The 279,956-nt window shown below is 41.8% G+C and overlaps 1 protein-coding gene and 1 non-coding gene across 10 annotated transcripts; both read left to right on the forward strand.

Moving 5' to 3' along the window:
* The first annotated feature begins 12,015 nt into the window (after positions 1-12,015).
* On the forward strand, positions 12,016-181,813 carry FOXN3 (forkhead box N3). 9 transcript variants are annotated; one of them, XM_039712434.1, is made up of 10 exons: positions 12,026-12,138; positions 46,722-46,957; positions 47,523-47,599; positions 48,926-49,482; positions 77,615-77,751; positions 107,519-107,583; positions 154,851-154,916; positions 164,327-164,435; positions 171,735-171,758; positions 174,376-181,813. In XM_039712434.1, exons 4-10 carry the CDS (start codon positions 48,940-48,942, stop codon positions 174,923-174,925), a joined length of 1,494 nt encoding a protein of 497 aa, XP_039568368.1. In that variant the 5' UTR covers positions 12,026-12,138; positions 46,722-46,957; positions 47,523-47,599; positions 48,926-48,939; the 3' UTR covers positions 174,926-181,813. The 9 variants fall into 9 exon arrangements, with proteins under 9 accessions (XP_039568367.1, XP_039568368.1, XP_039568366.1 ...); XM_039712432.1 differs by lacking the exon at positions 47,523-47,599 and having other exon boundaries at positions 12,027-12,138; XM_039712436.1 differs by lacking the exon at positions 47,523-47,599 and having other exon boundaries at positions 12,027-12,138; positions 154,851-154,913.
* Positions 181,814-215,326: 33,513 nt separating this feature from the next.
* TRNAT-UGU lies at positions 215,327-215,399 on the forward strand. The gene has a single exon. It is a non-coding gene; the product is annotated as a tRNA-Thr (tRNA).
* The last annotated feature ends 64,557 nt before the right edge of the window (positions 215,400-279,956 follow it).

The following is a 279,956-nucleotide window of genomic DNA, read 5'->3' on the forward strand; positions in this document are numbered from 1 at the left end:
TCCCAGCTGTCTGGAGCACCACATCCTTATGTCAGATGAATTATCCTTTAGCAGAGGAGGCTTTTCAGCAAAATGCATTGATCTGTAAGGTCCCTTTTCAAGATGCAATACTAGGATCTATTGTGATAGGTGAGTTTTGTGTATTATTGTATGTGTTATTAGATAAGATTCCCTTAATTCCTGGAGGTTAGCTCCAGACTCAGTTCAGCTCTCAGGGAAGTGCTGTTTCCTGCACTGCTTTCCAAACTCAATAGAAAGCTTTCCTGTGTTGGAAGATTCAAACTGCTGATCACAGTCCTCAGCTGGACACTGCTGGAGATACTGTTGACAGCTTGGACCTGTTGTGTGTGGACTTCGTGAGTGGAAGACACAGTTCTGGATTTGTTACAGTTGGGTGGTACAAAGCTTATAGGACAGCTGTGTCTTACTTTGCTGAAGACGTGCACCAGGGCATTTTGTGAGTCTCCATAGCACTGAAGGCTTCTTGCCTGGTAGATTGCATGGCTATTGCTAAAAGAGAGGTGATAAAACAAGAAGTTTCAGTAAGGTCACAATCTGTTAGAGTAGGGTGGAGATTCCTACCCAGAGTTGGTGGCAATATTTTCTTTCTCAGAAAAAGTTCAGAAGGATTTCTGTGGGATAATTTAGTGTTGGTGTAAAATGTAAGCCTGGCTGCCAGCTGGGTTGATGGACAGGGAAGGGTTAGGAGCAAGGCAGAGCATGCCTTAAAATTCCTTAAAATCCTCTGTGTGAGCAGACTCCTTGGAGCACGGTCCATGTTCCACCAAACTCAGCTCAGGCCTTGACTGGTCAGTCTCTGTCCATGGTCTGACCCTGGTGAAGTGCAGGAGAGCTACGTGTTGTGTCACAGCGCCCGCAGTTCAGTCTGTGCAACACAATCAAGTGAGGTAGTGCTTAAACATTTTCTGGTGACTGTAGATCACTTATGGTCAAAAATTCTAAAAAAAGTTGATACAGAAGATCTCTGGTCTGTTTCTGTTAACTTCTTAAGCTTCTTGGAAATTCACAATGAGCAAACGAGTGCAAGAGGAAGATCCCGGGTAACTGCCAGCAGCTTAGCCTGACATCAATCCCAGGCAAAAGAATAGAACTGAGAGAGGATTTAGAGAATTAAAGGTAGGGAATATAATTAATGCCATTCAACATTCTTTTTTGGAGAATATGTCTTGTCAAACAAACCTGATTTATCTGATAAGATTGCAAGTTTGGGGGATAAGATAACCGTGTAGATATAATATACTTTAACTTCTGTGAGGCGTTTGATTTTATTCCACATGACATTATTATTAAAATATTAGTACTATATACTTTTAGTGAAGCATATCTTAAATGTATTAAGAACAAGGTAACTGACAGAGCTCAAAAAGTAGTTGTCAACAGGGAATCTTTACTGAATGTGAACATTTTTTAATGTAGCTCTGCAGGGATCAGTCAGAACCCTCATGCTATTCATCATTTTTGGCAGTGATACGGAAGTAAATATAAAATTATTTCTGATAAAATTTTTGGGCGACACAAAGATTGATGAAGTGGGAATGAGGGCAGTAGGATACAGTGCTCTTGGTTAATTGTCCCTACTGAAACAAAATTCCAAAATTCCTTTCAGTCTAAGTAAATAAGAAAGTTTTTGTGCATCCAGAGAGGAATATAGCACAGAGCTGTTTCCCAGCCTGGAGAGCAGAAGGTTTATGACAAACATTTCCATGTGCTGGCCTCTGGAGAAATGGGGTTTTCCTAGGGAAGAGGCAGTTTGCCTGCAGGATCCCATGTCCTCCTTCTGATGGTGGTGATGGTCCATGGCTTGGCAGAGGTGCTGTTAGAGGAACCTGTCTGAGGAGGCTGCTGACAGGAGATGACTCTTCAACCTCGGTGCTGTGGAAGGCCTAAGGGAAATGTGGATTGGACACTGGTTGCTTTTCTGATTTTGGTTGTGTATCTGTGAGATCTCCAGTATGTTTTCTCATTAACCTTTGTCCATTGGGAGTTTTTGAAGGTGCCCTGCATTTGTATCACAGGAACCAGACTTGTCAGTAGAGTTTAGCCTGAATATAGAGCAGGATCCATACTAGTGAGACTGGCTTGCAATTCTGTTAGCACCTCCAGACATAAAGTAGGCTGCAGCAGCAAAGGGCATACAGCACTGAAGTGAGAACATAGAGGTGTTGCATACCCATATTATGGCTATATTACTTTACAATATAGCCATATTGTAAAGTAATATAGCCATAATATGGGTATGCCTGTACAAGCTCCTTGCGCTCACATTACTTGCTCACCATAGGTGCACATTGGTGTAATCTGTGTCATGCCAAGGCTTTTCCTGCTGGCGAGATGAAAAGAGAAGTTGTGTACCCAGGTGTCATGCAGCAACCCCATTGGCAACAGGGACATAAGGTACCCTGTTAGGAGGGCCTTACCAGTGGCAAGAGCCTTCAGCAGTGGCCAAGTGTAATTTCGCAGGAAGAGAGTCTGTAAACATCTTCATGTTTGTTGTATTTTGAAGAGAGAGACTTTGAAAAGGCAGAGGAGGTAACTACTCTTTGGCTACTGGTTTTAGCTTTGACTCAGCCAGATCTGCTTGTGCATGCAGTGTCGAAACCTTCCTTGTTTCCAAAACCCAACCACAGCATTCAGAGAATAATAATTTACACTGGAAAGGACTGCTGGTGGTTGTCTGGTCCAACGGCCTGCTAAAGGCCAACAAAAGCCAGCTGCTCCCAGATGGAGATTTCACAGCCTCTCTGGCTCATCTGCTCAAACACTTCGTTACTCTCATTGTAGTTTTTGTGGATTTTTTTCGTTCATCATCCAACTAGAACTTTCTATGCTCAGCCTGTGTCTGTTGTCTCTTGCCCTGTTCCTGCAGTTCTCCAAAGGAAATCCTCTCAGCTTCTTACACCCTCCCATTCCCCTGTGGTTGTAAACAGCTCTCCCTGGAGCCTTATCTTACTTTGACTGAAGAAGCTCAGCTCCCTCAACCTCTCCATACCTGTTCTGTCCTGCAGCTCCCTGACCACAGCAGCCCACCACAGGTCTTGCTCCAGTGCTTCACTGTCTCTGCACCCAGTGCTCTGAGGTTGTCCCACCAGCACTGAACAGAGGCGAATGGCCATTTCTGTCAGCCTGCTGTCATGCTTTTAAAGGGGAGAAATGCAGGGAAAAAAATTGGTTTTATTGCTGTAAAGCTTAGCTTTTCTCAGCACAGTCCTAGCATGTGACTCTTTTACCATCCATGCAGGGAAAGTGAGGGGGCAGTCAAACCAGGAGAAGGAATTCCCTTGAGGCAAACAAACCAGCAGTGAAGTGTCTGCTGGAAACATCCACCTCAGAGCTAGCTATGGCTCAGCCAGCCCTCTGGAATCCTCAGCTGCGTGACTGCCTTGTACCAGAGGTGCAGGGAAGATGGAAAACCCTGTGATGAGACTGACAGGAACTTCAGGTCCAAATAGCAAAGTGCACCAGGCCGTGGTGTGTCCTTCCCTGTGCTGCACTGCTGCTTGATGTCCAGTGCATGCAAACAGCTTCTCCATCGTGTGAAGGACCGGGGCTGGTCACAAACAGACTGACTTTCAGCTTTCCAGCCACAAGTTTGCCTAAGCTAAAAGAAAACAGTGTATCTTACTAAATAAATGATTAGACCTCAATGATTTTCTGCCTTCTAGAGCGGAGTTATTTGGAAGCATGAAAGGAAATAGCTGCAGCAGTATAAAACTGCTGCCCTTTGCACTTGCATCTTTCCCACAGAGTAATCCTTCATTCATTGTTTACTTAATGAGAAAAGAAAGAGGTTAATTTATAAAACCAAATAAAAAACAGACAGAGGACTTTATTTGTGGAACAGAAAACTGAATTAAATGAACAGTCTGTCCATTAATGCTGCTAATTGTGCCATGCTCCACTGTGGAAAATACACAGGTCTCTAGGATTCTGCTCTTGCTAGTGGAGCCCACAGTCTGCCTCCAGTGAGGGTTCAAGCCATCACTCTGTGGCAAGAGTTTCCTAAAAACTTTTCTTACTTGGTGAATGAATTTTCTCTCCCAGTCTGTGACAGGCTCAGCCTCTCAGGGGTTTCTTAAATCTAATGGATAAGTACAGGAATAATAGATAAGTATAGGAATAATTGGCAGAGCAGATCATGTTGGTGAATGCTGCCATCTGAATACTTTTGAGATTCTCAAGAACATCTGTAGAGAGCTGCGGTAAGGAAGAGAAAGAGAGACTGCTTAATTCATTTCCCCTGCTCCAGAAAAGTCTGTAGTACCCATGCTAGAATTTAGCATGGGTAAATTTCTGTTGGCTGTTGCAGAGGTTGAAATTAAGCCCAGGTGGGGGGAAGAAGTCTGTAGTACCCATGCTAGAATTTAACAGTTTCTAGGTTATTTCTGTTGGCTGTTGCAGAGGTTGAAATTAAGCCCAGGTGGGGGGAAGTTTTGCATTTCATCTGTGGGTTTCCTGGTAGCCATCCCTTTTTGCTAGTCAGTGCATGTCTGAAATCTCCACCATCCCTGCTGGGGGTGGATGGAAGGCAGCTGTGCCCTGATGTGATGGGAGCGTGTTAGAGCTGCATGGATGAGGGTTACTCGATGCTGAGACTGGCTGGAGGCTGAAGCTGCCCTATCTCCCTCTCTTTCCTCACTCAGCCTACAGAGGAGGGAGGGAGCAGGGAGAGCTGGGACAGAGTGGGTCTGTGATGGAAAGAGGGATCAGGATGTGAAGGCATCTACAGGTAGTTCTTGAAGACTCCTAAGGGTAATGTTTAATTCTCTTTGGGAAGATGAGGATTACTGTGAAGTATGGATGAGGAAAAGCATGTCTGGAAGAAAAAATTGTTTTGCTGGAATTCCCTCTGGTAATTTAGAAGATTTTGTGATGGAAAAGATACTTTATTCTGGGCTGTAACTGAAATGAAAGGAAATACATAAAGAAGGTTAATCTATCAACTCAGCTATACCAGCTGCCCTGTGAATGTTGAGGCTTTATGGGGCTTTGCAGTCTCCACCACTACCCTGCTGAAAGAAGCTTGGGACAGTTCTTCACTAACTTCTCATCACCTTTGTCAGGCAGCTTGATCTTCAGATTGTGATAGCAAGAGTGAAATGCTATTTGTGGAAACAGTTAGTGAAAATTTAAACCAAACTAATACCACAGACCATGTGCAGATTTTAATGCAAAAGAAAGGCCTGGAGCAGAAGTTTTTCCTATTCTTACATCAGGCCGATTAATGACTTTTAAATTTAATCTGCAGTTTCTTTCTGACATTATAGAATTCTACTTCTTAATTTTAAATAAGACTTGTTTATATATATGTGTATTTTATATGTATTAAAAATACATGCATAAAGTATATGTATTTATGAATATAAATTAATACATACTTATTGCAAGTGTATGTATATGAAAAAATATGTAGTTGTTGCTCCAACATATCTTACTGGCACACAGAATTATATGAAGTCTTTGGAAAGAGGGTTATTTGAAATGCCGCCATCTCTTTGTTGAGTATTCAAAGAACATTGTAATTATTGCTGTCAATATATTTTAAATGCTTAGTGGAAAAAGTTGCAAACATTTTTGTTAGGACGTGTATTTGTTTGCAACCTGTTCAATACATCACCTATTTGTATGCCAGCTGGCTTCTTTTCAAAAATGTACTATTGAGAAGATATATATGGGGTTTTTATCATATTTTTTTGCTGTTGTCACACATTAATAGAGATCCAACCCCTCCATAATATCTTCTGGAAATGTTTGGGAGACATAAGACTATCCCTGTTCTGGATGTATTGGCAAAATTGCTCTTGGCTTCAGTTTGGGAATGCAAGTGATTTTTTTTCAGTTCTAAGTAAACGTAGTTGTGCTTGCCAATGGTTACATCAACATGGCAGTGTTCATTTTGTCTGGAAGGTGCTAAGCTGTGATGTCTTCATGTCTGAAACTGTGGCTCTGGAACAGATCTGGGTCCTGAGGAAGGACAGCCAGGCAGACAGAGTCCGTGGCTGGCGGCAGCTCACGCAGGGAGCTTTGGGTTGAGGAGGTGCCTCCAGGTGCTGTGTGCTTGCTGGCTTCTTGTTGTCTTCCAGTGGGGCAACCTGTGGTCATGGTTCTTCATCTGATGATGTTGAGAGCTGCTTGTGCCTTGCTTGAGGTTTTGAGCATTTTAGAGTGTTATTCACACTGTTTGTATTTCAACACAGGGCTGCAAGTTGAAAGGGAGGGAAGAGTAATTTTACAGTATAACCAATGTCTGTGTGTGAACATCACCTGAAAGGAAGTCAAGGGTTGTGCTGCTGATGCTGAGCCTTCCCCCGGTTGGTGTCAGCTGCAGCTCCTTTAGGCTGCCTTCTGGCTGTGCATAGCCTCTTCCTGCTGGAGCATGAGCCACTGCATGGGGTGGCTGGGCAAGTCCTTCTTCTGGTGAAGCCCAAATTGAACTTAGGATCTGTAAGAAATCTCGTCTTGCTCCCCAGCCTGTGGGTGCAAGCAATCAGTAAGTTTGTCCACTCAGTTTTGTGGTTTTTTTCTGCTTCCTTTCTGAGACCAAAGGTGGTACATCTTTTTAGTGGAGTGGGTGTAATCCAGCACCAGAGGTCATTTGGCTGGTAGATTTTCTGTGCTCACTTAAAAAGTGAAGCTGGCACCCCTTGGAAGGCATCTTTCCTATGTTGAAAATACCTATCTATGCTTTTGTGCTTTTGTCCTTCACAGTTCTTCAGAGCCATGTCTGAACAGGGATGAGAAACCCATCTCTCTGGTGGGCTCTTTCTCTCCTAAACTCTCCATGAACTCTGTTGTCGTCTCAAGGGAGAGGCTATGGTGTTTTATGGATCCATTAAAAAAGGCTAATTTTTTGCTGTTCTGCTGTTTGGCTGTTCTGCTTAAATCTGGGAGAAAACTGTTGTAGGTTGAGATAGCTATAACTGGCAGTCTGTAGCTAGCATGGCAAGGGCTGTGGGCTGGATATCTCTGGCCCCTGCCGGCCGGGCTGCGTCATCCTGCCACAGCAAGCAGCCAGAGGGAGAAGAGAAACCTGAGATGCACAACATGTAAATACTCCAGAAATACTAGGAATTTGGCAAGAAAGCCAGCAGTGGCTTCCTCTCTCCCTGAAGATACCGCCATATGCCGAGAGATGAATCCAGTTATTTCAGCAGTGTTGGCCAAACTAGTTTTCAACTCCCCACTGCTCCCAGGCTGGCACGAGCACTGTCCTGTCTTCTTGGGGCCAGGGGGCTGCAGGGTGAGGAGCAGACCTGGGAGACCGGGAAAAGCAATGCCATGGGAGTAGCAGGACCTGCAGTATGGCAGCCAGGGTATGAGGCAGCTGCCTTGGGCAGAGGGCCTCACCTGGGCAGTGCATCTTCATGCACGCCATCCCCCTCACCTGGTTCTGGGGTGCAGGATTGAGGCTGGCGCGGGGCTGAGCGCTGGAGGCAGGACACACAGCTCCTGCTTGTGCCCTGTGCCGTCTCCTTTGCGTTTGGAGATCTGATGGGATTGTGCCACAGTATGGAATAGCTGCAGGCAGATCACTTTTATGATATATTACTGCAATAAAATTATGAATTTATGGCAGTCAGAGATCTAGGCATGTGCCCATAATTTTTCCTTGCTGCTGTGTATTGTCTGGTTAGTTGGCACATGAACTCAGCTGATCTGTGGGAGAAAGAGATGATGCTGGGTGAGCTGCCCCTCCCTGCTTAGTGCCTTGGGCCCTGGCATTCCTCCCTGGAGCCTGGCACTGCCAGGGGTGCGGGGCTGGCAGAACACAGCGGGGCCTTTTGGGTGGGTTTGGACAGCAGCAAACAATGTACCACTGCAGCACCTCTTCTGAGAGATCTCCTTATCAGCTTGTGGCAAACCTTGGGCTCCTGCTCATCAGTGGTACCATTTTCTGGCCTTGCTGCTGCAAATGGAAGGTGCATGGTGGGTTTTGGGTTTGGAGCTTTTTTCTGGGTTTCTTTATTTTTTTGGGTTTTTTGTTTTGGGGTTTTTTTGGTGGGTTGTGGGGTTTCTGGGGTTTTTTGTTGGTTTGTTTGTTTTCTTGGGGTTTTTGTGTTGGTTTTCAAAAATTTTTTTATTCTAAAAAATTTTAAAATATTTTCTTCATTTTTGATGGGAGAGGGAGATACTTCACTATATAGGAATGCCAGGGTCAAGAATTCACATCCAGCTTCTGGTTCCACTCTTCTGTACATAGCCTTTCTCCTTCCATGCCATCTGTCTGTTGAAATTAATGCTTTAATACCCTCTGCAGGGTAGCATTGCTATTTATTTATTCCAATGTTTAAGTTTCTTTTTGACCTTTGGGATTAAGCTGGAGTGCCCAGACATCATTGTGGACTGTGAAAATCCCAAGATAGCATGTCACAGGCTCTTGAAAAGGGGGAAATATGTGAAATGCTGGTTTTCGCTGTGTTTTCTTTGGCTTGCTTTCCTAGCTGTGGCTCCTGGGGCAGGGGAGGGGACCAAGGCCCTAGTTGCTATGGTGTGACCCAAAGCAGAGAACATTTGGTGTGCAATGCCCTAGAGTCCTGATGGATGCCACCTTGCTGCTCCTCCGCTCCTGGGAGCCTTCCCTGCTGGCTGGACCTGGAATTCAAGCACAGTCTCCTCAGTATAGCCTTGGAACTGCTAGACTTCTGACTTGCATGGCTATTTTTCCCTTCAGATGTAGCCAGAGCCTGAGACTATCCCTCAACACCATTTCTTTAACAGAAGAAAGATTAGAAATATCATAACCTAATTAGCAATCCTGCATTTCTCATCTTTATCTGCCACCAGGAGCATCTCCCAGGGTGGGCTTAGGGTTGTTTGGATCCCACCTGAGCCTGCAGCACATCCTGAGAACCCTGTTCCTTCCTTTGTTATATTCTATTTTCTGTCTGTGCTTGGGGGTGTTGTTTGGGTTCTATGTGACTCCAGTTTAGTGTGTGACTCAGCACTCCTGTATGTTTTGTTCTGCTGCTGGTTATGGCATTCCCCAAAACCTCCTGGTGCTTTCAGCTGATAACACCAAAGTGTCTTACCCCACATTTGTGGCTGTGATCTACCAGCCACCACCCTCCTTTGCCTGCTGAGGTCTTCCCTTGGCCATGCCATCCTGTGTGGAGCCCATGTTTACCTGGAGCTAGCATGCACATTAGCCAGTAATTGTCACACTAATTGCTTCATGATAACTGCATGGTATCAAGCAGGGCCCGCAGGCAGATCCCCCTGCTTACCCCTCTGGCCTGGCTGCCCTGGCCCTCTGTAGGTGCCCACTGGGCTGCTGGGGAGCTCCCCTCCTGCCATCAGTACCTGGAGATGGTGCTTTCTTTCCCCTGTGTCTGGATAGGATGTGTCCTTTTTATTTTGCATCCTGGAGCCTTTAATTACTCCCAACAAGTCCCTTTCACACTTCAAAAATTCTGTAGCAATTTCAGTTTGAATTGCTTTCTCTGAGGCTTTGGTTTAGATGAGTGCACCTGCTCTGGGGTTCCAGTGGTAATTGGGCTGTAATAGTTATGGTCCTTTAAATGCACTTAAGGTACCGTGAGCTTTAAGAACTGATAACGGTGCAATCTGGCATCTCAGCACCAGTTTTGTTTTGTCTCTGAGCATTTTGGTTTAAATTGTATTGTTTTGCCATTTGTGAAGATTACAAATATTCACAGGTTTTGGAACTTGGATGTATTTAATCAGATGCTGCCCTGTGCTCATGTACCCATCCCACAGATCTGGGTCCTGGGCTGCTCCTCATTTCCCACTCTGCCAAACCCCTGCTGAGCTCAGTGGGAGTTTTGCCAGAACAAGGCCCTAAAAAAGAAGTATGACTCATTTGAGCAGTTGTGCTCATTTATGCACCAGTCCGGGCTCACGTTAAAAGGATATTAAACAAAATATACTAAAGAACCTACTTGTCTTGTCCTTGCCTAGAGCAAACATTTATCCTGGGACTGGTCTAGCAGGTTAAAGATGACTTTTCCTCTGGTTCCTGTGTTACTTAGGATTTTTTGGTGTGGATACCATCAGAGCTTTTACAGTTCTCTGCTGCCTTAATTCCCCACTAAGGTGGCAGAACAGGGAGAGGGATGAAGAAAACAGAAATACATCTCTTTCAGGCATGTACAGTAGCAAGAGGTGTGCAGCCTGTAGCCTGCTGCTGAACTCAGAATAGAAAATTTCCAAAATTACCAGTTGTGAGTGTGATAATGAACTGAAAGTAAATATGGTTCAGTGGATCATTCTTGGGGGGTTTAATTGGACTTGGATGAGCTGGCATTGTTGCAGTGCAAGAACAGAGTTGTTTCAGAATTAGACAGACCTACCTGCTTAGCAGTGCAGAGCTGCAGCATCCCAGTAGTACTGGGAAACTTTATCCTCAAAGAGGCTTCCTAGGATGGCTTGAGGAAGTTATCTGGGTGGGGAAGGAGCCAACTGCTCCCACAAGGCCCCAGGACCTGGGAATTCACCTGCTCGTATCAAACACCCTCAGATGAACACTTTAAGGTAGTCACTGTGAGATGGAAGATTTTCCTTCACCAAAAAAGATCTCTAAGCTCTGCTGGCAGGGAAAAGGGGCCATGAAATTATGATAATGGTAACAGCTATTATGAGATGTTATTGTAAACAAAAATAAGCATTTTTGTGCTTTTCCTTCCAGCAGGAATTAAAATTCCCAAAGCAGAACAACCTGCTCAGAATGGCTCAGACAATGTTCTACACCCAGGCAAGGGAAATACTTTACTTTCCTTAGGAAAGTGATTGCAGGTTAGCTCCATGAGAGGTACAGGTGTGGGGCGATGCCCTGACTTGGTGTTTGACTGGAGTACCTTGACTAACCTGTGAAGTACAGAGAACTTGAAAATGGGAACTGCCCTGTCCTGTAGTGGGGAGACACAGGAATTGCATATTGCCCTCTTTAAAGCCATGATCATGGGATGAGGCAAAGAGATTTATATAAACCATTCTCATTAATGCCAGTGGGAATTACCCAGAGCTATACAAGTACATCACAGTAAGAAATGTGCCTTGGCAGTTCACTATTAATATTTGAAGATAGTGCAAGCAAAGTCTCCTTCTCTTAGTCAAGTGGGCAAAAATTAGAAATTTGGCAGGGGGGGTGGGGAAGGAAGGGTAAATTCTGTTATTTTAGTCCTTGGAGAGGTTGTAGAAAGGTGAACCATTCACACATACAGATCCTGAAATACAAGGAGGTGCACACGTATGTGGCATGTTAACTGTTCCCATGATTGTAACTGCATGTATTCAGCTCCTGTCTGCTGGTTACTGATGGGCAAGAGCCCATCTCTGTTTTTAGGAGCTGCTGACCATCTTTGCTGTCCCACTCAGTGCTGGTGCTCACCATGGGGCAAGAAAGGATGCTGCCATTCTGCTTGCAGTTACATGCTGTACTTAAACAAGATGGGGAGACTCTAGGCAGCAGAAGCAACGCATAAGCAAAACAAGAATTTGTGATTTTAGCCTAGTGAAATATCTCAAAGAGCTTGATTCGTTTGAAGTGCCCATTGGAGCAGGTAGAAAGGATTGTGTATTTATGTGAGGCACAGTAGAAGGCAGACATTGACCTCTACTTGTTGTTTCTGAGTTAGTCATTATTCCTGTTTGGTTTGTATCAGTAACAAGCTTTCAAGTTGGTTTCTTCATATTTTGCCTTTTGTTTTTTCTTTTTGCTTGAGTTGGTATGTAGTTTCAGTCATAGAACGTGAGTTCCAGTAGGAAGTTACTGTATTTATGGATCCTGTCCTGCAGTTTACCCAGTACAGCCATGCAGCCTTCTCCAATTCACCCTCCTTCCATGGAGGGCAGAGCTGGGGCTGCAGCAGGTAGCAATGTAGAACTGTGGTGCTTGTCCAGTCCTTGTAAGAACTGTGACTAATTGCTGCCATGATGTTTAAACTAATTTTCTTGATTATTCTTAGCATTATTTACATAATTTTTATGGAAACCCATTCCACTCAAACAAGATAAAATAAAATTTACTATTCCTGACAGATGTTGACAGCTTTGGAACAATGCAGGACACGCTGATTGCATCCGTGCAGTGCCACTGGCTTGGAAGAAGGTTCACCAAAGCAGACGAGTCCTGCCTCAGCCTGCGGATGATAAATGCCAGAGGTAACCTTTGCAGCAGCACATTTCAGGTGACAGTCCAGCCCAGAGCCCAGGGTTCCCTACTGACAGGTCCTTGCTCATGGCTGCACGAGCTGAAATTCATTAGTTTTCACACTTCCAGCAAATGAACCGGGGATGTAGAAGTTTGTGCTATGGATGCTGGGTGCAAACCACCTTCAGGACTTTTAGTAAAAAGTCCAGGCTCTTGGAGATCATCAGCTGCTACACCTAACACTGAGGATGGCTGTGCATACCCTCAAGCTGAAAGCAGAGGATTTAACTAGAGGACAGCCACAGAGAAAGAATGTTTCTCTCCTTCAGCTGAGCAGTGGCCAAATTGTGACCCAATGTCTATACCTCTTATCACCCTTGTGTGGCAGGAGCTCTGATAGGGCTTAGCAGCACAATGGTATGTGCTGTTTTGATACTTCAACAGAGATAACAGAATGCCTACATAAATCCTGTTTGATGCTTAAGTAAGTATTTCATTCTGCTATGTCTGTAGGCAGATACCAAGCAGAGTTTATAATTCACTGTTCAATAATTTGATTCTTTCTTTCTTTTTTTTTTTCATTCCAATTTGGAGTACTTTAACTAGGTAGTAATTATAGAAAGGAAATAAAGAACAAAGTCACATAATACTCATATGGAATAAAGTTAGCAGATAATTAGATGTTGGAAACTGTGGACCTAGGAAGGTCCTGTTACTTCCTTAATACTGGTATTTAATTGGACATTAAAAAGTAGAAATTCTTGAATGTTCACTGCTTTACTGTTACTAGAAACCAGTCAGACACCTGAGGATGCGTGTCTCTCGTGCCTTGCTATGTGGCAGCAGTTACAGGGTAAAACTACTGGAACACCTTGCCACTGTTACCGTATCTGGTGTTTAACAACTGTGATCTGGGCTCAGCCAGGCACACCCCACTTTAAGGCCAGAGCAGCTTTTAGACTACAGCTAAAATTTCTGCTACTTTCACTATGCCTCCTCCTCATAGTTTGAGTGGCTGAAGCTGAGCCTAGCTGCAGGATGGTAAGGCTGCAGGAGGCTGGCTGAAGTGTGGTTCCCTCCTGAGTGCAGGCATGGGCCGGTGGTGGGAGCTGGGGACAGCTGTGAGCACCAGGGAGAGAACCCAGGTGAGGGCAGCTCGGTGATTATTGGAAAGGGAAAAAGATATTTTTATTCCAGCGGCTAAAACCCTTTTGTATTTTGGTTTCTTTTAGCAGCTATTTATCCAAAACATTTGGGAGAAAAGCTGTCTCTTTATTAAATATTTAACACCCTTGCCTTCAGCTGTGGGCTGAGAAAGCTCCCAATCCACATGTGAGTCACCAAGAACTCCTCCGACAGAAGCAGAGGAATTCCAGACTGGAGATTGCTAGAGAAAAAAAAAAGCTTGCTGATTTGGAAAAAGTCCAAAATGGTTCACATCTCTCATATATCATAAAACAAGCACTGCAGTCAGTCTGCTGGGTGTGTGGACAAGGAGTCACAGAGTCCCAGATATGAAGTGGAGAAGCTCTCAAAATGCTAGGGAGCATCACACCCTATATAATACAGATGAGAAGTACACCCAGTAACTGGTCTTTTATTTAACGCTGTCTGCATTTGGATCCTGATGTGTCAGAGGTGACAAGGTGTAGGTCACAGCTTCCTGTAGTAGTTCCATTGCTGAATTAGTGCTAGTTTTAATCCATTCAGCTTTCACCTGCAGCCATGCGTTAGCAGGCATCTCTCGGCAAGTCCAGGAGATCCATAATTTGGAGGTGCTCTGCTCACTCAGGATGACAGTCTGGGATTCATATTCAGAGAGTATGAGTTCAAGCTCCTGCAAAAAGAGCATATGGTAACAAATGGTGCAATAAGAATGAGTTGTGATAGCAAAAAAAGTCACGGCTATCCCTAGCAGTGCTGGTGGTGAGCACTGTGCTTACATGTGCTGTGCAGGCATGGAGCGTGTGATCAACTCTTTTTATTTCTATTAAAGTGACAGGAACAGAATGAATAAAATAAGATGAAAGTTTTTGGCCATGTTTCTCCCTTTGGCCAAATTATTTTATCAACATCCCAAAGAATTTTTCAGCTGCAGATGTTATGTTAGTCTCTGTCCCATAGCCAATGAGAGGCATCTCCAGCAGTGGTTTTACACCTCTTTCCACTGTGGACCACTTAAAATTTTTACTGGTGATGAGAGTTCCTCGTATAGCAAACTTACACTTCCTGACAAGAGGTTTACTCCTCCCATTACTATTTGTAGATACTTTAATGGGGTTCACAGTATAAAACAATATTTTCACTGGTTGAAAACCACTGGTCTGTGAAACAGGTAATTTCTGTGCACTCTGAGATCACTCCTACAGGGAAAACATGGCCATTAAGCATTTTTGAGGACATGTGCTCTGAGTACTTTAAAGGAACTTCTTGTAGCTAATGTGCCTGATTCTGATTTCAGAGCAATGTTTCTATAGTGCCTTGTTTTGAGCTTTTTCCTGATTTAAGATTATGAAAGAAAGGTCCTTTTTCTTCTGGCTCTTGATCTTAGAAGTGCAAACCTTACAACCTCACCACCTAGCCCTACTTGGTGCCTATTGGAAGGTGAGGGGTGACACCAGTAGCAAGTGTTCATAACACGTCCTCAGTTGGGCAGCACTGACTAGCCAACATATTCTGGTACAAGTCACCTGTCTCCCTTGGCCAGGACCTCTGCCCTGTGCAGGTGGGACCTGCGCAGCTACCTTTTGTGTGTGCCTGCCTTTTGGGTGGAAAGGGTTAACAAATATGATTCTTTCTGGCCTGTGTTGTGTTGCCCTGTCTGGGAGGAGTGAATGAGTTTGTCAAAAGTCAGTTTGAACATTGAAGACTGAAAGCAGTCAGATTTGATGGGCATTCTGCAAAAAACTGGATACAAGATGACCAAGAAATGGTTTGTCCCAGCACTACGGAAAATGTTAAGACCCTTTTTAAAACTCAGATGTGCTGCAATGTGTACCTGGGTGAACTTGTGTGTAAGGACTCCTTACCAGGAGGAGCTGGTGTGGCCATCCACCTGTGCCTGAGCTAGCTGACACAGCTGGCAGCCCTGTTCCCTACCCATTGCTCAGATTGCCCAATACTGCAGTCACCAGCTCTTTGAAAGACGGGTTCACGTATCAGATTGTTGAGCATTAGGGATAGGGGATTGCATTTGCAGTGTAATCTTTCTGTAACATGCCTCTTGATCCAGAGACTGTGCCTTATAACAGAGCTCTTTTCTCTCTGACATTGGGAGGCCTGCTCAGGGACGACTATCTTCTACCTTCATTTGGAGATAGTAAGGCTGCTACTGACCTGATGTTTGTGAAGGTCACAGCTGCACCAGGCAAAATTAGTTCTGTGCAGGACAGTTAAGTAGATTGGATTTTCTCAGTTGTAGCTGATTTGCTTTCATCTGGCTTCCTCTTGCAAAACCATTTAAAGTCCATTCCCCTCTGCCCCCCACTGCCTATTTATGGGAAAAGACTGGAAGGGGGATATTCCTGCCTGGGGTCCAATTCTGCTTCAAGCCGTATTCTTATATCTTTCCAGGAAAGTGTCTGCAGAGGCTGGGGCAGGCTGTGTAATCACTCTGGAGCCTTGGGTTGTATTTCATCCCATCATGAATGTTGTAGGGCCAGTCGGACTGGTCCTCCCCTGTGCCTGTTGACTGCAGCTTTGCACTGTCTGCTTTGGATCCAAAACCCTTCTGGGACCCTTCTGCAGATTCCTGGTAGTGTCACTGCAATTTTAACTGAGCCCATTTGCAGTCCGGCTTTGTTTCTGGAGCCTGATGAAGCCAGTTAATCTGGGTCAAAATGCATCAAAGCCCATGTCTTCTAATCAAGGAAAAAACTTCTGATTTGAGTAGCAGATTTGGCTGGCTATGTTCTGGCCACTAGGAAATCTATCAGCTACCTGGCTGTGCTGGCAAAATATGACATATGGTTGTGCGTGGGAAGCCTGTTCCTTGTGAGCATGGTGAGCTACAAGAGGGAGAGTGATTTTCACCCGGCTGCATTTTACTTCAGTGACTTTGCCAAGGGGATATAATTATGGTGGATCTTTGCCTGCTTCCTCAGGTTGCAAAGCAACCACCAATGGAAAAGACCTCTTGTTTCTAGGCATCCTCCCATTTTCATTCCCTTTTATTTTAAGGTGTAGTGAAACCTGCTGTCTGCAGAAATTGTTGCTGGGTGCATTTGGGAAGAGACGACTGGAATTTGTGGCAGACAGCTGACAGAGTGCAGGCTCTGTGACACTGATGATAGACTGTATGATCCCAGTTCATCTCCATGGTGTGAATGGGGAAAACTCATAGGTAGATTTGCTTGAGGGCCTGGCAGGGGCAATGTGGTCTGTGAAGGGGATGCTTCCTTCTTTGCAAAGTCACCTTCAGCCTATCAAAAATCTTTGCTACCTGGGACTGTATGGAAAAAGGGAGTATGGTGATAATTGAAGCAAAAGGGAGCTATTCTATGGTATGTTCCCACCTCCCCAAAACTGTAGCTGATCAGAGTTTAAAGGAGATGAGCTTTAATTGCTCCTGGAGCTTCATGTCTCTCCTCTCTGGATACCAGAGCAGTGCTGGCAGCACTTCTAGGTCCTGAGCAGTAGGGTCCAGCTGGTCTGTGGGAACCAAGAGGGCCACAGAGAGCAGGTTTGTCCCCCTGTCCATGTGTGCCAAGTGGGTCCCTTTGACCTGGTTGCTCTGATCAGCTGTATTAACACACAGCCTGTGTAATTTTGGGACTGTGGCATTCTCAGACTTGGCCTGGAACTGATGCTGGAATGTCCTAGTGTAGAAACTGCTGGAGAAGAGAAGCACTAAAACAAGATTTTTGTATTTTGTTTTCTTTTCTGAAAGCTTTGCTAACTACCTTTGTCCTGCACTACACTCATGCAATAATTCTGCAATAATAAGTCTTTGGCATTTTCTCTTGCTTTTTATTGGTATCTCCTCTGATGTTGTGACAGTATGTCCTGTGCTGGATTACAGGTATAAATACTGCTTTGGGGTTGGGCTTTTTAGTCAACATGCATTTGGGAAAGGTGTTAGCAGCTGTCAGGGGGACAATGTGCAGCCTGTGAATGTGCAGTAGTTGGAAACATCAGCATCCTTTGTGTCTATGTTTCAGAATAAGTCTGAGGCATGAGGATTTTAGGTTTTCTATTCAGACAGTATTACATTAGAAATATGAAGTATTTGACAGTTCTCTTATATTTACTCTTTTAATGTCAAGATGTGTCACATCTGGTATTAATTGGTGGAAAATTATGGCTCTAATTTACCAATTTGATTGTCTGGGAAAACTGAAGAGAGTGTAACATAATAAATGAATGCCTATTAATCTTCAAAATTTGTCTGTTTACTGTCTGCTAAAACAGCCTGTTATGTGGTGTTGTAAGTGGCTTTGTGGAAAAGCTGTTGTTGGTGGAGAGGAGTTATTGCCTGGGAGGGCCATGGCCAAAGTTTCAGAGTCACTGAGGGGAGGCTGTGGCCTGCAGGAGCCCTGGGCCCGTGATGGCTCAGACACCTAAGTGAGGAAGGGTTTCCTCCAGGGAGGAAGGAGGCTGCCATTTGTTTATAGTCCTGTGGGGGTGTAGGCACAATGTCCCCATTTCTGTGTGCCTGCCAGCCTGTCCCACACTGTCCTGGCTGTGGGGCAGGAGGAGCAGCACGTGGACATGGCCTTTGCTCTTCTCTTTCCCTTCACCTGCTGCTGTTACCTCCCTGTGGGTTTCTTAGTCCAGGGCACAGGCTGCTGCTTCATTGATGCCCAACGCAAATAAACATATTTCTCCACAGTAATTGTTTTAATCATTTTTAATGAACATTCATTTCCAGCCAGAGCTGTCCAAAAGCCCAGATTTTTTTCACACTTGCTGACACAGGAGCGTAGGTAAAAGAACTCGGATTGTTCTTCCTGGGGCTGCAAATGGGAGAGTTTGTCTTGCCTGCAGTGTGTGGATCAAGCCCAGGGCATGGATACACTTTGGCAAGGCACTGTCACTCTGTCCTGACAGGCCTCCACTGCCTCTGCAACCAACAGGCAGGCAAAGCAGAGGAAGCTGATGGCAGCACACTGTTACTTGGGTACTTGTGTGGATGGTGACAGGCTCAATAGCTTTTCTATCAAAAGACACCCATGTGTTTGTGAAAATACATTTTTGGAGGATCAAATACCAGGTGCTTATTTTAGTAGCAGAAAGCCCTGAAACATGCCAACTCTGGAATAAGCTGATTCTGAAAGCTGACATATTCTGTATGATTATTCCAGTATACGCCATCTGTCACTAGCATATCCAAATATTTATGTATTTTGATTATTATAACTGTTACGAGGGTACTGAAGCTCATAAATAATTTCATTTTCAGCAATCATTTTATTACTCTTCCATGGTTTGATAATGACATTTTACACGTGCCTGCTCAGACTCTGACACAAGGAAGAGTCACAGCATGGCTGTGCAAGTGACAGCCTTCTCACAAAAAGCCTGTGGCCGGGCATGCCTGAGTCTGTGTCCTGCCTGGGTGCGTGCCAGTTCGCACTCCCTTCATCTCCTTGGGCTTCAGAGTGCGCTGCGCGTTCATTCAGCTCCATCCTGCCTTGTCAAGTGACTGCGCTTAGACTGGCAAATGATATAATATGACTAATTATGTTTAATGCAGATAATGTCTTATAATCAAAATAAAGAGTGGATTGCAAACAGATCCTTAAAGGGCACCAGGCGTAGAATTGACGCTGTATTTATTACCAATAACATCGCTGAAGTGCTAACAGCTGCTCGGCTCCAGCAAGTGCGGCCCCTTTGTGGAGTTTTCCAGAAGAAGAGCTAAGTGTATCAGAAGCACATTACTGCTGATAATAGTAATTAGTTCAGTAGAGCTCAAAATGTTTTGTAAAATATTATTATCTTGATTTTGCTACTCTGCAAACCGTGGCAGAGAAACAGCCTCCTTGGCTCAGAGGAGTCACTGCTGTCTGTGGGGATGGCCCTGGCTCTAGTGCAGGGCTGCTGCCCTCTCCTTGGACAATATTGCTGTCTCCAGCTGAGTCTAGCAATCTAAGGGATGTGCTTTCTCTATCTCGGCCTTCATTTTCACCAGCGTTAGCAAAGAGACTTCTGTAGATGGAGGAGTGCACTGATGTGGAAGTAGATTTGGGTGTTAGATTTTTGAAAAGCCATTGTTAAGCTGAAAAAGGAAACCACAAGCTATAAAGGTTGACAAAGCTCCTCTGTAAGGGACTTTTATTTTGCTGTGTACATTCGTTTTCTCTTGCTTACTAAAGGGATAAAGTGCAATCTAGGTTTCAGAGAGAGATGGCTGATTAATCTGTGTGCCAGGTACATATGGAAATAAATTAGCAAATGGCACATCTGGGATTAGACTACAGCAGAGATGATAAATTATTGCCATCTTCCATGGCTGTATTACTGAAGCTTCACTGGCTTCCTGGTACTCAGTTACTTGCTATTCACACGGTATTACCGTGGCTGTGGGATGGAAAGCCTCTGTATTTGATGCAATTTTCTGTGATATGCTAGTTAGAGAACTGATCTGGCCAGACCCATAAGGATATGCTGTATTCTTAGATTAGGTAAAAGCAAAGAGATTTGATTTAGTTCTTATGCTCTGCATGAAATTCTGCTGGTTTCTGAGTACAGGAATGCTCAGGAAGGAGAAAGGCAAGGACCTGAAAGATGTTTTTCCACTATCTGCAGTCACCCTCACCCTTTATCCCAAATAGCAGAGTTATTTACCTATGCTAACACAAAGTTATGCTCTCTGAAAGAGAGCATTCTCTGGCCTAAACCTCTCCCACACTCCTGGCCTGACCCAGATATAGTTCTACAACAACTTGCACAACTCCATCTTATCTCTGAGATCAAGAGTGAAACACCACGAGGGCAGGTGGTATTTGCATTGAATGCTGATAAAGACTTCTCAGCTGTGTCTCTGCTTCTGCTGCATTTTTCTGCTGCATTTTTCTGTTCTGCATGTCTGTTTAAATGGATGTGTATACATACCAGCAATGCCTACAACAGGACATGCAAGTGGAGTAAATGTGACGGGAGACATGTGGTGTGCTGCCTTTCTGGAGGAAGAAAGGGTCATGCAGAAGTTCTCATCAAGTCTGTGGCACAAAACAGCTGCGGTGCAGAGGTGTCAGATCCTCTGATGTGTAGCTGATGGGCTGGCAGCTGAGACATACCAGCAATGCCTACACCAGGACATGCAAGTGGAGTAAATGTGACAGGAGACATGTGGTGTGCTGCCTTTCTGGAGGAAGAAAGGGTCATGCAGAAGTTCTCATCAAGTCTGTGGCACAAAACAGCTGCGGTGCAGAGGTGTCAGATCCTGTGGCACACCAAGGAGCTGTGGGAGTGGTGGCAGTGTTGCTGGAAAAGCTGCAGCTGGGCTTTTAACAGGAGTTTGCAGTCTGGTGTGGAGACCTGGTGTCTCCAGGTTGATCTGCATGGGCCTTCCAGTCTCTCAAAACCAGTGCTTGTGCAGGCAGCTGTGCTGGGGACTGCTCCTGCAGGCTGACTCTGGGGCACAGGGTGCAGCTGAGCAGGACAGCATTCCTGTAGAGCTGCTGGGTGCTGGTTGCTGTTCAGCTCCCACCTGTGGGAGTGGATGTGAGCCTGGGGCACAGGGCACAGACTGCCTGTGCTGCACCAGTCTGCTGCACCTGCAGGCTGGGCAGGGTGAAGTGCTGGGCTTGAGGGGCACTTACTGGGTGACTGGCCACTGGTTTTCTTCTGCAGCCACTCCTTGTGGTCCGTGAGTCAAGCACAATTGGGATGTGTGTTGTAATCGAGTAAGGCTAACGAGAGCAGTGCCTTTCGTTACAAGATGCATGGGTGGGTGCCGTGCTGTAAATCTGAGCTAGCGAGGACTCTGAGAGCTCTGTTCAATTAATCCAAACACAGACATGTTTACTAGAAATAGATTTATTTTCCAGTGACTTCATTTGCAAATTTAGGTTAACAACAACAGTTTACTCCTAATACGATCATGTCAAGCAGCAAGTGGGACTTACTGTTGTTCCTGGCCTTTCCCACAAAGTGTTGTGAGCAGAATGTGGAGTGAGTCAAAGGAAGCACTGGCTGATGGATGAACAGATTGCAGCACAGCCATCTATTCTATTGCGCACTTCCAGGGAAACCCCAGCAAATTAGATGTGCAGTTTTTAACTATATAGAGTAAACTAAAGAAAATTACATTATGAATGAAAAATTAGGTGGAAATGTCTACTGTCTCATAAACAATTCAGGAATAACTCGCTCCCTAAAATATTCTGGTTTATGCATGCATTTAATTCATGCTCTGAGAGCAAAATAAACTTCCTAAGATAAAACAGTCTAATAATGATTTATGTAAATTTATTTGAACAAAGCAATGATGTAGTTGCCTATAGTAAATAGTTTGGAATGTGAAATGGTATTTACAAACTGCTTCTTTCTATATGAATACAATAGATGGTAGTGGAAGCTACATGAAGAAAACATAATTTTACATTTAAAAGGGACTCTAATACATCTAGTGAGCAGGAGAGCCAGTTGAACAGATTGCTGAGTGTCTGATAAAATAATCTCTAGCTTGATTCTTCCTAGGCTATTTATAGCATGTGTTTAATTTAAAATTTAGGTATGTGCTGCAGATGACCCTAACAATCATACAGGGCCATGTATGATAATACAAATTGTTTGCCTCATATTGCACATATGCCAAAATCTCAAGTTGCTTTGCATGGAGAAAATCAGGCTCCGTATCCTCAAAATATGGCTGAAAATAGGAAAACAATTGTAGTCCCCAGCTGCTACAGGCATATGGGGCCAAATTTATTCCATCTGTTGAAGGTTATGGAGTTCTGCCAGGGATGACTTTGATCCTGTATGTCTAGCAAAGTGGAACCAATATGTCAATATAAGACGTCTTGCTACTTCTGATGTTCTCCCAATAAAACATCATCATTCAAAGTGGCGTGAATTTCCCAAGTGCCCAAGTCACAAACACTGTCATGGGGGATGTTTCAGAAGTGCTCTGATTCTTGCTGTGTTCATGTTAAAGCAGTGAACGGCAAATTGGCTTTTTCCTCAATGAGGGCTTGAGCCTAGGGGCTGCTGGTGGGAGTGAGTGTGTGTCAGCCCCAGGCACAGAAACCAGGGCCCGTTTGAAACATTTTTAGCAAAACACTGCAGAACAGAAAGCTGTTTCTGCATTCAGGTATTGCAAAGCACATTTCACTTGAAAAGCTTTTTTTGAATCAGGAATGATAATGCCATGTAGAAAAAGTAGGGTTATTTACTGTATTTGCTTTGGCATACCAGGACATCTCTGGATGCCTGGTGATGGGCAGACGCACAAAGTCTGCATTCGGCTTCAGCCATTTACAAGTTTAAGAGGCATTTGAATCCCTTGATTTGAACAGGGCTAGTTTCCTAGTCCCCAGCAGGACTTACTCTCTTGGGGGCTGGAAAGATTCAAGTAAATTGATGCTTGTCATCTGACTGGGGTTCTGGTGACGTTTTTTGCAGTTAAATTCCTCCTGGTTTATTCTGGACAAGTTCTAATAGTCATGTGTAGGAAAGCTGTGTCTTCTGCTCAGGACTTCACTGGTGGCAACAGAATGGTCTTTCCATCATGAGACTTGTGTATTAAAGGCAGTAATGAACAGAAAGTGACCCTCTTTGGTCTCATGCTTACAGTAAGGCTCTTCTTTTGGGCCTTCCATGCATATCTGAGCAAGACTGGGAAAATCATATTAGTGCTGGCATAAGAGGCCTGCAAATTAGGAATCTCAGACTGTGCTGGTGTTTATTTTCAGCAATGCTACATTGGACTCTGTGAAAGGTGGATCTTGATAAACACTGTTCCTTAGCATAACTGACAAAATTTTACATGTAGTTGTCCTGGAAGATGATTGTAGAGTTTGAAATGTGACTGCAGACATTTATAATTAAATTTGCCCCCATTCAGGATATAGTACCTTATAAAGACTTGAATGGCTGTGGACAGAACCACTTCAGTCTCTGTACAGAAAGCACACAGGCACTGTTATCCTGGAGTGAAGAGCTATGAAAGTACAGTCGACTTGCCCCACAAGCAGCAAATGGAAGATCATCTATTTTGCTCTATTTATTCCTTTGTGATCACTCTCTTCTCCCTGGGGCTTTCTCATCTGCACACTCTGCATTACTTATGGACTGCTAAGCCAAATATCCAAAGACATCTGAGAAAACCTGACAGGTTCAGTTTCAAATCTCAATCAATGTTGCATTTCCCTCCAAACCAGAATTAGCCCCTGGAAATTGGGGTGAAGGCACATGTGCCTTTTGTTTGGCTCTTTGGGAAGCCATTCCTTTGCTGCAGCAGGTGAAAATCAGGGAGATAACCAGATCATTTGCTGAGATGGCACATCTTCCTCCAGAAATATGTGGTTAATTTTAATAGCTCAACTATTTAGTGTGCCAGGTTATAGTTAACACTGTCTATTGCTTGTAATGAGCTAAACTGGGACATCTCTGTCACTTGAGGGTGCTACAGCTGAAAGGAGGGTTTCATAAGAAGCTCTTGATCTGTCAGTGGCAACCACAGCTCTCACATCTTCAGCTGAGATAAAAGCACTGTTTGCTTAACAGGATTGAATTTTCCTCAAAGAAATAATTGAAACAATAGAAGAATCACCCAAACCTGCACTGAGCATTAGCAGATGAGCTGGTTTAGAATCGATCCATTTGGAAAGGAAGTAATGTGCAGATTGGTCAAGGTAATGATGGTATCAGATGATAAAATGGACGCAAGGGTGGAGAAAGCTTGTGAGGGATATAGTGTCACCTAAAAGCTTTGCAGAAGTGCTTTTATTACCCTGAATCAGCTTGGTTTAGCACTGACACTTAGCTGTTTGCAAAGAATTATACCTGCTTCTGAGATAAATACATCTGACAGTGAACTCTTAACCCCTCTTTTTCAGGCCTCTTCTGGGCAGTGGCTGTGGAGAACGAGATGCCTTCAATTTTTCCAAATACAGAGTTAGAGAAAATGGGGTGCAAAACTATGGTACATAATTTGCTAGTGAGCAGAACACTTCAGGAAAATTAAGAGTCATTATTGAATGTAATGAAACCTGACAAATTAGAGTTTCATAGGCCCTCCCTGAGATTAGCATGATCCATTAAACATGCTCTCTGACTGCTAAATGGCGTTGTCCCATTTCCCCATAAGAAGTTGAGAAATTCTGAGGTAACTCTGGCTAACAGCTGATTGAAAGCACCCAATCAAGAGCTCCTTAAAGTAAGAGGAGAAATTATCCTGATTAACATTATTTCCAAGAAGGTAGTCTCTAAGTAGGCTGTAAATTGTGTTAGAAGCATTTGGGTATTGCAGGGAAGGCTGAATTTGACACTGAAGTGGCCACAAAGTAATGTACAAAGTGGAGTGATCAAGGGAAGAACATTTTGTTGATTGTGGTGGGAAAATTGAATTACTCTCAGTTGCATAGCTATTCAGAATATGTACATTAAAGTGAGTGATACACAGTTTAAAAGAAGAGCAAGCAAATACAAAGAGCAGAAAAAGCCCCTTTCACAAATCCTTCTTGCCTCATTATTTATATCTTAAGATTGTTTTCACAGGGCTGGTCATGAATGCCTTATCCATTATGCAAAGACATCCCAGTGATGCAAACTAAATCAATACAATAGTATTCCTTAAAATAATTGTTTTTTCCTTGACTGATTCTGCATTAAAAGCAACCTTTAAATGACAGCCATTAGCACATGAGACCTGGTCACTGGTACTGACTGAGCTTCATGAGATAAATGGTGAAGGGTCCGTGTGATAGAGTTGGTACTGAATTTCACAACAAAGCCTTGAAACTGGGAATTAGTGAGAGAGTGCATAAGTTGCCAGTTTGGGATAAAGGGTCTTTGTCTTGTGGAAGAGGTAGCACATGGATGTTGTTTAGTACCTGGTGCTTCAGGGACCACCTTAAGCTTCCTTAAGCAGAGGAGATGCTGTGGTTGATGTAGTTGAGCACAGTAGCATTGCAGCCCAGATTAGCCTCTCCGTTGGTAAAATGTCTCAAACCCCAAGTCTCCCATCTGAAAATGTTGTATAGCATATGTGTGCTGGAGTGATGAATCTGCAGTTCAGTTTTGCTTGTTCCATGTCTCAGTCAAACCCATCACCCATCCCCCGACCCAGTTTGGGAGGTTCTGCATACTGCCAGGCACAGTTCATAGTGTCTTTCAGAAGCTTCCAGTGCAATGATGCATGACACTGAAATGCAACAAAAATTAAAACCTGCAATAATGGCAGGCATTAATAGATATTTCTGATATTTCTGCACCAAATATTTAAATGAAATGCTAAATGGCAAGTTAAAAGAGCCACGTGACTAAAATTTAATTCTGAAAGCTGTATAGTATGATAATATCATCTCATTTCATAACATCCTCAAAGCTGACCAAAACTGATCCAGAAGACTGATTTGTGAGGTTTATTCCCAGGATCACTTATTAAAAATGGCTCTGCTAGTGGTGCCTTGGGTGGTGTTTCAGCCGGAGCAATGGGTACTGGTACAATGTTAAAATTGCCATCATGGCATGTAAAGAAGAATTGAAGGAAGAGGCTTTGAAAGGTTGGAAAGGAAAACAATCACTTGAAGTACAAATAAGGTTCCTGTAATCTTACCTCTGCCTAGAAGGAGTCTGTCAGCATGGCTCGTGTGGTGCAGAGGAAAACATGATGAATGTGGACATAGTTCTTGAGAAGTTAAGTTTATTCCCCCCTAATCTAACTGCTTATAAACATTTATAGTGCCCATCCCTGTAATATCTCCTTGAGAAGTTAAGGACTAATCTAACTGCTCTAATCTAACTGCTTATAAACATTTATAGTGCCCATCCCTGTAATACCTGAGCTCTGTTTGACATTGTTGTTCAGGACTGGCAGCTCATGCCTGCTGTCAAGAGGAGATCTTTAGGGAAGATCTCTTTTGGTTATGATGTAGCTTATACATAAAACTATTTATGGTAGCTGCTTACATGTATCCTCCTCTAAAAGATAAAGCACTTGAGTGTAGGCTGAATGCCTGCTTCCTTCTCATCTCCCTGATGTTCATTATAAACCAAGAAGACAAGTTTTTTAAAGGCTATTCAGATGTTTTGTGCCGTAACTTTCTCTAGTAGATATATTCCTATTGATTGCAATGAAACACACAGGGTAGAAGAGAACAGATCAATTGAAAAGTAAAGTTAAGACAGCAAGCACACTTCTTTTCCACTTACAGTAATGGAGGCAGTTAGGGCTGGATCTATCCCAGGTGTAATGCTGCTGAAGTCAATGAAGTAGTACCAGCGATGCATTTGGCTCCCAGTGTTCTGTTATGACCTTTTCAGAAGGTTGCTCTGCAGGAGTGAAACTATTAAATACAGCCAGTGATACTTTAAGTTGAAATATAGAAAAGGCAAAGCTAGTGTGCATAGCACCTTTTTCATTAAGGGAGAGGCCTGACTTTTATAGAGTAAGGGGAAAAGAATTGATTCCAGATAAGTGCTGAAGTTAGTCTCAGGTTTCCCTGGTGAATAACAATTCCAAGTTGGCCAGACACTTGAATATCTCTGCATTTGTGCATGGCTGTCTGGAAGGGGCTGCATTGTCTTTCTGTACACCTGGGCATCAGAATGGGTTTGAGTTGGATATCAGAGCCTGCAGAGACACTATTCATCTACTCACCAATGGTCCATGTAAACCAGCTGAACATACTTCTTCATTCAAGTTCAAGGGTCCTGAAATTGCCTGGCAGTGCTCAGTGTGACAATCTTTATTAGCTGGTACACTTGGATTTCAGTAGACACCACAGCTTCTTCACACACTGCAGTTGTCTCAGGAAGGTAGGGACTAGCACTGTGAGTGTGGAGTACTTGCAGTTTCAAAACATTTTTTTACATCTTTGGCTGCACTAATCTTGGCTAAGAGAGAGCAGCATGTTCTGTGGCAGCTGACAGGCAGCAGTGCCACTGAGAATGGGCCCTCCTACTGCATTGCTCTCCACTGAAATTTCCAGTGGTCTCTGAGGGCAACAACAGTGAGCACTGTCCACAGGGGCAGAGGCTTTGCTAACAAGGATGGAGGAGGAAAAGCTCAGGCTTCTCCTCAGGTAGTTGAATTAGCAAGGATGGCAGAAGTCCACAAAGGGGTGTCAGAGGTGTGCTGCAGGAGATCTCTTTGCCTGCAGTTGGAGCAAACACTGGTGCTGCTGCTGTCCAAGGGAGAGCCCAGAGATGTGTCACACTGTCACACTGCCTTGGCCCAGAGGTGATGGTCATGCTCAACAAGTACTCCTGGAGTGGCTGGCTGTGTGCTCCTATCCCTATTCTTATAGTTCCTTCTCGTTCTCTCTTCTCATGTGCAGACCTCCCCTGCTGTTTCTTTTTATGGCTCCTTTCCTCCTCCTGTCATTCCCAACAAAGCTCCTCCCCAGCTGAGCTTAAGATTGATGGCCCTAAACTGCCATGTGCAGCATGTCAGTCTGCTGACATCTGCAGCCCTAACATGGGCCGTGGGCTTTTTAGGGGCAGGGTCTGATCCCACATGGCCTGGCTCAAATGGACCAAGGCATCCCCTTCCCCTTAGCTACTTGTACAGTAAATGCACTGATTTGCAACAAGTTCTGATTTTGCTGGTGGGACAGGAAGGAGGAGTAAGTAGGTCTAAAAATTCCTTGAGCCACTTGGACCTACCCATCCCGCAGGTCCATGTGAGGTGAGAGGATTTCAACACAGACAACTCTGAATAAGACAATTCATCTTGATGGAAAGTTTTTAGTCAAATGCAATCTCAGTATTCTCATTTGCCCTACTTATTGCACCTTGTCATTCCTCTACTAGGTGAGGTTTGAGTCCCTGTCCCAGCAGAGGTTCCCAAGCAGCACTACTTCCCATGGAGCTGTCTCCTGCAGCAAGGGCTTTCTTACTTTTATAGAGTCTGCAGCACTGTGTTTACTAGTTTCTTCTAAAGTGTTATCATAAATAATTAAAGCTAAACTGTGCTTGTTAAATAAATGAGGAATGCACATGTTCAGATGCATTATCTATGTTTTAATTGCACTCATTTGTTGATGCTGTCCTTGGGTAAGGAGGCAGAAGACTTCTGCCTGTATAACGGGCTTGGGAGCTGCAGGGTCTGGGCTGAAGGAGTGGACCCTCATTTATTTGCCCAGGAATTTTTAAAATCAGCATGGTGGTGGACTTGATCCAATGCATGAGATGATATTTTTGGAGACAGGCGCCATCCATCTCTTATGGGCTTTAAAAATGTGGAGAATTTCCTGGGGTGAAGTCTTTAGAGATGTGGTTTCTTACATCCAGGCTGCTGGTCAGGATGTGCAGCACATCCTGGTGAATCCCAGGGTCCCTCATGTTTGCAACCAGGTGTGGTCATGCTGAGGACTCTGCAGTGGGCACTGCCCACGCCTGCCCCCATGCCTGCCTAGGGCTGGGCTGCCCCCAGGGCTGCCCGAGGTGTTCCCTGTGCTGCTTCCTGCACCAGGGGCTCTGTTTTATTTCCTCCTGTGGTCTTCTCACATGCTCTTAGTCCTGTGTGTGAGCCAGCAGCCCCAGTCTGCACACACTGAGCCCTGCAGGGTTCACTCATCCTGGGCTTGCAGCATCCCTCCCTTTCAGAAAGCCATCCAGCTTCATCTTAGAACTGCTTTAAAACTAATTGCTGCACAGAGTCTCACAGCTGTCCTGATTAGTGATTTGAAACTTCTGGACTTAGTAACTCCATCTTCATTAAGAAGATCTGTTTTTATAATAATTGTCTCTAAAGAGGGCCTGGGGGATTATTAAGAGATGGCATTCATTATCAGGAAAAATACCATGAAGAAATTTCATAGACAAATGTTGATGTTCTGGATGATGTAGATTTTCTTCCGCAAGGAAACAATTTTATCTAAAAAGCATAATTATCTTAATAATTATCTTGAAAACTAAATGGGATTTTGAGGCTTGGTCAGGGTTGTCTAGGTGGTTGACACCTGCAGTGCTGAGCAGCTGGGAAAGGTAAGGCTGGTTATTTGGGGAAAAAGCCTGAACACCAACCAACAGAAAAAAGAGTGTGGAGGAAGAGTAAGGAAGGGCTTTGGTAGAATCTGACATTTAGAAAGCAGGCTAAGTTGGGGAGGAATGAACTCAGGCTGCAGACACCGACTTTGGAACTTGAGGGCTAAATGGTAATAGAATATGGCAGGTGGAGAGCAAAGGATTTTTGATTTATTTATTTATTTTTCAAATTTATTTAACTAGGAGGTTACAGAAGGGCTGGTAGCTACACAATGTGCTGGACAGTGTGATGGATCAGTAACCAGCAAGAGGGCTTGCTGGGGGAGGTGAAGGGGCAGCAAGGCTGCCCTGGATTAGGAAGAAGGGATGGTTAGAGCAAGGTGATGAGCAAAAGGAGTGGGTTGCTTGCTGAATTTCTGAGGTTTTAACTACAGAAAGTAAAGTGAATATCAAAAGCATTTGGTGCATATCAGAAGCAAGAACAATACACTGATAAAAGGCAGCTGTAGGATCAGTCAGATGTCTGTATCTATGGTCACTAAGGAATGTAGTTGTCCTTAAGATACTTCCCCACAGCATCCTTACAGTGTTTTATTAAAAGACTTTTGTCTTTAGAGAGTGATAACAGAGCAAGAGGGAAAAAATTGATTTGCTCTTTTTTTCTGTACCTCAGCTTTGCCTTCTTGATGTTTATTTTGGTTATTGTGGCTTCTGAGGCATTTTTAATTAGTATTTCTTTCTTAAACAGAGTGGCTGTGAATGGCTCAGAATCTCATGTCCGAGGCTGCAGAAAATATTATCTTCCTGAAAAGGAATAGGAAAGTGAATTTTCTCTGAGGAGATATGCTTTTGAATGATTGTTTGTATCTGCATCTAGAAGAAAGGAAATTATTATTTCGTACAGTAGCTGAGAGATGGTCATGAGGAAAAGGAAGCCATTATTAATTAATCATCAATTATTATTTTAATATTTATGTAGCACTGTGTGACTGGTGCCCCACAGGGATGGCGGATCATCTCTCTGCCTGAGGAGCCTACATTCTAAATTTAGCCATGGTGATGGCTGCTCATGGCAGATGATGTGTTTTCATCATTCCCTGCTCTGCCTCAGCTTTTCAGTTGAATCCCATTTTAATTCACCATCCCCAATAGAGGGGAGCCTGCACTAAGCAGGAATGGCAAGATCAGAGTCTAAAAGAGTACAATCAATGCAGTAAACAGAGAGGCAGGATTAGAGGTCTGATCTCAGAGTTACATCTTGCAATCCTTACCCAGAATTGCAGTAATGTAAACAAAATTTTCCAAGAATAAAGAGTGCAGGATTTGGTGCCAGTTTGGAAAGACCTGCCCATTCTGGGCCATCAGAGTGATGTCCAAGTAAAGTTTTGGGGTTTTTTTCAAAGTCCTTAAATTGACACACTTAATGGTGAGACCTGGCCTCCGTGGAATTGGTGGCAGCCGTATTGGGATGTTTCTCTTACTGGTGTTTTCCCTGACCTTACCTCTTGCTGAAGTCCCATTCCTATTTCTGTGTTTGAAGCAGGTGTTTCTGGATGCTGTGCCTGATGCTGCACTCCGCTGGCAGCAGTCAGTAGGGTAATAAACTCTGATAGATGTATTCTGAAATGCATCTAGATAAAACCCATATGTAGATAAACCCCATATATTTAGACCCTAAGAATTAGATATATCACAAAGGTTGTATCATGTAAGGTGGCAGTTCTGCAAAGTGTCAAATTGGGCTCTGTGGCTCAAAGAATACATTTATGTGGCAGCCACTTGAAGTGGAGTGGATTTGAAAAAGCAGCTGGAAATATGTAGTACTGAGAGAAACCAGCGTTTATGTAAAGTACCTATTGTCAAAGTGCAGTGTAGTGCCTAGAACAGAAAATGGGAGTCAAACAGTCTAGAGTTTATTTTTGGCTCAAGCATATCTGTACTGAAGTCAAATTAATTGGAGCTAAATTCAGAAGTCTCTCCTTATATAGGATTTTTGATCCACTTTCAGAACTCTGTTAGAGATATGTGCTATTTTGTTTTTCTAGGGATGATCTAAAAGCATTGAAGGAAGTTGCTACATTTTGTATTAATGTATGCAAGATTTTTTCCATAAGCATGTGAGTTAGCATGAGATGTATGACTTCTCTGCTGGGAGGGATAAATGTGTGGAAATCTATAGCTATTGCCAGGTGTCAGTCTTAATCAGAAATCTGTTGGCTTCACTGAAATTTTGCATAGATATTTTCCCCTGTCAGGTGACCTACTTAAATAGAAGAATACTGTATAACAGTCTTACAGATGTTTCCTGGCAGAGAGTCCCTGTTGTGCAGAGTAGAAGTCCAGGACAAAAAAACCCAAGTTTTCATTTTCTGGTACATTTTCATTCATTTAAATTAAAAAAAAAAGAATAAAGGAAATTTAAATATTTAGAATGTGAATTTTGCTTGTTAAAAAAGACTCTTTAAAGAACCAAACCAAAACAATCTGATGTCTCCAGGGGAATGCCTGCATAGTGCTCTGCCAAAGGTAGTGAACTCCAGGGGTTCTCTTGAAGAAGTTCAGCCTCCTGGACAGTGAGTTTATCTTTGGGATGTTGTTTACAGGATGTGTCATGGTTTGGCTGTCCCTACACTGTACTGAGCAGGGGGTAGCAGGTATATCCTTCGAGATTACCACACGAGAGGATGTTGTGGTTCCCTTTTGTTTCAACTTGTTTCAAGTCAAGACAGTTGCTCAAATGTACTCCCAAGAGTGAGGCAAGAGACAGTCTAAGCCTGTGGGCAGTGGATTCTGCAGAGACCTGATTTGACAGTGCTTTCATCCCTCTGGGCTGGCTCAGGCCTCGGTTGCACTGAGTGTGCTCTCTGCCTACGCAGAGCTTGGGCATGTTCCCTTTGGGGACCAGCACCTCATAGAAGGAGGACCTAATCACCTAACCCAGTGCTTGCAATGCACAGTCCTGAAGTAACTCACAGAAAGAAGTCTGTAACAGGGTATGTTATTATCTTGTTCATCTGATTGGAAATAAAAAGCAGAGCTATCAGAGGAAAGGGAGACACCAGTTTGGTTGCCTGTGTTGCCATCTCCTGCTGGCAGCAGAGCAGGATGGGCACAGCACTCAGAGCAGCCACAGCTGGTTTGGCCATTCTGGTTAGTGTAATGGCTGAGGGCCAGATACACCCAGGACCATGTTCATTTCTGTGCAGGACGGTGCCCCTCGGCAAGACAGGCATCTTGTAAGATGAACGTTCTGCTGTAACTGCCCTCCCTTCTCACAAGCATTGAGTCAGTGGGGGGAGAAGCAAACCTTCAGGCAGGGCTATAAGATGGCACTTGGAAAGTACCTGAAGGCTGAAGCAATAGTAACTCCACTGAAAGTCATTTAAAAGTCAGTGAGACTTGGACTTTTAAATCGTTCTAGTGCTTTTTGTACAAGTTACCATCAGTATTTGAAAATCTAATCTATTAGCTGTGCCTCCATTGCACCATCCATCTGAGGATCTCTAATCTAAGCTGTAAATATCTATAAATCTGTAATACCTTATGAATTCTCTATATTGACTTGAATTTTTGGATGTTCACAGTATGAGTGTATTGATTAAGGTAAATAGGAAAAATAACGCAGTCGGTAATAAAAGCTGATGGTAGATCAGCCCAGTTAGGTGGGTGACAGGCCAGGATGGAGATCCAGCAGGCAAAGGCCAGCAAGTCAGCATGAGCAGCTTGTGTGGCCAGTCCATCTTTTCCTCCCTGGGACAAGGGAGAGTCCAAGGGAAACCTGCTGAGGGGAGAGCATGTCTCCTGATCCTTGAATCAGCTGTAATCATGTTACCATCAGGTGACACAAGGTATATCTGTCTGCCTTTAACTCGCTGTTAAGCAACGCTTCGGGATTTAATGGCACTGACAGAAGTCCAGCAGACCTCACAGTTTGTTAGGTAAATAGGGCTCATTCTCAGGGTCCTGCTTCTCAACTCAGGGCTGTCTTTCCCAGTAGGAGCGGCTGCAGGATTGTGCCCTGGGAAAGAGAGTGATGCCTCACACCCCAGGGAGGTACAGCCAGAGCAGCAGAGGTGTCACTCACCACCGCACACTTCTGGGGGAGAACAGCCACAGGTTATCCAGTTCAACAGCTGATATGGACCTGTACCATTTATTAGTGATCTGCAGGGACAACCAGACTCCCTGACATGGATGTAGCATTAGGCTTAGCTGCAAGACCAGAATCAGTAGAATTTTTATCCTGAGTATCTTCTTTTCTGGTTCAAGCTCCTTGGGATATTAACTCGGCTTGTTCTAACTCAGTCTTTTATCCTTGTGTTTTATAAAGCAAAAGAGCTTTATTTCTCTGTTAATTTCCAGTGTATTGCTGTCTTGTTTTAAATAAAGCTCCTGCTCTATTTTTGAATAACATAATGAGTGAAAAATTACTTTATTCATCCTGGTGGCAGGACAGCAATTTGTTACACTGCCAGCTAGAGGACCTGGATCAGAAACAAATTTGGGTTCCCAGGCTCTATGCCAGAAGAGCTGAGACATATTTTTGAGGTGATGTACGTGGACTCTAGGGGGAGATTGTTGACTGAACTGAGCTGCTTTCACAAACATCCTGCCAGCTGAGCCTTGACACGCTGCTGGTCTTTGCCTCAAATGGGCAGGTCCCCTGGCCCGCACTGCACGCCGTGGCTGGGAGCTGCTCGCAGGAGCTGGAAGCACAGGTGAAGGATTGAGGATGCTTGCAGCGGAAATTAAGTTCTTGCGTTCACACTTACTTATCACTTACTATTCCATTGATCCAAGCACAAGGATCATGTGTAATGATGACTGTGGGTTGTTGGAGGGGGGGTTGTTGCCCTTTTCACGTGGGGCCAGAGCTGAAATTTGAGCAGAAGATGACGCAAGGCCATTGCTTCCCATGTGACCACCCCAGACTTGACCTAGTTCCACATCACCCTTTGAAAACACTCTCTGTTGCTTCCCTGTAGCTCTTTCCACCATGCTCCGTGGCGCTTCCTTATCTCCCAGACCATTTCCACCTTGGCCATGTTCCTGCTATCTTAGCAGATGCAAGGTGGAAGCTGAAGGCTTGGACTTCTAGTGGAGCAGCCCTGAGAAGTTTGGTAGCTCTGAAGCTGCAGCTTTTTTAAAGGACTGAACTTACATAAGGCCTGGTCTGTTACAGTTGTTGTTCATGTAAGGCAACATCTTCCAGCTGCTGTTCTCTTCATGGATAAAGATATTGTCAGCTGGAATGATCTGCTTCCATATTTTGTATAGACATATTAAGTGCTTGGAAAAACTCCAGGTACTTCAAGTGAGTCTGTAAAGGGAAAAGCTACAGGCTGAGACTACAATGGAGAACATGTTGTTAGGACCATTTTATCGAAAAATAACTCCCTTTTCTTTTATCTGGCTAGACGCAATACTGATAATTATGACTCTATGATTAGATGGTCATGGATAGGTATGTTAATGTATTATTTTCTGATGTTTATGTATACCTGTAGTTAGAGGGTGAAATGCAGGTTATTAGTAGCACTGTTGGAGTAGTAGGAAGGTACTTCAAAATCAAGAGAAGTCTGCATAGACCTGAGTCATGTGTCCTAGATATACGACAATTACCATAATAGACAAGAAACGGTTTTCAAGCAAAGCTATGAGGTGACACGTTTAAAGCAAAGGAAGTTTTTCACACAGTCAATAGTTAAAGTGTGGAACTTCTTGCTACAGGCTGTTGTTGACGCTGAAGCTTACACGAACCTTTCTGAAAGTTGATAGGAAAAAAATATCTTTGGTTTTACAGACAGCAACATCTGATTGCTTCTTTAGCTTCAGCTTTTAAGCAGCAATTCTCTGGAAGGACAGGAGAACGCTGCAGAGTATCACTGTGCATTTGCCCCTTCTTTAGGGGGCCTTCTTTAGATTTGTTCTTCTTTGGAGCTTGGCTGGAATATGGACGTGGGCAAGAGAAGCTTTGCTCTGACTGGCTTCTTCAACTCTTACAGTAAACGTTAAATGGAGTTATGTGACAGGGAGGTAAGGAAGAAATAAAGGTAGAGGGTTGGATGCTGATTAGCACTGGCATAAATCCAAGGATGCAATCAACTAGCTCACAGAACCACAGAGCACTGGGGTACCTGAGGACAGCTTCAGCCCAGCTCCCTAAGGACTCTGCAGGCGCCAGCATCACACTTCCCGCTCAGTAAGGCAAGCACAGGCATAAATTTCCACCTGGCCAATTTCAAGATCTTATTCCATCTGCTCAACCTATGAGAGAATAAATGGCTGAAGGGGAACCCATTAACTTCAGTAAGGACCACCTTTGTGTACTTGATGACTAAAATTCTACTCTTGAGCAGAGTGGAAGACACACTTGCCATGGTGTGTATTTGCACACACAAATAAGTGTTATCACCAAGGGCCCAGCTGCAGACCCACACTTCACGTGTGAGTGCAGCCTGACTCTGGCTCCCTAAACCTGATGTGTGTGTATGGGAATTCTGAGTCAACCCTGGCTGTGTACAAGAAATGTGCAAGATCAGAGCTGTAGCAGAAGAACAGGTAGTAACTTACTCATGGCAGTGCTTGTTTCAACCCATTTGTTTTGCCTTCTCCATTTTTGTAGAGGTTGTGACAATGGACAGAAATACATAAAAGTAAGGGAGATGTGTGTACTCTCTGGCCTCATCTGGTCAGCACTTACAGATTTCTCACTTGGCAAAGTGACTACCCTGTAATCACTGCAGCATCTAAATCTTGGCTTTTTTTTTTTACTGGGACCTGTGCGTGATAATGGATGAGCAGAGAGGCAATTTCTTTCATAAGGAGATATTATGCAATTTAAAGGGGCCACAGTTTTTCCTGTTTGTTGAATCTATGAGTTTTTTGCTTTGTGAACATCTGAATTTTCTTTATGCAGGTAAGAAATACCTACAGTTTGTTGTAATGATATGACCAAAGCACAGAGTAGCTCAGCATTCCCCACTGATTGAAATCCACTGGGATCTTGACAGCTATGAGATTATGTTGTTTGGAGGGCCAAGAGGAAGGAGGGGTAGCAGGACCGGTTTTCCAGTAGAGGTAACAGCCACAGTGTGGCTTGGGATTGAGCTGCATTTGCCCTGGTGCCCAGCATCCTCCAGCTGGCCCCAAAGTGGTGTCGGCGTTACCCGGTGCTGGCTGTGTGCCCCGGCCATGGCGTGGCAGTCTTGCAGGAGTTTGCAGAGGCCAGTATCTCATGAACCCTCCCAGGTGACCTCTTAGGTCAAAGCCATCCAGGGCACTCTCAGCAATTGACTGGCATCGACCAGTCCAGAGATTTACTGACATTTGTAGCCAAGTTTAGACTTTGTTGCACGCAGTTAAAAGCTGTCCCGCCAGTTTGTTTGCTGATACTCCCCCAGATCTGGCATTCTTCTGATTATGTAGCCAACTGTAGTTTGTTATTATTCAGACCAAATCGTGCCTTGGGCAAAACTGACATCACTGCTGGGCCTCATTAGGGAGATGAGGAGCAGGGTGTGGGGAGCCGGCTGCAGGAAGTGCCCCTGTTTCCCACCACTGAACCGGGCGGTGAACGCCCCTCGCCAGGCAGGTTGGTGGGGTCTGTGGTTTCAGTGTAGCCCTTTGCCAATGCCCTTCAGTTACAGGAGGGGTAGGAATCTCTCTAGATGGAGAGCTTTTGTCCTGGTTTCAGCTGGGATGGAGTTAATTTCTTCCTAGCAGCTGGTAGAGGTCTATGTTTTGGATTTAATATGAATAATATTGATAACACACTGGTTTAGGTGTTGCAGTGCAGTGCTTATGATAAGTCAAGGACTTTTCAGTTTATTGTGCTCTGACAGTGAGCAGGTCCAGAAATAAACTGGAAGGGAGCAGAGCCAGGACAGGTGACCCAAACTGGCCAAAGGGATATTCCATGCCATCGAACGTCATGCTCAGTGTGGGGGGAGATGGCTGCCAGGGGCTGATCACTGCAGGGGTGTGGGCTGGGCGTCAGTCAGCAGGTGGTGAGCACTTGTATTGTGCATCACTTGTTCATCTATTATTATTACTGTTGTTGATTAATATTATGATTACTATTTTTATTATTACCTTTATTTCAGTCATTAACTTGTTCTTAACTCTTGAGCTTTACCTTTTTCCGTTTTTCCTTTCCATTCCACCTGGGGCTGGTGGACAAGTGGCTGTGTGGGACTTAGCTGCTGGCTGGGGTTAAAACACAAGAGCTTTTGAAAAGTTGGCATGCACGCTGTGTGATGCAGGCTGCTCCATTGCTGTCTTGTGTTTGCTTTTTTCTAGTCACCGTTTTAAAGAGCAGTACTAACAGGGCAGCATGGTTTCTGTGCATCTCTAGTAACTTCAGAATCATGGATTTAAATAAATGAAGACTAATCACATTGTTGTTGGTAGGTGTTAAAGTCTTTGTCTTCAAGTAGTGCAGAATTTCTTAGTCTGCTTAGTAACATTGACAGTTTGGAAGAAAGACAGTGATTAGTGAAATCTGGAATAATTATTTCATTTTCAAACTTCTTTTGCTAACCATTTTTCTTTTCTTGTGTTTAAATATCACCTTGATGTTGCTTTATGTCTCCCTTACTTTACCTTACTTTATACCCTACTGGACTTTAGCTATGTAATTCCTGTCTTTCCCTTTTATCTAGTTGTTCCCGACCTTTGGAGCTGATTGTGTAACCAGAGGTGCAAGTAATGTTTTCCCACTGAAGATCAGACATGTCATGTAAGACATTGTCTTTAATGTCACTCTGTAGTTCACTCTGTCTTGCTAGTTCACCCTGCAACAAGTTACTAAAATTAACTTATAAATGGTGTGAGTAATTTATCTTATGAAGAAAAGTACTGTTTGAAGAGAATAAATGCCTGTTCCAACCACCACCACAGCAGCAAACTCCACCACTGGTGCTGCTAACATGCAACCATTATCTGCCTCTTATTTCACACTAAACAGAAGAACAAAAGCATTCTTACAAATGACTGTTTCTAAACATATCAGAAGATTTTTTTGACTAGCACCTAAGAAATGAAACTGTGTTTTTGTAAGACTTCAGTTTTTATTTTGGCACCAATTATAGATGTTCACAGAACTATCAGTAAGTGCAGGCTCTGGAGATGGGCTGCTTCTCATTAAACATGCATGTGCTATTGTCTTCTTACTTCTTTAGACCTGGCTTTCATTTTGAGGTCAGACTTTAATTTCTGAAGAATGTAATTTAAAGTTATGTGTAGTGCTTTGTGATTACCTGGAACTACTAAAGAAAAAGACTTGGCAGTGGCAAAATAAATATGTAGGAGTTGTAGCTGCCTTAACTCTGCTAGAAGTAGTAAAAAAGAAGGTCTAAACATTTGAGTGATTTTAACAAGGGGGCAGAAGCCAGTGAAGTGTCTGTTGCATTGCAAAAAGTTTTACAGGCAGAAGCTGACAACACAGGAGGCTCCTGCTCTCTGTATTTAAAGTTTACTTTGCCATTTGTCTTCAGCGGGTTCAGTGTTGTAGTGAATAATTTATAGGCAGCATGAATGAGCTCATTAGTCACCTTTTCAGAGCTTAAGTGAGTTTTGTGGTTGTCATTTACATGGGTCTTCTGTTCGAAGGCACGACAAAAGGACGGCTCAGTGGCTGCCTGGTTTGTGCTGGCACAGCCCCACTGGCCTGTCTGCTGCTGAAACCCCAGCTCTGCTGCCCAGCAGTGCTCCAATAACCTGCAGGGCTTTTTCCAGGGATAGCTTATTTCTTTCTTTTTACATGTGGTATTTGGTCTGTTATTGTGTTGTTTTCATGTTGGGGATGTTTTTCATTGTGAAAAAGAATATTGAAGATTATGTGACAGGTGATGTGGAATAAGTAAAACCCTCTACTTGCATACAAGCAATAAAAGGGACTTTTCTCTCCCAATATTCTCTTACAAGTTTTGTTACAGCGTGTCTTGATTTTGGCTGTGATGGAGTTAATTTTCTGCCTAGTAGCTGATACAATGCTGTGGTTTGGATTTATTATGAGAATGGCATTGGTAACACGCTGCTGGTTTACTTGTTGCTGTGCAGTGCTCAGCCTAAGTCAAGGGCTTTTCAGTTTCCCATGCTCTGCCAGCCAGCAGGTGCACAAGAAGCTGGGAGAGAGCACAGCCAGGACAGCTGACTGCAACTGGCTGAAGGAATATTCCATATCAAAGAGTATCATGGCCAGTAGATAAACTGGGGGAGTTGGCTGGGGAGTGCAGGGGTACGGGCTGGGCATCGCTCAGCAGGTGGTGAGCAATTGTGTTGTGTATCATGTTTGTGTCCATCTTGGGATTATTTCTCTCTCTCTCCCTTTCTCATATCTTTTTTTCACTACTACTATTAATGTAATATTGTACTTTATTTTATTTATTAAGCTGCTCTTAACTCACAGGTTTTTCACCTTTTTGTGATTCTCCTTCCCATCCCACCAGGGGTGGGAGAAGTGAGTAAGCTACATGCATAGTACTTAGTTGCTGGCTGAGATCTAGCCACAACATAGCCATAACATTTTCTTGTCCTTGAAATGCTTATGGAAGTGCTAAACTGTGCTGGAACTAGCTGAACCTAAGAAAAGGGATTAACTATCAATGTTTACAAGACTGCAGATTTAAAGAGAAAAACATTCCCAAGATTATTTCATAGCGCTTCAGCAGCTGAGACCCACCCCATCCTTGTGACATCCCTGTGAGAAACCTGTGGAATGTGAAATTTGCCTGCAAAAAGTCTGTCAGGTGCCAGATGCACCATACCTCCCAGATCACTGCAGCTGCTCACTGAAGTTACCTGTTGCCAGAAAGACTGGGGCAGTGCCAGAAGACCTGGCAGAAATTAATGTCCCAGTGAATAAGTCAGTCATTAGAACAATACACTCTTGTCACCATAGAAAAGCCAAAAGCTTCTCGCAGGGAAACCCACCTCACAGGACATGAATGTAGCAGCCAGGGGGGTGGTTCTCTGGCCACAGAAATTGTTACTGGGATGTGGGTACTTGAGCTGTGCTTTTTTTGCTATGCCAGGTTTTCTCCTTCCTCCCAAATCTTGCTTACCTGCTGTGCCTGATTGCTGCTCTCTGGTTCAGCCTTGGAGGCCACCCCACTTGTGGCTGTGGAGGGGAGCACAGAACAAGCAGAACATTTCTGCAGATGGTACTGACTCTTTTTAGTCCTTCCACTGCAGTTTTTCATTGCTTTCCATTCCTTGCTCCTTGGCGCTTTCGGTGAGCTGGTCTGTAGCACTAAAAACACACCAAGGATAGCAGTCTGCTCGCTCATTTTATGGCACTTGGTGTGTTTCTGCACCCTCTCAGCTCTGTTTGCAGACACAACTGTAGGTCAGCCATGCTTGTGCTTCATTCCTGCACCACCTCATGCAGGCTATCATAGTTGTCTCTGTGTTGTTGCAATATGGGAATCTGCGTTTCACAGGATTTCCTCCAGGACCAGTGTTCAAGAATCATACAGGAAAAGTAGAGCCAAGTAGTGAGCAGAGGAAAGAACCCTGGAGTATCCTGTGCTACAAAAAGCTGGACATCAAGCTGGGACTCACACAAGTCTAGTTGTGGCTAGGAAATGCACCTGGCACAAGGAAATGTTCAGAGGAGAATAATTGCCTTGTGGCTTACAGCAGTAGTGATGGTAAACTGTGTTTAGTGTCACTTGCCGAGAACTTCAGTTGATGAGATGTGAGCACAAACTTTACTACCTGTGAGGTCTTGTTGCAGACTTAATTTTGCATGCATAGATACACAAATAAAGGCCAAATTAACAAAATAACTGATGAAGTGAACAGTTTGTATTCAGGAAAAGTGAGGCAGAATTTGAGAAGTTGACTTGAAATAATTTTGTCTTAGTTTTAGGAATTCCACTTGGCAATGCAGTTTGAGAATATTATTAAAAGAACATGGCTTTCCATTGTAGTTTTCCCCAAAACTTCTGATCTTTACTTGTCTGCAGTGTTGGCTGCTGCTTTTCCTCCACAATGCTTTTGAGAACAAAAATACAGTTGATTTCTGGTTCTGCTGATTACTTGTAAGTTTGACTTGAGCTGCCAAGTGGTGAATACTGATGTTGAGATAACACCCGGCCACATCTCATGGCATTGCACCTTTACAACACACAGCAGAGTTTGAGCACCAAACTCCAGAACATAGTTCCTTCAATTTTCAGCCTCTTTAAACACTGCACCTGTACTAGAAATACTGGCTTTTATTACAGTTAATCTACCAACTGAGTTACTTAGGTGAGTTCAGACCTTTATAGCAGAAGACTCCAGTAAAGATATGTCCCTGCAACATTTTGCTTTCCACTGACTAGGCTACTAAAATAAGCTGCACTTGCAGAAGCTTCCCTCTCCCAGTAGAAGCTAGGTTTGTGCTTGGGGTCCTTGTATGCTGGGTAATTACACTGTGAAAGTGTCTCTTATATGGACCCATTTTAACAAATGTTTGTAGGACAAATGAGCACGCATGATGCTGTCCTCCCACCACACTCATGCACAGAAACACAATTGCTGGTAGCTTCTCAGCTGCATATAATTTTAGCACTAAGTATACTCATTTTCCTAGAAACTGCAAGCAAGTGCTACTACAATAACATCATAAATGTGCATACATTAATTTATAAAGGAGCTATTTAATAAAAAATGTGGATTTTATTGGGATAAATTAATTTTATTTTAGCCTGTGAAACTGAAATACCATAGCTAGTTTGGTTTGCTCAGACTTCTGACAAAGCTTTGTATTGGTGCTCCTTTTCTTACAGATTCAGTTTTGTTTCTGTTGGGTTTTGCCTGCTGGGGAGAATGAGAACTTGAAGCCTTATTAATTGCAAGGTTGGGAAAATGCATTTTAAACCTGATTCCATTTCTTGAGTGAATGAGCAAAATATAGATCTTACCAGTTGGTAAGCTGGAGTAAGCTGGGCCTTCCCTGCATGTGCAGCTTGTAGCTTAGTGCTTGTTGTGGGTGAAGAAATGGGAAGGCATGCTTGCAAAAGCCATGGGATGGGCAGGCAGGGTACAACTGCACTCAGAGCAGCTGTGAAGCCAGAGTTGCTCTCTTTCAGGGCAGCAGGGCACTGTTTGTCAGCCCGTTAGGTGTGTTACCTCTGTACAGGGCAGAGACTCTGGCTGTTCTGGTACTGTGCCAGGAATTCAGACACGGCTGTTTCTCTCCCCCAAAAGCAGGCATAGTGCAAAAAACAAAACCAAGCTGGTCTGCTGTGGTTAAAAATAAAGAAGTGTTGATACTGCAGGAGAAGAATGCTGAGAACAGGAGTTGTGAAAGCGGAAATGAATAAACACTGTATTCACTATTTAGTTTTTATAAGTTCCTGAAGGTGTCTAATGTGCTTGTGCTCTGTACAAGATTAAATCCATTGCCTCAGAGAAAACAGAAGATTAGAAATATCAAGACTGATGGGGACTCAGCAGTCATTCTGCATGGGGGAAGAACTTCACACAAAATGAGATGGTCAGTGTACAGGTGCCAGGCCTGAGCTGTGTCCCACACTGAGGGTCTGATAGCAAGAGGCAGCAGCCCTATTCGCATCACTCTTTGAAAAGTACATCAGGACCCTTAAGAATTAGGAGGGTTATTTTGTACAGCTGTGTAATTCTAAATCCTAATGAGCAAGCTTTGCTGGCAAACTTGCAGCAGACTTCAGGGAATAAATCTGAGTCTGATGTAGAGAGAATAAACGTTGACAAGGACACCAGTCAATAAAGACATGGTAATTGGAGACCAAGTGAGGAAGAGGGGCTTAAAGGTGAGGATAAATAGTGCAGGACTGTTGAAGTGTGGCAGGTGAGGCCAGAAGGCAGAAAGTAGAAGTATTTAATAAAGTTATGTGATGTGGTGTCCTGCTTTTGGCTGAGACAGTGATGCTGTATTTTTGGATTCAGTATGAGAAATAAGTTGATGTCACACTGATGTTTCACTTGTTGCTGTGCAGTGCTTGCCCTAAGCCGAGGACTTTTCAGTTTCCTGTGCTCTGACAGTGAGCAGTGCACAAGAAGCCAGGAGGGAGCATGGCCAGGACAGGGACCTGAACTGGCCAAAGGAATTTTCCATACCATAGATCATCATGGCCAGTATATAAACTGTGGGGAAATTGACCTGTTACTACTTCTTAGTAACAGGGCATCTGTCAGCAGGTGGTGAGCAAATGTATTGTGCATTACTTGTTCCTCTTGGGTGTTATTCCTCTTTCTGTCTCTTACTATTATTATCATAATCTTTTTTAATTATGAAACTATTCCTATCTTAACCCATGAGTTATGGGTTTTTTTTGTTTTTTTAAATTCTAATTCCTCTCCTCACTGTGTGTGTTTGGCAGGGGGAGCGAGCGACTGTGTGGTATTTAGTTGCTATCTGGGGTTAAACCATGACACATGGTCATAATACTAGCAAAGAAAGATGTTCCCAGCAGACGGAGATTGAGGGGGGAAGATGAGCCCATGACCCTTGCTGTGCTTGTGTGCTCAATGGCTTGTGGGAAATTTTCAGGGATTCCAGTCTAGAGGAGGATAAGAGATAAAGGAGTATAGAGAGATGGCTGGAAATCCTCATTAAATAAGATACTGCAACATCTGCAGTTGGTATTCTGAAATCTGAGTGGAAAGATTAGACTGTTGTATATTAGCCCACAAGGGTAAAGTGCAGCTCTGCACTATTGGAACTTCTAATCAGCCTTCAGTACGGCAAGTACTTTGGTCTTGATGTACAAACAGTTTCATCTGTCAGTGTTGCAAATCTTATGCTAAATGAATTAGTATTATTGCTGTCTCAGAAATGGGGAAATCAACACCCTAATAAATTTGGGGGCTTGCCTGAGATTACAGGGAGTATTTAGTTACTTGATGGCCATACATTAGTTGTTCTGCTGCTGCTGTAGTCTCTAACCCAGTGGTTAATGTTCTTTCACTGGAGCTGCATTAGAGTGTGTGCTCCTTTCTTAAATTAGTTGTATTAGGTATTCCAGCAAAGAGTCAGAATTTGGGGAACAGTCTTCTCAAGAGGCAAGATAGTAGTGTTTACATCATTGCTGGTGTGTTAGTGCTCTGCAAGTCACCAGCTCTGCTTGCTGTTGAGCTCAGGGGTAAGTGGGAGCCAGCAAGAGGCTGCCCCGCTCTGCTGCCTCTCACGGGACACCTCAGCGGGGAGCGGCTGGCAGCCGCGGGCAGGCTGTGCCCCAGCCTGTGCCCCAGCCTGTGCCCAGCCCGTGCCCCAGCCCGTGCCCCAGCATGGGACACCTCAGTGTGGAGCTGCTGGCAGCCGCGGGCAGGCTGTGCCCCCCCTGTGCCCCAGCCCGTGCCCCAGCCTGTGCCCCAGCCTGTGCCCCAGCCCGTGCCCCAGCCCGTGCCCCAGCCCGTGCCCCTGCTCTCCTAACCTTCCCTGCCACCTGCTGCTGGCCCCTGTGCTTGATCATGCCGGCTTTTCTGTCTACACAGCAAATGTCTCACAGTGGCCCTTCAATGCAATCTCTGGTGTGCACTCTGGGGAAATTCCTACCTACCATGGAAAAACCAGAAAACTCTGATCATATTCCACCCATATTCATGGGGAATTTGGCCACCAATTCTGAACAGAACTGAGCTGAATAGGATGCATACATAATGTATTCAGGGTATAATTTTCTTTGCATACTACCCTGCATCTCATGAGGCTTCCCCCTTCTCACTTCAGAAATACTTCTCATTAGCTGAATTCTTCTTGGTAGTCTTTCAAGACACTTGACTTTTACAAGTGATAATAAATGCAATAAATCTCCTTGCTTGCCAATAGAGAGGCATGTTGATTCACTCAGAAAAATGTCTGAAGCATTTGGAGTAAATTCAGGTGGGTGGAGTTATGACTTGATAATTTAGTTTGGGTTTGAAACCAAACGGCCGTGAGAGAAGAACTGCATAAACGAATGGTCTTGCTGCCTGTTGGATGTTAGGGCTGGTGGAGTCACAGGGCAGGATTGCCAGTGGGTAATGATGATACTCTGCTGCCTGATAGGTATTCTTCCCATTCTGCAATTCAGCTGCTGGTGTGTCTTCTTGAAAATATGCAAGAATGTGAAATAGCAGTTCACTGGGTAGGAGAGGGAAAGCTATGGGCAAAAGAAGTCTTAGCTAGTTATGACAGGAATTTCTAGTTCCAGAGAATCAATGAAATGCATCTTATCCCTGCACTTTGAGAATGAGGTGCTTGCTACTCTTATCTAAAACTGGGAATTTCATGAGTGTTAAAGAGATTAAAGGAGGTTACCCATCCATTGGGAAATAATGCAGAATTCCCTAAAGGTCTTGAGGCAGCTGTTCTAACTTTTCTAAATAAAACAGCTAAAGTGTTTTCCTTCCTAGCTTAGTGACAATTTCTATGTCCGGGGAGGACTTCACCGAGGAGGATGCCTGTATTTCTGACTTAAGTGATAATGTTTATACATTTCTGCAGCAGGCATTTTCTGTAGTGAAAGGAGAATTTATTTTATAGTATGCTAGATCTGCAAGCGTTGTTTACCCAGAGTGGAAGATGTTTGATTTTTGTGGACCGGCTATGAAACAGTTCCATGTACTTGTTTTGTGGGTAGACAGCCATACTTTAATTTTGTGCTGCAAATCACTGAAGCTACTTGAGATCTGGCATGTAATGTATAGGAGACTATATGTTCAGCTAGTGCTGTCTAGACTGGGCAACTTCTTTATTTTTAAATCAAGTTAGTTCCCTTCAATTAATTCAACTGATGGCAAGGGGTTTTTACTCACGTTAATGCTACTTATGTCAGGGTATGATAGCAGAGGAGAAAATGCACCATATTTCCTAATTGAGCCAAGCCTTGTTTTAGAGCAGATTTCCTTCAGGAAATATCCCCCCCTTTCCGTCGGCAGTTCCTGCAGATTTCTGCAGCACGGTTCTTGGCTGTGCACCGCGCACCGCGGCAGTGGCCGTAGTTTCCCGACGCCCGGAGGCAGCAGCGGAGCCGCCGGGCGGGACCGCGCGCCCGTGGCTGCCCGCTCGCGCCGCGGGGCAGGTGCCTGCCTGCACTGCAGGACCGTGTGCGCCGCCGGGCCCGCAGGCTCGCCCGTTTTCGGCAGGAATCACCTGCCCACCGGCAGGGTGCTGAAAGATGCCTCCCCCGCTCTCTTGCGGGAGAGGTAGAAGCAGGGCTCCGCTATGCGAAGCCATGGGCTGCCGGGGCTCGTCGGTGCCCTCGGTGTACGCCGCGGTTCAGCCGGGGTCGGTCTGGCCGGGCGGGGGGAAAGGGGACTCGCACAAGTGGGAGCGCCGCGGCTGCCGGTTCCCTGCGCACCGGGACTTCCCGAGCGCGGGGGCACGGCCGGGTCCCCGCCGCCGGCCGGCAGGAACCGCCGCCCTCCCCCACCGCCGGCGGCCCTCCCTTCCGCGGCTTCTCCCGTCGCGGCTGGCCCAGCCCACGTTTTCCCTCTCTCCCCTCCCTCCGTGGTCATGTGTCGCCTTTTTTGTTTGCAGTGGAAACAATTTCTCGCTCTCGGGCTCGCACCGAGGCGGACCGCTGCCCGTCGGGAGCACGGGGCGGGCGCGGGGCAGCCGGGCCCCATGCAGGCGGCGGAGCCCCGTGCGCCGGGACCCCCGCGGCACCCCCGGGGCTCGGGCTGAGGCGGGGGCGCGCCATGCCCGGCTCCGTCAGATGAAACTTTGTGCCACTGCCATGAAGGGACCGCGGTGAAACCGCCGCCCCCCGCCAGGTAAGTTGCTGTTGTTGTTGCTGCTGTTGGCGGGGGTTGCGCGGGGCGGAGCGGGCCGGCCGCGGGCAGCGGCGCGGTGCAGTCCCGCCCGGCTCGGCCCGGCCCCGCGCCCCGGGCGCCGCCGGACTTCCCTGCCGGCTCTCCGTGCCGGCCCGAGGGGGCTCCGCGGGGCCGCGGCCGCCCGGTCACCCCCGCTGCCTGGAGCGGGGAGAGAGAGACAGGGGAAAATATCATGAAGTGATACGGCCCTTTGGGAGGATACTGGCAAATAAGGAAATTAAACAGAAAGAGAGCAGCGTGTTGTCATAGCAACAGTGCAATTAAATTACTTTACTGTCAGCCATCATATAATTTTCCTGTTTAGAAGCTCGTGGGACGGAACTTCCATTTGGAGTCAAAGTTAAGTGTGCGGCTTAGGTAGGCGATGCCGGTGCCCCTGGACGCCGGCGATTCCCTTGTTTACCTCTGGTTGCGCTGGATGCAGTTTTGAAAACTAGGAAGTGGGGCCGACGCAAATTTGGCCTCCTGGTGTTTACATCTGCCTCGGTATTTTTTCCTTTTCCAGATACTTACTCATGTAAAACTGCGCATTTTCACTGAAGATATTGAGTCTATTGATGTGCTTCCGTGCAGAAAAGTTCGGTGTGTTTCATTTTTAGTAAATAATCTCCTTTCTTGTAACTTCTTTATAGAAAGACACAAAGAACTTAAAAGTTTTTGGTTTTGCCCATTTATGACAGCAAAATTAAAGTCCATTATTTCTCTTTCCCATAATGGCTGTGTTGCTCTATTTGTCCCTGCAGACAGATTGTTCATTCTGTTGTGACCTGTAGCTTTTTTTGCCTTTCATTTACAGTATTGACTCTGTGACTGCATGACTTCAGGTACTGCTGGGGTTATGTTTTAGGTACAGGGAATCATTTTGTTCTTGTTCAGTGTTTGTGCAGAACGTTTCGTCCATTTAAATGCTGTTATTAACTCCGTCCAGTTTTTGTTCCACTTCTGTTCACATCTCCAGAGCTAATTCCTGGCAGTTTGACTGTTTGTAGAAGCTAAGGGAGCCTGTCTCCTGCTTCTGAGGCAGAATTGTTGGGCTCGTCTACTTCTCTTGAATTGGGCAGGGGCCCAGTTTCACTTTGCTTCGGAAGTGCTCAGGACATTCCAAGTATTCGTGCTCACAGGTGTCCCCCTGGGCCTGCTGGTGCCATACTCAGCAGCTCACCCCACCTCACACAGCCATTGCTGAGCATCACAGCGGTCTTTCTGACTCTTGTTTTCTGCTGTGTTTGAAATAAGTTCAGCTTATGTTAAAATCTTCTCTGTTTACATACATTTTTAAAGTGCTCTGTTGCTCTGGCACTTGCTTCCCCATTTTTTGGCCCTGGGCCCAAAACTACCGGGTGTTGCTTTCCCTCCTACTTTCTCCTGACCTTGCTGGTTCTGAAGTTCTGCTCTCGTTTCTGTTTTGGTACATCCAAGTCAGTATGGATGTTTGTCTGCCTATGCCTTTAGCCAGCGTGATTTTAATCATGGTGCTGTCGTATTGTCCTCCAATATGAAACAGCTGAAATTAATCTGAAGCAACTGGCCATAAGTCACTCTTATTATTTTTTTAATTCACATCCTTATTAAAGTGATACAATTGGGGTATTCAGTGGTTTGAAAACACCGCTTCTTCTTTAAAAAGACATGGTTTGGAATTTCCTCTGTGGGGCTTCATGTGCATGCAGAGCTGAGGTGTATCTGGATTATCATTTTATTCCATCAATTTAAATTTCTTCCCTTGTACTGACTTTAGATAATTTTATCAACGGTTGTGGATGAGTATTACATGAAACTGTTATGTTTAATACTGATGGCAAATGGCCAAGTGACCGGTTAGGGAAAAGCTGTCAAATTGTTACACAGGAACTTTTTATGAGCTAACTTTTCTCTCTTTCTCCCTTTTCTTTGGATTCACTCTCCCAGGAGCTGCTGTCTAAATGGGTCCAGTCATGCCTCCCAGTAAGAAGCCAGAGGGCTCAGGAATTAGCGTTCCCAGTGGATTGAGCCAGCGTTATCAAGATAGCGATTTATCAAAGGCACTTCATGATGACGAGGACCTAGATTTCTCTTTGCCTGCCATCAGATTAGATAAAGGGGCCATGGAAGATGAAGAATTAACTAATTTGAACTGGCTACATGAGAGCAAGAACTTGCTGAAAAGCTTTGGGGACTCGGTGTTAAGGAGCGTTAGCCCTGTTCAGGACATCGGTGATGACACGCCGCCGTCCCCTGCCCACTCTGACATGCCCTATGATGCCAAGCAGAACCCCAACTGCAAACCTCCTTATTCCTTTAGCTGCCTCATATTTATGGCCATTGAGGATTCGCCAACCAAAAGACTGCCTGTAAAGGATATATACAACTGGATTTTGGAACACTTTCCGTATTTTGCAAATGCACCCACTGGATGGAAAAATTCTGTGAGACATAATCTGTCCTTGAATAAGTGTTTTAAGAAAGTGGACAAAGACCGAAGTCAGGTGAGTTTGGAACTATGGGAACCTCTCTGGCTCTGAAAATATTCACCTGCTAATCCCAGAATATGTCCTTAACAGTGAAGTATAGAATGTGCAACCCTGTGCCTGGTAATGTAGTTGATTAAGTTCAGAGAGCTAGCATTTCTTTTGCATTGCTCATTCTGATTTTATTAAATTCATTGTCTAGACATCTGTAAGAAAGTGTTTGGGGTGTGTGTGTGTGTGTGTCTTTTCCCCCCAGCTGGTGTCTTCATGCATAGTGGTTAAATATTGTTTTTAGCTATCATGCTGTGGTAATGGTTTCCAGCTATACTAGATGAATGTAATCATGTTATAAATAGGCTGCTTGCTGTTCTTGGCTTATACAAATGTATAGTGAAAGGGTATGCCTTATGTAAGAGTCCATTGCTATTGCCCTGGTCTGTGTTGTAATCCAAAAAAACTTTTCTTTCTTTTATACAAGGAGTGTAATGGTGATGAAGCTTTCTTTCACGTGAGTTTTAGAGAAACTCTTCAAAGAGCAGAATCAGGTCTGGCATCAAAGGTGAAGGTTACCATTCGCCAAAATTTCTGGCATTCCTTGGGCTCGTGTAACTTGTGCAGCTGGTGCAGAGCAGAAGCCCTGGGAGCACATCTTTGCTTTCAGATCTCAGTTGTTGTCTCCTGGATTCACTGCTGATTCCCCAGCAGTGTCTGCAGGAAGAAGCTGTGTGCAAGGGAGTGGGAAAGGGAGCAGAGTGGTGGGGGCAGTCCCCTGCATAGCTTCTACTCTGTCAGTCTGCCTGGGAGCAGGAATCAGTTTCCAAAGGGGACCTTCTCAACAAGCAGTGGACTGGATGAATCTTTGGCAAAGTACGAGTATACTGTTAAAAATACCAGCTTGCAGATTAATTTCAGAGGCCTTCTCACAGGTTAGGGAACTAAATAGCAGGTAAAATCACGTCACTCACGGTCTGTCTCTAAAATTGGCTGAAGATCAGAAAGTGAACACTTTCCCCTGGCAGAAACAATAGATGCACTCAGCTTTTGTATTTCAGTGAGTTAAATGCTGTGATTGTCTTGTAACTTGTTACCCTGAAACTAGACTTCTCTTGGTGGTGCTGTTCTCCCTATTTTGTGTGCAATTTAACTTCAAAGCTCTGGAATAGAAGCTCAAGTAACTCTAGAGAAAAAGTCATACACTGTCCTAAACTAGCAACTTTTCATTTTAGATGAGTTAACTTTCTTTTCTACAGAGCTTTCATTTTGAAAAGGTTGACATGTCTGTCTTTCTTTCCTTTCTTTTTAAAAAGTATTTTTACCTAGAATCCACTGTCCCCGTATTGCTTATCACAGACTGTATATTTGTATTTTTATCAATTAATTGCTGTGAAATCTCATGTGTGAGATAAAAAAAATCTATTTTGAGACTGGATCTTGTTTTGTGTAAGCCAGAGTCTTAAATTCTGGTTTGGAAGACTGTAATAACAATGCCACAACAGACTTTTGTGACCCTGTTCCAGACTGTAAGAAATCTTCATAAGATGCATTAAAAAAACCCACCAAAATATGGTAACTGGCAAGGCATGTGTTTAACTCAGCCATTTCTGTTTTGTTCTGACCCTCTTCCTCTGTTTACAAGTTGACTATTTAGATTTCAGCTTCCTTCCTATGAGGAACTTGTCTTCATGTCTATCTGTCAAATATCCGGCCATGCACTGAGCTCCTCTGACCAATGCCACGCTGCACTGCTGCTCCGTGGGGACGTGGCACAGCACAATGCATGACTGGTCACCCAAGTCTCAAATTTGTGATTACAGCCATGGTTACAGAGCTAGACAACAAGGTGTGGTGGGAGGCCTTGCTTGTATGAATCACGAGGTGGAGTTTTATTAATTTCAGGAAAATCACAGATTTTGAGAAAGAATTTTTTCTACTTCCTGAAGATGCTAATAACTGCAGGTAGCCAGCTTTAAGGTGAATGAAAAGGGAATCTCAAAGGTAAAATGCACCACAGCAGGTCATTCCCCTGATGGGATTTTTGTTGTGTCCTGGCCAAGGGATGTGGCAGACAGAGTCCTGAGTGCAGAATTGGCCCTGGGTCAGAGTTGCTGAATCAGGTGCTTGACAGCTAATTGCGGACTTGGAAAGCAGTAAATGTCAACTGATGGCTTTGAAAATACCTTCGTGTATGTGTGCATACACACTTGGGCTTGATTCAGTGTCTTGCAGCAAACATCTCTGCTGTTCAGAAGGAAGGTGTCCATCTAAAGGGTTCTCTGGTTTTGGTGTGGGGCTTGGGGCAAGGGAAGTGGGAGCTTTCATCTGTAAGGAATAATTTTATCCTTTGCAGACAGTTTTTGCAAATTGCAGGCTTGGGGTCTGCCTGTTTTACTGGTTTTACATGGAAAAAAAGCAGCATTTAGCAAATGGCATGTTATGGAATGCTAACAAGATGGGCTCTGAAACATGTACAGTATGGGGGGAAGGAGTTACTGCTGGGAATTGCAGGCATTTGCTGGTTGATGTGCGTTGACACATTGTGAAGAGCTAGAAGCTTTTCCTCTCATAGTTATGCTTTCCAGTGTTTGTTTACATAGCCTTTCAGTAATCATTTTTCTAAAAAAAGTTCTGCTGAACACTTAATTCTTTTCTGAACTCCGTCTGCATAGTAGTTTTCTCAATCTTGAGTTCCACTAGTTTATATTCATGGGGCTAAATATGAATCTAGTAGTCTGCAGCTTTTTCTGCCTGCATATGAATGCTTGAATTTCCTGATGTGAGATCATTGTAATGGAGAGAGGGAAAAAAAAGAACAGGATTCATCACTTTTTTTTTTTGACTTGCCCTGTCCTGGTGCTTTTAGGTCTGGTGCGGAATTTGGAAGAGAGGATTTGTTTTCACATTGCTGCTATTCCACATCAGCTGCAGTGCCATCAGGCTTACCTGGCAAACCGAAAGCCTGGCTGTTCATGGAACTGTGATGAGGCTGATCTGGATCGAGACAGAGAGCTGGGCTAAAGAAGGGAAAATGCTGAGCCCTTGATTGTACAAACCTCTTTGCATTGAGCTCAGCAGTTTAATAATAGTTGGCCAGAGTATAAAGTTATCACATGATGGGGAGTAGATATGGAGTTCCCTGGCTTTGTTTATACTGCCAGACCTGTGAATTCACTTGTTCAGATTAATCCTATTGTGAACGTACAGATCTAAATGTCCTGTAGTCTGTGTCCCACTTAGTACAGCCCGTTAGTCCATGACTTCCCTACCATCTGGTCCTTGGCTATAGAGAGGAATTTTTCTTGTATATGTGTCTCCATAGCAACGAGTTTGCAGTTGATATGGAAAGTAAGCAGTTGCCCTAGCAACGGAGTTACTGATGTGGCAGCTTCTCTGCTTGCAGGGAAAGGGCTAAGCTAGTTCAGACCCATTATGTAGGTTTGCTGTGATTATAGCTATGCCCACTAGTGCTGTTTGAGCTAAGGGGAGGCTGAAAAATTTTGTTACAAGCCCTATTTCTGCCTCCCTTGAAAATCTGATTTATTCTTATAGAGATTCCTGCTTTGAACAAAGGCTGGTAGGATTGTCTTTCCAGGGTGTGTGATGTGCGTGTGCCTTTTATGAATTCAAACTTCCTCAGTCATCGTTATCAGATGAGGGGAAATGATGTTTGACCTCGCTGGTTTCGCTGCAGTATTTTTGTCTCAGTGAACAGCCCAGGGTTATAAAGGTTGGAGCTTTTGTCCCCATGCGTCTCTCTGCTATGCTGTGTTTTTTCCCCTGGTCTCTGCTTCTTTGGGCATCTATCCTATCCTCTTTGTGTCTGCTCTGCATTGTCTGAGATAGGGAAACATGCACATGCTGTGTGCATGCTGAAGAAATTAAAGTATCTGAAAGGTTTATTTGGCACTTATGCTGAGGGATGTGTTAATAAAAATGTAATGAGGGTAAAGGATATGTTTATGGGGATGGGAGGAGAAAATTCTCCTCGCTTGATGTGGAAGTTATTCTTAGAAGTACGTGGTCCATAACTGGGTCACGGAGATCCAGCCAGGCTCCTCCTCTGTCTGGAGCAGGCTCTGAGATCTGAGGACTCCTGAGTGGTCCTTGAGCTTTGCAAGAGCTGATGTCCAACTTGTCCTGTCTAAGGCACTGTCTCCCATAAGCGCTCTGCCAGGGCATCTCGACAGCAGCCATGGGAACCCTTTGGGCACGGGAGACTTTTCAGGAGTGCCTCCTGCAAATGTCTCTCCTCTGAGGTGATAATATCTGCACTTTTGACAGCTAAAATCCTGTCGAAAGATCAGTGCTAGCTGGAGTGAGAGGAAAAGGACCCTGCTTGTTCTTTGTTAGAATCTTTTGATCCAATCTGCATATGCATGGGGGTGAGGGAGACAGACCCTGTCCTCCCTCTTTTAGTGTCGCTGAGGTTTCCTGTGAAAGTTCAGTTTCACACTGGGGATAGAAAATAATCTCTGTTTTTAATGCTGTCACCTAGACTGATCCAAATAACAGAACTGTCAGAATTTCACTGCATTTATAACATCTGGGGAAGCTAAAGTGAAAAAATACCAAAAATCAAATCCAACAAAACAACCCCTCAGATTCATGTTAAAGGCTTCATGTGATATGGACTCCATAAAAAAGTTAATTTCCTAAATAGGCTGGTGCAACTGTTAATTTAATTATTAAAAGGATATTTTGTGGTTTTAAACTGGAATTTGTCTAGTTTAACTTGAAATGCATTTTTTTCTATTTTTTTCTGTCATAAAAAAAAGCTATTTAATATCAGAAATTTTCTCCTCAAATTTCTGTGCGGAGAAACAAGGGTGTCTCTTACTAGAAAAATCATAAAAGTCTCTAGAACCATACTGTAAATGGAGTTCCAAGATATTAGACAATTTATTGAGAACTTTTCTTGAACCCTTTTGGTTTTATTTTTGAATTGCAAACCTGAGAATTATACAGAATATTTAAATAATAGATTTCCTAAAGCTGTGCATGGAAATAACACTCTTCATTTCACTGGCTTCCAGCTGCTTGACTTAACATCAGAGCTAACTCTTTGCACAGGAATCTGCCTGAATTAACTGTTTTAGAGCTGTACGAAGCACAAGCAGTTCTTTTCAAGTAATGACAGGAGAGCTGTCAATATCCAGGGACTCCTGAGCCTTATATCTTAGGTATTTGTGTTATCTTGCTCTCAGTTAAGGTAGCCTGCAGGCAGGTGCCCTGCTGCGTAACTGAGGTGTTGGTTGCACAGTGACAGGCCATTGACCTGCCAGAGGAGATTGGCCACTTAGGTTAAATAAACTGGAGTAAGGGGCCCTGTCTGTGTTCCTCACACACAGCAAAGATGATCCAAAGTCTGTTAAGCAGCACTGAAAGAGTGTAGAAAATCAGGAGCGAGCTGCTCTTTACCCGTTGGGCTTGGGCTGTGGTGAGTCCATTTCCCAGCTGTGTTTGCACTCCCTTGCTTCTGACTGTTTGCTCTGTCACTTCCTGGCACGTGAACTTTTGTGTTTCTGTGACACACAACTGATCTGGCTGGATTTGTCTTTCACTCTTCTTTTAATTCCTGTGTTGCTTTTCAGCTTAAGTCCCCAGTTCAGGTTACAGTCCAGGTGACAGTTGTGCCAACATGACATGGGGAATAGAGGTGATGAGGAGGCTGGGCATTGCCAGTTGGGATTGCTGAGACAAGCCATTCCTTACAGAAGAAGGGCTGGCAGCTGCATGATGCTTGGTGGGGTAATGGGTGTAGTCCCTGCCCCAAGGTAAAGATAAATGTGAACAGAAGTTTAACTGCAAAGGGCCGCTTTCTTCTGCTGGAGGTGTTTGTTTTAGTTTCCCCTTAGGAGCAGGACTGTGCTGTTTGCTGTTCAAGTGACTCTTCTTGGTGTTTTACAGCAGATTTGAAGTGATCAGAGTCTGGGTTGTGCCATTCTCATGCACAAACCCTGCTGAACCTGACTGCCTGTTCCCTTTCCTGGGAGGTGGAATTGATCTAGAGCTGTATTGTAAGCTCCTCTTCAGCTCAGACTTGGCACATCTATCACTATGCAATGAGCAGGCTGAAAACTCTTTGTATGATTTTCATTTGGGTTATTTTTCATCGGGCTAATTTAGCTGGATTCATTTTCAGCTCCCTGTTTAGTTCATGGTTACTGTGGTCAGAGGAACACCAGTGTCAGCACAGGCTGTAGGCTCAGCTCTGTTTAATCTGGCATGAAGCTGTCCCTGCGGCTTCCAGCCAGCTCAGCGCTGACCTGGTGACAGCAGGAGAAGATGGGGAAGGGAAGGGGTGAAGGAGGCTCTCACCTTTGAGAGCAGAGGCTGCACTTGAGCCAGTGGGGCTGCTTGTATGTTCGGTCAGATACATGCTTGGTGCTGGATTGGGCCCATAAGACATGGGTGAAATGGTTGAACAAAAACTGCACCAGGATGTGTCCGCATGTGTGTTTTTTCAAGATTTGTTTCTGTTGCCCAAGGTTCTTAATTTTGGCAGTAGAAGTGGCTCTATGTGGACCTGTGCTGTGCATCCTCTGAAAAGCTGTTATGGAAGAGGAAAGGATGTCTATAAAATCAATTGTCAGACTTTTCCCATGCTGCTGTCATTACATCCTCATCACCTCCTGTGTTTCTTCCCAGTTGTCAGAGCGATAATGAAGTGCCCTTGTCACTGCCAGCAAAGGAAGCTCAGATCTTGGAGCTTCACTCTGGTTGAGCACAGGAGACCTCTCTGATGATGGGCTGAGGGATGTGGGCACACAGGAGCACTTTGACATGTCCATTAGTGAATGTGGTAAGGCATGCCCCTGAGCACCACGCCCACGATGCTGGCTGTACTAACTCCAGCTGTAGCTGAACATCAGAGATGAGCTGGGCTTGCTGGTGTGGCTGAGTGTATGCACTTCTTCTTGCACTTTAGCTCTTCAGCAAAACATCAAAGGATCCATTTTAATATGTGTCCCTTAGACTTCCTCCTTCCTTCTCTAAAAGGGAAGTGTTTTGCATTGTCTGAAAGTGCCCAGCAAATTGTGCTGTGTGGCTGTTTTCCTTGGTGAAAACCTTAAGAAAAAAAAAATTGAAAATCTTGGTCATAACAGTTGAAGCAGTTGAAAATAATTGAGGAGTTGAGGATACTGTTCAGGCAGCCTGAAGCAGCCTTTGAGCTGCTGAAGGAGCTACCTTTCTTTGCTCTGGATTCAGGCAGTTACTGTGTCCCCACTGAACCTTAATTCAGTCCTGCAGCATGATAATATTTCTGGTAGAGTCATTCACACGACTGGCCTGGCAGGGTCTGGGCAGCGGTCTGAAAGTTGCTTATACCTGCTCATTCTGTGTTATTTTCAGCTAATTGCTGTATCTTCATGAATCTAGTTAACACAAATGAATGGTATAGAATAACATAAGCCAAAATCCTTATGAAGAAGGGACTGTGTGTGACTGTTTTTAATTTAGCTGGTTGTCATGTGTATGTTGAGCAGTGGTGGGTTAGCATATAAAAGTTAGTTGACTTCTGTCATTGCAGGACTGGGCAGACTTGCTAGATGAGGTCATGGTGCAAGCAGTGCATGTAGCTATAACAAAGCAGTATGTCATGAAGCTCAAAAAGTCCAAGTGCAAGGTGCTCCATCTGGGTCGGGGCAATCCCAGTTACGAGCACAGACTGGGAGATGAGGTCATTGAGAGCAGCCCTGCAGAGAAGGATGTGGGGTTCTCATGAAGAGCTGGACATGCACCAGCAATGAGTGCTTGCAGGCCAGAATGTCAACTCTCTGCTGGGCTGTATCCAAAGCAGCGAGGACAGCAGGGCACAGGAGGGAATTGTGCCCCTCTCCTCTGCTTTTGTGGGACCCCACCTGCAGTGCTGCATCCAGCTCTGGGGTCCCCAGGAAAGGAAGGACATGGACCTGCTGAAAAGGGTCTGGAGGAGGGCCAAAGATGATCAGAGGGCCGAAGAATGTCTCACGAGGACAGGCTGAGAGAGCTGGGATTGTTCAGCCTGGAGAAGAGAGGCTACAGGAAGACCTCACTGCTGCCTTCCATTACTTAAAGGGTACTTAGAAAGAAAGAAAGGGACTTTTTATACAGGCAGAGAGTGACAGGCAAGGGGGAACAGTTTTAAGTGAAGAAATTTAGATGACATGTCTGAAAGAAATTCTTTGCTGTGAGGGTGGTGAGGCACTGGCAAAGGTTGCCAGTGCCAGAGGAGCTGTGGGTACCACATCTCTGGAAGTGTTCAAGGCCAGGCTGGATGCAGCTTGAAGCAACTTGGTCTGGTGGATGGCATTGCTGCAGTGGTGGCTGAATTGGAACTAGATGATCTCTGAGGTCTCTTCCAAACCTAACTCTTCTATGATTCTCTTTAGTTACTTTGGTGAACACAGATTTGTTTAATAAAAAGCCCCACGTGGCTGCCTCTGGTTAAGTTTTGCTTAGCAAGCACCTAGGGAAAGACGTGGCCCATGCTTATATGTATTTTTAAGCTAATAAAGCTTTTTATCTCTAAGTAATTTGCTTTTATCTTTTGATACGTAGTCTGGTATTTTTAATCAGTACAAGTCTGGTAAAGGTCTTCTAGGTAAAGGAAGATACTGAGGAAAGTTCATTTTTTTGGTGATACTTTTAGTTTGTCAGTATATAAGTAGTTTAGAAACAGTGAGATTTTGCTTTCTTTAGTAGTGACAACTGGCTTGTTATGACTCAGTAGTTAAATTTTGGTCTCAAGGAAAAAGCTGTTTAGTTTCCAAACATCTGTCATTCAGTCTAACTCCCACTTAAAGTCCCTTCCCCAACCACTCCTCACCTTCAGTACCTCAGAGCTGGCTTAAAGCAGGATACCCTCTCAGCTCCAGAGATGAGAAATTATTATGCGTGGGCTGGGGAAGAGAGGAATTGCCAAAATTGATTGTCTGGCAGTGCTTCACTGACAAACAGCAGAGAAACATGGGTGGTTGGTTCAGGTGCAATTATGAGTCCCTGTCCTTGACACTTGAGCTCTGACATCCTTAAAGGTGAAGTGGATCCCGAATATGTGCTACAATGGTTTTTTCAGTCTTGTAGCTTAGATTTTTTGACTTAATTCCTGTTTGTCTTTTCTCTGGCTTGGAAGAATTCAGGCACAGAAGTAATACCATATGCTTTCTTTAATGGTGTGGGCAAAAGCAGATATTTGGAGGACCAGGCATGTTGCTGTTGGAGAGTGGTCCTGTGGACAGTTTCAGCAGTCTGGCTGCCCTGGGACTAACTGGCCTCATGGATGGGGGCAAGAAACACCTTCCTCAGGTGTGGTGCTTTTAGCAAGAGCTTCCTGAGATGTTTTCACTTGGGGCAAAATCAGTGTCCAGGACTGAAGCCCACAGCAATTTGTACCTTTAATTACACAAGAGAGCATAGAATACTTTGGCTCTGCCATGCCATCATATCCATGATTCCTCTTAGCCTGCAGCCTTTGGATTTCAGTGATCAGGTGGCTGGAGCTGCTGAGTTCTTTGGTAGCTGGGGTAGTGCACTCACACATGCTCATCATCACTGCCATGTCTGGCCATTTATTGCAATGGCAATAAAACAGTGGTTATCCTTTCTGGAGAGTAAGCACATTTATAAGAGTCTTGATGCTGGCAAAGTTTATCTACATGCTGGCAACAAAACTGGCTTTTAAAGACTCCTGAATTTCTTGTCGCTGTAAGTGGTGTCAAAATCATCAGTGATAGAGGTCACGTAAGATAAGCAACAGGGGAGGGAAAGAAAGGGAGTGAGTGACCTTCCTGCTTTGGCATACAGCTTTTTTTCCTCCTCAATTTTTTTTGGGTCACTGTTGGCCCTTTTTAGCCTGAAACATTACTTGGTTGTTTTTGTTTTTTTTCCTGTTTTCCCACCAATTTGGACTCCTGAATTCAGAAAAGCTAGTTTTGATTTACTCTTTTGAGTATCAACTACAGAATTGTGACTGAGAGCTGTGGAAAGTAGCTGTTGTGGCCATAAACGATGCCTCTGGATCCTGCTTAGTTATCCATAATAATAATAATTGTTGAGACAGTATGTTTTAATTAATTTTATTAATTAAATTAATTTTATTAGTTAAATTACTTTATTTCTGTTGAGTTGTTCGCATTCCAGTCAGGCTCTTATGGAAAAATTGGGAACTAGTGTAGGAATTTGTGGTTTAAGAATCTTAAATGTGAGTGGGTTTTTCCTTGTTGCAGTAGAAAAGAAGCCAAATTGCTGCCCTTAGCCAGTGACTTAAGATACCACAACACTATCTATGGCATGCTGAATTGCTATATTTCATTGCAGCAGTGAAGAGTAGCAATTTACCACTAGCTGAGAGCTCTCAGGATTTTGAAGCACCAGTGTAACTTGCTGAAAGATGACTGTTGGTAAGCAGAGGAATGAACAGGCTTCTGTACAGGGAAGTCTCAATGGCATGGAGAATTGTCTGTGGCAGTACGTGGAGCAGAAACTTATTGATGGAATTTTGCATAAGAGAATCCAGTTGAATGGAGAATTCAGTCATTCAAGCTTTAAGCAGAAAATTAGCCTGTGTTCCAGAGCTATGTTTATAAGATCCCACAGCTGCCTACTTAGGGGAAGGTACTCACTAAGATGAAGCAACTATTATGAATATATTTCTGAGTTTACAGTTGAAAAAAGGTGTCTACAGTGCATCTTGCAGGGACTGTGGGGGTTAATGCAAGACTCTAGGGTTAATTGCTGGGATACCTTATCTCAAGCTTTCATTTAAATATTTTTATCTCTTTTCCTCACCTTTTAGCGTGGAGAGTGGGAACACACATCTTGCAGGTTCTGCATATTTCAGTAAAAATAAGGAAATCATTCATGAAATGTTTTGGTTTTACATTAGCAGGAGGGATGTTAAACATCACTGTTAAGGTTTAGTGATTCAGAATGTAATAAATGTAGCACTTTTGCAATTAGTTCTCTTGAAATAGTTAAGAAGAACTAAATAGACCTTGCAAGGACAAGATCTTCATCTTTAGAACTAAAGTCCTTGCCATGCAGGAAAAGCTGTATTAGAAAGATTCTCCTGTGTACCATTGCTTTGCAGTGCCTGGTTGCAGCCTTCTCAAGCCCCAGAAAAACCCAGAATCACTGCATTTCCAGAGAGCATCACCGCTCCTGGGAGCACTTTGAAGGCTTTTGGAGAGAATGTTTGACAGGTTTTAAGAACTGCCTGCTGCTGGTGTATATGGAGCTACAGTTATACTTGGGCTTTGAGAGAATACTGTGGGTCAAAAGATACTCAGTTCTGCAGGAATTCCCTTCAGACATAATACTTATAAATAAATTCAACTGGAAATAATGATATGATTCTTACATAATTCCACTCTTCCTGAAGTACTTGAAGACTAAGGGGCTGCACATTAATAGAATCATAGAATCATGGAACATCCTGAGTTAGGGGATCATTGAGTCCAGCTCCTGGCCCTGCATGGGACACCCCAAGAATCACACTGTGTGCCAGAGAGTATTGTCCAGACACTTCTTCAACTCTTCAGGCTGGTGCTGTGACCACTTCCCTGGGGAGCCTGCTCCAGTGCTCAGCCATCCTCTGGGTTAAAAACCTTTTTCTCATACAATGGTGTAAGTAGTTTGCTGGCTTTTCTGCATAGCTGAAGTAAGAAGGAATGCATGGTGTGCATGGAAAGTGCAGATTTTCAGTTGGGAGAGATGGGAAGTTGGAGAGTCAGGATGTGGCTGAGATAGCTGAGAATTAGACAAATGCTGGTATTTGTACTTTCTCATGGTTTGCTTTGAAGGAGTAGGATGGACTTGTCCAGAATGTTTTTTCCTGTTTTGGCAATTAATGTAATGCATTTGTTTTTATGTAATTGCTCATTACACTAATTGATTTGTGTTTTCTCTCTCTTACCCTTCTTCTATACAGATGAAGGTTTCCCCCTTCAATGCTCAGGGTTAAATATACAGACCTTGCTTTTATAAAAGAGTGTAGGTTTGGTTTACAATTTTATATTGATATGTAATACTTTCTAGACTTGTGGCTGCATGGCAGAGAAAGAGGAAAGACGCTGTCACAGAGACAAATTGCACAGAAGATTTACTCCTGTGCTAGCTCCCAGCTCTTGAGGCAAATGCAATTTTATTGTTTATGATGTACCTTCCTTTTCTGCTTAAATTATTTTTTTCATCTATCTGTATATGCATGTATAAATACTTTTTATACATAAGAAGCATTACAGAATCACACTCTTTTTTAAATCATCCAAACACTTTTAAGGTAAAATGGGAGCAAAAATTGGATTGTCAGATAGAGCTTTCTGTCTGCTTGTGTCTCTGTGCCAGGAAAACAAGATGCTGTCATAGTGGTACATCTTAAACCACAGAATATTCTGTGTTGGAAGGGATGCACAAATACTTTCAAGTCCAGTTCTTAAGTGGATGGCCCAGAAAGGGATCAAACTTGCAACCCTGGCATTATTAGTAGTACTGTGTTCTAACTACCTGAGCTAATCTCCACAACATTTCCTTGGGAAAGGTGTGTTGCCACTCCTGCTTACCAGTTACTCTAATCGGATGACTCTAAATTAAGAGTCTTAACTAACCTGAACCATCTCTTAAAATTCAGTAAAACACCTCCACTTTGTCTGATTTTTTGTTGTTTCATGTTTTGCTAAAACACCTGTAATATTTCACTGCCTCTTGGGCAGTGCTGCATTTGTTCAGAGGAATAAAGTTCCTTGTTCTTGGCTTAGCAAGTGTGCTTTGATGTGTCATTTACTGTTAGGTTTTAGAGCTGACTAATTTTGAATTTGGGAAAGCAGAAATGTAATTATGACCCTTTCCATTAAGAGACAAGTTTTTCAGTCATTCTTGTTAAAAAAAAAAGTAAAGTTTTCATTTAGAAAGCTTTGATTTCAATTTGTAGCAGTGAAATTTTGGAAAGGTTTTGCTTTTTCATGCTTTTCTTATGTGACTAGGAAAATATCTTCCTCCTGCCAGCTAAAATACTTACATTATTTTAGTTTCAAAGTAAATATTCTTATGATCTAACCACTTTTTCTAATTACCTTCTGCTCTTTTACCAGCACTCAAGTTGCACTCACCCTCCAGCAGTATCTAGTGTGCCAAAAATGCATTTGGCTGGGTTGGGTTGATAGGACAAGAGTCCGTGCCTTAATTATGGTAGAGTTATCCACTTGTGTGCCACATCATCTTATATTTATTCCCCTTGCTATTTATAAAACAAGGTTTGCAAATTTGTTGGATTGGCACTTTGAATCTTTAATTTAGACACACATTTAAAAGGGGAAGATTTTGCTTCTTCAGTGAACTTGCCTTTTTTGTGTGTTTCGACGACATGTTGATTCCTCTTGAATCTGGTGAAAAATTGAAACAGTTTTAGAGTGGTTTTAACAGCTTTTCAGTCCATGCCATGTGTAGCTTTGGACTTCTTGCAGTGCATACCAAGACATGTTTTTGTTTAGAAAGGAACAGAATTTTGCAATTGCTCAAATAAATTTTCTGGTTTTGTTGCATGGCTTTGAAGTTAGACCAAGTAATGTTACCATCTAAGGGTGTTTTTGTGTAATAATACGAATGGATATGATAAGAGTGGTGTGGGAGGCTATTTATACAGAGGTTTGTATCTTAAAAATTATGAAATTGGCTTTAAAATCACGTTGTCATTTACAACAGTGAGGGGAGGAGCTGTGTGCTTTATTTTAGAGCCTTTAAGAACTTTTATAAGGTCTTTTATAGAAGCAAAGGCAACTGGAAAGGTTTTTTCATTTGCCCCCATCCCCACCTCCATGATTTTGCACCGTCTTGTGACTTTCTAATAGAAACATCTAGAATACCAACATGCTATAAAAATGCTATGAATCAGGAACATTAAACCCAGATTCTGGAGGTTGCAATAAAGCTATCATCTGTCAAGTTTCCTTCAAACTCTTCTGTTAGTGGTATGTTTAGTATTGCTGGAGAAAGTATTTTGCAAGAAAAACACAGTAATTACAGAAGTCCTTCACAATACAGTGCAGATTCAGCATCCGTGGTCATTGGATGCAACTGTGAAGAGCAGCCAGCCCTTTTTATAGGCTGATGCTTGGAGTTGGTGTAACTGGCTTCCTCTTGCAGGGGCAAGCAATGCTGAGTTTTTACAGCACCAGCATCCTCAAAAGTTAATTACTGGTTTTCATCAGGGTTTGGTACATGATGCAGCTCTGAAAGGTAAAATGACTGCTGTTTAAGTGTCTCCATATTGGTAGGATGAATGGAGTCAGTATAAGGCATTCATCCCTTCCTTTTTGTTCAACCTTTAGGTAGGGCCTTCAGCAGTTTGGACTTCATTTTCTAGCTATGCATTTTTCTCTATAGGGGTATTTGTATGTTATTTTTGCTTGCTTTTCACTTTCAGCTGTTCAATTCCAATAGCAGTTTTTTTGCTTTCCCCCCCACACACACCTTAGTTCTCTTTTTATTCCTACCTGCATCATCTCTGAATGTAACTGGTCATAAGCGTCTGTCTGAGGAATGCAGGGACAGGTGCTTTCAGTCGTCCTTGCACTGTACTGAAAGCACATTTGTATTTTGAAAAAGAAAAAAAGTAGCAGCCCTTTTTTGAAGCAGGGTTTTCATTCGTACACCGGATGCTATTTTTGGTGTGTCAGATATGAAGGCTTCCTGTGTGAAACTGATCAAGTAAAAGATCACAGGAGACCTGGAGCAGTGACTCAGGTCACAGCAGGCCTGGTTGCATGACACCTGTGTCATCAAAATAGCTTTGCTTTGGCATCCCTAAATGAGATTTTCTTTTCCCTTAGATGGTAGATCTGTTCAAAGGCGTATTTGATCATGAATAATTTGGAGGAAAACAGCTTTTTAACCTTCTGAGAATATCATATGCCTTCTCTTCCGTGTTACTTCTGAGCTCCTCATCGTCTGATGTTGGACAAGTTGTCGATTTTCATCACTGGAGTCTGCTCAGAAATTGTTTCTCCCTGTTTCTTTCCACTCCAGGCATGTTAAGTCAGATAAATTCATACACTGATGTTTAATCACTGATCACTTACCACTCTTGTGCAATATTGATCAGCAGCCTTTTTGTATGCAATGATCGGAATGAGTAATAGCTTCCTAGTAAACACTGAGGAGTTGGAGGTTGAAGATGGTGACTTAGCCCCATCTAGAAGTTACACAGCTTTTTTCTAGAAGCTTCTAGACTCCATCCAATTTCTTTTCCCCTCCCCTACTCCAAACTCTATTTCTTTCCACATTCTGTTCAAGCCAAGCATCAATCCTTCTTTCTGTAGATGGTGTGTCTTCAGCAAGTGCGCCAGTCCTCTTCTCAGGGCTCCTGGTGCTGCTGAGGTTGTCCAGTGTCTCCTTTTTCTGAGGAGCCTGTCATTTCTTCTTTCAATACGCTACAAACACACACGGGTTTCCTGTTTCATGGGGGCGTCCTGTGAACATCGTACCTGAAAATGAAAAATGACGGCTCGTGAGATAATTCAGTTAAAAAGAAGCCAGGGAAAACCCAAATAGGCAGGGCTGTGGTGTGTGGGTTGAAAGCTGTTTTTTACCCCCTGCTTCCTCCCACTCTTTCCTTACTGGGTAAAAGACCCAGTCTGTGCCTGAACTTGCTATTCTGAATAACCTCTTATCTGCACACAGTGACTGATGCTCACATCCTGTTTGCCACCAGCTTAGAATGCCCTGAAGAGGGACATTTCTATTTCTGCTGGGTCTGTTTCAGTGAGTTTGCAGGCTGGCTCTCTGCTGCTGCCTCTGTCATAGGCCTTTTGATTGTCTCCCGTGAATTTGAGGAAACTCACTTTTTCTTTACCGTTTCTATGAAATAGCAAAATCTTTGTGGGATTTGGAATGGCATCTGGAAAAATGAGGTAGACTTTTAAACAGAAGAATAATTTATATTGAGTCGGAATTTGGTTAAGTATTTAGACTTTGATTAATGCTCTGCTAATGTAGAACTAGTCTGCCCAGGAAATAACATGAATAAACCTGTGAATTCTATTCTTGCCAAGATGTAGGTTTTGATTAGGGACTTGCTAGCTTCCTTGGAAAAACTGTAGATTGCAATATTCCTTTTTTGCACACCAGTGAGTTCAGATATAATTTCTCTAATATAGTCACTTTGCTGTGTTTAATAATAAACTATCTGCACAATTTCAAATCTGTTTTAGTGATGGAGGTGCTCAGGGAAGCTGATTATCCAGTCTAAAATACACTTGATTCAGTGGCTCATGCTGCAGAATTTTCCATGACAAGCTTTGTTGTGTCTGCCACTTACAGTATTTTAGCAGTTGCAACCTCTGTGTAGCCATGCTTGCAAAAATGCAGCCACCTAAAAACCCAAGACAAAGAAATCCTATAGTTGTGAAGTCTATATTTGAGATGGCTGTGTGGAGATAAATATTAAAGGGAGTGTTCTTACAGTTTTAATGGAGCTTACTGTGAATTAAACTTTGAAGACTAAGCAAATTCATCTTCTTGCTTAGCTTCTTTTTACAAGCTTTGCTTCTGCAGCAGACTTAAAGTGGGAGAAGATACATCTGAAGTAGTGGCTCCCACAACAAAAAGTTCCTACATGGTTCTTTTTAGCTTATTTCACCTTGAGGATGATTTGGATGAGATCTGACAGTGTAGCTTTCTTTCTCACCTGTTTCTCCCTCCCTGACTTGTGGTAGGCTGCTCATCTCTGGGGCTGGGTGCAGGTTCCCTAGCTGTGGCACAGTGGGGGCTGGTGCCCTGTTCTTCCAGGGAGGGTGAGGGGGCTGTGCTTGCTGCCAGGGTGGGAGTGCTGTGTTTAACCCACACGCCACAGTGGTCTCCTCTTTGTGCTTGTGGTGATGCCGTGGCCCTGGCTATCTCCAGCCATCCGTGGGCTGGGGCTGGTGTGGGAAGAAGCTTTGTGCACTCACTCACTGCTGCCAGAGGAGGCCACAGGTACAGCTAGGACTGGGAGAGGGTGCTTGTAGTGACCTGTGACATGGCAGTCAGTGGATACAAGTAGGTGCCTTAGCAGCAAGCTCCCTGTCTCTGCTTGCATATGTAATTTCCTTGCCATCTTGAAATAGGAGCCTCCCTATGTTGGAAGGCTCTGGTGCACTTGAGGTGTGTTTTTGACTCTCCCCAGAAGACTTTTATGGCCAGCACTCCAGAAGATGCAGGAAGAGGTTATTGCCATAGGTGATAGTGCTCTGACTCTGCAGATGGTGAGGGATTGCTGCTCTCTGGCTGTGTGTAGGTTTCAATGGTGTGCCTCTCAGGTGAGATTTCTTGCTCAGTTTGCGTTACATTAAAAATAAGATGTCAAATCCCACTAGGTGAGGAAAGCCCTTTCCCACAGGCACGGCAGTTGTGGTCCCACCAGGGTGCCCAGTGTCTAAGAGGGAGTGTGTGTACTGTAGCTGCTGGATTTTGACCTCCCCACAGGAGGCTAGTTTGCTCCTAGAGCTAAGCTGGTCTTTCCCTGGTTTGTTGTCATTGCAGAGCCATTGATCTTACTGTTTAATTTAGGAGGTATTTCTCCAGAGGCTTGTGGTGGTACCTGGTGTTTAAGTGGAAGGAGGATTTGTGTGTGCTGCTTGCAAAAATGCCACGTCGTGGTGAAGTACCAGATTTTTTTTGGATCCATGAGGTTTTGGGTTATAACATTTGGGCTGTTGAGGCTCCTGAACCCAGGCCCTGCCCTGACTAGTTTATGCTGATTTGGGCTGTGTGAACGAGATGAAAACTTCACTGCAGTCATTAGTTGCTTCATTTTGGAGGATGTTTGCAGCATGGCGAGGTGTTTTGTTTTGCTTTCTGGGGTTTCATTCAGCCATGAGAAAGAGGAGGAGGAAAGAGGAAGATATAAAAAATAGTTATCTCTAAACCTAGCATAGAAATGGGCAGAGTAGAATGTGTATGTAAGTAGCCAGAGGAATGTGTGTGTTGATGGATGTGGGTAGCACTGAGGTCTGTGTTGCAGGAGGATGGTTATTCTTCAGCGTGTGCCTGCTGGAGGTGACAGGGATCTGTTGAGGCAGCTGAGTGGGGCTTGGGATGGAGCACAGCTTTGTTTCTGTAAATAACCCAGGAACACTTGGAAACCCCACATCCAGGGAACCTCTCAAATGATTTATCGAAGTGCCTGTTTTTTCTCCTCCATGCATCGTGCAAACTAATATTAAACACTAAGCAAGGAAAAATCGTACATTAAATAAACAGTTATGAGGGAAATGGTGGAAATCCATTAGCTTTTGTCAGGTCTTCCTTATTTCTATTTTTATTTGTCATGGATAATGGATTTAGTACAACCTACTCCCTCTCACATATTTCTGCTAGCTGTTAACCCCTTCCCCTGGAAATTCACTCTCTGGCTTATTTCGTCATTAATACAACAGTAGGCAAAAAGTGGCCTGTAAACCTTTAATACAGATACAAGTGTTGAATAATTTTTTTAATATCTGTTTAGTGAAGGGTTGTGTTTTAAAATTGTCCCTATGTTCTTATATATGATGTAACTATACATTTGTAAGAAAAGGCAGTTTCCAATTGTAGATAATATGAAGGGCATGGATAACCCGTGGGTATTTAAGTGAGTGCACCTCTAATATTAAATTAGTGCACCCTGCTAAATGGACTACTGGTCTGTAGTCTGGAGAGTTTTTTCCCTTTCTGCCATGATTTTTATAGGTGACCTTGAGGACTTCTTTTTTTATTCCTTTTTTTCTGTATCTTCTCAATTTTCTTTTCAGTAGTGTAGGGATAATTACCCTTTCCATGTATACACAGAAATTCTGTAGGCTGAAGCAGCGTTATTAACACTACTTGCTGCCCAGTCTCCCTCAGTATGCCTGTGATGGCCAGTCACAATGACAGGCTTGTCTTCTGGGCTCTCCTGCTTTCCCAGCCCAGTCTCCCTGCACCTGTTTTATCTTACACTTCGTTCCTCCCTTGCGGTGTCTCAGCCCGTCTTCTTCAGCACCTGGTCTTTGCCTAGCCTGGGGAGACTTTGGGCAATGTCTGGGGTTGCTAGGTACTGGCATGAAACAACATCAACTCTGTATAGGAGGCAGGCATTGTTTAAGGGCGCTTAATGACGCTGCTTTCTTCAGCTGTTTGCAGGGTTACTGTGTGGCAGCCTAATAGCTTTATAGGGTGGTTCTCGTATAAACTCAACAAGGAGATATCTAACAAGCTAAATACAACTCTTGGAGTTGAGTAACGTAGTGCAACACTTCCTGAGCCTGTTGGAGGAATTGTTTTATGATAAGAGCAGTGGGAAGCTAATGTGGTGTAGGAGATCCACTGCTGGCTGTTAGCAGTCATTTTGTGCAAGCTCACCTGTACTAATGGACACATGGTGGTGTGCTGTAGGAGCAGTGGACCAGCTGTGCCCATGGGCAGTGGGTTGCCATGACTGAAATAATGGTAGAGAATCATTCCAGACCTGGTGTTAAAGTGCTCCTTGCAGGATCAGGAACCTGGACTCTGGAGACATGCTTTGGGTTGGCAGTATTGGCTGCAGCTCAGACTTGCTGGGTGTCTAGGTCGTGCACTAGAAGACATCCCTAACTTCTCTGTTCACAGGAGGGGAAGTGCTGACGAAAAAAATAGCTTAAAAGCCTGTGAATGCCTTCATTCGTGCAAACCCCAAAAGCAGTCAGTCCCACGCCCGCTGTTTCTTTGCTCTCCCTGTGGCAGAGAGACAAGGCCACAGGCTCTGTGCCTGATGCTACTAATGGGGCTCTCGGCAGGTTTGGGGGGTGGCAGCTCAGAAGGCACTGCTGCAGAGGGCAGGGCCTTTCACTCTGATAACACATACAAGCCCAGTGGTACAGAGAGAACTTCCGATATGTCTTGTGCTGGGGAGACTTGAACTCCTTTAATGTTGGAAGACCACTGGACAGTGTGCATTTTGGTAGCACTTTCTTGTGTTGAAGGGTGTTGTGCTGCATCTTGCCTCTGAAATAGGTGGAATATTTTTGACTATGGAATACCAGAGCCTTCCCTTTTGTCAGCTGTTACTTTTCCGTGCTGATCTAGCCTCTTTATTCCTTTGTCATTGTTTATTTGTATGCTTGGCTTCCTTTTTGTTTTATTTCATTTTGAGACAAAGTAGTCCTTTTCCTCTCTAACCATACTTCTCTTCTTAGGGAAGTAATATACCCACCCAGCCTCGCCAGTCAGAAAGACAGTGCTCATTTTTTGACTGGAAGAACAGCAGAGGCATGGAGGTGGCTGCATCACCTGGGGAAGAACCAGGCTGCTTTCATAAAGTCAAATCAGGGGAATAAAGGGTTGATGGCTGGGTTGGTGTCTGGGGTAGCTCACTGAGCAAGTGAGCTAAAATACCAAGAGATGAGTGTGAAAACAAGGACTTCAAACTTGAATGATCTGAAGTAATGGATGTTTTTACTTGGAGCAAAACAAGATTTAAAAAGCCCCAACCTTTTGTTTTCTTGAGGAATGCTGACGATTTTTTGATCCAACTGGCTTACTGGGGTTGAACACTGTACACCAGCAAGCTTTCAAATCAAAACTTTAATTTCATGCATTAGATGAGCATATGTTTATGGTCATGTAATTGTGTTTTAGCTAGTCTCTTCTTGTCACGCTTCTTCACCTTTGTGCTTGAGCTGAGCTGTGACTGCTGCTTTACTGAGGAAAGGTTGAAAACGTGCAGAAGTGTTTGTGAGGGTTTTGTTATGATGCATGCAGATACTACTTCAGATTTACTTCAGCTTAGTGTCAAGCTCTTGCCTAACATTGCCAGAATTTCCTTAGAAGAGCAGGGGAAATTTCTACTTCTCTTAAGTTCGTAGGTCAGGGGATTTTTACAAAAATTAAAAGCTTAGTAAGCAGTTGTCACTGTCACTAAAATGCAGTCATGGTCTATAGTGCTATTCTTTAAAGCTGGACGTAGAGAATTTCACTGGTCTGTGCTAGAAATGTTAAAAGAGAATGAAGAAAATCTGCCCTTAAACTGTATGAATAGTTATTTGTAATTTTTATGTAAGATCGCAGTGAATCTGAGGAATGCGTTTTGTAATAATAGGAATCGCTGGCAGTGGCTTTGTTTTTCTTTCTTTCAGAATTCCTTAACTGTTGTACTTCTTAATAAAAAAAAAAAGAAAACACAAAAAAACCCACCCCAACAAAACCCAAACAAACAAAAAAACCCAAACAAAACCTAAACCAAACAATAACAAAAAAAATCCCAGAAAAAACTTAGCTGACCTCAGATGATTCAATGCTTTGTTTGTTTCTGCAAATAATTTCAATTGTTTATAAAAAGGAGTAACTAGAGAACCCCCCAGACTCATATGCAACTTATAGGCAAGCTATTATAGATGATAAAGTTTTAGTATTGTCTGTGGCACCACCCATAAAAAAACCTACTTAAAATGGGAGAATCTGTGTAGGAGATGAGAGCAAGCAACCTTATTACTTTTTTGATAACTTGAAATACCAATGAGTAAAGATAAGCAGTAGAGTGTTAAACACACCAGCAGACCAACTTTGGCATCTGATCTTAAATCTTCCTGAGTGCTTGCCAGGCAAATAGTTTAAAATTTGTCATGTAATATATTTCCCAAGTTTTGATACTAGTATGTTAATTCTGCCTCATGTAAATGAAGGGACTAGTTCTGAGTTGGTTCTGTTTTAGGAGCGATACCCTTCATTTGGAGGAGCACGATACTAACATGAGGGATGAGTAGTTGAACTGAAAAACAAAAAAATAAGGAGTGTTCTTTTCACCAGTGTCTGCAAGTGAATGGTATAGAGCTGGCCTTTGAGCATTGTTCCTGGTTGCCAGGTTCTCTCCCCTTGGATATTGTAAAACATCTCTGCCCTTGCTGTCATAGTGCTGATTCAACACAGCATCAGTGGTCATAACAGGCTTGCATTTTCTAGTCTTGGTGGATTTTGCAGTCATGAACCACTTCTTTGCTGTAGTGCCAGCACAACGTTTGCAAACCTTCAAGGGCAGAGGTATATTTAGTGAAGTATGTGTAATCTGTGTTTTATTGTGGGATGGCTTTGAAGTCACTTGGCAGGTTTCTTTGCTTAGTACAAGAAAGTTATTTAAGCAAGTCATTCTCTCCTGAGGTGGATTTTGGAGTGATTATTGTGTTCCTCTTGATGCACTTCAGAGGTGAAGACAGGGTGTCATAAGGTGCAACTCGGAAAGTATTTTACTTGCCTTCTTTCTTCTCAATTGCTTCTCAATTTCCTCATGAAAATACCTCACTTTTCTTGTTAAATATATTTTTTCATAGGACGAGAAAAAGGGAATTTGTGTTTAGGAGGAATTCCTGATGATAGTTTGCTGTTCCTGGGAACCAACCAGAAACTTGTTTTTGTCACAGTTTCCAGAATTGCTCTGTCTTCTGCGTGACTGCAGTGTCAGGTGGCGAGTGAAGTACCCTGCTCTTTTATGGATAATAAGACTCTTCCATCATGACTTGTTCTCTTGGGTGCTTTTGCAGGTCCTCGCTGCCTGACAGCCTTGGCTGTGCTCTCACCACCTCCAGAGGCTTCCTGCACAGGTGTGAGCAGTCAACAGTGACAACAGTGTCAGCAAGGTGGCTGATGGCTTTGTGCTGCTACATTAGATGTGGTGCAGTCATAGAAGTTGAGAAGTGTGTTTCTGGTCTAAAACAATTATGTTTTTCAGATTCTGGTCTTGGATGTAGTTACTCAAACAGTTGTTTTAAATTCGGTGGTGAGATGCATAGTTCTGCCCTACAATTCTTTTTGCTCCTGTAGAAACCCTTCTGTGATCATATTGAACAGTTGGACCTGTAGAGGCTGTTGGGCATTCCCATGGATAAGCACAGTGACAAATCTGTGTGAAAGGTTGCTTCAAGCCTGCTGTTGCAGCACACCTGGACACAATGAGCTCAGGATAAATATTTCTTTAAATTAAGAACCTTTAATACCCAGTAATCTCTCCACTATTACTTGCAAAGAGATCACCTGTTGTAACAACAGTAGGTTTCATCCAGGAGAGAAAATCTTTTGATGGTGAATTACTGACAACAAAAGGTTCCCAATCACTGAAGAAGGTGGTGTTAATGATATTCATAGGTTCTGTGTTAACAACTGCAGCAACCTACACTGGGTTAGGCAGAGACAGATGCCAGAGTGACGTGATTTCAGTATTTGATAGCTTAGGGCTGCAGATGTTAGTTGGTAATGCCCTTTTCTGAGTAATAGGAAATTTCTGCTTTTTCTCTTTGCTTTTATGGTTAGTGAAACCAGTGTGACATACTTTTCAGATGGTGTACATCTGCACCTCTTCAGTCTGTGTAGCTGCCTGATTCATACTGCTGATCATTTTGGTTCAAGAAAGCCTAGTCATGGCCACCCATGCCCTCCTCATCTGATAGTGGAGAAGTAAAGTACAGATCTACTCAGTGGGCAGCTGTTGATTGGGAGTAGCAAGGTCCTTAACTCAGAGCTGTGTTAAAATTCTCAGCCTGCTGGCATAGCTTAGGTGCGTGAGCGGAGCTGTGCAGGAGCTGTGCAGTCACTCGTGGGTGTCTTGTTTTGGTTTCTCTCCTCCCAGCCTCCAGGCACCTGTGTTGGGGCCCAGCCTCTCCATGTCTCTGGTTTCCCATGCACAGCCTGGCCTTTCCCTCAGGGCTGTCTGCCAGCCTTGCTGCCCAGCTCACCCCAGCCCCTGTACCCCTGCTCTGTGTCATACTGGTTTTGCTTTGTGTCTAGCCAGAGTCCTGGTTTTCCTTTTTCAGTGTGCTGTTTTACAAGGTGCATCAGGATGTCACCAGGGCTCCTGCTACAAAGGGAACAGCTCCCATTCCCCTCCCAGTGTCCCTGCATCCCTCCGCTGCTTTGCCACAGCTCTCTGGATGCTTGTCACACCTTTCATGTGAGCCAGCTTAATGAATGTAAATTACATCAAATTGTGTGAGAAAAACAGTTTTCTTTGAGGAAAATGACTGAAATGGGCTTATGGAAGAAGGCCCAGGCACATGCAAGGCATCACAGAGGGAAAAAAATCCCCCTTTTGGCAGATTTCCTTAGGGTTCTGTTCCCTTGGGGACCATCTTGGTGGTGATGCTGCTGCAAGAGATGCGGGTACCTGGAGCTGCTCCTGCAGGTAGATTCAAAGTGAACATGTTACCAGAGCTTCAGAAGGGAAAATTTGGAAATGCCAACATCTCCCTGAGCCCATGTTTTGTGGTTTCTGTATCTGCTCTCTTCCCAAAGCTTTGTTTTGACCATACTTGTTTTTATGGCAGTGAAAAGAAAAACTCTGTGAAAAAGGTTGTGTTCCTAACACCTTTCAAGCCTGTGCTGAAATAACCAGGGAACAAAATTCTTCAAATAAACGCTATCTGCAATTTTTATATAGATGGATGTAGTCCCTGCAGTACCAAAATCTGACCATGCAAACCCATTACAATGGGTTGTGTACTTTTTCCCAGCCACTGGTCTCAGAAAGAGCTCAACACACAATTCTTTTAGTTGAGCTTTGGGCAGACAGTAGCTGATGTGTGAGGCTAGGTAGTTGTGAGGTTATATGCAGGCAAAATCTTTACAATCAGGAGTTTTACTAGTGGATGCTATTAATTCCCAACTGTAGCAACTGAAAGAGTGGACAGGCAGCACTTAAATTATTTTAAAATTTCAGTCTTTTTTCAATTCTACTAAAAAAGACCAAATATATACTAATAGGTTGTGTAAAGTAGTATTAAAAAACTTCTATGTGCAGTGCACTGGAAGAAAAAACAAGTGAACATTGAGTGTATCATTTACCTTTTCATGGCAATGCACTGACTTTAGTTGCTGGGAGGGAATCAGAATTGGATATTAGAGATATGAGAGAGCAAATTTGTTAATGAATTGGGAGTTGGTACACAGTATTGTGCACAATCTACATATATATGTTAAGTGACTTAAAAAGGAGTAGCAATTTCTCCATATAAAAGATAATCGGGATTTTTTTTTTAAATAAAGTATTCAGTCAGACTTTCATGGGGTAACTCTGTATGTTTCTCTCTCTCCCCATTAGCGCCTCTGAAGTAGTTTACCCTCAAGTACAGTTTACTCTTGGACCACATGAAGAGGACTTGTAATAACATCACCCAATTTTTAATCACCTTAACCAGGAATCAGTGCAGAAGCTGTAACCTGTGTTTGGAAGGAACGAGGTGGCTGTGCCTAGCCCTGGGAGGAGGTGGCATGTGGGGAGGTCTGAAAGCACTCCAAGTGCTGAGGAGATCAGGGGGCTGTTATCCACTGCTCAGGCACTTGTTGCCTGGGAGACAAATGTAATCCAGAGATTTTTTTTTTACCCTTCCTTGCTGGTTTTTGATTGGAGTCACTATTGACTTTTGGCTTGGAGGAGGTAGTGAAGCAGCACGCTAAGTGTCATAAGATGGAAATTAATCACTAAGGGACGGGGTCTGAGCTCCAGTGATTTCCTTTCCCGTGATTGCTCTGTATATGGGGAGACTAATGACACATCTGAACAGACGGTTAACGAAGCTCTTCACACCTCCCAACAGTCAAGAAGGTTTCTTAACCAGATGTCACTTCAGTTTTCCTTTTTATTCATGCTCTGTTATGTGATTGTGGAAAAACAAAAATAACTGTCTTGAAAGAGAACATTGCAAAGTTGGCGAGCTTTGCCTCAAATTACATTTGTTTTTGCTGGTAAATTATAAGTCAGTTCAGTTGCAGTGAAAATATAGCAAATCTGCCTTCCCAGTGTTTTTTTTAACAAGGAGTGTACTTCTCAGTATTTTTTGTGAGAGTTCCTGTTTTTCAGTGAGATTATTTTTGGCTTTTGCAAGAATATGGGCAAGCCACACAAATTTATCTTAACAGTAATAAAAGGTTTTGAAGTCACTCTTCAGTAGTGACTTCATATTGTAAGGCCCTCAGCTTAAACTAACTGATGGGTTTTGGGGAGTAATCTCTTCCAGGTAGATGAAAAGGCTGTCTTGGAAGTAAATGAAAAAACAGAAGTTTGAAAACAATATGTTGTGTTCCAGCAAGTACAAATAAGGTAGATGGTATTTAAGTGTAGCTTTTTTTATAAGTTTATCCCATGCTGTAAGAAGTAAGGAATCCAGCAAAGGTTTTCTCCTGAAAAATTTTCCTAGTTTTGCTCATTGCTTGCTTAAAAGGAAATTTTATGTTCTTAGTCTGGGTCTTGGATAGAGCATGGAAGTGGAATTTAGGATGTTTGGATTCTATTTTTGACTCTGTCCTTTGCCTAAAAATCTCTTACTGGGCTTGTCATGTGTCTGGCTCATTGTCCCATATTTTAAGAGGGCTAAGCGTAACAACCTCCTTCTTGCAGACTGGTGTGAGAAGTGTGGGGCCCAGCTTCCACAGCTGACAGCAGCCCTGGATCTCTCAGCTGTTGACTGTAGTGCTCTGCTGAGATGAGAGCCAAAGAGGCTTGCTGGCTCTCTCTCTAGCCCCTTTAGTCTTGGGCTTTTTTGGCCATATCAGGACCTTGCTTCGTTTGAAGTGCTGGAAGATGTCTCCCCTTAGACTCTTCTGTGGCCTCCTAGTAGGGCACCTTTGAGCAGTAAAAGGATGGATGGGCTTGAACCCTGGAAGCCATCCTGAGGAGTCTTGACCCCCTGCTCCTGTTCCACCAGAACAGCATGTAGCCCTGCTTCTTTCTGACAAAGACTGTCACAGCTCCAGTGGGTTGTGCTGGCTGCTCTCCTTTTCTTTCAAGCCAGGACTCACATGGTGCTGGAAACTTTCTAGGTGCACACACAGCCATCCAGGGACATTGGGGAAGACTTTTCTTTTTCATTTATTTTTTATGTATTTTTGGGGAGGAGAATTTAGTGCAGATTTGCTCTCTGTAAGCACTTTGCGTGTTGCACTGTGTATCCTGAAGCTGTCCATGGGGCAGAGGAGCACTTAGGAAGTGGTAGGGCAAAGATACAAGTTTTCAAAAGGAAACAGGTGTCTGGTTTTGGTTTTCTATATAGTTTAAGAAAATTATGTACTTCTTCTGTGTGTGTGTGTCTGTGTGTGCTTGTTCTTTAACGCATTAACTGAGACCTTTGTTTCACTGGTAGAAGTTGCAGCAGAGGAAAGGGATGGTCCTGGGCTGGAAAGCAGCTAGAGGCAGTTACAGCCTCCCCCACCTGTTCCAGAAAGCATCAACATTTACCAAAAAAATCTTAGCATAATGCCTTGAAAGCCTGTCAGTTGAGTTCAGTGAACAGCTAGGACTGGTGTTTATGTATGATCAAGCAGAGCAAGACTGCTCCTGAACTATCATTCTGTATGCTTTCATAGTGAAGCTGAGGCAAAGTTTTCATATTTGTTTGAGAACTCACACAAAACAATCCAAAATATCCTTAGCCTGACCTCTGATGGGATTGAGACAAGAAATGAAATTGCACTGCTTGTAAGTGCAGAATAAACACTGAATTTGAGTGTAATCTTTGCTTTACAGATTAACTGCTGGTGTTGTTCCTTGTGTCCAGAAAGGGTAATTACAGTAACTGTTGTTTTAGCTGATCACAATTTCACAACACACTTAAATGGTTATACTCTGATTATACTCTGGGCTTTTTTTTTTTTAGTTTTGGTTCGTTGGTTTGTTTTGGGGTTTTTTGGTAGTTTTTTTTCCCCTCTGGGGAGAAAAGATGATTAATTTCCTCTTGTAGTATAATGGCATTGATGTCATGTGGGTTAGAGGATTAAGTCCTTATATTTTTAAAACAGTTGCTAGGGTGTTTAACCCTCTCCTTTTTAGCCTTGTTTCTGTTTGTATAACAGCAAAAGGAAAAGAAAACTACTTCGAAAAGCGAGATGCTTCTTCTCAAAGTTTCTGTTTACAGTTAACTGTAGCTTCTTATTTTTCCAATATGAGATGATTGGAAAATTGCCAGATATTAAATCCTATTAACTAGTAAAGAGAGGGGGGAAAGAGCAACCAAACATTAACTTTTTCTCTCAGAATTGTGATTTAAATAATACAGTAATAATACATTATTAAAGGAGTAATAATTTGTGGCAAGCAAGTTATATTCTCTTCTGTTAGACAAAAAACCCAAACCCACTGCTTTTCCTGAAAAAAAATGCTAAATAAATATGGCTGTGCCATTGGATCAAATATTTGATTTTTTTAAAAATTCTTTTCTCTTTGCAGAGTATTGGAAAGGGATCCTTGTGGTGTATAGACCCAGAATACAGACAAAATCTTATTCAGGCTTTGAAAAAGACACCCTATCACCCATATTCGCATGTGTTCAATACACCTCCCACATCTCCTCAGGCATATCAAAGGTAAGAACTAGATGCATTTTACAGCTCTAAATGTTTTCCTGCGGTGTTGCGTATGATTCTTGGGTAGGGCACTAAATGTAATCAGGCGCTGCAGTTTGGATGTGCTGGTGTGGGAAGCCCGGGAGCGCCGGCGGCGGCCTGGCCTTTTCGGCGTGTCCAGGACACCTTTTCCCTGCTCGTGCCCCGAGCAGAGCCTGCAGGCTTCCTGCAGCAGCCCTTTGGCAGAGGGGCGCCTGAAATAAAAATGCAGATAAGCAAATGGAGAGCTCTGAAGTGCCCACTTATCCCTTTGGTGAAGGCACGATTCCCTCGCTCACTCAGAGGCGATGGCTCGTTCTTTTCCTGGCAGAGCTGCGGGCCGATGTTGCCTGTGCAGCCACAGGATGTCCACCAGGTTGAGCTGGTGCCCAGGTGGCTTGACCAGCCCTTGGTGGTGGATGGGCACCTGTGGTGGCCCTTAGGATTAGCCTGGATTTTCTCCTTTGCTTCAGTGAAACAGACTTGGGGTGGAGTTTTTCTGTTCGTTTTGCGTTTTTTGATCTGATTCATTTATGACGAGTGTTAGCAAAGAGACATTATCTATGGCTGCCATCCACAAAGCAGGAAAGCAGGTGCTGAGGTCTGGCAGAACGGCTTTCTCCTCGATGCTAATAAGGGCCGGAATGCGGTTCCTGGCCCGTGCTGGCCCACTCCCCTCAGGATGGGGAGGGTGTGATGCGCCAGCCGGGCCAGGGTCACTACCGGCCCGCAGCAGCCCCGGGACTGGGCGGTGACCCTGGCGGCTCGCCTGGCGGCTGAGGGGGTTCTTATTATTTTCCGCGTTAGCGTTGAGGCTGGCGGCCGGGGAGGGCAGCGTGATGGTCGCCGTGGCGACGGGGCGTCTCCCCGGCAACGCGCGGGCCGGGCCGGCGCTGCCGCGTCACGGGGCCCCGGGGCTCGGCGCTGTTGCCGCGGAAACGGCGATCCCGGCGCGGCGCTGGGCATGGGGAGCCTGCGCCCGCTTTGTGTCGGGGGATCGCCCCGGTGGCCGGGGATGCCCCTGGCTCCCTGGGTTTTATTCTGGTGACTAGGGCACGACCAGGGGTGCGGTGTCCCAGGCGGTGCAGCTCGGCTGTCCCGGTGTTCCTTTGGGTGCTGGGGAAACACGGTCCCTAGTACCACCTGTGGAAGTACCCCTCACTGCTGTGCTCTGCAGAAGGACAGATAAATAATTTCGATAATGGATTAAGCCTGTAATTTGTGCATTTGAACAAAGACAAAGCATGTTTCCTGGCCCTCGCTTTATTTTTACTGCTACCTTTTTAAGAGTATTTTAATTATGCTCATATAGATTTATTGATAAATTCTCATGTTGAGTAGAAGTGTAAGGCACATCTGACATAGAAATTGAGGGATTTTGATCCCTTCTAATCCCCACAAATAAAAAAAATCTAGCATACACATGCAGTTGAAAGCCAGAGGACTCCCACTTTTTTATGGGTGAAGTGACTGTTGACTCAATGGCCTGGCTTTGCCAGAACCGCTGTGTAATTTGGTGGCAAATGTTGGCAGCAGGAGCAACGACATGGGCAGCTCTTCTAGGCTAGACTACAGGAAGCAATGCAGCAGCACTGCTGTGGGCAGTTCTTGCAGGGATGAATCCTTAGAAACACCCTGTGTGGGTATCAGGGGGCACAGAGCAGCGTAGCTACCCTGTGTCCTGCACAGCTGTGTGCCTGCTGCTCCCCTGTCCTCATCCTGCACAGCTGTGAGCCCACTGCTCCTCTGTCCTCATCCTGCGCAGTGTGCCCACTGCTCCCCTGTCCTCATCCTGCAGTGCTGTGTGCCCGCTGCTCCCCTGTCCTCATCCTGTACAGAGTGTGCCCACTGCTCCTCTGTCCTCATCCTGCACAGTGTGCCCACTGCTCCCCTGTCCTCATCCTGCAGAGACTTGTGCCTGCTGCTGCTCCGTGCTTGCTGTGTGTGGCAAAGGATGCCTGCAGAGTTGCAGACCTTGGGCAGAGGTTGTGCTGCCTCTTCTAATGGGGTTTGTGTCCAGAACCTCATAGCCTGTTTTCATGAGTGGGAGAAGAGAGGAGTACTGGCAGGTGCCAGCCAGTATGGGATTTAAGAAGCGAGTTTCAATCACTACCTGCTTTCACCACTGCCCAGTGTAGCTGAGCAAGGGAGGAGGGGTCTAGTGAAACACTGACAAGTGAGTCCCAAAACTGAAAGGGAAGGTTTTTCTCCTTGGAGCCCATGGGATGTATGAGCTGCTGCTACACTGCTTGTGCTGCCAAATGCTTTGGAGTCTTCCCTGTAAGGACTGCATCATAAAACAAAGAGCTTGTGTGGTTGAAGGAGCAAATGCCTTGCAAATACAGCAAAGGTCAGGTTTTATATGAAGAAATTGTGGTCTCACTGTTACTCTTACTTGGCTATCTTTCAGCATTTCCACTGTTAAATAAACCTTAATATCCCCATAGTATGCTAAAATATTTATTCATTCCGCTGTTAATGACTGGTGAAACGTCAACGTGAAGCTGGTCTAGGCTATCAGTGACTTTTGAATTAATTCTGGATTGGCAGTTACATGGTAATTTTCTGAATATATTTCCAATATATTCTCAACGAGTTGAACATTCCCTGTGCATTTGGAAAAAAACAGTAATCCCATGTGTAAGTGATTGCTTTCTCATGTGTACAAAGACTTCACTAGGGGTAGAAAATGTAAATCCACTCCACCATAGTCTGATCTCCAGAGCAATACATCGTCATAGTAACAAATTCCAAGGGGAATTTTTCTTATGGTGAAGAAAGTACATCTAGAAAAAAATCCTTGGGTGGCAGAGGTTTTGCTGTCTGTCCATCTTGTGTAATGGAAGTCCTCAACTAAGAGAAGCTATGTCACTTCATATTAATTAAATACATCTGGAACCAGATATATGCCAGTATTATTCCTGCCTCTAGGAATAAGGCTTGTAAGGGTGAAATTGCAGTTGGTGAAATTGCACAGGGGCAAATTGACCTATTCCTTGTCTTTATCAGATGTTTTAAAAGAATAAAGATGCACAAGTGAATCATGTGTTCTGTTTAGTATCTGCATAAGCAGCTTAGGGTCGAATTGAGCACAGAGTGGAGGAATGCACTGTAAAAATACGCCAAGCAGGATGATTACTAAATACACGAATTTCCATTTTCCTTAACAGAGTTAATGTAATAAGATAATTCAGTTTCATTACTTCAGTAGAGCATCCTGCATAAATGTGACAGGGGTGGACCTTTTGGACCTTTTATGAAGGAGTTTCATGATGCGAACCCATACAATTGGATGGCTGAGTGAGTGTTGTACCAGTATCATTTGAGATAAAAGCGACTGTAGCCATGACATTTGGACTACATTGGGTTCCATGTATAGAAGACATTTTGGGGGAAAAGGCAACCTTGCTGTGTTTGTACATAAGAAATAATTCAGACTGCAGTTGTCTGAATTGCTGCTTCAATTCAGGCCAAGGTTACCTGTAAGCTGTAAGAAGAGAAGCAGTAGAATATCACAAGGTGAATTATTTAATTTTAATTGGCTTGGCTGTGTGTTGTTAAAAAAAATACTTGCAACAAACAAAACCCTTTGGGTTTTCATCTGGTTCTTCTAATTGAAGCATGTGTCATAAAGCATGTCATTTATGGTGAATTTCAAAAGTGAACCAACACAGATACACATCATTACAAAGGAAAAGCTCTCCTTGGTGTCGAAAAATAGGTGTGTTAGACTAATGTGTTTCTTCTTAAATTTTACAGTTATTTTGGCAATAGCAACTTTGAATTATATTTATAGACACACACTTGGTTAAGTAACTGTACAAGTCAGTGCCCTGATACTTCATGTATGTGTTTTATTTCCAGATTTCTGTAACTGACTGTAACTGAAGTGTAAGCGGGATTTTCGCTTCTAGTAGTGCTTGGAGGAGGTCTTGAAATGTTTTTTTCCCCCTGTGTGTATTACATAGGGCTATTTCTCAATTGTATTTCTCTTTGTACTGCTGAAAACTATCAGGAAATGTAATCTAAAATAACAGAAATTACTATTTTCACAGAGTAATAAAAATACTTGAAAATTTGGGTGACTATCTAGGAATATTGGCTTTATAGTCTTGTGGATAATTATTTCATGGCTTTTCATTTTTTCAGTGTGTTTTCCTAATTGTAGTTTGTTAGAGGAATGTCAAATGTTGACAGATCTGTCCAGTAGCTGATGAAATTGCTAACATGTCCAAGAAAGAAACTAAAGAGGTGTTTTTTTCTTTAGCTGCTTCAAACTGCCTGTTCATAAAGGCTTTGTTTGGTTCCTTGTTTGTTTGTTCCTTCCCATTGGGAAGCTCCTTGGGTGAGCTTGGTTCTGCTTCAGGAAGGATTGAGATCCTGGACTGATCTGAACCAGATTTGTGCTTGGCTTTGGACATGGAGTCCAGCTGTGCACATCATAGCATTTGTATCAGAAAAACACATCTGGCATCCATCTACATTTCAGCCAGGCTGCCCTCTGTAGAGAGGATTTGAGCCATGCAGGGCTGGAGCCAACAGGAAACCAGGTAACTAAAACTAACCTGCAGCACAGTTTTGCTGGTTGTAGGGTGTTCAGTGTAGGTGGCATCTGCTGGTGGTTGTGGGGCAGATGCTGCAGAGCCACCCCTCCGTGCCCCGGGCTCCCAGACAGTGCTGCAGCCTTGGTGATGGAGGAGAAACAGGCTAAACCTGCATCGAAGTTGTAGGTTATCACATTAGACAAATTATAAGCACCCTTCCTATCTGTACACTTTATAAGTTGAGATCAGATGTGATCTGTGACCATTTGGGAAAGCTGGTGAAACAACCTTTTCCTATTCACTAAAAGACTTTGCAGGGTGTCTCTTGTAGAAAAGACATTATTTGGTTGTCCTTTGCAATCTGGAAACATGAATTTAATTATGTGTTATTGTTTTTGCTTTTGATAGGAAATAAAGCTGATCATAGGGAAGTCTAATACTAATTTCTGTGCATGTTACAACCACTTTATCAAGAACGATCTAACTATTTTACTTCCTATGCTGAGTCAGAATGAGTTTTCTTCACTTGGTGTGGTTGTAAGGTGGAGTCTTTGGGAAATTTTTGTTTTGCTGTTTTCATAGTTTTGTAGTTTGTGAGATCACAGAGAATACAAGTTCTTCTAAAGTGTACCCTCTGCCACCATCACATGCATTAATTTGAAGATCATCTATACTTTGGGATTATGTTGCTTTATTTCTGTTTTCTGGTAAGTTAGATAATATTGGTTTAGTTTGGTGTCATCTGTGAACCGCAAAAAGTACTTTTGCTTGAGTAAATGCATGGATAAGTGCATAAATATTTGAGGATTTCTCAATCCAGGACTTGGTTTCTAACATATTCTTAACAGTTCTTGAACCATTTGACTTGTGTGATCCCACTAAACACAGTTTCAGGAAACAAAACAGATCAACTCTCTTACCTTTTAAAAGGCTTTTTTTAAAACTTCTTTTTCATTTTTTTTCCTTTTCTTTTTTATACCTTTCAGCATGAAGGATGTGTTGGAGGAAAGATAAATTCAGAAAGGTGATCGCAGATCCTGGACAGAAAGAGAGGAGCACTAAGTCTGAATCTGATCTCTCTAACATAATAGCTTCATGTAGGAATGGCTGGTAGAAATACAAATCACCCTCTAATCACATCTTCATTCCTCTCAAAATTAGTCACATGCTTCTGAGAAGCCTTCTCAACTGAAATGTTTTCAGTTCTTTCTCATTCATACCCCCAGAAAGAAGAAGTGTAATTATTTCCATTTGCCAAATACATGAAGATTTGGTTAAGTCTTTGTTTTGTTTGCATGTATTTAGACTTCCGGTAAAGTACTGCAAAGCAGAGACCTTAGTCTGTCATCTTTCTCTAGATGTCAGGCAAACACCAGCTCATTGCTTTATGTTGTTATTTTTCATGATTCCATTTGTTGAACAGTCTTTCCAGTTACTTGGCTTCTTAGGCTCTTTTTCCCCTCCTCTGTGCCTTCTGTAGATAAATATAGCCTTATTCCAAAGATAACTTGGAATGGTACCGTAGATATTTCCACTAAGTTCATGGGAAAAAGAAAGTGTAGGGATGTGTTTTGAAATTTTTGTTACTTTGTTTGTAAAACCCTCTGTAGGTCAGGGTGTTTCTCTATGAAAGTTTTTAGAGTGGCCTCATTGACAGGCCTGTGAGTTGCTGGCTGCAGGAACTTGAAGCACGTGGGTGCTGTGCTTCTGAGACTGTTTCTCTGCAGCTCCTCATTCTTCTTCCTTGCTGCCCCCAGAGTGAGTGCTGCTGCAGGTGGGGCAGGGTTGCACCGTGCATGAGCTGTGTAGCAAAAAGCAGAGGGTGTGAGAAACCTCTCACCTTTGGTCCCTGGGCAGTGTGTGGATGTGTCACCCTTCATCCCATTAACAGGCACTGTGTCGCTGTGACAGTGCAGCCGTTGTGTGGATGGGGAAGCCTGTGCAGTGTTCAGGAACTGTTCACTGAAGTTTTAGTAGTTGAAAATTCAGACTCAGGAAGGAGTGTTAGTGCAGTGAACACTGGTCAACATGAGCATCACGTTTGTTAGTCATATAATATCACAGCCATGTAAATCACCTGACTTCTGAATTTGAAAACAGACTCGTGAAGCTTGAGAAGCCACAAATAGTATCATAGTGTGTCACATCTTGCTGCTCTTAGATCATGAAAAGGTTTTTCTTGTATTTCCATAACTCAAATTTTTAAATTTAGTTTTAATCATGCTCTTGTATTTTCTTTTAGATTTTATTCACTTCTCTATTAGTTATTGGATTTTCCTTTGTTGCTTGTATAAAGAAAAATTGACAGGGAAAGTTGTATTATTTGTAGTTCTGTTGTAAGACTTATGTTCATGGAACAATTCTTCATGTTACGCTAATAGTGATGAACTACTAGTAAAAAATATTAAGAGAACGTGAATCTTTCAAACAAAGGGTAAGGGATGACTTTAGGTATAATGGTTATAATTGTAAGGCATTCTGCAATTTAACTCTTTATTGTTTGTTTAATAATTGTTTAAACTCAAAGTTAAGGGGCATTGATTATTTCCAAGAATTGCAGCTCTGTCTTGAACAAAAGCCTGTGTGCACCTTTCATCATTTCACCTAGCATTTTAATATATTTTAGGGAATAGAGAACATGTCTAAAATGTGAGGCAGCTGTTGTAGTTTATGCAGAATTCTGAATATTTGTGTAACCAATTTGTTCCATATGTAATCTTCTTTGATAATATCAGTTTTGCACACAGGTTCAAAGGCCTTGGCAGACTTGGAATAGTCCACTTGAGTGCAAGAGCTGTAGGAACTGATTGCAGGTGACCCATTTTCTCCCCAGGTCATAACAGAAGGTGACAGATGTACTGAAAATCCTGGTTGTCCATAGAGAAATGTCCCAGGAGGTGAGCATGGCCAGTGAGAACCATTTCTTCTCTGCATGGTGTTAGTGTGAAGCAGAGCATAAGAGGGACACATTTCACGGCTGCTCCCAGTATGACTGTGGAGAATGCTAACAAGGTGGCATCCAGGTGATCGAGGTGGCCCATCAGGCCTTGTGTTAGCCAGCAGAGGTACAAAACTGAGCTGCATGGTGCACCATCAGCTTGGGCTCTGGGCCAGCTGGGAAGACCTTTAACTTCAGGGGAAGGTAGACTTACATTTGGACCTTGCAGACTAGCTGGTCCTGTACAAAATCCTCTGATTCTCTCATCTCCCATTTATAAGGGTCACCCATGTGCTAAGCCAGGCTTGCTCCAAGAGTGTTTCCAGTTATCTTACACATACAGTTAAAAGAAAGTGCAGTTTCATTTTATACCTGTGTGTATTAGACCCAGTATTTCTCAAAGTATCAATCAGTCTTTCTGTGAATTGTTTCTTTTAAAGCACAGATGTACTATTTCTTCTGTATCTATATGTTTTTATAGATAAAAAACTCAAAAGACATTTTAGTGGGTTAGTCCTTTTGAATCTTTATTGACCAATTCACATTTTCTGGGATGTGTGTTGTATGCATATGTGTATATACAGGGTGCTTATATGGTGGTGTAGTATCTCTGTATCATTTGATATCTTTTCTGGAGAAGGCAGGTTTATTAATTTGTTTAAAGAAAGTACATTTTTGCATAATTTCTTTTGTTAGTATTTGAATGCTTGAATCGTAATTTTTGACATCATCAGATATAACTTAACTTCTGATGTCAGCCTCAGCTCAAGACTGGACTTGTCTCATGCAGGTTGTGATTACTGACCATGTTTTTTCTGGCTTTTATAACTCTATCACCTGGGTTCCTGTTGTATCCAGTTTTCCGTATGTGTGAGTCTGTCCCCTGTATGATCCTGAGTAAAAGTGACATTCCTCTTATTTTGATGGAACTGGCTTTTGTAGAAATGAAACTTGCAGGTTTTGCTAGTTTTGTTTCTCGGGAGCCTTCAGGCTTCAGATGAGTGAAACCAGAAGGGGCTTAAATGGTATTAAAACATCTTTTTCTGAACTTCTGGAGCAAAGAGCATAGAGTCTTTCTTAATACAAAAACTTCTTTACACTTGGGTTTTGAATTTTGACTTGGAAAAATCAAGCTGCTTATTTTCTCAGAATAAAGTACTTTATATAAAAACTGGTTTTTGGAGGTGTTGGAGGGTCCTTAGCAGAGAAATTTCTATTCTCCTCAAAGTTCTCTGTGCCTGGGAACACAGATTGTTTTCCTTACCACCTCGTTGTCCTGGAGTAAAAGAATGGAGGGTGAGAGATATGTCTCTTTGCCTGTCCAGTGCCGCTACAGTGGCTTCATAAAATGGTTCCTCTTTCTCCTTACTAAACAGATGTACTCAGCACTTGCACTTCTTGTTCTTTTTCAGTAAAGCTCTGATGAAACTGTGGAGGTTATATTTGATTTTCTGTAGTGTATTTTTTCACAGATGTTTTGACTTTGTTATGGAAACATCATAGTTCTGTCAGGCAGTTTTGTTACAGCAAAAAACAAGTGAGGATTCAGGGGCTATCTAAAACTATCTAGTTTTAGATAGATTTCAAGAAATTGAATTCAACAATATTTTTTGTTGGCTTTCTTTCCATTCCAGGTGTCCCTGAGACCAGTCTGTGTGCATGTGATACTCATTGGTGGCATTTGTGCTGTTTCTGAATTGTGAACCTGTTTGTAAAATGCAGCATTTTCTTCTTTGGTTCTTGGGGGTTTTTGTTTGTTTTTGTTTTGTTTGTTTGTTTTGCTACTGGTTTAAATAGTAGGGAGGGGAGGCTTAGGGGCAGGCTCTAAATTACTTAGTGGAACCTTAGTGGCTACCACAGGAGAATGTTGAGGCTAGTGATTAAGTAATAATCCCACAAAAGGTGGAATTTTGTTTGATTACTAGGTCCACAGCTAATACAAGTGCATCTAGAAGAAGATTCTAGTCCTTGTGGGATTTTTACATTTAAATCAATTTCTCCAGTGCTTTAAGTCCACATGAGCTGTAGAAGCAAGCACAAATTTACTGTGCCATGTTATGTTGCTTTTCCTCTTTCTGTGAAAAATTCATCTTTGGCATTAGTTCATATAAAACCTGGACTAAACAGGCTGTGGGTTTCATCCAGTTTGGTGGGTTTTGTGTTGTTTTGATTTTGATAAGATTCCCCATGTTGTGTCTGAGGCTTTTTTTCCTGTGAGTGCATATGGTTTTACTAATAAATGTGCAGATCTCTGGGGGTTTCAGTGCACAAGTATGTGTATATATTGCAGTGTACTTTTTATGTCAAGACAGCCTGGCTGCCAGGGAAGCACTCTTGCAGTTAGAAACAAGAATGTACTGTTTTAGGGCAGGTGACCTATTTTCATTACAAAAGAGCAAATACTCAGAGAACAGTGATAGGAGAATTGTTTGAGACAACTAGTCTGAAGTGGGTTTGTGCCAGTGGTTTGACTGGCAAACACATTAGGAAGTTCATGTTGTTGATGAATAACTTGGGGATACCAGAAGAGGAGCGTGGGTAGGGCTGCAGCCCAGTGTGGGATGCAGTTGTTTGGGTTGTCACATACACCTGTGTATCTGTTTTACAGGGGAGCGTGGTTTCCACCTCCATGCATTAAGATCCTTTATTCCTTTGTGAAAGGCAAATGACTGAAGAGGTTGGCCAGCTCAGATACGAGTGTTGATCAGAGCTTTATAAAAGATCTTTCCTTTCTTTTGTCCTGACTCATTCCTGCTTTGTTGACAGTCCCCTCCTGTTAATTGCCAGTACTCACTCTGTCAGCTCATATGAACGGTGCAGTTATGTATGGTAATTTTTTATTGCTCTGCTCTTAAAGCATCCAAGATAGCACAGCCAGTAGGTCTTGCTAATACAGTTGTAAATGTGTTTCTTTCTTGGCTTGCTGCAGCATGCATGCACTTGTTCAAGTTTTCTTTCATTAGCTTGTATGACATATTTTTGGTATTAGAATCAGGACTACACAGACTTTGTTTGTAAAAGTAGAATAACTGTAATTTATTATTCTTCCCACTTTTAAAGGTAGTAGTCAGTGTCCAATTTTATGCAGCTACTGGGGTTTTGCATTTGTTTCTTATGGCCCCTTATACCTGACTGCTGTTGTCAGTTTTTCTCTGTGCTGCTGTTTTTAACCTCACTGATGGGTTCTCTGTGTTGTCTGCCTGGGTGATATAAATATTGCAGAGCTCTATGCCTCTCACTGCTTTTTTTTTTGTAACTATTTTTATCACAATTCCATTATATATCCTTGCAAAAGAAATTCTGTTGAAACAGTGGTTACAGGCTTGGTGGAGACTTTCTAAGGTTAGTTTGAAAAGGCTAAGAGGCTCAGAACAGACTTGATATTTCCACTACAGTGTTTAGAAGTGCATAGAATTCTGTGGTTTAGTCTGTTGTGATGGTGGTGAGGGTGGTGTTTTTTAAGACAGAATATATGGAATTTGGAAAAATGAATTTCATAGTAATGCAGATACTGAAGGTTGGGTTATTAAAAATGTAACAGAGCTTTCAAATGTCCATGGAGCATTGGGAATTCATAACTGATGGAAGTGCAGGATGCAGGTCCAGTAAAAGTATATGAAAGAAATGTAAATTTAGCAAATTAGACATCATTTGGGTTTCATTAATTTTTATGTTTAATCTTAATTTATTTAAGAAAAAAATACAAACAAAAAGGAACTGGGTTACTTCTAATTATGTAACTTTCCTGAAAAGGCGCTTATTTTCCAGGCAGCTATCTGATCAATGGCAAAATTCATAACAGCTCCCCATGTATTTAAGATCTCTATTAATTGGAGTTCCTTCTCTATATTAAAAATTGTTCTCTCTTTAGCTGTTTTGCATATGAAAGATGAAGAAGACCATTTTTCTCAAGAGATTAAAAAAATAAATAAAACAATTAATTAGAATGAAATAATTTTCTAAACTTAAGGGAATTAATAACAAACAAAGCTTCTGGAGTAGCCAGCTTTTATTTTGCAACTTGCAAGTGTAATATAATGTAAAAGGAAGGCTTTATACAAATACATTTATTCCATGATAGTTTAAGAGCCACAGTCAGCTATATTGCTAAATCAATGTAGATATTTTGATTATTAAGTACATTTTGCTGCTTTTGTCTTCATATGTAGAAGTAGACTTGGTCAGATTTGGGGGGAAAAAGAAACTGGGAATTTCTCCTGGAAGTGTCAAAACTGGTCTTCTTCTGTCACCCTGGTGGTATCACTATCAAAACACTGCTTTGAAAAATAGGGCAATTTGTGTTGATGAGCCCTATATTTTGTGATTACATGGAACAAGAGCTTTAGGACTTTGGTTTGTGTTGAGCTTTGAAGACTCTTGGAGCAGTATCACTTGGTTGTTCAGTACAGGGTTGCTTCTGGGCTTTGATTTGGAGGTTTGTTGGGGGATTTTTGGTGTGTTTTCTTGTTTTTTCTTTGTAAAGTCATTTTAAGATGCTTTTGTTGTAGAATAGCAAACTGTCCTCTTAGTTGTGCTGGTGAAGACACTTGTGTAGTTGTGCTGTAAGTGTGATCCTGATGATTTTTTTGTGGGGGCTTTTTAAGGTATTGGGGCTTGTCAAGGACAAGGGCTTTCTTAAAGAATCCTACCAGTGAGAACCCGTCATTGAGCCATAATCTTACTGAGATGGCACAGTGCCGTGCTAGTAAATTTATGGTATGCTTGGCTCCCAGAGGAGATTATCTCCAGAAAAGCATGGAGACATCATTGTGCTTAGTATTGACTCTGTTATAGTGTGCTACAAACCTGCCTTAAAGGTTTCTTGAATTGCAAACCTGATTTTTCAAGTCACTTCAATGCTATAGAAAAGTCTTCCAGTGCCAGGTAAAGCAGGGGAAAAAATCCTTTACCTCAGCTTCATGATTCCTCTGTGTTCACAAGCTTGGTGAAAAAGGGTCACATTTGCAAGGCACAGCTTGGCATTCTGCTGCATCTTTCAGCCTGGTGTTCAAATGCAGTAGCAGAACAGCAGCCTGGGCTGGCACAGGCATTTGGAGTGCTTGGAAATGGGCAAACACTACCCAGGGACTCTGACCTGAGGAGAGGGGACTGGCAAGAGGAACTGGTCTTCACTTGCTGTCTTCTGATTACCAGGTTTCAAACTGCAGTGTAGAAAAGGGAGGTTGCTTTGATGCCATAAACAAGTTAATAATAGCTCTCTGTGGACGCGAGTGCTTGATTTTCATGGGATGTCTCTCTGCTGCTATTGCATTGCTGCTGTGAACAGATTTTGATGCTAGGATGGAAAACTTCCCATTTTAATAGCTTACGAGAAGGAGCCAAGTACACAGCCCCTGGATTATCTTTCCTTGGTCATTGACTAGGTGTAAATAATGAATTTACTAGACTGAATTAGTTCCTTAAAGGAGATTGTCTGAAATCCATCTGGTAGAGTGCTGAAAAGCAGACTCAATAAAATTCTAGAAAATTGACTGTAGGAGAGAGTTTTCTGCTGGCAGGAAGCTGAATTGGATGACCTGAGGAGAGCCCTTAGTCTGATATTTGTGACATGAAGGCAAACAGAAATAAGTGATGAATCTCGAGCACATTTTCAAACTGCGTTTTCAAGACGTGGAAAATTTAAATGCCTTTGTTCCAGCTGATCTATACTATGAATTCCTCAGCAAAGTGTTGCATTGTGAATGGCTTTAGTGTGGTTGAAGAATCTAGCATTCCAAGGACAGTAATATGTGCAGAATTTACTTAATACCCTTAACTTATTACCCATCTTAACTGAGCCACTGAGACACCACCTGACCTCAAGCTATGGTGCAAACAAATAAAATCATCAATAAGTTTAGGTCTGTGTTCATACTTGCTATCATTTTCTATGACAGGAGATAAATGCTGTGTTCTTACTGTTTAAAAGTTATATACCCACACCATTTCAGAAGGTTCTTGCAGTGACAAACTGCTTTCTTCTCCAGTGACAGTGAGATACTGGCTGAGCATTCCTTTCTACACATGTATATTTGTTGTTGGCTCTTTGCAGTAATGGTAGATTCCCTAAATCTAGAAAGACTTGAGTGTCTGTTGTGTTGACTTCTGCAGGAGTCTCAACGTCTGACAGCTTGTCTCTCACTGATGCTCCACAAGAAGTGTTTATCTTTCAGGAGAGTGAAGCAGGTTGTATTATTTTCCTTTTTTTGTTGCTAATCTGTTCTTCGTGACATACCTCCTTGTAGATGTCTAACGACAGTAGTGAACAGGAGTGTGGATATAGTCCCAGTTGTGGTTAAACTGCAGAGCACTGCTGGGGTGCACAGTGGTATCTCAGATGGAGTTTCTTGTGTTGACCTTCTGCTTCAGGATGGTAGAAGGCACTATACAATATCCAAATGTCAAAACTTAACGTGTACACTTGATGATGTAAAAACCAAAGAAAGCTTCTGAAGCTTTGAAAACTTCAGAAGCTTTTGGCTTATTTTGCCTGAATCAAAACTCAAGGTTAGCCTTAGGTTTGCTGGAAATGAACATCTATTGGAAACAGCTTTTTCATGGTTTTGTTTTAATGCACTTCCTAGATTGAAGTTTCCAAATACAGAAAACCTAATTTTGCTTCCAAGTCTGCTGCAAGTCTGAGAAAATTTCAGAAAATGGAAAACGGTCAACACTGCTATTCCCTTGGTAAGAGAAGTAATTGTTCCTTTTTGGCTCTACCTGCAAATACAGTCATGAGCTGAAAAGTAGCAGGCTTTCTCAAATCTCCTCTTTACTTGTTATTCTTCAGGGAATTGTATTCTGGAATATTTCTTAAATGCAGACTGTCCTTTCACCACACCAGCTCAGTCCCATCACGTTGATGTTTTCCTTGGCAGCTGCTGTAGGTGATGTGTGCAGGGTTCTCCTCATTTCCCTCCTTCCTGCCAGGGGTAGCTCTGGAGGGGCTGGCACTGCCTGTGCCACCCTGTGTGCCCAGCTGGGAGGCTTGGCCCCCTGCACGCTGCCCTCCAGCCTGCACATCACCCACAAACTTGGGGAGCTTCGTGAGCAACAGTGAGGCAATTCTCTGGCTCGGTGAAATTGTGCTGCTCATGCTGTGCAATTTAAAGACAAAATGCTTCCTGCTAATTATTAACAGTTAGTCTGTAGGAACAGACTCATTACAGGGGTACTGAACCCTGGCCTGCTGTCCTTTTCGGCACCTGAACAATGCGGTAGGGAGGGGACAAAATGGCAAGAGAAACTGGAGTGCTGGCACCAATTAGTCCCGAGATTAGTCCTGAAAGAGGATTGCAATTTCAAGGCCAAAAAGAGAAGGGAGTGGGTAAAAGGATTTGAAATGAGATTATAGAACCTAAAAGCGCCTTTCTTTTGTTAGGGAAATAATTCAGCAGTTTTGCTCGAGCCAGTGAGACAATCCAGTTTAGTGGCTGAAGCAAGAGATGTGTGTCCTGTTGATTTTTAAGGTTCTTTAAGGAAGTTGATCCCCAGTTGTGTTTGTTACTGCTTCCTGTGAAATCCAAGTGTTTTCAACAAACAAACAAAAACATGGAGGAAAGCTATTACCTCATCAAAAGGCCTGTTGTTTTTCAGGAAGCTTATTTGTATTCTTTAAAAGGGAAGCCAAGAAAAGGAGGCAGATTGAACTCCCTTTTTTCCTTTGGGGAAACTTTTTTTCCCTGGTGGTTACTATGAAACTGGCACTGAAGTCACCCTTTCACGACCCATCCTACAGATGAATTTCAGTGCCAGTTTTTGTTTGTTGGCTACTCAAAGATGCAGATCAGGCAGTTCCTACTTCAATTAAAAGCATCGTCTCCGGTCAGTGCCATAGTGGTGAACATCGTTCTCTTCCTTGGAGAAGGAAGCAGGCACTAAGCCTTGCTGCCCTGTTGACGAGACCACAATACACACTCATGCATAACACCATAATGGTCTGGGACTGAAGACTGGAGCTTGCTTGGAGACAGCAGAAAGAGAGGTCTTCCCTCTTCTTCTCACTCAGAAGGAGAATTACAAAAGGGGGAATTACCAAAAAGAATTACAGATGTTGTGAACTCAATAGGAAATGTTTTGATGCAGTCTGTTCATGCAAGACTGTGTGAAATAGTGACACTTCTGCCATTCCCAAGAGGCTGTTTCTCTTGAGGTGGCTTAGAGTCAGCAGTTGTGTAGGGATCACACAGCTGTTATGTATCTTTTACCAGCTTTTTTCTTTCTTTACTTTTTCTGTGGAACTTAGTGCAAAATACGTATGCAGGCAGGCTTGAAACCTTTGCTTTCAGTTCACTGTGCCTGTGAGTACAGGGAAATTTCTCATCATGAAGGTGTAATGAGTTCTGCCATGTTCTTGATTTCCCTTCTGCATTTCACATAAGCCTTTGCTAAAACTACTTTCATAGGCCAGTAATAGAATCATTAAGGTTTGAAAAGACCTCTAAGTTCAATGCTTAAAGCTGTTTTCCAGTGTGGCACTGAGAGGTTAGCAAGCATCATCTTCCCACTCAGGCTGGTGTAGACCTGAATAATGGCCAAGATTGGGTTGTGTGGGGAACAAACAGAGAATAACCTTTCCTTCAAAAGAAGGGACCCTTTATTTCTAGACAGAGCCATTAAAATAGTCCATTCTGCATATCTTTCTTTGAGCTGAGTTGTCATCTTTGAACTTGTTTATAACCAAGTATCTTAGTTCCCATCCAGAGCCCTTGTTAAATGCTAAAGTTTTGTCCATTTTGTTTTTATTCCATTATACTTCTCTCGCATAACCTAGTGAATCTCACTTGCTGCTTTCTAGCCTTCACAAGCTAGTCAAGCTAGAGTCCCTCCAAGAAAATAGGGGGAAACTTGAGACAAACCTGTCAGCTGAGTTTCCACGCAAGTTAAGAAGAAACACAGGCCCTTGTCCTGTCCATGGGAATTGTGTGAACAGATTTAATGAGACTTAGTTGTGAAGTTATTCCATGCTGAGATGCTGAGGGCTGTACAAATGAGCTGTAAAATTTCTGAAATAGAATGAAGACAATAATAAAACCCAAAAACAGATTCAGCAGAGGAGCTAATGTGGAGGAGGAGATGGTTTATGAACAGCGATTGATAATGACAACAGAGTCGCAGGTCCTCTTAGGAATAGGACAGAAGAATGGTTTCAAAAGGGTTAAGAATGGAATGAGATGACAGCAATTTCTGCTGAAGGTATCCAAGGCTGCTTTGCTTAGAGTTCATGTTTGTCTGTGTTCTGAAGTTTAGGTGCAGGGGTTTCTAAAAAGGAGTTGTTGCTTGAGCATGTTCCAGTTGAACTGAGAATTGCAGGTGTATTGGCCACATCTAGCACAAGCAGCTATCTGGGTGGTTCAGCCCTGCAAATGGCTGAGCTTGCTGCTTCCCAGTTCATGCGTATTTACCATTAGCCCTTTGTGTGTTGGCTGGAAAATTCAGTGCTGTTCTGTACATAACATTATAAAAAAGACTTAACTATCAATGAAACCACCAACATGAAAATTAACTGGAGTGGTTTGGCAAAGTAATTTCTTCAATTTTTTCCTTCCCTGATTTGTCAGAATTTATAACTGACACATGAAGAAAATATTTCTGCTTAATTGGTTGTAGTAAACAGATACTTTATAAATTATTGCCTCTTGAATGTTTAAAAGATTGTGTCCCATTCATTTTATGACTGATTAGTATCATTTCACTAGAATGAACAAGCTTGCATCATCGGATGTTTGAAAAACATAGTTTGATACTTTCTGTGGTCTGCTGCTTTAGAGGGCTCAAATGCTGTCTGGGTATGTCAGGGTGTCACTGCCTCTTTCTAAACACCAGTGTACCATAAATAATTGTTTCCTGTAATCTAGCTCACTGATTTTCTGTACTTGAAATAATCCAAGGAACAGCTTTACTCCAGGGATTAATTACACAGAGAGAGAGTGCACATACATTCTTGAACATATTTTTTCTAGTTAATATTAATAAGGGTATTTTGCAACTGCATGGCAGATACCAATTCAACTGAAAGGAGAACTGCACGGTATCCAATAGGTTACCATGCCCATCCTAGCAACTCCTTTTGGTGCCTCCAAAGATTGTACTCTTCATTAGTTCTGGTTTTGGGGGTGTCCACCAGCTGATGGACCTCCCAGAACCTTTTGGTTTGTTGAGGACTTGTGGTCTCCTCCACTGGCTGCTAAACCAGAGCTGTTCAGGGAAGGGCACTGAGGACTGCAGAATTGCCACATATGGATTTATTCTGTTACTTTCCTGGGCTTTGTCAAGAAAGAGTAGATGGCTTAGACTCTCCCTCTAGGATTTTGTGTTTTGGTACAAAGTTGCTAACTAACTGCTGTAAAGATACACTATGCAGAAAAAAGAAACTGATATTTGAGACTTTCTTTGACTTTTTTCACGTTTGTAATGATTTTTTTTTCAACCTTCTCCACATGGAGTTGCAGCAGATAAAACAGAAATGTAGAAACAAGTATCTCATTGCAAAAGCAATTGTAAAACTTCACCTTCTTCATATATCCTTTATTCCTACCCGTCTGCTTTCTACTGCGAATCCCCATGTGAAGAGCCATGTTAAAGCCTTGTCTTACTGAGTCCATTCAACTTCTGTACAAACAGCTGAGGAGAAGCAGCAGAGGGAAACAGACCACATCATGGATTCCACTGAGGAAGCTGAGATTTGTTGAAATGACATTGTTTTAAGACAATTTTGGGAAAAATAGTCTCCTTTTTAGCAATACAGCTTCATCAGTCATATGAGAAATCACTGGCCTAAAGGTAGAAGAAGAGAGACATCTCACTATAAATTCGGTGAAGGTCAGCTTTTCTTTTCCTCACTGAGCTCCTTCATTCATGTCGATAATATTGTAACTTGAGAAAATTACTAGAATATTATTAAGTACAATGCTAGTATTCTCAACAGCTGAATAGCTGTTGATAGAGGTAAGGATTAGGGATAAAGATGCACACTGAATTTTATTTCCCATTACCAGTGGGAGGTTTATTTTTCTATTAAATGAAAGTGGCTAAAATGAGTCAAAATTAAGTCCTCTGAGTATTTGTCTACAGTTAGGTGTGCAGAATGTATGAAATTCTTTATTTAATAACTCTGCTTTAAAAATTTTAAGTAGAATATACTGGAAGTTGGGTACTGTGGTTATTGCTCCTGTAAAATTAGCTAGGAGTGCTCTTGTTTCAGAGACCAGAGAAGTCGAAATTGCACACACTTCCCAACCACAGTTCAGTGGGGTTCTTCATTTTGGCAGAGGCTGTAGAGAGGGAAGGGACTTCTGTAGTGTAGATATCCGCGAGGTCTCATCTGCTCTGCCCCTTGAATTTGAGGCCTTGTTGAGTTGAAGAGTTCTCAAGAATAAGTGGAAAAATTTCGTCTTCTCCTGACGGGACTGAGCTGATAGGATAGAATTTGGTCAAGCGTGTGCCATTGGCTTTAAATTTATTGTAAAGTGGAGGGCATATTAGAATTTGGCTTTTCATTTCCTCTGCAGCCAACCTGAAACATTTGGGATAACTTCAGGAGAAAAGCTGAGCTGTTGTTAAGTGCAGCTGATGTCAGTCAGTGATGAGGAGCCCTGGCAGCAGCAGTGTGGGTTGTGGGTCAGGGGTTGTCAGGAGGGGCCCAGACCTGTGGGGAGTGTCTGGGGGCTGGTCCTGCTCTGCCACTTTATTGGGTGTTTTCGGAGGTACCTGTTTACCTCTGTGTATATGTTTTCCTTTCTCTGAATTGAAGTTATTTCTCTATAGCTCTGTGGGTGGGAGAATTTATGTAGATGGTGTGTCACTACAATGCTTCTGAGTACAAAAAATGCTATATTTTGTTGAGTCTGTAGACCCAGACCCCGAAGTGAGACAGCCCATTGTTGGATGCTGTAGGATATATTGGGATGTCTCTCCCCATCCTTAAAATACAGCTCTCCGTTCTTCAAAAGGAATGATCTTGGGAATATGAATGAGTGAAAACTGACACATTTTGATACTGAATTTTTTATGCCTTAGCAGTTTATTTCTAAAAATGTATCTCTAAGGATAACACATTATTTATGCATTAACCTTTTGTGTTGGTGATAGCATCCACAAACTATCTGTCATTTATCTTTTGAGCGCCTTGCATGCTGTGCAGTGTGGTCCTCAGCTCAGGTCTTCTGGGGGATAAGGGTATTACAATGAATGCTGGACTCATGTAGTAGGTATGCATGAAGAGGTAGAATTGAGATTATGAAATACGTAATTGGGGCTTTTCAAATATGGGAGTACTTCTGTTTTGATACTCTTGTCATCATCATCATCATCATCATTGTATTTCCTGCTTTTACATAACTCTTGACATGTGCATCAGACACTTTTGTGTATGGTCACTTTTGTGAGTACAAATCTCTGCAACCTCGTCTGCAGCAGTGTTGCAGATCCTATAAGCACATTAAGCTTCCCAGGGAAAAGTACCCTTAGCATCTGGGAGAGGTTAAATGTTCCAGGGGAGAGGTTAAACATTCGTTTGTTCTCTCCTGCTCTAATTCCAGAAGCTAGATTAGTTCTGAATCATCTGAACCACATTCATTCAAGATTAATGAGAAAGACCAAGTATGGAAAATTTCAGCTGGTAAGCGCCTTGGCTTTGAGCAAGTGGTGGAGGGGGAGTTCATACTGGCAGCAGCCTGTGGGTCATGCTTAGTTTTAAGTTCCCCTTAGTTCTTAAATTGGTGAAATGGGGAATCACATTCCAGATAAACAAGAATTCCAGATAAACAAGAATTTCAGCAGGCAACATGAAGCAGTCGGCAGAGCACACACACACGCACACACCCCAATACCACTTTAAGCCCTCATCTCCTTTTTCCCGTCTATTTCTGTTTCATTTGACATCAGACTTGCCCTTTTGCATATGCACGTTTATAACTTTGTGCATGTTCAAGGTACGTTGGTGTCTTTAAAAGGGACAAGTGGGGTGTTCTCGGGAATGGGTGATGAGCCATTCAGCAGAGGTGTGCCTGTTGTCACTGTCGAGTCCAGCTCACTGACAGGCCAGGGTTAAGCCATGGTTAGGGATGTGACTGGGAGCCTCATGTAGGCAGGTCTATCCGGGCAGGTCTATCAGCAAAGCTGTTTGAGATTCTGCAAGATAATAAATGGAAAATTCAGGACTGGAGTAGCAGAAGTCAATTGTGTGACCCTGGGCTTTAAAAAAAATAAAATCAGTTTTGATTTGGGAGAGTCCTTCTTTTAGGAGAACATTACAGTGTTGTGCCTGGTTAATAGCTCTGCATTTTCACTGCAGTTCAGTTGTTCAGGTGCTCAGTGTAGAATCTAGAGCCTTGTCTGTACTTCAGCATTAACTATCTGAGCAGACTCTTATACGTTAAGTTTAAAGTGAAGGTGGGCCTTAGGTATAGACAGTGTCTAGGACTCATTTGTTTTCCAGAACCTGAGATTCAGGAATTTTTTCCAGTGCAATTTTAAGCAAGTGAAACCAAACCAGAAGTGAACTTCTTCTTTCCCACTTGTTTTGCAGCAAATGGAAGCAGAAAACTGAAGTGTTCCATTTCTGATTTTGTAGAATAGAGGAGAATGAAACTTCTCTCTCTTGGCCAGGTCAGCGTTTGATGCTGCTGTAGCTGAGAAGAGGCCACAGTCCTCTGTAGTCTCAGAGGCCAGTGGCTGTTGTAAAAGGAATATTCTGTACATCTGGGCTTCAGGGCACTGATTTGTGGTTCCTGCTTGAGCTGCCACAGGCACGCTCTGTAGCTCAGGAGCAAGTTTAGGTGACTCTAAAGTTTCCCCTGCATGACAAGTTTCCCCTGCATGACAACTGCCAGTTATTCATCCAGTGGTAGTCTAGGAACCATTTAATAGCAGTTGTGAGAAAAACAGCACTTCAGCAAGTGAAGTAACCTTGTATTTTTCCTTACTACGAAATAAGGGAAATAAGTGGGAACAAATAACAACTGTGCTCTAGAAGTGAGCTGTGTTGGTCCCTCCTTAACTACATGCACTTCAAAAGACTATTCCCTCACCTCTTGTGTTATTAACAATTCTTTATTCCTTCCAGAGATATATAGTCTTGTGTCAGTAAGCCTGTTTTTAGTACAAAAGAAGAAAAATAAAACTCAGACAGAAAGGATGAAATTACTTGCCTGGAGTCACTGTGTGATTTCAGTGGTAGAGGCAGAATTAGAACTGGAGGCTGATAGGCAGCCTCTCCCAATTCCCAATGGAGACAAACCTTTTTTAATTAAAAGTAGCATGGGACAATTGCCTCACCATGAATTTTCAAATATATCTGGACTTTCTCCTGTTTCACTATTCAGCCTAGAATTATCTTGTGTTCACAAAATACACCTTAAAATATTTAAACACAGATTAATGAAAGATTTTCATTTTGAACTATGAGGCTGGTTCAAATAGCCATCTCTCTGTAAAAAAGTACTCTGTAGAAATTATGATACTTTCATTTATTTAAACAAATCCTGTGTTGTTGTCCATAAATGTATATAATATTCAGCTCTTAGCAAAGACCAACATTCTGGCCAAAGGCTAGAGTCTCACATGGGGGAGAAGAAGGCTTCATATATCACACCAGCAGTGAGAGGGGCCACCACAGCACAGTTGTTGATGGGCTCCAAAGGACACATGACCATGGTTGTTTTTGAATTTTGAATTGCCATTTTTATCTCTGATTCTGGAAATTTGAGAAGTTTTCTTTTAACTTTCTTTTTAATCTGCTCTGCTCCCCTCCTTTCTCTGCTGTGTTCTTGCTTAATTACTTAAGTGAAGACCGTGGTAGGAGAATGGCTTTGGCTATTTGGAGAACATAAAGAATTTGACCAACTTTTCACTTCTTCCTTCAAAAAGCATTAAATTTTATTTTCAGGCATTTTGCTTGTAAGTGGCTTTCATGAGCAACTTTTCTTTAGTCTTTAATGAAATTTAGATGTAATCCCTCTGGCAGTTGTGTCATATAGAAAACTCGTTTAGAGTTCGCAAGGGATCAGAATGTTATTGTTCACTTGAAAATGTGTTAGAAACCCTAGAGAAACCAGGAAGGACTCCAGCTAGGAGCTTAAAGTCTCGATCTCACATGTTGCAGTAAGTGAGAGATACCGAGAGACAGTAAAAGAGGGAATTGAAAAGAAAAGAGAAGCATTGCCAGAATATTAGATTAGCAGTCATAAATTAAAAATCTGTATTGTGAATTCATAAATCTCTTTAACAGTAATGTTTTGTCAGTTATGGAAAATTTGAGAAGATGAAGTAATGGGTTTGTATATTTAAAATCTCTAAAGTATTAATCAGTTTTCAGTGAAGTCAGAAAATACCTTATCACAGCCTTTGAGATTTTTTTAATGTATTGGCCCACGTTAGTAGAGGGTTTTTTGCTTTGCTTGCAGAGGAAGCTTCCTTGTTTTGTTGCTGGGTGATGGCTAGTTGTGGTATTAACTGCCAGCAAGCTGCTGGCAAGGATTAGACTTTTTCCTTTCCTTATTAGCAAAACACAAGTATTACAGGTCCAGCAACAGGTAAAATGGCAGTGATCAGTTCATTAAAACAACTATGGTTATATACCCAGATGGAGAGAATTAGACTCTCTCTGCAGTGCAGTAATGTTGTTCGCCCCATGCAGTAATGGCATTAAAACTGAATGTAGAAAAGGAAGCTGATAGAACAGTGGAAGGATGTGAGGTCGCCAGTGCAAACAGTAAAGAGCTGACAAGTGTTAGGAGAGTCATCAATCAGAAGGAGCTGCTGTCTTTCTTGTGTTCACTCCACAAGCTCCTGGCAGTGTCGTTTGGACCAAGTGACCTCCTCTTGTGCCATTCAACACCACTCTGCAGACCACATTTGTTCAGCACAGGAGCCAAGAAGGCTGCTCACCACTGTAGTTGGGAATATTTCCCATGCCTTACACAGGGTGATTGCCATGAGGAAGTACTGTTCATCTTCCAGCATCAAGGAATGCTGTATTACCACAAAAACATACTTAACCTTTTTTCCTCAGTTACAGCAGCATCCTAAATTTATTTCTCAAGTAATGGTAAAAACAGAAGTCTTGCAGCTTAGTTGGACAACCATTTATATACCCTACAGTAGCAGTCTGCACCCTGCTGACATTGGGAGCTGAATGTGCTTGTCAGGAGCATCATTCCCTGCTGCCTCCTCATACAGAGTTTAATGGGCTCCATCCAGATAAGGAATCTATAGCTATTGTTATCAGCAACTTGAACGTAAGACTAACTGTGATTTAGTTGCTTCTCAGAAACTTTTCTAAGCGTGCAAGATGCTTAATTGGTTGCTCTTTGACAAAATGATTTATTGCTTCTAGGTTTGGTGTTCTTGACATTTCCTTCATCTCACTCTTTGTCTTGGGTGTCGGTGAGGCTTGGAAGAGAAGCATTTTGCACTGTGGATGGTTGGTAATGGAATACTTACACCATGGTACAGCAGTGCCTTCTTTCCCTTCACCTGGTAGTAGCAGCTTCTGTTCCCAGAAATTTTCAATATTATAGCTGTCCTCAGAGCTAGTATTGTCCCTGTTGCAGTGTATTGGGTTGACTGTAGAGGCACTTCAGTCAATCATCTTTTCTTGTTCCCATCATTTTTGCTGCTGGTAAGGGCTGGAGAGGACATCCTCTCTTTCCTTGCTGCCTGTTTGTGGTCTAGCAGCTGTTTGCTTACCACAGACTGTGTTGGGTATTTTGTGTGCCACAGCTTGTTAGCTTACAGCTGACACTGTTTATATTTCTGTCCTTCACTGAGCTGTCCTGCCCTGTAGTCCAGGCTTTCCTGAAAGCCTGGATGTACTTAGGCACCATCCAGCAGCTAATTCCCCCTCCTCTTTGCCATGGTGGGCTAAGGTGTGTGTGTGGAGCAGTTTCCCTTCCCCTCCAATGAGCTGTCCTTCATTGGGCTAATAAGTATCAGCTTCAAAGGCCTTTGAAATGTGTGTTCAGGGGCTGGTGTTGGCCTATATGTTTGCTTTCCCCTCTTTCTGTGTCTTTCTTCTTGCTTTACCATCACTCTGTGAACATATTTGGTAATATAGTCATTGGCCTGTATTTATTGCCTGGCTTCTGTGTTTTTGTAATCCCTTAATTGTGGCGTGTAGTACCACACAATTGAATTTGGTTTGAATTTTCAGTTGTTTGGGTTTTTTAAATCTATTAATCAAACCTCTCAGACAAAGAGGCTTGTGAGAGCTTTTGGCATAGTTGTGAAATGCTGCAACTGTGCAAGAGAATTCTTACTCTTGCTTTTTTTAGTGCTTGGCTTTAAGACTGTAGTCTCCTTGCTCTAATGTGAATTCCAGAAGACAAAGGATTTATGCTTCCTTTTTTTGAGTTTCTTGAAGCCTATGCATCTTTTGAAGATTTTTATGAAAGTCTGCCATACGTTTTGATAGAAATTACTAATTGGGGGCTCACACACATTATTGTATGCCCTGGGAGCTCCTGATTGGGGTGGCCAGCTGCCATGAGCCATCGCTGCCTGGACAGTCTTCGTATTGGCCTGGTTTCCAGCAGAAACACTATTCAAATCAACACATTCCTGTAGAATGTTTTAGATTTCAGCAAAGCAACATTTTCCTATGGAAAGCCTTTCCTCTGAAAAATCCCTGAAGTCAAGAAGCTTCCCATGCCTGGGTCCCAGTGGCGCAACAGAGTTTCCTGCTGATTGTGTCTTCAGAGAAAGAACAGTCCATCACTTGCCTTGAGTGGAAATCAAGTCCCATTGGCCATTAAAAATTGCTAGCACATCTGTGTGAATATGGTGGTCTTTGATCCGAGGTGGCTCCTAATTCTTCAGGGGTTAAACACCATCCTCCATCAGTGCTCTCAGATACAGGTTCAGCAGGCTGTGAGTACTTCATTTGCTCCCTGTGGTGGTGCACTGATGCCACAGTGCCAATGACTGTGCTTTGGAGAGAGGTGGATTGTACATTGGATGCCTCTGAACTTGTACCCCTGGATCCTGTTTTATGCATTTACTTCAAATACTGCAGCCTGGATATCCTGTTGGCGGAGTGTATGCTTCAAACAATAGTATTTTCTGAAAATCAAACCTTGGCAGGTGACTGTGGTCCTTGGCAGGTGTGTTATCTGGATTTTTCTTTCCTTCAAGATGTTTGCTTGAAATCTCAGTTTACTATGGTTGATCAAGGTCCATCTTCCACCCACTCCTGGAAGTGCCCTGTGCTCATCTGCTTCCCAGAGTTAGGCCAGTTCAAACAAGTCCAAAGCAAAAATGTACTAGGCCCCAAGTTTCTTCATAGTTAGATAGGAGTTCAAACTACTTACTCCTTTTCTTCCACGGGATATTACTGTAGTCAGTGTGTTTACTTGGTAAATTTGGGGGAAAAACTCTTCCATAAATATTAATTTTATATCAGGTATTGATTACAAAAGAAAATCATAGACCCAGATTTTGCATTTTTATTTTGTCTAAATGAAGAATATGCTGTTACTTCTCTAGGAGAACCAGCCATTCTTCTCTTGTAGCTTACAGGGTACACTGAAGAAACAACTTGTTTGAAAAAAATGCCTGAGATTGACCAAATTATTTGGGTTTTTACTGATGGTCTTTAGAAGAATGAACTTCTTCAAATGGTTGCTTATCTGGAACAGAGAGGAAGCAGCTTTCAAACACTTTAAAGTGATAGTTCAACTCTGTCATTTGTCAACCTGAAATATGTTTTAATAATTAATGCCCTCTGAGACTTCACATACAAAAGTTTGGAAACATAAAAAAAAATTCCCAGTGCAGATCAGACGTAGGTAAACTTCTGCAAAGCCGTACAAACACAAAAGTTTGTTGTTTCTAAAGGCTTGACGGTCGCTGCAGTACATTATTTGCATGCTTTAATGCTTTAGCTTCCTTCCCTGGGAAGACACAGTTAATTTTCCCAGCTCATGTGGGTTTGTGCTGAATCAGATGGAGATTTTTATGAGAGCCCTGGGCCTTTTTTCAAATTGGAAAAAAGATAAATCACTATGGCTTTGTTTCTCTAGTGGAGACATTTTGTCTATTCAAATATATACGCTTTTCCCACTCCTTTCTTTAACCCTCTTCCACCCACTTATGACAGCCTGGGAGTGAATTTCTTTTGCAGTGTCATTTCAGAATTTCGGTCTTTTTTCTCTCGGGCTTTTGAAAGGCATATAGTTGCCATACTGTGATTTCTGATTGGCAGATCTCTACAGTATCAAGTCAATGCTATGGCTTTCTGTTTGTAGCCTGGTGGGCCCTGTTCCAGAGATTATGCAGGACTGATGCACCGTAATATATATGATAGGAGTGAATCTTACAGGAGTGTGAATGCCCTCAATAGCTCTTGACCTTCCTGTGAGTTGAGGAGCTACACTGAAGAGCTGGCGCTTACTATAAGGAATGCAAACAATTGGTTGCTTAAGCACTATGAAGTGAGACTGTGTTCAGACAAGTGTGTGCCCCATGCTCTCCAGCCCTTAGAATGTAGACCTACTTAACTTCTTTTTGGTCATTTTGTTTTCTCTCTCTCTCTCAACTCCTCTTTTTGTTAAGGAGTATTGAAGGTTTTTATTACTCACCTAATTGGTTTGGATTTATATACAGTCCTTATTTTAACACTGAATTTTTTTACATATTAGCACAAGACTATCTGCAGAATAATTGTGGAAGAAGTGGTTTTCTTCTATGTGACATTTTAACAGAACTTTGCTAATGCTGTCAATGACAGCCTGTTTTCATTTCATTGCGTTTTGTGTAGCAGTTGTTGACTCAAGAGGAGACAGAAGTGACTTTGAGTAGAAATGGATTGTAGGGCTTGGTTCGCACTTTGTATCTGTGGAGGAAGGATTACCTCCTTAAAAATGTAGAGTGCCTTACAGCAATCTTACTGAAGGATATTTAGTCTCTTACTTATAAATGGTGCCTGAATTTGGGCATAGGGCTGTTATTTATATATTGGTAGCACAGTTTCATAGTGCTAATTTCATTAAAAGCATAGCATATTAGAATACCTATGATTGTCTTCAAGCTGTAGAGGATTTTGAAACCTGTTTCCTGACTACAGGAAAGATTCTGTGGCAGGCTGTCTCTACCACCTGTCTTGACAGTGCTGCAACAAATAGTTACTTCCCCCAGGTACCATGGTTTTAAAATACTCGCTGTGCCTGAGCCCCTGGATCCCATCAGCTAAATCCTACAGGCAGTGTCTCCTGCCGAGAACTGCCCAGAGAGCAGGAGTGGGAGTAGTGGTGACATTTCTACTCTGGGCAGCACAACCTGCAGACAGCCATGGAAAGGATGAGCTGTGCCATTCTTTGGGCAGGGAGGAGTGCACTGGACTGCAGTCAGCGGTGCTGTTAGGAAAAGAGTGTGGTGGTTTGTAACAGCAGCAACAAATTTGACTCCAAAGAAACCACTCCCCCTTCCTTCACACCTTCTGGTAGGGGAGGGACAAGAGCGGAGACTATGGGTTGAGATAACAATTTACTGAAAGCAAAAAACAATAGAATGAGAAATGCACAATAACAACAACAATATTAATACCAGAAGTATTCAAAGAGAGAATTTATTTTATCCACAATAAAGATATTCACTACCAGAAACAAAAACGAGATGGTGGATGTACCCTGTAGGTTGTATCCATGCGTGTTCCTGTGGTAGTTGAGAACAGAAGCAAGATGGTGAAGGGAGCTCCTGTAGGAAGTGTGTTCTGCCACCATGCCCAAAGCAACTAAAGACAGTGACAAGCAAACCTCCCAAAAGCTAGGTCATCCGAGTTGGGTTGTGCTGCTGCTCCACTGGGTTCGGTTCCTCGCAGGTGCTTGTGCTGCCATTTCTATGTCTCTGATGTCCTGGAGGTCAGCCCCAGGGTTGCTGCTGCCTTCAGCCATTCCACTGTGCTTCTTTGCTTGGTTTGGCAAACCAAGCTTTTCAGCTTCTCTCAATGGGCTCAGCTGGGTTGGGGTCACTCCCCCACCACTCTTCTCCACCAGCGACCTCCATGTTAGTGCCGTCTGTTCAGCACCACTGTGGATTCACATTTTTGCTTCTTTTTTTTCATCACTATGTCTTGTAACTGTGTTCCAGTGAAAACAGGAGGGAGACCAATGGTGCTGGTAGGGACCAAGTCCTCAGAGGCTAATTCCAACAAGTTCCCACTGTGGAGGCAAAATGGTGCACTTCCAGTGGGATGCCTGGCTTTTCCTCCCAGACCATGCCTGCAGTGGTGGTGTGGGGGGTGTCGAAAAACAGCTTGGCCCCACCACCTCCTGCAGCCAGGCACAAGCAGGATCGCCTCGCCGGGAGAGGTGGTGGTGGGCGGCTGCTGCAGGGGAGCTTCCTCACAGCCTCCCCTCTCCTCCAGCTCGCCAGCACTGCAGGTTGTTGGAGCAGATTTTGCCTCACACTCTATTTGCCTCAGCTCTGTGGGGCTGCTCCAAGGCATCAAAGGAAACAAGGTTTAGATGATCCTAGCAGTGTTCTCTCCTCTTCCCCCTCCTGTGTTTGAAATGTTGTTGCCTTCAGCTGCACTTGTCCTGGGAGCGGCCTTTTGGAGGCCATCACCTTCAGGCAGCCTCTGAGTGAGCAGGAGGCGAGGCAGAAGAGAGGCCTGGCCCTGTCTGAGTTCAGGGCAGGGCCTTGGTTCAGGCAGGCAGTGACAGCTGCCAGGCACCCGACGGCCCCTGTGGCCACTGCCCTGACAGGGTCTCACAGGAGCCGCCCTGGTCACCAGGCAGATGGCAGAGGCTGAGATTTGTCAGTGTGGTGCTGGCGGCCGATGTGCAGAGCTGTTTTCTGTGCAGGGGCTCGGTGGGTGAATTTGTCTGCCCGGTGTCCGGCAGGGCCGTCCTGGGCAGAGAAATAGCTGGGGCAGCACATTGTCACAGCTGAGTGAATGCCATAAAACATTTGAGTTGTTAGCAGGTATCTTTGGAAAGGGGCATTTATTTTTCTGTACTGAGAATTCAGTAAATAATTTTGACATTGATTTGAGGTTTTTTATTATTTATTCGAAATTGCTTTTTTCTGTCTTCCTCCAAGAGGGTGTGGGTGTGTGCTCTACTGAGGAGGTTTTTCCTCATGAAGAAAATGTCGATCTTGAATCAAATTAACCTATTTTTAACATGAAATATTAGACCCTCGAAGGCGAAAGTATCATGATGTTACATTAGCTTGAAGAACAAAACAGAATTCATGCAAATAGTAACTTATAATTGCAACTTCTAATGCAAATGTGATTTTCTTTACACTTGTTTCTTATTCCCTTTAGCACATCAGGTCCACCCATTTGGCCAGGAAGCACCTTTTTCAAGAGAAATGGAGCCCTTCTACAAGGTAGGTGATAGATACTTCATCTTGGAGTAACTGTTCTACTTGAGAAATAACTTCTGCAAATTGCACAGCTTTTTTGATACTCACTTGGCAAGAAATAACCAAATGTTTTTTTGTTTCCTTTACCCTTTCTCCTTTATTGCGCATCTGGTGCCTTGAAAATGACGGTTTACCACGTACAGTGAGTGTAGTCTGTGAAAGTTGCTGCTTTTTTTCTTTCCTCGGATCATTAAATTGCTTGCTGTAATATATGGTGAAGGGTGGCTTTTTGGTTTTTTTTCCCTTTGTGTGGATAAAGAGTGCCCAGAAGAAAATGTTCCAGGAACATCACTTTTAGCTCTATGGATGAAACAAGGTTGTTCTTTGAGAGAGATCCTTTTTTTTTTTTATTTACTCCTTAATTGTGCTCATAGCAAAAGGTACCAGAAGGTAGGTCGCTATGATGTAGTGGGGAAAACAGTGTCAGAGAGTTTGTCTCAAGAAAGCTACCATGGTGAATGGTGCTTATATTCACAGAACAGTGTTAAATACAATTTCCATTGTACAGAAGCTATATGACTGCAGTTTTCATAGCTGAAAATTTTCAGTCCACTTTACCAGACTTCTTAAAGTCGTTTTTCACTGCTGTGTCTGCTTATATTTCTGCCATTGAGTACATCACTCTTACAGGAGGTGTCTTAGGAAGACAGAAGTCTGTGTCCCTAGACTGTGAGTGTTTCTCTATGGTGCAAAGTAACATACACCATGGAGGATCATTTTATGGTCTTTGCAAGAATTTATCCATGAGTTGTCTCAGTTTCCTTTTCATTCTCCTGGTGCCAAGACTTTTCTGGTCTTTCTTCTGACAGAAAATGCTATATAATGTTCTCAGGAGCATTTATCCAAATCACCTACAATGGAGCTTTACTTGCGACAAGACATGCAAGCAAATAATTCATTGTCAGGCAATATTACCTTCTACACACCAAAGGAATCTGAGGTTTACCTGAGAATATTTTTCAAGTTAATTCCTTGCACATATCTAAGAATTTGCATAACTCTATTTAATATCTATGCTGAAATTTGTTCAAGTGAATTTTATGTACATGAAAACGTTCAGATTATTTCTTAGCACTAGGAGATGGTATAAATTGTAGAGTTTAGCTGCTTTTGGCTTTAGTCTGATCAGATAGATCTGCTACCTTTACAGTCCTTCCTAATGAGAAGAACTAGATTTTAATATTTTTTTTTTTGTGAGGAAAAAGAACTATTGAGAAATAGCTTGATTTGTTTCACTTTTTCAACAATTCTGATTATAAATGGGTATCTGCACATACGTAGTCTTTGTAATTTGAGTTGATAAAATGTAAACTTGCTCTCTTAAGTCTGTATGGCAGAAATTACCTTTTCTTAAGATGCAAGATACCAGGAATTAATAACAGCTGGTTTTGTAGTCCTCCCTATCTCAGTTGTTGCTTAAAGCCTTCTCACAACAAAGAAGAATACACTGTTCTCTACACTTTTGTCCTCTGCCCTCTTCTGCCTTCCATTTTGGGGTGGAAAATCTAAAACCCCAAAACTTCCAACATATTAGAGAAAAGAGATGACTGCCTTTTCAAGCAACTAGCAAAGCCTAACAGACCTGTAACTGCGTTGGCATTCTGTGTTGCCATTTCAAGTGGAACATGCAGCCAAGTTGGACTGTAATACGTGTGATACAACTGAGGTTAGAAGGATGAGAGAGTATGAAGAAAAACCTCATTAAAGTAATCTTTTAACACTTCCTGATTATAATTTTAAAGCAAGAAGATAAAGCAATGAAGCCTTCCTTTCTGTCTTTTTCCTTTAATTTCTGTCTTTGGATTTTTCCCTGCAATAGGCTCTTTAATATGTAGGCTTTAGCAGATTGTATGGAAACAGTGCATCCACCTCTTTGCTGCTTCTCTGAGTGTATTTTTCCAGAAGACCATGTAAGAAATGGTGGCAGGAAAGTGTGAAATGAGGTGTAGGTATTTGTCATGATGCCTTGAGAGGCTACCTAGAACAGAGGCTAGACAGTGTTTAAGGACTAAAGTAGGTATTTATTAAAAGGCCTTCAAAGGATACACCCTGGGCAGTACAAGAGCCCAGCCATGGCTCTACCCAGGATGGACCCAAGTTGGACCCCGAGTCACAGGTTTTCACACTTTTATAAGTTTTGGTCCATTTACATATTGGCATTAATTGTCTAACTACAGCTTCAGGCTATGAAGGCCCATCTTCCCAGATTGCTCTCCTCAACTCACTATTTTTTATACTTTTTGGGCCTGAAGCTGCAATGGTATCCTTGGTTCTTGGGCTTGAAAAGGATTGTTTGTCTAACTGAACTGTGAGAACTTGCTAACCCTTTATATGAAGTTTAGAGTTATATACGAATGCAATACAGAATCTGGAAAATACGAAAGCTGAAACTTAAGACATCAGTCAGTACCTGTTACATGACCATCCGAAGTATTTTTCCAGTGCTTATAGTCAGCTTAATGCTGTCAGGGGAATGAAAAATTGACTCAGTTATTGGTTTCAAGTTATAGTCCTGCCTTTGGATTGGCAAGTTGAGGTAACAAAGGGATTTTAAACTGTTTTTACTTGATAATTGTTCTACTGTGTTTGAAAAGAATGTTCACTGTGTTATAGACAATAATACAGAATACTTCTGTAATTATAGTAAATGTGATATTCATGTGCACTTGTCACACCTCATTTCTTCTGAGTTCTTAAGAAAAGTTCTTTTTCTGGTCTGAGGAATGAAGAGAAAAAATTCCACAATGTAAGTAGTGCTTTCTTTAGCCAAGAAGACTTGTAGATGCTCATGGTTTCCATTCATTTTATATCAGAACTATTTGGCAAAATAATCTTAACCATTGTAAAGAGTTTAACATATTTCTTCTGAGAAAGTGGCTGAGAAAACAGTTATCTGTGTACCTCAAAATAGCAAAGGAAGAGAAAGGGAGGCTAAAATTCATTTTGCTATTCTCTGTCCTTAATATTTTTGACATGGGCGGGATTAATTCTCTGTTACTTTCTGGTTTTGTATTTTTTGAAGGATTTTGAAATATATTTACGCCGTTCTCTTTTTGCCTATGATTTTATTAGATACGAGATGGCTGCCTTAGGGGCTTTTTTGGTGAGGACCATGGTTCTTTTGTTCTTAGTATTAACTCTGTAACCAGTTACTCTGTATTGTGTCAGTCACCTGCCTCGGTACTTTTTGTAGCCTTGAACTCCTTCTGCTACGTGTCGGTTGCTCCCTATATCCTTGTGCTGCTTGGTCTCCTTGAGAAAAGTCCCATGCAGAGCTTGATTTAGGTAGGACTGTCAGTCTTACCAGACTCAAATGTCTCCTCTCAAGACTTACCTGTGTGTCCAAGGAAATTGGTGTGTTCTAGCCTTTGGGATTTCCATATAAAACAGGCTTTTGCTCTTGCTGCCTTTCTTTTTCTGTTGTTTTGTTTGTAGCCTGTTACTGTACATATTGTGTATTTGTTTCAAATCATGGCTTTTTTTTTTAAATCTGCTGTATGGAGAGCCTTTGTTTCTACTGTTTTTTCTGTTCTGATCTGTCATAACACATTCATTTTTATATAACAAATTATATGTGACGAAAGAGTCCTTTTGGTGGAAAATACCTAGACATATTCTAAACTCTTAAGGAACTTATACTGTGGAAGATATGTGGGGCCATAGTCACATTAACTTCAAGATCTTAAAACTAATATATGGTGTTTTGAAAAGGGCAGTTTTGTTGCCTCCTCTCTGATCTTGGGTGTTAAGCTCGTGTTACGGGCTTGAGCATGCAGTTGCTCACAGATCAGTGGTAATAATAAAACTATTTTGCTGTTAATATGTCTGATATTTTTCTTGAATAAACTAAAAATACATCTTCAAATTACCTTTTAGCAGCAGTCATATGAATTCCAGTGGCTCTGTGCCACCTGTAAGATGTAACTGGACTGTGGAGGGGTTTGGTTTATCTTCTTAAAGATGTAACTTATCTTTCAAAGGAAAAAAACCCAAAACAACAAAGTTGCTACTCCTTTTTAACAATATTTGCATTCACACTTTAATAAATGCAGCATATTACAATGCCTTTTTGTATCAAATTTATTCTGTCTGGATTTGTCTTCATTGTCTGGGGAAGGAAAGTGAACATGGGTCATCCAGTCCCTATTGCTGTTGAAAAAAAAATGGAGATGGGCCTCCTCACTGAGACTTGATGGTCCACCTTTCAGTTGTGCCTGACCTACTGTAAGCAGAGCGGTGATCCTTGCCAAGTTGTCTGTGTTCTGGTGTGAGCAAGGTCCTCTACTTCCTCTTCTGACAGTCAGCACAGTTTAAATCTGCTGCCCGTGGATGTTACATCAAAGATACGAATTTTGTCCTCAGAGATCCTGCCGACCTGGATTCACACCTGCAAACTGGATTGCAGCAGTCAGTGGACTGCATTCAGACAGCATGGCTTTCCTTGGAAGCCATGATTCTCTCTTAATGAGGATGGAAAAGAAAGATTGGAAAAATCCATCCCCTTGAGAATGCAGAAGGGGAGCAGTGAAGAGTTGCATGTGGCCTCTAGTCCCTCTTGGCTGAGGGAGCCTGAGAAAGGAGAGATTACCCTCCCCAGATCTCATAGTCTGCTTAGTTCTTTCTCTACCAGCAGCTGCAGAGAATAGGCATCCTCATGCTCCCGAGCAGAGCAAGGGATAGGATGTTTGCCTGGGGATGACTTGCCTTCTTCTCCTCTGGGAAAGCACTGTATGAGAGACACACTTCATTCTTTGATTCTTGAAGCAGCCCATGTGCGATCTGCCTTGGTCCTGCTGCCATGGCTGTAGCTGGCACCACCGGTGAGAAGGTTTGACAGTAAAGAATTGGAAGACACTGTCTTCACAAGGTCAGGTGTCACCAAAACCAGCGTGAGATGGAGACTCCACAGTTTGTTGCAGAGTAGAAATGGAAACTCTGGGCACTGCTACTCCATTGACTCTTATTGCCCTCAGTCCAGGTTGGTGGCTTTCATGCTTTATTGTGCTGACATCTGAGACCTGACCATAATGTGAGACTTTAAGGAAAGTACCAAAGCACATGGATCACTTTATTCTTAGTTGAGAATGGTGAGTTATTTATGCTAGAAAATAGCATTCCTAGTAAGAAAGTTTATTTTGTATGAATAGACCAGAAATTAGATGTCCTAAGTAAAAAGAGGAGGAACCAGTTTATTTTTAATGTGTGCATACAATTGTACAGAGGTCTTTTTCTTCTCTAATAAGCTTGAGAATCCTTGAAATGTCCAAACAAACCATTTGATCTCTTTCCCATTGAGTATTTGTAAGAAAGAAGAGAGGAGATTTGGGACTTCACCTTTCCAAGCATTAGCTATTAGTAGAAGCAGTTGCTGAGGTAGAAATAAACCAGCAGGGAGGAGGCAAAAAGGAGGCATTTAATGCTTGTTTCCCTTGAAAACACTAAATTAGAAACTTTCACTCTTAAAAATGAAGACATCCAGCCTATATTTTTATGTTAGTAGTGACATTAGGATAAGAATGTAACAATACCAGCGCCTGGTTTCTTTGGACAAGTATTGCCCACACCAACTACTCTGGAGATGCTGGGAGGAGTTGGTTTTTACTTTCAAGAGTAAAGCCTTTCAAAAGGGAGCTTGACAACAAAATCACTCAGAGAGGATGCCTGTGTGTATGCAGCCACATGTATTTTCTGTCTAATAATGGGAAAATTTGGAATGTTTTTGTCAACACTGCCAACAAATACCCAGGAGCCCCTGCCAGCAGAGTGGGCTTCTTTCTGCTGGTGGAAATTCAGTTCATCTGCTCTTTCCAGTGGCAAGCAGAACAGGTGCAAGTCCTGGGCATGTAGGGGAGAGGTACAGCCCGTCCTGGAACACAAGGTGCCTGAACCTTCTGGTGCTAACAGGGCTGAGGAGAAGGAGGAACAGGGGAGAGCTGAAAGACAGGAAACTTCAGCAAGTCTCATGTGTGTTTAACCTTCAGAATTGTGTGTCACACCTCAAAAGAAAGCTAACCTTGGCAAGAAATGCTCTCATTTCTTCTGCTGCCTAGAGGTGCAAACAAAAAGAGTGTGGCAAGATACCGTATGTATTACAGATAATTTAATATTATATGATACTTAAATGTCGTGTGACCATAAGAAAAAGGCCAAAAGCAATACAAAATAATCCAGCCTTAGGATTGGTAGATTTAGGTGCTGTGATCTATAACAGAGTCTTGGGGAAAACTCTAAGGCCCAAATCCAACTAGACCTTTATTTCCTAATGCATATTTGGGCATCTCCTGTTCCCAATAATCTAAATACATTTTCTTGCTTTGGGGTTATAACTTCTTGATTTTGTGCTCTGTGAGATGAGGACGATAATGGTGCTTTTCACTGCCCAGAGCTGTCAGTCTACAAGATATTTGCTCTGCATCATATTCTGATGCTTCACTAATGGAAAAACTTTAAACAGGGGGAACATAACTGTAAAGAGCTGTCCATTAGCTTTTGCAGGGAAGTGAATTTTGGTTTGTTTTTCTTTCCCCTCCAGTTGAACTCTTTACTCTGAAAGATATACTTGGAAAATGACTGTTTTCTGTAGAGACCTGGGGGGGTTGAGTCTAGTTCCAGTGTAGTTACTTTCATCAGTGGAGCATTAAACCTTTTGACTTCATCATGTTTTTGTCTTCAACTTTTGCTTCTCTGAGCTGCCATTCCACTGTCTTTGGAAAAATTGGTGACAGTCATGCTTTGTTTGCAGGTGAGTTGGTTTGGGTCAACATACTCAATTAACAGCAAAGCTGCTATCTGTCCTTGTTAAAATATATCACTTTTCATTTAGCATAATTATTCACATAGCATATAAATTATATATATATAATTTTCACATAGCATAATTATTTAAAGCAGCTTTTTTTCCCCTGTTTTTTCCTCTTTTTTTTTATTTCTTTCTGTTTTTTTCTTTTCCCCCCACACACATGGAGGATACCTGACAATCTCTTCAGGAGTTTCTTTTCAGGAAGATGATTCACATGGTGCTTCCGTAGAGACTGAATATTTGAATAATTTATTTATTATTAGCATTCAGTGTGTTTGCAGTGGTATTATTGAAGAAGTAAAATTAAGTCAGAGGGGTTGTGCAGTGTGTCCCTAAGGGAGTAATTTGAACAGCAGAGCTCTCCTTTGTTTGGGAAAGTGGGTAAACTCCTAGAGGGGCTTCTAGGGTCCTGAGGGTGCTGGTAAGGGCTCCTGTTTGTGAGAGGATTTTGTAATGGCCTTAGCACTGTACAGTCAATTAAAAAATCCCAATGAATGACTGAATTTGCAGTGATTCCTACAGAAATGGTGACTTTGGGGTGGTGTTTTTGGCTCTGCATTCTGTGTAGAGTGTGCATGTAGCTGTGCAGTTTGTATGTAGTCTTTTTATTCCTATTTTTCTAGTTGAGTGTGTAAAATATGGCACAAGCTGTTATTTTTTAAGTACCTGAAGTGTGGTCCTGCTAACACTGGTGTCAGAGCCATTAGTATGGAAATGGGACCTCTGGCTGTTTCTAGTCCCTGTGACCAAAAGCTCTGAGCTACCTTTGGTCTCTGAAGTTGAGAAGGAAGAAAACTGAACTTCCTCAGACAGGTCTCGGTAATGGAAGATCACATTGCAGAGTACACAAAGATAAATTGAATTCCTGATGTCTTTAAACTCAGTAACTTATGTTTCATATCTGCATGGGTGTCTTTACAGATAACTCTGCTTATTTTGTAACAGTCCTGTGTAGTGACTTTTGAAATTACTACATCTGAGTGACTCAAGATGAAGTTTACTGACTTTGTTTACTTCCCTTGACAACAGGAGTGTGGATGAGTGCTGCAAGTCAGGTTCTACCACAGTATTAAGCTTGGGCAGAGGTTCTGGTCACAAGTTTACTCACCTGTTCTGCCTTCAGTCAGCTGCTTTGTGAGTGGTGGCAGTAAAACAGCACTTTGCAGAACACACCAGAGAGAGAAGTAACTGCTTCCTTTAAATTGGCAGTAGGAAAGTATTTTCTGTGACTGACCCTTCCATAAGCATCAGCACAGGTGCTTTTGTCTGGAGGCATGTTCCAGTGTTCCTCCCACAAACAAACATACAGGACTGACTTAAAAATGGAAAACTGACTGTGTTGCTCTTGGGTTTCAGTTGGGTAAAGGAAAATGGAGACCAGATAGTGCAAAAGAAACAACAAGTTCCTGTTCAGTGACTTTTTCCTTTACTAGAACTGCCAAACATCCTCCAATGTTTCCCTTTCCATGCCAGGAGTTGTAGTCTGCTCAAAGAGTGAGGGCTCTTTGCCTGTTGTGATTGCTTGCATCCAGGATTACTGGGTACCTAGTGGCACATGAGAGCATCTCCTAAGGGGCTGTTGTGTAGCTGGGAAGTGTACTGGCTGTGATCACTGCAGATATGGAGACAAGTCTGGCAGCAGCTAGTGTCAAACATTTCCTCTATGTGAAGTTTGGGGCTAGGCTACTTCTACCTAGGCTGGGGCTTAAGAGCAGTAAATTTCAGTGCCCTGTGACAGAAATACAGCACACTACCAGTTAGATCCCATATTACAGCAGGCGTTCTCTGAAAAAGTCACAGTTAAAAATTAGTGGTGAAATTTGTGTAGTATCTTGGAAATGGTAGAGTATGGAAAGATTTATTTTCTGTAACTGTGAAATTATTGTGACTATTGCCATCAAAATCTCTGGGCTGATGAGCTGGAGCATATGCTCCGTGCTGAGAGCTTGTGAATGTTTGGCATTCCTAAAATGTGAAGGTGGCTGATATTAGAAGCAGTCTTGGCTTTCATAATTCTAGAGTCTGAGAGCACAGCTAGAAGAGAGGCATATGCCTGTGCTTTACATGGAGATTACTAAAATAAGAATATTATTGCAGTTGTGTTGCTATGAGCAGTTTTGGTGATGTGCAGATTGCTATGAGCAAGAGAATGCTGTTGTCAAGTAGGGCTGTTCCTTGACTCTGTCAGATTTCTTGAGGCAGACCTGTATTAAGAGAATTATAACAGAAGGTCTAGGAATTTTTAAGATTCTCTCTTGCTATGACTTGCATGTGTGATGGGCAGTCACTTTTTTTTTTGATCTCTGGGGAAGTCAAAGCTTTCTAATTAGTAAAAAGAGAAAAATTATGGGACAGACAGTGGTGGTAATCAAGTCTGAGCAAAGTTTGTGTCTTGTGAGTTTCCTTGTATGCTGTCTGTGTTAATGATGGTTCTGGTTAACATTGGCAATAATTTTTCCCCTCTAACATGCTAGAAATTTCTTCCTGTTGGTCAGAACAGATCTCTGTTCTGCTGGTAAGTTCTTGATTGTATAGAAGGCATTTCTTAAACATCCAAAAAATGGCAAATTAACAGAAATGGAATATTACTAGGAGAGCTTAATTTTGTTTGAAATGTTATGAAAAGTAGAAGCTATCTTAAATTGATTGGGTAGTCAGTGGCTTGCACATTTCACTGCTATGCCTTATTTAAGCTAAATGTGAAAAAATCCATTGGTTTCAGATATTGGAATAAATCTTGCTGCTAGAAATTCTTGAGCTGCACACTTGAGATTATGCGGAGTTCTGGGATGGCACAGTTTGTTCTTACAACTATGAATTCATAATTTGATTTTCCTGGAATTGATAACAGACTAGTGAATTAATTGGGACTGCAAGAGGAAAGGAGGCAGGATTTTTTTTTCTTTTTCAGGAGAAGTACAGTATGTTCAGAAACCAGAAAACCAAAGCCAGGGCATCTTTTGGGGTAAGTTGTACTTCACACGACAGCTTTCAAACTGCTAGAAGTACACCTGCCAAGATAGTAGACTGTGAACATGAACCTACTGTACACAGCACTTCTTCCTCACATCCTTTGTAAAAAAGCAAAGTTGCGCCTGGATCTTGAGAGACAAACTTTTACAAAACAGTCCAATCACCAGAGTGGGATGAACTCATTTTCTTACAAGTGTAAGAGTCTGTAAGACTTTTAGACTATAAAAGGTTTCCATCCTCTGTTGAATGCGTTTAATACTGATCACAAGTTAGCATAGAAAATGTAACTTTTCTTTAAATTGTTTTAGGACAATCTTCATCAAATTGGAAATAAGATTATAGGATCTTTGGCTTCATCTACAGGTTATTTCTCTTAGTTTCCTTTTTTTTTCAGGTCAGAATGTCATAGTGCTTGGGATTAGATTCAATAAAAATAATAAATTCTGTTTGTCTCTGACAATATTTATTTCTGTGTCTAGCCTGTCATTTTGCTCTCTGGTGCACAAGAAGGATAAGGTGAAATTTAAATGAAAATTACACATACAGTGATGGGTAATTCCAGTCCTGATTTTTACATACACTCATATTCTGAATCAAGCAACATTTCCTGCATATCTTTCATTTTTATATTTCAACGTCCATGCTTTGCATCTTTTAAACACAGTTTATTTATTTTGTCTTAATACGTGCATTGGTTTTCATTATAATAAAATAGGAAATCTGCTTTGGGTACCAGAAATTGAGTTTCAACACTCAGTTTCTCATATTAATACATTAAATAACTTTTTTCTTCTTGTTTCTTGAAACAAGAACAATATGTGATTTTTCTTGGAGATGAAAAAGTAGCTACGGCCAGACCCACTTGATCAGCTGTGTGTGTACAAATACTTCTGTGCCTGTGTGTATACTTAAATGCATTTAAATATCAGTATAGGTAGTTATCTAATGTATTGAACATGTACAATGAAGTACACAGTTATGTAGAAAAGTTTCCCTTTTTGTGCTAAAGATGCCCCATTCTGATTGTCGTAAATGAGTGGTTCGGCTGCTTAAAAAGACATCATCAAAGGTATTGGCAAAAGTAGGGTTTAACATGAATTTGTGAAAATACAACTTTACAGAGCTAAATGGCAATGTTCACTCCATTACCTACTACACAGGTTAAAGCAAACAAAGGAGGATCAAATTAGAAGCAACTTAGAATGATTTACAGGGTGCAAAGGATATGGATGCAAAGATACAGGTGCAAAGGGGTTTGGCAATATTTAATCATTGATTGAATACTTGAACATGAACAAAGTGATTCAGTAGGGTTCACTACAATTACAACAATGACTTAACTGTATGTTTTGGTTAGTAACATTCATACCATAATTCACTCACACAGAGGTAAAATTATTGGTACACCTATTTCTATGTGTGTAAAGGTGCTTATCAAAGATTCCTCTCAAATACATCTAATCCCTTTGAGTTTCCTAGCAGGAAAGGGAAGCACTGACATGTCTGTGGGAGGTGACTTTTCAGCCTAGGCCTCATCATCCATAATTGTGCTTCAAGTATCTCAAGCTTACAGTTTGCGAGCTCTATAAACATTTTATTCTCCCCATTATTTTGTGTTTCTGTCAATTCTTCCTTTCAGTTCTGTGGAGCAAAAATGAAGTTGTTCCCCTCATGATTTTTCTTCCCCATTCCCTTTCAAACAGTTCAACTTTTGATTACTGCAGTTGACATTGCTAATGCTTGAGACAGTTTGGAGTTAAGAAGCAAGGTATATTATAAAACTGTTTTTTTTTTTTTTTAAATAAAATTGTTTACATTGCTAATGCTTGAGACAGTTTGGAGTTAAGAAACAAGGTATATTATAAAACTGGGATTTTTTTAAAATAAAATTGTTTAAACTTATATGACCATGAATTTGTGTTTACATTCTGCCTGTAAAAACTTGCTCTATTGCCAAAGATAGATTTCTATCTGTGTCTTAGGTAGCAGACACCTTACTTACTGCATTCAGTCTCTATAGGGAGGTCAAGATATACTTCTGGATTTGTCTCTTGCAAATATTGCTGATGAGAGTTATTTTGCTTTGAGGTTTTTTTAATGATAATGTCACAACTTGCCTTAGTCACTGAAAAACCAACAAGCTAGATCTGCATTTTCAAACTTCCTGTAGAAATGAGTTAGTGGCTTAAAACCAGAAATTAGCAAATGCTGGCCAAGATGCATGATTAATTAAGAAATGGAAGAATTTAATATTTATTGATTTTATTGGGTTGTAGTCAGTCTGTGAGGTCTTCTGGCTATTTGGGTTTGTTTTTTGGCTTTCCAAGATAGTTTCTTTTACTGTGTCTGTAACTTAGGGGCTGCTTTAAGTGGTTTACAGTGTCTTGCACAAATACAGCTCTTTCTACTCTTCCTGAGCAAATGAAGCTGCTGTATTGTTTGTAAAAAGATGATGCTTTAAACATGTGAGTTGTTGTCTGAGTGAAGGCTGTGATATGACTGGTGCAGAATACAGCACCAACACTTGTTCTTGGTACTTTAATCAGTGGACAAGTATTAATCACTGACAAGGCAACCTGTGTACAACACAGGTGCCCAGCAGACAGTTTCATACAGAAAGGCACTTCTACTCAAATTGATTCTCAAAATACCCAGCAAACCCTTCAATTTCCCCATGCCATCTGTTGAACAGCTTAATGCTTGGAGGCAGAAATGAGACAGGGCAGAGCTGGATGGGGACAGAGCTGAGTGAACACACAGCACTGCAAGGTCACGACTCCCTGGCTTTTCGGGTCAGTCACGACGGGGCTAGCAGGGCTCCAGTTACTTCTGGAGGACAGGATCCAAATTTACTGGAAGATTTCTGAAATTAATCCTTCTGAAATTTTGTTCCTAGGATCAGCAGTTACTCTTTTGCCAGACTTGCAAGTGCATATACGTCCGTCGCATCATGATTTATTTTGTAAACATTCCATGATTTGGCTGCTATCTTTAGAGATGCCCCTCTGTCTACATGGAGATGTTTTTCTTGAAGAGGGACATATATTAAACTCCTCCAGGTAGTTCTTAGTTTTCACTGTTAGAGGGTGACCAGCAAAGATTATAAAACAAACATTCCTGATTTTTTTGTTGATATTGTACTTTCTCTGTGATTAACTGGAGCAAGAAGTCTTTTTATTTAGCAGAGGAGGAAAATGAAATACAGAGGTCCAGAATGAGACTTGCTAGTACACAGGACCACTGAACAGCTGTTCAGCAATCTACAGATTGAGTAAAATATCTTAAGATGATGCTAGTGATCTCAGGGTTTTGCTTTTTGGGGGTTTTGGAGGGTTGTTTTTTTGGTGATTTTCTCTGTAGTTTATCTGGACAAAAAAAGATGTAGGCAGTATTTTGAGTGGAATAATAATCTTTATCACTGGAAGTTAGGTAAAAATAATAACAAGGAAAAAGTATAACTTAGAAACAGATCTTCACAGTTACATAAAAACAGTTTACAGTTCCTCTAGATGTTTTATTCAGCTGGTAACCCTGTTTTATAAACTGAAATTCTTTTTTACATTATATCCTATGGAAGTGTACTCTGTAAGCCTGACAGGAGAGGGACAGCTTTATAGACACAAGAGAATACACAGAGAATCTTAAAACTGCTTTTTTGAACAGCCCATAACTTGCAGTTCAGGGAACACCCAAGCATTGTAGCGCCTGGTCAAGGGTCCTGAGAGGAGAGTGGAGCTTTGGCAGTGTTGCCTGTCTGCCACCTTAGAAAACTTGTGTTTGAAACAACTAGCTCTGGTTTCTTTTTGTACTCTGAGCTCGTGTGAGCACCCATGTCTGTAAATGTGTAAACCCTCTGCCATGCTTTTCACATGTTTTTATTGTTAATGAAGGATGTGAAGGACTTGAATCACTCACTGTGGCTGCTATAGCTGGCATTGTGAGCCTCCACTTCTATGTGTGTGCTGGTTAAAACAGCCATCTACACTGCTTTTAGGGACTACCTGATGTGCTCAAGTGCAGCACCCTACAGACCTGAGGCATTGTTGTATTACAGGTATCTCTTTCAACCTCAGCTCACCTGGATTCTTCATTTAGGTTGTTTTTCCAATATTTATTAACAAAAAATCAGGAAGGGAAATGCTGTTGACTTTACATAGGAAGTCTGCAAGCTGAAGCCTGTAGTTCTTCCCTGCAGGCATGACATTTGGTCATTCAGAAGCAAAAAAAAGTCTGTATCGTAAGTACCTTCAGGTATGCAGGCCGCATGCAAAATAATAAACAAGAGTTTCCTGCTGACCTTGCTTGCTGGAAGGCAGCAGTTGCCTTTGGCCAGGAGACTGTCTGCTTAGGGAAGTCAGTCCTTGGGGAAGGTGGTGATCCTCAGCTGGCCAGCGCCAGGAGGCCCCTTTGAGGGGCAGAGTGAGGTGGCCTCTCTAAAAGGAAACTGTCTGTCAGTATGATCCCACGGTTCCTGTGAGCAGCTACTGTTTTGAAAAGAGGCAATATAAAAAGCAGCGTTGGAGACCTGTGAAAGGAGAAACTAGCTAATTGCTAGTTGGAGTAAACCATGGATGTCTTTACAAATGCATCTGAGACACCTTTCTAAGAATTTGGATATGCTTCTGTGCTTGGATTCCCTGAACTGACTGGCAGGAGCAGTTTTACATCAAGTGCTAAGTTTCTTAAATGACTCAAGATTTAGTTAATTCTCATCAATCCAGAGCAAATGCTGAAGTTTGTAAAGATTTTGACATGCTGTTCTTGTTATACCAACACAAAGATTCATCCCAGCTTTCACTGCAACTGCTTTGTGATGGTGGTTTCACAAGTCATAATTCTTCTACGCTTGCTGAGCCCTGCCAGGCTGCTGTTCTGCCATAATGCATTCTACTGACAAAGCTGACTGTCAGTTACGTTAATTGGCTATTGGTAGTGATTTGTCTCCTACGAGTCAAATATAGGCTGGGAAAAAATAAGCTTAAATCTTTCTATACAATTTTAATTCAGCTCTCCTGTTATGTGTACTTTTGGATACAGATCCTCTTATTATATAATTGCTTAACCTGTGGGGGTTTTTTTCCATTAGTCTCTTGCTTTTTTCAGTGCATTAACTGTGGAAATGATGATTTGGAGGACTACTTCAGTCTACTGAAATGCAGCATTTTCTAGCTTTTAAGTGCATCACCTTTTGGTAGGTGGAATTGGTTTGGGGTTTTTTTGTTCTGCCACCTTCATGCCTTCCATTTAGGTTTGTTACTTATATATGGAAGGAATTCTAGACCCAATTCTATTGCACTTCTGCATCCTGCTTGTCAGTTCTGTATGAGATATTGGATTATCTGAGGAGCTCAAAAATAATAAAAATTGAACTCCTGAGCACTCATTCTGAAAGTTTAAAGCTACTCAAATTGTACTGAGGTATTCATGTAACAAAAAAGAATTCTTTGTTGTTTCGTTGGGTGTTCCCTTTGCCTTTGCCCATGCAAGTGTTACTACTCAGAATTTCATTCACTAAAATTGAAGTTCTGGGTCAGTTATCAAGGAAAACAGTTTCCATTTTTTAGGACTTCATAAGCTTGTTACTGTAATAGAAATATATGATATCTAAGTTTATTCAGGCAGGGCTTTTCTGTAATTGGTATGGCACATGACAAAATCAGAATGAATGACCCTGTGATACCTAGTGTCTGAATCTAACATGTAACCCCTTTGATTGTTTGGTTGTTTTGGTTTTGTTTTTTTTTTTTTAATTTTCAAAAACGATGAAATGTTTTCAAGAATTATAAATTACTTGGATTGTGGTAATAAGTCAAAGCCACATACAGCACTTCTCAGTCTCAAAATACTTTCAAGCATTGTCTAATGTCTAATTGAATCACAAAGCATTCCTTCTGGTGGGTTTGGGTGAGCACCAGTACCCCTGGCTTAAATGGAGAGTTGGAGCAACTTCTTCAGAGTGAGCCTATGCCTGTCAGGTGTGGCAGGAGCCACAGGATTGCAGAGCCCTCCTTAGTTCCTGCATATTTTTTTTAAAATTCACCTTGAGAAAGATTCCCATCACAGTCTAGAAATGGCCCCAAAATTGTTAATTGTTAGTTATCTGCTTATACATTTTAGATATAGAGTCTCCAATGAATGAAGAATTGCGTGGTCTCTCAGTTGGGTAGGAAACTAGCCATAGGTTTTCTTTGCTGGTAATGGACCCTTCCTGCTTTACAGAAGGCCAGAAATAGGCAGGTGTAAGAGGGGGTCCAAATGAGAAGATGCATATCATGGCCAAGGAGCAGAGAATGGTCTCTCAGTTGGGTGGGAAACTAGCCATAGGTTTTCTTTGCTGGCAATGGACTCTTCCTGCAGGATTGCTTTACAGAAGGCCAGAAATAGGCAGGTGTAAGAGGGGGTCCAAATGAGAAGATGCATATCATGGCCAAGGAGCAGAGAAAGGAACTGGGGGATAACAGGTTATCTGTGGGAAGTGGTTGTATATCTCACTAGCACTTCCATGGCTAGAGAGTGTATCTTTTCATCTCAGATAATCTGTATGAGTCTTTACTGCAGGCATGACTGCTGTGTAAGAGCTGGGCTAGCTTTTATGTTTCAAACCCCAGTGACACCTTCTGCCATGAGATCCCAAACTTTGGCATGTGAACTCTGAAATTTCTGCCAGGACACTACGAATATCTCAGGTGTCATCCCTTGGGTGTCTGTACTGGCAGCTGGGGCTGCACGTACGTGTGCAGATCCCTCTGTCTGTACAGCTGTTGGAGCAGTCACGTAAGCAAATATGAGGTCTGTAATTTCCTGCAGTATTTTCTCTATTTAAAGTACTTGAATCACAGAGCACTCAAATTAAGTAGTTCATGCACTTTGGAATTGAAGAGACTGCCTTGGAGAAACTCTCCAATTGCAGCTGAATTAATGCTAACCAGGCCTGAAGACTGCTAGAAATAAATAATGAGTAGATGAGGGGCTGAGAAACCTGGCAGAATTTCAGAATGCAAAGGTGGGGTGGCTGGGGAGCATTATCTTATCTAAATGGTAATTTCTATTCTGTACGTTAATTAAAACACATAGTGTACAAACTGGCAGTTAGGAAGTCTTTTGGAGGATCTTTTCCTAAGGGGATGTTTTGCAAGTAAATTGTGAGTTGTACATGCCTGCTCAGTGCAGCCTGTAAGAACTGCACTGAAGCAAAAAGTCCAAATTATAAGCCCTCTTTAAGCAATGGCATCTTATGTATGTTGATAGTTTGGGAGAATGGTTTTTATTTGTTCATAATAATACATTTTGATAATCATTATGTCAGAGAAAGAACAAAGCCATGTTCATGTATCAGTAGAGATTAACAGTGTGGCATTGAGGAATCTGGTTCAAGAATACAGAAAGGAGTAATCAAAATTCTTTGCAAAAGAAAATTTTCTGTAGGAATTAAAGCATTTTACATATTTCTTTACTTATATCTTAATGATTTTTTCTCATCAAGACTGTTTAAACAAACTGATTCATGCATCAGTTTGGATGAATTAAACCTTAAATATTACTGTCTATTTATTGTAGGTGTAGAAACAAGGTTCCCATCTAGTAATCAGAAATTGTTTACATGACAGGCCTGGTTTTTGTTATCTTGTCAGTTGTGTTTTCTTTGCTGTATTACTGGACATTCATGACTGGTTAATATTGATTATTGCTTCTGTGTATTATCCCTTCTTCTGCATCTTCAGTGGAATGATCTCCTGCCCTGGAAGAGATAGCTACTACTGATATTTTATTGGTTGCTATGCCTTTTTATGGAACATACCACCTTAAAAAAACCCTCAAAAAACCAACTAAACAAATGCAACAGATCTCCCTACAAAATGTTTCTCACTTGAAAAACAGTAGAATTTCTCAGCTTTGTAGTAATTGCGATGACCTCAGGTGCAGCAAGTGAATAACAGTGAGAGCCAAAGAACAGTCTTCCACTAGGTTTAGAGGCAAGGATTTGGGGTTTTAAACTTTTACAAAAGGACATATATTTCCTGTCATGGGAAGAAGAAGTTACAAATGCCTGTGTGGAATTAAAAGGGATTTGGAAATGAAATGCAACCCTGTGCCCCAAATATGAAATTGCGTGTGGCTTGCCTGGGCATTTCAGGAAAATCCACTGATCCACTGTCCTAATCTAATCCAAATAATTAGATTTTGGATTAAGGTAGGTATAGTCATCAAAACCAGAACAGGTAGAGATAATTTTTGTCCAGTCTGAGCCCTCTCTTATTATGCGTAGAGTTTTTTTCCTATTTATAAACCTCTATATCTTTCACTTCAATGATTAATCTACAGGCAGAGAGCAAAAGTTATTAAGGCTAGAAACAGACAAAAAGATAAATGCTGACCTTTCTAATTGGCTCTTGAAACCTGAAATATTTACCACTGAAAGGATTTATAATGTTTGTGGAATGATCTGTCATCCAAACTAAGTATTTCTTGCTTCTTCATGAAGCCATGCTGACCTCAGATGAATAAATATCTGTTGGTGCCTCCACATAATGGATTTTTTTGCCATGATAGTAGAAAGAAATCTAACTTCCAACCGATTCACAATAAACTTCAGTAGCCAAGTATACTTTACTGTTGGTTCCCTCACTTGCTTTGCTAAGTGCAGTGATGGCTGGAAATGAATGGTTTGCTTCTTTATCTGAAGTCTTTGGCACCAGCAGTCAAGACTTAATCATTCTCTGCATTGATGGGTAGCAGAGCATAATGAGTCTCTCAAAGCTGACAGGGTGGTATTTTTGTTGTTTGCACGTGTTCTCTGAAGTTACTGGAGAGGGCTATAAAACCTGTGATTCTGTGCTCCACTGTGGGTTTGGGATTTTCAGGTCTGCCTCTGGGGTGGATGGAGGTTGTTCCCTGCTGGTACTGAAGCTGAGATGTCTGATAGTACACTAGAGAGCAAGACTGTCACTACAGAGAACGTGTTTGTTTTAGATGTGTTCTGCAGAGGAGCTAGGATCAAATATATGCATTGCACTGTACTACAATTTACAACATTTTATTAACAGAGAATAGTAACTTCAGCATTTCACTGACAAATGTGTAGTCTCTCCTCACAATAAGGACTCAGTAAATGTGATGGAATGGATTACCTTTGTTGGAGTGTTGGTCTGTGAAAAGAATGCCAGAAAGTACTGTACTTTTACTAAGAGGAGGAAAATAGACAGGGCATAAAAAATAAAAAAAACCCTTTTCTGTGACTTTGTTGCTGTGATAAATGCAGTGCATTCCAGGGACTTAGGAAAGTGAGTCTTTAAAACTGGTCTAACACACAAAAGTGCAAATGCACATAGCTAATCTTGAAAATTAAGTAAAATCACTTTGACTTTAAAAGAGGGTGGTAAGCTATTCTCCTGGTCCCCTGGTGGAGAAATCAGCATTGATGTTTCAGGATCAAAGTATCCCATGTAAACTCATTCTTAAGTATTATGTAACAGCCAAGGATTTTAGGAGAATTATGACGTAAAAGCCTGATGCCTATTTAATAAACTGATCATTAACTACACTTAAACAATTTATTGCTGGGGTGAAATGAAGAGTAGCTTTGCAACTCTTTTTATTTAAATTGCAGCATCTGTTGCAAGCCTGGGTTTCTCTTCCCTGCTGGATTGCTGCTGTATGTATATTTCTGGCAGTGCTTTGGCATGGCTTTGATTGTATTTTGGAGGGGTGATATATGTCCACACCATGTGGCACTGACTGGTTTGTTCAGGAGAAAGACCAGGGAGAAAGTCTCGAGCCTCTCCAGCTGTTTTGGTCATGGTTTCCTTGCTGTGCTTTCCCTTTTTTCCCCTATCTCTTCTACCATTTCCAATTAAATAATGTAGAGGAAGGCACCAGTCATTGTACCAGCCTTATAAAAATATGTGTTTCTAAGTAAATGATGATTAAATTTGCTCAGAACCTCTGCTGTGGCTTATGAAGGAATACATCAGTACCTAGCAATTTCTGCAAAATCTTCAAATAAGGTGCCAACTACTTAAAGTTCGGGAGTAGCTATCAGCCATGTATTTGAATCCGCCATCTTCTGTGACAGCAGATGCCACTTTGAACTTGTTGCTCTGAAGCAAGAAGTAGGCTCACACTCAAAATATTTGAACTTCAGCATTACCTCAATTTCCATAGCAACTGCTGTCTGAATCAGAAGAAGTATGGACATTTTGTAGTTATGATTTCCAAGGCATGAATGTCCTGATCTAGAAGGACAATAGGTGCAAGTGTTGGTAGAGAAGGAAGAGTTAGTACCTTACCTGCTATCAGGTCAGCAGTGACCCAAAGCACTACATGGATGTTCAATTAAAAAGGAAAGAAAGTCAATATTATCTTGTTGAACTAAAACCAGAACATCTTACAACTTCATTTCTTCCCAAAAAATCTGTTTTTTCCAAGAAAAATTAACCCCAAACTTTGCAGTGAAGACCTGAGGTTTTTTGTTATTCAGAGGTAAGTATAAAATCTTCATTTCCGGAGACAGTAAACAATTTCAAGATAATGATACTCCAGGTTTGCTCGTAATTCCTGCAGTTTTTTCTCCTGTGGCCATTAGTGGAACAAAACCAAATATGTTGCTCTTACTTGAACCTGTAGTATGAGGCAGCGTGGTCAGCAAACATTGCTGGATGTTGGTAAAAGCAGTTTGGGGGAAATTTTGACCAGGTTTTTTAGGTGGAAAACTTTATATTTCCTCCCCCACCTTTGAATATCCTTTGAATAGTGTTGGTTTGCTCAGTTTTTTGAGAAGTCCTGATTTCACATAAAGATATTAATTAAGGAAAACCACATGCACAAGTTTTGCGCTCTGTTTGATACAGAGAACAGTGTTCAGGTGTTGCCTTGTCTAAATACAAGTTTTAATTGTTTTCTTTCTAATATAATGGGCCTTCAGGATATGATACATCAGCTGATAGAGCAGAATGAAAGCTTTGTGTGCACAGTGTGTGAATCCTGGTACTGAAGCCACTTCTTTGTTACCCATGGGCTGAGTCCTCATACCAACGAGCGTGCAGTGATCACCTGCGGGCTAATCCATGGAAACACCAGCAGTGATGTTGCTCTGTGTCACATGAGCCCCTGGAAGTCTGTGGAGTTACAGGAGCTTTCACCAAAGGATTTAAGACTGTGTGTGTTCTTAGTGAAAGAAATTTTAAGAAAACTTTTCCATAAGGACCGAGAGTTTGCTGTGGTAGTGGTGACACGTGCCCTTCATGTAGCTGTAGTTTGAACAGGAGAAAATGAGCTTGTTTCATAATACTGGCATTACCTGGGGGCTTTAAGTTTAATCAGGGCATGAATGTTGTCATATGAATTGCAGGAGGGGAAAAGTTTCCAATATTTAATCATATTTGTACAACTTTTTATACAATAATTATGTGTTTTACTCTGAACATCAAGTTATATTGGGAAGTAAATGGTATAAGGCTGAATCTGAATTTTAAGTGTGAGCCATGTTTAAAAAGCAATTAACACAGAGAGGTGTACTGAGTGCTAAATGGGGGAGGAGGCAAGCAACTGAAAATGAAATTATCTTGCTGTAACAGTTTCATGTTCAAGAGATGCAGTAGGCAAGCGACTCATGCATTGCCTGAATTTCTGCTGGGCTTTTGCACAAGACAAATCTTGGGGCAGAACAGTGTATGCAGGGCTTCAGCTGGCAGCTTTGATTTTTCCAAATGTCTTTCCTTTGCCCACAGTAAGGATGAGTGTTTAATTACATAAACATCATTCACTGAATCTAACATAATCAAATATAAAATTTTTAGGTGTTACTGTGGGTTTGGAAGACATTAAAGAAGTGAGATTCTTATGGGTCTAACTTTTTCCCCCCAGAGACTCATGGACCTGTATGCACACTCTGACAGTTGTTCAATTTACAGCTGAAAATAAATAGGGTGAAACTCGGAAGAGGTTGCAGCAGTACTGTCAGGTTATCTAAGGGGCCTTTTGATTACTAATCAACTTAAATATTTTCTTTGTATGCGATTCTATCGCCGGTGCAGGTGTGTCTGACTGCCAGTCAAGTTACAGGGGGCAACACGTGTACAGGAGCAGAACAGCCCCCTGTGGTTTTTATTTAGTTGGATCTTTAAATCAAGCATTTCCCTTCCCTCCAGAACTGACAGGGCTTGACGTAATAGAACTTGTGAAATAAATTTAGAGAGATGCAATGGGTGATGAGTCACTACTTCAGTTAATTCAGTAAATCCTTTCTGTATTTTAAAATGTTTATTTTGTCTGTAACCTAAAAACTCTTCCAAAATGTGGGGCTGATTTTAATCCTTCATGGTGTTCAGGAAAGAGAATGATTTTCTGAAGATAGGGAGAGTAAATTATGATTCAGTTTGCCAAAAGAAAGAAAACTAAGTTTCTGTACTGTATTGAAAACTAAGTTCTTTAAGACCTTCCAGATTTTAAGGCTTCTAATTCTTGCAAGTGCAATTGAAATTATTTAATACGTGAAGCACCAATGTTTTGAAATATGAGTCACTTTTAAAAGCATTGCTGCAATTACTATATTTAAAAGTACTTATTTGGAAATAATTCAGAGATTTTCTATTTTGCTTTATGGGCTGTGCTGTATTTTATTCTACGAGAAATGCAGAACTGTAGCTGTACCTCTGAGCATTAGGCGTGGGCAAATTTTGCCTTGGTCTTTATTAATGTGGTTTTACAGGCAAATTCTCCTTGCAGATACACTGTGTACCACCAAAAAGCATTTTGCTGGCACAGCTGCATTTACTAAGTGGAGTAACTAACTTCACAAGTGAGTTACAGGTGGTTACTCTCTCTGTGTTGCACTGTCCCTCACCAAGCCTTGGTAGTTGCTGAGAACTGGCTGTGATGTGGTTTCTTGGGAGTGTGATTCTGTGCCTGCCAGGATCATGCCGAGCCCTGGCTGCATTCTGCTCGCCCCAGGCTTCATCCAAAGGTGACACGGATGTGCCCCTGTGACATGGGTATGTCCCTGCCTGATGGTGAGGCAGGATCATGGTGCACTTGGGAGCCCATCAGCAATATGTCAGCTGTAACTGGGGATGTTGGAATTGGCAAGTATATTAATGTATTATTTATCCTTATTAAAACTGGAAAATATTTTCATGTTTACTGCTGAACAGCTTCTTGGCTGTGCAGGTAAGACTGCCTTTTGGTGAAAAACTGCCACTATTTAAAGCATTTGAGAGGTTTAAAGCATTTGAGAGCAAAACTCCAAAACTAGCTGTAGATTAGAGCTGTGATGGAAAGTTATTACTGGGAAGGACTATGTCTTCTGACACAGTGCTGCACACCTTGGCTTTGTTTGTGTGGTTTGTTGGCTCTTTGCTGTCTTGCTCCAGACCACTGTTGCTGTTGCTGAAAATGGAGCACGAGGTTGAATCCAAAAGCCTTTCTGAACTTGAAGTTCCAGCAGTCACCAAGGAGGGCAGAAAATCAATTCTGCTTGTGGCAATGTAACAGGAAACAGGGAATAAATTGGACTTAAAGTGTCAGAAAAGGAGGTTATAAGGGTTGCCTATGCCTTTAGTTGTGGTGGAGTTTATTTAGGAATAAAGATGCCATATACATTTTTAATCCATTGCTTATATTGTTGTGAAGTATATTGTAAGTTGGCATTTCTTTGCCATAATTAGTTTAGAATGCAGGTGTAAAGGAATAGGATGTTTTTTTTCAAGGCTTCGTTATTAATATGTTTTTAAATGTTTTGTTTTATATTGCCAGTCTGAAGTGCAGATCAAGTTAACATTGCAGCAGCTACTCTGTGTGGGTATATGATGATTTCCCATTTTGTAAATACTAGTCAGGGATCTTCGAATGTTTTATGGAATATAACATAAAAAACACATTCTTTGTCAAAACTTCTTTATGCTGGGCTTCTCTCTAATGTAATTTCCATCAGTAAAAGAATAAAGAGAGCATGGTTTTGGGCCCATTTTGCTTGGCAATGCACAAAGGAAAAGAAGGTTGGGACGGGAGGGTTGAGAGTATTATTTCTCAGCTACTTCACACAAAGAAATACTGTAGTGCTTTCAGAAATCTCTTGGTACAAATGCCTGCTGTCACAGGCAATCAGTGTTATGCCATTTTGATGCAGCTGTATGGAATACTGTGGTATGTTACAAGATTGTTGTCCTGGAATTAGTACAGGAGGTCTGGAACTGGGCAAGAGACGTGAGTCTGATTTTTCATACTCACATGGTTGCTAATTGTGGAGTGAGAATGATTTCAGTGAGCAGCTCTTTGGAAACAGTGTTGTCTAACACGATACACTCAACTCACCTAGTGGAGAGCTGCTTGGAGATAGGCTGGCTTGGAAGGGCTGCGGGTAGGTGTCTGTCTGTCTTTCTGTGCAGTCATGGTGTACTGTCATACAGGAGGGGCTAAGAGACAACCTCTACCACTTGCAGAGCACTCAGCTTGGCTTGGCCTTCTGCTTTTGTCAGTGTGTCTTATCATAGTCCTCATAGCTTAAAATTGGGTTGGTTGGTCTTTCCCTCGTTTGAATTTAAACACAGCAGCTTGGTTGAATGCTCCATCTTAAAAGGGATGCAAACAGTGTAGGAGAGTTGGACATTTTGGGAGCTTGATATTTCAAGGCTTTATGTCTCTAACAGCAGATGTCTGTCCTACCAGTGTGTCATCCCAATGTGATAAGTTTGACTGTAGAACATGGAGTGCATGGCTCTGTGTGGTGCTGGCAGAAGTGTTTTCTGCCAATTCTCTCAGCAATAGTCAAGGTTTTACTGTGTAGAAGAGTTGAACCCTCTCTTTGGAGGGGTGGAGAGGGAAGAAGCCAGAGAGCCACAAGCTCTGCCCAGAGCAGGCAGTGCTGCTGCCAAAGAGAGAACAGCCGTGACCACGAGCAATTATCCTGGTTCAACAGCTGCCTAAAGAGGTCGGGAGGAGAGACTGTGCTGTGTGCTTGGCATGCACTAAAGTTGTTCTGCTGTCGTAGCCCCACACGGGGAAAAAGCAGAAGGTAAAGAGCTGAAGTTCCCCATGGCTGTTAGCATAAACATATGCACACGGACATGCTTCATGCTTGGTAACTTATATCCCTGTTGCCGTCTTTCAAATGATCTGTGTAATACGGAAAATGACATAACAGTAAATAAAATGCTCAGCCTGTTTTGCAACTGTCAATAAACAAATGTCTCCATTTTATGTTATCTGCACACGTTTGGTTATCAGATGTTTCCTGCAGTCCTGCTGCTTGATGCTTTGTACACCTCTCCTTTTGGCATGAGCACATATGAATTTTCTCTCCTAATTACAAATTGCATTGCTTAAGCTAGTTTAGTCATTGTAAGAGTGGCCATTACTTCATTAATGTGTGAAAAGAAAGATTCAACTCACTGTGCTTCTTCTGGTCACAAGTATGTTGAGAGCAGGTGACTTTATTCCCACACATAAAATTTGAATATACTGTCTTATTTATTCTCAAAATGTTACATTTCTTGCTTAGTTGACTTACTGTGAGCGCAACCTCTAGATCTGTCTCTGACATAAAAGAGAAAGTGAAAATTTTATCCAACTTATTTGTGTTATATTGAATTCCATCAGATTTTATTGGCGTTCTTTCATTTTTCAGTTTTCAGGAAAGTGGTTCATTTAAAATTTAATTTTAAGATATGTTTTCTTGATGTTGGTTCAGTATTGCAGCCTGTTCTATTTGAAGTATGCCTCTGGTACATGGCCCAATACATCATGCTGTCGGGCTGAGAGGGGAGAGGATGTTTGGAAATTCAGGAGAGGACGTACGGGCCCATCTGTACATTTTCATATTTATTTGGGCTTCTGTTCTTATCAGCCATTCAATTTCCAATGCCAGTTTTGTTTTTTCGTTCTTGAAGTTGAGCAAACACATCAATATGTGTGATTCTAACGTATTTTGAAACAGAATTGGCATATTTGTTTGCTAGTATATTCTAGGAAAATTGCATGGGCATTGCATGATGAAAACAACTGATTTTGCCTCTGGCCATCCCATTTTATTTACAGCAAGAAGGGGAATTGTGATGTGTGAATGAAGGGCACTCTATTTGTGTGAACTGTTTCCGTTTTTAGTCTTTCAGTCTGGTGTTTCCCTGCTATTTTCTTTCTCTCAGGCATTTATATATGGTCATTTTAACAGTTTCCTTCAACAGTGTCTGAGGTTTCGCACGTTCTTTTTTGTGCTTGCTCTTGTATCTCCCATTAAAAGAAGCTTCTCTCGCTTTATAGATAGTTTTGCAGCTTTGCTGGAACTGCAAGGTCACAAATCCTGTACATTGAGGCAAACTGTAACTTTGTGTTTAACCTGGGTCCGGCTTTACTTTGTTTGCTTTTAAACATGGTTCGTGCTTTACTTTCATAGTAAAGTCTTGCTGGCTGTTTCTCTGCAAGTACACCATGTTCCTTTATATTTGCTGTTGGTGTGAATGTAGACTACAACTAACACAGTAAGAAGAAAGTTTTTTATCAATATTTATGTAAGGTGTGTGGTTTATTTTTCCACACTGGATGTATTGTTAAATAATAACTGCTATAGCTCAATGCTGTGTCTAGGTAGGTTCATAAGAGAACACACATCACTTGAAGGACCAGGTGGGGTTTTTTTTCCTAAACTGTTGCATGGAGAGTATTTTTCAGTATATAATGTATTAGACTACAGTGTGTTCTCTAAATGGAAGGAGTGTTACTCTGGTGACATGTATATAATTAGCTTTGGGGATGCAAGAGTGAATTATGGTTTGTGGTAATCTGTGTATTAAAAGATGTTTGTGATATTTTCTTAAACAGATGTAGAATGCTTTAACCAAATTGAAGTAGTTCTGGAAGTGCATTTTTCCTCCCCTTGAATAGAACAGCCTGCATGTGAGGGCAGAAGGGAGCAGGTAAAAGTTACCTTAGGATGGCACAAGAAACATTGATTGCTCCTGCATATTATTTATAGCTTAGGTTTTGTTTTGCTTCATACTTGCCTTGATGTGAGGGGCTTTGGGACTGCCTTCCTGCTTTGGTGACTAGCTCCTCCATAGAGGATGGGTCTGCTTTCCATCAGCTGGAAATTCTGTGAGGAGGAGGGATGTGCAATTTCAAGTTGGTTCACAACTGCTTAAAAGGAGAGGTAAATGCTGAAAAAAACAGGGCTGCCTTCTGTCTGTTTGAGCAAAATGAGGCCAGATGGGTATTTCAGTCAAATAGAACACGTCCCTCAGAGTGATTTAAAGCACAGTCTGAAGCTGAATGCGTGGGGTGGAGAAGAGGTTTGTGATGAGCAGATTATTTCATCCAGCCTCTGCGAGAGTCAGAGTGTCTCACTCTCCTCTGCGTTATTTTGCTTTGTCTTGAAGGAAGGTGACTTTAAAGTATGGCACTGTGCTTCCTGTCCTGCCGGGTGCCGGCTGCGGTCCTCTGTGGCGGTGGACTGCTGCCGGTTGCCATGGTAATGGCAGACCTCCCCAGCCAGGCAACGCTCCATTGCTCCATGGCTGTGCCTTCCCTGGGAATCGGCTGCAGCGGCAGAGATGTCTTTCCCTGCTGGGGAGCTGAGCTGCCTTTGCCTTGCTCTCATGGGTGATTGAAATGTCCTGGCCCTACCTGACGTGATTGGGGATTATAGATGAGCGTGTTTATTTTTAGCCTGAAAGGGTATCATGGCATATTGAAATACATCTCTGCTCTCATGTGGAAAAACATACATTCCTAGAGTAATGTGTTTCTTCTGCTTAGCAGAGATGCTTTCCCCTCACCTGTTCCCATGTCAGAGCAAGTACCACACTGGACTTTCTTAGCTGGATCAATCAAATCCTGTATTTATCATTGTTCTCTTGCTTTGTAAGTTACATTTCAGTACTCCATGAGCAAGTATAAAGACAGTTCCTACAAAAGCCACTTTAATAGATCTTACTGACTTCAATATTCCTTTCTGAACTCATTTGCTGCCCTTCAACTTCAGTGGCTTCAGCAGCATTTCTGATGCAGAGGATGGTGAGGGAGGTTCACATCTGAATACCCAAGTACTGCAGTGAGGGGTGGCAGCCAGGAGCACTCCCTTGCATGTTGCTGTTTTTGTGATGTGGCCTTTCTATCGGGGATAATCTTGGTTGGCAGATAATTCACATACCCATTGGTTAGAAGGGAAACTGATAGCTCCTTCTGTCTACAGACAAAACGTATCCTGAGTTTCAAAGCTGTTACTTTCTCTCACTCTCTGTGCACATAGGAATATTGTACCATGAAATTTGGAGACCATGGGCCATATTTTTATAACTTTTTTACCTCATTTCATCTGCTCTGGGGATTGCCACAATATATAAAGCAAACAATGAAGGGAATCTTTAGTACGGTTCATCTGAAAAGCCTTTATAATAGTCTATTTAAAATCTTTGCCTCTGTGTGGATAAAATGTAATTAAAACAAGAGATGCATAGTAAATGACGCTAATTCAGAAAATACATTAGATATATATCAGAAAAGGTTTTATTTCTGAAAGTTCTAATTCTGTAAAAATATGGGAAAGGGATGGAACTAGAAGCCTGGTTGGATTGTAAGTAGTGCAGAAGTATTTTAGTAACTCTAGTACTAATGAGCAGAATATTTTTTTTTTCTTTTTGTTTTTTTTTCAAATGGCATTAGTATTCCAAACAGCAAAATCCCTGGCTGGAGAATTGTAGAAATGATGATTGCTCATTAGCAAATAGAATACAGATGTTCTGTTCAGTTTGCCTGAGTGCTTCACATAAACACCTTGGGGAGTGACTGGCACAGAGTACAAAACTTGATAGCTTAACAGTGTGCTAAACACTTTGGGGCTGGCAATAGAAGCAGAAGCATACCATGTAATTTTGTAAAATTTCATGTAATTTTTAATTATTTGTAGTGTTTGTGTAACGCGACAACCTTCATGTGGGGAGTGCGGGGGGAGAGGTGGTTCTACATGCCTGTAGTGAACACCAGGAAATAGAGTAGGGTCAACTCTTTGGAGGTCTGTTCATGGGTTTTTGGTTGGCTTTCTACCTTCAGCTTACAGAGGAGCAAATTTCTGTCCTCCCTTGACATCTGTGAATCTCATTTTCATCCAGCCTTGTACATTTTTGTATTTGCCTGACCAGTTGCCCAGAATTTCTTAGGCCTCTGAGACAGCATCTTTTTGTTTTTTTCTCATACATCTCCATGTCTCCACTCTGTTTCTTTTGTTCCTCCATCCTCACCCCACAACAATAATCCCAACAATGATTTTTCATTGTAATTAATTTTTAATTGTGTACGTGCAGCAACTGTTTTTGAGGCTGTATTAAATAAAGACTGGATTAATTAGGCACCATTAGGAGCTCACTGATTGTGTGTTAGTGGCTGTGAGGTTTTGCATCCCATCGTGATGTTACTCAATTCAGTTTCCTGCCAATGCCAATGGTGCTTAGGGAACAGCTGAAAGGGGAGATGTCCCATCTCTGCTGAGGGAGCCAAGTGAGTTAAGCTTCTCTGTGTCCCTTGCTCTAGGATTCTGCTCTGTGCAGGATTTTTTAAGAGACAGTTCCCCTTGAGTGAAGATGCAGGAATTGTTTGGGGTTTAAAACCCATTTTAGGAATTGCAAATCTTATTCATGCAATTGGGTGGATTTCTAAAGAAGAGGAATTCCTAGCTGTGATGTTACTTTGGCCTCTTGCCGTTATGTGCATTTGTGTTGCACTTACTTAGTTGCCAGAGCCAGCCTGGGAGGAAGCTGAATGAATTTTGAAAGTTTCAAAATGCATTTATTTTATTAAAGAACATGTTGATTCCAGTGGGTTCTTTTGGGTTCTTTTGGTTGGTTGGTTGGTTGATTGGTTTGGGGTTGTTTTTCTGGTTTTGTTAGGAATTTTTTGTGTTAGTTTTATTTGGTTTTCTTGTATTGGATAAGAAGTCTTCAAATTGCTGCCATGAAGGCATGGAGCAGCAAAATTAGCTTGAAAGCACTACCTATTTCACACTGCAGCTGAACTACCATAAGCCAGATTGCCTGCTGCAGCTGTGCTGCAAAAATATTGTGCATTAGTACATCCTTGGCAAGCAGTTATTAAAACAATATTTTGTGGGGGCTTATTAGACCACTTAAAGTAGTGTTTCCGCCTTAGTGGAAAAGTCCTCAAAGTATTGAACAATGTCAGCACTGGAAACTGATCACATGATACGAATGAGAAGATGGCATTGGGTAGCTAAAGAGCTGGTTACAGCTTCGGGGTTTGTTCTTGTGAGCTTCCATCTCTCCTTTTAAGAAAATACTCTAAAGTAAATGGAACTTCTGTTAGATTGTCCTGCTGAGTTGAAAACAATCTGTCTGAATGTAAAAAACCATGGTAGGTATCAAAGTTATACCAGTTCTAGAGGCAGAATCAAATTAAAGTGAATTGAGACAAGTTGCATCAGCATGAAGTGGTGTTTCCACCTTAGTGGAAAAGTCCTCAAAGTATTGAACAATGTCAGCACTGGAAACTGATCACATGATACGAATGAGAAGATGGCATTGGGTAGCTAAAGAGCTGGTTACAGCTTCGGGGTTTGTTCTTGTGAGCTTCCATCTCTCCTTTTAAGAAAATACTCTAAAGTAAATGGAACTTCTGTTAGATTGTCCTGCTGAGTTGAAAACAATCTGTCTGAATGTAAAAAACCATGGTAGGTATCAAAGTTATACCAGTTCTAGAGGCAGAATCAAATTAAAGTGAATTGAGACAAGTTGCATCAGCATGAAGTGATGCTGTCTGTAAAGAGTACTTTGCATTCCTATATCTTTTTACGGCCATAATTGAGAGAAGAATATTGGGCAACTTCACTTACAAAGCTCTTGTTTACTTCCTTCTCTTGCCCTAAAGCAAACAAAATAGTCAGGCTCATAGTTTGGAGTTTATTGAATGAACCCAGATCACTTATGAGCTGTTTAGTTGTAGTGGCAACAAGGCAAATAGATGTAGAAATATTAGCCACACAAAAAGACAAAAACCTTGGCCCACTGGTAAGCATTTGGAAACTCAATTAAAATGTTCATCAGTAATTTGGGCTGCAGGATAAAGGCATGTAGGAAGAAGCAAGCTGAAAGTAAAATGCCTTAGCTGTGAGATGTGTAAGAATACTTGTGATAAAAATTTCAGTTCTAATGTTATCTCTTCCTTTCTATTTCTGTTTCAGTGCACCTTCAATAAGTATTGAAAATCACATTAACAAATAGCAAGGGTGTGAAGGAAAGCATGTTAAAGAAGCAAATTAATGATTGTGTTAGCTTGAGGACTGAGGCCCTGTCCTGTGTTGCAATGAAGGTGTATCCCCGGCAGATAATGTTAGTGGGGACGTAAGGTTTCATATTCAATCACATCTAAAAAATCTGATAAATTGTAGACTATAAGCCAAATATAGCAGTTATTGTCAGCTAAGACACATGTAGTAAGAGGCAGTCTTTACCTCGAAAAGCTTGCAGAGTGAACACCAGCCAGGCAGCCTGTTCAAATGAGAAGAATTAAGTTTTGTCCGTTTGGAAGAGAGGATGAAACACATTACCTGAAACCACAGTGTCTGCTTGGAAATAGGATGTGAATTTGAGGCTGTACTATTCCCAAATTTTTTCTGGCACAGGTTTATATCTAGTCCTCTTGGTCTTTGATAGACCTAGATACTGGTGAAGAATAATTGTTCCCATGTATCTTACAAAGGGTTCATCCTCTAATAGGGATACAGGGTTTAGCAGAGTGCCCAGATGGATTGAGTCTTCCCATCACTGCTTGGAGGTCTGATGTACCTTACTTTGAAATTGATAAATGGAGTGGTAGAGAATTGTTGCTGTGATATGAATTATTCCCACTGTTATTAAATAATAAACATGACCACAGCGACCTACTCACTCTCTAAACTGGATTCTTTCTGTGCTTTAATCTTGGTAATGGCTTCATATTTGAACTACAAAATGTCATGGGTGAGCTGTGGGCTTCTGAAGACAGGGACAGCAGAAGGAAGTTGGTAGATTGATACCATATCATGTGTATCATAAAGTAAGGTAGTAAAAAGCCTCAGGAAATTATATTTCTTAAGTAATGCAATCAGAATTGCTCTTAGAGAGAGAAGATTGTTTTGTATTTACTAGCTGTGTTTACTGCATTTTCTAATGTGCCTAAGGAAACTTCAGGAAGTGGAAAATGGAGTTCTAGACCCGAATCCATACAGTTACTTTTGGGAATAACAGCAAAAATGAGTGAGCTTGATTTGCTACACAGCAGATGCCAGGATTATATGATGTGGAAGGAATTTTTTACTTTTAAACCCTTTCAGTGTGATGACATGCAGGGGAGAGGAAGGAGGGGCTGACATAAGTGCCCTTGTGTTTTTTTAACCTCTTCAGTGCTCTGAATCCAGAGATAGCAGTTGATTCATGTAAGCACAGCCTGTCTGCATAGGTGGACTCTACCAAAACAATAATTAAGTACAGTGTATGTTTCTGGATTAGAACTAAATGGGGACAGAAAATAATACTAATTATTCTGTGGTTTAAAGCCACACTACTATAAACAGAAAATGCAACAAGCAGAGAGAACTGAGTTTGCATGAAAATAGATGAAAAGTACAGTGTCTCTTTTTTGGTATTTATGTATTATTTAGAACAAGTTTAGCAGACTATAAAGCTTTTGATTATAGTCAGCTTGTAAGTGTGTTCTGCTACATTGTGCAGCATCTCAAAATAAAATGGACCAGCAGTTGTTTACAAAAGCTAAAGACTTTCCTAGACAAAGCTCATGGGAGGAGCAGATGGCATTTGGGCATTGTGTTGTGGTCTTGCAATCCACTCAGTGCCATGTTGGGCTGATTCATAGAGTTCCATTTGCAGAGACATCCTAGTGAGCAGCTTCACTAAGAGAGGAAACATTTGAATGAACTTTTTTTTTTGTCTTTTTCGTGGTCTTCAGTAAATGCCATTGACTGCTGTTATATTTACAGAAGGTGACAAGAGTGTATCATAGCCTTTATTGAAATGAACTGGCGTCCTTTGCAAGCAATGATCCTTCTGTTCAGGAGAGCTTTTCCTTGTTAGCTGTGATAAGGTGAGGAAGCCATGCAGGTAAGGTTCAGCCCCAGGTGTTTGGGGTGGGATCACTCGCAGAGGATTATCAGTGGCCTGTGGAGTGCAGACAGCCCCGGTGTGCTCCTGGAGGGCAGTGTCCTGCCTTGGCACCACATCGCTCCAGGATCTGCTTCATTGTGCAGCTAGAACTCCTGCAAAGGGAGAAGGGTTCCCACTGCCCTGCAGGCAGGGTGCTGCTTCCCCACCTCCCCTTCCTACACTGGGCATTGGGGGGCCTGACAGTTTCAGCTGGACAGGAGGGGAATGTGTTCTTCACTAATTTAAAGGGGTGAAAATACATTCTTGCCAAGGGGAGAGAAAGAGGAGGAGGGTGGTGGGATGCAGAAAAGGGGGGCAATATGAAACCTCAGGTGACAAGATCTTTGTGGTGTTTGCCTTTTAGGCCCTAATAAATCTCTAAGGATGACTTAATATGCAAAACCTGTTGAACCTGTTGGCAAGAACAGAGCCCCAGATCCTTACTGCAGAGGGTTTGTTTGTTGCTACCAACTGCATTTCAATTGCCTAGTGATAGTGTTTGCTTTCTTGGAATTTGCTTTCTGGTGCAATGTTCCAGCAGTCCTGACAGCAGCCCTGCAGAGGTGGGGCTGCTGTGGGCCAGGGTACCCCAGGAGCCCAGCCCTGCTGCCAGGAGGGTAACAGCAGAGGAGTGTCATGGCTTCAAGGGGCTGAGGGTGATTCACGGGGGGAAGCTGCAGTCTCTTCCTACTTTCACTGGCAGGCACGGTTGGTGTTAAACCCATTGCTTTTATAGGAACAGGCTGACCTACTTATTAAGGCATTGTATTTCAGTGTTCAGCTATGGCTGTCTGCCCCAGAAGGGTTGTGTTTCCAAACCAGCTGAAACTCATCCCCCAGCCATGGGAAGTCTTGGACAAGGCATGTTGATGTGTCTGTCCGGTGTGAGGAGCTCTGGTACCATAGCAAGGGGCACTGTATCTTATTCCTGTGGAAAAAGGGGAAAAGCCTGCTGGAAGAACTGATATATGCCCAAGAGGAACAGGAAAATAGAAAGAAAATTGGAGAGGATAATATTTAAATGTTATTAAAGGTTTTGACCAGAAACATGTTTTCTGTGCGGTAGAATAATGGCTTTGCCAGCTTGTGAAATTCAGAGGTGATTGTAATCAGCTGCCCTTCCATAGCCACATTCAGAAAGCACAGGGAAGGGTTGGTTGGAGAAGCCACTTGTGGCAATAGCTGTGGGCATGCTTGGGGTATCTTAAAGGAACACTGCTTTGCCAGCTTGTGAAATTGAGAGGTGATTGTAATCAGCTGCCCTTCCATAGCCACATTCAGAAAGCACAGGGAAGGGTTGGTTGGAGAAGATCAGATGCAAATGAGCAAGGTGGGAGACAACCAAACATCTCTGTGGAGTCAGGGAGGAGCTCCCTCTGCTCCAGTTTGGTCAGCTGGTGGCTCTGTGCTGATGTCAGATTTGTGCATCTCATGTCAAGGAGATGATGGTATCAGCCATCATGGGAAGCAGTCCTGCAGCTCTTTCCAGCCAGGAGCTTTGGACTATTACAGCAAATCCAGATTTCTGTGAGCTGGTGTCAAAATGTGGTGGTGGATAAGTTGAGACAGAACTAAGAAATGTCCTTTCTGTGTCAGGCCATTCCTCCTGCCTCTGCTCTGGGGGCTTTTCATTTTTTCAGAGCTTCTGGGTGTCATGTTGCTACAACAGCAAGAAGTATCTGCTCCATCCATCTGTAACAGTGAACTTAGACTGTCTCTGCTGCTCTGACTGGAATATATACACTTACATGGCTTTAAAATGAAAAACAGATTTGTCGATCTGACAGGATGTCCTCAGCTGATTTAAAATAAAATTTTCTGCTGTTTTTATAGAGGCTCTTATGAATATATCTGTTAAGTTGCCATCCTGGAAAATTGAAATAGTTGTCCAAATAGTCAAAGTATTCCGAGAGATTTCCTCCAGTTTTGCCCCTGAAAAGCTGTGGTGTCCTTCAGTGTTTGCCATGTAGGCCTGGCTTTAAGAACCACGGAAGGAGAAGTTCATGTAGACGTGCTCAGCCAGAGTGTTATCACAGAATTTGCAAAATTCACTTTTCTGCCTTTTGTGCTTTTTCTCCAGTACCCTGTACTTACATGCATTCTGTTTTTCTTTGAGGTACACATATACCCTTGTCAAACTACTTAATATAAAAGTTTGGGGGAAAAAAGAGGGAATTTCTATGTTTAAATTCTTTAGAGCAGTCTGCTATCATAATGATAGAGCTGTAGGATTATTACCCAGAGATACAAAATGACAGACATCATAGTTAATACTTATCAGCATCCTCTCTAGAAATCTCAAACAGTCCCATCAATAAAAAGCCTAAGCAAGCTGTGCTGCATTATCCTGATTGAGGGCCAGATCATATTTGATGTTGCTGGGTGACATGAGTAGAAAATAAAGTTTTCCCATTCTAAAACTAACTTTATAAATAAGCTCTTTGTTACATTGCAAATCCATCCTCACACTTCTGTTAAAATACCCAGCAGTGACATGAAAACCAACCTCAAACATGTTCCCAGATACTTTGCCTTGAAACTAAAAGGAAGGGAGCATCTCTGGTAAAGGAAGATGTAGCTCAGTGCATACACAGCACTAAGAGTTCGTGGGCTTATGAATTCCAGGTCTTTTACAACCAGTATCAGGTCTAGCAACACTGATACTTAATCAGGCATAATTACCACTCTTAGTCTTCTTTGAAACAAGTGACTAATGACTTCTCCTCAGTCATTTTAAGGCTTTACACTATTTTCCATAACTTTATTATAGTTGAACAATGCACCACTTGTTTTTTTACTCTAAGGAGTCCTGTAACTATCAGATCTGTAACTCTGCTAATATTTCACGGACAATTTTGCATAAAATAGAAACATCTTCATTGATGTATTCCCAAAGGAATAATATTTGTGGCTTTTGTAACAAAAGCATTACGATTCTATAGAATATGCCATTAGCATGTTTGTTATACTGGATGAAATACTGTACCAGATTTATGAATAATTGCCTTGAAATCAGGGCATCAGGTATTTTTAAGGGGAAGAGGAGTGCTATGATGTTTTCAATTCTGTTCCTGATTATGTGCAGGGCATCTTTTTGCTGTAAATTATTTTGCTGTAAATTATGTCACTAAAATGAAAAATAAATCAAAGGTTTTTTTCTTTTTGTATTTGCTTTTCTGGAGGTTTGCAACCCTTATCCTTTGAGATTTCCCTACACCCAGCTGGAGACAGGAAAGAGAAGCAAGGAGATGGGGAAGAGGAAGGGAAATCTCCAACAGGCACATGGGGAAGCTTAACAACTGCTCACCTTGTGGCCGTGCCAGGGAGGAGATGTGTGCATTGGGAGGGCCTCTGCACCGAGGATGCTGGGGTAGTGGGTCCATGTGGCACGCCCAGGAGAGGGCAGGCACTCATTTAAGATGAGTGCACAGAGATGGGAAAAGGTCAAGGCAAACATGTTCTCTCTGGTTTGGTTTGTTGTAGTCGATCCGATTACCCAACATTATTAAAATTCGTTTGCCCATGTTTTGCTCTCAACAGTCAGATCTGATGCACAGATCATGGTAGTAAATTGATTTTGCACTGGCAGAGGTAGTACAAACTGTGTGCTATACATATATGAAGTAGAACCTCTGAAAAGCCTTTGTGTTGCACTGACAAGGATTGCAGAAACTGCTGCTTAAAATCAGTAAAACAGCTCTCTCTAGAGTGTTGAAATTTTGGAGTACAAAACTAAATGTGGGGCTTTTTCTCTGTTTGGTTGTAAGCACAAAGTTGACAAGATAACTAAATACTTAATAAGAGCAAGCTCCATGTTTCTTCATGGCAGCCTTTGCATTGCCACCCACTTGACGAGAGCAAGGACTGTTCCTTCCCACCAGAGCCACGGCTGCCTGGTATCAGGAGCTGCCTTTGGTGGGCTGCAAAGAGATGAGATCTAGCACCATTTAAAAGAGATTTTCTTCTCCAGCCTCATTGTATGCCCATGAGAATTGTGCAGAACACATTTATGATTGTTGTTAATGAAAGCACTAGTCCTTTACGAAACTGTGCTGAGCTATAGCGAAGCTGCCCAGCTGTTCTAGCCCAGGGCTGAGCCCTGCAGGATGCCGGTACCCTGATCCTCTTCCATGGATGCTACTCCTTGGCTGACATATATATACATATAAGTGTTTTCCTGGATTACAGATTGCTAGATAAAGCTTTGTTTCATTTTTTAAAAAATTTTTTGGTGTCCCACTGCCATAGTTGAGATAGAGACAATACAAAGCAACACACTGCATTTTCAGAAGGCTTCAAAACCATTCTTATTATAAAAATTTTTTGGTGTCCCACTGCGATAGTCGAGATAGAGACAATACAAAGCAACACACTCCATTTTCAGAAGGCTTCAAAACCATTCTTATTATAGCACACACATTTTTTATACATTGTTACAAAACTCATAAGTTTGCACTTTGCTCATTGGTCATGAGAGACAGAGTGCTTATTGGAATAGGCAGTTGCAGGTTTCTCTTATTTATCCTTCTTTCTTTCCTGGCTTCTATGTCAGTGACCTTGGTATAGAATTCTTTCAGGGGTAAACATGGATCTTCTTATCAAACATCTCTCTGGCTCACAGAAGTCGCTGTAAAACCTCTTCCACATCCCACAACTTATTTTAGGCATGACTTGTATGCATGATCAACGCTTCTTCAGCATAAAGAGAAGGGGGTGAGAGCTTCTTAGCTTATTCACTCTGTTTTGTGGAGTAAATACACTTTGCATCTTTCAGCTCATGAGCTAAAAGAGTCTACAAAAGAGTTCTGATTGTGTTCTGCCCATTTCTTACTCCTTTGGGCAACTTCGCCTGTCAGCTAGTGGCCATTCAGAATTCAAGGAGTTTGAACAGGATCATTCATAGGAAATCAGAGGTTGGGAGAAGTGAAATCCTGTGTGTCTCCTTCATTTTAATTAAATACATTTTAATTAAATTAATCAAAATGTAATAGATAATAATAAAAAGTGGTTTCAACCATTTTAGCTAGAAAGGAGCTTCATGGTAGGAGTTGGGCGAGTTGGAAGCATTGAAGGGGGCTGTAAATGTGACTTAGCAGCAAAGTCTTGTCTTAATGCTTGCTCTTTAGACTCTCAAATGAATTACTCTCTCACCACATGTCAGTTCATAACATTTCATATTTCCTCTGCTTTTGAAATGTGTAAATAAAAATGCCAGTGATGACAGTATTGAATTTTCATGTTTACTAGTATATAGCATAGATGGTGCCAAATCTGACATGCACGTGCAACCGAATTCAAGGAAAATGTAAATGAAAACAAGTTTGAGGAGTTTTTTCAGGTTTGCAGCATATCTTCCACAATATCTCTTCTGTGAAGTATGGAAATAAGAAACAAAAAAACTTTGATAATTAGGAAGCAGGGTTTAGTCTAAACTAATGGTGTTGCAGTTCTTTTTAAATAATTCTTGTTCTTATGTGTGCTGTTTAACCTAAGTTAAAGCCCCAGCCTAAGGCTGACTAATTTCACTGTAAAGTCTCTTCAGTGTTCAGCCTGTGTTCACCATGTTGCTTTAACCAGAAGTTTTCAGCAGAACAGGCCAGTGTAGTTTCACAATATTGACTGTTGTAATTTGGAAGTACTTCTGCTACTCCAGTAATTTTGTTATCTTGTAGACACCTGCAGTGAGACTTCCAGGATCTTCAAAGCCTATTTTTGTTTTCATACTTAATTATAATAATCCTTCCAAATGGCATTGATATTTTTTGCCCTGCACTACCATTGGCCTGAGTCTCATTCCTCAGCCTGCTTGAGAAGCTCTCTGGCAAAAAAGTCAAAAGGCCCTAAATACTAGATTCCTGCTCTTCTATAATTTCCTTTATTTGAAAATTAAAGAGGTTTAAAAGGAGTATTGCAGGAAGAGTGGAACGAGTTTTTCAGATGATGGCAGTGTTACTGTCTTCCTCCATTGACTTCCTTCAGAGAAGCAGAAGACCACCTTGTTCCAGTGATGAACATCACTCCCTGAGGAGAGTGCTCAGTCATCATCCACAGAGCTGGAGAAGTCCTTAGCATCTCCATGTACTTGTCAGACATCATCCTGGTGCTTCTGCAGGTTTATGTAGCTAAGCCTTTGTGCAGATAGGCTTTTGCTGGCATAGTTTCTTCATGACTGTGTTTTGTGCTCTTTCCCTCTCTGTCATAGTTTTGTAGAGAGCTTACCTGCCCCAGAGATGAAGTTTGGAAGGGTCCCTTCCCCTGGGTCACACTGTGAGCAGCAGCACACTATAAATGCTTCTGAAACTTCACATGCAGACTTATTGCTTTGTTTCAGCTCCTGTTAGAAGAGTTTACTAGAAGTGTTCTGATTGCCAGTCTTGTCTTCAGCCAGTGTTGCTTTACTGAAATTATCTTTAAACTTAGTAGTTCTTCTGCCTTGCTGTTTATCCCTGCATCCCATGATTACCTCATATTGGTAGTCTTACTTCCTCTCTGCCTTTGTTTTGCTTAAGTGAGCAAGCCAAGTCCTCTGCTTTCTGTCGTAAAGTCAGTTTCCATGTTGGTTTGGTTGTCTAGCTGGGTTTTTTAAGGTTTTGTGGTTTTATTTTCAAAGAGTGCATCTTCCCTGCTTTACTCTGGTTACAGGGTTGATCTAGGTCTTGGTGCAGTGACTTGCAGAAACTGCAGCTTTTCCCAGGCTGAGGTATAGAGTTCCTCAGTCCAGTCTGTTTTCCAGAGTTCCACTGGAAGCATTTAGTTCATCAGAACTTGCTCTTTCAAAATAATAGATCTTAAACAAAATTAGGCTTGCCGTTATCCTTCCCACTTAATCTAAACTGAATCACTTCATGGTCCCTTGTTCCAAAGTCATCCTCATTATTTAACATAAAGAGCAGAATAGAATCTATTCTTGTTCATTCAGCAACATGGATAAAGAAACTTGTCAGCTGTCACATCCAGGAATAACTGGTCTTACCATGGTTAATAGCATTTGTTCTCCAGTCTGCACTGTGAAGTTAGTCTCCCTTGTTGACGTAATTCCCATTTCTTTAATGATACATATCTATATCTGGTGTAAGAAGTCAAGAACAGACCCAGGTCTCTTTCTTAGAAATCTTCTTTGACCATCTGTCTGCAGCATTGCCAAACATTTTCTTTTTTATTCTATTTCCAAAGTCTGCTCTTTCTTTATTGCATAACAGTATCCTACAATATAAAATCTGTATTTTCTTTGAAAATCACAGACCTTTTGACACCTGTTTCACTAATAATTCTGTTCCACCCTGTTTGTGAATTTTCCTGTAATAGCACTAGTGCTTTGAGTTCCTCTTCTGTTATGGCAGTCTGCCTGTGTTATTAGCACACAGCTATTTTAGCTACTGGATTTTTTGTTCATCCTTTCTGCTCTTATGTTGGTTTTAGACTGCATTTGGCCCTTACTCTACATACACTGCTTTCATTCGCAGTGTCACATGCCTGACCTTTTCCTCATCATTAGCAGCAACTCTTTTTTTCTTCAAATGCCTGAAATACCCTTCTCACTGTTGTTTTCGTGTTTATCTGATATTTGCTCCTTTGCTTTCTGGATCCTGAAACCAGTGGGGAATTTATGTTCACCTCCCCAGGCCTTCCCTTGCTTTGTTCTTGGCGTGGATTGTGCCGTGGTCATTGCAACAGCTGGGACATTCAGGTGAAGCCCTCCTGAGGACTCACCTTGTGGTGAAAGTACCCAGAAGCCACCTTTTCCTGCAGACAGACCTGCAGGGAACTGTAGTGGTTGAGGGAGGCAGGGGGGCTGAAGACATTTCCTCAGGGGTACTCAGGCTAAGGGAAATGCATTGGGTTTTTTCCAGCTGGCACGTCCTGTGCTTGCTGGACTGAAAGAGGTACTTGGTTCTCAAGGCCTGGTGCACACAAATATATTTTGAAATAGCAGTGAGAAGGAAATGAGTGCTTAGAAAAACACTGGTATGGGAGAATATAGGGTATGGTTTATTTGGTCTTAAATGGTCAGAGTTTTATAGAGGACTGCTTCCTGGTCACATTTTTACAGAGGACTTCCTCTGCTGGCCATTGTCCCACTTTGCTGGAAGAGAAGCCTATTGTTAGCAGCAGGGACATTACAAAAGCTTGAGCAATGATGACCTCGATGTCCCAGAGATAACACACATCTGCATAACTGGGTACAAAGAGAATGTGTGTTTATATGTATTCTTCAGTCAAAAAAAAATGTTTGCAACCTGTAAGGCTGCAAGGACTTACAGCCCTCATAATCACGTCTTCCACTGTAGAAGCTGAGGCTGCAGCAATCAGTCAAGAAGATGGTTGAAATTCCTGATCAAAATTAGGTAAGTAATGATGGAACAGTAAATTGTTTCTCTCTTCTGTGCTAGCTCAGTGGCCAGTGTTTTCTCTAGCTGATGTTCTCTGTTCAGTACTCCAAGCCACACAGGCTGCATGGAGTCAAAAAACCTTACTGTTGCTGTTGTGATTGGTAATTTTTTTTCCACGTCCTTCTGCACTGAAAGTTAGGCTTGCCAGTAATGTGCATAAAAATGAAAAAAAAAATTAAAGGAACAAAACCAAAGCAAAAATCTCCAACCTGCTTTTAAGCTGTATATGCTCTAATGCATCATCTTTATGTGTAAGATGTATTTCTCATCTCTTAAGTCATGTGTCTCTTAAAATATTTTTATTTTGCACTGGTAAAATGACTATCAGTATTGTGAGTTTGTCTTTTAACAGTTAAATAATCTCAGTCTTTACTCCTGAGATGAAAAGTTAGGATGCTTTGGTTTCCCACAGCTTTCTGAATGATAGATGAACCTCTTTGAGTTAGTGCATGTATAAGACCTACTATAATGCTTTCTACTATCATTCTTTTTATTAAAGCTAGTATTTTTAACAAGAATACATTGTAACTGTATTTTTGGTTTACAGTTTTTCATCTGATAAAATGGTATTGTTAGAGAATGGAAATAGTATGTGTTGCTTCAAGACAACACAAATGTAACAAAATAGAGGTGCAGGAAGAAGGTTTCTGGGAGAAGTGTTCTGTATTTTTTAAAATTAGACCTCTTATGATACTTGTGTCATAGCTTACTTGGCAGTGCCAGAAATGAACTTAAATAGGAAAAATTATTAGTTCATTTAGACCTGTGCCTTTCTTCTTCTGTGTCTCCTACTAGATCTGTTTAAAGGAGTGTGAGATGCTCCACTGTGACTTGGTATTACTAATGAAATTGCTTCCTCCTGGCCACTATTGTATAACTTCCAGAAGTCTCATGCTTGGTCCTTCGTGCACTGTTGTTGAGATATGAATATAATTTCTTGTTTCTTCTCAAGATCTTGGTTCTGAATCCTACTGGTTTGCTGTATGTTTCCACAAGTATTCAGTTTATTTTAAGAGAACTTCTCAACCTTATTTAAATATTTCAGAAGTGGACTCAGTGGCATCCCACACGAAGGAGTTTGACAGAGTTACAGTACTTACAATTCTCTTCAGGTATTTCTTTCTGCTTTACACATTGAACATTTTAATTTATTAGGCAAAATAAATTAAAAATAAAAATTAAAAAAAAAGCAAATGGGGGAAAAAAGCCTCCACACTGCTCATTAATCTCTGTGGTTTTGACCTGACTTATACCAAGGTTAACCATCATGATGTGGGAGGGGAAGAGGCATGTCTGTTAATGTAGAAGTTAAATAGGGGCAAGCTGCTCTTTGCCCCATTGCAGTTTAACAAGCCTGAAGGTAAAGATGGAAGACAGTGTTGCTTTTGCACCATTTTACTAGTGATGAAAATTGAAAATATCAAAGAATCAAATAACAAAGTATAGGAATGGGCTGTGCTAGAAAGTGAGGCAGGAAGGGGGTTAAAAGACTGATTTGTAGACAAGGAATAATCTGAACTTCTGCCTTTTGAGTACAGTGGCACTAGGTTTTAGACATTCCATCTACACTAGGAACATATAAATGGGAAAAAGCAGTGAAGGGTGCTGAAGCAGAAGTAGAATGGGACAAAAACTAGCATACTGAATGGTAAAGTGAAGTACTTCACAAAAATAGTTCTATTTTAGATGTAGTAACTTTAAATTAAAAGAAGATCTTATAAATTCCTTCCTGATGAGATAACAGAGCAATGGTTGTAGTGTACAGATGGTGCAGTTTATTTACTAACTACATTTTCTACGTCATTTGGCTGTAACATTTTCTTAATACCTAAATATGCATCTTAAGTGCCTCTCTCTAGGCATCTGTGCTGGAAAATTCAGGCCATGGTTGCTTTGAACTGCTTTAGCTGCTATTTTCTTTAAAACCTTATGGTATGGCTGTAAAGATAATTTCCTTTTGCACAACCAAGAAGGCACTATGTTACCCTAATTTTTATTTAATTGGAAGGGGATGGATTTGAAGGGTTTGATGAAATGAGATCAAAGTTTAAAATAGTATCAAAATACTACAAATTACTATAAATCACTTTGTCTGTATATAAAATGTACTCTGGTCAGAGATCACAACATAAAAGAGAACAGCTGCCACATATGGCTTTCTCAGGTACATGACTTATTTTAATTCTTTTTTGTGAATTCTAGAATAGTCTGCTACCTGAGGGCTATCCTCTGTATTGCTTGTATGTAATCTCATGCTAAATATTTCATGCCTACCATTTCGTCACTTCACATGTCTGTGCATGACAGATTCTGATCTATACAGGTAACATGCAAAGCAAAGTTGGGCTCAAAGTACTTCTTGACAATGTGTAGAAGATATAAATCCAGAGTGATATTGTAGGTTATTTTTTCACTGAAAGAACTAGGTGCTGTTTACAGATTTGGTGTTCACTGTTGAAGACTCTGTTGGCAAGGGCCATGAATCTAAAATGCAGCAAACAGAACTGCCATGAGGTTCGTGCCACCATTGGTGTCATCTTCATGAAAAGACGTTTTGTGTTTTAAGAGCAATGCTGGCCAAACCGCTGCAAGGGGAGGTACTGCAGCTGCAGTAGAAATCCAGCTCCTTGATGCCTTTCATTCCTTACAAGATTTTGTAAGTGCTTAAGGCTTCTTCCAGGTCCTTTCTGGTACCTTGTGATGGACCCTTGGTGTGTGGGGACCAAGCACTGAAACTTCAGACTGTAGTGTGAAGTACCAAATGCATAGCTAGACTGCAGTTGTTTGTTAGGAAGAACTGTGGCTGCTGGCAGTTTTTGTCATTATCTTCTTACCAGTCTCCAGTGTTGCCTGTCTGAGACTTTGACATACTCTTACTTCTTTGTACAACACCCCCAATCCTTCCTTTTCTTCATTGTTCCTTACTTCCCCCTTTCACAGGGAAGGCTGGACATCTGCTTTCTACTGACAAAAAATTAACAGTTCATGTATGCAGGCAGTTCACCATTTACTTGAATTAGCAAAAAAAGAAGCCAGAATGCATTCATTTAAATACTTAATTTTTTATATTCCAAAACATTGTATGTAGTTATTTTTAACCTGGTTTCCTAGGGAAAGATGTTCCTGCAATCATGTTTCACTAACCACCCACTGTTAATAGCTTCAGGAGCCTTTGTGTTGATCTCAGACTTCAGGTAGGGCAGAGATCTCAGTTCTGAGATCCACAGCGTCACAAACACAGGCCAGGTAGAAGGGACAGGATCCAGTTACCAGCTGGTGGGGATGCAGCAGTAAGCAAGGTCAGGCCTTACAGCTACGTGGAAGAGACTGCAGAAGGATGGCATTGGGGAAAGGGCCATCAGTATGAGGGCATGGTGGAGACTGGCAGCCAAAGCCAGAAGTGCCAGTCCCAGCAAAGGTGCCTTTCAGTCCCATGTCTTTGGTGCTGCTCCTCATGGCTACTTCTTGACACACTGCTCATGAGAACACCTCCAGATTGTGGATGAAAATGCTGCAAAGGAATGTGCCAGCCTTTCAATCTGCCTCTTTGTGTGGGCTCAGACAGCTGGCCCTCAGCCCTTGTCTCACTTGTGCACCAGTCCCTCCTTTTTCTTTCCACCTTGCAGTAGGAAAACCAAAAGCACATTCTCCTGGATGCTACTGACACCCCCATTCATGCATGCCTCTGAGCTCTCTTACCTCTGCCAAGGCATTATGGAATAGTTGTCTAGTTTCCTCAATAACTTACCAGCAGAAACAGAAACATGGCAGGTGTGGATGGGCTTGACACATGGCTATGCTTTGGGAGACAGCTGCTGCAGATGCAGCCCTGTGTTGTGAGCAGCTCGTGTCCATGTCTTACATCATTGCAGAAACTGTGGTATCGTTAGTGGTCCAAGGTCTAAGAATGCACCTTTTAACAGAAACTGGTTGCATCAATTTTATCTCAGATCACAGAGTTTATTACACAAACAAAACCCAAAGTCATCAGGAAATATGCTTTTCCTGGTAGTGTCCTTTTATTCTTTCAGCAGCAAAATTCGCTTTATACTACAGTGTCATCCACTGAAGTAAAGCAAAACAAAATTTAGGAACAGCCAATAAATAAATATTGAAGTTGGCTGTATGAATTATGATATGCTAAATTCAACTTTTAACAATCTCTTCATTTCATGGTATGAAAAAGACAGAAGAATTCTGGTGAATTTGGTTTGTCTTTCTCAGGCTTCTTTGCTCTTTTGTCCTGCTCTTTAACAGTAGATGGATTATTCCTCTTCAGTTTGAAAGCACGCACTTGCTGTGTGGTGTTGTGGTGTGTGGATCCAGTCTTGCATACATGGCATATATTTGGGAATGATGCTGTTGGGAAATGGCATTTTCAGCATACATAATTGCAGTAGGAATTCTGCTTTTGAGGTATCTTCTGACTTGAAGATGAACTTAAGTTGGTAATGCTGCTTTTTCTTTGGAAAATGTTGGCCTGTCCAGAAGACCCAGGCACCTTTTATACTAAGTCTGCTGCTGCTGCTTCAGCTTCAGTTTGACACCAAATACACTGTTTCTCTGTTTACTGTTTTAGCACTTAAATAATAGAGTAGTAGCCTATAGAAGAGTGCTTGCAGCTATTCACAGAAAAGTAGTACATACTTAGACTAATAAAAAGTCCCTTTTTAAAATTCTGCAGTCAAGTGAATTTCTGTTTGGCTTAAGCAGATTTTGAAATCCTGTCTACATCATTTGTATTGTTAATATATTACAGGGCTTTATACCACATCACATTACTGGGAATAGATTTGAAATATATAAAGATCAAAAATACAGATATTTTTAACGTTGGTAATTTTCTGTCATAACAGCCAAAATAAAGTGCCATGAAGCTATTAGTAGTAAATTAATTTTTTTTGTATGTAATTTAGTATAAATACCGACCCCAACCCCAAACAACAAATGCATACTCATTAGTCATTCAGTTTAGCAGCACAGAGGCAGCAGTCAGCTAGGGTGTGCGTTTTTATGTCTGCTTCAATTGCACACTTCATTTATTTGGACATGGCATAGGCGGCTTTCTCTGTCACACGGCATCACTGCACGATTAGCAAGTTGCGCCCCAGGGCAGCTGGGACGCTTTGCTGGGGCAGATGTTCTTTTCAGCTTATTCAGTGGCCGTTGTGGGGTTGTTTACTGTTGTCATAGATACCTGCATTTCCATAGCAGCCGAGCCTGTTGTGTGTGAAGCAAGTGAATATAGTTATAAAAGGATCATATTTTGTTCTGTCTCTATAACTTACCATCTGTCAGCTGACTTTTCATGATGGATTCAGAAACCAATTTAAGAATAACAGCAGCCAGCTGATCATTTTTGCTTGTATTAAAGTGACAGTGGACAGGAATGCAAATAAGTTGGTGCTTCAATGAAATGCTGGTTTCTTTTTTTTTTTTTCTTCTTAATTGCAGCAGTTTGTCTTCCAACACTTTCTCAAACTTTGCTGAAATCTTTCTTGACAAATAGAAATGACCAAGTGTCATCTTCTGTACTTGCTCAGGTATTCCTTGTGCTTTCCCACTCCTCCGCTGTCAGCTCATCCCTCTCTGTTGCTTCCAAATTGTGATGTTGCACCTGCTTTCGCAGATCCTTTGTAATGAAATCTGAATACTGTCCACAGAATTAAACAGGGAATTGGTGAGGCTAACAGCAAAAGTATCATGCACACACAAGCATAAGTATGGCTCAGTGACATAGATCACCACTCTGTTTAACAGTAACAATGGGACCACATGCAAGTTTGGGGATGAATTTAATGTGTAGTCAGCAAGCCCTCTGAGTGGTGAACTCTCACACCTTTTCACTCGGAGACATGGTCAAACCTGTAGTTTAGCAATGGGGGTGAGAAGATTAGCCCAGTTGTAAATAATGTATTTATTGGTTGATTTTTCCAGATCCTGACATTGATGCTGCCACTGCCATGATGCTTTTGAATACTCCCCCTGAGATACAAGCAGGTTGTGAGTAGATATTTCTATAGCATATAGCAACATAGACGTATAAAATTAATATTCTCTTTTATAAGTATACAGCATACCAGATAAAAAGGATGTAATAAAGAAGTATAACTTCCCTTGTAGATCCTTGCACTTCCTTGACCCTTACATGAGTATAATTTTGTGGTTCATATTTCATTTGTTACATGAATAATATTAATCCGTGATCTCTTATGTAAAAGAGAGGCTATTGTTATTCATGACATACACTTAAATGAGTAACATACTATTATCCATACTGATAGAAAGACCTGGGGCAACAGCCAGGAGAAAGGCAGGGAGAGAGAGAAAGAGAGCAAGAGAGTGAAGGATACATGGCATATGGTTCTGTTTTCATTTTGTTTTGATTTGACTCCTATCGTCTAAGTTACCACAGCCATCTGGATGCTTTCCATTCACTTGGGCACTGTTTCAGCTCCTTCCTTGCACACATCCTGCCTGGTTTGTTTTTTTTTTTTTTTCTCTGACTGATGCAAGGTGGTAGGCAAGTGACAAGGAGCAAAGAGAGGTCTCTTTTCCTGCCAATACTCTCCTCCCTGTTCTGTGACCAGACCTAAGGTTTTAATGCTGTGTATTACCAGAGCACTGAAGAGGCCTGGACCCCCACTGTACTGGGCTGTGCAAATACTGCAGGAACCATCCTGTCCCTCAGAGCTTGCAGTGAAGGTATTACAGGAATCCACAGTGAAATACAGCTGCACAAAAACAGAGAATACAAACATATCACTAGTCAGCAAGCATGGTAGTAATGCCAAGTGACAAACAGCTCTAAAAAATAAAGGCAGAAGTTAAAATAGAAACCATTACCAAGACTGTCTAGCATCACTGCTATTGTTCTAGCCTGGGCAACCAACTCCAAGTTCCAGGGGAAGCCTTGATTTGCACTTTGATACTCTGCCTGGGGAAGAGAGTCAATTACCATCAAAGCATTTCCCATGCAGCTGAGGAAAGCTATTGTCAGCCTGCTTTGTGACCCTGCCAGAGGAATGCTTCTTGAGAAGCTTCTCTCAGGAGAGCATGATGTACCAAGAAACTGTTCTGGAAAGAGAAGAGTGGTCCTTGTCCTCCTCTCCTAAGCAGCTTTCAGGAACTGTGCATGCTAAAAGGGCAGGCAGTTCCTGCTATGTGTAGGTAGGAAAAAGGAAAGATTTTATTAGGAAGAGGAGATTATGCTTTGTAACTGATTAATTAGCTTTAGGGTTTTAAATGACCATTTAAAATTCCACACCCATGTGTGAAACACTGCTAACACAAATGAATGAAACACTGCTAATCACAAATGAATTCTAAAATCAGCTTTTGCTTTTTTATGAAACCTTGAAAAGATATCTGACAAACATTGGTTAACATTTACCCCAATTCCATCATCCTTTAGTTTTCATTCAGAAAAACAAAAAGGCGTAATAAAAGAGTAAAATACTGTTATTAGGATTATTTTGTGTTTGTGTAGGTTTTACTGTATAGATTCATAAAACTGATTGTTCACATTGTTGCTAAAGGTTAGGAATATGCAATTATATTTAGAATGTTAATGTCAGAAATCAGTTTCTTAATTATTAACATATTGCAGTATATTCACAGACCAAATACTTATCAATTGTAACTAAAGGCAGAAGTTCAAAGTAGCCAGCTGTGTACAAGTTTCTACTGAAACCTGCAATCCAGCTGGCATCAGGAGTTAAAGCATGAAAGATACTGTGATATGCTAAGAGAGGGCATGTAGGAACATAGATTTAATACTTTTTGCTTCAGTTTATTGAAGTAGTGTTTCATCAGGTTTTGTAGGTTTGTGTTTGAAAAGAAACAGCAACTGAAACACCTGCTTCCTTTAGAAGCAGCTATCACAAGTTACACATAGTTGGGATTTTCATTAGCAGTCAGTTCATGAATATTAATTCCAAAATACTTGACTTGCACTGAAAACTGTATCTTGACTTGCAAGGCAGTGAGTACTGTCTGGGCCATCTTGGGCAAGTTGCATCAAATTTATGAGCCTGTTTCCCTCTGGTGAATCTAATTTGGAGAGAGGAGAGAAGAAAACAGCATGGTGAACAAATGGTAGAGCTCAGTTTAAAACTCATGGGTACTAAATCAGTGAAGTCCATGAGTTAGTTTTGCACAGTTGCTTTTTTGTACAAAAGATTTTCAGCACTTCAGTTCTTACCAATGTCTTGAAAGTGAATATTGCTAGCTGTCATTCCAGCACAGTATTCCCTGCTCCTAAGAGTGTGACGTCCTGGGCACGTCATTGAGTCTTGCCAAAACATGGTGTTTTGCCATGATTAAAACAGGAGATAGGTTTTGGTACTTTTGCAGTGTGTTTGAATTCCTGAGATTCAGGTCACTGGAAGCATGTAAGTAGCAAGACCTTCTTAGTTGGTGAGGTCATTTTGAACTTCTAACCACTTGCTTTTCTGGAGGGATGAGTACAGAAGGGACAGTGTTAGTGTATGGCAGCAAATGCTAGTGAACAGTGATGTGGTCAGAGGGATTGTCGTGGAAATACTGATTTAATTCAAGAAGCTTCTCACTTGTGCTCAGTGTGATACACCTAACTTCAAGTTGATGCATAGTCCTTTACCCGTTGCTATATAATTTGTGAATTGCACACAAATGCAAGTGCATTGCTCAACCTAAAGTTTAATACTGCAAACAGCTATTAAACTGTGCTCAGAGAAAGGGTTTGGGTAGAAATCAGGAAAATGAGAGTCTTTCCAGCTCTGATATCCATCTTCTGGTTTCAGTACTCTCATCACTACTCAGTTGGTTGGGTTGGCTAGAAAGTGGTGGCCTTCAGAAAACTTAGCAACACTGGTTTTGTTAGTGGTTCCTTGCAGGAGACTGAAGTGCTGTGGTAGAGTTATCTAGGGAGAGAAGAGCATGGAGTTTTGCTGAGTGCTTCTTAAAAAATAGGTTTTCCAGGGTTGAAACCAGTGTCTCTCTGATTTGGAAGTCTTTATTAATCTTTGTCTCAAAACATATAAAACCCAGACTAGATACATATATTGTAAGTTTGGTAGGAGGAGAAGTAATTCTCTAAAGAGATCTGCTTTACCTCTATACTTCTAACACTGTACCCCAATGAAATTTGCTTTTTAAACTAATGCAAGTGGATTGTATATGAGCAAGATACATATACAGGAATGAAGACCAAAACAAAAATTGCCGTAATGACAGTCAGAAATTCTCCAAATAGGATAAAATAGAACATGCTATTTTCTTGGGACATTTTTATTGTACATGAAACTCTATAGATGTAATGTTCTATTTGTACTGCTTATGGACAAGTCACTTAGTATAACTGAGACAGCTTCCAGCCTAACTTTGAGTATCAGAAAATGATAAATCATTGAGAGTAAAATGTTTCATAAAACTATTTTTACTGACAATTTTGTATTAAAGCAAAAAGTAGGAAATGACATTTTCATAATGCTCAAACTTTCTGTTGCTGGATTTTGGTTGGGATTTTGTTTGGTTTGTTTTACTTTGGTGTTTAATATTAAGCCATTATAAAGGGATGAAATAAATTTGGAAAGAAAGCTTACTTTTATGAAGTAGTTTCTACTTCTTCCTCCATACTCCTCATAATATTTTTCGAAAAAGTACAAGTGTGATAGGATTATCAGGATACGTTTGTCTTCCCCACCTCAATTTTTGTTTAGAACAAATGGCTTGTTGGATACATCCTAGATTCACAGTTTGTAAGGACTACAGAGTATGGAATTTGAAGGTATAAAATTATCCTTGAGCTGTAAAATACAAGTTGGGCATATGTCATCAAATTTGTGCCTGGGATATGACAGCTGAATAAAGTTACACATTTGGCAGAAAACATTCACTTTTGGCAACTTCTGATGTCCCATCCACTATAGATCATCCACAATTTCCTACTTCTAGTTCTTGTAGCCTGATCTAAAGAATTTTGCTAAACACTGTACTGAAAGAAAGCTTGGCAGAAAAGAGCTGGAGCTGACAGATATTAACCAAAACTCAGTACCTCTTGTCTATAATGATTTCTTCTGTGCTACAGAAAAGTTGGGTCAGGGGAGTGAGCCTGGAGATCAGTGCATGTGCTGTATGATGATAGAAGAGGCAAAGAACCAGTCTATTCCTGCAGGATACACTCACACATTCCACTTCTTTAAAATTCATTTCTCAGTAAATACTATTCATTCTTCCTTGCTAAGTATTGGCTACCTTGAGCTAGACAGTTTAATGAAGTGTATGTTTGTTTCCTAGAGCACACAAAGAACATATTTTTTACCAGTTCATTTTCTTGATTGACAACAAGTCTCAGTCCTTGCTTATGCTTCATTTAACTTGCACATGCCAACATTTAACCAAGTTAGTTTCCTTTTCTAGTGAGCTTTTGGGGTGTCAGTGTGTCTGGTAACTATCCATTACTTCCTCCTTCTTTTGCATTTCGGTTTTACCAAATTGCTACATTGTTTGTTTGACAATCAAATCTTCAGGGAAGGACCCAGTCTGACACAGTTTTTCTGACACCGTTGTGAGGATCTTGGATGAGGTGGTTATCTCAGCCAGAACAGGGCTTGCTTCACCTGCACACCCCTGCAAGTAAGAGATCAGGGATCCAGTCTGTTGAGAGATGTGATGAAAGAAGTCCATAGTTGGATTAATCTATTCAGCTAATGTGCACCCAAGAACATTCTCTGGATTAAAATAGTCCTGCACTGCCTGTGGAGTGATCATGTAGCCCTCTACTTACTTTCCATCTACAAACCCTGAGTACAGGCTACAAAACAACACTGGATTTTTGAAGGGCTTCTGTTGGATCCTTTTAACACTATGTGAACATAGTGCCTTGATGGATTCAGATTATGGTGTGTTCTCCTACATGTCATTCACCTTATTGTCTGTTAAACTATAGCATGAAAGTTCACTACAAAAGGAAGATATTTTTTCCCCCTTGGAGAATTTCAGAGGCGTAGTATTGATTTTTGACATTGGATGCATTGCTTCACTCCAGAGTTAGCCAGTGGAGACTCAGCTGGTTGAGTCTACTCAGGTTGTGAAATTCCAACAGAGCAGCATAAGATCCAGAAATAACTTCTCCATTCATGAAGCAGATTAGGGGCAAATACTCAGTACACACTTTGACTCCACTCCAGTGAAAGTGTTTCCTGGGTTTTAGTTTCCTGAGAGCAGAGTAGACCCTTGAAAACATAGCAGTGGTGGAGGTTGAAAGGTGAATAATGATTTTGTCATTTCAGACTCTTTGTGTTTCACTGGGAACATTTTGTGAAAAGTCAAACCTTCATCAAAGAGATGCACAGGTCTTCTTGCATTGTTTTTTTGAGCTGAGTTTCTCAGACATAAACGGCTTTCGGCACTTGCACAGAAAATGTGTAAATTGCATTTCACACTTCTGCCTAGGAATTGGGAACCTGTAACCTGCCTGTACTCTTGGTTAAAAAAGCATTACAAGAGGGGGGTCAGGACTGTAAGGTGTTCATCCAGATTGGCACTGATTGATGATAAGGCTTGGAGTAAATTATCTTACCTCCACACCTTGAATCTTCTATCTAAAATATAAATATCTCACCTCAAAGTATGGGTTTGAAACGTAATTAAAGCTTGTAAGGCGTAAATGTATCTTTGGAATAAAAGCACCACATTATTTCAGTAAATAATCCACAACCCTTCAAAAGCACCAAGATGTAGAAATAATTCCTTGAATATAAGTAGCTGTCATACAGCCTACACAAAGGCTGGAAGACTCTGTGGGTACCAAGGACAGTGTAACAGCAGTTTATCCATAATCTTTTATAAATTAAGTAATTAATATTATTTTTTGTAAGGATCAGTTTTGATGCTTTAAATGCTGTAAGTAAAGATGAATGAGCAAGAAAGATCAATTTTATGGTGGCACATTGGTAATGTGGATAACTAGAAATTAATACCTTTTACTACTGAAATATTTTAATCCTGCTATTCATTTTAGGTTTAGAGTGCTACAGAAGCTGATTTACCAGAAAGTTGGGATGTTGCGGGTGTTTTTCTTTATGGTTCCATATATTTCCTGAAAGGATACACCACATAGTCCAGTGTCCTTTTTCAGTGATCCCTTGCATACAACCTTTTTGTTTGTCTGAGTGATGTAGTGGTTGTGCTGAATCATAATTCAGAGTCTGAGGAAACAAAACCAAAAATCAGTAGCAATAACACTGCTGTTGCAAGCTGAAACAGTTATTGAATTCTGAGTGATGATTTCATTATCCAGAGCTGTGCTATACTTCAGAGAAAAGTTAGAATCACAGAGTCATGGCTAAGACCTCTTCTGGCCTGAATAGTCTTATTGAATCCTTTCAGTGAGTGGTGGCATGAGGCACAGACTGGCCATGACTGAAGAGAATTTCATAGGCAGGACAAGAGACCAAGTTATCTCTTAGGGGATGTTTTCATAAGACAGCAAACTTCTGTGTTTTCTTTTTTTACAAACATCTGTTACTTCTGTAAGGGACTATGTGGAGAGAGAGGGCATCTCTGTGTTTGTGTGTATGTATGTGTGTGTGTGCGTGCACACGCAGTTGTTAATGTGGGAATGTTTTAAATGTGAAGCTTTTGAAGAGAATGTTTCCTGGATGGCACTCCGTGGCTTACAAACCTGCAAAGGGACAAGGAAAACAAAGGATGGGTTCCAGTGAGGGTGTCAATGTATAGAAATCCTAAGTTGTGAGACTTGGCAGTGTATTTGATATAGGTACAGGTATAGATAAATACATTGGAGTGCAGGGAGAAAAGCAAACTCAGAAGAGATATAGAAGGACAAACAGGAAGCTAATTTTTCAGAATTGGTGAGGAAACAAACAGGATGTTCTAAAGAAGCAATGGGAGTTGTCAATAAGGGATAGAGGAGAAGAAAAATAATAAAATAAGCATCAGGTTAACTGCCAGCAGACCAGGATGATTAGGTAATCTGGGGAAAGAAGAGTTTGGGCATCAAGGAGCCTGTTGCTCTCTTTTTGCAGTAGCACTTTCACTATGTTTGCTTTGAAGTTTTACAGTGTATATTTAGACAGTATCTATAGCTAACTTACATTCTGCACATGTGCATAAATGTTTCATTTCAATATAAAACTGTGGTTTGTATCATAGTGAAGAGAAAATTCCCAGATCTTTCTCAGTCAAAACTTCTGGTTCCTTTCTTTTGATAGGACTTTGTAAACATAGAGAAACCATACTATGTAGTGCAGTATAAAATCTGTCCTTCTTAAAAGTTTGTTGAAATAACCATGCCCATTTGAAATTGTGTTTTATTGATCTTTCGGTATTCAGCACACATTTATCTGTGGCTTTGAATTTGCCTGTTACCTTCGTGTTTTAGGTTAGCCATATCTTTGAGCAGACTGCTTTTCTTTCATGACACTGCTGTTTTGACCATCTCAAGGTTATGCTGTTGAAACAAATATAATAAGAAATTCAGCCTTTTCAGTTTTAACATGATAATATTCCTCTGCAGTATCTAGAAACCAGAACATCAGAGCAGAGAAAGCCTTACATTGTCCCCCAAATGAAAGAGGTTTGACCGATTCCTCATAAACTACCAATGAAGGGAAAAGTGTACAGACTAGGGAGGTATAAATAGCAAAATGCTATTTAAAATTATTCTGGTCATTGAAAGCTGACCCAAGTTGTTATAAACTAGGTTCTGTAATTTTAGCCATTTGAGGCTGTACTTAAGCACCTAAATATAACTGACCTGTTCTTCAAAGGTGCTCAAAAGCAAGAGTGGGTGTAACACAGTGACAAGATTTGATCGGGAGAGTGATGTGCTCTCACAAGCAGGAGAAAGAAGATTATTTTCCCAGAACTAATCTGTGTGGTCTGGAGTGAAACAAGGTGAGCACCAGGACAGCAGGAGGGGAGGTGTCGATCTGGCCTGATGTTTATAGGAAGTTGAAGTGTACCTCAGCAGCTTAGAACTAGCATACTTCTGAGCCTATACTCCCCTGCCTCAGAATACACTAGTATTTTGGGGTGTAAATATTTGAATATATTCACAATATATTTGAAGTTGGACATGTAAAGTGTATGTGTTGATTCTGAATAATTTTTCTAGTCTATGTGTAATTTGTTTAAAAATAAATTCTGTGGGTGTATATAAAGCGATACGGTTTACATTTATCTTACAAGTGTTTATATAATATCTGTATATTTAAAAATAATATAAAAAGAGTAGTGATCATCATTCTCTTTTTGGACATTCCCCGTGGGGGGAAGTTATGGTGTGAATGATGACTTATAGTAAATAGAATGTGTATCAGCTGGCTGGCTGTTAAAGAAGCGAGCTCGGGTGGAGGCTGTAGTGAAGTTTCTGTCCCAGCCTGAAGGGATGTGATAGCAGTGCAAACAAATGCCATTACATGCAGGTAGGTTCCTGGTAAGGGCCTAGAGTAAGAACTGTGTTTGGTAGTCTTGCATCTCACAGTGGAGGAGGGAAATCCTGAAGCTTGCTAAGGACCCTGTTGCTGTGGGTGGTGCCTGAGTAGTGCTTCTCTTCTACTTGTTCAGCTGTCTGGGCTGAGCAGTGTACAGAAACATGCCTGGGCAGAAAACAAGTACTTGGTGTAACCTAAAATCTTGTTGGCCAGAGCTGCAGTTTTTGTTCTAGAGCCAAGTTGAACAGCCCAGTGAAATGTCTTGTCTGTAGTGGTTAGTACCTATGAGTTTGGTGTCAGTGGCATCAGCACGTGTTGGGTGAGGGAGGCTGGGCTGTGACCCAGCCATGTGCAGGAGGCACAGGACTGCTGCCAGGCTGCATGGGCAGAGACAGGGCCTAATTAGTGATATGGAGATAATGTCTTTTTAGCCTCTTCTCTTTCTCTTCCTGGTAAATACATATTTGTAGTTAAGATTTTGTTTTGCAGAGATAGGGGTCCAAGATATTGCTGCTCAGAAAGTAAACTGGGATGATAAAAAGCTGTCAGCTGTGATCTTGCAGTGAAATACTTGTGTTCTGTTTATCTGTAAGGGGTCATTGTTTGTTTTTGTAGACAAAATAGTTACATCTGTGCTCATAGCTGGTTTTGACTGTAAGCACATGCATTCGCAGCAGAACAGAAATTTCAAAACAAAAGTGATTCATTTGTACAAGGAATGATCTACAGCAACTAGGTCAGGCAGTGGCTTTGGCAAGCCATGTTGTCATTGTTTGCCATGAAAATAGCATTGGAAATAGAATGGCACTCAGAAGACTCAAGGCTGAGATGTCCAAGGTAAGCCGTGTACTGCACGAGCCTCTCTGATGGTTTTCCAGTACATTCAAAAGCTTGAGTTCCACATTTTGCTCCTGTATTTTTCTAACTTTTCCTTTTGAAGAAAAAACATTCTATGTTTTGTTTTGTTTTTAGTTCCTTCGGGAGTGATACAAAATGGAGCTCGAGTACTGAGTAGAGGAATATTTCCTGGAGCCAGGCCATTGCCAATCAACCCTATAGGGAGCATGGCTGTCGCAGTAAGGTAAGAGTGAATCATTGTGGGATCTGTATGAAATCAATCAGTATTTTGCAAAAAATGTAAAAGCATATGTGAGCTCTGGGTATTTTGCTGCTTGCCAATGCTTCTGAGGTTCTACATGAAATAAAACTCTGCCACCTAAAATTCTTGGGGTATCATCATCATCTTGGGGTATCATCTTGGGGTATCAATAAATTAGCAAGATAGTCATGGCATATCTGTCTGTTGTGTGGTGGTTTGTGAAAAGCACTTTTATTTTCACTAGCAAATTGCAGGCAGTTTGTGGTGAGAACCTCCTATAGTGGCCTGTTTTTCCAAGTGCAAATGCTTTTTCCTGCTTCTCCCCTCTCTCCCTTTTCTTAAAGACTTTTTCCTGGATTAAATACCAGAGAGAATAGTATCAATAATATTAAAGCAAATCCTGAAAGCTATTTGAGCATATAGCTGTCGTTTTCTTATATAACTTAGATCTTTGTGAGGCAGTTTCTTTCACTACAGTTTTATTTCAAGGTTATACTGAAACATTGAAGGATGAAATGTTTAAGATACTCAACTATCAAGAAGCAGGGCAGTAAGAGACATCTAGTGATGGCAGTAGGAACTGTGGTTCAGTGGTTTGTTTTGCTTTAAGCAGTGCTGGTTTATTGGTGGAAGAACAATTTGCCCCTCGTGTAGCTCCATTTTCAGTCAGTCACAACAGAGATTAATTTGGTCAAGTGTACTGCCAGTGTCCTCCTCTTTCAGAACCCTCAGTATCTGCAAAAGCTATTTCAGCTCAGGCAGTTGGGTATTCTGGGTGGGGTTTCATAATTAGTGCTGACCTCACTTCACGGTGCTGTTCCAATTACACTCTTTTCTCAGGAAAGGGCTGCAAGGCAGTGCAATAAAGTATCTTGGTAGGTCTTATTCTATTACTATTTACACGGGGGTTTTTTATTTTTTTATCCCTTTTCAGAATCAGTGTCTAGCCCTTTGGGTGCAGTATTTCCATCCAGTAAATGGAGAGAAAAAGAGAGCCTATGACACTCATGTAGTCTTGATGCTTAAAATGCATAGAGGGGAAGACACTAATTGGAATAAAATCCATATTTTTTGATGAGCGAGTTCCTCAGCTGTTTTTCCCCTTTGCTACACTGAAGGGATGCAACCCCAAGGGTCATCCTCCAGAATTCTGCAGATTTCCTCTCCATCTCTCTTTACCACAGCTTGGCCTTGCTAGCAGCAGGGGTCAGCTCTCTTCATCAGCTTTGCCACTGGCTTTACCTAGGACTCGTACTCTGCTCCAGTGGGGATTGCAGAGCCATAGACTACTGCATCATTAATTATATATAATTTTTATGAGGTTATCAAGCTAAATGGAGGACATAGTGGTCTCAATATTCTCTCTAGAGTTTATCTGTATTTCCTGCTTAGACTCTGTTTCATAATCAGAATTGACTCATGGAGGAGATAGAACTGTTTTACTTCCAGGCCACTTGTAAACTTACTTCTGTGTAGGCATCCTCAAATTGCTGTGCTGTAAAGCTGTATCTAGTTAAATTTTATACATTTTCAAAGGACTGTTTCTCATGGTTTTTTTTCCCAGCAGGTAGAGAATGGTATCTTTACTAGCTACCTGTTAATGTAGAGATGGGAAATTAGGAATTTTACCCCTCCCTTGCTTACGTTCTTTTTGCTCTGTCTCACAGAAAAGCATTTATCATTAGTTATTGCAGACATTTCTAATTCTTTTTGTTCTCTTCTCCAGCCTTAGGCAGTATTAGAAATAGCTTGCTATGAATATATTCCTGGTGTGCATAATGTCTGCTCATATTTAAAATCTCCTGCAATATCCCCTCTTTTAATTCTTGAAAGGCAGAGGGAGACACAGACAAGAGGCTTTGAAAGCTTTTGAGAAGTTAGGGGACTCTCTTCAACAGAGCAAGTTCAGCAGGCAGTTTTGTCTTGTTTCCCTCAGGGATAATACTGTTAAGAATTTCTTTGGGAAGAAGATCAATCTAGATTCACAATGCCTCTTAGAACATCATCTGGTCCTCACAAACCTGGGTACCTCTGTTATCAGTTCTGTGAAAATTATACTGTTTCTTGGTGCCAACCCTTCTCCTCAGATACACAAGACTAAATAGGACCCGTCATATTGAGCTTTCATGGTGTCTCATGAGAATAACTTCTGCTTATAATGTGCAGCAGAGGAAATGTACCACAGCATCCATTCAGCCTTCTTGTGCAATTTAAGTGTAGGTGGACTGCTCAGATTGAGCTGTCATTCCTGCACAGAGGACAACGGTCCAGTCAGGCTGGCAGGGGATGTTTTTAGACCTGTTTCTTTTACCAGGAGGGAGGTCTGGGCAGCCATGGTGGGTGGTACAGTCTCCTGTTAAGTTTTCTGCTGAAATTGTGTGCCTCTGCCTATATATCGAGAAGTCAGACAGCTTCTTTCTAAGATTTCTTAAATCAAATGTCTTTTCTTGAGAAGTGTGCCTATGGTGCTGTAAATGAAAGGCCTGAAGCCACCTGAAGAAGGTAGTTTTTATCATTCTCATAGGGGACGATTAGCATTTCCTTGGTAGCAGAAAGTTGCATAATAAATTAACTGTTTTTCTTTAGTTACTGTATGCAGGAATCACAGGTTTCTCTGTAAGACGCTGGTCTTCTGTTGGCAAATCCTTGCTGTCTGAGCTGTTTATTTTATTTTGTGTTTTATTTCCTCAATATCTTAATGGTCTTTGGTTTAGTTGTCCCCAAAGCTGGTGCAAATAACTTGCTGTATATTGTCCTGTTGTGCAGAGCCATTAGTGCCAAAACACAGTGAGAAAAAGTTTGGTCTTGGGTTAAATTTGCAGTTATGTGGGGTGTTTTGACTAATCTATTGTTCAGAAAGGAGGCCAAAACTATAGCATTGGACTAAGAACCTGAAGTCTGCGATTTCTGATGTGTTAACTCCTGTCAATACAAAAGTTTACTGTGCTGTTCATCTTCGACAGTGTGACTGAATGCATTGGCATATTTTGTTCCTGCACAAGGTATCAATGTGTTGCTCTTCCCTTGTAATTACATGTAATTACTTTATATTTTGTATGTAAAATAAGATACAATTGAATTAAGTCCTTTGGGTTAAAAATTCCTCCTGGAAATTACTTAACAAAGATGACTTTCCATGAATAAAGAATTACAGTTGAGATCATCATTATTTTGTGGTGCATTTGGCTTAAATTGCACAAATAAGCCTTTCATTCCAAACTAATCTACAAATGGAAAGGCATCCCACACTATTTTTACTTTGAAAATCATCCTCTGGTGTTAAATCTCTGCAGCAGAGCATAATTGGATGTGTTTTGACAGTAGCTTTTTATTTACTTTATTCACACTACTTTTAGCTTGTTTACTATCCATATTTTCCATGTTGTGGCTGACAAGTCTAAGACCCACCCAAAAACAGCAGGGAAATATAACGCTTCAAAGCTGCACAGCGTGTAGCATGTCTGTAGCATGAGATCCATCATATTTTGGGGATATTTTTGGCAGACCATATCCCTATATAGTTCCCTGAGAGAATCTAAAAGCAAATGCAGTGACAGTCTGGATATGTAGAAAAGAAGATACTGAGTGACAGAGGTATTCAATGAAAGCAGGCAAAGCCAGTAGCTCCTTACATACAGCAAGCAGTTGGTTGTGAAAATGAGCTCTTGCTCTTCCTATCATCATCCACTGGAAAATACCTTGTAAATGTTTTCCTAGGAGGACTTCTGTGTTGCTTTGGTAGGGATGGTATCTGTTGAAGTGGCCAGTGCATATGACATTCACGTGTCTTGGCAAGGTGCACAAGGCTCTTCCCGGATATTATCACCTTCCACAGGAGTCAGGTATTACCTGCTACATCAACCCTTGGGAAGAGCACAAGCTTGGAAGTTGATCTAACATTTGAGATTAAGTAATGTCAATTTCACCATGATATTTGTAATTTTCTGCAGTTATCCATTGTGTGTGGGTGCTTTATGACTATGTCCAAGTCCTGCTGCTGTGCAGTAGAACTACTGAGCCTAAGCCTCTCACATGGGTAATGTGAACAGATTCACTGAGGTGAGGTTGATGGAAATTCACCCCACAGAGAATCTTACAAAGCTGTTTAGCATAGGCCTTGTCATTTGTTTGCAGGAGATGTTTTACAAAATATCCTTGGTAATTTTTTTTTAAAAACTTACTTATATGCTACATATGCCTAGGTAATAGGTTAGATTACTTTTGGTACTGTTTGTTAACATACCTTGGGTTTTAAATTACTGCAGGTTAAAAATAAAAATTAATGGGAAATTACATGGGTTTTCCCCCATTTTATCCAATTCTTCTTCACCAAATTCTTCTGTGTCCTGGTTTTGGCTTGCATGGAGTTCATTTTCTTCCTAGTAGCCAGTACAGATCTGTGTGTTGGCTTTAGTGTGAGCATAATGTTGATAATATACTAGTGGTTTAGTTACTGAACAGAACTTGTCCCAAGTCAAGGACTTTTTATTTTCCCATGCTCTGCCAGTGAGCAGCTGCACGGGCAGGGAGCAGGGGCAGGGCAGGTGGCCTAACTGGCCAAAGGGATATTCCATACCATAGCAGAACATGAACTGGGAGAGTTGGCAGGGCGGAGCTGATCACTCTAAGGGATGGATTGAGTTGGGAGCAGTTGTGTTGTGCATCCCTTATCTTCCTTGTGTTTTATTCCCCTTTTTGTTACCTCTCTCTTTTCATCATCTTCATCGTAGTTGTTGTTACTGGTTTTGTTGTTATTTACTTTATTTCAAAGTGTTTGTATCTCAACTCATGTTTACCTTTTTCCATTTTTTCTCCCAGTCCCTTCTGTAGTAAGCAGCTGCATGGGACATAGTTGCTGGCTGGGATTAAACACAGACATTCTCAAGGAATTTCACAATTACCTGGAAGTTGCAAATAGGTTTCCTGAAGAACTTCCCTCAGTAAAAAAATATTTCTATTCAAGTTTCCAAGATAAAATTTTTCTTCTTCATAGGGAAAACAAGTGCACCTGCACTGGCAGAGCTACGGCTCTTCTTGATTTTGAGGAGTTAAGGGAAAAAAAAAAACTGAAAGACAACAAAACACCCCAAAATGCAACACTAACAAACCTTACCTACTTCATCATCATGAGTAGATTTTAAAATACCTGTTCTTCTGGTATTAATGCTACAGTTCCTTATGCAGCTCCTGATCACTGGGGCATGAGAAGAATGAGTTCTGTGCTTAACCTTATCTGAAGATGGAAAATGGTTATTTAGGATTATTTGCACTTCAAAATTATAGGGCAATTACTAGATTATTCCTTGGGCATAGCTTTTATTATTGTGACTTTATTTCTCATGCTGGCTTTATATTTTGCTTCTATTTTCCTATAGAAGCAGCCATTCAAGCAGTGATTAAATAAAACAAACATTGCATGTGCAGAGTAGATGCCAAAGCATAAGTAGAATTATTATCGTTCACTTACATTATCTGTGAATTACTATTTTTTGCTTAGATAAAGGAATTAGTAGGTGTTTCCTTTCATAAATTCTTAATTGTGTGTTTGTAGTGCTTACCACTGGCGTTACCAGCTTAACAAACCCCAGACCATCCCTGTTGCATTGTATTCCCCTCCCCACCTGTAACAGGCAGGATGAGTTATCCTTGGGAGCCGAAGGAATCCTTTAGTAACGAAAGGACAGTAGTGCTGACTGTCTTGGTTATTCTTTCTTTGCAAAATGCACAGGGCTCCATTTGTTTTAATTTCAGATCTGCTGCTGATACTGCTGGCAGTTCATGAAGTGTATTTACTGTGGTCCTTTGCATACAATTTTTCTCTGAAGTACCTTTGTAAGAGCTTCTGTCACTATTGTGAGCAGCTCACTGTTGACTTTTAACTCAGTAACCCCTGACAGAATCTCATTGTAGAGCGAGTGAGCACCACTTACTTTTCATATGCTTGCTCATCCTTCTGTCTGCTGGTCTGTAGTGGTTTTAAGAAGCAGTTCAACTAGCTGTAGCCAAAAGTTCTGACTGTTCTGAATTTCCCTTTGAAATAAAAAAGTAATTTTTCTTTTATTATTGCAAACCTGGTACATGTCAAAATCTACAAACCCAGCTTACCTTTACTGTTTTCATTGTGTCTTCTAACTGTGTGTTTCCAGTTACATAAAAAAACTGTCATCTGTGGGTACACAGTATCTGTCACCCAGAAGGATCAGAGGTAGATTAAGGTGATATTTAAACTCCACATAGGTTTTCTTTGTTCATGAAAGGAATATACCTGTCTCCAGTGTGAAATGCAGTAAGTTTTTTTCAGCAAAACCTTTGCCATTTTGCAAACAGAATGTGATTACCTATCTTTCTTTTGAGCTACCAGAGAAATTTAAGGAAGATATACCTGCACTTGGTAAAATGACAGACTCACTTTTGTCTCCTCCTGAGGAAGACCTGTCTGAAAGGCAGAGGCACTAACACTGTGCAAAGGACATTATTTCCTCTGACTTGAGACCCAGCTGCTGTGAGTCCTATCTGACTTCTGATGACGTTGGTAGTAGAATTTGTATCCATTAACAGTGGGAATGAAGTCAGACTTTCAGAAGTCCAAACTTACATCTGCACTGCTTGAGGATTGTGTCATGGTGCTACAACCAAATGGAAATATTCTAGAAAGAATCTGTGCACATTGCTTTAGGCTGAGATTCCCTCAAGCAAATAAAGATAGTCCATGTCAGTAGGATGAGAAGCTCTAGAGACTGTCCCATCGACTACTAGCGAGCCACTGCTTTAAAACATGAAAATGTGTCAGTTTCTGGAAAATTTGAAATGAAGTTGTGAATAAAAAAAGGGGGAAACAAAGTGAGAGTTACAACCAGAACTGTGACCAAAAATAGATGAAGCTAGCCAAAATCTGTGTCCTGAAACCCAGGGGAGTTCTGTCCAGTGATGGTCTAGATTGAACTACATAAATCACAGATTCATTTCATAGTGAATATATTATTGTCTAAGAGCAGTGTAGAGTTTGAGAATGTCTCAGAAGTATATGTGGAATATTAATTGTTTAGATATTAGTTCATTCAACTCTTACTAATCTACTAATATTAGTTATAAGTAATTCATCTAATGTTTGAGCTGTTGCATATTAAGATACAGATCAGATTTACTTTCAGGATACCAGACTGTTGATGTTGTGAATATCCTAAAGCACTCTACCTGTATAACTTTTTACTTTTCTGCAAATATCCTTTGCTAATTCTCTCCTTGACCTGCTTTCTCTTCCTTTTGTATTTCCTCAAGCAGAACTGGTTGGAAATCTTTCAAAATGTAAGTGAAACCCAAAGATTTTTCCGAGATGCAAATGCTATCCATTTCCTGACCAGTTCCACTTTCTTCTGAAATGTATTAGTATTTTCTTTTCTCCCTTTTTTTTTAAAGCAGTTCTTTTTTTTTTGCACCTTTTTGTAAACTTCTGTTTTTCTTTACCAGCATCTCTGTTGGCAGACACTCACTGTGGGATGCCAGCCTCATGGTACCCCCTTCCCTGGGACATCCCTCTGTACTCCCCAGGCATTTCATTCTGGTTTTATGCTGATTTGGAGGAATTGGGATCTGGAGTAAGTCCCATGGGCAGAGCTTTTGAATCCAAATTACAGCCCCTTTACATAACAGGCAACACTAGAGACTCAAGCAGGGTAAATCAGGGATGTCCCTTTGGCACGTGGTTGCACTGCTCGATGGAGCTGTGCCTTTCATTTCATTGACAGTCTCTCGGTACAAACTCACAAGAGTAGACATAAAGAGCATAAAAATGGGTGTCTTGGTTTAAATCACATCCGTTAGAAGCCTTGTTCACTTGCAGTCAGTAAGAATTTCATTTGAGTTCCCACTTATTCTGTCCTGTATTTGTTTCCTTGGAGCAAGAATTGCTTGTTATTTTTTAATGGAAAATTAGTAGTGTGTGGTTTTTAGTAAGCCATATTGCTCTGATTTTTAGCTGCCTTGTAATATCAAGTAAGTTTAATTTTATGCTAATTTATGATAATTTTTAACATCTTTAAATGTAAATTTTCCCTAAAAATGAAGAATCTGTCACTTAAAATGCATCACATGCTTCCTTGTAATGGCTGATCTTAAGGAGTTGGTTATAAATTCACCTTATAACTAGCTTAGTATGGATGATTTCTTATTCTAAGCATTTGGCATCCTCTAATGACAACCCCTGCAGTTGCAAGCCATCACAGAGTAAATGCAGCTGGCTTGCTGCACAATCATGAATGACATTGCACTTAGTTATTAATAATTGAAGGAGCTTTGTGTGTTCCTTCTGGGTTCTATATGGAATTTATGGATCATACATCTACTCAGAAAGCTAGGCAAAAGTAATTTTGTTGAGCAAAAGAGGTTGGCAAGAGGCTTTCTTTGCTAATAAGTGTACCTTCTATTCTATACATTTCTTTGAAAGCACTGTAAATAACATTTGGAATGACTGATGAATTTTCTGCCTTCTAGCATTGTCCTGTCACTGGTTCATAAATGCAAGGGGGTTTCTTATCTCAGCGAGCTCTTGCAGACAAGGGCATTTAGATGAACAGGAACTGTGGAATTACACACCACTTATTTTTCCTACCTTTCAACCTTACCTTTCAGAAATGGGCAATACTCTGCTGTTTCTTGAGTAAGAAAACCATACATGAGGTCTGTTGCCTGAAACTTAAAGTACTTTTCCATTTTTTAAAGTAGAAGAGCAGTAATACTCTGGACTTGCCACCATGCCATTCCTCTAAGAAACATCTATGTTCAGTGTGTGGATTTCAGAAAGGGGTTTAATCCAACACTGCCCCAAGTATGCAAAAGCACTCCAATGGTAAAACAAAGATGGCAAGTTTAAATCAGTTTATCATGTGATGGTTTAAACAGCCTTGCTTTTTTGTTGGATTTTTTTAACTGACAGAGAGGTTCAAGGCTGGTAAACTGGCAGGTGGCAGTGATGATGGCTCAACTCAATGACAAGCATCCTGCTCTCCTCCTCTTCAGCAGGAGTTAAGTATTGCACATAATCAGTGCCTTCTTTAATAGTATTGTAAGCATTGTAGTCTGTTTTTTAAAGTCAGTGGCAATGCTCTACTACTTTTCACTCAAGAAAAAAAACTTGTTCATTTTTAAACATATCGTGCTGCAGTAGTTCCCACTGCACAGGGTGCCATAAAACCTAGGGAAAAAATGACAGCTTCTAGAGCAAATCTAGAGATTTATTTCTTTTTACTGCTTGTTTTTGAACACGTTCTGTTTTCTTGGCAGCTTGTGGCTTAAGATTGTATTACTTTTAAGGTTATTTATTAATGGATCAGAATCAGAACTGTGACTGGACCTGGTTGCTCCTTCTCTTGCAAAGAGTCCTAAGCACAAGTCATGCTACTTCCCAGGTGAACCATGGAATGCAAGTTGGAATTAGGGTCGGAAAATGTCTTTCAGAGTAGGCAGGGAATTGCCCCAGAAACCTAGTGTCTCGTCTCCATGTTTTTGGTAGTATCACTTTATACGCAAAAGATGAGGGGCTATTTATGCAACTTGGCAGAGTTTATTTACCCAGTAGTTAAAACAATGTTGGGGGTTTTTCTTTTTAATTTTGAAAATGTAAACTATTAATTGAAATTTAAATCAATACTGTTTACACATCATTTATTTGTAACCATCCCCTACTTGTTCCTTGCTTATTCCCTACTTGCTTCTTGTGCTATTTTGCATCTTTTGGCTTGTTTTTTATGTCAAGTCCAATCCACGACCAATTGGGCTTTGAAACCAGCTTGCATGGACATCACTTTGATAGTCATTGTTTCAGATTGTAATTTCAATTTATCTGTCAGTTTGCTTTATCATCTTTTGCTTTGAAGCAGGATCACATCTCTGTGGCTTCTAAGACTGCTTGGATTTGTTTTTACAGGAATGGAATAACAAACTGCCGGATGCGGACGGAAAGCGAACAGTCCTGCGGCTCTCCAGTTGTTAGCGGTGACCCAAAGGAGGATCACAACTACAGCAGTGCCAAATCTTCCAACCACAGGAGCACATCACCTGCCAGTGACTCCGTTTCCTCTTCCTCTGCTGATGACCAGTATGAATTTGCAACTAAAGGTAGCCAAGACAGCAGTGAAGGCAGTGAAGTTAGCTTCCAGAGCCACGAGAGCCATAGCGAAACAGAAGAGGAGGACAAAAAGCAAAGTCGGAAGGAGACCAAGGATTCTTTAGCTGACAGTGGATATGCATCCCAGCACAAGAAAAGGCAACATTTAATGAAGGTGAAAAAAGTACCAAGTGACACACTGCCTCTTAAAAAGAGACGTACAGAAAAGCCCCCTGAGAGTGACGATGAGGAGATGAAAGAAGCAGCAGGATCACTCCTGCATTTAGCAGGAATTCGATCCTGTTTGAACAACATCACCAATCGGACGGCAAAGGGGCAGAAAGAGCAAAAGGAAACCACAAAAAATTAGAACAAATCGATGATTTGTTTGAACTTACAAAGTTTTGTTTCAGCACGTCAGGTGAATTCTAATGATTTGTGGCAATATCAGCAATTTTTTCTTTTTTTGTTTTTCTTCTGTTTCTTTTTGTTTTGTTTCTTTGGGTTTTTTGTTTGGGGTTTTTTTGTTGGTTTTTTTTTGACCCTTAAGATTTTTATTTTTAAAGGAGATTGAAGCCATAGAACTCATACTGACACTCAGCTAATTTACAAAAGCTTTTCATTACCTGAAGACAAAAAAGTTAACAAAAAAAGAAAGCCAAAATCGCCATTGCTTTCTCCAGCTTGTCAAAAATGCATGGTTGAATACGCAGTGATATCAACATTAATGTGATGGGAGTAAAATTGGGCACTTGGAAATCCCTCTTATAGTAGAAGAGCTGTGCATAATTTAGTATTCATTCAGGCCTGGCCCTTAAGAATTTTTTTAATGGCCTTACAATTGGGTTAGAAATGAATGTGAACAAAGAGATTTGTGGGAAAGAGGAGGCACATACTTCTCAACCAAGCACTGTTCAGTGGCACTTGGAGACGTTGTGCCACACAAGTCTTCGGACAGCCACTGGTGGCAACTGTGCAAGCAGTAATGCACTTCTAGTGTGTCACGTGTCCTATGTGGCTCATAATGTGAAGACTGAGAACTCTTAAGTTTGAGGAAATTTAAACGATGTATGCAATGGGTTTCAGTGAAATAATGAAATGGGAGGGGTGTGACTGTTAGTAGTATCGTTAACTATTGAATTCTGTCTTCTATATTAAATTGAAAGAATGTTCAAAAAGCCATAAGCCTGAAGATTGGCACTGCGTGCAAAAAATAATAGTAATAGGGAAAAACAAACTATGTCTTCTAAACTGCCTGAGTGAAAAGTAATCAAGTATAAGAAATTACAGCAGATACCATGTACATCAGAATCTTTTTCTGTGGATCACATCCTTGATCTAACAGGGGAAACAAAGCTACAAAACCTGCCATTAGTAGTATTCTGTATTTAAATATAGGAGGAAAGCATATTGGTGAACAGTAAAATTCAGAAGTTCAGCAAGAGCTCCTACACTGCCCTCAGAAATGAGTGTGCAGTGACCATCAGTCAGGATTCATCTGTGCAAAAATGACAACAAATTTCCAGATTCAACCAGCATAGCCAGCAGAAGAAATTTGATCCACATTGCATGGATTCTTTAGGGAAAGGGGGAAAACAAAAAGCAAACAATTTTTTTTATTCAAAGATGACAAAGTTCTTGTAAGGTAAATAATGTATTTAGCATGAAGCATGAATTATTTTCATATAAATATAGAAAATAGAGAAAAAGGCTATGCCTCTAATTTTTAAGCCCTTAGGCTTAGAGTTTGTTTTTTGGGGGTTTTATTTTTTTTTGTTTTGTTTTGTTTTTGTTTTGGTTCTTTTTTGTTGTCGTTGGGGTTTTTTTGAAGCAGGTGTTTAAGGTTTAACCTTCTTCAGGGACAAACACTGACTGTTGGGGAACTTACTCTGCAATATTAAAAAATAAAATCTTCATGCTCTGGTAGGGCTTGGATGGTTGAATAATACTGCCTTGTCTGCACATTCAGCCCCCTCTCCCTACTTCTGTTAAAAAAAAAAAAGAAAAAAAAAGAAAAAAGTAAAAGTGTGTCTTTTCTTCGTCTGTACATGTGTAACATGACGCAATAATCTGAGGGCAAATTTAGTAGTGAGTGTGTATGACAGAATCAAGAAAATAATGGGAGGTTAATTGAGGAAAACTCTCTGATTTGATTCAGGAATAAGTAGACAAGAAAATAGCTTTGCTAATTTGCCATGAAAAATTGAAGTTAGTTAAGAGCCTTATGGAGGTGTCTGGATAAAACCAGTGTTACAGAGAGTGTGATTCAGGTACAGTGCTATTCTCCTGGTAAGGATGACTATGAGACTGAAAATCACTACAGCACAGAGAAGCTGTGAAATAAACCAAACAGTCTCTCTCACCTGGATTCTTGCATTTGGCATGAAAAATTCTACACTTAGAATATCCTAGAGGCAAAAAGAAAATCCCAGAAACCAACCACTTAAGAGAACAAAATGGTCGGTTTCTTAAAGAGTATAGGTTTAGATTTATCACTAACAGCTGTCTCAGGCAGCAGTTTCACCAAGATGGATGTAGTTTATGAAGAGTGAGTTAGAGAAGGGTTTGACTTCCTACTCAGTGCAGTGAGCTAAAAGTTGTATTTGGAGATGCCTGTGGCGTGTGCTCAGTTAGGAGGTGGAAGGACTGAAGGACAGGCTGGTCTGGACCTGGTTCTGTGCCCCGCAAGCTTTTTGTAAAGAACAGGGCAGCACAGCAAAAGTGTGCCTCTCCTCCCATCTCAGCCAGCATGTCCTGGGATCCAGGAGCAGCTTGACAGCTGCCAGAGCTCAGCACAACTGCCACCTTAGGAGATAGGGAAGGAGAGAGCCATGGATAGTGTGAGAATCAGTTGTTCCTCTCAGTTTGCAGGGGCCAGTGCATGCAGCCTTGATTCCCAGCATTAGTTCAGTCAGGAGTACATAGAGACTAACTTCTGTTGGCTGCCTGCAGCCCTTTAGATAACGTTGGGGAAGACAGGAGGGACCAGTCCCTTGGCCAGGAAGCACAGAGATGAATGAGCCATAACATTTCCCTTGTCTGATCAGACTGGGATAATCTGCTTCTTCCCAGGTCCATGCTCTCTACAGCCAAGGTCTGTAGGTGGTGAAGCACACAACCCTGTACAAGAGAATTTGGTCTTCATCTTTTAGACTTCTGGGGGAGTCATTTGAAATAGAAGATATTACAGTATCACCTTGCCACCAGCTTTTCGCATTAGGTGTATCAGCTCGGGAGTGGCTTAATATTTACCAAAAACAGCACTGAAAAATCTAGTGGCAGAAAATACAAACCATGGCTCAGCCATCTCTGTCCTCCAGGGAAAGCAATGTGTTTGTGTGCCAGTGGCCAGACTCTGTCCACAACACTAATTCCAGAGCAACTTCTCTGATTGCAGTGTGTCAGTGCAAATGAGATCAGTATCTGCTGAACAACAAGTACCATTCATTAATGTGGACTCTTGGTGGCTAAATATATAATTACCACTAGTATTACTCATCTTAGAAAACAGTCATTTTGCATAAATATCTAATTAGGCAGGTTAACTTTATACAGATATATATATAGATATATATATATAACACCTATCTAAGACTTCAACAAGTTCTCTATATACTTCCTGGTAAACCTAAAATGTTGGCAAGCATCTATTTTCATATAAAATTTGTTTCTCCTAGTCTGATCTGCTAAGAAGGTATTCCTTGGTAGGATTTTACAAAGTTATGTTCAGGAACCAGCAGTTCGGACTGCCATCAATGGATTATTTCTGGTGTTTAAAAACAACTTGTCCTTATTGATGTTTACTCTGACTGTTGATGAGAAGTACGTAATTTGGATTGTATAAAGTATTTAGGAGTCACCTTTTAAACCATATTTGTGCCTGGCTGACAATGGCAACTTTGTCAGAACTGGTTCTACTCCATCAGAGAAGTTCTCTTTTTTTTGTGTAAGAACTGAAATTGATTTGTTTTACAAGAAATACGATGTCAGCTTTTAATCGAGTTGTCTTTACTTCAACTGAATGATGTCAAAATGGACTGGTAATTGCACTGTATTACAAACTCTCTCACTTGCCAGATAGGAGGTGGTGTGGTTTTGCTTGTTTGCTTTCCTTCTAAGCCATTTTGGGGTGAGAAGTTGTCAAATCTCTAACTTCCCCTTCTTCTCACTCTAAGTATTGCCAAATTAGCATTTCTCCAAGACAGGTGGGGGCGAGGTCAGCAAGTGTTCAGTGGTGAATTTCACATGGGCATGAGTTGTAAGGGTTGCTGGACTTCATGGCGAGTTCCTTTGGAATATGCCTTTTGCAGCAAGAAGCTCTTGAAGGCCAGAGCTAATGCCATAAGCAGATTTCACCAGCATCTCCAGGGAGGTGAAATCTGCTGATTGTGCTTGCATTCCGCAAGCAGTTGGATGTCCTACTGCATTTTGGTGCAGATTCTGCTTGCATTTAAAAGTGCAAGCACAGGTCCTGGACAGCTTAAATGTATCACCCCATAGCTGTTTCTGAAAGCAGTCTGCTTCTGATCTTCTCCTGGCAAAATTGGCAGTAGTTCTACAAAGATCACAGGGCTTTACAGCTGAAAGCCAAATGTGGGAGTGAGGAGGTGTGCCCTGTAGGACTAGAGAACTGTCCTGAGACTGTTCTCTCCAGCAGTTGAGTTGAGGTTCATCTTCTGGTTCCTCTCCTACCATAATGGGAGAAGGGAATCCCAAAGGAGCTGCATTGGCTCCCAGTGTTCAGCTGAATTACTGTCTACTTGTGGAAAAGATACAGAAAAAAGCTGGAGGCTGCATTCTTCACTGGAGTGAGGTAGAGATACATCGACATACTTTAGCAGAGAATGAAATCCTAAATTGTACACCAAATGGCACCACGGATAAAATTACCAAAACAACACTTTGTCCTGGTTTCTTAGTAGTGGTAATTTAATTTCACTGAGATTTTGGCTCCCATCACAATCCATCTAAAGATGTAGATTATAGAATCATAAAATATGTTGAGTTGGAAGGGACCCATCTGACTCTTGACCCCGCACAGGACACACCAATAATCACCCTGTGGGTCTGAGAGTGCACAATCTGAGGTTTTCTAGAACTTGAAGGTGTCTGGTCTCCTTTGCAGTCAGTGGAGCTATAGACACCCAAGTGCTCCTGGAAGCCTTTACCATTTCACTACTATTATTATTGTTATTACAATTTTTGCTTTAATCTGACCCTAGGCATTTTTGAAAACATTACTCTCCTGTGCTCCAGGATCAGAATAAAACTACTGAGAAAATGCATTCCCAATGCAATTTACTTCACTTCCTGGAGAATGCAAACCCAGCTCCTTCAGGCACATCACTACTGCCTGTATAGCTCATTGGCATATTTTATAGGAAATACTTTGAAACCTTTTCTTAACTTTGCCACCAGAAGAGCATTTGAACCATACATCCTCCTGATTGTAACAGAGTATCAGTGTTGACCGTCTGACCAGTTAAGTTTTAGTAGTGTTCTTCACAGCCCTCCAGTAATATATCAAACACTGTTATGCACATAATGCAGCACTGTGATCTAATTTAAATAATACTTTTTTATTATTTATACTACTCTATGTAATATACATCAACACTTTGCTATATAACCTAAGTGATAACCCTCTTAGTTACCTGCCAAACTCTGAATTTCTGTTGATTTATATTGCAATTAGCACAGTTACCAAGTTGTAATGATGTCTCTTTTCCTTTGAAATGGGATGTGTAAGTCAAACTATACATTTTGTGTGTTTCTGTTTTGAGATGAAGTTTATAAGGATTTACACACAACATTCAGTGTTCTGTATAAATCTGCATACATTTGTAAATTCATCTGTTAATCCCCTTTTATTTAGAAAGTATTAATTGATGGTGGTTTATTAGGGATTTTTACTTTCGCATTTTTATTTTTAGTACTGGTTATTCTTGAATTAAGCAGAGACTTGTCAGCTGGGTTGCTTTATCTTTGATCATGTACATGACCTTATAATTCTTCCACAGTTCAGCAAACAAGTATTAGCTTCACTGACCAAAAAAAAAGTCTCAACCTAATGTGTCTATGGTGCTGTATTTTGCTGGTATAGATTTAAAACCAGAAATTATTTAAAGGTCACTTTTGAGTTGTTCTAATAAGTAGCCTTTCCTGGTTTGGGGAGTTTGGGTTTTCTTTTAGCATTGAAAACAAGGTATATTTATCTGAAGCTATATAATGGTTTTTCTACTGTACCACATTTCCTTTTGTAAAGAGGGGAATATCAGCCTGATGTAACATCCTTTCGCAATCAGTGGAAGGGGGTTTTGTTTCACTTTTTTATTTTCAGTGGATTTCGTGAGGCTTTGGATCAGGCCAGCAGTTACAGGAGCTCATCATCCGAGGGTTTAAGGGATAAATGACAACTCGTGCTGGCCTTTAGTGCTAGAAGGGATTTTACCGAATACTAAAACTACATGCTGGATTCTGGAATGGCTGACAATCTAAAATGGGAATCTTTTTCATTTGTTTACTCTGGCCTGAAATCCCAAGACCTTTTTTTTTTTTGTTTGGATGACATTGAACTTGAGTACATTTTTAAGTTACTAGAGCATTGTACATTTCCTGAGTATGTGTGTGGGACAGCAATTGAAAGTCATACCTGTTATCTGATAACCAGTTCCATGCCTGCATCATTCACACTCACTACTTAAAACTGCCATGATGTAAAATGTTGGGGGGAATGATTTGTGTGTGTATGAAAAGCATTATGAACTTGTACATTTTTTTATACTCTGATCTGTAATTTCTGAAGTATTTTGTTTTACAGAAAAAGTGATAAAGCAATCAAAAGACCAAGAGATTTAGTATCAATGCTTAAGGGTCACAGGACCTTAACTGGCCAATAAGTTAATTTAGTACAGTGATAAGCCAATTTTTTTTTCCTGTACTTGGCGTCTGAAACTGCCAATTTCATCAATATTAAAATACGAACTGTGACGGGGAATGAACAGTGATGTTAAGTTGTATTTGTGTTTACCTAAATGAGCAGTCCGAAGGCAAGTGCAATCAGCTGATCTTTAGGAAATATGAAATTGTTGATTTAGAGGCATACTTGCATTTTACATTTTCTTGATGTGTAATCATATTGCCAAAGACAAACTATTTCATCAATTATTATTGTAAATAACACTTTCCCAAAACCTACCATAAAGTTTCTGTGATGTATTGTCTTCCAGTTGCAATAAAAATTACTGAGTTGCATCAATTGAACAATTGTATTTGTGTAAATATTAGTTTCAGAATATGCCCACATATTAAGACAGAACAGCAGTGGTTGTTTTGTTTGGGGTTTTTTTAACAAATTAATTCTTTCATTATTAAGTAGTTCTGGTCCTTGTGGCATGTTAGCTGGATCTTCACTGCTGTAGATATCAGCTCATGTTAATTGCTGTCATGTGCAAATGGCTAGACGTACTGAACTGATGTTAACTTAGGATCTGATCTTCCTTTTTCATCAGTTTTGCAGCCCAGAAACAAAGCTGATTTCATTGAGAATTTGGTTTTTTTGTTTGGGTTTTGGTTTTTGTGGGGGTTTTTTTGTTGTTGGTTTTTTTATTAGTTAGCAACAATCAGAAGAGATCCAGTAATAAAATGTCTAATGGCATACATATAAAATCCTGAAAAACATACCTCTGTAATCTGTGCATCAATCCTTACACCTAAGTCTAGAGTTGAAGAAAACAGTGCAAAAGGACTCTCTTCAGAGAATTAATAATAAGGAGTATAAAAAAATTGTAATAGTCTCATAGCTTTCTCCAATTAAACTGTATTGTACAATTTTATAAGTCACAGCATTCCTCAGACCCCGTGTTTTTGAAAGTGTTCTGTTAACATCCCTAAATATCTATAGGTTAACTTTGAAAAGGACTGAGAAGAAAGAAAGCCCCTCAGTTCTTCCATGAAACTTTGTCACAGCTGGTTTGAAGCGCTGCTGAGGCAGAGAGGGCTGAGGTTTCTCAGCCATGTAATGAGAACGTATGGCTGCTGAAGCTGGAACTCAGCTGACCTACGAGTGTCCCCCTCTTGTCTTGATGCCATCCAGAGTGGCTGGTGTGGGAGACTGCTGCACTGTCTGAGGGACAAGATGGATGTGAACATCCCGGGAGAAAGTGGAGCAGAAGAAGCAAATGTCTGAGATTCACACAAAAGAGCATAAAAGTGCCCAGGCTCAGTATCAGTCCAGGCAATTGCTACTTTCATGCATTGCCTGGGAAAGTTTGTTTGTAACCAATCCTGTGTGCTCACTGCTGCTGCAATTGAACAAGGAGAGAAAAAACTTGGCCAAGGAGGGAGACGAGATGAGAGTTGACTGATGAGAAGGCAGAACCTCTTAACTGTGCTCTGAACCATTTCCTCTAATGGATCCCCCTCCCATCTGCCTCCAGTTAGGCAAGGATCACGTAGCAGTCAGCGGATGGATCCGTGGTGATGTGTGTAGAGGAGCAAGGAGACCTGCAGCCTCCACAGACATGTTTTAGCCTTCATGTACAAGCCAGCAAGCTTGCCAAGAGCCTGGTCGTGAATTTGTTTCAGCACAGGGCATTGCTGAAGAGTCTTAAAGCCACTTAGCTCAGGCATTCTATAAGAGATGTGCTGAATGCCAGCTGTGCTACCAACTTCCATGCAACTGCAATTTAAACAATCAGACACTGTATACACACCTGTCCTACCTCCTCTCCAGACTCACCCTTACTTGCATCATGTGTTGTGCTCGATTTGTCAAAGTGCCTCTGGCAAGCCCTTGGGCAGCACAGGCAGGCAAAGTGATTTATATGGCAGGTCTTCCTGCTGCTCTTTCTTCAGGGCTGTCCCTGCTCCAGCATGTGCTGCCTGCAGCCACTCCAGGAACTGCTGCCCTGGTGTGGGTTCCTCAGGAGTGCACAGATCCCTTGTGATCTCAAGTGGGTCTCCAGCAGCCCTCTGTGTGCTGGCTCCTTTGTAAAATGCATCCAAGGAGGAGCACTCCCCGCCCCTCTGACTGCCCTCAGCAGAGGCACTCTGGCTTGGGCTTCCCTTGTGCTGACCTCAGCCTTCAGTGGGCTAAAGCCAGCTGTGAGCCGCTCCTCACCCGTGCGCTGAAAGCTCATCTCCCCTGGCCACTGCAGCACCTCGGTCCCTCAGCACCTCAGCCATCGCGGTGTTCAGAGGAACACCGAGGGGCAGGTGCCATGGCAGCGCTCTGGGAGAGCCCTCAGGGGCTGCCCGGGCAGAGGAGCCCCCATGGCCAAGGCGCCCACCCTTGGTGTGGGCACCCAGCTGCCTCTGTCCTCCCAGCCCTTACATGTCTTCCCTGCAGCAGTCCCTAGGCAGAATGGGATGGCAGGGCTCCTGTGTGTGATGTGAGCCATATGAGCCCTATGAGCTTTTACACTGCGCATTTTGCCTTCAGAGCCCCAAGGGGCGCAGGCAGCCGCGGCCGGGCACGGCTCATGGCTGTGGGCGAGGCCCGGCCCCGGCAGCCATGGCGGCCCTCCCTCAGCAGCTGCCGCACGCTGCCGGCCCCGGGGCCGGGCGGGCGGGCACCGGAGCTCCCGGGAAAGAAACCCCGGCCCCAGGCTCGACCGCCTTGCCTGCCAGGGCGGGCACTCAAAATGGTTACACACAAAATGCCCACGTTGGAGTGGCCTCCATGCTAAATTCCTGTCCTCACACAACAGCATCTGGTACTACAGACTGCCTGTGAAGGGTGGCACTGGACCCTTCTGCTGCCATAATGCACCGCTGGGGAAGGTGCCTAGAGAGAAAGAGAAGAGAATGTAAATAACAACAAAAGGCTTTGTTCTGCGTGCTCCACATCTTGTGTTATGCCAGGGAATGAAGTAACAATTGATTCTGCTGATGCCTGCTTCTTAAAGAAATATTATAAAGGAATAAATCTTCAATTTTAACACAGTGCAATACTTTGAGTGGACATATTCAATCCATGTAAGATAATTAAAGGGGTTTTTAAACATCATAAAGTACAGATGATTAACAATAGCGAGAAACTTCATGGAAAACTCTCTACAGCAAACATCTGTCAGACTTAATAACAAGCATACACTCTGCTTTTCATCATATACTGTTTGACATAATTTTTATTGGCTATAAATCTGCAGGGTTTGTTTATATTTCTATTTGCATTAGGATTGGTTGCCACTTTATATTTGATCAGCAGAGCTGCTATTCATTGTGGTGTAAGGAATCAAATAATGATTGTGTATATACAGCAATCTGAGCATTGCAGTGCAGGAGACAGTAAACAAAATTTTTAAATCTCTGCTTATCATCATAAGCAATGTTCTCTCCAGGTCTTTAATGACAGTCAGTTTCTAGAGGCTTTTCCCAAATAACTGTCATTGAAAACAACATCTTTTTTGGTAACTTGGTCCTGAAATGCAGCATCTTCCTACTGCTGAGATACAACTTCTCCTTATCTGTCTGTTTTCAATCTGTTAGACAATACACAAAGATAGTGCCCACATTTTACTTTTCCTGCTTTTTTTGAGTGGTGGTACATCAGCAAATAGGAGGAAAACACTCCTGGCAGGTGCACCATAGGAGGCAAAAGCTGTGCATCAGGGACACCCTGTAAAATGGCCATGTGTTGTGGGATGATGCAGCAGATCCCTCCTGAGCTGACATTTCCGTATGTACAAACCCAGACGTAAAAAATAAATGGCTTATTGGCAAAATATTATAGGAGAAGTAAGATGAGTTAGAATGACAATGAAAATATTGATGACATAGCTCCTTTGCCCTTAATTAGGGCAGGAAGAGAACCTTTTAAAATAGTACAGTCTCCTCTCATTCCTTTGCAGCTTTGTTTTTTCATCTCTAAAACACGGATCAGCCTGTGATGCAGGGACCTGCTTTTAATCATCTTCTTACATAATCTCTGCAATCATAGTAAAGTGCAGTGCTGTTCAGTGATTTTAAAAATAGCTTTATTCATCTATCAGCATACTAATTAATACACTTGCTTATTCCAACCTGGTTCATTCAGCATCTCAGTCACAGAAGCCACGCTACCTGGGGTGTAATCAAACACAGCTGGCTTTGCCTGTCACACCGCTGTAAGAAGCAGATCCTCCATCAGGAGGAGAGCCACAACTCCTGCTCCTTGTGGCCAGAGCCTGCTGTCTGCTCCTGGCACAGCACTAAGGAGCCACTGCAGTGAGATCTAATGGGTGATCCACCATGCCAAAACAAATGGATTTGGGGAATGTTGCCTGCAAGGCTGCAAACAGCATTCAGTCAGCCATTTTGGGCTTTGCAGGCAGGGTAGGGAGAGAGGAAAAAAAAGGAAAAGGAAAGCAAAGCTCCTGCAAGGAAAGAAAAGCTCCTTCTCTCTGCTGAGATGGAAGAGATGACAGCAGGGGAGACTTCTGGATCTGCCTGAGGCATAAAGGAGTTGTACATAAGGAAAGGGCTGGGGAGAATCCCTGTGAGAAGCAAGTGCTCAGCATCTGATATAGGAAGTCAGTGTGGCTTTGTCTCTGCTAACACTTTTTCCTTTATGAGGGACTTCTCTCTCAGCACCTTTTTAAGTGTTTTGCCCACTCCAGAGCATTGTGGCTGCCTGTTCTGTGCCACAGCTCCTGCTGTCCCAGCTCTGTGTCTGCTCCTCACCATGTGCCCAGCTGCCCTTTGTGACTCCTGCACCCAGGCACCAAGCTGAAATGACACTAAAAAACTGCCTGGAGGACTCTGCTGGATGTCAGGCTGAGGGCCATTACTTCCGTGGGCTGGATGTAGGACTTGAATGGCTTGGGAGAGAATTATCTAGCAGTTCCCAGGTACCACATTAGGATACATCTCTCCTGCTGAAAAGTCATGTCTCCATCCTCCTTTCTTCTTCCTCACTTATCCTGCTTTTCTTTGTTTTTGGCAATCCTAGGTGTTGGCAGACTGGCTGCCCTAAACACAAAATCTGGGTACTACTGGCCTTTCACCATTTTTATTTTCTGTGTTTTAAAAACAGCTATTTGCAAGCAGACTCCATGACTTAACCCAGCAGCATCTGACCTGTGAAACAGCTCTCACCTTACACAGGCATTGCCTTATTTAAGTAAACTGGAGAGTAAACAAATGTGAGGTTGGGGGGTTGCTGAGGTTTGGTGAACTAGAAGCCTAATTGTTTGGGCATTTAGTACTCCCACACTGACAGGAGCTGTTTGCTTGCCCTGCTGCTTTACCACTCCCTTCCAATGAGGCTGCAGTAAAATTAATAGTCTGTGACAATGTGTCTTACTGGAAGCAAATCAGTCACTGCACTGCACTGGCAATACCATCTCCACCGACAGGGCTGCTCCCGGTGGCAGAGGGAGCCGTGGGGACCCCGCTCTGTAGGACAGGTCACTGCTGGGTCTCACAGCTGGGCATGGCCAGGCAGCCACGGGCAGCCAGGTGCTCCAGCCTCTTTTCTGACCTGTGTGAGGGCTAAGTACCAGTGGCCACAAAAAAAAGGAGTAATATTTTCAAAAGCTGTGAGATTTAATTTTTTTTAAACAATTCATCCTGAAACAACTAAGTAATAACTTGTGCCTGGCTGTGTTTGCAAGGTAGAATGATAATAATTTCTTGTTCAGGGACAGAAGAAAAGATTATTTGGCAGAGAAAGGCAGACAGAGCTTGTATCCCTTCAAGTGCCTCCAGTTGTTTATTCATGCAGACTGTGAATGCCACTAAAATACATGAGAGCTCACTATGAAGAGAAATTTCTGATGTGTATAAAAATAAAAAAGACAAACATATTTCATTTTAGACAGAAGACATGTTACTTTAACATACAGATCTTGAGACAAAATGAGAAGCTTGAAGGTGGCTGCCATGGGAAAGGGTGGGTTGCCAGAAGGATTAGCCCCTCAGAAGTTTGGCTCACTGGGACATGGCCAGGGCTTGCCAGAGAAGACTTAGCCCACTCCTAATGTTGAGGTTAAACTTAGGAGGGAGGAAAAGCCTCAGCACAACTCAGGCTGCCAAAGGGAAGGGGTTTGTCACCCTTCACAAGACAGAAATTCTTCTTGCAAGCAAGCACCAGAATTCTGGGGCAAAGGCTCAGTCCACACCTGCATGGGGAGTTAAACAGAGCTGGAGCTGCAGCATGAGCAGGGATGCCAAGGGGCTGCCAAGGGACAGGATAATAAGCTGAGAGGGTCTTGCACTGACAATTTTTTATCTGGGCCAGAGTGTTTTGTTTGCATCTCCTTACCAGTGAATCTTACCAGATTGCTGTGTTATATCTCCTCAGTCTACTGCTGATGTATGAACTCATGAAAAAGACCACATTCCCAATCCCTAAATTATCCAAGACATCTCACTACCTGTCTTTCAATTTGAACTTTCAAACTGCAAATTTTTGTCTTGCTCTCTGGCTGTCACAAAAGCAAGTACTGAGTGGATTTATTGTAAAAAAATAACTTATTTTAAAAATACACAGCTCATCTGGCTGAGTTTTAGTCACCTCTGGCAATAAAGGCTTGTGTTTTCTCTTGCACTGAAACTCTGTAACCCGGAGTCTGGATGTGGAAGTTAGTCACATGTCAGAGGAGCGTGGGCAGATGGCGCAACTGATGAGGAAAACCTTCAGCCTGTCAGAGCTAATGCCAGTCGGGCTGTGGGGAGGGCAAGAGACTGCTTGGTGGGACCCCTGCTGCAGGTGCCCAAGGTGGCTGGTGCCAAATGAGCTACCCAGGGGACACATCAGCACATCCCAGCTGTGCAGGGGTGGATACTTCAGGCAAAATCCTTTTCAAACATAAAAGTCTCCTGGCATACTCATTTCATTCTCTTTGTAGCTTTTCTGGTACATGTTTATTTCCATTACATGGACAACTCCAGCTCCAAACTGAGGTTCTTGCTGAAATAAAAATGCAAATGTTTTTCTTGAATAATCAGATTAATGTCAGGGCACCTTAATGGGCCTGACCAGCCTCATCTGGGGTCTCCACCTGCACCTGCCTGTGGACTCAGGAGCCCCATTTCAGCTGAGCCCTGGGCTGTCAGTCTATGTCTCAGTGATACTATAGAAGTATCAGTCTCTAGCTCAGGCAGAGCTGTGCCTGTGCCAAGGATCCTGTTGATCCAGACCCTGAGCAACAGACTGACTTCCCAGCTTGACCACAGACCTGCCTGGTCACTGGGGACCTGCCCAGCAATCACTGTGCTGTATCCAGCCCTGATTACCTCACTGAACTTGGCTCTGATCTACTGACTGACTTCCCAAGATTTTGGAGCTGCCTTCTAAGCACAGTGTTGCCTGATACAATCTGGATTCTGAGTACAATCTGGCTACTGCCTGCAGGTTTGCCTTGCTCACCTTGCTCAGGTACTGTGGGTCTGGAGAGCTCCCTGACTCTTGGGGAGCAGCCTGGCTTCATGGCACAGAGTTGGGGCTCCTTAGGGAGCTACAGGACCCAAGCACTGCAGATGGGGCACGCTGTGTTGTGAAGGTGACACAATTTGTGTGTCTGATCTGTTCAGTAGGCTGGAAAATATAACTAATTCATTTAAATTGATACTGCAAAAAAGTTGCTTAAATGTCCAATCAAACCCAATTAGAAATCTAAATGGATTATGTTTTCCTTTGGGATACAAGCCACAGCCTGTTCCCACTCCCTCCCCGGGGCTGGTCTGGAAGCTGTGGTTTGCCACCCAGTAGCCCTGGAGGTGTGTAACTGACTTGGGAGGTGAAGCAAGAGGAGCAGAACTGGATCTGTGCTCTTCCACATTACCTGTTTTACCTGTTGCATGTTCATATTCTCAGGTGAGAAAAAAAATCGCGAGCTGATTGTATTTTTGGCTTTTGTCAATTATGTCAATCCTGACCAAATACTGGTCAGGATTAAGTTTTCCTAGTTTTAGTACAAATAATTGTCATTTTGTCAATATTGGCCCTCAGATACAATGCTGGTAATCTTGCCAGAAATGATGACATCCAGGTAACCAGACTAATGGTTCTGGTGCCACTGGAGGTTGCAGGACAAATTAAAGTGGCCAAAGAGCAGGGCTGTCCCTTTAATAATGCATGGCTGCAGGTATGTCTGTTTACATTTGGTCATTCTTTACAATTTCAAACTAATAGAAGATTCAGTTACTTCTTTTCCAAGCCTGTAATTTGCTTGTCAATTCCCTTCTCCCCTTTTCTTTATACAGGCTATTCTGTACCACAGCTGCAAATAATCTTCACAGGCACTCACAAACACAGGGCAATGATTTTGCCCTCTCCACCCATGCACGTTTTCTCATTTTGCTCTAATGAAGCAACTTCTGGGTGGGGTACTGCAGATCCTATTAAATATGCTTCTGTATCAACACTGCTCCTAAGCAAAATATATTGATTGGTGAAGCTTTGGACCTACTTTAATCAAGTAATCTAAATAGGGCTTAAGCTTCAAAACCCTGGTGATGCTCCTAGCTTCAAAGCTTTTACTTACACTGAATTAATTTATCCTGGATGTTCTAATGCTCTCAGCAGCCCTATAGATTGTAATGTTAGAGATTGCAGTCATGGCTCTGATAATATTCCCTAAACTTGACCTCTATTGATCATAAGGTAAAGTCAGAAGTGGGAGTGGGGAACACAAGGAGTAAACCAAAGGATTTGGTTTGAAGCAGGGGTGAATGTGTGCACCCCTCTAAGCAGGCTGCTGGGAAGGAGAAGTTTTAACAGAACACCTCAGAAGGTGCTAACACTTGGGGGTTTTTGACTGAAGATACATTTTGATATGGACTGAGTGTCAAGTGATCATTTCCAGACTCCTTCTTGCATAATATTGTAGGTGTATTACGTCACAAATATAATTCCTAGTCAAAGGGAAGGTTAGTTGGATTTCACATGCTGAACATCAATAAAAGTTACAGTATTAGTCTCAGCTATACCATGGGAAAATGGAAGAATGTTTTTCCCAATCCAGCAAGAGCTAGAAACCATGAAGTGTAGCTACCTGGTGCTGAATTATGTGTACTGACAAGGGATGTGTGCTGAAGGCCTGACAGTGTTAACAGTTACCCCAATGATCTTAAAGGTCTTTTTCAAACTAAATGATCCTGTGATGGTAAGAACATTCTCATCTTTACCAATCAATGTGTTCATATTTGTAAGAACTAGCAGGGCTCTTCCATGCATGCTAGTGAAGCACTGAACACCCAGGGAAGTGTCCAATCTGGTGTGTGCTGCAGTCTAAAGATGCCCCTTAATGACACTGGCTTTGATTGGTGTCAGTCCCAAGTGAAGCATGCTTAAACAAATGTAACTGCACCTACTCCAGTGCTGATGCAGGGTCCCTCTGGGTGGCAGACATACAGGCCAGTGGCATTTTACTGGAAATAAGAGGACTGGCATCCTGTGCTCCTGTTGCCCGTGGCAGAGGCCTGGCATAGTCTATGGTAGCTCCCAGACAGAGCACTGCCTGGTGCAGAGAGGCTCAGCCACAGGGCAGAGTTATTGTCCATCAGTGGAGGGGGGCAGACAGCCCTCTCTAGGTAACTCCCAAAATTTCTTCAGAGGCTGGGCACTGGGCCTTGTTTTCCAGAGAGTATCATGAAAACAGCATATTGGAGAATAAATTAAAAGATTATTTAAAGCAATGATAACTTTTATGTTTTCATTAGATAGGTAAAGGCTCACAGTATTTTGAATAAAGACTATCTCCTGCTTTATGAATCTCAAAGACTATGAAGCGATTTCACACAGAGAGCTCTGATTACTACAGTAATAATTTCTTCTACCACCCTTTCAAACACTTATTAATAGAAAAAATATCAGTTCAAACTGTCTTCACACAGAAAATATCAGTGTTCACAGTGTGAACTTTAAAATTCTTATCTGATTAGTTAATGTCAACAATTATTAGTGTACTGTCAATTTAACTTTCTACTGTCCTCCATTGATCTCAGTCTCCATGTACCATGCAGTGCACATCACTTAATAAGTAACTTTCCTGACTGGCTAGGGATGACTTTCTGTCCTGCTGTCAACTGGCAGCAAGTAAAACACATCTTCCTGTGCATATTTCCTTGTGACAGGCTCTCACCTTGCTGCTCAGCATCAGTTGGACGGCATCTTTAAGGATGAAGAAAGTCATTCAAGAGGGGAGCTGGGAAGTGAGAGCGGGGAGAGCCACTTGGTTTAGTTTATTCTTCTTATTTCATAAACATTTAGGCACACACAGATGGCACTTTTCTATTTTTATCATGACAGCAAGGACTGGTGCCTCCTATGAGAAAAGACAGAAGAAAAGAAAAGAAAAGAAGCTAAAAGGTCAATTGTAGTCTAGGTAAGATGGTGCTGCACTGATAGTGCTGCACCTGGTGTTTGGAAGGCATCAGGGCTTCTAAACTATTTATTTCTTTTAGTCTGCTAGTGTCAGGAATCACAGTCCTCCAAGGAGAAAGGCAAGGCAGCCTCTGGCACTTTGGCATTCCTTGTCTCAGCCCTCATTAAGCCTGAATACTATTTACAATAGTATTTAAATTCTGATTGACTATATTGTGACCAATCTAAGCTTGCTCGGTTTTGCACCTAGATTCCAGAATGGGTTGAATTACTCCATGGCCACTGTTTTCTGAGCAGGGTTAATATGAAATGTAGCTGCCAAAGCCATGAATGACTGGATCACACCAGCCCCTGTTCCCTTACAGTTCTCCCACCCTATATTCTCAGATCTCTTAGGAGGCACCAAGACATTTAGACAGCTGCATCCCAGTGGAAGGGAGGGACTGACTTTTAGCTCTGCAAAATCTGTTCTCTCAGGTCCACACATGCTGGAGAAGACCAAGGAGATTCAGCCCAGCTGATTAGTTTTGCTTAAGGTCACACAACACAACTCAGTCTTGAGTAAATGTGGATTCGTCGCACACACATCTGAATTTATGGTATGGCTTATTTCTATTTTATTTCCAAAACCCTCGGAAACTCTATATACAGAGTAAACATCTGGACTCCTAATTTCTCTCCCCCTGTTCATGCCTGCCTCCCCCCTCAGCAGTAATCCCTTTCTTTGCTGCACACAGTAGAAAATGAGTGTGCCAGTCCCTCCTGTGCACTGCTGCCAGGCCATTTTACGTAAGCATCCTTCTCTGTTCCCCATGGCAGGACAGCACGTCCAGTTGGAGCCAGTTGTTGTCTCTAATCTCTGGGCAGAAACACACAGATTACATTCCATTCTGTCACCAGTGTGCAGTGGATAACAGGCATGCTGTCATGGCTGTGCTGCTTCCCTGGGCTGTGCTGATCACTCTCCTGCTGGCACCAGGTCATCTGCCATCAATGATATACAGGCTGGGAAACTCTTCCATGCCCCCCTCTTCCCCATGCTTTGACACATGAGGCTGCTCCATTCAGCCCTCTGCAGGAAGCTTTGGTATCATCCTCCTTTGGTATCATTCAGGGACATGAGGACATCACAATGGATGAGCTGGGCTCTCTGTGGCTTAGGTCACATTTGGGACTCTCTCCTCTTTAAAGTTTTCCAGTGTTTAACCTTCATGGTAGCTCCCCCGAGTTACCAAAGGGTGGAGAAGGAGTTTAAAATGAAACCCAGCTGTCATTAAAGTAGTGCCTGGCCTGATTGCTCCAAGCAGCTTAATTACAAATAAACCAACATTCCAGAAATGTATCTTGGGCAATTCCTCCCCCCACCCTCGTTCTTCCACTAGCAGAGCTGTTTTTAAGACAGGAGATGGAACTATGTAGCTTTAGATTAGTCAACAGCTTTATGCAAGGTCACCACTGCGAGGGGTAGGTGTGTATCCACATGGATATAGGTGGGGGAATACAAGCTACAACCTGCTCAGCTGCTGCATGTTCCACTGGCCTGTATCTATCAAGCTGTGGCTGCAAACTCAAAGTTTGAGTTACAGCAAGATCTCAGTCTGGGGTAGGTCAAGGGAGTGTGTTAACAGCAGGATGGATGGATTAACGTGCTGATCAAATTGGATCTGCATGTGATTCCTCGCTGGTGGAGAGCTGCAGGCAACAGGATTTTTTTTAAGTGCATGGTGTTTCCTTCTACCTGATGCCTGAGGCTTTCAGCTCTTACCATGTTTGGCTGAGGAAGACTCACACTTTGCACAGCCATAGAAACTCTTGCTGCTGGTTTCTGGACTGGGGGTTAGCAGCTGCCTGCACAGGACATTTTTACCTGATGTTCATGGTGTCATCAAGTATCCTAATACTGAGGAGGGAATTTACTGAGAAGTTGCAAAGTTTTCCAAATATTTATTTGGAATTGTATCCAAATTGTATTTGTGTGCCATTTGCAAGCAGAGGTTAGCAAGAGTGAGGAGAAACACCATGGTTCATTCAGTCATTAAATTAATAAGTACAGGGAAAGGGTGGGCAAAATGGGCTGATTCCCTCACTTAATGTCTCATTGTTTGAGAATTATCTCAAATTATCTATGCCAGGAAGCAAAGAATGGTAATATTGTACTTCAGCTGTGCTGGCCACTCTGAACTAACTGAATCTAGAGGGCTCTAATTTAGGAATTCAAGCATCATCTCAAGCTCAAGCTGAGGCACAGGCAACCAAAATATTTCTGCAAGGAACAAGCCCACAAATGGGACTTGATGCCCAGCTCTCCCTCACATCATCATTGCACAAGGCTGAACAATTGTTTGGCTTTCTGCATGATAGGATCCAATAGTCCACTTAGTACCAAAATCTCTATCAAAGATTTACTGCTGTGAACACATTTACCAAAGTTGAGGAGGTTGAAATAATGGGCAGCTTATAACCAGTTAGCTACATTTATTGTATGGGATCTATTTTATTATGTTGCTAATTTATGATGGTCACACCAGATAAAATTTCCTCATAACCAAAGCCCAAGCAACAGAGCAGGCTGCATCCCAGGCTGTGTACTAAACTGCTGTTTGCTTTCTTTCCAAGTCTTTTGTCTTTCTCTCATTTTCTCTCACTCTCATTCCTTTTTTCCTTTCTTCGTGCAGAGAAGAGAAATGATTGCTAATGAATTGCAAGCATGGGGTATGGAAAGACCAGTTAATATGGCCCAAGTATTCAGTAAAACAAATACATTAAAGTGATCAAGTTATAAATGAAAATAGACCCAAAGAGCAGGTTCCACTGAGAAAACATGTGAGAATGTAAATTAATGTGACTTGATGAAACTTGAAATGTCATAACACAGCAGGGCATATAACACATCAGAGGAAATGTGAAAATTATACTTTTTCCTGAAATCACAGTTTTCAAAAATAAGTGGCTTTTAAATTCTTCTAAAAATATAATAAAGGAATTAGTGTCAAGAAAAAGGTTATTGTTTATCAGACTGCAGGCTCATGGTGGCTTTTCACAAAATTTGAAACTCTTTTATTTGAACTCTTTTATTTCTCTGACTATACTGTGGGAAAATAAAAATCCAAAAGTCTTTCTACTTGTCTGGTTCCTGCTTCCTAATTTTGCACAAGGGATTTTTTAAAGTTATTTGGAGTAAGTGAGTAAATGGCATGATAAGTCCATGTGGTGGAAAAGTCTTTCCTCTCTTTCCATAATGAGAGATTTTAGATTTTTCTGCTGGCCTTGATGCTGGAATGTAGTCCTCATTGGGATCTGAGAAATTAATTAGAAGGGAAAGGATTCCTCTCCTGTACAGCACCACAGAGCCAGGAGGTTGTACAAGAACAGGTCCCTTTTCTTCTGGCACAGAGCGGATTTCTGTAGGAAGAACACCAAGAGTGCAGGTCTGCAGAGAGAAAAAAGTTGCCGCATGGCACAGAATTGTTCATTTCCTGCTCTGACTGCAGTGACCCTGTGTGGAAAAGGCAGCCTTGGTCTCTTTCTCTAAGGCTGAATGCTCCATGGGGAGACTGCACTGGATGCTGGCTGAAGATGTGTATCCTGTATGGCAGGTGTCCTAACTGTCCCTGTGCCAGCCACCACCTCTCTGCACTGCTCCAGTTCAGGTGCTTTCCCCCAGGCTATTTCTTGATTTTTTAATTTCCCAGTTTCCCTAATCCTCTTAAACAATCCTCAATGAAATTACTTTTATTCCACAGAAAAGAGCGTCTATACGCAGGACAGTTTGGGTTACTAGGGGATAAAAGGTATCCTGGTGCAATCCCACCCCATCTCTTTCCATGCAGGGCTGCAGGAAGGTGGGATGGGGCTGTCCAAAGAGACAAGGCTGGCAGACTCCTGTGTGACAAAGCCTGCTTATAGCAGGTAAATGTGGAGAGGCCTTGTCCCTGGGTATGCAGAAACTGTGGTGGGGAGGAAGGGAAACGCTTTTCCAAAAGAGATGTCTTTTGAAGAAGAGGGTTTCTAATTCCATAAGAATTGGTAGCAGTATATGAAGCAAAACCACAGAAGTAGAGCCCCATCCATTTGCCTGGCTAGTTAAGCTAAGGAAACCAGCTTGGTTTTGCAGTTCTTAGCATGTGTGACCCTTCCAATATCCCTTTTTATTTGCTCATTTATGTGTATCATTGCTGAGCAAGATGATGAAACTTCCCTGTTGTTGAGCAAGATGATTAAACTTCCCTGTTATGACCCACATTTGACTCAATATATTATAGTATTACTTTCTACATCCTTCACTACATGTATTTAGACAAGACTTCTGAAATATTTTGCCCGTGTTTCCCACAGAAAGAGTTGGTGACCTGAGGAAAACATCTTCTGTCTCAGAAAACCAGGGGAATGCACACAATTTTTACTCTTGCCCAGGTAATATTTTGTGGTGTTTGATGCTTGCTGTTATTAGCATGTTTGGTTGTCTTCCTTCTCAGTGAGTCTTTAAGGCATTTGCACTAATCACTGATGTTTTTTAGTATGGTATTGGAGCATCTCTGTCTAAATTCAGACATAAATCCCAATCTTTAAAACCAACACAATTAAAGGAGAAGATCTCATTTTAAAACTGTTTCAAAAAGTGTCATCCACCTTCATTTTGCTGTCACCTGCCTGGAAAGTAATGAAGAGAATGGATACCAGGAATAGGAATTGTAGGAACAAACACAGCAGGAAGGTCAGCCTGGGGTTTTTCCTGAGGTGCATGGGCTGGTGTCCATCAGGCCAGATTGTGGAGTACTGGCTTATATCATCAGCAAACACCATGCTCCCACTGCAATCTGTACAAAATGGGAGGGACTTAAACCTCTTATTTCTCATTCTCCAGCCACATCTCATTCCCCACCACTGCTTCATTTCCTTACACTGTGCGCCTCATCACCCTTGATTTGGTAACCTCTGCTATCAGCAGCAACAGTACAAGCAGCTCCCTGTCAGTGCCAGGCTGTGTTCCTCTCTGGAGCAGATTTTGTAGTGGTAGTATTATACATACCAGAAAGGGAACATCTGCCTCATGCTATTCCTTCCTCCCCCAAGCCAGCTCTCTTATTTCTTCCTACTCCCGATCTTTATTTTTTCAACTTAAATATTTCTTCTACATATAATTTCCACCCTTTCTGTTTGATTTTGCTGCTTCTGAGCACTCAGGAATACTCTTTCTTTTTCATGAGAGGTCAGCAGTGGGGTTTGGGTTTCTAGCAGCAGCTACTGAGTGCTGCTCTAGTTAAATGAGCTGAGACCTTTCCTTCCTTCCTTTGCATGCTTTCCAAAAGGATACAGATCACCTGAGTCATATTGATCATTATCTTGAGAAATCCTAAAGGATTCTAAAGTGGCACCAGACATGTTTAAATACCTAAATGACTTCCCAGTTGTTGTTGACAGCCAGCTTCTTACTCCAACATTCTGCATTATCATTTGTTATTGGATCTCATAACTTGGCTGTACTCAGCACTGTTCACAAAGAGGCAGTGGAGAGTGTCTTAGCAGTAGAAAATCTCATTGTTCACAAGAAGTTATAGAAGCTTCCTGGAAGCTGCCAAAGGAACTATTCCATTTATTATGCTGGCTCATAACATGACCTGATGTTGTAGTCTGTGCGCCTTCTTATGCCTACAGATTTCTTGTGCATGTCTTGAGAGCAAAAGCTTGCAATAAGAATGGTTTTCTCAGCACAGAGCTGTACTTCAAGTTGTGAGTAACAGAAAATCTGAAACATAACCCCCATAGGACTGTCCAGTTACATGACTCAATTTTCAGCTCACCTATTTGTCTCTGCCACTTGCTTAACCATTCCATAACATTCTGTTTGCAGGTTGTATTACCCATTTTTAACTGAATGACAGTGTTCACATTGCTGTGAATGGCAGGTGGCCTGGATTTTCACTGGATGTATAAACTAAACAAAACAATTTTGACAGCCTTCCAAATTCTTCCATTCTTTCTAGAGTAGGTTATGATGTACCTTGTCAGGAGGAAAGTACCAAATTGCATCAGATTCGACCCACCTTTCCAAAGAAAGTGTTGAAATTAAGAATAAATATTACATCCTTATGTTAACTACTCAATGCAGATATATATTTTCGTAACAGTTGTTGTCATAACAGAGTAACAATTTATTTTAAAAGAATGACTTCTACTCCAACACCTGTTCATACACTGTGTATTCACTCCTGTATCTCTCTACACATATCACATATTTACCAGCAGGAACTTGGAGATTAAATTATTGATGAAGTGATAAAGAGAGGCAAGAGGCAAAAAGTTATCCTGAATGAAGGCCAGCAAAGCTGTACTGCTGCGCCACCAAAATCTGTTTTCCACATATACCACAGGAAAACTGCTTTCGTCTATTTCCAGATTCTTTCAGTGTATCCGTCCTGTGCCTCATGAATGTAGACTTCTTTATTCATCCTCTACCTATGGCATATTGAAATTGTCCTCCTCCTGCTCCCCCAGCCTATCTGTGGCTACAAGTGTCATGCAAACAAAATCTGCTGTTCATGTGTTAGAAGGAAGGGGACCTCTCTGATCAGTAGGAATCTCTTGTCTCTAGCTCATAGGTCTTTGAGGAATGGCCTGTCACTCAATAGATGTGTACAGCATTTAGCACACAGGGCTGCCCCACTGGGGGCCTGCAGGTGGGACTGCAGTACAAGTGGGAGCAGTGCAGGTTTGTCATAAAATGATGAACTACACAGCCACGTGGCATCATTTATCACCAGCTCTCAATACAACAAACAAAGCATTGAATATAAGAATTCCTGAAGTTGTATATCACTTTTTCTTCCTCCCTTTTTTTGTTTTCTTTAGAGGGGAAATTTATACACCACTATGCTAAGTTGAGACTAAGAGTGGGTACCATTTGAAAAAAGGGCTGCAGAAAAAGATTTGTTTCAAAATAATAAAATGCTTAAGAAAGCTTCACTAGAGAAGTCTGAAAATTACTTGATGATAATCTGCTCTCAGTCTAGGAAGAGTCAGATGATGCTGATAAAGAAACATTTGAAACTTGAGCATTTATCAGTGGTGTTAGGGTTTTTAATTAATCAGCTTTCCAAGTGCACTACAATTTATATCTGCATTTGGCATTTAGTCATTGCAGATAGTAAACTCTACTTAGTAATCTTGCCTGTTCCTCATGAATCTTCTTGACAGACAGATGGGAGCTTTACATTTGCCTGAAGCCAAAGAGGTCTTCTCACACATGAGAAAACTTATAATCAAAGCCTGACCAACGAAATGATCCCCCAAAGTCAGTAGCCCCATCATAATAATGCACAGGAGAGCTGGAAAGGGTGGGAAAGAAAGCAGGATAGCTTGATGGGAAAGAGTATGCAGGGAGGACCAGAACCCACAAAGGGATGGGAAAGGCAGGTCTGAGACTACTGGAAAGGCACAGGGATAAACAAGGCAGTCTCCCACAGACCTGAACATGCAAATGGCCTTTGTCTCTCACCTCATCTGTCTCCCACAGGGAATAGTCTGGCATCTCATCTCCTGGGTTGCTGGGAAGGAGGAGGGCTTGCCAGTGCATGTGTGACTGGGAGCTCCCAGCTACTCCTCACACCTACCACTTGCCCTGCTGCTAAATGCAATGTGCTTTGCCATTACCTAGCTGTAATTTGTTAAATCGTTATAAAGAAGTTTATCACTATAAAGGAAGGCTTCAGCTGCGGAGTTGAAAGGCTCGTTTCAAATGTGAATATTCCACATGAAAGAATTTCTCTTGTTTCAAACCATTTGCATTTTCCTTGCACGTTATTGATCTGATTGAACAGTTCCCAGATCAAAGGCATGCTGGTAAATGAGCAGCCGAGGTGGCAGTATGCGAAGTGGACAGCTGTTAAGAGAGCAGCTTAAATAATTGCCCAAGGATTTATTGGGTAACATGATTAATGATTATGGAAATATGATGACATGATACCAAAGAGTAGTGTGCAGTGATTGATGGGGAAGTTGGACAAGGCCAAGCTTAGATATCAGAGTATGGGAAACAGTATTATAGCTTGTAATCATTATATATATGGTGCTTAGTTGTTGAGAAATTTTGATATTTAGTTTTGCCTTCTGATAAGAAATTAAAACTCCAATGCAATATATGTCTTGCAATGAGGTAAGAAAAAATCCCTCCTGCTAACAGTGCATGGTAACAGGAGAACAGATGCAAAGAGACAACCTCATATTTTTAAAAAATCCCCATAAAACTTACTGGAAACTCATGCTGCTGTTTTAATTAACACCTGAGCAAAGTATACATAACACATTAAAGGATAAAAAGATCTGTTAGTAGAATGACAGTAGTTTGCATATAGATAGCTTTTTCTCCTGTTTTGCTGTTGTTTTTTTTTTTTTTATAACCTTAAATTCCAGAAGCCAATGGTAGCATAATGGAGGAGATGGGACCAAATTGCAGGCTAGAGCTACACCATGGCAAAAATATTGCAAATCCTTGCAGTTCATTCTGTTGAAAGTTACATTAGATTTCTATTCACTCTGTGCTGGTGAGTGATGTAAACACTCCTCCTCCTTCAGAAATTTTTGTTTAAGCCTCACAAAAAAGAAAGTAATATTTAAAAAATTAATAAAAAGCTGCTATAAAATGTGAAACATTAGCAGACAATTTTAGAGGTGAGAGTAGACAGCAAAATCCTCAGGGTGAAACCCCAGTCCAGGAAAATGGAATGCAAAATTGACTTCAGCTTGGGCAGGATTTCATGCTGGATTTTTTTTGTTTGGTTTGGTTTTAAATTCTATTTCCTATATTGAGTACACGTGAATAAGATTCTACTGTGGATCTGAGACACAATTTCTGTGTGCCAGAAACTTGGCTGCTGTAAGTGATGGGACCTCACTGAAATTTTCAGTTGGGTGGCAGCAGATGACAGCTATTAGGCCCAGACCTCCAGCTCCTGCCATTAGATAGTTGTGGCATGACAACAATTGTCATGGCTTTAAAGACAGTGATGTGGGTAGAATTGTTTAAATAAAAGCAGCATTGTTCACACTAGACAGTTCTGGAAAGAAATATCCATATTTGAAGCCTTGGAAATGCTGTTAATCTCTTCAGGGATGTGAAACAACAACAGAGACGGTGTAGGATTTGAGAGAGATACCAGGAAGCCTGGTGCTTTAAAGCCATAATCTAGTTTGCAAGCCTCAAGAGTGAGTATTAGTGAGATTACAGTTCTGGTGAAGATTTTTCACAACAGAAAGAGAGAGGTAGAGTTGAATCATCTGCTGGCATTTAGGGACAGATTTATTTGTAAGCCTTAGGTGGGAGACCTGCCACTATTCACATGCAAGATTATGTGATGGGTCAAAGCCCCAGTGTTTAGTTATGGTCATGCTCAAACATCCTGAAATAATGTCTTTATTGAATCCATCACAAATACCATCTGCCCCATCACTCTTTACTGTGAGGCCCTCATTTTATGGCACACACAGACTTCCTCATGAGAGAAAACTGCAATCTCTCTTCAACACTTTCACACCAGCTCGACTCTACCTGGCCTGAGAGCTGTTTTCAGCCAATCACAAATGATGCTTGCTACAGGGTCCACATACCAGTTTTGTCATTTCAGTATTTCCAAAGTGTAGCCTATAACTACTGTGTGGCAAGGTCTGTGTCTGCCCAAGTGTCTCTTTGTGCTGCAGTCATGATGTTAGAACCAGAGAAGTATAATTTACAGCCTTGTACACACCTGAAAATATGTAATGTCTTTTTATCTTGTTCCAGAGATTTGTTCTGATAGAGTTTCCTGTGAATATCAGACTGAGGGCAATGCACTGATTTGTTTGGGGTTTTTTAAAATTATATTTATAACCATGATCAAACCTGGTCTAGCCCCAGCTGGCCTCTGCAATGCACCATGGCAAATTCTGTGGTACACTGGGATTCCTGCAGTGGCATTATTTTGAAACGAAAAACATCAAAAAATATCCCAAACAAACAAATAATTAAAAAAATTTCTCCCAGTCACATTTAAATCAGTAGCAATCTTGTTTGCTTACAATCCTATAGTATTTCTAAATAAATACTTTGGTGACAATTCTCCTGATCACTCTGGTTCTCAGCATTTTCCCAATTCCATGTTGTGCAACCCTACACCACAGAAGTTAGGAAATCATGTTAATACCACTGAAACTGTGCAGGGGTCAGCTGAGGGTTTGTGCATCAAGCTGGTTGATGGGGTGGAAGTGCTTATGTTTCCCTTGTTTCAAGAAGGCCTGACTGGCAGCTGCTCCCTCCTTTCTCACCCTGCACCAAGTCCACAGCTCATTTCTGGCCAGCTCAGCTTTCACATTGATTGGTGACCTCACTGGTATTCCAGGTCCCTGGGGCCTCCCCCACGTACCCCAAACAGGCAGTGCTGCTTTCAGATCCCCCTCAACACCAGGACAGGTGGGGAGATGACTCCGCCCTTGAACTGCTCCTTCTGGTCTCTGGCTGCTTGGTGACTTGGCAGACCAAGCCATTTTGCAGCCTGCCCCTGCTCCTGGCTGAGGTTCTCCCATGAGGAGTCCTTCACACCTTTAACTGGAAATTTTGCTGTCACAGCTGGGATGGTCACAATACATAGAGTACCACCGTACAATTTCAGAAAGCTTCAACCCATACACAGTAACACCAGACCACATCAGAAGGCTTCAAGCATCAGCCCTTCTCGTTCTTTAGCCCAACCTTTCATCCCCCTTATGTTGATGCACTGCCCCTGTGTGCCCTCTGCTCCCTTTGGAGGTTGGTCAGCGCCCCTGGGCACTCCATGGCTCACTGCTGTCAGTGCTGCTCACCTGCTGCGCTCAGCTGTGCCCAATGGGGATGAGCGCAGCCACAGCCCCACTCCCAATTACCACAAACTCTGTACCTACAATTCCCCCCCCCCTTTTTTTTTTCTTTTAAATAAATGCTATGTCTACTATATCTCTACAGGGCCTTTACAGATGAAATAGTAAAAATGGCACAAGTATCTCTTTTGTAGGTTCCACTAACTCTGGAATGCATCCATGTACTGACCTTGATTCACTCCTGCAGGACAGGAATTCAGGTAAGAATGAGTGATCAAAACTTTCATCTCTGACTCCAGCTTTAAGCTCAGGTTAACCTGCTCTTGCTGTGTCTGGTTATAGCAATGAAATTATTAGTAAAAATATTAACTGGGCTAATTTGAATCAGTGTAAATGACTGATTAATACTGTAGGCATTATAAGAGCCCAGTAGCTCCAGCAAGAAATTAATATGGGTTTTTCCCCATGAAGTACACAGGAAATTTACATGGATTATTAATAAAATAGGGAGTATTTGATACCTTTCAGAAGGTAGTGAGGTTGGTAACAAAGCTCCTTTCACAGAACATGAGATTGATTTGCATTTCAGGAATCAGATTATGCCAACAAGCATTCACAATGAGCCTGATAGCTTCACACCTACTTCTGATGGAAAGGTGTGCAAAAGCTGCACTTTGCACACTTGCTGGAAGCTGTACCAAGGGACTGAGGACTGAAAAAGTAAATGAGTGTGAAGGTTCAGATCTGGAGATGAACTAGATTTGCCTGCATGATGCATTCAGAATTGTGCCCAGTTCTGGGCTTCTGTGTACACAACAGTCATGGACTTACTGTGAGCCCAGCCAAGGGCCATGAAGATGATTCAGGGATTGGAGCACCTGCATATGAAGGAAGGCTGGGACAGCTAGAACTGTTAAAAGAGAGGCTCAGGGGGAATCCTTTTGGAAATAATCCTCTACAATGTGCTCTAGGGTAACCCTGCTTGAGCAGGGAGTCTAGACCAGATGACCCACTGTGATCCCTTCAACCTGACCCTTTCTGTGATTCTGTGATCTTACCAGAGCATATAAACACCTGGTGGGAAGGAATGAAGACAAAGGAGCCAGACTCTTCTCAGTAGTGCTTAGTGACAGAACAGGAGACCATGGGCACAAGTTAAGTCACATCAAATTCAAATTGAACATAGGACCTTTTTATTTTTGTATTGTAAAGGTGGTCAAACAGTGGTAAACTCCATTTATGGAGATCTTTGAAACCTAGCTGGACACGGTCCTGGGCAACTGGTTCCAGATGACCTTGCTTGAGCAGAGGGGTTGGACTAGATGATATCAAGAGGCTGCTACAAACTTCAACCATTCTGTGATTCAAAATCTGTATTCAGCTGCTCTTGAAATTCATCTGGTACATGCCTTGTTATCAATCACTTTGCCTCTTGTCTCCTTGCAGTTCTGTCAGTGGAGTGCCAGGAGCCCAAAGTGTGTTTCTCCACCCTACGGCATCTCAAAGATACCTAATTCTTGCCTCTGCTGGTGCACAGAAGTGCTTCAGTACTGAGAAGCTTCAGAACCTGGATACAGAAGATCACAAACATGGGGTTTACACTGTGCTACACTCAGGTTTTAGAAGCAGAGATTCTTTTGTTAGCCTGTTCTGATTAAACCTGGTAAATGACCTGAGAACCACTGTAGGGACCAGCTATGTGGGTTCAACACCAGCTGCTGCTGTTTTCCATGAAATACAGCTGGAGAAAGAGTAAGCAGTGGCATGTTATCTCTGCGGTAGCTTAGTGGTTCTCTCTGTCAGGAAATCCAGAAGTTAAATAATTTCCTCAGATAGAGGTATTCAAACCCAAACCTTTTGCTGCCCTAAAGCACCGGCTACAAAACTAGTCTATTGCAAAGTAGAAGCATTCTTCAGTTTTTCTCTTGAAATTACTCAAGGCACTTAAAATAATTCATACTTCATTGCATCAGACCTGGAGGATGACAAGCTGGCCTAAAATCGGAAATTTTTGCTTGGAGGCACAGCCCTTATCTAAGAATTTTTCTTGTAAAGCATCTACCTCAAAGTAGACTACAGCCATGTTATAGGGGTATTCCTGTGGGAGGCAGGAGCTGTGAGTATAAATCCTAACTAGAAAGATATAATTAAGACCTTGCAGCACCAGAACTGAACCATACTGTTCTACTAAGCCTTCCCTATTGTGGTGACCACGAACTCAGCATGCAAGGTGTGAATGTTGCAGCAGATGTTGAATTCTGCAGCTGCAAGGACACCACTGTGGAAGGTGTACACTTAAAAGACAGGACCTGCAACAGTAAATGACAAGGGCCTAAAGCACTTGATCATTCTGGACCCTGGCTTTGGTAGCTTTGCCTCCAGTATGTTTCCCCAGATCAGAGCTGAGGAACTTCATCAGAGATGCCCATGGAGGAATGAGGAAGGAAATGATATTGTAGTGTGGCATTGCTGTATTTGCTTTTTCAATAGGCTCTAATCATTAGTGTTGTCACAACCTTGGAAATTCACTCAAAAAAGATATCTGAAGGAAAACCTCTTCCTTCCTGTGCACACAAACATACACAAGCAGAGTTTTTTTGATGATGCCTTCAGATAAACAGCCATCACAAAGCCTCAGTTTCATTTTATCTCCATTTTAGCTCCAGGAAAAAAAATGCCTGCAGCCTAAACAATTCACTTTGCTGCCAAGTGCCATCTCAAAAAGAGGAACAGTATAAACTAATTTCATACCTATTCAGTTCAATAATAGGTATTGTTCTAACTATACCGCTAGTGATAAGAGACAGAACAGCTTATTTGCCATTGCTAAGCAACTGTTAAAACAGTGTGTAAAATTCAGCCAGCTCTAATGGGCTGATAGAAATCAGTGTCTGAAGTTCTTGTTTGCATTAGGAAGTCAACAATAATTGTCCTTCTCTATTAACATGCATTTAATCTGGCTGCATCAGATTCAATCAGGATTCTGTCTTAATGGCGTTTGGAATGGTCTGCTCTCCCTTAGAAAAAAATATTTAACCATAATGCATTGACCTGCTTTAATCCTCTTGTTTTGTTTTGATGCAGTGATGAAGGCAACACAGGAAAAATAAGGTAATATGAAACACTCTGCAGAAATGAAAGCTGATGGTGTGAATGTACCAAGTGGTAAGGCAGAGTCTGAGGTATTTAGATATGGTTCCATCAATCACAAGATGGCATTTGAGTCTGAGATGCAAAGACATCTGCAAACCCCCTATACATTTGGAAAAACAGAATCTAGGCAAAACAGATGTGCATAAAACCATGGGATTTTTTTCCAAGCTTAATTTATGAGTTCAGATTTTAGTAATTTCTGTACATCATTTAGGAGAAGGGACTTTGGGGGCTCTGATCATGCCTTACTGAGATAAGGAATGGGCAAATGAATAAATGCAAAGGAAGAAATGTTTCACAAGAGGCTCCTGCATTCATAAGCACTGCTTTGTAGCTGCAGAATTATTTCTGTGACCTAAAAGGAGAATGCATTATTATGAGAGGAAGATACCTCTCCTCAGATGCTCTGTTCCCTGTGTGAAAGTAAAGATGCATGAGTAAGTAACGATGCATAAGCAGAGGGACGGAAGACTGACTGATGCTGGAGCTGGAAATCTGTACTGGTACTCAGCACTGCTCCATTGCTTTTACTGGTACATAAACATATGATTAGCACTTATGCCTGTCAGCACTCCCATCACATTCATCAGAACCACCACTGTTTCCTGTTCAGTAGAAGCTTAAATGCTCTGTTGTCACAAGCTGAGAAAATCAGAACTTTGTTCCATGCAGGTGAAACAACACTGTCTTGCTCAGCCCACTGAGCCTCACACCATCACTTGCAAGAGACAGATCTTGGTATAACAACAGAAGAATAAGTGCTTTCAAAGACAGACTTCAGCCAGTGCGTGAGTCAGAAAACTAACTTGTCACATAATGATATGAAAATGTGGGGTAAAAAGTTGAGAGCGTCCCTCCGTGAAGCTTACGGCAGTGTCTGAGTCACCACAGGACATGAGAAAGCTGCTGGCAATGGCATGCAAAGCAGGCTGGAGCTGAATTCTCCTGTTATGTAACTCCTACGTTAGCATCTTCTCTGTTCCATATATAAACCCAGAAACATTAAAAAGCTGTTGCTGAAAGCACTGCTTTTATTTATTCATTTGTATGAGCCAAATGTGACTTAAAACATTACATATTTTCCACACAAGCTTTAGTACAGGACCAGACACTTTCTCTGCTGGAATTGATGAGACCATTTATTTCTGGACTCATTAAAAGGATGTTTGCACCCCCTAGTGTATAAGAATTTGCAAGAAATCAGGTTCTTCTAATAGCATTAGCTAAATGAGGATGTTTAGTATTAAGCCATAATAAAATCCCCCTGCTACAGTCTTAAGTAATTTCAAGGGAAAGAATCATAAACTCAAAGATCATCTTAGGTGCAATCTCTCATGTCCCTGACCTCAACAACTGTAGGACCTGAAAATGAGTTTTACTGAGTTGGATTTTTATCTCACTGGAAGATATCAGGGACTTACAGCTCAAAAATGAGACTGTACTGAAACCAAAGAATCAAATCCAGACCTTCAGGGATGGTCTGCAACTCAGGGATGTTGCACCCAGCATTAGTGAGATAATGTCTGAAGCTCTGCTTCACTGAAGGACAGATTTCTTTGGATTGAACTTTACTCCAGTTAACAGAAATTGTGAAAATGAGAGGCAGGCACTTAATTGCTCTCCAAGAACTACTGCCCAAATTGCCACAGGCATGCAGATCTCTCAATTCAGACAATGGCTCACATCCTGCTGTTTGGAGCTAGATCTTAAAACACTTCTGAAAAAACTTCTTACAGCTGTGGATTCCTTTCTCATTCTTCAGATGTGACTTCACTTATGGTGTTAAACAAGGCAGACCCCGTCCCTGAGATGAACCAACAGAACTTCCCTCGCTGGGACCCAAAGTGGCAGTTCAGCTCCCTGTGTCCAGTGTGAGTCTGGAACCCGAGGAAAGCCCTGGTGCTCCTGGAACCAAACCAAACCCAAATGCTGGCTCCTGGCTGTTGAGTGTGGAAAGGGAATGGTTTATGGGAGCACTTTCTGGTGGGACTTGCACTGACTTTTGAAGATTCACTGTGTGACCCAGACCTCTGCAGTGTAGCCTGGTATGTGCTGTTTGCTGCCTGTCACTCGTGTGGGCAGGTTCTGATCTGACCAAACTACACACATGTGTTCTCAAGAATTCTCCTGCTCAGCCCTGTGCTGAAAACAGGATTTCACCATTTCTCTTGAGGTGTCCAAAACCCAGTCACTGCAGCCTTGGCAAGTGTCTGACAATCAGAAATATGATACTGCCAAGGAAAGAAAGCAGACTGTTTTCATTATCCAAGCAGAATGAAATGTAAAAAGCAAACAAACTGCATAAATGATGAAAATTATATTAGATTTTTAGATTTACTTTCATTATCTAAGTAGTTTCTAATAATAAATGTATTCCAAAATATGAGTTTCAGCCAGTGGTATTTACTATATTAAAACCAGACTGATTTTATTTACTGTACTATGCTTGTTAGCTCATCCAAGCCACTTTATTCTGTAATTTTAAATTAATTCTTTGGGCTTTCTTTCAAAGAAAAGAAACTTGGCTTGTTGACAGAATAATCCTTAATAAGTCACAACCAAGAAACTGCCAGGAGCTGTGATGATGACTTCTGTCAGATATTCTTTTCTTCCAGAGAATGGAGTCATCATGATATTAATGAAGAGTTCTTTGTGTCATTTGTGTAAATAAATAACAGTAACAATGTAATACATAAAAAGAGCCAGAATATCACTGCTAAGGGTCCCCAAAGAATTACATTTTAAGGTTCAGGAGTACCAGTGTGATATAAAGCAGGAAAATTGTATAATGAGAATGAGTTTTAAAAATTACATGAACAAAAAGAAAATTGTACTGGCATGTGCAGGTGTCAATTTTAAAAGCAGTTCTCCAACCCATATTTTGAAAATTAAATCGATCTGCTTTTACTTGCAAATGTCTTTCTTTTTTGTTTAATTACAAGCCCAGATCTTTCCTTATAAATTAATTTCTTGTTGGAGCCTTTCTTTTTTACTGTCATTACCAGATACTCAGTACTGTGATTTTTGTGGGACAAAATTCCAGCTGGAAAACTACTGAAGAAGTTCACAAGCTCTTCATTGTAATTAAGAAAACGCTGGTACCATGTGTCTCGTTCCTAAGAACAGAAAGAAAAAGTATTTCCTTCTGCAGATTTCACTGCAGTTGGGCTGTGATTTTACTGCTTGGTCCTGCTTGATTCTTCCAGTGGCTCATGAATATAGGACTGGGGTTCCTGGTCACAGGCTGCAGAAATGTTGAGAGTCAGGCTGAGGTTCAGATGCAGCTTGACTGGGAGATGATGGTCATCACTCTCACAGCTTGTCTGAAATGAGCTGGTGCACAAGACACTGCAGTTCTGATGCTGCTGGCAATGCAATAGATGCTGCTATTGACAGTAAGCAAGCAGGAGCAGGAGACTGCTTGAAGTTTCAACGACTGGCCCAAGTGAACACTTGAATTTTTTTCCCACCTGAAATTGAGGTGTTTTAGCAGGATAATATGGTGGTTTTGGTACAGAGTCTGTTACTGGGATATAGAGCTCCTAGATTTTGACTAGAATAGCCTCAGCACTCTAAATTAACCACATAAAAACAGTGCAGATAGGAATCAAGAAAAACTTCTATTACATATAAAAAGAAGCCTTGTTCAAGCCAGCAAAATCTACCCATCACACCTGTCATTTTTCACAGGAGGATGTCAACATAAAATGTAGGTAGAGAAGTGTGACACACAGCTTTCCAGGGATTCAGCTGAAATCAAACAAAGGAATGGAAGATGTGATAATTTCCCCGCTCCAAATAGAGAAAATAAAAGAGGAATTTGTAGCTAGGACATGGCTTACCACAAAATATACTGGCTACACTGAAATTCCATATAAACTGAAATGGGCCTTTGTTCTTGGGGCTCTGAAAGAGACTGTCACCCTTTTCTGGTTTTCCAATAATGCCCAGTGTTGGTTACATAGGAATGTTAGAGTGAGTTGTTTCTACTCCTTACAACATTGCACTGTGTAAAATTAAAGTATAGATGAGACAGATCTCTGCATTAATTATACACCCAGGATTGTCTGAGATCATACTCAAAATTTTGATGATTTTTTCATTTTTAGAAACCTCAATCCTACTTGTTGGTGAGATGCTGCATTTCAATTAATAACCTGTTCTTGTCCCTTTTAATTATCTAATATGATATTTTATATGAATATTAGGGTGTGTATGAATATTGTTCATATTTCCTGCTTCAAGAAGGCTGAAGGATTCAAACTTTTGCAAAGATGCAAATAGTTGGTCATATTTCCCAAAAGCCTCATATTCCAAGAGGCATCACCTTAAAGTCTAGGAGAGAAAGCACTGTGGTTAATGCAGTTTGGCGAGTCAGTGTAATATTCACTGCATTACCTTGACATGGTTTAATGGAATGAGAAGCATGCACTGTGTGTCAAGGAAAATTACCTGGTGACCCTTGCTGTAGCTTGATGCCTGTTCTTCACTGGATAGCTATGAAATGGTGTGGAAAATCTTATATGAACTCCACTCCTCCTGGCTCTGTCCCATAGGAAACTCATTTCCTATCAGCTTGGCTATAAAAAAAGAGCTTTATTTGGTGTTTTCATTTGCTACAGTATTATTTCAAACACACAACAGAATTCTCTGTTCAGCCTTCCTCCTAGCATACCCCCTGATGGAAAGATAGACCAATAATGGAAGTAAATACAGAAGAAAATAAATATAGGGAAATGCAAAAGATACTTATTTTTATGGGGATGAGAAGAGACTCTTGCAGTCCCTTTTTGTAGGACACAGTCTTGGTCTGCTCTCAGGAAATGCCTTCTTTCCTCAGAAAACAGATTTGCAGAGTGAACTTTTTAGCTGTGTAATAAAAGGGAACTACATTTTACCCCCCTGCATGAATAAATAGGTTAATTGTGAGTGACAGCTGGAAAGTTAATTTAATGTTCTTGAAGGACACTGGATGATGTCAAAATCCTCTGCTGATTCACTTCAGAAGAGGCATGTCCTCTTCCAAGGACCTCACCCCTGACCAAGGGATCATATTGGTAAGCACTGTGCAGGGTAGATAATTTTATTCTTTTGCTCATCTGTTCTGACTGCCAGGAAGATTCCCAGTCAGTGTCAGCCCCGGTAAGTGCACACAGAGATGCAGCCACCCAGCTTATCACTTAAGAGCTGGCTCTTCCCTTGCTTTGGTGGGGAATGTAGGCAGCTGGTTGGGGCAGGTCTCTGGAGTCTCACATGCTGATCCTGTGAACACATCCCTTTGGATTTGTGCCAGGAAACTTCTTGGTCAGACTTCTGCAGCAGGGCTCCAGCAGGACCCTTCTGCTTTGGTACCTCATGTTCTGTGGGAAAGAGGCAGCGGGTGCCATGGACTGGGAGAATGCAGTGTCACCCACTGCTGCCCCCACCCACGGCCTCGTGCTGGCTTCCCAGCCCAAGGCATGGCGAGCTCAGGAGCAGGAGCAGTCCGTGCTCCACGGCACAGGCAGGGCTGTGGGGTGTGACTGGACTAGGCTCAAAGCTTCCAAGAGCTGGGAAGCTGCACACTGGCACCTCTGACACAAAAAGGGCCAGCACGCTGCTCGAGCACAGGGATGCTGTTCTGGCAGCATGTTGGACTCGTTAGGTGGGAGTGTCAGTGCCTGAAAAAGGTGGAAAACAGTAAAGAGACAGGTCCTCAGTACCTCCTTTTGATGTCTTTGATAACATGAAAGGCAGCCTATGCCACTGTTCTGGTACAGTGACATTAAAAAAATCAAGAAAGAAATGGAAATCATTGACCATAGAGGAGATCCCTGCAATTTGGCTGTGCTCCTGATCCACAAAGCTACTTTTCTGGTTTCTCCCATTAGCCCAGCTGCAATGTGAGCAGAGGCAGATTATGTATCAGGCCAAAATATTAATGTTCACAGCATTAATGCTTTGGAGTCTTTAAAATGAAGAGCACTAACAGAAAAATCTTTTCAATCCTTTCATATAAAATCCCATCATTCTGAACTGACAAAAATAAATGCAGTGAACTTTCAGTGATATTGCACCATATAAAAAGGTTATTAAAAATGTATTTGAAGGACTAGCTTTGTCAATACTAATGCACTGAAGAAAGGGAGGGCTTCCACTTCAGGCACTGATGTACAGACTCAGTGAGGGAGTGATTACTGCAATAACAGATTCTGGTAGCTTTAAGTTGGACAGCACTTTTAGACTTCATATGCAAAGAATCGCCTTCAGTTATAAAAAGATGAGCTACTTAGTAATATTGAGGTGAAATAAGAATATGTGTTTAAAGAAATTCTGCCAAGTAGATATTGGTTTGGCTCTGAAAATGTGTTTGAAAGATGGGGTGGGAGAGATAAAAGACAGCATTGTAGAGAAATAGAAGAGTACTGGTAAGAATGTAAATGATTTATTGGTTTATTTGTTGATTCTTATTTCCATAGTAATCAGAAGGGTTTTTAGAGATTATCTGTACATTCCCTAAAGTGATATGAACATAGCAACAAAGTGCCAGTGCATGGAAGTTTTAAAGCACAATTGCCTCCACTTTGAGAACTGGGTCCACTCTCTTATCTTGAATTCAGACAGCTCTGACCTTGCCGCTCATTTTGGACTAAATAACTATTTCATCAAGATTCATTATTTCTACAATAGGGTTTGGTCCCTGTCTTCCAAGACCAAATGAAAACCAGTCAATCTTGTTTCATGGATGTAAATGAGCCTAGAACAAAACAATAACAAAGAGAAAAAGCCAGTATTTCAAACCTTTACATTCAGTCATTTAAGATGATTGTAAGAGGAGTAAGAATTTATTTTAAATTATAATTGTGGTGGTTTTTTGATAATGCTCCCTCTGAAGAATACAGAAAACACTCTACTCCTCCCATTAGTACATGCTGCCACTTCCAGTTTTGTTCTCCTCAAATATCACAACTGGTGCATTCCTTTTGGTGTTTGAGGGAAGATGAACACCTGTGACTCCAGGAGTCAGTCCCTGATGAATGAGAAGGTAAGTGCCAGCTGCCTCAGCTGTGCTGACAGCTCTCACACAGGTTTTGTACAATCCTGTCCTCCTGAGCCTCAGCTCCTAAGGGAGCTGTGTTCTGTATCGCTTTCTTTTCAGTGCACAGTAGTCTCCTTTTCCCAGGTTAACTGAATTAATTAAATGCCCATTAGTCCTCGAGGCCTGTGTGTCTTAAGGATGAAAGGGTTTTAAATAATAAACCCAGTACAATTGTTCTTGTTCAAATCAGGTCCCTTTGAACCATAGCTGGAATGTCTGGCAGCTCCTGCCCTAGTGGTGAAAGGTCCATCCCCATCAGGACTTTTCTGAAATATTTTCTGGCTGCTCTGCCTTAGCAGTGATGTGAGGTAGCAGAAGAACACAACAAATGTTTAAGAGAACAGTATGATAACATGTAACAAGTTTTCATAAATTATATTTTTTGTTTGTTTTTGGACTTTTTGGGTGTTTGGGACTCTTAAAAAATAATGCTTAAATATGTTCTGGACTTCTGTGCACTGATGCACTTGCATGATAGTCTCCAGCAGGGATTTCACTGACTTTTCCAAGTTCATAGATGGGCATGTGGTAACTCAGGCTGAGCATGAAAAGTGGCATGAGGGAAAAAAACTGCATGGTCTTTTGCAAGGCAATGGCATTTTTCTCTTTTCCAGGGTGTGACAACTAACCATGACAATATTATCTTAATAGCAAATGATCTGTAGACCTGTAGCTTGCTACAGTGTAGTGCTCTTAAACTTCCATGGCATTACACATGTGCAGAAAGGACACACACACACACCATCTAGAAAAGCTTCAAAGGTGCCACTGGCAGTCATCACAGTTTTGAAGACTGAAAAGTCTGCAACCTGGCTTAGTACCGAGCATATCTCAGAGGAGACATGTCCCTAAAATAAAACAGCAAATAATGTATGATTAATACATACATTTGTAATTTCAACATAAATATCTTGGTCATGATTACTAGAAATACAACTTACACTTTCTTGTTATTTCCAGAGTAGAGATTTGAGATGAAGTGCTTAGTGGATCCAAACACTTAATCTTCACTGAATATTTTCACAATACTTCAAATATACATGCATGTAATGAGTATCATTACATGGAGAAAATGGACCTGCACCCTGTTGTTCTGTTGACTGTATCTACTATCCAGCTGCTGCATGGAGCTTTGTTTTATGAGTCAGCAATAATTTTTCAGTGTTTATTTCAAATTTCACTGACATCATTTATTAAAAACTATCAGGGCGTTCATGTGAGAAGATACTTTGAAGGAAAAAATCTTTGGTGAGAAATCACAAATTTACACATCTGGTGCTCAGGACACTGCAGGCCCTGATGCTGCTGTGGACTTTGAGGTTTATTTCCATAGTGTAACATTCCTTGTTTCAAGATTTTCTTAAGCCAAGCCAGGTTTACAAGCTCCCCCATTGCATCCCTGTCCCATCCACTGATCCAAGTCTGAATTCCATATAAAGAGATGTTAGTACAGAATGAAGACAGGGCCCTGAATACAGCTTTCTGAAAGGCAAATGGCTGCAATAATTTTATCTGCCATGAAGTTAAAAAAATGTTCAGGCCATTAATAAGTGATCTTGGCATAAGTGACCTCTGGCTAATGTGTGCTGTTAGCAGTGATGATACCCAGCACCAGCAGTGGACACCAGCAGCACACTTAGATGGGTCCAACAGCACAGCTGCCTTCCACCTTTTAGCTGTCAGCAGAAGCTTCTGAGCTCTATAAGCTCTGTTAAAGTTGATCTGCAGGCACCAGGTGAGAGAATTACCTAGAAATCCTGTCTAGGGTCCATGCTCAGCGCTGCAAGGAGACACTCAACAAGTGATGCTCAGAGAGGCCCCGCGCAGCACCTCAGCCCAGAAGCAGCCTTAATCACACTTCGTAAGAACACCCAACCTCTGCAGGAAAAGAACACCCTTTGTTACGGTGGGGTTTTTTTACTCCTAGCCGGTATAGATCAGGCTGTATGTCAGACACTCGCCCACCCGTCCCGTATTTCTCCTCCGGTGCCTTTGCTGGCTCGGCCGGACGTGCTCATTCCAGCAGCTTTATTTCTTTATTTCCTGCTATTGCAGCGGGCCCAGGAGCCCTCCCGCGGCCCGGGCTCTCCCACGCAGCCGCGGCGGCCGCCGGGCAGCGCCGGGAGCGGCGAGAAGCGGGGCAGGGCGGCGGGCGGGCTGCCGGGGGAGCGGGCACAGCCAGGGCGGCGGGCGGGCTCCCATAGGGAGAGGAGAGGAGAGGGCACAGCCAGGGCGGCGGGAGGAATCCCACAGGGAGAGGAGAGGGCACATGCAGGGCGGCGGGCGGGCTCCCAGCGGGCAGGCGGAGGGCGGGACCAGCGGCGCGGAGCCCGGGGCGCCCGGCAGGGGGCGGCGGGGAGGGCTGGCACCGGTCTTAGATGCAGCCGGGACAATTAAGGAACGGCGGCTCCATAGCTCAGTGGTTAGAGCACTGGTCTTGTAAACCAGGGGTCGCGAGTTCGATCCTCGCTGGGGCCTCAGGGTTTTGTTTTTATTTTTTTCTCAGAGTGGCACAGTTTTTGACTGCACCCGCGACCAACGAGCCTGATTTTGGGTATTTTGGTGGTGGCGGACTAGAGCATGCGTGCAGGCTCCGGGGGCTTCCTGTTAAAGGAAGCGCTTTGGAAACATGCGTTCTGTAAAACCTGGATGTTAACGTTACCAGCGGCCGCCAAATTAATCCATGGTTGTGCTTCGTGCCGGCAGGGGAGTGGGGGGGAAACAAAAACCTCTTTGGGAAGCAGCGTGGGAATGGCTGAGTAAATATTTGCACAGCTCATGTCACAATTTCCCTGATGGCAGCTTTGGCAAAATGCTGTTAGGGGTTTAAAAGGAACAAATTGCCCCTGAGTGGAGAATAAGCTGCACAGGATTATCTAAATCTTCACAGCTTGTCAGGCAAGCCAGGCTGTTGGGTTTATTTCTGTGCTGGAGGCTGGACAGTGGAGGCAGAATGATTCTTTGCCCCTTTTTTCCCCCCCCTTTTAGGTTATAGAAGGAGCTAGAAAGCTCCACACAAATGGCCTTGAGCACAACACTTCAAAGATACGCATTTTGGGTTTTTTTTCAGATAACTTGCCAGCACCGTAAGCACGGCAGCAGTTGTTATCGTTATCAAATCGTTATCAAAGAGGGCAATTAATACACGTGAGGGGGAAGGCGCCGGCCCGCAGCAGCCGCGGGGCCCAGCCCCGGCCGCTGCCGCAGGGGTGGCGAAGGCGTGTGGGCTGCCCCGCAGCCGGCGTTACACCCTCACAGCTCCCAAGCAGCAGCCGCGGGGCCCAGCGTGTGGCAGCCGGCGTTACACCCTCACAGCTCCCACCACAGCTCCTCCCCAGCCTCCTTCCCGTGCTGAGCGGAGATCAAGGCTGTGAGGATAGGATGCATGCGGCCGGATAAGCTGCCATTGTCGTGGTGAGAAGAGCAAGAGGCTGACAGGCTATTTCTCCCTTGTGGCTGAGGTTGTGCTATGCCACACATTTGAATTTGCAGTGCTTTGGGGTAGTTACACATAGGAGTTTCCATGGAATGACTCGTTGTTTGCTACATTGCCTCCCCACCCCATCTGGGAAAACAGTGCTTGATCCTAATCTGTTTTACCACCTGACTACCATCCTACACAATTCCTTGGTTCAGCAGTCTTCCCAGAGTCCTTGTGACAGATCCATGGAGGTGGTGCTAAAACCCATTCCTTGGGAGGATCTGTTCTCTCTGGGGGATCTGGTCGGGGCTGGGTACAGCATTCCTGCATTGGCACGGAGCCGGGGCTGGCCAGGGCACTCGCGGATCCCCGGTATGGTACAGATGGCCTGCAGAAGTCACACTTGTACTTCAGGAGGCTGCGTGGACTGCTTCGTCCCTCGCAGGACCCTCCGGAACGAACGCGCAGGAGCTCCTCAGGCGCTGTTCCCGGCCCAGCCCGGGGCGCCATGTCCGGCTGCCGGCCTTCAGCCACGGGAGGGAAGCCGTGCGCCAAGGCTTGGCTGCAGAGCTCCGCGAAGCACCGCACGGACAGGGCTCAGCTATTCCCGTTCGCTGGAGCCACACGTGTGAGCTGCCACGGGCGCTTTGCGGAACGCTCGCTGTGCCCTGCGAGCCGGGGCTGAGCCCCGTTCCAGCCCCGAGCGGCGCTGCCCCGGGCGCTGCCGGGCCCCGCCTTACATAAGCGGCGGAGCGCGGCCGATGCCGCCGGAGGCCTCCAGGGGGAGAGCCAGCTCCTAGGAACGGGAGGGCGGAGGAAGGGCGGGGAGGCGGCTCCTCCGAGCGGGCCGGCCCGGGCCGTGGTGCCGGGCGGACGCCGCCGTCGTCAATGCCGAGTTTTTGCGGGTGCGAGCGAATTTTCATTTCCAAAGCTGTTTCATCACAATTAACCAGGCCCTGATTTAACATAGCGGACTTAGGAGTCCTGGCGGTCGTTGTGCTGCCCGCGCACAGCGCAGAGCGGAGCCGCGCTCTGCCCGCAGCCCCGCGGCTCCGCCCCAGCCTTCCCCGCACCGGCCGTGCTCCCGTGGCAGGAGCCGTCGGTGCCACCTCTCCTGCCTCCAGAGCACCCACGCACAGGCACGAGTGGAAAGCACACCCAGGCCTTCCTCCGAGCTGCTCTTCCCTGCCTTCTCCATCCTCCATGGGACACCTATATACCATTCCCTGATCCCACCCAAGGAGTGATCCCAAAATTTCCTTCATCCTCTACACGTGGAGTTATATGCCCTTCATTTCTTGCTATAAAGGAAGCTTTATTAGTAGCTGTTGCTACTGAAGGTGAGAAATGTGTCAAAAACAATGAGGTGACCTTCACCAGGTCCAGTGATGCAGTCATTAGTGATGTCATTAGAAAATATCTGTACGGTTTGTTTCTCCAAGCTGTGCTGAGGAGCCTGGATTGTATTAATTGTGTTTCCATTTTGGACTGCTAGCTGAGCCCCTGAGAATTGCCATGGTGTCTGGAAAGACAGATATCTTGCCATCGCTGCAAGGCATTCTGAACTCAATGGAGATATTTCTCCTTATTATGTTTTTTCCAGAAAATTTATACCCGTCTGCTCAGTTCAACAGCAGGAGGCTTCAGACAAGAAGAGATTGTTTGCTTCACGAGTCTATTATTTTTCTTGCCATATATGTAGAAAAAAAGGATATATCTAAGCATATTTTACTGTATTGTGATATAATTTTTCACAATGAGAATAGAAATCAAAGTCAATGTCCAGTGGAACTGGTTTTGTCAAAATGGCATATAATGAAATACAAACATTTTCAATATTCCACATGCTTTAAAATTGTGCAGATGCTGCCAAAACAGCATGCATTTCTAAAGACCACTAACAACCTCTCTCATGCCCAACTTCAAGCGCTTTCTAAACCCAAGATTAGTAAAGAATGTTTCTATTTGTTTCATCAGAAAGGAAGTAAAGAAATTCCCACTACTGTTTCTTCTTTATTATTCTGTGTATCTAAAGCACTTTCTGCAAGTGCTTTAGTTTGATATCAGAATTTGGATTTGTGCCAGTGAGGTAAAGCCAAAAATGAAAGTTCAGGGGAGTTTTTTTCTGACCTAATGCAAATACAACCATGAAGAAAGTCTTCAATGAGCAGCAAAAAAATGTTTATTTCTACTAACCTAAGGTGTTTACAGTAACACCAAAAGGAAAAATGTGTTTGTCTTCTAAAGATACAATGTTTAGTTAGACATTGCTCTTTTGCTTGTCTTCTAGTTGCTAAAAGAACACAAGCTATCCTGCTCCTGGTCAGGTTCTTCCATGATGTTCCACACTTTCATTCCTAACCTCCCATTTTCACAAATTTAACAGCCCTGTTATTTTGTGTGGAGTTCCTTCCACAGGGTGTCATTAACAAGTTTGCAGGAGTTGTTTGAAGGTCAGTAGAAAGAAGCCTGCACACCACAATCACCAGGTACAATATTGATCCAGTGTGGTATATCCTGACCTCCAGACTGAGCTGTTTCCTTGAGCCTTTTCCTTCCTGTCTGCCAAGGAATTTCTGCCTTTTAAAAGGAAGTAACTAAAACAGTGTTGTTCAAGATGAGACTCAGGCCAAATCCATCCCCAGATGAAGAGGGAGCTAAATGCAGTAGGACTTTGAGTGATGATGAAAGGCCATCTTCACAGGGAGTAACATTAAATAAATCTGTGCTTACTGGTATTCTTGGCAAGGGGCTGTATTTCTGAGCCAGCTAGCTACGGATGGAGAGACAACTAATGAACCCACCTGGCTTCTAGTACAGATCTTATTTACTGCCATGCTAGCACATGAAGAAGGATGCTTAAAAATAATGGGGGCCTCTCTGGTAATGAAAAAATGCAGATTAATTAAACCATTCACTCTTTGACAGGGCAGTGACTACTGTGTTTTAAAGAAAAACAGTGTTTTCTGTATTTTCAGGAAGTCTTTCCTAACACTTGAAGACTAGAAGAGCAAACAGACTAACTGCACAAGATGTGATACTAACCTTGCTTATACTTTAATATTGGTGTTTGTCTTTAGATTTTCATGGTGCACTTCACTAGAGAGGTGTTGTCTTAAGATAAAACATGCCTTTTTCCATGCAGTTTATAATCTAATGATGGAAACACTGAGTTCTGGCAGTACAGAATATAGGCATGGTACAATAGGTTTGAATATAAAGAAATGCATACAGCAGTAGAGGGGATGGTTCTTTAAAATCTTGGGGGTGTGTGTAATTTATTATGACTTGAGAATATCTGAAAAAGAGCTTGAGTTTAGAAAGGATGAAGCTCTGTTGATTTAGAATCTATGTGTGTTATGTATAGACAAAAAAAAAGTTTTTCCTGACCTCACAAAACTTAATGGACTCTTCAGATTATTGCAGTATTTCTCACTTTCAGGTGACAAAAAAATTAGCATGTAAGTAGAATTATTCTTAGGGACAAGTTGAAGTTTAAATAAAATTTAGAACTGCAACTCTAAAGTATTAGGGAAAAGAACAGATAATCCAGCTCTCTTTCCTGCTTTTCTTGGACTGGTTCAGTTCCAGCTTACCTTAATATGGACATAAATTAAGAGATTGTAAATGGAGAACATTTACTGTAAAATAAGGCTGATATCAACTGTGTCAACTTCTGTTCGAAGCAGAGAGGCTGCTCTGCTGACAGCAGAGCTGTCACAACACTACCTAATGCTCCATGTGTCTGACTGCCAGTCTGCATATATCTGATTACCTCTCAGACAGACCAGTACATAGGCTTCTCATAAGTAAAGCATATTTGTTCCTTCTGAAGATAAACACAGGACTTGTTCCTGCTGGTCACCAAGTTAGAGACTATTTTTGGACAAGAGTGCTGCTGCTTGCAATCCCCTGCTGTGTTTGTGAGACTTGTTAATGACCATGGTGCCTGCACATGTAAACAGGCACAAATTGCAATGTTTGTTCCCTCCTGACAAGAGGTTATGAACACATCTGCTCATTCCTGCCACAGAAAGATCCTTAATCCATACCAAAAGCCATTTTTAATAGAAGTTAGTACAGAGCAAAACCACAAGGATGAGTATTTCTCACTGCATGTAGCAGCTGTATAGACACATCTCTACCAATACACTAATATTTTGTTTGATTGTAAAAACACATAATTGAAAACTCATACAGTTGAACTGTGCAATTATATGACTATAAATACCACCACATTCTTCTGAAGAGTCCTCAAGGCAAGAAGATTATGTTTTTTTTAAAGTATTTGATTTGCAAATAAACAATAGTATTTGCATCCAGCTATCATTCTGAGTGTTATTTGCAGTATAACTTCTTCACTGCTTTTAGATAATTACTCAGTTAAATGGTAAATGTTTTTAGTGAGTTAAGAAAGAGTTTTGCTTTCTGGGAAAGAGAACCTTTAGTAACAAACCCTTCAGCCAGCAGGCTGCTAAGAAGAATTTGAGAAATTCCTGCTTCTTTTATGTGTTGAACATATAGGAGTTTTCCTATTATTTTTATAATTTCCCTTAAATTTAACGAGTTTCCTGTGCTCTTCAGATCCCTTGTCCTGTGAAGCTGATAGAAATGCTGGTATATTTTGGTCCTAAACTTTACAAATGACAGTCACAGTGCACACACAGGGCACAGATCTCCAGGGCAATCATATGTGTGTGTACCAGCAGTCCGTTCACTTCACCTTGCAAAAAAAGGGCTGATTGAGTCTACTAGATTTTTTTTTTTTAAACTCCTAGTCTGGATTTATTGGGGGAGATAAAAAGCTTGTTCAGATGTTATAATTAGCTGCTTAATAACTGCAGGCTCCTTACCAGCAGGACAGCAGGAACAGAACTGGAAAATGCTGTCATGACTGTTCTAAAATCATTTGGTTGCCCCTTGAAGACATTTCTGTTGAGTGCTGGTCTGAGCAGTGTGTCTTTGCTGCCTTCTCTGTGTAGTTAGAGGGTAAACATATCAAAATCATTTGGTTGCCCCTTGAAGACATTTCTGTTGAGTGCTGGTCTGAGCAGTGTGTCTTTGCTGCCTTCTCTGTGTAGTTAGAGGGTAAACATATCAAAATCATTTGGTTGCCCCTTGAAGACATTTCTGTTGAGTGCTGGTCTGAGCAGTGTGTCTTTGCTACCTTCTCTGTGTAGTTGGAGGGTAAACATATCTGCTTTTTTTTTTAATACTTTTCTGTTGCTATCCATGTGATTCTCAGAAATAGTGAAATACCTGAGTAAACTTTAACTTCTTCACATTAGGTACCAGTATCTAGGAAATGCAGTAATCTGGAATTCAGGAGCTTGACATCCAACTTGGTGTCCAGCACCATGGACTGCTTTTTTTTTCAGCTAAGCTGACCCTCTCAGCTGTGTTCCAACTGTAATTTATGGCTACTTTATGGAAGTTTGGGCTCACTGGATCCCATGTGCAGCCTCTGAGCCCCAGCTGCTCCTTCTGGACTCATGCTTCCCACTTGCTGAAGTGGTTTGCTTCTCCAGATTTGAGCCATGGAGAAACCCAAAATGTGGACCTTGTGGATGATGAAGGAGTTGACGTTTGATAGAAGGCTTGAGTTCTGAGCAATCACAGAGATTTAACTGGAGAAAGTTTGGTAGGTGGGACATGCTAGAACACCACTGTTGCTTGTTTAGCTTAAGAATATCACTCAGCTAATTAGCTCAGTGAATCATAGAATGGCTTGGGTTGGAGGGACCATTAAAGATCATTTAATTCCAACCCTCCTGTCATGGGCAGAGACACCTTTCACTTCACACCTTTCACTTGACTAGGTTGCTCTCAGCCCCATCAAATCTCACCTTGAACACTTCCAGGTGTGGGGGATCCACAGCTTCTCTGTGGTTCTCTGGGCAATCTTTGTCAGCACCTTGCCATTCTCACAGGAAAGAATTTCTTCCTCATATTTAATCTAAACAAAACCCTCTTTTAGCTTCAAGCCATTACCTCTTGTCCTGTAAAAAGTCCCTCTTCAGCCTTCATGTAAGACCATTTATGTACTGGAAGGTAAAATAAGGTTCCCAGGCTGAACAACTCCAACTCTCTCAGCTTGTGAAGCTTTTCAAAATGTAACCTGTAAGATTATTATCATTATAGTGCTAACACAAATAGCCCACATTCCAAGCTCTGAGCAGCAGAGAAGAAATCTCAGCATGGGGCCAAGTCTGGACCTGATAGAAACAGTGGAGATAAACCCTTGACGTTAGAGTCAGGGGTTTTTAATGCCGAGTTTTCAACATGGTTGTCATCTCTCTGCCCTGTTCTGCATAGCTTGCTTGGCATAACCGCCTGCATGCTCAATTCCCCTGCAGGCACTTGGTGGAAAAGCAGATAGCTGAACATTACAGGTGTCCCTCATAAACTGGGGGTGTCACAGTGCAGAGCCTCATGAAGCGTGGACAGGCTGTGTTCCAGCTGTGCTTCAGGGGTGGGGGAAGCTTGCTCTGCAGCTGTGAAGAGGAATTAGTAACTGCATTCAAGCACAGCAGCATCAATCATGAAGAATCAATTCTTGCTCCTCCCCTCAGAGCTGCAAAGTGCCAGGGGCCAGCTGCCCTCGGAGAGAGTTGATAAACACATCTGAGGAAATGTCAGACTGGTTCAGGCAAGCCTAATACTCCTACACCACTGCTGACAGAAGCCTGTATCTCATGCAGCCCTCGGTGATGCTGCTGTAACAGCTGAAAACCTCTGATCCAGCATGTCTTTTATCCATTCTTCCATCCTGCCCTGGGCTTTCCACACATCCTTGCTCTCTTGGCTTCCTGCTGCTTTGCCCCTTCATTTGCATTCGTCTCTTACTGTTCTAATCTGCTATTTAAAAGCCAGGCTTTAATTTGTACCTCTTGTGTGCTTTATCCCACCATAATAGCCATTAGATATGCTTTTCAACACACTCTCACAGACAAGTACGATTTTTTTAAGTGCCCCCCCAAAAGCAGATAGATTTTCCTGTGATGATTTTTCAGTCTTCTTTTTCCTCAGGACATTTATATTCCACTATTTCAGCATTTTCAATGCCATTTAATATTCGGCTTGGCTTTTGTGCTTCCTCAGGGTTTCAATTTCCTTTTGGCTAAGAAAGAGAAACTAGGTGAAGATGTAATGCAGCTGGACAATTAGCCACTAAAAATAGTTTGCTAAAGGTCTGGGCAATACAGAGACAACTGTAAATATCAGATTTGCAGATGATGTGGATTCAGGCTTAGTAGTGTGCTTAATCCTCAGTGCTCTGCTGAACGATTCACTAAGGCTGCATTTTAATAAACATTCCTAGACCAGATATAGTCTCTTGCTATCTGTAATCCCCAAATTTTCAGTTGCCCACCATGGCCTACAGAATTTAAATTAGAAATAAAATCCTAAAATAAGATTATTTTCTCTATTTTTCTGTCTCATAAAAATGATGTAATATTTTTTTTAAGTCAAAACAACATCAGCATCAGTTATGTAACAGTAGTTGAATTAGAGTGTAGTAAGATGACAGTCCAGCCCTTGGTAACTGGGATTAGAGATCTGTTTTGTTCAGCTGTGCCTCTTGGTTGATTTCACTCAAAGGAAGGCATGACAATTCACTTACACTCGGTGCTCTGTGGCAGCATGCTCAGTCAGCATTTTACTCACACTTACCTCAGAACTTCCACAACATCATCCTGAGGAAAGGCTGGCTATGTGCTAGGCAAGGGCTTCAGCATTTAGCTCACAAGTCCATTCATGCATATGTAAATATTGCATGGATAGAACTGCACTGACACCAAATGTCAGTGAAGTGCAAGACTAAGAGCAGGAACAAGACTAAGAGCAGGAATTACACTGCAGTTCTACTGTAGTTCTACACAAGCTTGATCTTTAAGGGTAAGTTAAAAGTTACTGCTTTTTAGCTTGTGACATCAGAGTGGAAAGTGACAAATTTCTGTTCTACACAGAGTGTTCATCTTTGGTTATCACATGCCCTGAATTTCTGAGATGGGGTTTTGTCAAAGATGCAGATGATTTCTAAAATTGTTTGGATTCCTAAGGATCTCAAATAAAAATAATTGAATTAGTGAAATATTTGGGGTTTTTTTGTAAAGCAAGGTTATTTTACGTTTCTTAATTAATTAGTTACCTTGTCATGAACAATCATTCCTGCTTCACTTAATATTGCCTCTCAACATACTTTAATGTTTAGGTGTGCCCAAAAAAATCCCACCCCAATATCCCTTAGTACATTTATTTACCTCCATTTTCTGATCCTACAATGTAAAATCATGTTTTCTAATGCTAGCCAAGAGATTTTGTCCTGAAAGAAGCATGAAGTTTCTGATATATCAGAGTTAGCACCAAAGAATTTTGTGATAGGAAAGAGTGATAGTAAGAAAAGAAGGAAAATAAAACCTTGCAGTGTGTTTGCCCAAACCAATTTCTCTTTTTCCCTGAGGGTTCCAAAGCCCCATAACAATGCAAGATACTCCTAATGCAAAGATCAGACCTATTATCTTGATAAGGCTTACCTATTGAAAAATTACTGAAGAATCTAATTACAGTGATTGTTAGCTGCATTCCAGATTATTATCTGTGACAATAAAATTATTATCAGTTAATCTTTAAAAAGTCAGTCAACTAATTAATTCAGGAGAACTATTCAAAGCACTGTCCTTGATGTTATTAGAATTAAGTTCCTGGAATACATAGCCTGCATTTCAAACTTAAATTCTAGAGTAGCTTACTCCACACAAATTGGCAAATGCCAGGACCTTGCAGTATTGTAAAAAGTAGACCAGAGCCCTGTTGCCCTAAAGTTGATGAAAGAGCTCATTGTAATTTTTGCCAGTCACAGGAGGCAACAGAGGTTGGGTGGACAAAGAGAAAGTGCTAGGGAGCAATGACAGATGAATCTATCACATCCAGACATCAGACTCACATTCACACTAATACATTTCTGAGCAGCATGTCTTCCCTAATGAGGTCTCAGCAGTGGTGTCATCAGTAGTGAGCTCTGTGGTGCCTCAGGGGCTGCGTCTCTCTATTGCCTTGGCATTCAGTCAGTACATGGCACAGTGGAAAAAAAGCTACCTGTCACCTTTATCAGCTTAGCCTGTGGTACAAGCACTCACAAGCTGTTTTTGCATTAGCACTTCTGTCATTGCTATCAACAAATGAGGGAGAAGACACCAGAGAAGATTTCTTCAAACTTCTAGCCATGGAGAAAAGCAGAGGCTTATTTTTCCCTTTCCCCCTGGCCTCTTGACTGCTTTCTAATATCTTTCTGCTGAGCTACTGCCTCTTCTGGTGCAGCTCCATTCTATCTAAGAATCACTTTGGCTGGACAATAACTGGCATAGAAATGTTAGACTCCTGTCATTATTATTCTTCCCCTCTGAGCCCCACAGAACCAATTTTATTTTATGTAAGGTTGTTTTGGTAATGTAGGTGGTGCTGCTTCGATGAGGGATGCAGAAGCAAGTTTGGCACAATATCTTGCTGTTGACTGACTCAAATGTAGTGAATATAGGCTGTAGTTTGAACCCATGATGAAGATTCCTCCTTCCCCTGCTTTTCACCCTCATCAAGCTGAGAGCAGGAATCTAAGAAGCCAAAGATGTCCGAATACTTATTCTTTGGCATGGAGACTTGGAATCTTAGAATCATAGAATATGCTGAGTTGGAAGAGACCCATCAGGGCCATCAAGTCCTACTCCTGGCCCTGCACAGGACACACCAAGAGTCACACCTTGTGTCTGAGAGCATTATCCATGTGCTTCTCGAACTCTGTCAGGGTGTGCTGCCACCACTTCTCTGGGGATCCTGTTCCAGTGCCCAACCACGCTCTGGATGAAACACTTTTTCCTGATATCCAACCTAAACTTCCCCCAGCTCAGGTTCATGCTGTTTCCTTGAGTCTTTCACTGGTCACCACCACAGAGATCAGGGTCTGCCCCTCGTTTTTGCCTCATGAGGAAGTTCTAGACTGCAGTGGGGTCTCCCCTCAGTCTCCTCTCCTCCAGGCTGAGCAGACCAAGTGACCTCAATTGCTTTTCACATAGTTTCCCCTCAAGGTCCTTCACTGCCCTCACGGCACTCCTTTGGATGCTCTCTAATAACTTGATGCCTTTCTTATATTGTGGTGTCCAAACCTGCACACAGGACTCAAGGAAAGTATCTGCCATGACATTTTTGTCTTAACTCATTGTTAATTACAAGAATACTTCCTTTGTATTGTTTGCTTTTTGGAATGTCTCCTGTAGACAAGCCCCTAGGTCATTCTTGTTAATAACCTAATTTCTGTGACTCCACAAAAGCCCCAAGCAGAACCCATCGATCAGCTTCTACTTGAAGTTAGAACTGATAAGGTAAATTATAATTTAAAACCCTCCTGAGGGAGAGATGACTCTTGCATAGTCTAGTAGCTGTCCCTGACCTTGCTTATTGAAAGAAAATGACCCATGAAAGCTGATAAAAAAGGAAACATTTTAGTCACAGAATATTTATTATTAAAGATGTAGTTTTACTTCATGCTAAGAATAGAACCTACATTTTGATCTCTTGTTTTTAAAGAGGAGAAAAGAAACAGTCTTAACTGCCTTTATTATTAAAATACTATTATTGTATAATAATAAAAAAGCTTGGAAAAGTCTAAGAAAAATACATGAAAATATAGTGCACTATATCCAGATGTAATACAGGGCTTAGGCACATGTGAGCCAATCCAGTGTGATCCAATGAACTGTGGCAGCCTGTCAGCTGAAGTTACTATAGGGGACTGCATGTATGCCTCAATTGCTCAGATAATTGCTCAGTTCATGTATGTCAGTTGATAAAGATCACTAACCTAGGAATATAATAAGTAACTTACTGATATTCTGTGTAAACAAATGCACATCTCTTTTTAAACAAATATACATGTGCAAAATAATGCATGTTGTGTATTTTAAAAATCTCTTCATTCTTCCGAAGTTATATATTTTTTTAAATTTCATATATATCAAAATTTTTGACTTGTAGTTAATGACCTGATAGTATCAACTCACTGTGGATTTGTATAAATATGTTATTGTACAATCTGTGAATTGGTGAATATTTTGATAAAATTGCAGCTACTTCAAATTCTAAACTGCCAAGACCAGCTGGGTGAACTTATGTGGGCATGTGCCTCTGCCATCTGGGACTAAGTATTACCAGACATTCATCACAGGGCTGGTACCACCGGATTAAATTTGTTTGCTGTACCTCAAGGACATGAGGCAGGTATTTGTGTCCTTCCTTTCTGCTGCTGTGTCAAAAAAGATGCTTTTGAAAGAGGCATTTTTCCCACCTGCCAGAGTCATAGGGTCTTCAGGCCAAAGGGTACCAGGAAAGAGAAACTCAAGCACAGCCAGATGCCACAGTGATGTACCACAATCCCAATCACTATTTCCTAGCAACAGTTTGGTTTACAGATGGGATAACACTGCTGATTGCATTGACAGTCACTGACAACCAGGGTCCTGGAAAACTGTCGTGGCTGCTTCTCTCTGCCCTGCCAGCAGCAGTCACCTGCATAGGCAGAGAATGGCTCAGTGGCTGCTCTCTGCAGAGATGTCTCATTGCCTCCAGGTGAGCCCTGTGCCTTGAGCTGCACCGCCTCGTCCGGTGATAAGCACAGATAAGGTCTGGCACACTTCCCCTGCCAGGAAATCAGCCCTTCCCATTACAGGTGTGCTGAGAACGGGGAGGATTTCAGTATTTCAAACGGCAGTTGAGAATAATATTGACTATTCTTGAAGCAGGCATTTTCCACAGCTGGCGGGGTTATTTTATGGTGATATAATCAAAGCCATATTCCCTGTGATTGTTTGTGAGGAGGTTGTCTGAGACTGCCACTGCAACTTCAATAAACTGAGCATCCATTTTCTCTACTTATCTTCTTCCACCCAAAAAGGCAAATTATTTTGAAAAGCCAAGTAATTCACTTGGAAAGAACTTAGCTTGGTTGAACACACTTTGTTTTGATAAATACAAGCTGGCTGTTTCTTACCATGTTTATGTCCCTAGATGCTTATACACAGATTATTTCACATTTTGTTGTGGTATCATTCCAGGTATTGAACTTGGACTGACTAGCCTACAATTTTCCATCTTTTCTTTTTCTTTTTCTGTGGGAGAGCACTATAATCATTCTGGTCAGTCCTCTGTGTGTCCTCAGAGTAGTTCAGATTATTTCAATTATTTCTTAATCTTCCAAGGTGGATTTAAGCAGAGTCCATTATCATCCACACATGTTGCAACTAAATATCTGCTATCTGTTTTCTCCTAATTCTAGCTGGTGTTCCACACCACTGAAATGTGTTAAGAATCTGATCACAAATACTCTTTTTATGAAGGCTCAGGCAGTGAACACTTTGTTCTTTTACATTGCTTCATAAATTTTTCACTATTCCTGCTTAAGACCAGTGAAGTGTTCTCGGTCTTTTATCCTGACTGTATTTATAAAAGCTTTTCTCACTTTCTTTTATGTCCTTTGCTAGTTACATCTCATTTTATGCCTCAGATTTTCTGATGTTATCTGCAAAACGCTTTATGTTCAGTGAGCATTTGTGTTTCCATTTTTAAACAGTTAATTTCTGATTTTGAGGTCATTAGTAAGCTATTGATGTTCTTGATACAGAGCATTTATAATATATCTTATCTCTCCTCTGCAGAGGAATAGAACACTTCTATATGCTATTCCAAAAAATGGCAAAAGAGTATGTTGATGCTGTCTGAACACTTTTTTCTAATTTTATTTTATAAAACAGAAATTGTAGCAAATCTTCCCAGTTTCAGAAGAATGTGGATTTTGACAGACTACATACAAGACTAAAATAAAATTTCATCAAACTTTTTGCAGCCAACTGCTATTTTAATACTAGTGCTTCAAAAATGTACAACATCTGCAGGAACAGGGGAAAGAGGAAATAAAAACAGTCTGAATACATCTAACATGACCAGAACATCAGATAATGTTCCATTACTTCAATGTTATTGAAGACTTACTGACAATAGATATCTGGCAGAGAAAACCCTTCTTGCCTTCTGCAGGATAAAATTGCATGTGGGAGATCCATATCAAGGAAGAATCGCTGTGCCCTAAGGCATTTCCATGGGGAATGCAGATCATTAGGACTGTGGTACCAGATGGCATAACTGTAAAACCTCTTCTAAATGCCCTAGTTATCCCTGAGAATCTTCCAGGCCAGCTTTATACGTGAACTGCGTACCATTTTTCTGGACAACTTGGGTTTTTTGTTTCTAGCTAAGGTGGTGAATTTTCTTATGTGAGAAAGTCCAACTAAGAACAAATCAGACAATGAGAACTGTCAAAATAGTGGAAGATGCTTTTTTTTTTTTTTTTTTTTTTGTAAAGAGTAGAGCTTAGGCCCAGTAGAAGTACATCTGATTTTTACATATTCCTTATGTGCGGAATTCTTTACTGATATTCTTTAATCCTTAATTTGGCTAGACTGTAACTCTAATGTTATAGTCTGTGTTAGGTTGTTGTTCTGGAGGTTTCCTCAACTTCTGAACTCAACCACAGTGATGAAGCAGTCACAGGCTCTGACCCACAATGGACCCTGTGTCTTCATTTGGCATGGCAGAGTGTTGGATCATTTGCTTTCCCTTGGGTATGTGGAGGCCCACAGTCCAGCTGTCCTCAGCCCTGAGAGCTGTGCTGACTCCCCAGCTAGGTTAAGGTCATCCTCCCACAGAACATCTCTACCCTCACCTTCATAGATATTCTGATTAATAATCGCATCTTTCAGGCATTGGAAGTCTCATTAGGTTTTGCACATCTTTATAAAAGCTTCTTTAAATTCAAACTATTTTGCCAATAGATATGGTGCATGAGATGGACAGCTCTAAAGACAGCCCATGGCCAAAACCTGCAAAATCACCTCTAAGTTTTGCTGTCTCATTTAAGAGAACTTTAACTCTATTAATAGTCTTCAACAAATTAGAGCCCTACTCCTCTGGCTAATTCCATAAGTTTGTCTAAGACTGATTTCCCTGAGGATTTTCTTCTCACCACTCTGCCACTTCCAATTCTTTGGATGGTTACAGCAGATAAGCATCATTAGCAAATCAGTAGAGTTTGGCAGTCTGTCTTCATTTTCCTGCTAGGGCAGCATTATGCTGTCACCAATAGTCCATCAGTTTTCTCAGCTTTCACAGCAGACACCAAGGCACAGCTCTCATCTCTTCTAAATGAATTATGTGATCCAGCTGGATCCAGTCTTCTTGGAAAAGCAGATCCTATGGCTCATTTTGGTGACTGGGGGGAGATGAATGCCACCAGCTCTGCTGATGCCACCTCAGTCCTGGCAGTGACAGAAGAAAATGAAATATATGTGGGCACTTCTGCTGTGCAGCTTGGCAGGGAAGGATGGGGTTAAGGGTCCAGGGCAGTGCACTCTGGAAAGCTCTGGCAATGGAGAGCAGTACACTCTGAGCAGGCTCCTCATTTTCAGGCTGTTCACAATACATGAGCCAAATGCTGAGCTCCTCTGATGTAATCAGAAGTATAGAGTAACAAACCTAAGTAAACTTATAGCCATTTGGAGAGTTGATAAAGTCAGACCAAGTATATTGGTTTATACAGGTAGCTCAGACTGTCAGCAGAACACTGTATGACTGAAAGCAAATTATATTCTTCTCACAGAGAATCAGTTGTTTGATAAAAAATAAATACTTCCAAAACACACAATACTACCCACAGTGAATATATTATGTGTCTAGCATTGGCTGAAAAGAAACTAGTTTAACAACTGAAAATACTTGTATGACTGAGATGTGAACAGTAAGTGCTAATGTTACTGATGTTCAATTCTGCTAATTCTCAGATTAGTTGTATGCTGTGGCTTGTATCTCTAAAAATACAGAAGAGATGTTCTCAGTCAGCTTGATGAAATGATGGTACATAGCTTTCTGTAATTCTAACAGGCATTCCAGGACAGGATGTGTTTGAGATATTCTCTGCTAAGATGCTGGATGAGCCGGAGGAACCTGTGATTCCCACTCTTCTCCCGTGGTGCTCCTGCCTCCCATCAAGATGGCCAGCCTTCATCCAGAGCCAGCAGCAGTGACAGCTCCTCTGATAACGACGGCTCATGGGACATCTCCGAGGAGGAACGAGCGCAGCAGTTCCTGGAGCTCCAGGAGCAGGTACTGCATCTGGCGTGGTGAGCTGGGCTTCTCCCGTGGGTCCTTCTGGAGCTTGGTGGCCTCGGGGTTGTGGCTCAAAGCCATGAACTTTCCAGCTGTGTAAGAGTAACTGTCAGCAGCCAAGGGCTCCAAAATTATTTGGTTTCAAGAAAAACACAAAAAAATCGGTGCTGTTCAGACTGGTGTTTCCTGCTAGGGCACAGGAGTTGGTTCCCAATGGCAGAAATTTGCTGCCTGCATTTGGGTGGTGTCTTAACAGTTGGACCTGGGGACACGGCTTGGGTGTGGTGATGATAGTGTAGGGTTGATGGACTCCATGGTTTTGAAGGTCTCTTCCAACCCAGATGATTCTGTGATTCTGTGACTCATGTTATGATAGATGTGGTCACTGAGGGCATTTGGTTTTTATTCAGGCACTCAGCTTTGCGGATGCTCATGAGGCAGACTGATGAGTGACACAGCTCATGATGTGGTGTGTCTTAACTCTGAACTTTAAACCAGCTGTGTCAGCCCACTGCTCAAAGCAGCTGAAAATATCAGCCTGCCTAATAGCTTAGTCCAGATGGGACTCCGATGAGTTTCTTAGAACAGTTGGCATCTCAACTGAAAAAAAATCTTGCAGATAATCAGGAAAAGATTGGACGATCAAATGAAAAAATAAATACAGGAAGAAATGTGAAGCCTTTTGCATTTCTCTGACTGTAGTGTGTTTACTTTTCTGAGTTTCCTCAGATTGGTTGGTCTTTTTTTTATTATACTGCACCCCAACCCTACTATGTGTTAAAATACTTAGCTATAAAAATATATATTTAGATGTGAAAATTATTACACTGTAAGTGCATAAGGGAAGCACCAAGGCTGCATGCAGAAAGATTCTGTCTGATTGCCAGGGTTACACATTGTGGAAGCAAAGCTAAATTGAGGATTAACATGAGAGAAATGTGAGGATAGAGAGTAAGGTATTAAATGAAATGAAAAAGATGATTACAATAAACTTGGAAGATACTACATTACTGAAAACATTCATTATGCCTGAGTTTTGTTTTAGGTCAGTATCTAGAGCTTATGCTGAAGCTGGTCAGAGTCATCTTTTTTTGTGTGTGTTGCTCAGTCTTGATTTAAGTAATGCAAGGTTTCACTGCTCTTGATAAATTTCTGATTTTGTAGATTATTGACTTTGCTCTTAGTTATGCTTGATTATTTTCTGGGAGAGATTAGCTATGGCTGTGAATGCAGTTTAGTGCAGTGCTGTCAAATTTCTTTGTGCCTCTGCCAAAAGCTGCACTGTGCTGATACTAAAATGCTTCTCCCTGGCTCCAAACAGTCTCTGCTCTCCGAGTGGGCACTTTGAACTAATTGTGATGGTGCTTTGATATCCCTGGACTGTAACTGGGGATTAGCAAAGTGAAGGCAAAGGGTTTAGGCATGGTTAAATACAATGTGCAGAATATGCCACGTTATGATATTTCTTATAAAAACGTTGGAGTGTGGTTTGCCACTGGCTATTGAAAATCAGCTGCAGAAAACATGAACAGTGTGCATCCTGGCTCTTCCTGACTGGAGCCATCAGCTCTCCATAGATCTGTATTACTCATCATGGATAGAGCTCCCCAAAATGAGGCCCCCCAGGCTGTGCAAGTGGTACATAATGAAACCATAATAGTTCTGTCAAGCCTACAGATACTTAATTGTATGACTGAGATGTACTCAGTATTGTATGTACTACTTCTTTGTTCACAAATTTCAAAGTCTACTTGTACTTGAAAAGGTCCATATAATGAGTTTTAAATCTGATGCCCATTGCTGCTACTCAGCTTGATTCATTGCTGTCATGTGCAAAGGGAAAGGAACAAGAAATAGTGACTGACCTCAAAAATATCCTTCATGATTTGTATATAAAGCTTGTACCCCCTTAGTTATCACTACATTTCACAGGGAAAGAAATAGGAATATTTCAAATTTATTTTGTTACTTGAAAGAACCAAACCTCTTAGGATTATCTGACTGGGTTGGCTGTCCCTCGCTTTAGAATCTCTAGAGCTGATTTTTTTTTCAGTTTCTAGCTGTTAGATGATTAGCCTTGATCGCTTTAGAAAGCAGTGTGAGACTTTTCACCACAAAGCCTGTCTCCAAGGTTTTAGTTCTTTTTTATTTATAATAAAAGCTGGTAAGAACTGCAGTTGAAAAGAAGGAGAAAAGTGATGAGAGTATAAATAAAAGAAAAATTGATTCTTTAGATTTTCTTTGCAACACAAGTTCAAAACAATTTTGACAGAGCATTTAAAGACGTAGGAAATAAGAAAGTGGAAAATACTGAAAATATTCTGTCCTCAAGTTATTTTTGACACAAACGCAAAAACACGAAAGAAATTTTGTTTATAGGTTAGAAATTAATTTTTCACTCTACTATGCATTTCCTGATTTTTAATAAAATATACTGAGGAAATTATGCTGAGCAAGTGAAAGGACTTGCTTTTGTTTTGTTTTATTTTTTTGTTGCCTGTTTTCAACATGTCACAGAATGGGTCGGGTTGAAAGGTCTGGTCCAACCTGCCCACTCGAGCAGGGTCATCCCAGAGCTCATAGCACAGGATTGCCTCCAGGCTGGTCTGGAATATCTCCAGGGAGGGAGACTCCACAGCCTCTCTGGGCAATCTGTTCCAGTGCTCCGTCACCTGCACAGCAAAGTCCTTCCTCAGGTTCAGGTGGAACATCTTGTGCATCAGTTTCTGCTGCTGCCTTTTGTCCTATTACTTGGCACCACAAGAAGACCTTGACTCTTCTTAAACAAAAACATAAAGCTGGGGGAAAAGGTCCAACCATTGCTTTCACTGTTAAAGGCCCAACACTCCACCCCATAAAGGAAATGCTACAAAATCTCCCCCAGTAGGGACAGTGAGTACCTGACATCTTGATATGTTCCTGGTAGTAATAATATCTAATACCTTTGCTTTATTTGTTGTGGGAAAATGTTACTTCCCAGTATTTTATCTTTCACGCTTAAATATTTGAAAATGGAAGCAAATATTTTTTTGAAAATCAGAGTAAAAAGCCTACACTATCCACATTAAAATTACAACTGTTTACTTGGCTTTTCCTACCCTCTTCAGCATGAATTAGGTGAAACATTCTTGCTGGGTCTGGATTCTTGTTAGGTATCACTAGATAAACAAGGTCAGGTATGATTAGCTTTAGATTAAGCTGCAGTTAAAGAAAATGTAGGATACTGCTGAAACTCTACTGATGTTGTGGCTTTTTTCTCTTATCAGCTAGTATCAACTCTTCAGAATACTGGAGAATATACTCCACAGGACATCAGAATATTGAGGTCAGTAATTTCAGGCTCCAGATGAGCACAAAGCAAAGACTACCTCTTCTTCCCTAAGAGCAGAGCATTCATTTGATGCTTAGGCCCATTTCTAATTTCTGTAATTCTGTCCTGCTTGTCTGCACTTCCCACTATTTCAATGGATCACAGTGTTGTTTTCCCTACCATGTAACACCTTGTGAAGTGGCAATGTGAACTCTTAAATGGGCTGCTGCTTTTCATCTCTGGGGGAGCATCATACTAGTTAGATGAAGTTACTTGTGAATTTATGGAGTGCACTGGAATCCTTTGGGAGTGTAAAGCTCTCAAACATTATAAACATTTTTGTAACTTACTGGAGTCTGACATCTCTGATGTGGTTGTGATTATTTACAAAAAATCTACAAAATAATATTTCTCTGAATTAGTATTTGCTCTTAGTTCGAGCTTATTAAAATAGTACTTTGTCACAAAATTTTATTTCTAGAATTTCTAGGCTTTATAGCTATCCTAGGGTGATATCAGTTTGTACCTCTGCAGTTTCTAACACTGTGGTTGTTTCTTTTCTTGAATTCCCCTACTTCTCCAGCTTCTGCTAAAACTGCATGCAGGAGACCTTCAAAGAAGTTACTGACCAGACCTCTGGAGGCAATGTGTCTGGGTTTTTGGGTTTAAGATGGTATTTTTTTCCTTAGATTTATCCCAAAAGATGAATGATTTTCCTAATTTTCATTTTTCTAGGGGCTAATTATAGTCTGTATTGTATCCCGGTGGGATGGAGTGATGGGAGATATGTGCTGTAAACTGCAAGATACTAGTATTTTCTCTGCTGGTTTTTGAGATATACCTAAGGTGATGGAAGCAAACAATATTTTTCCCATCCAGTCACCTCCATCCCCTATCCCCTTACTAGCCCTGGGCTTCTTCATGGGCAGCATGTAAGCTGAGCTCCCAGTGGCTGTGAGCAGCTTCAGGCACTCGGACACTGAAAGCACTGTATAACCTCCCAAAGGGCTGCACATACCCTGGCCAATCCAGCCGTTGTAGAGCTGTTATTTTCAATATTGTCAGCAAATTATGGGCAGTACTTTTGACTGAAAGAGAGAGTTAAATTGTTCCAAAGCTCCACAAGCCGTTCAAAACTGACTCCTGACCTGCTACTCCTCTGAGTGTGGAAGTCTTACCAATAGGAGTGAAGGATGAAGTATATGAGCCTGTGAAACAGCACTAAGGCTTATAAGGGGACATGTGTATTTCTATGTAGACAAAAGTAGCCTAGAATATTTTCTGGAGATGCATCCATAACCCAGAGTCTCAGCTGGATTAGTGTGCATCAGGAGCTGCAGCCATTTTCCTGTGCACTTTGTGCAGTGTGCTAAGGAAGCTTAGCCAGTGCAAGCAGCTAGGCTGGAGTGAGCTACTGGCCATCAAAAAGATTTAAGTTGCTTTAAATAGACTTGTGGGAATCTGAAATACTTTAATTGCCTAGCTTGAAGCAAAGCTTTTTCAGTGTCTGGATTTATTTGTATTCTCCTCACATTCTCTGGAGCAAAACATAATGATAACATTTCCTTCTACCCCACTAACTTTACATAATTATTGAACAAAGGTTTTTGCACATGTGCTCAGGCCTAAAGCATGGTGACAGGACTGCCTGTGCAGCACAGAGGATCTGTTCACTAGAGTAAAGAGGAAATGAAGAGTCAGGATTAGATACATAGTTTATGAATAAGCAATATGTGGAAAACAATTACTCTTGTGAAAGAATAGGTGGTTCATTAAATTTTAAAGTTAAAGAATTTGAAAGTATCCACTAGCTACAGCATAGTAGGTTTGTCCTGGCCTTGGACAAGGGTAATGGCAAGGTGGAAATCTCCTCGCTGTGAGGAAGGCACCAATGTTTTTGATAGACATTGTGTAGCAACTGTCTCTCCACCCCAACCTTGTTTTGTTATTTCAGTGACCTTGTTGCAATTCCAACTCAGCTGCTTGTAGGTGACCATGATTTGAACTGGAGCTGCCTGATGTTTGCCTGATACAGGAAAGGGTTGGATGGAGCTCTGATGGACCCAGATTCAGGGTCCCAGTGTCTGGGCTCTCAGTGAAGCACACACTGCCCTGCATTTCCTGCTCCCAAACGTGGACTGCTGGGTTTAGCAGCAGGTAAACATGGATGAGGAACTCTTTGTCTGGGCATTAACAGGCCTTACAGGCCCCAATCTACCCAGTTTGGGGTCTCACCCATCCCACCAAGAGCCCCTGTCACCCCCTGGGGCCATCAGCCCCTGTCCCAGTGATGCCACAGCCCTGCTGTGCTCAGCCACGGGTCCTGCTGGGCCAGGGCTGCTCCTGGTGTCTCCTGTGTCCTGCCTCTGCCCGGGGCACTGGGATCAGCCCTGGCTGCCAGGCTCTGCCCTGCTGCCCCAGGACAGCCCACACCACAGGGGGATGTCAGCTGTGGCTGCACCCCACCACTGCTGTCAGCACACTTCCAGCTCACACTGGGTTTTCTTAAAGAAGTGTGAAATGCAACTGGGTATTTATTTTTACCAGAAAGGTCAGCATAAAGCACATTGGGAATACTCTTTCACTCATTACATGCAGAGAGATCTCCCTCTAGGATGGAAAACCTGTTTGTCCTGTGGGGCAGGTCCCAGTCTTTATTTGCATATCTGGATAAAATATGTCAATGTCTTATTTCAAAACCCCCAACCCAGACCATTCCTCCATAATTTTTTTTTACTTCAGTGATCTTTAATTTAAGTTTTTCCTAAGTTTATGACATCCACAAAAGTTTGAACTTTTAATCCCCAAGGGGCATCCTGGAGTGAGACATGTCAGGCTCCTGCTGACGGTGAGGGAACAGCTGGAGTTAATGATTGTTTTGGTCTTTTTGGCAGCTTTTTTGGTGGCATCTTATCCCATTTCATCAGTAATTGAGACCTAGCTATTTCCTAGAATTTTTCTCAATGTCCCAGAGTTGTGTTAGGTTAACAGAATTTAAAAAATAGGGCAACTAACTGCTTTTCATACAGCTATAAAACCAAATGTAGTGTTAGATAGATGAATAGGACTCACATTCAGCTGCTGCTTGCATATTAATTGGCCATAAAGATACAAAATTTTACATGCACTTGCAACAACAGGTAAGCATGAAAAGAGTCTGCTTAGATTTCCCATGTTTATTACCCTTCAGCCAAGATTTTTAGAATATGCAGTGCCTATGTGCAAGATAAAGCAACTGGGCTTTGTGATTATCATTAATCCTCTTGAAAGCTGGATATTTGGAGTGTCCATGATTAAAAACTCTCAGTGTTGTTCTGTCTATTATGTTCTGTTTCTCAAAATGGCAGAAGGTCACAGAATTGATATAAAGAAAGCAGTCAAACATCTGCTGGTCTGATACAAATTGGGACCAATAAGTCCTTCCCACACAGAAGCAGCCATATCCATTTCTCACAGTTCTGCACAAAATGCAGAGTTGGGTTTTTCAATGGCAAGGGGAACTAGAACCAGCAGCAGTCACTCACTTGCCTGACCCATCTGTTTTTTCACCATTCAGTGGAAAAACTTGAAATGGCATTGTAAAGACCTGGTTAATGTATTTATTGATCTCAGATACCTGAAAGCATCCAGGGCACTTGCATCTTCTGTATGAGTGTGAGGTCATCAAAGTGATAGTTCTTCATCTGGCAATTGGCTAGGTCTCAGCTTTGTGTCTGTGTATGCACACACATGCACATTGCATCTGCAGTGTTGTACATGCAGCTGATTAAGCATCTGCCAACATTTCTCAATACAGAGATTATTAATTTGGGACCATGAAGAATAAAGAGGTAAATAATGGCTTAAAAGCCTCACAGCATGGTGTACACTGCTTAAAATGGCCCTCTCACTGTTTGTTCATTTGACATAATACTGATAGGAATTCTCAAATATGATCTGTTACAGAGCAGTATTAGGTGTATCACTATAAAAGGTAGATTTCTTATGCTACATTTTTATTCAAATTTATTTAAAAGGCCTGAAAATTTCAGTGCTTCTGCATATGTATAAACTTTTAAGAGTCAGATCAGAATTCTGTCTGACTGTTCTGACTTAGTGCATTGAATGACTAATGGGATGAAAATCAGGAAATCTGGGCTTTCATCCACAATTTGCTGTTTGTTTGTCTGATTTTTTTAAATCTCTGTGTGCCTTAGTTTCTCCATCTCTAAAAAGAGAAACATTTCATTTGTCCATATTTGTAAAGTATTTTATTACATCAACTAAATTTGGTCCATCAATGGAAAGTTTTATTTAACATCTCTTGTTCACTGCCTGCTGCTCATGGACATTTGGGAAATGGATTAATCAGATGCAGATGCACTGGTGCATTTTTGAGATTATTTCTGTGCAAGAACTAATTAAAAACCCTCAAAATATTTCTGAATATGTTGATGTTGTAAAATTTAACAAAGGACTAAAGTCTCAAGAATGTGATGAGCATATCTTGAGGAATTTAAAAAGTGAAATATGCATGATAAAATTGACTGGCTTTGCACCTCAGTTTCTTTGTCTGCAGAATGGGATTAAAGAAATTAAAGGATTCCCTATTAAGCAGTGAGAATTCAATCGTAGCTACCTGTATCTCAAAAATGTAAAAAAAATTATAATAATCTCTTTGGGTTTTTTTAAAGTCACAATAAGATGGCAGTAAGGAACTGAGACTTCCTTTAAAAAAAGTGGCTTTGAATGCATGCATATTTACCAAACTGTTATTGGCTTCTCCAGGTGGTTTGTTTCCCTTGATATCCATGACAGAAATTAGGTACAAATGCATGCATATTTACCAAACTTATTGGCTTCTCCAGGTGGTTTGTTTCCCTTGATATCCATGACAGAAATTAGGTAGACTGTTCTGGAAATAGGATCAGATTATTTTTCTGATGAATCTAAATCTAGTGATGTTGGGTTTTTGGAATTCATACGGTGGGTAACAGTTGGCAGTACTCAGACGGATTTATGGACCCTGACAACACCCAGATGTATACCAGGAACAGCAGACAAGCAGCAAAGGCTGCAAGGGAATACATAATGAAAGTCAGAGGATACAGTTCATGAAAGCAATTGGAGATATTTGGATGAAAATCCAGGGACCTTCCTGCCATTGGTTCCTTTGGAGCAGTGGCAGACATCTGTCCGTGCCTCCTGCCACCTTGCTGCATGTCTCACAAACACAGGTTGGGCTATAGAAATGGAAGTGTCAGGGAATTTCAGCCCAATCCATTTAGGAGTTAACTCATGGGGCATGTGCATTTTATTACAGCTAGTTTCCTGCAGTGATAATGAGCAGCCATGTGGCATTGCAACCTACTCTTTATTTAGAGCATAAAACAGCTTTATTCCTGCAAGGGCAGAGCCAAATGTTTTATAAGGAAGCAGTCTGCACATTTCAAATGAGTTGTTTCTATAATTCTAGCACTTTATAGTAAGAACTGAATAGCATAATTATAGGTAAGGAAATGGTGGTGTTGGGAGGAGATGATGGAAGTGTTTTCCAGTAAACAAGCAGAGCTGAGAGCTTGCATCCTCCTGCTGCTGGAGCACCACAATGTCTCCCAAAGTCATTGAAGGAAACCTTTGAAACTTAACACACAATGAACATATCCTGGACAAAAGCGTGTAACATAAAATGGAGTTTGAGTGTTCCTGGCCATAATTAGCTTAAGAGATATGGACAGGAGTCCTCTGACTGGAGCTCAAGGCTGGCAGATGGCTGCAAGCCCTCTGCAGAGTAAGTAGCTCTGAATAGATTACTTTGGAAAATGAAATAAAAATCAGTAAGAAGTAGAGAGAGACAGGGTTTTTTACTTCTTTTCACACTAAGGAAAATTTGAGGAAGGCTGTTCTGTGGGCCTGCACAGGTGCTATGGGGTCTTGTCTTGTATCCAGTAAGAAATATTTTAACAATCACTTACACCTGAACAATGTATAGAAAGATTTTTTGTTTATTTGATAATACATATTTATATGGAGAGCATGAAACTAGAAACTGCTGTTTGGATGCATCTCAAGATATGCTATTTAGAGAAACAATGTAATATATTGCTTAAAATATTGCACCAATTGCACTGCACCCGTGGTACTCCTCTCTAAAATTATTTTTGCTTGTCACTACCTCCTGTCTCATTAGTAAGAAGTTAATATGAATATGTTTATAATGTGCAGAAGGGGCTTTTCAGTGGTGTGAAGCAATTATGTATAATCCACATTGCACTGGGCGTTTAGCCAGCCAGGGTTGTAGGCAAGTGCCATATGTCATTTCTCAAGTACATGATACATCATTGCTTGAGACCCAAGCACATTTCACCACACACATTGCCCATCCATTTCTTGTTTTTGTCTGTGTTTTCTGCATGTTTCTCATTGCAAGCTCTCTGCCTTCTGTTCTCTTTGGGAATCACTTTGCTCATTATGGATGGATACTATCAGCAAACCAAGAATGGAAATGATGCCATATCCTCATTTGATGTAAAATTGAATGTTATGTTTCTGAGATTGGTCTGATTTATTGTGAGACCCAGAAGAATTCTGCAAACCCAAGGAACAATACAGCTTCTTCGTTAGTAGATTACAAAGAATATCCTTCAAAGCAGTTGCTGAAAAGGATAATTTTCTTCCTCTGGTCTACATTTTCAGGTATCTGGTATATTCTGTAAGATAAAGACATAATAGTTCTGGTTTACCTGCCTATTTATTTCCCTTGCAAAATTCCTCTTTAAGAAAGCTTTGCAGTTCATTTGAAGGTTTATTACCTTATGAATGACAAAGGGATTATTTACTTCCCAATCACCAAATAAATCCATGAAAATGGACCAAAAAATAGGGCTATGACATTTTGGAATTCTTTCACATTGAAGTCACAGTTGGATTTCTGCATGGGGTGTTCCACTGAACCTTCTCTAAAATACACTTTGTGGATATGCTTGACTGAAAATGGTGATGAATTAACATTGCAATCTTGGAGACAGAAGCCTTTAAGCCAGTAACTGTGTGGTGAGTATTTTCTGCCAAGATACTGGAAACTCAGATTCAGTTCTACCCTTTCCAGAAGGATCTTGTAATTAGTACCGTAGTTTCAAAGCAGTTGAAAGAGGCTTGATTTTTGATCTGGAAGTTCCATATAATACAAATACAACTCACTTTTAGTAGGGAGATAATTGATAGACCTCTGCTTCTCTCCTTTTTAAGTTACTATTCCATGCATTGCAGCTGGAGCTAGATATTTGCTGAAACTTTAAAACTGTCCCCAATCCTGGTTTTGCCAGAGGCTAAATATGTTCATTTTAGGACACACTTCAGAAGAGCACTCTTCGTTGTCAGGGTGTCCTTACCTGTAGTTTGAGAATGATAGCTTTCCTTTATTTCAGTATTACAAAAATTATTTCCTTAACATTCATTGCACTTGGGCTGAAGGTGCTGCGGGAATGCAACCCTTGCCACAGCCATGCTCAGGGATGGATGGTATTTGGTGCTGTGCATGATGGGTTTTGTGCATCCTTAGGCAGGACATGGTTCCAGATCTGTCCTCTCAGCTGGACTTAGCTGCTCTTCCCTATCATCCTTTCCCTTCAGGAGTGCTTGGTTGTGGATCCCAGTCTTCACTCCCAGTCTGTATCCCCATTTGCAGCAGAGGAAATGCAGCTCACTGAACTCAGTTCTTGCAGGCATATGTCTAAAATGCTTCACTGGGTGTGCCCTTACATTCCCTGCTAATTTACTGATTATCATCAGCTCCTTTTCTGGTGTAGTGCACCACTGCTAGGGAGGGAGGGAAGCAGCAAATCTGAGACAATATCAGCCAAAGGCTCCAAATTTTATATTGGTACTTCACTGCACAGGAACAAGACACAGCCTTGTTTTAGTCAGTAAAGGTATCTTGCAGATGGAAATTCAGAGCTGGTGATATGCTGTATTCTTATCCTTAGCTGAATTTTAAATACCTAAACTGGCATGTCAAAATGTAAGTATAAGCAAGATCTGAGACTGCTATTATTGGGTTTTTAAGTCTATCTCCCAAGCTGAGTTCAGTGCAGGACACAAGATATCCAAATCTAAATATATTAATGTTTTACTTGTCATAGATGTAAATGTCAGACGTTCTTTTCAGAATATGGGCCTGTGCATCAGTACAAGTCATTAGCTGTAAACTCCTTTACTTTATGCAGTGTCATTTGCTGCTGGATTTGCATACATTTTTCTAATGACTCTACCTGTCAGCTGCCATGGTTTCTGCTGTATTTTCATATTTCACTGTTCAGAGTTAAGAAGGCTTATGAGATCTTGGATCATGTATCAGTATTCAGTGTGGAATTGCATTAAAGATATCCAAATATAAATATATTAATGTTTTACTTGTCATCGATGTAAATGTCAGACATGTTCTTTTCAGAATATGGGCCTGTGCATCAGTACAAGTCATTAGCTGTAAACTCCTTTACTTTATGCAGTGTCATTTGCTGCTGGATTTGCATACATTTTTCTAATGACTCTACCTGTCAGCTGCCATGGTTTCTGCTGTATTTTCATATTTCACTGTTCAGAGTTAAGAAGGCTTATGAGATCTTGGATCATGTATCAGTATTCAGTGTGGAATTGCATTATTCCAGGATGGACTATGGAGGCACAAAGTTTTATTCTAATGGCTTCATTGCAAGTGACTAACAATGTCTTATCAGGGACATTTTGTGCATCCATGCAGTATGTTTAAAAAAATATGATGTGGGGTGTGCAGGGAACAAGATACCAACATTTGTTTTATTTGTATTCTAGGACACAAGGGTATTAAGGAGAAATGAAATGGCAGCTGCAGCTGTTGTAGGCATTCCCCAAAGGGATAGAGCTAATAGGATATGTCTTCATCCACAGCTGAGTTAATTTTGAAAGCAGAGGATGAAAAATGAAACTAAATACATACAAAAAAATCTTGGATAACGGGGGTGGGAGGAAGTAGCCACCCTCACTAATCTGTGACATCATTGTGATAAAAAAGGAAATCTTTCCACTAGAAATCCTAGAAGAGAAGATTTTGTGAGGCAGCTGAAGTATTAGTCTGTCTGAAAAAAAGAACATTTTGTGGAACTGTATGTCTAATGGACAGTGTTTAAAATCTGCAGATACTGTAATATAGATTACTGGAAAAGCATTGCCCAAAAGCTTTAAATCTTTTTTAGGCCTGGCATCAAAGATTGTATTTTCAATGTTTATGCTGAAGATGAAATGTGGTGATAGAAGTACAAAGCCACAAAATCTACAAGAGAAATTTATCCTTTAGTCAGGCCCTAACTTCGTTCTGACTAGATATATATTCTGCCTTCCTTCAAATATGGTGTCATTTTTTTAAAGGAGCGGAATGTAACTTTTCATTTTTGTCTTTGAGAAGCCTTCATTCTGTCTTCTAGATCTCATGGTTTATTTCTCTCTGGAAATTTGCCAGGTGCAATACTTTAGAGAAAAAATGCCTCAAACCTTTCTTTAATCTTTACTTGTCTCTCCCACACAAAGAGCATGATTCACAGCAAAATGTCCTCATGTGCAATGACTTCTCCCCTGTACACTGATGGACTTTAATATCTTGAAGATGCTTCTTTGCTGGGAATTCTGAAAAATCAAAAAATCTCCCAGAGAAGCATATTCACAAGCAGTGATGTCATGGGTATAACATAGGCAAGACTGATTTATCACTTGGTGCACTAATACTGCACAGAGAGGTCTAGAAAAAAGCACGTCCATCCTCAGCCTGGCTCTCTGAGGCACAGTCAGCCTAATGCACCACTCAGTTCCTTAAGTTCCTTTTTTAAACAGACTGATACTTAGGAGCATAGCAACCTTGTCCTCTAAGGCTTCCTACCAGAGGATTTCCTTTTTATCTCCATGGTCTGTCTCTATAAACCTGTTGAAATGCCATGTTCTGCAGCATTCAGGCCTTTACAGAGAGCTGTCCAAGTAGTCTTGGGCAGAATCACAGCAGCAAATGTGTTTCCTGAATCAAATGGTAGTTGATTTTGTGAAGTATTCCATTTGTTTGCTACGGTGAACAAAAAATATTTGCTCGTGCGCATTTGATCAAACTATGGGGTTTTGGTTTTAATTGCATTTTTAATTGCAAAATATCAAAAATGTGTTGCACTGATTCAGTGGCATTTTGGGTTAGTTTTCTTCTTCTGTTTGGTCCATGAGGAAATAGTGCTGAAACTGGTGCTAAAACCTTATGGAAAGAAAGGTCATGCTGGACAAGAAAGCTCATATTTTCCTTTGGTTCCCCTCCAGTCTTGGGAGCATGTCATGTTGGTTAACAGGAAAGTTTTGTATTTATATAAACATTTTCTGGGGTTTTTTTTACCCCCATCATTGTCACTTTCCCCATCAGCATAATTCACTGTACTATTACAATATACTTATCCTAAGTTCCATATTAAACCCACATTCTTCTGTTCTGCCGGAAAAAAAAAACAAAAAAAAACCAAAACGAAGATATGCACCTTAACAGTAATCTCTGAAGATCTGAGGCAATATTCTAATGGATCAGCAGGTACATCTGCAGAGTGGGACTTACCCAACAGGGAAAAGAGGGGGTGTTTCTGATTTCACTGAGGCATGCGCAGAGCTGCTCTGCACCATGGAAACTCTTATCTCAGTCCCTGCAGTGTAAGCAGTGAAGGATGAGGTTGTTTAAATGACACAAATTATCTCTTCATTGGAGTGTGAGGTTGAGTTTTGCAAGCCCAGTGATCAGAGGTTGCAGTAGCTGGGTGTCAGCAGCAGCTCCTGCAGCAAAACTTGACATTGGATGGACAAAAACCTCCCAAATGTACACGCTTTCCAAGGTAACCACCTGTCTTTCTGCAGCTGGATTAAAGCTCTTTGCAGGGCAAGAAGGCAAGGGAGAGAAACAACAAAGCAAAGAGAGAGAAAGCAATCAGTAATCCTGAAATACTTTGCTTGTATTCTGGTAAATCGCCTCTTGAGTTTAATGGGGCCAAATCTAGATTCTGGGGAGCAACAGAATTGTTCCCAGATATCTGAATGTGAAATTCAGTGTCATGTGAGACTAAATTGAGAGCAACGTTTCTCATCATGCTGCAATCCCTGTTCTTAAACATTCTTGTTTAAAAGAAGGATGTATCAAGACCAGTTACTGATATAGCACCCTGCTTAGTTCAGGTTACTGTTTTATTAATTCACAGTAATGAGCTAATAGGAGATCACAACAAACCTACCCACTTTTGGCACCTCAGGCAATTCTCCTGTCCTAGTGGAGCTTCACAGGTAATTGATAGTGACACAGCAGAGCCTTCAAACTGTGGCTTTGAACTTGTTCAGGTTAGAAAGCACTTTCAAGAGAAGGAGCTGTTCGATAAAACCTACTAAAATTAACATTTTTTTCTTTTTCCCTTGCTTCATTCCCAGTGCTACACTGTCTGTGCTGCGGAGGCCAGGAACTCTGTCAAACAATACATGCTACAAGACTGGAGCCAGAGCAGCCATCTGGAATGAAGGTGTAGTGCTGGCAGAGAGGAAGGTGAATCCTACTAGATACTCATATGATTCTGTAGGATATGGGAAGAAAAGTAATAGGGCAGAGAGTAATTTGAGCCTGAATGTGATCAGTTATCTTCTTTCCCCCACTAAATGCTGAAAAATTTGAGCAAAGGTTTTTAAAGCATGAGGTGTTTGGGGATTTTTGTTGGGTTTTTGGCTTTCTTTTCATTAGCTAGTGACTTTAAAAAATAACATTTATGGTCAAAGCAATCAAGAACTCTTGTCAAAATTTCTCTGCTCTGCTACTGGTTCAGCCACTGGTTTCATGTGTGACGTCAAGCAACAAAACCCTTTGAATACTTCAGGTTATTCTTAATAATTATCATCCATGATACAGTATAGCTTCTTGGAAATCAGTATGACCAGGCTTTACTCAGAATGAGAACTGTTATTTACTCAAACAGCATGCCTGGTGAAGTAATCTGTATGAACCTTTTGTTTTAAAATAACCTTCATTTTATGTTCTGTTTAATATTTTGGCTCTTCCTTTAAGGAAAATATAAGGGAAATGTGTTTTAAAGCTTATAAACTCCCTCTAGTATATTTGGGAACTGATAAATTCCGTCTATTAAAGTCTAAGTCTAAAGCTAAGACTTTAATAGCTAGAAATTATCTTTGTGCTCATGGCAGAAGGAATCAGGTGTAGGTAAGCACATCAGCTGCCAGATTTATCTAGTGCTTTTTCTGTTAATGTTTTTTCAAATGACAGTAACCTAACATTTTAGAGAATGATTGCTTTACCAAATAGTGCAGGGTGATGAGAATGGAAGTCAAGAACAAAGCTGCTGATGCTATGGATCAGCTGCCCACACTTTACACCTTTCAGGGCATTTCACTCCACTCTGTTTCTAGTTCAGTCTTGAGAACTGAGTTGGTGTTGGAGGCTCATCCTCACTGATCAATCATCATTGATCTTCCAGATTCCAGGTTGTGTGTGCCAAGACAAATTTCTGGTGTGACCAAAACCACAGTCAAGTGAGCATTACTAAGAGTTCCCTTCCAAAGTGCCTTCCTGATCTGAACTTGAAGACTAGAGTAGATACACCTTTCAGTGGATACTGAATTAGCAGTAAGTATTTGTGGAATGTACCCATTATAGGACTGTGCTTGCTCTGCTAAGTGTAGAGGAAGCATCTCCAAAAACAGCCTCTGCACTCTAAACCTTCCCTAAGGCCTCTGAAGCAGAGGAAATCTGCACTTATCTGTCATCTTGGTTAATTCAAACAGCAGTTATTTGGAACAAATTGTAATCACTCCTTCCCATAATAAACACAGATATTCAGATTGCCAGATGGAGCTGAATGAGCGACAGCCTAATTATGCCTTACCAAAATAATAATAAAAAGCTAAAGTGGAAATATTTCTGCCCCTCACCTACAGTTAGAGTTAAAAAGGAAAAACATATGAGAATATGAGGAATGAGACCTCAGAATATGTAGCATTTGAGCCATGGATTGCACCACATTGAGACTTAATATGGTGTAGCAGAGAAGTGTGCTATTTACATAGAAGGTGTATGGTGCAGAATTATCTATCATATCCATGCATTTTCAGTGTTTATTCAATTTCCCCAAAAGACCTTTGACTCAGTAGCCTTAATTAGAAGTACCTTCTCATTGACTAATTACTGGTATTTATATTTAAAACTCATAAATTCTCAGAGTGATAAATAACCAAGACCATTGAACCAAGAGAATTCATGGAGTACAAAACATGACCCTTTCCTAAGTGGAGCTACAACTGCAGTAAGCAAAATGTCTTGGGGTTAGCTAGAAATCTGCACAAAATCCAGTATTGCTAATGGCTTTGCCTCTTCTGCTTTATTTGTCTGATTTGACAGAGGGTTTATTTTCATTGCAATGATGCAGTTTCTCAGCAGCTTCTGTTTCTGTGTCTGCTTTAGATAAAAAATATCTGGTCTCATTGGAAATTCTTTGTCCTCTGTGAGAATTACCATGCTCTGAGACACACAAAGAATGAGGGAAACTTTCATGTTTACTATGGAACACCATTTGTGATGAAGTTTTCAGAAGAAGAGTGGTGGAGAAAACCACTGCAAACAATGGGCCATTGAGTGTCTCTATGTTGTTGAACTGCACAGGAGCCAATGAGGAATATTACTCTGAGAGCAAACTTTCAGACTGATCCAGACACGCAGGACAGGGCAATGTCTGGAAAAGCAGTCAATGAGACTGACTGAATATTCCAAAGGGTTTGGGTTTTTTTGCAAATCAAGTATCTGTACCATGAACCAAAGGCAATAAGTACATCTTCAAGGTGCTGATATGTAAGAAGGCTATATCTAAATGCGGTACTGATGTCTATAGTATGTAACTGTGCATAAATAATGAAATAATCTCTCTGTCTTGTCAAGAGGTGCATGTATATTGCTCTTGGCCATATTAACAATACAGAGGGTGTAGGCTAGAGCCTCAAGGAAACTGCTGTTTCTGGATAACCCTGCTCTACTTCTGAACAGGGAGAGCTTTCCTCAGAGCAGATATTACCACATGCTCATCTCAGCAGACTCTTTCAAGCCTCAGTGAGCCCTAAGGCTCCTCAACAAGGAGGAGCTGACAGTAAAGCACTGGTTTCTTAGGCGAGCTCTCTTTCTGCCCTTGCTGTCTTACCTGCACACATTAATCGTCTTGCCATTTCAGGAATAATTCCTTTTGTATAATTCAATTTCAGGTGTTGTCTAGGTATGGTGGTATGCAGGTGCATATATAAGGAAACCAAAACGTCTTCTCTTTTCTAAGATGGTAGAAAGAAATAATGAGTCACCATTTGTCTCTTAAACAGAAGTTAAGAACTTCTGACTTCAGGGGTTCACAAAGACAAAAGTCTTATCTTTTTTTTTCCCTCCTTTTTTTTCATATTTCCAATTTGTTCTTTTTATCTTAGTTAGATGACAGCCACTTTATGCCTCAGGCTCCTTCATGTCTCTGTAAAACAGCTATAAAAAATTGCAGTCTGACTTTTCTCATCAACAAAAATCCCCTTCATCAGATAAATTGCTACCTTGACCAATACTCCGAGTGACAGCCAGCATCCTGGGAGAACAGGAAGGGGATGAGAAACATGGGGACATTTGAAGAGGTAGGGTAGAATCTCCATATAATTTATCATCCACCTTACCCTCTCCATACTGCAGAAGACAGCTCTGCTGTAGTTTGCCCAACATGGGATGGACCATCTTGAGAACCCCATATCCCAGGGTCACAGCAGTAGCAGACACAAACCAAAAGCTTCTTTTGTTTCTCTGCTGTGCTTCTCAGGGGTGGTTTGCCAATAGAATTTTTCAGTGATATACCAAGGCTTCAACATCCTTGGGACAGTGCAAGGAACAGTGAAAATGCATTGCCTGTAGCCATAACCAAAATCCATGTCTCAGAGCAGTTCTCAAAATTACACATTTCACTGAATTATATACTTCACTCTAAGATCAGCTTCAAATAAGGAGACAATCATGCTCCTCTTGCAGCTTTCCCCAGTTTCCCAGTCCTCAGGCATAGCAGCTCAGGCCCATGCATCTGCTTGTCAGCCCTCTTCCCTGCTGTTCTGTGCCCCAAACCTGGAAAATAAAAGGTGCAAAAAAGGGCAAATGAACTCATATCAGCTCAGTTTCCAGAGGGGAGGTAATAGAAGGGCAGAGGAGGGGGTGCCTTTATAAATGAATTGTGGTTGGCAGTGTTTGTGGTACTGCTGCTGCACAGGGAAGGTTCTGCCAGCTCTCCCTAGGCTATATTCTTCAGTGGTGAAAAATTGCTAGAGGCCAAAATAAGTAATCAGAAAGCTAAGCCTCCAAGGGCAGAGGTTTGGTTGTGAGGTGCACTGTGGTATTTGTCCATCTGTACTTTAAGGGTCTCTAGATTTTGAAAAACTGTAGGTGTGATTCCTTATGCTGTTAGAGACCCCCACAATATTTAAATTAATTTGGAGAAGAGATGTAGCAGTACCCTATGACTCATTCTCCAAGTTTAGGGCATAACCATGATTAGGAATTTTCAACACCCTTTGCAATGCATACTGTGATGTCATTTCAGGTTCAACACTTGTGTCCCAGCCAGTGAACTGTAAAATTCTAGATGCTGAAAGATCTGTGCTCTCTGATAGGCAAGACAGGCTCTTGGGAAGGCACTGGAGAATGCCCATTGCAGCAGCTGGGGGGACCTGAGAAAAGTATTTAAGACTTATTTGTCTCAAAATTTTTAATGATGATGCATTTCTATTCATAGCATTCTTCTACAACCCTGTCATAAATTGAAGATGAGGATGCAGTAAAAGTTATTGACTATTTCACTACATATCTTCATGTAAGCTAGAAAAAAATGTACTTCAGAAATTTTGTACAATAAAAAATGCATGTAATTTATTAGGTATTCTAATGAATTGTGTTGCTATGAGAGTTCTGAAAAAGCATAAATTGTCTTCTGGTTTAAAATCAAGTATATTAACATATATAAGGGCTTGTTAGTGAGCACAGAATTTCAAATTGCTTTAAGAAAAGGAAGTGTTGAGTCTTCATAAAAGATCTTCAAGGTAGGCTGCTTTTTCCAGTTACTCTGAAAGGAGAGAATCTGAGGAGCAAGAGGGCCGTGCAAGTTGCTCATTTGCTTAATTCTGAAGAGAAGACAGACTTAGTCTTGTATTTTGACCAGTACATTTTCAGCAATTTTAAAGTATACCCCCCCCAGCATTAAAGTGTTATCCTGTCATAGAGATTCAGGAGGTATAAGGGCATGGAAATTCAGCTCCCAGGTTCAGTTTGGCTGTCAATATGTGGAACAGTTGTGTGTCAGAACACTTCTGATCCTTGCTCTAGAGCAGAAAGCCAACCACATTCTGGGTTGCATCACAAGCAGCATGGCCAGCAGGTCAGTGCAGGTTATTTCCTCCCTCTAGTCCACTCTGGGGAGACCCTGAGTAGAGTACTGTATCCAGCTTTGGGACTCCCAGCAGAGGAAGGATTTGGTCCTGTTGGAGCAAGTCCATAGGAGCACTACAAAGGTGATGAGAGGTCTCGAGCACCTCTCCTCTGGAGACAGGCTGAGAGTTGGGATTGTTCAGCCTGGAGAAAAGAAGGTTGTGGGGACACCTTCTAGCACCTTCCAGTACCTAAAGAGGCCTAAAAGAGAGACAGAGAGGGACATTTTACAAGGGCATGCAGGGATAACGACAAGGGGTAATGGCTTTAAACTGAAAAATGGCAGGTTAAGGCAAGATATTAGGAAGAAATTGTCTACTGTGAGGGTGGTGAGGCACTGCCACAGGTTGCCCAGAGAAGTTGTGGGTGCCCCAACACTGGAGGTGTTCAAGACCAGGTTGGGTGGGACTTGGAACAACCTGGCCTGGTGGAAGATGTCCCTGCCCGTGGCAGTGGGGTTGGAACTAGAAGATTTTTGAGTGCTTATTATCCAACCAGAGCTGTACAGCTCAAATATCACATTTTCTGGTGTGTTTGTCATGCTAAAGTGTCATGGAAATAAGAATAGTTACTGAATGACAGGTCAGAAAATTAATTCTGGATAAACAAAAGATTTTCTTTCTTTCTTTAGAGATGGGACATGCTGAGACAGTCATTCAAGCCCTTGTAAGTAAGGAACATCCAGACATACTATTTACTGCTTATGTCATGTCCAAATCTTCCCACACTGAAAGGATCCTGCTTAAGCATTATGGTTCATATGGCAGTTAGTTCCTACACTTTACTTACCTGGCTGGAAGCACTGTCAACCAACGTTATGGATGAATAATGTAACAAACTTAAACCATGCCCTCTGGCAAAAAACCAACTTTCCAAGGCAAATGGGATGAATCATCGATAAAAATGTTTAGAATGTTTAAAAGTATGCCTGAAACCACCCCTGCATAAGCTTCCTTTAGCAAATCAGAAACTATAGTAGGATTATGAAAGCTAGGCCATGTGTCTAAGTTCTTCAAAGTCAGTTATTACTGACTGCTACTTGACTAGATGACATAAAAATGACTTATCAAATAGATAGGGAAAGAAGCTAGGGAAAAACTGGCATTAACTGAGGTCTACATGTCTGCACCCTTGTTCCAGGATAGAGAGCTAAACAGCATAGAAGCTTGGTGGTTGGTCCTTTTTGGTGTATTTTGACGGCCATGGGCATTGCAGAGGAGCTCTAATGCCCCAATAAGCCTCTGCTTCTCATGCACATTGCAACATGTGAGTTCTGCTGGCAAGGGATGAATTCTACTAGGTATCACAATTCACCCTGAAAACTCAAGAGGCTGAACTAATTTCTTTGATCCTGCTTTGCCTACCACCCTTGCAACACTGAATAAGTTGTTATGTTGTGGTTATCTGTAGGATGAGACAAACAAGACTGCATGAGTGGCTAGGTCTTTTTAAACACTGTATTTCTGAAAACCAAGAAGAGCAGCAAATACCTTCTCTCTGTAGTGTGCACACTCCTGCCTTTGAGGAAAGGAGGAAAGAAGAGTCAACACAGCACCCACTTTATTAGGTAAGCTTATTTCACTGTCAAAAATATTCAAGTCATGATAATATTATACAATCACATTAAGAAAAATATTGTTCCCATTTCAAAGACTGTCTCATAAGGATGATCAATTGTAAAATCCTCCCTGTGGTTTTTTTAAGAGAAACTATCCATGAAAGAAGGAAGAAGAAAGGCGTTAGCTGCACTAGTGACTGGCTGAAGTCATCTTTCAGCCCTGTTGCTCTCCAGCAGGTGAAGAGGTTGGCAGTGGGGACTGCTGTTTTCTGTGCTCTAAAGGGACACTGAGCATGATGTGCTAACCTGGAGAAGCCATACCAGCTTTCAGGTATACTTTACAGATGTTTTCTATATCAGCAGAAAATTGTGAGCAGTTTTCCTGATGTTTGAAATTATGAAGAAAATGTTTTGCTCATTCTGAATCTATGGAACGTGCACAGTAATGTGCATTTGTTGGGCAGGTCATGGCTGCTACACAAAAGCTTCCTCTTCCCTTTGCAGCACGGTTGAAGTATGATGCTGGAAAAAGGCACTGGTGTAGATGGAAGTTCAGCAATAAATATTGAATATTCTTTATACATTGCCCAGAAGAGAAGGTGAGTTTATTTCTTGAAGCATGTGGAAAACACTTCAGCACAGCACCAGTGCCCATCATCATAAAGCTGCAGCTTTAGGCAGCACTTTTTTCTTGATGATCATAATTCAAAGCTACAAAGAGTTTTTTTAGACTATCTGACAACAGTAGCAGAAGCTTAGCAGGAGCAGGAGCTCTTAGATGCCCTAGAGCTTTCTTTTGAGCAGGAAATCAAGAAAGGTGTCATGTCTCAAGCTCCTTGTGTTTGATGATTTCCCTGACCTTGCAACATAGTCCAAGAGAAGAAATATCAGCTGTGTCCATCTGCAAGATAGCATTAAAGGAAATAAGAAGGTTACATCTTTTTAGCATTTTTTGGACATATATAGGATGCAAATTATTTTGATAGTATCAGTAGTAAAGCTGTGTCCCACAATCACTCTTCTGCCCAAGTAAATAGGCGTAATTTCTGGATGTGTCTGCAGACAGGGACTGATTTTCAGAATGTGGGATAGACCTTGTACCTTCTATAAACAGATTTATATTTTGCTAGAGTTGATTTGATGGGATTTGCATCAGAGCTTGTGCTGTTGGGTCAGTACTGAAGCAGCACTGTCCACTCTGATGTCCTCCGACTCTGGCCTCTGGGGTTTCAGAACAAATTAATGCATCTTGTCAGCTGGGAGAGATGTTGGGCCAGAGCTTTGTGGGTGGATTTCCTCCCAGCTGCTCTGCGAAATTTGCTGTCTCTGAACTGTGCTAGAATGTCTGTGCTAAGAATTACTAGTAAATTCTAGGCAAAAACTACAAGTGAGGAATCCTCCCCAGTTCCCAGAGTTACAGGGCTGACAGCAATGAGTTCATCATGTCAATGCACTTCATCTAAGCAGAATTTATTCTTTTCCTCATCTGGTCATGAGAGAAGCTCAGGTTTTTTCTGTTTGTGCAAAAATTGTGTCAAAGCCAAAAAAAAAAAAAGGAAACTGCCCTGCACATATCGAGTGTGTTGGGGTGCATGTGGTTACATTTGGAATATGACCACACGTGCACTCATGCTCTGAATACTGCCCAGCATGTTCCTTCTTCTGCCACGAAGCAGCTAGAAGCAAATTTTTTCTCAGGTATTGGTTTTGTTAATCATAATGAGGGTATGTGGATGGTTTCAAAAATATTTATAAAATCCCATTGCAGTGGGACAATGAAGTTGTTCAATGCCAGTGAGATACTGCATACACAAAGCAGCTGTTGGTGGAGCAGAGGATCAACATCTCCAAAAGCTGGAAGCTCAGGCATTCCGTCCTCTCCAGAATTAAACTGTACTCCAGACTGGTAATGTACAAATAGGCCGTCGTTCCACATTTTCATAATTTCCCTTTTGAGCATGTTACATGTGCTTGTTCTGGAGTCCGCGTTCAAAAGCAACATATGTGCAAGACACACCCAAAGAGCAAGAGCTTCCATCTCCTACTGTACTGTAGCAGATGGCTTCTTTGGGATTTTCATGCAAAAAATACAACTGAATACACTGGGATTCCTATCTCATGTCCCCTACAGATCCACAGGCTAGGAATGAAGAAGGAAATATAATGTGACTGCTCACTGCAGCCCTGACTGCCTTGTGCTTCACTTGTGATGATTCATGAGGACTGTCTTGGTGGTGCAGTTCTAATCTAGGGGTTCCAGACAAAACCATAGCTACTGGCATTTGGACAACTGACCCCATAAGGAGAGGGGATAATCTCCAGTGCCATGGCAGTAATTGCCAGCTGCTTTTTTATTTTTTTATTTTTTAGTGGGAAAACCATACATATAGACAATGCTTTGTTTGACGACAAAAACATTTAGAAACATGCCCAACAAGACAACAGCGTTCAGCATGTTAAAATAATCTCCTTCTATTCAGTAGCTTGGCATAGATCTCATTACCTGCTGCATCAGGTCACATCAGCTGATGTGTGTGCTGCCTGGCATGATGTGCACAGCGTGAAAGCAACTGACACAGCATTGCCTCTCCCCAGCACAGAGATGGGGAGCATTGGATGCTCAGACAACAACTGATGAAGTTATTAAATCCTCTCTGTCACCTGCAGCTAGGCAAATGACCAAATTCTCTGAAGACAGAATCTTCATTTAATAGCAAATTTTTATTGTTGTGCTGGCTTGAGGACAGGGTTTTCTTGCAGAGCACCTCCACTGCCACTGCATCAGAAACTCATGTTGGGCTGTTGAGGGCTGAGTGCCCCAGAGACAGCCAGGCAGTGAGTGTGGGAAGCATGCACATACTGCACGGTGTGCAAGGCCATTCCCACTGATTTAAGTAGTTATAGTCCTCTACAAAAATATTAACATGGCAGGTATAAAACCAAAAGCTTCATGGCTATCCACAGATATTGAGAGATTTGCACTAACTTCTTAAACCATAATGCTAAACCATTGCAGAAAATAAATTTTCTGAAAGCTGGGCTAAGAGGGCACATTTCAAAAATAAAAAGCTCGGGAAACTCATTGAGATAATGAGCTGTAGGTGATTAACCCAATCACTCTTGAGGTCACCAGCAGTATTAGAGCCATAATCCCATTGATTTAGATGATTGTACAGTTTTTTATTTCAGTAACTTCTAGGCTGTATGTTTTTATGTTATGTCTTACTCTTGCTTGATGGTGTGTAAGGCCTCACCAGAAATCAAGGGTGAATATTGTTCAAGCAAAGAAAATTGTACCTTTCCTTATCACACGAAGTTATTTCCAGACTCTGTAAAATTTCAAATTTCAAATTTGTGTCTGGAAACTCTGGAGAAATTGTGGCAAGTTTGGAAAATAGACAAAAGGGGTGCTCCTGCTGTCCTCCCCCTGTGTATTTGCCTCTCCGGGCAGCGTGCCTGACTCTCTGTGCAGCTCCCTGCTGCCAGCCCTTGTTTTGTGCTCTGGAGGTCATGAAAGGAAGCTGGTGTTTTTCTAATCATGACCACCAGGTTCAGAGCAGGGGAAGAACAAAGATGGGGAGACATTGGAGAGATAATGTTGGGCTACTGCAATGGCTCTAATGGCTATTTTACACTGAAGAACGAATTGAGGCTTCATAGTTGGAAGCTGGAAGAGGGTTGTGGCAGAATTGCTGTGAAAGCCTGAGGAGACCTAGTGACTGAATGCACATGTAAAGCAGAGTAATGATGCAGTCTCCATGGCAGCATCTCAGAATTGTACAGTAATATTTTGAAATGTAATATAGATTCTAATTTTTCAGTCTTAACCCATCAAATCAGTTTTCCTATAAATACCCACGCTATCCAGTCTCCCAAAGAACTAAGGCTGACAGTTATTTTAAGCCTGCCCAACCAAAGACAAAAATGCAATTTCCATTCCCTGCCAAAATGCACTCCTTCAGTTAGGAGAGCAGAAGGATTTTGATTTTAGGCAGGTGAAATCAAGGAAATATAGAAATTACAGGAGGAAAATGATCTCTGCTTCCTCGTATATCTGGATTATGGCAATCTTCAATTGCCAGCATCTGAAAACACTGAAACTCTGTGGGCATGTAGGTAGGAAATCTTCTTACCATGACTGGCTACACCACCAATCAACTCAGGGCACAAAAGGGCTGCTGAATCTGTCTGAAGCCACCGGTGTTCACCGTGGTGTGTAACTCAGAGCACATCTGAAAAGAGAGTGGCTGCATTTGCAGACAAAAACTACAGGCTTAAATAGACACCTAGTGTGCTCTGCTGAACCCACTAGTGTCTCAGTATGTGCCTTTGTGTCTCAGGAAGCTGATGCTGATCCAAGGTAACTGGGAGCAAGTGTGAACACCCAAGGAAGCAAGGGAATGTCCTCAGTGATGGTTGTCTGGTCTCCATAATAACAGCTGGATTCCATTCAGCCTAACAGCTTGACCGAGAAAAGATGCTCCAATGAATACTAGTTGTGATCTATGGCTCCACCCGACTTCATCCTCTGTTGAGGAAGTTCACAATGATCTTATGAGAGCTGCTGAAAAGTTGTCAAAGTTGTTGATTATCAAAGAATGGCAAGGGTGAGGATGGTTAATGGGGTTTTATTGGATGGTGTGGGACCTGAGTAGGACATAAATGCTATGGAATAAGGGGTGGATTGTGCAGATTTTGGCTGGGGTAAAGTTAATTTTCTTCACAGTAGCTAATATGGAGCTATGTTTTGGATTTGGATGAACAGAGTGCTAATAATACAGAGATGTTTTTGTTCTTGTTGAGCAGGGCTTACACAGAGGCAAGGCCTTTTCTGCTTTCCTGCTATAACACTGGCAAGGAAGTTGGGGGTGTGTGGGAGGCTGGGAAGAGACATAGCTGGGAGAGGTGACCCAGACTGACCAAAGGGATATTCCAAAGCATGTGACATCATGCCCAGAACATGAAGTGAGGGGAAGAAGGAGGGCAGCGGGGGACATTCGGGGTGATGGCGTTTGTCTTCCCAAGTCACCATTACATGTGACAGGACCCTGCTCTCCTGGAGATGGCTGAACACCTGCCTGCCCATGGGTAGCAGTGAATTAATTCCTTGTTGTGCTTTGCTTGTGTGTGTGGCTTCTGCTTTCCCTATTAAGCTGTCTTTATCTCAACCCATGAGTTTTCCAGATTTTATCATTCTAATTCTCTGCCCAGTCCTGCTGCTGTGGTAGTGAGTGAGTGTCTCTGTGGAGCTTGGTTGCCAGCTGGAGTGAAACCACAACAAAAGTTATAATGGGAAAACATGCCCTTATTCATCACTGTGCAAATGTAATTATTATGCAAAGAGGTATAACTCATTTTGAAATTACTTGCATTTGTGGTATAGCTCTATATACACATTCTACTGAGTCTGAAATATTTGCTTGATCATCCCAGACTAGGTTTTCTAACCCCACTCCCATTCACCTTGTGTGCAGAGCACTTGGATATCTTAACCCTGGACTGCTCTTACAGACTGGCTGCTTTGAAGACCAGATATGAAAAGGTTTGGACAGACATAAAGTAGTGTCCCCTGTAAACATCAGAAACCCAGTCTTATCCTCTGATGGAAAGCAATGGGCTAAAATCTGCCAGTCAGGCATGACAGCTCAGACCCATGCTAGAATTACTAATTAAAAAAAAATAAGTTACTCATGCTCTTGGCAAGTTACATGTATTGCCATCTGTAGTAGCAGTTACATAAGTGGTGCCAGGATTTCTTTAGGAATTGAGAGCATTTTATTCTTTCCAATCCGCAGAGACACATTAAGGTGTTGCTAACAGCTTTGTTGCTAATTACACTTACAACTAAAGAAACATGAAATAAATAAGTATAGCATGACACAATGACAAGGAATGTCAGATAAATAAGAGGATAATCAATAAACAAGTATTTCTAACAATTATCTTTGTGGAAACTGGAAACTGTGATTTTCAAATGGGGAGATACCTACTCAGTGATGCAGGTGCTGTGCCAGCTTGCAAATAAATAAGAAAGAAGGGTCTGGCAGATACTTGTCTGTGTGAGGTGTTGGGATTCACTCCATCCAGAATCAAGCTTAGGATAAAACATGGCATCTGGATAAGAAAGAGCAGGAAATTGCACAGATGTTTCAAGACAGTGCAGCAATCATTGCCCAAATTCAGGGAGCCAGTGTTGGCCGTGATGCTTTAGAGATGTCCCTTGGTCTCCCAGAGGTCCCAATTCTATCTGCTGGCCCTGTGCAGGTGCTCCATCCCACTGGCACCACGTCCCAGGCCCCAGGAAAGTAGGCAGGAGGGGTGAAATGCAAGTGCATGGTGAAAAGTGAAGACAGCCTGATCATATGGAGGTCACTGACTGGGATGTGGGGGCAGCACAGATAACCAGCAGCACCAGCTGATAGATTTCACTGGGGAGAAAGAAGAGGAGGAGGAGGAGGAGGAAGAGGAAGAGGAAGAAGAAAGCTCATGGCACTGCATTTAAACGTGAGCCAAAAGCTCACCCACGGTCATTTTCAGGCAGAAAATTTAGATATGGTCTTCAGTCTTTTCTATTTGTACCACAGATGGTGAATATATTACCCAGCTTGTCCTATTTTTCAGCTGTGACTGTAAGTTTTCTGCACATATTCATGCCTTTGTAGAGGCTCCTGGTGCAGGTGTTAATTCTCCCCAAAATCTGAGCTGATTGGGAGCTACAATCACACCCTTAGGGATGAAAAAGTAGAAATGTTGGAAAAGTGGGAAGGTCACAATTTCAAAAACAACTCCATGTCCCTCCTGCTTCTTAATAAGTCCTATTTTTAAAATCTTATTTCTTTACAGGGGTTGATTCTACCTTGTTATTTGTACAGCTTCTGGTATCATCAAGTACAAATGTGGAACCCTTGGCATTACCATTGTACAGATTCTTAAAAAAATGTTCTTAAAGACAAAAAAGATGTTTTTTTCTCTCTGTTTATATCTTAAGATCATCTCTCTGACATGTTTTATAATTAAAATATATATAGCAGAAACAATGACTAATTAGAAAAAAATTACAGGTTTATGCCTTTCTGTATAAAACATTAAAAACTGCAACAAGCAAAGATGTTTCATAGTTCCAGAAATACAATTATATATTATTTCTTAATAATCAATTATATATTAATTTCTTAATTAATATGCTCAGTCAGAAAAGTCAGTCAATCAAAGCAAACCTTAGCTCCCACTTTAACATTAAAACCTAAAAAAGGGTATGTTGATTTAAAATAAGCAGGCACACCCTAGAGGAAAGCATGAAATGCCACAGTTTCATATGGGACTGTATTTAATATGATAATATCATGTGAAATATAATGCAGAAAATACCATTAATACTAATTTTTTAAAAAACCCTTTTCTAAAAAGTGCTGCCCATTTTGTGTTTATACATATTTTAGGAAGGGATTTATTGTTCAAAAAAGAAAAGCAGTGAAAATTTATCCCAGGTTTTAGCTGTTGAAAGTACAGTGCAGAATTCAAGGGAGACAAATATATGCATTTTTGGTTGGCGGGGGCTTTTCTAATGTGTGACATGTGAGCCTTAGAGAATTGTTTATTTTAGGACAAGTCAAGGACTGAATCACAGGGAGTCACTTTTTATTTTGTTTTATTCACTTCTCTCTGGAGAGATGCCAGGGCCGGCAGGGCTCCCGTGTGTGGCTGCTGCTGCCTCTCATTGCAGGCTGGTTCCCAGCCCACAGGGCCAGGCACCATCGCACTGCCCAGCCCGTGCCACTGGGCCCTCTAATTCATTCATGGAGCTTAAATGTCTCTTTTCTGTTTCAGGCAACTCCTCTGGGCCCCTTCAGGGATGGTGGGGACAGTGTTGGGCGCTTCCCCGTGCGTGTCCCTCTGCCCTCCCTGCAAGAGGGGATGAGGTGTTCCAGCCCTCTCATCCTTCCTCCTCCTGCAGCACCCTCTGCCCTTCACACAACCTCTGACACCCCACGTGTGCCCATCTCTGCTGCCCTGTAGCTGCAGCCAAGTGCCCTTTCTGGCCACAGCGCTGTGGGCAGCACCAGACACTCCTCTTGCTTCCAGATCCCTACAGGCTTTCCTGGTGAAATCAATCAGTGCCCATTGACCACAAGTTTCCTACAGACCCAGGGTGCCTGGCTCAGGTGGGGTTTGCATTTTTGGCTTGCTTATTCCTACTCTGGGCTTTGGGCTCTGGGAACAGCCCAGGGAGAATTGGCTGTGTTTGGAATTCCATGTCTCTGGTGGAGATGCAGCATTCAAGCATTCATTTGTTCTGCATGAATTTGCACAGGAGGCAAGCACAGAGGTCAGATTCTGCCACGTTGAATCATGAGGGCCTCTTAGTTCTGCCTGCCTGCCTGCCTGCTGATCAAGGTTAATAAGAGCTGGCAAGCTCCAGAGGCCCAGTTACACTGCTTTAACATCTTTCAAAGGCAACACAGAATAAATACCAAGAGTAAAATCAACTGTGTTGGTCTCACTGGAGCTACATTTGCTTGCCTCAGTTGTCAGTTTATCTATTAATAAACAGATAAACCTGTTGCTAAAATAAACTACATTTTGTATATCAACATTGATTTAGGCCGAAACTGCATTTAAATAGGGATCAAAAGCATTTAACTAACAGACTGCTGACTTGTGTTGTGCTTTCTATATTGCACCTCCAAAATCTGCAGTGCAAAGAAAGTTTTAGAATTGAATCAAATCTCATTCTGCTGTGGCTGATACCACCCTTATGACATGAGGTCTTCAGAGATCGGTTGTCCCTTCACAATAGAGATATTGCAAAAAAACCCTGTAATTAAACAGAATTCTTGCTCCATCAAGTAAGTTTACACAGCGACTTCTGTGGTTCAGTATGGCTCAAAAAGACAACCCTGTGCTTCACACCTGAGCTGAGCTCCTCAGAGTCTGCATTGCTGAGCTGCAGCCCAGTGAGCCAGCCCATATTCTCACAAGGACAGCAGCATCCAAGTTCAAGAGCCCCATATCAACTGCCTGTGTCCTGCACACTCAAAAGTCACAAGCCCCTAAGTTTTGTTACTGGTTTTTGGTGTTTGGCTACTGGCCATGCCTAAAATTACTTCCTTGGTACATGAATGTACATCTCCATGCTTATCTCAGTTCTGCACTTGGATTAGAAATCAGAATCTCTTCAGTTTAATCCCCATGAACTGTGCATCCACTGGCAGAGCTAGCACAGATAACTGCTGCCCTGAGGGCAGGATAAAATTTAGATTGATTAAATTTCAAACCAGTAGCAGTTTTGCTGAGTGAAGAACGGGGAGCAATCATTTACATTTTCTAGAGACTGTAACAACAATTTTAGTATTGTCTGTGCTTTAAAAGAACAAGTCCACTGCCTGCTCTGAAAATGATGGCTCAGATGTTTAAGTTCAAAGTGGGTGCTGAGCTTTGAATACTGGGTTTGCATTGAAATGCTTTCAGGGGTGAAAATTAGATTTCTGTAATGGGGTGAAAATTAGATTTCTGTCACCCCTTCTCAACATTTCTGCCTAGGAGGATTCTCCTCCTCAGCCTACTGTCCAGCAGGAATCCTGTTGGGGGATGTTTCAGAGTCCCAGTGCAAAGCAGCAGAGCCCATCTATATAAAGTAAGCCAGGTCTTGCATCCAGAGGATGGGGAAGATGGCAGCAAAAATACCATGTGGGAATTCCCAACAGAGTACCTGAGGGCCAGCTGCCCTCACCCTGACACCAAGACAGGGCAAGAGGATAATCCCCTGGGCTTCATGAGGCTGAGAGGTGTATTTTCACCTGCTGGGCAGAAATAGCAGCACCAAGTGATTGCACAGCAATGATGCTCTGGGGGAGGGGATCCATGCTGCTGGGTCAGCTGCTCGCCACTGACCTCTCAGCCAGGGGCTGCCTGTTGGCTCTCAGATACTGATCCAAAAGAAGCATATGAGCCCCAAACCATTTCATGTTGCAGCATTCACAGGCGCTGCCAGCCCAGCAGAGGCTCTGCAGCAATGTCAGGTTACCCAGAGTCTGAGTGGGAGGGAGCAGGGTGCTGCTCTGCACTCAGTGCTAATGCTTTTGCTTAAGCATAATCCAGCTGAAGGTCTTTTCAGTGCAGCAGAGTTCAGTGGAGGACTAGCTGAGTGTGCTGGTTCAGAGGGCACTAATGCAATTGTGTGATTAATTTGCGTCTGCGCTTTTGTCTGCTGCTCGGTGGAGATGGGCAGCAGACCCAGCCACTCCTGCAGTGCTCCCTGCGCTCTCACCGAGATCACTGCTGGCCTCTGAGAGCGCCTTTGGAGCAGGGATGAGTCACTGCCCAAGGGCAAATAGTGAATGCTATGATGGCACTCACGTCTGAAAGACAGTGATGTGGAGCAAACTAGGTAATGTCTTAATAAATATTTATTTCAAGGAAACATATTTGGCTTAATCCTTTTTCCCCTGATGTTAATAAAAGCTATGCATTGACAAAAGGCACTGCAGCATTTGTAACACATTTTGACATCTGTGGATGAAAGGTTCTAAATAATAGCTAAGGATTATGCATTCCTCAGTGGGAACACGAGTTAGCCTGCTGGATAAATTAATAAACACATTGTTATGTAAGTATGGTAAAATGCTGCTGATGCTTCATGATTAAACTTGACAGGCTGACAAAAGGAAGCTGAGGATTTGGTTCATTTTACTTTATTTTAAATTTTTTAAAAATCTGAATTTTCAAAAATTTGATACTTGTAAGGCTTGCTTGAAAAATCTTCAAGTAATTTCAGTTAAAAGGCATTAAATTTCCAAATGGACACAACCATATTCAGCTCTGTTTCATAGGTAGATAAATTGAGATATGCAGGAGATCACTAAGACTTCAATATGATGGGATCTGTGAACTACAGGCTGCACCCCTGGTCATTACAAGGTACAGAAAGTGATATTTAATTGTTTTGATCATGCAGAAATCTCAAAATGGTCTCACAAAAAGAAAGGGACATGTAAAAATGTCAGAAAGCAGATATTCTTTGGGTTAGATATTTAATAGCAGCCAAAAAGGTTTACCATGCCCTCATCGTGGCATAGCTTATATTTCACCCTAGGTACCACAATGAATGCTGCCAGCATGGGAGATCCCAGGGGGCTCTTTTGGCTGTGTGGGTGGGACCCAGGTCCCTGGCTCAGGGGGCTTCCCCTTTAATCCCTCCCAGCTGTGCTTGCCCTTGGGGACATTGTGCAGCATTGCTGGCAGGAGCTAAAGCCTGTCCTTGCACTCCAGCCCCAGCAGCAGCTCTGCTTTGTGCTGCTGTACTTTAGCCAAAGACCTTTCTTTCTCTCTGCTTTCATTGACATGCCTGATCTGATCACGAGCATTTGTACAGTGGTCCTCACACTGGTACTTGAGCATCATTTAAATACCCCATGTGATCCCAAAACTGAAATATCTAGCACCTAAAAGTGACAAGTGGTGATAACACATTTACAAGCATTAGACCATGGTACATAAGAGATTGGTGTTTGCTACTAAATGCTGGAGAGTACTATTTATAAAAAATAATGGTTTTTATTTTTGTAAATATTGTGATATCTTTATAAACAATTAAAATTCAAATTTTCATGGAAGTGGTTCTTTTACTGGGTGCAACCTACATCATTGCAGCAAAGGAAGCTCATAGAAATGACTAAGAGTGAAATTAGTTATCACCAGGTTCCAGTGTTTTCGTCTGGGTCTATATTGTATTTACTGCACTTTCAACAACTCCAGAATTATTCTCCTGGACTTGGACAAAGTAAAGATTAAAAGATCAGTTTCCAGTGAGTGATAGTTTTCTTCAGAGCTGAAGAGGATTTGGATATGTCTTGTCTTTTTTTTTCCTTCATTTTTCCTTCAAGTTTAATGATCTCTAACAGAAAGAGTTTAGCACTCTACCTTCTGTTCTATCCTGCTGTGCAAAGACTACTTTTGGTGTCCATGCAGTAAGCTGTCAGCCTTTTCAAAGATTTTTTTTTTGTAATGGCTTTATACAATATGGATGCATTTTGTCTACAAGGTCACCTTGTACAAGGTGACAAAAAACCAGTCACAGAAAAAAATGTCCTTGGGAAATAAGGTCTGTCTAGGACTGGTGCTCAGGGATCTGCTTGTTCCCTGTCTTTCTGAGCTGTTTTATCCACTTAGATGACTCATGAGGACAAGGACTGTCTCATACCTAGCACAGGGAGTACCAGTCCCAGCTGAGTCAAGGGCTCTTCGTATTGAAGGCAATTATGTGCTGGTGGAGCCTGCTAGCTGTGAAACAATAACACTGAGATCAATCAGGTCGATAAATAATCTTCCTTTTCTTCTCTTAGATACAGATAATGCAGATTCTGCCTTCCACTGCTCCTCTGGTATTAGTAGGAAGATTTATTTAATACCACAGGAAATGAAGCCAAAGATGAGACTGAAATTATTTTCAACATAGTGAGGACTTTGGTACTTCTGCAAGTCTCTTATGCTTAAGACTTAAAGCACAAAGAAAGGGAGATGTCAGTGTCATGGGCTGGCACCTCCAGCTTGCACTGCATTTGCTTGGAGGTAAGGAAGTATAAAACCAAGGGTGGGATAAAACTGGGCATTTCTGTATTGTCTCTTTACAGGAGAGAGGGATGCCTTCCCAAATGCATCTTGTCTTCATCTCACCATTGCAGGCAGTGCTGTCAAGTGTGAAGGGAGTGTCTGGCCCAGCTGGAGATGCCTCCTGGGGGTCAGAGCCTGTGGGTTGCTGCAGACAGCCAAGGCCCAGCTGCCTGGTTTTGTCTTGGCGTTTAAACAGGAACTCCTTTTGGTGTGGGGTGTTTCTCTCTGGACCCAAAAAGCAGCCAAGAACAGGGATTCCCTCCTCATGGTACAGCAGCTACTGTGCACCTTGCTTCCCTGCATCCTACTCTCTTCATTCCTTTCCAAAGTGCTTGCAGACAGGAAGCAATTGCTTAAGAAATATTGCTAGTAGGATAATCTCTGTGCTACTGACCTTTGGGACACCTATGAAGCCTCCTGCCAAGCACAACATCTGCCTGTGTGACACCAGTCCCGTGTCCCCAGCCCGTGGTGCTCCCCTGCCTTATCACTGCTCTCCGTTCCCCACCTCCGTGTCCTCAGTCTCCCACCAGCCGTTCCCGCAGAATTCCATCTGGGCTGGCTCAGCCGCTGCTGGGCTCAGCCCGGCGGCTCAGTGACCTTTGGAGCGTGGGTGTGCTGCAGGAACATGCTCCCCTCCACGTGCCAGCACAGCCACAGCCTCTCATAAACTTTTGACCCTTGCTCAGTCCTCTGCCATCCCTGGCAGAACCAAGGGCACGGCTGTACGCCTGGGTTTAGTTACCAGCATCTGGAGACTGCCAGGGAGCACAGTGTTGCAGCTCTGATTACACTTACATGGAAGAAAAATACTCTTATGGAAACAGCTGCTATTTTCTTTTTTATTTTTGTTTTCCCTGGGCTGTTTCTCTCTCTTTCTTTTTTTTTTTTTCTTCATTATAATTATTTTTATCTGTCATTAGGTTGCTACTGAGGAGCCAGGTGTGAAAGGCTCTGCCCCTTGAGTAATTCAGAATGGTGCTTCCTGAGCTGTGTAAGTCCCTGTTATGGATAAAGGCAAGGAAGAGCATAGAAACAGAGAAAGGTAGTTGCAGTCTTTTTAGGGAGAGGATAAAAGGCAGAAGCAGCATGTCCATATGTCTAACCTGGAGATTTAATGACAGGAATTATGCCTTCCCTGAGTCCAGCAGAAGAAAAATTCCTCCCCAGCAGAAAGCCACACAGAACACTGTTCATTGCTTTGTTCCTGCTACTAAATAGATAAAAATTACTTTCCAGTGAGTTCCAGTGCAACCTTCAGTGCTTCAGCCAGTGGTTTGCTTTTCCTATTTCCAGCACTGCAGCTGTGCTCTAAACAATTTATAAGCTTCAAAGCCCAGCTTAGAAAATATTTTCTAAGCATCATCCTTTCACACAATATATTTGTAACACAATCATTTTCCTAACAGCTCCTGTCACATTATTACATCAATCTCAGTAAGTGATTCCTTTGAACAGCTTCTCACATCAATTTGAGTAATCTCATGAAGTTTGGCTGTGCTCTTTTATCCTCCTCTCCTTGTTCCTTTTCCCTGTTTAACCAGAGCATTAATGGGGAGGCTGAAGTAAGGTGTCTTTCTGCTTCAAAGTCTTTGACAGAGGATTGTGAGACACCCTTCCTGCAAACAGCACTTTGAATACATGTCTCCCAGTAACAGAAACCTCTTTTAGTTGCTCCTTTCTTGGACTCTGGCACTGCCTCTCTTAAAAGCTGCAGCTTCTTAGCTATTGTGAGTGCTGCCAAGCCAAGGTCATGGAGATACAAACACCCCTAGTGAGTGCATCTCCTTGAAGAAGGCTAAACCCAAGGAAGGCTAAACCAAGAAATTACATCCATGCTTCTCCTCACCTGGATTTAAAGCCTGGGGGCCACCAGTCTCTCCTGTGCTTGTATCAGGAACAGCAAGCCATAGTTCCCTCAAACCCAATGGGATCTTGGTGTTCCCCAGGAGCTGCAACTTGCCATCAATGAGAGAACAAGCTCAGATTTCATTTGAAACCAAATCTACAGGACTTTTCTTACTGTTACAGAAGACAGAAATCTCCAGATTACCCAGAATATCACAGATCCAAACAGTTTTCTATTTACAGTTGCTTGATTTTGGAGGCAGGCTGACTCAGGACTTTGTGTGCTTGACTTGGCAAAGCCCACCAGCTTGCACCAGCCTCAGCCTCTGAATATTTGCCTGCTTCACTTCAGACATGTATCCCTGCATTGCAGATTATAGAGAGGACAAACTGTTATTTATTTCTTTTCTCCTGGAAAAATATTTTCCTTTTGTATAGTTGAATGGCATCTAAATAAACATTTGTTGTAGTTTTGTGTCATTCTGAAACACAGAATGACACAAAAATTCTGCAGAAAGAGCAGCACACAGCATTCAGTGTTTGAATTGTCTATTTGACTCCATCTGGACTCCATAGCCTTGAAACAAATGTGCCACATGTGCCACATAAACTCACTGTGGAGAAAGAAGACTAATTCTAGTTACTGGGTTGAACAAATGGTGTTTACAAAGTAGTTGTTTGATTCTTTTAATTTCTTGTCATATCCTGTTCCATGTAAACTTGATATCCTATTTTTTAAGAGAATAGGTGCCACAACTTTAATGACTGTGACACAGTGTCTCATTACCCTAAAAAAAAAATCAACAAAAAAGTTTGAAGCTTATTGTCAGCTTTCATGAGAGAACAATGACTGTGACACAGTATCTCACTACCCTAAAAAAAAAAATCAACAAAAAAGTTTGAAGCTTATTGTCAGCTTTCATGAGAGAACTTGCAGACAGAGCAGGAAAGTGCAGTCAGGTTTAGGAACCTGATGAGGAATACAGAGAAATGTTAAATAAATTATTACTTATGCATTATTAAAAATAAGTCACACTTCTATAGCTCCTCTCAGATAATGAACTCAAATCCATTTATTATTCATTTCACAACTCCATGTAGGTGAAGGAACTATGCCATGTTGGTTTTATGAGCAAAGAGCTGAGACTTTGAAATGTGACGTGTTTAAAAATGATGTAATGCCAGGTAATTTTCCCCAGAGGACATTCCCACAGGTAAGTGAGGTAAGCAGGCTGGCTTGGTTGTCCAAGTTTTAGCTTCTGTAGCTGGGACCATGTGTCTGTCTGTCCTGGAGTTGGTTGGATCTGGTCCAGTGGGGTCTTCAGATTTGCTCAGGGGGTACTGATCCAGCACCTCTAACTCCATGGGACTGGGCTGTTGAACCCATCATCCTGAAATTTGGAGTTGCCAAAAAGACATTTCACAGTGCAATGCTGTGACTGGATGCTGAGGCTTCCTGTCACTGTTGTTGAAACCTGAAAAATCATAGTGCTGCACAGCAGGGGCAAAAAATGCCATAACACAAATGCTGATTTAACTCATGGATGGGGGAGCTGCAACTGCTGAGACTGGAAGCTGTCATGCCATGTGCTGATGGGAAGCAGAAGGATGGACTTGTCTGATCTGCTAACACGTGTCGAGGAAAGCATTCAGCTGCTGCTGAATCCAATGGGAAATTAAAATCCTACCCCAAATGATTTTCTGACATGGTATATTCCCAGAAAAAGCAATGACATTTACTGGCGCACTGACAATAACATGAGCGTTGCACATAACACAACCAAGTGTTCTATCAGAGCTGAAGTCAACTGTGCAGCCCAGATTACTTCCACTTTTGCAGGCTGCATTGCAGAGTGCTGTGGGAAGCAGTATTTTGGGAAGCGTAATGAGAAGATAATCTGAGCCCTGTGAAGGCAGGAGAACGTGATTTGCCCTCCTTCCCCCTGCACTGCTTGGGTTTGCAAATGGCAGATATTTCCTTTTCCCAGCTTCCAGCCTTATTTTATTTCTCATGGGCAATTGAATCATGTTGCACTGTACCTGTGGTATGCTGTGACTGTGTTCCTTATGGGAAAGTGGCAATCCTTCTGTTAAAAAACACCTCTCAGCCTTTGCTTACATGGCTGCCCTGGCCCAGATGAAGGTATTCTGTGGTTGGTACCTTCTGCATCTGCTCACTGCAGGGCACAGGGAGCAGCAGTGAGATCCTGAAGGCAGAGAATGCTATTTTTGGTTCTGCACTTTAACTAGGAGCTTTTCTTCCTTCTCCCAAAATTGTGTTTATTATCAGATTACATTTCAAAGAGGCAATGAATTTCTACACTTCCCCAGAAAGTAGTGGGCTTTCTTGATAAAGGCAGGTAGGAAGAACCTGTTCTATTTTAAATCTCCCTGTCAAATTATGTTGCTTCCTTCTCATGTTGCTGCTGTTTAAGCTGTTCCAGAGGCTTCTTCTGACTGTATTCAGCAGGAGATGCACAGAAGTTGTCTCCAGCATTGTGGAGGAGCCCAGGGAGTGTCAGGGAGAGGGTGATCATGATGAATGCCCACCTTCTCCTGGGGCCAGCAGGCTTCCTCCAGGAACTGAGATCCAGATGGTGACAACAGGTGATTTGCTATTCATATAGCAATATAAAAGCTGTCAGCACTCCAGCTGCTGATGGATGAAACTCCAGTTCTCACAAGGGGTTTTCTGTTTTCTGACCATAAGTTATATCTGCACTAAATAAACGGTTCCCTTTCTCAAACCACTATCTTTTTCACAGGAAATTTTTTTTTAGCTCTTGTTCTGCAGCCTTCTATTGACTTGAGGGTTATATATACTGCAAAACCCACCCATCAAATGGATTATATGAATCACAGAATCATCAAGGTTGGAAGATTCCTTCAAAATCATTGAGTCCAATCATAAACCCAGCACCACCATAATCACTCCTAAACCACACACCCAAATGCCACACCCAGAGGCCTCTTGAACACTTCCAGAGATGGTGACCTCACCACCTCCCTAGGCAACATATTCCAATGCTTAACCACTTTCAGTGACAATTAAAAAAAAAAAAATCTAATCTGAAGCTCCCCTGGTGCAATTTAAGGCAATTTCCTCTTGTTATTTCACTTGAAACATGACAGAAGGATCTATCCCCCAGCTCACTACAACCTTCTTTCAGATAGTTATAAGAGCAATAAGGTCTCCTCTGAGCCTCCTTTTCTCCAGACTAAACACCTCCATAAGGATTTGAGCCACTCCTCATAAAACATTTTCTAGACCCTTCACCAGCTCCAGTGCCCTTCTCTGGGCACACTCTCCAGCACTCATTGTCTTGTTGTGCAGGGCCCAGAACTGAACACAGCAGTCCTCACTCAGACCCACCAGTGCCAAATACAGGGAGCAATCTCTGCCCTGCTGGCCTCACTATTGCTGACACAGGTCAGGGTGCCACTGGCCATCTTGGCCACCTGGGCACTGCTGGCTCATGTTCAGCTGCTCTTCACCAGAAACCCCAAGGCCCTTTCTGTTGAGCAGCTTTCAAGCCACTCTTGCCCCAGTCTGTAGTGCTGCATGGGGTTGTTGTGACCCAAGTGCAGAGCCTGGCACGGTGCCTTATTGAATCTCACCAGTTGTCCTCAGCCCATCTATCCAGCCTCCATAAATCCCTCTGCAGAGCCTTCCTACCCTCCAGCAGATGAACACTGCTGTTCAATCAACACCAGTGTGGATTGGTGTCATCTGCAAACTGACTGAGGGTGCACTAGATCTTCTGTGGGAAAGAGTGTCAAAGGCTTTACTGAAACATCCACAACCTTTCCCTCATCTACTGAATGGGCCACCTTGTCACAGGAGATCAGTTTGGTCAAGCAGGACCCATCTTTCATAATTCCATACTGGCTGGACCTGATTGTCCTGCACATTGTGATGGCACTCAAGATGGTCTGCTCCATAACCTTCCCTGGCACTGAGGTCAGGCTGACAGGCCTGTAGTTCCCAGATCCTCCTTCCACCCTTCGTATAGATGGGCATCACATTTGCCAGCTTCCAGTCAACTGGGGCTTCTCACAGTTGTTTTCTTTTTTTCACCAGGACTGCTGGTAAATGATTGAAAGTGGCTTGGCACACTCTTGCCAGCCACTTCCAGTCCACTGGGGCTTCTCACAGTTGGTTTTTTTTCACCAGAACTGCTGGTAAATGATTGAAAGTGGCTTGGCACACTCTTGCCAGCTCCCTCATCCCTCTAGCCTGCATCCTGCCTGGGGCCATGGACTTGTGAGTGTCTCGCTAGCACAGCAGGTCACTAACCATTTCCTCCTGGATTGTGGGAGCTTCACCCAGCTCCCCATCATTAACTTGCCCCAGGGTATCCTGAGGACAACTGGGTTTGTATTGAGGACTGGGGCAAGAAGGCATTAAGTGTCTCAGTGTTTTCCTCATCCCCTGACACTGTGCTATCCCCTGCATCCAGCAAAAAATAAAGAAGCCCCTCGGCCATTTTTTGCTGCTGATGTATTTGGAGGAAGTTTTTTTCTTTGTCTTTAACAGAAGTAGCCAAATTAAGTTCCAGTTTGGTTTTGGCCCTTCTAATTTTCTCCCCAATAACCTCACAATAACCTAGTAACCCCTCAGGTTACCTGCCTCTCCTTCCAGAGTTGATACACTGTCTTTATCTCTCTGAGCTCTAGCCAAAGCTCTCTGAAGATTTACTGAATATTCTGATATTCTTCATAATCTGGTGAGCAGCCGACTCTTTTCTCTGTGTGGACGTGGAAGAGCATGAAGAGAAGTCTGTGCCAAGTAATGGCCATATGAATAATTTATTTGACACAAAACTATTTTGTTTCTTTACAAAATCTTGTATCCCTATGAAAGCAGAAGTTACCCAGGGAGCTCATTTTCCCTCTGGGGCAGTATGCTCTTTTCCTATATTTGTTTCTCATTTTCTAGCAACAGTCTTATTTACTTTATCAGGCATTTATAATCACTTAGAAGTTTTCTGACTCTACCAACGATTATTTTGCCATCCTGCACTACATATTTTCAGAGTGAACAATAGCTTATATTTTCTGCATTTTATAATAAAGATACTATGAGAAACATTTATGATTTTTTAATAAATAGAATGGATGTAAGATCTGAACAACAGAATGAGATATGGGTTCGGGATTTGATTGTAGTTTGAGCAAGTGAAACATGACATTAAGATTAGAAGGGAAATATTTGCTGAAAATAAGAAAAGGTTACCTCAACTTTTTTGAATTACAAGATGGTATTCAAAAGAGGTATTTTTATACCCACCAGGGAGCCATACAGGGTTTATGCAGATTTGACATTTTCTTCTCTCTTCTGTATTTGTATCTGGAGCCCAGGGTGAACAACCTCCTTTGTGTTTGCTCTTGTTAAATATCTTTGTCTGGGCAGCTGTTGATTCGGGCCCTGTGAATAAATAAAATGAAGAGGACCTCCTGCACAATTCAAAAATAAATGCTATTTTCTGAACCCCGACTTGCTATTTGCAGTGTTAGCATTATCTTATTAGACAAATAAATGGCCTCATTTCCCTCCTCAAGAGCACATTAGCTTTGCACTTCCAAAAGCTGCAGCAAGTGAACTTTCCTGACATTAATGGGAGGTGACGGCAGGCGAGGGAAGATGTTGCCTTTGTCCAGGAGGAGGAGAAGCTCTGAGAGCCCAGTGTGCCTGCAGCATTGCAGCTTCATGCACAGATTTTATTCTCAGTGTTTGTGAGTGCTACTGAGGGAAATCAAAGACAAAATCCTTTAAGAATTCTGTCCTGTCACCCCCTGCACACTGCCTCTCACCATTGCTTAGGGAGGACTATTCATGGGAAAACATCAATGGTCACTGGGTGGAAGCACTGAAAAATAGGGTCAGCTGACAGAAAATGCATTAATTTATAATAATTATAATAGCAGCAACAATTCCATTAGCCTTATTTTACACGTATGGAAATGGAGACATAGAAAAGCACAATGTGCTGAAGCTGGGAGCACTAGCTGGGCTTCAGATGTCTGTCCTCCCCTTTCTAGGTCTCTATTCTAATGACTAGACCAAATTCTGTGATCCCAACATGTGATTGTTCCCTGATATCCTTTATCAAATATGACTAAAACTTGTTAGGGGAACCTCACGCAGCTCTGCAAGGTTCAGGAATCCTCCCTGACCCTCAGCAGTATTTGTGCCACCTCTTGAGAAGCATCAGGCAGTTTGGATGAGCGTTCCTCCCCTGGCAGCTCAGTGGCTGTGATTGCATCACTTAGCTCACAGCAGCCCTGTTTCACATCCCATTAGCATGTTCAAAGGCTACTGCACTGAACTCCCCCCTGTACCTTTTGGACAGGGTGTTTTAGCTCCTGTTCCTTTTGGACAGTCCAACACTAGGGAGGAGGGTGACTAAAAGGATACAATCACAGAGACAACATGCCACCATGTAAGGAGACATGAGAGCTGTCAACCAAAAAGAGGAATGGCACGGAAGAAGCCCTGTGTAAGTCATGCATACCAATAAGCCCTGTGGGAAACTGTCCCATGGCTGTAAATCTGACCCACACATTGAAGCCCCAGTGCCTGTTGCTCGTGTGGGTTCTGGGGGCTTCCTGGCTGGGCAGCTGCTCTGCTGCAGTGAACCTGCACTGGAGCAGATGGGGCTGGAAGGTGCCCAGATAGCAGGTCTCATGCTTAGCAGGGCTGATTTGACAGGGCTGCTCTGAACTCGGGGAAGATTACTCTAAGCAATCTCTATCCTCACCATACATTTTAGAAACTGCAGATACTTTCAGTGTTCTGGACTTTCCAGTGTGTTAGAACAGGAGGCAGTTGAGAGAGATAAAAGTAAATACTGCTCGTGTTTACAGCTGTGGTCTTCTCAACCTCCAGAACACAGGAAAAGGACACCAGGTTAAATACAGGCTATCAGACTGAAAAATGATGAAATACCTGTTAGTGAGCATGATCAATTAAATGAAATTTAATTTGCTTTCCAAATTTATTCACAGGACAAACCCAAGACTTCCAGACGACAAGTCCAGACAAGATGGACTGTCCTCATTTCTCTTCAAGTAAATGGCAAATCTGAACAACTTCCAGAGTTATTGGTTGCTGTGTTGCAAAGCTGGCCCTGGCATGGTGACAGGTCGAGTGGATGGAGATGAAGCCTGTCCGAGGAGTGCATTTCTTTGGGAAAAGTCAGGCTTACACATTCAGCAGCTGGAAGAGGAAGAGAATATTTTGGGGTCAATTTGACCAAATTGCCTGAAAACAGAACATGAAGTCACAGAGAGTGCAAGTGCAGCAAGGCAGGATGAACACATCCCAAGAGAAAAGATGAAACTAGGTCATAAAATCTGAGAAAAGAGGAAACTACACTTATCATTCATTAGCAATTCCCAGGTTACTTGGCATCTCAGATCAAGTGTCTGGTTCAAGGATTGATTTCACAGAGACCAGAATGATTCCCATTTTCAGGTCACTTTTAAAGAAAACTCAAATTTTGCAAGTATTGCCCCAGAAATGGAAGGAATTTCTGACACTAGCTGCCTGTCATGTGTCAGCCTGGTGCAGCCACACAGCTGGGCTGTAACTCCCAGGAGAGGGGGGCAGCTCTCTTTTCCTCAGTGGCAGCAGTGTGCCAGCCAAGGGAAGTGGCAGCCTCCAAGCCTTTGGGAGATATGCCAAGCGTTGGGGCAACCACATCTCTAACAACTTTATTTCAAGGGTAAGACAAGACTTAAAACAGGGTCCTGGGCTGTCTGTTGAGGTTTATATCATGTGTACCTTTAGCTGCTTAAGGCTTAATCAAAATCTGCCTTGAAGCTTATCCATATAAGAGAGCAGATCTGGCTGCAGCTGGGAGCACCACAGGGTGGTTGACTTCTTTCTCAGCAGCCATGAGGGGCTGGATATTAGATCTATGGTTTCTCTGCTGGAAGCAGTTTCATCGTCTAAGGAGAGATGAAAACATTAGTACAAACTCCTGAAATCAGGATTGATGAAAGAAAATTGCTCTGCTATACAGGTATAATCAAGTGATGGGAAGCACAGCACTGATACCTGCTATGGATATGCATGGAGAAAAGAGCATAAAGAAGCCCTCATCTTTCTTGTATTTAGCTCTTTTGCTATTGTTAAAACAGATTTGTTATATTCACCATATCTGGTGATACGAACTCCGGAAGGGGCAGTAAAATGTTATGACCCTGTCTAGCACTGACATTTAAATATCCATGGTCACAAAGACAAGGATGGCACTGCTCCCAGGAGCATGGCATTCTGAGCATCCATTAAAGACAAATAGATTTGTGGTACACCACAAACTATTTGAAGCCTGTCAAACTACCTGCTGTGCTGCTCTGAACCTGAACTAAAGTGGGACTTCCAGAGGAGAAAGGAGAATTCATTTATAGTTTGTACATCTTAGAATCCCACATAACAAGAGAGTTTGTTTTTCCTCAGGGTGCTTGAACAGACCTGCATGGGTAAAGTTTGTCTGTTTGCACACTGTTATAAGTGATATTGAGTTGCAACAGAACCTAATCTTGACAAAGTTGGCTATGTTGCTATGGGATAAAATCCAAGAGACCCAAAGGTGCCTTTTAGAAAGAACTACATGAAAATATTGTTTCCAATCTAAGTAACAGTTTTCCAGCTTCCTCTTACTCTTTCTCATTCGAGAGATTTGTGCCTGAATTACCATGTTTTCCCAGACATGACAGATATTTAGCCTGAAGGGATTTTGCTTACAACTTCTGTTACTTTACAATGTGTCATTGGCTTATGTTGCAGCACAGTAGTGCTCACCAAGATAACATGATATGAAGTTACAGGTGATGATGTGACATGAGCCATAGGCTACCCCAAGACACAACTCTCTTTTCCCTTCAGAATCACCCATCATTATTTAGGCTTTTTTTTCAAGAATTTAAGTTTTGATGTAACTGGAAAGGTGTCTATTCTGGTAGTGATTTTTTTTTCATTTTAAAGGCATTGGAGCATCTGAAGCTTCAGCTTAATTAGAGTCACTTTCTGAGATAGCTGAGTATGTCTAATTTTTTCCTTTAAGATTATGTTATATTCTAGTAGACTGTATGGACTTGTCACATAATGCCAGTGATTTGAAAATTTGTGAACTTCACTTGTAATTGCTTAAAATTCATGTTTGATAAATGCATACACATTGGCTAATAAAGATTATAAAGCTGTCAGGGGTGTGGCTGAAAAGTGTAAAGAATATCAGTCATTTATAAGTAGCCACATTTTACTTACTGTTATATAAATTATTTTTTGCTAATATACCCCTGCAAAACAGGATCTCCCATTCCACCCACCCTTCCAAGTGCCCTGTTAGACTGGGGTCTAAGGTACTCCTGGAGAATTATTTCCTTCACTTTCTACAGTAACTCCTTTACTTAAAGACTCAGGCTATTTGTGGATGTCTTCCACATATGCAATAATGACAGCCATGTCTGTACTGACAAGATTTTTGACAAATGGTTGTCTGCTTATTAGCCTACCTTTCCAGGATTTATATTGAATTTCAAATCTTACATTCATTCAAGTAGCTACCACTGAATACTTTAATAAATTAATGCTTAGTAGACAGCATGTTAAGCCTATCCATCAGACACAGCAGGACTGCAGGCACAAGGCTTTCAAAATTTTTCTACTGGGCCTCCCCCATCAGTATCTCTGGAAGAACTAACAATTTCCTCCTTGAAAACTAGGACAGATATGTGCATCTGTTTTGTTCCACTGATTCAAAAGAGTGTCAGTGACCATATACTTTACAACACTGTGGGTTTATCTGAACCCTTAACTGTTGGTTTATGGCAATTCACAGGAACAAAATAGTCCAGGGGAGCTTTTAAATTGGCTTTTGGGTGGTTTCTCATGTACCATTAGTCCAGTCTCTTGATGGATGACCCTTGGTTACCATGATCTAAATTTATTGCTGGAAAGGATAATTAGTTACCATGTGTAATACCTTTAAAGGTGCTTGGTATTATTAAAGGATACAGACTTAGAAAAATATGGAACTGATAGTAGCATAAAATGATACCAAAGCTAAAATGTAGAATCTTGGCAATTACTTTATGGTTATGTAAACTGAATAAGCTGAAAATGAGATGAAACTGTTGGGGTGGTCTGCTTGCTGGAACCAAGCTTCCTGGCTCTTAATGACTTTGCCCTTTCCATAGTGCTGAGCAAGGTCTGCATCCTGCTGTTTCTTCTTGTGTCTCATTTCTAATGGCTTCAAGACTTATCTTTGTCACACTATAATTGGTTTCACTGGAAATACCTGTCAAAAAGCAAGCAGGAAATGAGGGAAAATCCCCACATTTTTATGGGCTGATATATTCTTAACCACAATTAACATAATGCGCTATGTGTTGGGAAGAGTTTTTTTACAATGAACTCATTGACTTGATTGTTTCTACATGTTTTACTCAGATTTAGTATCTAAATAGGAAATCTTATTTAACTAAATCTTTATGACCTTTTAGTAAACTAAACACAAGGAGAAGGCTGTGCACTAAGCAATTGCAGTAAGTAATCAACAGAGCAAAAGTACATATAGTACCTGTACAGCTCCTTCAGTTACACAGCGTAATTCAGGGTATGTGTACTTGACAATTTTGCAACAAAAATTGCTTTTGTGGCATATCTTCCAGATTTAACCTGTTTACAGATGCTTCTGAGTATATGCAGTTTCTGAGCATCCATTAATTCTAAAACCTCTGCTATTCAGGGAAACTAATAACACCATCTTACCAGCACAGGAATTCAAATGCTATTGGAGAGTGACTGGAGATAGAAGTCTGTAAATGACTTGAATATCAAGTTCTCTTAGCTTTTGCTTTATTCATCTTCTAAGGCACAAAGAGAAACTTAATTTTGTTTTCATTTGCAGAGAAAGGGGCATTTTGCATTCTACACTCGCCATGTGCTCTCTTGTTCCCCATGGTGGTGGGATAGCAGTAGGGTGGCCCACTCAGTACCCATTGACTGAGGGTGTGTTAAGCCTGGAGAGACATGAATGAGCTTGAAAGCATCCATCAGAAAGAAGACAAACATGGTAGGTAGACAGAGATACTAAATACAAAATCTTTCACAAAACTTGATGCTGCTCCAGCAAGCATGGCTACTCAAGTACAAAATAACTTAATTAGAAGTTGTTCTTGCCTTAAAAAGCTCGACTTATGTCATACCATAGATAAGACTAAATGACCCAAAAATCTTTCCCTCTAGCCTACAAAGACAGGAAGCAATCAAAGAAAAAACCCACCAGCAGGAGCAATAACAAAATTGGATAATCATCCAGTCATACACTGCCTGAACTGGCACCTAATGGCAAACTCTCTCTGTGCTGTACAACTTTTGAAGCTGCTTTTTTGAGTTAAAATCATCCACAACCCTTAAGTGTGAATTGTGATTAATTTCAGCCACAGTTTTGTGGCTATAACATCTATCAGAAGAATCAAATTCCTTTAATAACCTAACCCTACATTATCACCTTTTAATTGGATTTATCCATTAGAGAGACCCTAGCAAGAAGGATGGTCATGAAGGATAAAACTGATGGCAACAGCCATAAACTGAACAGACCTTTCCTGCAGGGACACAGAAACTTCAAGAACCCCCAGACATCTGCTTCGAGCTTCCTTCCAGGCAGCTTTGCTGTGGAACTATCAGCACTGTAGGTTAAATTGTGTTTTTTTAAAAACTCTATTCTATTCTTTACTCTGAAGAGGCTTTGTAAGTGCCGACCAGACATACATGGAGCTGTGCTAAAGGTTGGAGGAAAAATGGTTTGTGTGTTCCAGGAGTGCTGCTTGCAGTGCTAAGGTCCCTGCTCTGGACAGGAGCAGGGCTCCGGTGGCAGGGCACCGCAGCCGCTCCGCCCCGGCGCTGCCCTCCACCGCCGGCTGCGGCTCACACCCAATTAACACACAGGGAACCGAAAGGTTCTTGCTCTGGACAGGGGCTGCCCTTCACCGCCGGCTGCGGCTCACACCCAATTAACACACAGGGAACCGAAAGGTTCTTCCAGCAAGAACAGCCTGCTGATTCATCTGTTGTTGCACTGCGCTGCTGTGCTCACAACCACATTTGATTTCATTTGTACCGTGCTAATTGTGAAAAATATACTGCCAGACCCTTGCTTTGGGGCACAAAAGATCAACAAAGCAAATTGCTGCTGCCTTTTGGGGCAATCAAAACACACCACCTAAGATAAATTTGGGATGGCTTACAGATGCTGCAGAGTAGGGAGCTAAAAAGGTTTTAATCCTTGTTTAGACCTTTGTATTTTTTTGGGGAGGTGAAGTTGTTTTAACATCTGACTTGCACAAGCATATTTTATGAAGGATTCCTTAACATACATAATCCTTTTCCCCTTGGATCTTCATACATTCCCCAATAAGAAAATAATTATAAAGTCGGGTCCATGTTGTAAGGGGCACTGTTTGCTAGAGAGAGTTACTCAGATCATTAACCTGAGCAATGAAAGCAGTAAGTGGCATCTTATAAGCACCTATGAGGAACTATCAGGCAGCCACAATGGATTAAA

The sequence above is a fragment of the Passer montanus genome, unplaced genomic scaffold (assembly GCF_014805655.1).
Source record: "Passer montanus isolate IOZ18808 unplaced genomic scaffold, ASM1480565v1 scaffold27, whole genome shotgun sequence".
NCBI lineage: Eukaryota > Metazoa > Chordata > Aves > Passeriformes > Passeridae > Passer > Passer montanus.

What these genes read in the sequence shown, in the direction of transcription:
- FOXN3 (XM_039712433.1), top strand. Translation starts at nt 48,940, where the DNA reads ATGGGTCCAGTCATGCCTCCCAGTAAGAAGCCAGAGGGCTCAGGAATT. An exon ending in TGGACAAAGACCGAAGTCAG is followed by an intron (nt 49,483 to 77,614) that starts GTGAGTTTGGAA and finishes TTCTCTTTGCAG; the next exon opens with AGTATTGGAAAGGGATCCTT. An exon ending in AGCATGGCTGTCGCAGTAAG is followed by an intron (nt 164,436 to 171,734) that starts GTAAGAGTGAAT and finishes TTCCTCAAGCAG; the next exon opens with AACTGGTTGGAAATCTTTCA.